Consider the following 288,358-nt stretch of genomic DNA (forward strand, 5'->3'; position numbering starts at 1 on the left):
ATGAGTGACCATAAATGGACTTTTCCTTTCAATCGATGGCCTTCGCTTCACGTTTCTCGAGGCAAAATTCAATTACAATCTGTTTTAATCGAAAATGCAAGAAAATTCAAGTTAAAATTAATAATGAGATTATAAAAGCATTTAAAGCGAGTAATAAGGCTTTCGAAGGCATGAGTGCCTATAAATGGACAGTTCTTCTCAATCGATGGCTTTCGCTTCACGTTTTCCTACGCAAACATTTAATTATAATCTGTTTCAACCAAAAATGCAAGAAAATTCAAGTTAAAATCAATAATGAGATTATAAAAGCATTTAAAGCGAGTAACAAGGCTTTCGAAGGCATGAGTGACTATAAATGGACGGTTCTTCTCAATCGATGGCTTTCGCTTCACGTTTTCCTATGCAAACATTTAATTATAATCTGTTTCAACCAAAAATGCAAGAAAATTCAAGTTAAAATCAATAATGAGATTATAAAAGCATTTAAAGCGAGTAATAAGGCTTTCGAAGGCATGAGTGACTATAAATGGACTTTTCTTACCAATCGATGGCTTTCGCTTCATGTTTTCTAAGGCAAACATTTAATTACAATCTATTTTAACCAAAAATGTAAGAAAATTCAACATAAAATCAATAATTAGATTATAAAACCATTTTAAACGGGTAATAAGGCTTTCGAAGGCATGAGCGACTATAAATGGACTTTTCTTCTCAATCGATGGCTTTCGCTTCATGTTTTCTAAGGCAAACATTTAATTGCAATCTATTTTAACCAAAAATGTAAGAAAATTAAACATAAAATCAATAATTAGATTATAAAACCATTTTAAACGGGTAATAAGGCTTTCGAAGGCATGAGTGACCATAAATGGACTTTTCTTCTCAATCGATGGCTTTCGCTTCACGTTTCTCGAGGCAAACATTCAATTATAAGCTGTTTTAACCAAAAATGCAAGAAAATTCAAGTTAAAATCAATAATGAGATTATAAAAGCATTTAAAGCGAGTAATAAGGCTTTCGAAGGCATGAGTGACTATAAATAGACTTTTCTTACCAATCGATGGCTTTCGCTTCATGTTTTCTAAGGCAAACATTTAATTACAATCTAATTTAACCAAAAATGTAAGAAAATTCAACATAAAATCAATAATTAGATTATAAAACCATTTTAAACGGGTAATAAGGCTTTCGAAGGCATGAGCGACTATAAATGGACTTTTCTTCTCAATCGATGGCTTTCGCTTCTCGTTTCCCGAGGCAAACATTCAATTATAATCTGTTTTAACCAAAAATGTAAGAAAATTCAACTTAAAATCAATAATGAGATTATAAAAGCGTTTAAAGCGAGTAATAAGGCTTTCGAAGGCATGAGTGACTATAAATGGACTTTTCTTACCAATCGATGGCTTTCGCTTTATGTTTTCTAAGGCAAACATTTAATTACAATATATTTTAACCAAAAATTTAAGAAAATTCAACATAAAATCAATAATTAGATTATAAAACCATTTTAAACGGGTAATAAGGCTTTCGAAGGCATGAGCGACTATAAATGGACTTTTCTTCTCAATCGATGGCTTTCGCTTCACGTTTCCCGAGGCAAACATTCAATTATAATCTGTTTTAACCAAAAATGTAAGAAAATTCAAGTTAAAATCAATAATGAGATTATAAAAGCATTTAAAGCGAGTAATAAGGCTTTCGAAGGCATGAGTGCCTATAAATGGACAGTTCTTCTCAATCGATGGCTTTCGCTTCACGTTTTCCTATGCAAACATTTAATTATAATCTGTTTCAACCAAAAATGCAAGAAAATTCAAGTTAAAATCAATATTGAGATTATAAAAGCATTTAAAGCGAGTAATAAGGATTTCGAAGCCATGAGTGACTATAAATGGACGGTTCTTCTCAATCGATGGCTTTCGCTTCACGTTTTCCTATGCAAACATTTAATTATAATCTGTTTCAACCAAAAATGCAAGAAAATTCAAGTTAAAATCAATAATGAGATTATAAAAGCATTTAAAGCGAGTAATAAGGCTTTCGAAGGCATGAGTGACTATAAATGGACTTTTCTTACCAATCGATGGCTTTCGCTTCATGTTTTCTAAGGCAAACATTTAATTACAATCTATTTTAACCAAAAATGTAAGAAAATTCAACATAAAATCAATAATTAGATTATAAAACCATTTTAAACGGGTAATAAGGCTTTCGAAGGCATGAGCGACTATAAATGGACTTTTCTTCTCAATCGATGGCTCTCGCTTCATGTTTTCTAAGGCAAACATTTAATTGCAATCTATTTTAACCAAAAATGTAAGAAAATTAAACATAAAATCAATAATTAGATTATAAAACCATTTTAAACGGGTAATAAGGCTTTCGAAGGCATGAGTGACCATAAATGGACTTTTCCTTTCAATCGATGGCTTTCGCTTCACGTTTCTCGAGGCAAACATTCAATTACAATCTGTTTTAACTGAAAATGCAAGAAAATTCAAGTTAAAATCAATAATGAGATTATAAAAGCATTTAAAGCGAGTAATAAGGCTTTCGAAGGCATGAGTGCCTATAAATGGACAGTTCTTCTCAATCGATGGCTTTCGCTTCACGTTTTCCTATGCAAACATTTAATTATAATCTGTTTCAACCAAAAATGCAAGAAAATTCAAGTTAAAATCAATATTGAGATTATAAAAGCATTTAAAGCGAGTAATAAGGATTTCGAAGCCATGAGTGACTATAAATGGACGGTTCTTCTCAATCGATGGCTTTCGCTTCACGTTTTCCTATGCAAACATTTAATTATAATCTGTTTCAACCAAAAATGCAAGAAAATTCAAGTTAAAATCAATAATGAGATTATAAAAGCATTTAAAGCGAGTAATAAGGCTTTCGAAGGCATGAGTGACTATAAATGGACTTTTCTTCGAAGTCGATGGCTTTCGCTTCATGTTTTCTAAGGCAAACATTTAATTACAATCTATTTTAACCAAAAATGTAAGAAAATTCAACATAAAATCAATAATTAGATTATAAAACCATTTTAAACGGGTAATAAGGCTTTCGAAGGCATGAGCGACTATAAATGGACTTTTCTTCTCAATCGATGGCTCTCGCTTCATGTTTTCTAAGGCAAACATTTAATTGCAATCTATTTTAACCAAAAATGTAAGAAAATTAAACATAAAATCAATAATTAGATTATAAAACCATTTTAAACGGGTAATAAGGCTTTCGAAGGCATGAGTGACCATAAATGGACTTTTCCTTTCAATCGATGGCTTTCGCTTCACGTTTCTCGAGGCAAACATTCAATTACAATCTGTTTTAACTGAAAATGCAAGAAAATTCAAGTTAAAATCAATAATGAGATTATAAAAGCATTTAAAGCGAGTAATAAGGCTTTCGAAGGCATGAGTGCCTATAAATGGACAGTTCTTCTCAATCGATGGCTTTCGCTTCACGTTTTCCTATGCAAACATTTAATTATAATCTGTTTCAACCAAAAATGCAAGAAAATTCAAGTTAAAATCAATATTGAGATTATAAAAGCATTTAAAGCGAGTAATAAGGATTTCGAAGCCATGAGTGACTATAAATGGACGGTTCTTCTCAATCGATGGCTTTCGCTTCACGTTTTCCTATGCAAACATTTAATTATAATCTGTTTCAACCAAAAATGCAAGAAAATTCAAGTTAAAATCAATAATGAGATTATAAAAGCATTTAAAGCGAGTAATAAGGCTTTCGAAGGCATGAGTGACTATAAATGGACTTTTCTTACCAATCGATGGCTTTCGCTTCATGTTTTCTAAGGCAAACATTTAATTACAATCTATTTTAACCAAAAATGTAAGAAAATTCAACATAAAATCAATAAGTAGATTATAAAACCATTTTAAACGGGTAATAAGGCTTTCGAAGGCATGAGCGACTATAAATGGACTTTTCTTCTCAATCGATGGCTCTCGCTTCATGTTTTCTAAGGCAAACATTTAATTGCAATCTATTTTAACCAAAAATGTAAGAAAATTAAACATAAAATCAATAATTAGATTATAAAACCATTTTAAACGGGTAATAAGGCTTTCGAAGGCATGAGTGACCAAAAATGGACTTTTCCTTTCAATCGATGGCTTTCGCTTCACGTTTCTCGAGGCAAACATTCAATTACAATCTGTTTTAACCGAAAATGCAAGAAAATTCAAGTTAAAATCAATAATGAGATTATAAAAGCATTTAAAGCGAGTAATAAGGCTTTCGAAGGCATGAGTGCCTATAAATGGACAGTTCTTCTCAATCGATGGCTTTCGCTTCACGTTTTCCTATGCAAACATTTAATTATAATCTGTTTCAACCAAAAATGCAAGAAAATTCAAGTTAAAATCAATAATGAGATTATAAAAGCATTTAAAGCGAGTAATAAGGCTTTCGAAGGCATGAGTGACTATAAATGGACAGTTCTTCTCAATCGATGGCTTTCGCTTCACGTTTTCCTATGCAAACATTTAATTATAATCTGTTTCAACCAAAAATGCAAGAAAATTCAAGTTAAAATCAATAATGAGATTATAAAAGCATTTAAAGCGAGTAATAAGGCTTTCGAAGGCATGAGTGACTATAAATGGACTTTTCTTACCAATCGATGGCTTTCGCTTCATGTTTTCTAAGGCAAACATTTAATTACAATCTATTTTAACCAAAAATGTAAGAAAATTCAACATAAAATCAATAATTAGATTATAAAACCATTTTAAACGGGTAATAAGGCTTTCGAAGGCATGAGCGACTATAAATGGACTTTTCTTCTCAATCGATGGCTTTCGCTTCATGTTTTCGAAGGCAAACATTTAATTGCAATCTATTTTAACCAAAAATGTAAGAAAATTAAACATAAAATCAATAATTAGATTATAAAACCATTTTAAACGGGTAATAAGGCTTTCGAAGGCATGAGTGACCATAAATGGACTTTTTTTCTCAATCGATGGCTTTCGCTTCACGTTTCTCGAGGCAAACATTCAATTATAAGCTGTTTTAACCAAAAATGCAAGAAAATTCAAGTTAAAATCAATAATGAGATTATAAAAGCATTTAAAGCGAGTAATAAGGCTTTCGAAGGCATGAGTGACTATAAATGGACTTTTCTTACCAATCGATGGCTTTCGCTTCATGTTTTCTAAGGCAAACATTTAATTACAATCTATTTTAACAAAAAATGTAAGAAAATTCAACATAAAATCAATAATTAGATTATAAAACCATTTTAAACGGGTAATAAGGCTTTCGAAGGCATGAGCGACTATAAATGGACTTTTCTTCTCAATCGATGGCTTTCGCTTCACGTTTCCCGAGGCAAACATTCAATTATAATCTGTTTTAACCAAAAATGTAAGAAAATTCAAGTTAAAATCAATAATGAGATTATAAAAGCATTTAAAGCGAGTAATAAGGCTTTCGAAGGCATGAGTGCCTATAAATGGACAGTTCTTCTCAATCGATGGCTTTCGCTTCACGTTTTCCTATGCAAACATTTAATTATAATCTGTTTCAACCAAAAATGCAAGAAAATTCAAGGTAAAATCAATATTGAGATTATAAAAGCATTTAAAGCGAGTAATAAGGATGTCGAAGCCATGAGTGACTATAAATGGACGGTTCTTCTCAATCGATGGCTTTCGCTTCACGTTTTCCTATGCAAACATTTAATTATAATCTGTTTCAACCAAAAATGCAAGAAAATTCAAGTTAAAATCAATAATGAGATTATAAAAGCATTTAAAGCGAGTAATAAGGCTTTCGAAGGCATGAGTGACTATAAATGGACTTTTCTTACCAATCGATGGCTTTCGCTTCATGTTTTCTAAGGCAAACATTTAATTACAATCTATTTTAACCAAAAATGTAAGAAAATTCAACATAAAATCAATAATTAGATTATAAAACCATTTTAAACGGGTAATAAGGCTTTCGAAGGCATGAGCGACTATAAATGGACTTTTCTTCTCAATCGATGGCTTTCGCTTCATGTTTTTTAAGGCAAACATTTAATTGCAATCTATTTTAACCAAAAATGTAAGAAAATTAAACATAAAATCAATAATTAGATTATAAAACCATTTTAAACGGGTAATAAGGCTTTCGAAGGCATGAGTGACCATAAATGGACTTTTCCTTTCAATCGATGGCTTTCGCCTCACGTTTCTCGAGGCAAACATTCAATTACAATCTGTTTTAACCGAAAATGCAAGAAAATTCAAGTTAAAATCAATAATGAGATTATAAAAGCATTTAAAGCGAGTAATAAGGCTTTCGAAGGCATGAGTGACTATAAATGGACTTTTCTTACCAATCGATGGCTTTCGCTTCATGTTTTCTAAGGCAAACATTTAATTACAATCTATTTTAACCAAAAATGTAAGAAAATTCAACATAAAATCAATAATTAGATTATAAAACCATTTTAAACGGGTAATAAGGCTTTCGAAGGCATGAGCGACTATAAATGGACTTTTCTTCTCAATCGATGGCTTTCGCTTCATGTTTTTTAAGGCAAACATTTAATTGCAATCTATTTTAACCAAAAATGTAAGAAAATTAAACATAAAATCAATAATTAGATTATAAAACCATTTTAAACGGGTAATAAGGCTTTCGAAGGCATGAGTGACCATAAATGGACTTTTCCTTTCAATCGATGGCTTTCGCTTCACGTTTCTCGAGGCAAACATTCAATTACAATCTGTTTTAACCGAAAATGCAAGAAAATTCAAGTTAAAATCAATAATGAGATTATAAAAGCATTTAAAGCGAGTAATAAGGCTTTCGAAGGCATGAGTGCCTATAAATGGACAGTTCTTCTCAATCGATGGCTTTCGCTTCACGTTTTCCTATGCAAACATTTAATTATAATCTGTTTCAACCAAAAATGCAAGAAAATTCAAGTTCAAATCAATAATGAGATTATAAAAGCATTTAAAGCGAGTAATAAGGCTTTCGAAGGCATGAGTGACTATAAATGGACAGTTCTTCTCAATCGATGGCTTTCGCTTCACGTTTTCCTATGCAAACATTTAATTATAATCTGTTTCAACCAAAAATGCAAGAAAATTCAAGTTAAAATCAATAATGAGATTATAAAAGCATTTAAAGCGAGTAATAAGGCTTTCGAAGGCATGAGTGACTATAAATGGACTTTTCTTACCAATCGATGGCTTTCGCTTCATGTTTTCTAAGGCAAACATTTAATTACAATCTATTTTAACCAAAAATGTAAGAAAATTCAACATAAAATCAATAATTAGATTATAAAACCATTTTAAACGGGTAATAAGGCTTTCGAAGGCATGAGCGACTATAAATGGACTTTTCTTCTCAATCGATGGCTTTCGCTTCATGTTTTCTAAGGCAAACATTTAATTGCAATCTATTTTAACCAAAAATGTAAGAAAATTAAACATAAAATCAATAATTATATTATAAAACCATTTTAAACGGGTAATAAGGCTTTCGAAGGCATGAGTGACCATAAATGGACTTTTCTTCTCAATCGATGGCTTTCGCTTCACGTTTCTCGAGGCAAACATTCAATTATAATCTGTTTTAACCAAAAATGCAAGAAAATTAAAGTTAAAATCAATAATGAGATTATAAAAGCATTTAAAGCGAGTAATAAGGCTTTCGAAGGCATGAGTGACTATAAATGGACTTTTCTTACCAATCGATGGCTTTCGCTTCATGTTTTCTAAGGCAAACATTTAATTACAATCTATTTTAACCAAAAATGTAAGAAAATTCAACATAAAATCAATAATTAGATTATAAAACCATTTTAAACGGGTAATAAGGCTTTCGAAGGCATGAGCGACTATAAATGGACTTTTCTTCTCAATCGATGGCTTTCGCTTCTCGTTTCCCGAGGCAAACATTCAATTATAATCTGTTTTAACCAAAAATGTAAGAAAATTCAACTTAAAATCAATAATGAGATTATAAAAGCGTTTAAAGCGAGTAATAAGGCTTTCGAAGGCATGAGTGACTATAAATGGACTTTTCTTACCAATCGATGGCTTTCGCTTCATGTTTTCTAAGGCAAACATTTAATTACAATCTATTTTAACCAAAAATTTAAGAAAATTCAATATCAAATCAATAATTAGATTATAAAACCATTTTAAACGGGTAATAAGGCTTTCGAAGGCATGAGCGACTATAGATGGACTTTTCTTCTCAATCGATGGTTTTCGCTTCACGTTTCCCGAGGCAAACATTCAATTATAATCTGTTTTAACCAAAAATGTAAGAAAATTCAAGTTAAAATCAATAATGAGATTATAAAAGCATTTAAAGCGAGTAATAAGGCTTTCGAAGGCATGAGTGCCTATAAATGGACAGTTCTTCTCAATCGATGGCTTTCGCTTCACGTTTTCCTATGCAAACATTTAATTATAATCTGTTTCAACCAAAAATGCAAGAAAATTCAAGTTAAAATCAATATTCAGATTATAAAAGCATTTAAAGCGAGTAATAATGCTTTCGAAGGCATGAGTGACTATAAATGGACAGTTCTTCTCAATCGATGGCTTTTGCTTCACGTTTTCCTATGCAAACATTTAATTATAATCTGTTTCAACCAAAAATGCAAGAAAATTCAAGTTAAAATCAATAATGAGATTATAAAAGCATTTAAAGCGAGTAATAAGGCTTTCGAAGGCATGAGTGACTATAAATGGACTTTTCTTACCAATCGATGGCTTTCGCTTCATGTTTTCTAAGGCAAACATTTAATTACAATCTATTTTAACCAAAAATGTAAGAAAATTCAACATAAAATCAATAATTAGATTATAAAACCATTTTAAACGGGTAATAAGGCTTTCGAAGGCATGAGCGACTATAAATGGACTTTTCTTCTCAATCGATGGCTTTCGCTTCATGTTTTTTAAGGCAAACATTTAATTGCAATCTATTTTAACCAAAAATGTAAGAAAATTAAACATAAAATCAATAATTAGATTATAAAACCATTTTAAACGGGTAATAAGGCTTTCGAAGGCATGAGTGACCATAAATGGACTTTTCTTTTCAATCGATGGCTTTCGCTTCACGTTTCTTGAGGCAAACATTCAATTATAATCTGTTTTAACCAAAAATGCAAGAAAATTCAAGTTAAAATCAATAATGAGATTATAAAAGCATTTAAAGCGAGTAATAAGGCTTTCGAAGGCATGAGTGCCTATAAATGGACAGTTCTTCTCAATCGATGGCTTTCGCTTCACGTTTTCCTATGCAAACATTTAATTATAATCTGTTTAAACCAAAAATGCAAGAAAATTCAAGTTAAAATCAATAATGAGATTATAAAAGCATTTAAAGCGAGTAATAAGGCTTTCGAAGGCATGAGTGACTATAAATGGACAGTTCTTCTCAATCGATGGCTTTCGCTTCACGTTTTCCTATGCAAACATTTAATTATAATCTGTTTTAACCAAAAATGCAAGAAAATTCAAGTTAAAATCAATAATGAGATTATAAAAGCATTTAAAGCGAGTATTAAGGCTTTCGAAGGCATGAGTGACTATAAATTGACTTTTCTTCCTAATCGATGGCTTTCACTCCACGTTTCCCTATGCAAACATTCAATTATAATCTGTTTCAACCAAAAATGAAAGAAAATCCAACTTAAAATCAATAATGAGATAATAAAATCGTTTAAAGCGAGTAATAAGGCTTTCGAAGGCATGAGTGACAATAAATGGACTTTTCTTACCAATCGATGGCTTTCGCTTCATGTTTTCTAAGGCAAACATTTAATTGCAATCTATTTTAACCAAAAATGTAAGAAAATTCAACATAAAATCAATAATTAGATTATAAAACCATTTTAAACGGGTAATAAGGCTTTCGAAGGCATGAGTGACCATAAATGGACTTTTCTTCTCAATCGATGGCTTTCGCTTCACGTTTCTCGAGGCACACATTCAATTATAATCTGTTTTAACCAAAAATGCAAGAAAATTCAAGTTAAAATCAATAATGGGATTATAAAAGCATTTAAAGCGAGTAATAAGGCTTTCGAAGGCATGAGTGACTATAAATGGACTTTTCTTACCAATCGATGGCTTTCGCTTCATGTTTTCTAAGGCAAACATTTAATTACAATCTATTTTAACCAAAAATGTAAGAAAATTCAACATAAAATCAATAATTAGATTATAAAACCATTTTAAACGGGTAATAAGGCTTTCGAACGCATGAGTGACCATAAATGGACTTTTCTTCTCAATCGATGGCTTTCGCTTCACGTTTCCCGAGGTAAACATTCAATTATAATCTGTTTTAACCAAAAATGTAAGAAAATTCAAGTTAAAATCAATAATGAGATTATAAAAGCATTTAAAGCGAGTAATAAGGCTTTCGAAGGCATGAGTGCCTATAAATGGACAGTTCTTCTCAATCGATGGCTTTCGCTTCACGTTTTCCTATGCAAACATTTAATTATAATCTGTTTCAACCAAAAATGCAAGAAAATTCAAGTTAAAATCAATAATGAGATTATAAAAGCATTTAAAGCAAGTAATAAGGCTTTCGAAGGCATGAGTGACTATAAATGGACAGTTCTTCTCAATCGATGGCTTTCGCTTCACGTTTTCCTATGCAAACATTTAATTATAATCTGTTTCAACCAAAAATGCAAGAAAATTCAAGTTAAAATCAATAATGAGATTATAAAAGCATTTAAAGCGAGTAATAAGGCTTTCGAAGGCATGAGTGACTATAAATGGACTTTTCTTACCAATCGATGGCTTTCGCTTCATGTTTTCTAAGGCAAACATTTAATTACAATCTATTTTAACCAAAAATGTAAGAAAATTCAACATAAAATCAATAATTAGATTATAAAACCATTTTAAACGGGTAATAAGGCTTTCGAAGGCATGAGCGACTATAAATGGACTTTTCTTCTCAATCGATGGCTTTCGCTTCATGTTTTCGAAGGCAAACATTTAATTGCAATCTATTTTAACCAAAAATGTAAGAAAATTAAACATAAAATCAATAATTAGATTATAAAACCATTTTAAACGGGTAATAAGGCTTTCGAAGGCATGAGTGACCATAAATGGACTTTTTTTCTCAATCGATGGCTTTCGCTTCACGTTTCTCGAGGCAAACATTCAATTATAAGCTGTTTTAACCAAAAATGCAAGAAAATTCAAGTTAAAATCAATAATGAGATTATAAAAGCATTTAAAGCGAGTAATAAGGCTTTCGAAGGCATGAGTGACTATAAATGGACTTTTCTTACCAATCGATGGCTTTCGCTTCATGTTTTCTAAGGCAAACATTTAATTACAATCTATTTTAACAAAAAATGTAAGAAAGTTCAACATAAAATCAATAATTAGATTATAAAACCATTTTAAACGGGTAATAAGGCTTTCGAAGGCATGAGCGACTATAAATGGACTTTTCTTCTCAATCGATGGCTTTCGCTTCACGTTTCCCGAGGCAAACATTCAATTATAATCTGTTTTAACCAAAAATGTAAGAAAATTCAAGTTAAAATCAATAATGAGATTATAAAAGCATTTAAAGCGAGTAATAAGGCTTTCGAAGGCATGAGTGCCTATAAATGGACAGTTCTTCTCAATCGATGGCTTTCGCTTCACGTTTTCCTATGCAAACATTTAATTATAATCTGTTTCAACCAAAAATGCAAGAAAATTCAAGTTAAAATCAATATTGAGATTATAAAAGCATTTAAAGCGAGTAATAAGGATGTCGAAGCCATGAGTGACTATAAATGGACGGTTCTTCTCAATCGATGGCTTTCGCTTCACGTTTTCCTATGGAAACATTTAATTATAATCTGTTTCAACCAAAAATGCAAGAAAATTCAAGTTAAAATCAATAATGAGATTATAAAAGCATTTAAAGCGAGTAATAAGGCTTTCGAAGGCATGAGTGACTATAAATGGACTTTTCTTACCAATCGATGGCTTTCGCTTCATGTTTTCTAAGGCAAACATTTAATTACAATCTATTTTAACCAAAAATGTTAGAAAATTCAACATAAAATCAATAATTAGATTATAAAACCATTTGAAACGGGTAATAAGGCTTTCGAAGGCATGAGCGACTATAAATGGACTTTTCTTCTCAATCGATGGCTTTCGCTTCATGTTTTCTAAGGCAAACATTTAATTGCAATCTATTTTAACCAAAAATGTAATAAAATTCAACATAAAATCAATAATGAGCTTATAAAAGCATTTAAAGCGAGTAATAAGGCTTTCGAAGGCATGAGTGACTATAAATGGACTTTTCTTCTCAATCGATGGCTTTCGCTTCACGTTTCCCTATGCAAACATTCAATTATAATCGATTTCAACCAAAAATATAAGAAAATTCAACTTAAAATCAATAATGAGATTATAAAAGCTTTTAAAGCAAGTAATAAGGCTTTCGAAGGCATGAGTGACTATAAATGGACTTTTCTTCTCAATCGATGGCTTTCGCTTCACGTTTCTCGAGGCAAACATTCAATTATAAGCTGTTTTAACCAAAAATGCAAGAAAATTCAAGTTAAAATCAATAATGAGATTATAAAAGCATTTAAAGCGAGTAATAAGGCTTTCGAAGGCATGAGTGACTATAAATGGACTTTTCTTACCAATCGATGGCTTTCGCTTCATGTTTTCTAAGGCAAACATTTAATTACAATCTATTTTAACAAAAAATGTAAGAAAATTCAACATAAAATCAATAATTAGATTATAAAACCATTTTAAACGGGTAATAAGGCTTTCGAAGGCATGAGCGACTATAAATGGACTTTTCTTCTCAATCGATGGCTTTCGCTTCACGTTTCCCGAGGCAAACATTCAATTATAATCTGTTTTAACCAAAAATGTAAGAAAATTCAAGTTAAAATCAATAATGAGATTATAAAAGCATTTAAAGCGAGTAATAAGGCTTTCGAAGGCATGAGTGCCTATAAATGGACAGTTCTTCTCAATCGATGGCTTTCGCTTCACGTTTTCCTATGCAAACATTTAATTATAATCTGTTTCAACCAAAAATGCAAGAAAATTCAAGTTAAAATCAATATTGAGATTATAAAAGCATTTAAAGCGAGTAATAAGGATGTCGAAGCCATGAGTGACTATAAATGGACGGTTCTTCTCAATCGATGGCTTTCGCTTCACGTTTTCCTATGCAAACATTTAATTATAATCTGTTTCAACCAAAAATGCAAGAAAATTCAAGTTAAAATCAATAATGAGATTATAAAAGCATTTAAAGCGAGTAATAAGGCTTTCGAAGGCATGAGTGACTATAAATGGACTTTTCTTACCAATCGATGGCTTTCGCTTCATGTTTTCTAAGGCAAACATTTAATTACAATCTATTTTAGCCAAAAATGTAAGAAAATTCAACATAAAATCAATAATTAGATTATAAAACCATTTTAAACGGGTAATAAGGCTTTCGAAGGCATGAGCGACTATAAATGGACTTTTCTTCTCAATCGATGGCTTTCGCTTCATGTTTTCTAAGGCAAACATTTAATTGCAATCTATTTTAACCAAAAATGTAAGAAAATTAAACATAAAATCAATAATTAGATTATAAAACCATTTTAAACGGGTAATAAGGCTTTCGAAGGCATGAGTGACCATAAATGGACTTTTCTTCTCAATCGATGGCTTTCGCTTCACGTTTCTCGAGGTAAACATTCAATTATAATCTGTTTTAACCAAAAATGCAAGAAAATTCAAGTTAAAATCAATAATGAGATTATAAAAGCATTTAAAGCGAGTAATAAGGCTTTCGAAGGCATGAGTGACTATAAATGGACTTTTCTTACCAATCGATGGCTTTCGCTTCATGTTTTCTAAGGCAAACATTTAATTACAATCTATTTTAACCAAAAATGTAATAAAATTCAACATAAAATCAATAATTAGATTATAAAACCATTTTAAACGGGTAATAAGGCTTTCGAAGGCATGAGCGACTATAAATGGACTTTTCTTCTCAATCGATGGCTTTCGCTTCACGTTTCCCAAGGCAAACATTCAATTACAATCTGTTTTAACCAAAAATATAAGAAAATTCAACTTAAAATCAATAATGAGCTTATAAAAGCATTTAAAGCGAGTAATAAGGCTTTCGAAGGCATGAGTGACTATAAATGGACTTTTCTTCTCAATCGATGGCTTTCGCTTCACGTTTCCCTATGCAAACATTCAATTATAATCGATTTCAACCAAAAATATAAGAAAATTCAACTTAAAATCAATAATGAGATTATAAAAGCTTTTAAAGCAAGTAATAAGGCTTTCGAAGGCATGAGTGACTATAAATGGACTTTTCTTCTCAATCGATGGCTTTCGCTTCACGTTTCTCGAGGCAAACATTCAATTATAATCTGTTTCAACCAAAAATGCAAGAAAATTCAAGTTAAAATCAATAATGAGATTATAAAAGCATTTAAAGCAAGTAATAAGGCTTTCGAAGGCATGAGTGACTATAAATGGACAGTTCTTCTCAATCGATGGCTTTCGCTTCACGTTTTCCTATGCAAACATTTAATTATAATCTGTTTCAACCAAAAATGCAAGAAAATTCAAGTTAAAATCAATAATGAGATTATAAAAGCATTTAAAGCGAGTAATAAGGCTTTCGAAGGCATGAGTGACTATAAATGGACTTTTCTTACCAATCGATGGCTTTCGCTTCATGTTTTCTAAGGCAAACATTTAATTACAATCTATTTTAACCAAAAATGTAAGAAAATTCAACATAAAATCAATAATTATATTATAAAACCATTTTAAACGGGTAATAAGGCTTTCGAAGGCATGAGCGACTATAAATGGACTTTTCTTCTCAATCGATGGCTTTCGCTTCATGTTTTCTAAGGCAAACATTTAATTGCAATCTATTTTAACCAAAAATGTAAGAAAATTAAACATAAAATCAATAATTAGATTATAAAACCATTTTAAACGGGTAATAAGGCTTTCGAAGGCATGAGTGACCATAAATGGACTTTTCTTCTCAATCGATGGCTTTCGCTTCACGTTTCTCGAGGCAAACATTCAATTATAATCTGTTTTAACCAAAAATGCAAGAAAATTCAAGTTAAAATCAATAATGAGATTATAAAAGCATTTAAAGCGAGTAATAAGGCTTTCGAAGGCATGAGTGACTATAAATGGACTTTTCTTACCAATCGATGGCTTTCGCTTCATGTTTTCTAAGGCAAACATTTAATTACAATCTATTTTAACCAAAAATGTAATAAAATTCAACATAAAATCAATAATTAGATTATAAAACCATTTGAAACGGGTAATAAGGCTTTCGAAGGCATGAGCGACTATAAATGGACTTTTCTTCTCAATCGATGGCTTTCGCTTCACGTTTCCCAAGGCAAACATTCAATTACAATCTGTTTTAACCAAAAATATAAGAAAATTCAACTTAAAATCAATAATGAGCTTATAAAAGCATTTAAAGCGAGTAATAAGGCTTTCGAAGGCATGAGTGACTATAAATGGACTTTTCTTCTCAATCGATGGCTTTCGCTTCACGTTTCCCTATGCAAACATTCAATTATAATCGATTTCAACCAAAAATATAAGAAAATTCAACTTAAAATAAATAATGAGATTATAAAAGCTTTTAAAGCAAGTAATAAGGCTTTCGAAGGCATGAGTGACTATAAATGGACTTTTCTTCTCAATCGATGGCTTTCGCTTCACGTTTCTCGAGGCAAACATTCAATTATAATCTGTTTCAACCAAAAATGCAAGAAAATTCAAGTTAAAATCAATAATGAGATTATAAAAGCATTTAAAGCAAGTAATAAGGCTTTCGAAGGCATGAGTGACTATAAATGGACAGTTCTTCTCAATCGATGGCTTTCGCTTCACGTTTTCCTATGCAAACATTTAATTATAATCTGTTTCAACCAAAAATGCAAGAAAATTCAAGTTAAAATCAATAATGAGATTATAAAAGCATTTAAAGCGAGTAATAAGGCTTTCGAAGGCATGAGTGACTATAAATGGACTTTTCTTACCAATCGATGGCTTTCGCTTCATGTTTTCTAAGGCAAACATTTAATTACAATCTATTTTAACCAAAAATGTAAGAAAATTCAACATAAAATCAATAATTAGATTATAAAACCATTTTAAACGGGTAATAAGGCTTTCGAAGGCATGAGCGACTATAAATGGACTTTTCTTCTCAATCGATGGCTTTCGCTTCATGTTTTTTAAGGCAAACATTTAATTGCAATCTATTTTAACCAAAAATGTAAGAAAATTAAACATAAAATCAATAATTAGATTATAAAACCATTTTAAACGGGTAATAAGGCTTTCGAAGGCATGAGTGACCATAAATGGACTTTTCTTCTCAATCGATGGCTTTCGCTTCACGTTTCTCGAGGCAAACATTCAATTACAATCTGTTTTAACCAAAAATGCAAGAAAATTCAAGTTAAAATCAATAATGAGATTATAAAAGCATTTAAAGCGAGTAATAAGGCTTTCGAAGGCATAAGTGCCTATAAATGGACAGTTCTTCTCAATCGATGGCTTTTGCTTCACGTTTTCCTATGCAAACATTTAATTATAATCTGTTTCAACCAAAAATGCAAGAAAATTCAAGTTAAAATCAATAATGAGATTATAAAAGCATTTAAAGCGAGTAATAAGGCTTTCGAAGGCATGAGTGACTATAAATGGACTTTTCTTACCAATCGATGGCTTTCGCTTCATGTTTTCTAAGGCAAACATTTAATTACAATCTATTTTAACCAAAAATGTAAGAAAATTCAACATAAAATCAATAATTAGATTATAAAACCATTTTAAACGGGTAATAAGGCTTTCGAAGGCATGAGCGACTATAAATGGACTTTTCTTCTCAATCGATGGCTTTCGCTTCATGTTTTCTAAGGCAAACATTTAATTGCAATCTATTTTAACCAAAAATGTAAGAAAATTAAACATAAAATCAATAATTAGATTATAAAACCATTTTAAACGGGTAATAAGGCTTTCGAAGGCATGAGTGACCATAAATGGACTTTTCTTCTCAATCGATGGCTTTCGCTTCACGTTTCTCGAGGCAAACATTCAATTATAATCTGTTTTAACCAAAAATGCAAGAAAATTCAAGTTAAAATCAATAATGAGATTATAAAAGCATTTAAAGCGAGTAATAAGGCTTTCGAAGGCATGAGTGACTATAAATGGACTTTTCTTACCAATCGATGGCTTTCGCTTCATGTTTTCTAAGGCAAACATTTAATTACAATCTATTTTAACCAAAAATGTAAGAAAATTCAACATAAAATCAATAATTAGATTATAAAACCATTTGAAACGGGTAATAAGGCTTTCGAAGGCATGAGCGACTATAAATGGACTTTTCTTCTCAATCGATGGCTTTCGCTTCATGTTTTCTAAGGCAAACATTTAATTGCAATCTATTTTAACCAAAAATGTAATAAAATTCAACATAAAATCAATAATGAGCTTATAAAAGCATTTAAAGCGAGTAATAAGGCTTTCGAAGGCATGAGTGACTATAAATGGACTTTTCTTCTCAATCGATGGCTTTCGCTTCACGTTTCCCTATGCAAACATTCAATTATAATCGATTTCAACCAAAAATATAAGAAAATTCAACTTAAAATCAATAATGAGATTATAAAAGCTTTTAAAGCAAGTAATAAGGCTTTCGAAGGCATGAGTGACTATAAATGGACTTTTCTTCTCAATCGATGGCTTTCGCTTCACGTTTCTCGAGGCAAACATTCAATTATAAGCTGTTTTAACCAAAAATGCAAGAAAATTCAAGTTAAAATCAATAATGAGATTATAAAAGCATTTAAAGCGAGTAATAAGGCTTTCGAAGGCATGAGTGACTATAAATGGACTTTTCTTACCAATCGATGGCTTTCGCTTCATGTTTTCTAAGGCAAACATTTAATTACAATCTATTTTAACAAAAAATGTAAGAAAATTCAACATAAAATCAATAATTAGATTATAAAACCATTTTAAACGGGTAATAAGGCTTTCGAAGGCATGAGCGACTATAAATGGACTTTTCTTCTCAATCGATGGCTTTCGCTTCACGTTTCCCGAGGCAAACATTCAATTATAATCTGTTTTAACCAAAAATGTAAGAAAATTCAAGTTAAAATCAATAATGAGATTATAAAAGCATTTAAAGCGAGTAATAAGGCTTTCGAAGGCATGAGTGCCTATAAATGGACAGTTCTTCTCAATCGATGGCTTTCGCTTCACGTTTTCCTATGCAAACATTTAATTATAATCTGTTTCAACCAAAAATGCAAGAAAATTCAAGTTAAAATCAATATTGAGATTATAAAAGCATTTAAAGCGAGTAATAAGGATGTCGAAGCCATGAGTGACTATAAATGGACGGTTCTTCTCAATCGATGGCTTTCGCTTCACGTTTTCCTATGCAAACATTTAATTATAATCTGTTTCAACCAAAAATGAAAGAAAATTCAAGTTAAAATCAATAATGAGATTATAAAAGCATTTAAAGCGAGTAATAAGGCTTTCGAAGGCATGAGTGACTATAAATGGACTTTTCTTACCAATCGATGGCTTTCGCTTCATGTTTTCTAAGGCAAACATTTAATTACAATCTATTTTAGCCAAAAATGTAAGAAAATTCAACATAAAATCAATAATTAGATTATAAAACCATTTTAAACGGGTAATAAGGCTTTCGAAGGCATGAGCGACTATAAATGGACTTTTCTTCTCAATCGATGGCTTTCGCTTCATGTTTTCTAAGGCAAACATTTAATTGCAATCTATTTTAACCAAAAATGTAAGAAAATTAAACATAAAATCAATAATTAGATTATAAAACCATTTTAAACGGGTAATAAGGCTTTCGAAGGCATGAGTGACCATAAATGGACTTTTCTTCTCAATCGATGGCTTTCGCTTCACGTTTCTCGAGGTAAACATTCAATTATAATCTGTTTTAACCAAAAATGCAAGAAAATTCAAGTTAAAATCAATAATGAGATTATAAAAGCATTTAAAGCGAGTAATAAGGCTTTCGAAGGCATGAGTGACTATAAATGGACTTTTCTTACCAATCGATGGCTTTCGCTTCATGTTTTCTAAGGCAAACATTTAATTACAATCTATTTTAACCAAAAATGTAATAAAATTCAACATAAAATCAATAATTAGATTATAAAACCATTTTAAACGGGTAATAAGGCTTTCGAAGGCATGAGCGACTATAAATGGACTTTTCTTCTCAATCGATGGCTTTCGCTTCACGTTTCCCAAGGCAAACATTCAATTACAATCTGTTTTAACCAAAAATATAAGAAAATTCAACTTAAAATCAATAATGAGCTTATAAAAGCATTTAAAGCGAGTAATAAGGCTTTCGAAGGCATGAGTGACTATAAATGGACTTTTCTTCTCAATCGATGGCTTTCGCTTCACGTTTCCCTATGCAAACATTCAATTATAATCGATTTCAACCAAAAATATAAGAAAATTCAACTTAAAATCAATAATGAGATTATAAAAGCTTTTAAAGCAAGTAATAAGGCTTTCGAAGGCATGAGTGACTATAAATGGACTTTTCTTCTCAATCGATGGCTTTCGCTTCACGTTTCTCGAGGCAAACATTCAATTATAATCTGTTTCAACCAAAAATGCAAGAAAATTCAAGTTAAAATCAATAATGAGATTATAAAAGCATTTAAAGCAAGTAATAAGGCTTTCGAAGGCATGAGTGACTATAAATGGACAGTTCTTCTCAATCGATGGCTTTCGCTTCACGTTTTCCTATGCAAACATTTAATTATAATCTGTTTCAACCAAAAATGCAAGAAAATTCAAGTTAAAATCAATAATGAGATTATAAAAGCATTTAAAGCGAGTAATAAGGCTTTCGAAGGCATGAGTGACTATAAATGGACTTTTCTTACCAATCGATGGCTTTCGCTTCATGTTTTCTAAGGCAAACATTTAATTACAATCTATTTTAACCAAAAATGTAAGAAAATTCAACATAAAATCAATAATTATATTATAAAACCATTTTAAACGGGTAATAAGGCTTTCGAAGGCATGAGCGACTATAAATGGACTTTTCTTCTCAATCGATGGCTTTCGCTTCATGTTTTCTAAGGCAAACATTTAATTGCAATCTATTTTAACCAAAAATGTAAGAAAATTAAACATAAAATCAATAATTAGATTATAAAACCATTTTAAACGGGTAATAAGGCTTTCGAAGGCATGAGTGACCATAAATGGACTTTTCTTCTCAATCGATGGCTTTCGCTTCACGTTTCTCGAGGCAAACATTCAATTATAATCTGTTTTAACCAAAAATGCAAGAAAATTCAAGTTAAAATCAATAATGAGATTATAAAAGCATTTAAAGCGAGTAATAAGGCTTTCGAAGGCATGAGTGACTATAAATGGACTTTTCTTACCAATCGATGGCTTTCGCTTCATGTTTTCTAAGGCAAACATTTAATTACAATCTATTTTAACCAAAAATGTAATAAAATTCAACATAAAATCAATAATTAGATTATAAAACCATTTTAAACGGGTAATAAGGCTTTCGAAGGCATGAGCGACTATAAATGGACTTTTCTTCTCAATCGATGGCTTTCGCTTCACGTTTCCCAAGGCAAACATTCAATTACAATCTGTTTTAACCAAAAATATAAGAAAATTCAACTTAAAATCAATAATGAGCTTATAAAAGCATTTAAAGCGAGTAATAAGGCTTTCGAAGGCATGAGTGACTATAAATGGACTTTTCTTCTCAATCGATGGCTTTCGCTTCACGTTTCCCTATGCAAACATTCAATTATAATCGATTTCAACCAAAAATATAAGAAAATTCAACTTAAAATAAATAATGAGATTATAAAAGCTTTTAAAGCAAGTAATAAGGCTTTCGAAGGCATGAGTGACTATAAATGGACTTTTCTTCTCAATCGATGGCTTTCGCTTCACGTTTCTCGAGGCAAACATTCAATTATAATCTGTTTCAACCAAAAATGCAAGAAAATTCAAGTTAAAATCAATAATGAGATTATAAAAGCATTTAAAGCAAGTAATAAGGCTTTCGAAGGCATGAGTGACTATAAATGGACAGTTCTTCTCAATCGATGGCTTTCGCTTCACGTTTTCCTATGCAAACATTTAATTATAATCTGTTTCAACCAAAAATGCAAGAAAATTCAAGTTAAAATCAATAATGAGATTATAAAAGCATTTAAAGCGAGTAATAAGGCTTTCGAAGGCATGAGTGACTATAAATGGACTTTTCTTACCAATCGATGGCTTTCGCTTCATGTTTTCTAAGGCAAACATTTAATTACAATCTATTTTAACCAAAAATGTAAGAAAATTCAACATAAAATCAATAATTAGATTATAAAACCATTTTAAACGGGTAATAAGGCTTTCGAAGGCATGAGCGACTATAAATGGACTTTTCTTCTCAATCGATGGCTTTCGCTTCATGTTTTTTAAGGCAAACATTTAATTGCAATCTATTTTAACCAAAAATGTAAGAAAATTAAACATAAAATCAATAATTAGATTATAAAACCATTTTAAACGGGTAATAAGGCTTTCGAAGGCATGAGTGACCATAAATGGACTTTTCTTCTCAATCGATGGCTTTCGCTTCACGTTTCTCGAGGCAAACATTCAATTACAATCTGTTTTAACCAAAAATGCAAGAAAATTCAAGTTAAAATCAATAATGAGATTATAAAAGCATTTAAAGCGAGTAATAAGGCTTTCGAAGGCATAAGTGCCTATAAATGGACAGTTCTTCTCAATCGATGGCTTTTGCTTCACGTTTTCCTATGCAAACATTTAATTATAATCTGTTTCAACCAAAAATGCAAGAAAATTCAAGTTAAAATCAATAATGAGATTATAAAAGCATTTAAAGCGAGTAATAAGGCTTTCGAAGGCATGAGTGACTATAAATGGACTTTTCTTACCAATCGATGGCTTTCGCTTCATGTTTTCTAAGGCAAACATTTAATTACAATCTATTTTAACCAAAAATGTAAGAAAATTCAACATAAAATCAATAATTAGATTATAAAACCATTTTAAACGGGTAATAAGGCTTTCGAAGGCATGAGCGACTATAAATGGACTTTTCTTCTCAATCGATGGCTTTCGCTTCATGTTTTCTAAGGCAAACATTTAATTGCAATCTATTTTAACCAAAAATGTAAGAAAATTAAACATAAAATCAATAATTAGATTATAAAACCATTTTAAACGGGTAATAAGGCTTTCGAAGGCATGAGTGACCATAAATGGACTTTTCTTCTCAATCGATGGCTTTCGCTTCACGTTTCTCGAGGCAAACATTCAATTATAATCTGTTTTAACCAAAAATGCAAGAAAATTCAAGTTAAAATCAATAATGAGATTATAAAAGCATTTAAAGCGAGTAATAAGGCTTTCGAAGGCATGAGTGACTATAAATGGACTTTTCTTACCAATCGATGGCTTTCGCTTCATGTTTTCTAAGGCAAACATTTAATTACAATCTATTTTAACCAAAAATGTAAGAAAATTCAACATAAAATCAATAATTAGATTATAAAACCATTTGAAACGGGTAATAAGGCTTTCGAAGGCATGAGCGACTATAAATGGACTTTTCTTCTCAATCGATGGCTTTCGCTTCATGTTTTCTAAGGCAAACATTTAATTGCAATCTATTTTAACCAAAAATGTAATAAAATTCAACATAAAATCAATAATGAGCTTATAAAAGCATTTAAAGCGAGTAATAAGGCTTTCGAAGGCATGAGTGACTATAAATGGACTTTTCTTCTCAATCGATGGCTTTCGCTTCACGTTTCCCTATGCAAACATTCAATTATAATCGATTTCAACCAAAAATATAAGAAAATTCAACTTAAAATCAATAATGAGATTATAAAAGCTTTTAAAGCAAGTAATAAGGCTTTCGAAGGCATGAGTGACTATAAATGGACTTTTCTTCTCAATCGATGGCTTTCGCTTCACGTTTCTCGAGGCAAACATTCAATTATAATCTGTTTCAACCAAAAATGCAAGAAAATTCAAGTTAAAATCAATAATGAGATTATAAAAGCATTTAAAGTGAGTAATAAGGCTTTCGAAGGCATGAGTGACTATAAATGGAATTTTCTTACCAATCGATGGCTTTCGCTTCATGTTTTCTAAGGCAAACATTTAATTACAATCTATTTTAACCAAAAATGTAAGAAAATTCAACATAAAATCAATAATTAGATTATAAAACCATTTGAAACGGGTAATAAGGCTTTCGAAGGCATGAGCGACTATAAATGGACTTTTCTTCTCAATCGATGGCTTTCGCTTCACGTTTCCCGAGGCAAACATTCAATTATAATCTGTTTTAACCAAAATGTAAGAAAATTCAACTTAAAATCAATAATGAGATTATAAAAGCATTTAAAGCGAGTAATAAGGCTTTCGAAGGCATGAGTGACCATAAATGGACTTTTCTTCCTAATCGATGGCTTTCGCTTCACGTTTCCCTATGCAAACATTCAATTATAATCTGTTTCAACCAAAAATGTAAGAAAATTCAACTTAAAATCAATAATGAGATTATAAAAGCGTTTAAAGCGAGTAATAAGGCTTTCGAAGGCATGAGTGACTATAAATGGACTTTTCTTACCAATCGATGGCTTTCGCTTCATGTTTTCTAAGGCAAACATTTAATTACAATCTATTTTAACCAAAAATTTAAGAAATTTCAATATCAAATCAATAATTAGATTATAAAACCATTTTAAACGGGTAATAAGGCTTTCGAAGGCATGAGCGACTATAAATGGACTTTTCTTACCAATCGATGGCTTTCGCTTCATGTTTTCTAAGGCAAACATTTAATTGAAATCTATTTTAACCGAAAATGTAAGAAAATTAAACATAAAATCAATAATTAGATTATAAAACCATTTTAAACGGGTAATAAGGCTTTCGAAGGCATGAACGACTATAAATGGACGTTTCTTCTTAATCGATGGCTTTCGCTTCACGTTTCCCAAAGGAAACATTCAATTATAATCTGTTTTAACCAAAAATATAAGAAAATTCAACTTAAAATCAATAATGAGCTTATAAAAGCATTTAAAGCGAGTAATAAGGCTTTCGAAGGCATGAGTGACTATAAATGGACTTTTCTTCTCAATCGATGGCTTTCGCTTCACGTTTCCCTATGCAAACATTCAATTATAATCTATTTCAACCAAAAATATAAGAAAATTCAACTTAAAATCAATAATGAGATTATAAAAGCGTTTAAAGCGAGTAATAAGGCTTTCGAAGGCATGAGTGACTATAAATGGACTTTTCTTACCAATCAATGGCTTTCGCTTCATGTTTTCTAAGGCAAACATTTAATTACAATCTATTTAACCAAAAATTTAAGAAAATTCAACATAAAATCAATAATAGATTATAAAACCATTTTAAACGGGTAATAAGGCTTTCGAAGGCATGAGCGACTATAAATGGACTTTTCTTCTCAATCGATGGCTTTCGCTTCACGTTTCCCGAGGCAAACATTCAATTATAATCTGTTTTAACCAAAAATGTAAGAAAATTCAACTTAAAATCAATAATGAGCTTATAAAAGCATTTAAAGCGAGTAATAAGGCTTTCGAAGGCATGAGTGACTATAAATGGACATTTCTTCTCAATAGATGGCTTTCGCTTCACGTTTCCCTATGCAAACATTCAATTATAATCTATTTCAACCAAAAATATAAGAAAATTCAACTTAAAATCAATAATGAGATTATAAAAGCGTTTAAAGCGAGTAATAAGACTTTCGAAGGCATGAGTGACTATAACGGACTTTTCTTACCAATCGATGGCTTTCGCTTCATGTTTTCTAAGGCAAACATTTAATTACAATCTATTTTAACCAAAAATGTAAGATAATTCAAAATAAAATCAATAATTAGATTATAAAACCATTTTAAACGGGTAAAAAGGCTTTCGAAGGCATGAGCGACTATAAATGGGCTTTTCTTCTCAATCGATGGCTTTCGCTTCACGTTTCCCGAGGCAAACATTCAATTATAATCTGTTTTAACCAAAAATGTAAGAAAATTCAACTTAAAATCAATAATGAGATTATAAAACCATTTTAAACGGGTAATAAGGCTTTCGAAGGCATGAGTGACTTTAAATGGACTTTTCTTCTCAATCGATGGCTTTCGCTTCACGTTTCCCGAGGCAAACATTAAATTATAATCTGTTTTAACCAAAAATGTAAGAAAATTCAACTTAAAATCAATAATGAGATTATAAAAGCATTTAAAACGAGTAATAAGGCTTTCGAAGGCATGAGTGACTATAAATGGACTTTTCTTATCGATCGATGGCTTTTGCTTCACGTTTTCCTATGCAAACATTTAATTATAATCTGTTTCAACCAAAAATGCAAGAAAATTCAAGTTAAAATCAATAATGAGATTATAAAAGCATTTAAAGCGAGTAATAAGGCTTTCGAACGCATGAGTGACCTAAATGGACTTTTCTTACCAATCGATGGCTTTCGCTTCATGTTTTCTAAGGCAAACATTTAATTACAATCCATTTTAACCAAAAATGTAAGAAAATTCAACATAAAATCAATAATTAGATTATAAAACCATTTTAAACGGGTAATAAGGCTTTCGAAGGCATGAGTGACCATAAATGGGCTTTTCTTCTCAACCGATGGCTTTTGCTTCACGTTTCTCGAGGCAAACATTCAATTATAATCTGTTTTAACCAAAAATGTAAGAAAATTCAAATTAAAATCAATAATGATATTATAAAAGCATTTAAAGCGAGTAATAAGGCTTTCGAAGGCATGAGTGACTATAAATGGACAGTTCTTCTCAATCGATGGCTTTCGATTCACGTTTTCCTATGCAAACATTTAATTATAATCTGTTTCAACCAAAAATGCAAGAAAATTCAAGTTAAAATCAATAATGAGATTATAAAAGCATTTAAAGCGAGTAATAAGGCTTTCGAAGGCATGAGTGACTATAAATGGACTTTTCTTACCAATCGATGGCTTTCGCTTCATGTTCTCTAAGGCAAACATTTAATTACAATCTATTTTAACCAAAAATGTAAGAAAATTCAACATAAAATCAATAATTAGATTATAAAACCATTTTAAACGGGTAATAAGCCTTTCGAAGGCATGAGCGACTATAAATGGACTTTTCTTCTCAATCGATGGCTTTCGCTTCACGTTTCCCGAGGCAAACATTCAATTATAAACTGTTTTAACCAAAAATGTAAGAAAATTCAACTTAAAATCAATAATGAGCTTATAAAAGCATTTAAAGCGAGTAATAAGGCTTTTAAAGGCATGAGTGACTATAAGTGGACTTTTTTTCTCAATCGATGGCTTTCGCTTCACGTTTCCCTATGCAAAAATTCAATTATAATCTATTTCAACCAAAAATATAAGAAAATTCCACTTAAAATCAATAATGAGATTATAAAAGCGTTTAAAGCGAGTAATAAGGCTTTCGAAGGCATGAGTGACTATAAATGGACTTTTCTTACCAATCGATGGCTTTCGCTTCATGTTTTCTAAGGCAAACATTTAATTACAATCTATTTTAACCAAAAATTTAAGAAAATTCAACATAAAATCAATAATTAGATTATAAAACCATTTTAAACGGGTAATAAGGCTTTCGAAGGCATGTGCGACTATAAATGGACTTTTCTTCTCAATCGATGGCTTTCGCTTCATGTTTCTCGAGGTAAACATTCAATTATAATCTGTTTTAACCAAAAATGTAAGAAAATTCAAGTTAAAATCAATAATGAGATTATAAAAGCATTTAAAGCGAGTAATAAGGCTTTCGAAGGCATGAGTGCCTATAAATGGACAGTTCTTCTCAATCGATGGCTTTCGCTTCACGTTTTCCTATGCAAACATTTAATTATAATCTGTTTCAACCAAAAATGCAAGAAAATTCAAGTTAAAATCAATAATGAGATTATAAAAGCATTTAAAGCGAGTAATAAGGCTTTCGAAGGCATGAGTGACTATAAATGGACAGTTCTTCTCAATCGATGGCTTTCGCTTCACGTTTTCCTATGCAAACATTTAATTATAATCTGTTTCAACCAAAAATGCAAGAAAATTCAAGTTAAAATCAATAATGAGATTATAAAAGCATTTAAAGCGAGTAATAAGGCTTTCGAAGGCATGAGTGACTATAAATGGACTTTTCTTACCAATCGATGGCTTTCGCTTCATGTTTTCTAAGGCAAACATTTAATTACAATCTATTTTAACCAAAAATTTAAGAAAATTCAACATAAAATCAATAATTAGATTATAAAACCATTTTAAACGGGTAATAAGGCTTTCGAAGGCATGTGCGACTATAAATGGACTTTTCTTCTCAATCGATGGCTTTCGCTTCACGTTTCTCGAGGTAAACATTCAATTATAATCTGTTTTAACCAAAAATGTAAGAAAATTCAAGTTAAAACCAATAATGAGATTATAAAAGCATTTAAAGCGAGTAATAAGGCTTTCGAAGGCATGAGTGCCTATAAATGGACAGTTCTTCTCAATCGATGGCTTTCGCTCCACGTTTTCCTATGCAAACATTTAATTATAATCTGTTTCAACCAAAAATGCAAGAAAATTCAAGTTAAAATCAATAATGAGATTATAAAAGCATTTAAAGCGAGTAATAAGGCTTTCGAAGGCATGAGTGACTATAAATGGACAGTTCTTCTCAATCGATGGCTTTCGCTTCACGTTTTCCTATGCAAACATTTAATTATAATCTGTTTCAACCAAAAATGCAAGAAAATTCAAGTTAAAATCAATAATGAGATTATAAAAGCATTTAAAGCGAGTAATAAGGCTTTCGAAGGCATGAGTGACTATAAATGGACAGTTCTTCTCAATCGATGGCTTTCGCTTCACGTTTTCCTATGCAAACATTTAATTATAATCTGTTTCAACCAAAAATGCAAGAAAATTCAAGTTAAAATCAATAATGAGATTATAAAAGCATTTAAAGCGAGTAATAAGGCTTTCGAAGGCATGAGTGACTATAAATGGACTTTTCTTACCAATCGATGGCTTTCGCTTCATGTTTTCTAAGGCAAACATTTAATTACAATCTATTTTAACCAAAAATGTAAGAAAATTCAACATAAAATCAATAATTAGATTATAAAACCATTTTAAACGGGTAATAAGGCTTTCGAAGGCATGAGCGACTATAAATGGACTTTTCTTCTCAATCGATGGCTTTCGCTTCATGTTTTCTAAGGCAAACATTTAATTGCAATCTATTTTAACCAAAAATGTAAGAAAATTAAACATAAAATCAATAATTAGATTATAAAACCATTTTAAACGGGTAATAAGGCTTTCGAAGGCATGAGTGACCATAAATGGACTTTTCTTTTCAATCGATGGCTTTCGCTTCACGTTTCTCAAGGCAAACATTCAATTACAATCTGTTTTAACCAAAAATGCAAGAAAATTCAAGTTAAAATCAATAATGAGATTATAAAAGCATTTAAAGCGAGTAATAAGGCTTTCGAAGGCATAAGTGCCTATAAATGGACAGTTCTTCTCAATCGATGGCTTTCGCTTCACGTTTTCCTATGCAAACATTTAATTATAATCTGTTTCAACCAAAAATGCAAGAAAATTCAAGTTAAAATCAATAATGAGATTATAAAAGCATTTAAAGCGAGTAATAAGGCTTTCGAAGGCATGAGTGACTATAAATGGACTTTTCTTACCAATCGATGGCTTTCGCTTCATGTTCTCTAAGGCAAACATTTAATTACAATCTATTTTAACCAAAAATGTAAGAAAATTCAACATAAAATCAATAATAAGATTATAAAACCATTTTAAACGGGTAATAAGCCTTTCGAAGGCATGAGCGACTATAAATGGACTTTTCTTCTCAATCGATGGCTTTCGCTTCACGTTTCCCAAGGCAAACATTCAATTATAATCTGTTTTAACCAAAAATGTAAGAAAATTCAACTTAAAATCAATAATGAGCTTATAAAAGCATTTAAAGCGAGTAATAAGGCTTTCAAAGGCATGAGTGACTATAAGTGGACTTTTCTTCTCAATCGATGGCTTTCGCTTCACGTTTCCTTATGCAAACATTCAATTATAATCTATTTCAACCAAAAATATAAGAAAATTCAACTTAAAATCAATAATGAGATTATAAAAGCGTTTAAAGCGAGTAATAAGGCTTTCGAAGGCATGAGTGACTATAAATGGACTTTTCTTACCAATCGATGGCTTTCGCTTCATGTTTTCTAAGGCAAACATTTAATTACAATCTATTTTAACCAAAAATTTAAGAAAATTCAACATAAAATCAATAATTAGATTATAAAACCATTTTAAACGGGTAATAAGGCTTTCGAAGGCATGAGCGACTATAAATGGACTTTTCTTCTCAATCGATGGCTTTCGCTTCACGTTTCCCGAGGTAAACATTCAATTATAATCTGTTTTAACCAAAAATGTAAGAAAATTCAAGTTAAAATCAATAATGAGATTATAAAAGCATTTAAAGCGAGTAATAAGGCTTTCGAAGGCATGAGTGCCTATAAATGGACAGTTCTTCTCAATCGATGGCTTTCGCTTCACGTTTTCCTATGCAAACATTTAATTATAATCTGTTTCAACCAAAACTGTAAGAAAATTCAACTTAAAATCAATAATGAGATTATAAAATCTTTTAAAGCGAGTAATAAGGCTTTCGAAGGCATGAGTGACAATAAATGGACTTTTCTTACCAATCGATGGCTTTCGCTTCATGTTTTCTAAGGCAAACATTTAATTGCAATCTATTTTAACCAAAAATGTAAGAAAATTAAACATAAAATCAATAATTAGATTATAAAACCATTTTAAACGGGTAATAAGGCTTTCGAAGGCATGAGCGACTATAAATAGACTTTTCTTCTCAATCGATGGCTTTCGCTTCACGTTTCCCAAGGCAAACATTCAATTATAATCTGTTTTAATCAAAAATATAAGAAAATTCAACTTAAAAGCAATAATGAGCTTATAAAAGCATTTAAAACGAGTAATAAGGCTTTCGAAGGCATGAGTGACTATAAATGGACCTTTCTTATCGATCGATGGATTTTGCTTCATGTTTCTCGAGGCAAACATTCAAATATAATCTGTTTTAACCAAAAATATAAGAAAATTCAACTTAAAATCAATAATGCGATTATAAAACCATTTTAAGCGACTAATAAGGCTTTCGAAGGTATGAGTGACTATAAATGTACTTTTCTTCCCAATCGATGGCTTTCGCTTCACGTTTCCCAAGGCAAACATTCAATTATAATCTGTTTTAACCAAAAATATAAGAAAATTCAACTTAAAATCAATAACGAGCTTATAAAAGCATTTAAAGCGAGTAATAAGGCTTTCGAAGGCATGAGTGACTATAAATGGACTTTTCTTCTCAATCGATGGCTTTCGCTTCACGTTTCCCTATGCAAACAATCAATTATAATCTATTTCAACCAAAAATATAAGAAAATTCAACTTAAAATCAATAATGAGATTATAAAAGCGTTTAAAGCGAGTAATAAGGCTTTCGAAGGCATGAGTGACTATAAATGGACTTTTCTTACCAATCGATGGCTTTCGCTTCATGTTTTCTAAGGCAAACATTTAATTACAATCTATTTTAACCAAAAATGTAAGAAAATTCAACATAAAATCAGTAATTAGATTATAAAACCATTTTAAATGGGTAATAAAACTTTCGAAGGAATGAGCGACTATAAATGGACTTTTCTTCTCAATCGATGGCTTTCGCTTCACGTTTCCCGAGGCAAACATTCAATTATAATCTGTTTTAACCAAAAATGTAAGAAAATTCAACTTAAAATCAATAATGAGCTTATAAAAGCATTTAAAGCGAGTAATAAGGTTTCGAAGGCATGAGTGACTATAAATGGACTTTTCTTCCCAATCGATGGCTTTCGCTTCACGTTTCCCTATGCAAACATTCAATTATAATCTGTTTTAACCAAAAATGTAAGAAAATTCAACTTAAAATCAATAACGAGCTTATAAAAGCATTTAAAGCGAGTAATAAGGCTTTCGAAGGCATGAGTGCCTATAAATGGACAGTTCTTCTCAATCGATGGCTTTCGCTCCACGTTTTCCTATGCAAACATTTAATTATAATCTGTTTCAACCAAAAATGCAAGAAAATTCAAGTTAAAATCAATAATGAGATTATAAAAGCATTTAAAGCGAGTAATAAGGCTTTCGAAGGCATGAGTGACTATAAATGGACAGTTCTTCTCAATCGATGGCTTTCGCTTCACGTTTTCCTATGCAAACATTTAATTATAATCTGTTTCAACCAAAAATGCAAGAAAATTCAAGTTAAAATCAATAATGAGATTATAAAAGCATTTAAAGCGAGTAATAAGGCTTTCGAAGGCATGAGTGACTATAAATGGACAGTTCTTCTCAATCGATGGCTTTCGCTTCACGTTTTCCTATGCAAACATTTAATTATAATCTGTTTCAACCAAAAATGCAAGAAAATTCAAGTTAAAATCAATAATGAGATTATAAAAGCATTTAAAGCGAGTAATAAGGCTTTCGAAGGCATGAGTGACTATAAATGGACTTTTCTTACCAATCGATGGCTTTCGCTTCATGTTTTCTAAGGCAAACATTTAATTACAATCTATTTTAACCAAAAATGTAAGAAAATTCAACATAAAATCAATAATTAGATTATAAAACCATTTTAAACGGGTAATAAGGCTTTCGAAGGCATGAGCGACTATAAATGGACTTTTCTTCTCAATCGATGGCTTTCGCTTCATGTTTTCTAAGGCAAACATTTAATTGCAATCTATTTTAACCAAAAATGTAAGAAAATTAAACATAAAATCAATAATTAGATTATAAAACCATTTTAAACGGGTAATAAGGCTTTCGAAGGCATGAGTGACCATAAATGGACTTTTCTTTTCAATCGATGGCTTTCGCTTCACGTTTCTCAAGGCAAACATTCAATTACAATCTGTTTTAACCAAAAATGCAAGAAAATTCAAGTTAAAATCAATAATGAGATTATAAAAGCATTTAAAGCGAGTAATAAGGCTTTCGAAGGCATAAGTGCCTATAAATGGACAGTTCTTCTCAATCGATGGCTTTCGCTTCACGTTTTCCTATGCAAACATTTAATTATAATCTGTTTCAACCAAAAATGCAAGAAAATTCAAGTTAAAATCAATAATGAGATTATAAAAGCATTTAAAGCGAGTAATAAGGCTTTCGAAGGCATGAGTGACTATAAATGGACTTTTCTTACCAATCGATGGCTTTCGCTTCATGTTCTCTAAGGCAAACATTTAATTACAATCTATTTTAACCAAAAATGTAAGAAAATTCAACATAAAATCAATAATAAGATTATAAAACCATTTTAAACGGGTAATAAGCCTTTCGAAGGCATGAGCGACTATAAATGGACTTTTCTTCTCAATCGATGGCTTTCGCTTCACGTTTCCCAAGGCAAACATTCAATTATAATCTGTTTTAACCAAAAATGTAAGAAAATTCAACTTAAAATCAATAATGAGCTTATAAAAGCATTTAAAGCGAGTAATAAGGCTTTCAAAGGCATGAGTGACTATAAGTGGACTTTTCTTCTCAATCGATGGCTTTCGCTTCACGTTTCCTTATGCAAACATTCAATTATAATCTATTTCAACCAAAAATATAAGAAAATTCAACTTAAAATCAATAATGAGATTATAAAAGCGTTTAAAGCGAGTAATAAGGCTTTCGAAGGCATGAGTGACTATAAATGGACTTTTCTTACCAATCGATGGCTTTCGCTTCATGTTTTCTAAGGCAAACATTTAATTACAATCTATTTTAACCAAAAATTTAAGAAAATTCAACATAAAATCAATAATTAGATTATAAAACCATTTTAAACGGGTAATAAGGCTTTCGAAGGCATGAGCGACTATAAATGGACTTTTCTTCTCAATCGATGGCTTTCGCTTCACGTTTCCCGAGGTAAACATTCAATTATAATCTGTTTTAACCAAAAATGTAAGAAAATTCAAGTTAAAATCAATAATGAGATTATAAAAGCATTTAAAGCGAGTAATAAGGCTTTCGAAGGCATGAGTGCCTATAAATGGACAGTTCTTCTCAATCGATGGCTTTCGCTTCACGTTTTCCTATGCAAACATTTAATTATAATCTGTTTCAACCAAAACTGTAAGAAAATTCAACTTAAAATCAATAATGAGATTATAAAATCTTTTAAAGCGAGTAATAAGGCTTTCGAAGGCATGAGTGACAATAAATGGACTTTTCTTACCAATCGATGGCTTTCGCTTCATGTTTTCTAAGGCAAACATTTAATTGCAATCTATTTTAACCAAAAATGTAAGAAAATTAAACATAAAATCAATAATTAGATTATAAAACCATTTTAAACGGGTAATAAGGCTTTCGAAGGCATGAGCGACTATAAATAGACTTTTCTTCTCAATCGATGGCTTTCGCTTCACGTTTCCCAAGGCAAACATTCAATTATAATCTGTTTTAATCAAAAATATAAGAAAATTCAACTTAAAAGCAATAATGAGCTTATAAAAGCATTTAAAACGAGTAATAAGGCTTTCGAAGGCATGAGTGACTATAAATGGACCTTTCTTATCGATCGATGGATTTTGCTTCATGTTTCTCGAGGCAAACATTCAAATATAATCTGTTTTAACCAAAAATATAAGAAAATTCAACTTAAAATCAATAATGCGATTATAAAACCATTTTAAGCGACTAATAAGGCTTTCGAAGGTATGAGTGACTATAAATGTACTTTTCTTCCCAATCGATGGCTTTCGCTTCACGTTTCCCAAGGCAAACATTCAATTATAATCTGTTTTAACCAAAAATATAAGAAAATTCAACTTAAAATCAATAACGAGCTTATAAAAGCATTTAAAGCGAGTAATAAGGCTTTCGAAGGCATGAGTGACTATAAATGGACTTTTCTTCTCAATCGATGGCTTTCGCTTCACGTTTCCCTATGCAAACAATCAATTATAATCTATTTCAACCAAAAATATAAGAAAATTCAACTTAAAATCAATAATGAGATTATAAAAGCGTTTAAAGCGAGTAATAAGGCTTTCGAAGGCATGAGTGACTATAAATGGACTTTTCTTACCAATCGATGGCTTTCGCTTCATGTTTTCTAAGGCAAACATTTAATTACAATCTATTTTAACCAAAAATGTAAGAAAATTCAACATAAAATCAGTAATTAGATTATAAAACCATTTTAAATGGGTAATAAAACTTTCGAAGGAATGAGCGACTATAAATGGACTTTTCTTCTCAATCGATGGCTTTCGCTTCACGTTTCCCGAGGCAAACATTCAATTATAATCTGTTTTAACCAAAAATGTAAGAAAATTCAACTTAAAATCAATAATGAGCTTATAAAAGCATTTAAAGCGAGTAATAAGGTTTCGAAGGCATGAGTGACTATAAATGGACTTTTCTTCCCAATCGATGGCTTTCGCTTCACGTTTCCCTATGCAAACATTCAATTATAATCTGTTTTAACCAAAAATGTAAGAAAATTCAACTTAAAATCAATAACGAGCTTATAAAAGCATTTAAAGCGAGTAATAAGGCTTTCGAAGGCATGAGTGCCTATAAATGGACAGTTCTTCTCAATCGATGGCTTTCGCTTCACGTTTTCCTATGCAAAAATTTAATTATAATCTGTTTCAACCAAAAATGCAAGAAAATTCAAGTTAAAATCAATAATGAGATTATAAAAGCATTTAAAGCGAGTAATAAGGCTTTCGAAGGCATTAGTGACTATAAATGGACAGTTCTTCTCAATCGATGGCTTTCGCTTCACGTTTTCCTATGCAAACATTTAATTATAATCTGTGTCAACCAAAAATGCAAGAAAATTCAAGTTAAAATCAATAATGAGATTATAAAAGCATTTAAAGCGAGTAATAAGGCTTTCGAAGGCATGAGTGACTATAAATGGACTTTTCTTACCAATCGATGGCTTTCGCTTCATGTTTTCTAAGGCAAACATTTAATTACAATCTATTTTAAGCAAAAATGTAAGAAAATTCAACATAAAATCAATAATTAGATTATAAAACCATTTTAAACGGGTAATAAGGCTTTCGAAGGCATGAGCGACTATAAATGGACTTTTCTTCTCAATCGATGGCTTTCGCTTCATGTTTTCTAAGGCAAACATTTAATTGTAATCTATTTTAACCAAAAATGTAAGAAAATTAAACATAAAATCAATAATTAGATTATAAAACCATTTTAAACGGGTAATAAGGCTTTCGAAGGCATGAGTGACCATAAATGGACTTTTCTTCTCAATCGATGGCTTTCGCTTCACGTTTCTCGAGGCAAACATTCAATTATAATCTGTTTTATCCAAAAATGCAAGAAAATTCAAGTTAAAATCAATAATGAGATTATAAAAGCATTTAAAGCGAGTAATAAGGCTTTCGAAGGCATGAGTGACTATAAATGGACTTTTCTTACCAATCGATGGCTTTCGCTTCATGTTTTCTAAGGCAAACATTTAATTACAATCTATTTTAACCAAAAATGTAAGAAAATTCAACATAAAATCAATAATTAGATTATAAAACCATTTTAAACGGGTAATAAGGCTTTCGAAGGCATGAGCGACTATAAATGGTCTTTTCTTCTCAATCGATGGCTTTCACTTCTCGTTTCCCGAGGTAAACATTCAATTATAATCTGTTTTAACCAAAAATGTAAGAAAATTCACCTTAAAATCAATAATGAGATTATAAAAGCATTTAAAGCGAGTAATAAGACTTTCAAAGGCATGAGTGACTATAAATGGACTTTTCTTCCTAATCGATGGCTTTCGCTTCACGTTTCCCTATGCAAACATTCAATTATAATCTGTTTCAACCAAAAATCTAAGAAAATTCAACTTAAAATCAATAATGAGATTATAAAATCGTTGAAAGCGAGTAATAAGGCTTTCGAAGGCATGAGTGACTATAAATGGACTTTTCTTACCAATCGATGGCTTTCGCTTCATGTTTTCTAAGGCAAACATTTAATTGCAATCTATTTTAACCAAAAATGTAAGAAAATTGAACATAAAATCAATAATTAGATTATAAAACCATTTTAAACGGGTAATAAGGCTTTCGAAGGCATGAGCGACTATAAATGGACGTTTCTTCTTAATCGATGGCTTTCGCTTCACGTTTCCCAAGGCAAACATTCAATTATAATCTGTTTTAACCAAAAATATAAGAAAATTCAACTTAAAATCAATAATGAGCTTATAAAAGCATTTAAAGCGAGTAATAAGGCTTTCGAAGGCATGAGTGACTATAAATGGACTTTTCTTCTCAATCGATGGCTTTCGCTTCACGTTTCCCTATGCAAACAGTCAATTATAATCTATTTCAACCAAAAATATAAGAAAATTCAACTTAAAATCAATAATGAGATTATAAAAGCGTTTAAAGCGAGTAATAAGGCTTTCGAAGGCATGAGTGACTATAAATGGACTTTTCTTACCAATCGATGGCTTTCGCTTCATGTTTTCTAAGGCAAACATTTAATTGCAATCTATTTTAACAAAAAATGTAAGAAAATTAAACATAAAATCAATAATTAGATTATAAAACCATTTTAAACGGGTAATAAGGCTTTCGAAGGCATGAGCGACTATAAATGGACGTTTCTTCTTAATCGATGGCTTTCGCTTCACGTTTCCCAAGGCAAACATTCAATTATAATCTGTTTTAACCAAAAATATAAGAAAATTCAACTTAAAATCAATAATGAGCTTATAAAAGCATTTAAAGCGAGTAATAAGGCTTTCGAAGGCATGAGTGACTATAAATGGACTTTTCTTCTCAATCGATGGCTTTCGCTTCACGTTTCCCTATGCAAACATTCAATTATAATCTATTTCAACCAAAAATATAAGAAAATTCAACTTAAAATCAATAATGAGATTATAAAAGCGTTTAAAGCGAGTAATAAGGCTTTCGAAGGCATGAGTGACTATAAATGGACTTTTCTTACCAATCGATGGCTTTCGCTTCATGTTTTCTAAGGCAAACATTTAATTACAATCTATTTAACCAAAAATTTAAGAAAATTCAACATAAAATCAATAATTAGATTATAAAACCATTTTAAACGAGTAATAAGGCTTTCGAAGGCATGAGCGACTATAAATGGACTTTTCTTCTCAATCGATGGCTTTCGCTTCACGTTTCCCGAGGCAAACATTCAATTATAATCTGTTTTAACCAAAAATGTAAGAAAATTCAACTTAAAATCAATAATGAGCTTATAAAAGCATTTAAAGCGAGTAATAAGGCTTTCGAAGGCATGGGTGACTATAAATGGACATTTCTTCTCAATCGATGGCTTTCGCTTCACGTTTCCCTATGCAAACATTCAATTATAATCTATTTCAACCAAAAATATAAGAAAATTCAACTTAAAATCAATAATGAGATTATAAAAGCGTTTAAAGCGAGTAATAAGACTTTCGAAGGCATGAGTGACTATAATGGACTTTTCTTACCAATCGATGGCTTTCGCTTCATGTTTTCTAAGGCAAACATTTAATTACAATCTATTTTAACCAAAAATGTAAGATAATTCAACATAAAATCAATAATTAGATTATAAAACCATTTTAAACGGGTAATAAGGCTTTCGAAGGCATGAGCGACTATAAATGGGCTTTTCTTCTCAATCGATGGCTTTCGCTTCACGTTTCCCGAGGCAAACATTCAATTATAATCTGTTTTAACCAAAAATGTAAGAAAATTCAACTTAAAATCAATAATGAGATTATAAAACCATTTTAAACGGGTAATAAGGCTTTCGAAGGCATGAGTGACTTTAAATGGACTTTTCTTCTCAATCGATGGCTTTCGCTTCACGTTTCCCGAGGCAAACATTAAATTATAATCTGTTTTAACCAAAAATGTAAGAAAATTCAACTTAAAATCAATAATGAGATTATAAAAGCATTTAAAACGAGTAATAAGGCTTTCGAAGGCATGGGTGACTATAAATGGACTTTTCTTATCGATCGATGGCTTTTGCTTCACGTTTTCCTATGCAAACATTTAATTATAATCTGTTTCAACCAAAAATGCAAGAAAATTCATGTTAAAATCAATAATGAGATTATAAAAGCATTTAAAGCGAGTAATAAGGCTTTCGAAGGCATGAGTGACCTAAATGGACTTTTCTTACCAATCGATGGCTTTCGCTTCATGTTTTCTAAGGCAAACATTTAATTACAATCCATTTTAACAAAAAATGTAAGAAAATTCAACATAAAATCAATAATTAGATTATAAAACCATTTTAAACGGGTAATAAGGCTTTCGAAGGCATGAGTGACCATAAATGGGCTTTTCTTCTCAACCGATGGCTTTCGCTTCACGTTTCTCGAGGCAAACATTCAATTATAATCTGTTTTAACCAAAAATGTAAGAAAATTCAACTTAAAATCAATAATGATATTATAAAAGCATTTAAAGCGAGTAATAAGGCTTTCGAAGGCATGAGTGACTATAAATGGACAGTTCTTCTCAATCGATGGCTTTCGCTTCACGTTTTCCTATGCAAACATTTAATTATAATCTGTTTCAACCAAAAATGCAAGAAAATTCAAGTTAAAATCAATAATGAGATTATAAAAGCATTTAAAGCGAGTAATAAGGCTTTCGAAGGTATGAGTGACTATAAATGGACTTTTCTTACCAATCGATGGCTGTCGCTTCATGTTCTCTAAGGCAAACATTTAATTACAATCTATTTTAACCAAAAATGTAAGAAAATTCAACATAAAATCAATAATTAGATTATAAAACCATTTTAAACGGGTAATAAGCCTTTCGAAGGCATGAGCGACTATAAATGGACTTTTCTTCTCAATCGATGGCTTTCGCTTCGCGTTTCCCGAGGCAAACATTTAATTATAATCTGTTTTAACCAAAAATGTAAGAAAATTCAACTTAAAATCAATAATGAGCTTATAAAAGCATTTAAAGCGAGTAATAAGGCTTTCAAAGGCATGAGTGACTATAAGTGGACTTTTCTTCTCAATCGATGGCTTTCACTTCACGTTTCCCTATGCAAACATTCAATTATAATCTATTTCAACCAAAAATATAAGAAAATTCAACTTAAAATCAATAATGAGATTATAAAAGCGTTTAAAGCGAGTAATAAGACTTTCGAAGGCATGAGTGACTATAATGGACTTTTCTTACCAATCGATGGCTTTCGCTTCATGTTTTCTAAGGCAAACATTTAATTACAATCTATTTTAACCAAAAATGTAAGATAATTCAACATAAAATCAATAATTAGATTATAAAACCATTTTAAACGGGTAATAAGCCTTTCGAAGGCATGAGCGACTATAAATGGACTTTACTTCTCAATCGATGGCTTTCGCTTCACGTTTCCCGAGGTAAACATTCAATTATAATCTGTTTTAACCAAAAATGTAAGAAAATTCAAGTTAAAATCAATAATGAGATTATAAAAGCATTTAAAGCGAGTAATAAGGCTTTCGAAGGCATGAGTTCCTATAAATGGACAGTTCTTCTCAATCGATGGCTTTCGCTTCACGTTTTCCTATGCAAACATTTAATTATAATCTGTTTCAACCAAAAATGCAAGAAAATTCAAGTTAAAATCAATAATGAGATTATAAAAGCATTTAAAGCAAGTAATAAGGCTTTCGAAGGCATGAGTGACTATAAATGGACAGTTCTTCTCAATCGATGGCTTTCGCTTCACGTTTTCCTATGCAAACATTTAATTATAATCTGTTTCAACCAAAAATGCAAGAAAATTCAAGTTAAAATCAATAATGAGATTATAAAAGCATTTAAAGCGAGTAATAAGGCTTTCGAAGGCATGAGTGACTATAAATGGACTTTTCTTACCAATCGATGGCTTTCGCTTCATGTTTTCTAAGGCAAACATTTAATTACAATCTATTTTAACCAAAAATGTAAGAAAATTCAACATAAAATCAATAATTAGATTATAAAACCATTTTAAACGGGTAATAAGGCTTTCGAAGGCATGAGCGACTATAAATGGACTTTTCTTCTCAATCGATGGCTTTCGCTTCATGTTTTCTAAGGCAAACATTTAATTGCAATCTATTTTAACCAAAAATGTAAGAAAATTAAACATAAAATTAATAATTAGATTATAAAACCATTTTAAACGGGTAATAAGGCTTTCGAAGGCATGAGTGACCATAAATGGACTTTTCTTTTCAATCGATGGCTTTCGCTTCACGTTTCTCGAGGCAAACATTCAATTATAATCTGTTTTAACCAAAAATGCAAGAAAATTCAAGTTAAAATCAATAATGAGATTATAAAAGCATTTAAAGCGAGTAATAAGGCTTTCGAAGGCATGAGTGACTATAAATGGACTTTTCTTCCCAATCGATGGCTTTCGCTTCACGTTTCCCTATGCAAACATTCAATTATAATCTGTTTTAAGCAAAAATGTAAGAAAATTCAACTTAAAATCAATAACAAGCTTATAAAAGCATTTAAAGCGAGTAATAAGGCTTTCGAAGGCATGAGTGACTATAAATGGACTTTTCTTCTCAATCGATGGCTTTCGCTTCACGTTTCCCTATGCAAACAATCAATTATAATCTATTTCAACCAAAAATATAAGAAAATTCAAGTTAAAATCAATAATGAGATTATAAAAGCGTTTAAAGCGAGTAATAAGGCTTTCGAAGGCATGAGTGACTATAAATGGACTTTTCTTACCAATCGATGGCTTTCGCTTCATGTTTTCTAAGGCAAACATTTAATTACAATCTATTTTAACCAAAAATGTAAGAAAATTCAACATAAAATCAATAATTAGATTATAAAACTATTTTAAACGGGTAATAAGGTTTTCGAAGGCATGAGTGACCATAAATGGACTTTTCTTCTCAACCGATGGCTTTCGCTTCACGTTTCTCGAGGTAAACATTCAATTATAAACTGTTTTAACCAAAAATGTAAGAAAATTCAAGTTAAAATCAATAATGATATTATAAAAGCATTTAAAGCGAGTAATAAGGCTTTCGAAGGCATGAGTGACTATAAATGGACTTTTCTTCCTAATCGATGGCTTTCGCTTCACGTTTCCCTATGCAAACATTCAATTATAATCTGTTTCAACCAAAACTGTAAGAAAATTCAACTTAAAATCAATAATGAGATTATAAAATCTTTTAAAGCGAGTAATAAGGCTTTCGAAGGCATGAGTGACAATAAATGGACTTTTCTTACCAATCGATGGCTTTCGCTTCATGTTTTCTAAGGCAAACATTTAATTGCAATCTATTTTAACCAAAAATGTAAGAAAATTAAACATAAAATCAATAATTAGATTATAAAACCATTTTAAACGGGTAATAAGGCTTTCGAAGGCATGAGCGACTATAAATGGACTTTTCTTCTCAATCGATGGCTTTCGCTTCACGTTTCCCAAGGCAAACATTCAATTATAATCTGTTTTAAACAAAAATATAAGAAAATTCAACTTAAAAGCAATAATGAGCTTATAAAAGCATTTAAAACGAGTAATAAGGCTTTTGAAGGCATGAGTGACTATAAATGGACCTTTCTTATCGATCGATGGATTTTGCTTCATGTTTCTCGAGGCAAACATTCAAATATAATCTGTTTTAACCAAAAATATAAGAAAATTCAACTTAAAATCAATAATGCGATTATAAAACCATTTTAAGCGAGTAATAAGGCTTTCGAAGGTATGAGTGACTATAAATGTACTTTTCTTCCCAATCGATGGCTTTCGCTTCACGTTTCCCAAGGCAAACATTCAATTATAATCTGTTTTAACCAAAAATATAAGAAAATTCAACTTAAAATCAATAACGAGCTTATAAAAGCATTTAAAGCGAGTAATAAGGCTTTCGAAGGCATGAGTGACTATAAATGGACTTTTCTTCTCAATCGATGGCTTTCGCTTCACGTTTCCCTATGCAAACAATCAATTATAATCTATTTCAACCAAAAATATAAGAAAATTCAACTTAAAATCAATAATGAGATTATAAAAGCGTTTAAAGCGAGTAATAAGGCTTTCGAAGGCATGAGTGACTATAAATGGACTTTTCTTATCAATCGATGGCTTTCGCTTCATGTTTTCTAAGGCAAACATTTAATTACAATCTATTTTAACCAAAAATGTAAGAAAATTCAACATAAAATCAATAATTAGATTATAAAACCATTTTAAATGGGTAATAAAACTTTCGAAGGAATGAGCGACTATAAATGGACTTTTCTTCTCAATCGATGGCTTTCGCTTCACGTTTCCCGAGGCAAACATTCAATTATAATCTGTTTTAACCAAAAATGTAAGAAAATTCAACTTAAAATCAATAATGAGCTTATAAAAGCATTTAAAGCGAGTAATAAGGTTTCGAAGGCATGAGTGACTATAAATGGACTTTTCTTCCCAATCAATGGCTTTCGCTTCACGTTTCCCTATGCAAACATTCAATTATAATCTGTTTTAACCAAAAATGTAAGAAAATTCAACTTAAAATCAATAACGAGCTTATAAAAGCATTTAAAGCGAGTAATAAGGCTTTCGAAGGCATGAGTGCCTATAAATGGACAGTTCTTCTCAATCGATGGCTTTCGCTTCACGTTTTCCTATGCAAAAATTTAATTATAATCTGTTTCAACCAAAAATGCAAGAAAATTCAAGTTAAAATCAATAATGAGATTATAAAAGCATTTAAAGCGAGTAATAAGGCTTTCGAAGGCATGAGTGACTATAAATGGACAGTTCTTCTCAATCGATGGCTTTCGCTTCACGTTTTCCTATGCAAACATTTAATTATAATCTGTGTCAACCAAAAATGCAAGAAAATTCAAGTTAAAATCAATAATGAGATTATAAAAGCATTTAAAGCGAGTAATAAGGCTTTCGAAGGCATGAGTGACTATAAATGGACAGTTCTTCTCAATCGATGGCTTTCGCTTCACGTTTTCCTATGCAAACATTTAATTATAATCTGTTTCAACCAAAAATGCAAGAAAATTCAAGTTAAAATCAATAATGAGATTATAAAAGCATTTAAAGCGAGTAATAAGGCTTTCGAAGGCATGAGTGACTATAAATGGACAGTTCTTCTCAATCGATGGCTTTCGCTTCACGTTTTCCTATGCAAACATTTAATTATAATCTGTTTCAACCAAAAATGCAAGAAAATTCAAGTTAAAATCAATAATGAGATTATAAAAGCATTTAAAGCGAGTAATAAGGCTTTCGAAGGCATGAGTGACTATAAATGGACTTTTCTTACCAATCGATGGCTTTCGCTTCATGTTTTCTAAGGCAAACATTTAATTACAATCTATTTTAGCCAAAAATGTAAGAAAATTCAACATAAAATCAATAATTAGATTATAAAACCATTTTAAACGGGTAATAAGGCTTTCGAAGGCATGAGCGACTATAAATGGACTTTTCTTCTCAATCGATGGCTTTCGCTTCATGTTTTCTAAGGCAAACATTTAATTGCAATCTATTTTAACCAAAAATGTAAGAAAATTAAACATAAAATCAATAATTAGATTATAAAACCATTTTAAACGGGTAATAAGGCTTTCGAAGGCATGAGTGACCATAAATGGACTTTTCTTTTCAATCGATGGCTTTCGCTTCACGTTTCTCAAGGCAAACATTCAATTACAATCTGTTTTAACCAAAAATGCAAGAAAATTCAAGTTAAAATCAATAATGAGATTATAAAAGCATTTAAAGCGAGTAATAAGGCTTTCGAAGGCATAAGTGCCTATAAATGGACAGTTCTTCTCAATCGATGGCTTTCACTTCACGTTTTCCTATGCAAACATTTAATTATAATCTGTTTCAACCAAAAATGCAAGAAAATTCAAGTTAAAATCAATAATGAGATTATAAAAGCATTTAAACGAGTAATAAGGCTTTCGAAGGCATGAGTGACTATAAATGGACTTTTCTTACCAATCGATGGCTTTCGCTTCATGTTCTCTAAGGCAAACATTTAATTACAATCTATTTTAACCAAAAATGTAAGAAAATTCAACTTAAAATCAATAATGAGCTTATAAAAGCATTTAAAGCGAGTAATAAGGCTTTCAAAGGCATGAGTGACTATAAGTGGACTTTTCTTCTCAATCGATGGCTTTCGCTTCACGTTTCCTTATGCAAACATTCAATTATAATCTATTTCAACCAAAAATATAAGAAAATTCAACTTAAAATCAATAATGAGATTATAAAAGCGTTTAAAGCGAGTAATAAGGCTTTCGAAGGCATGAGTGACTATAAATGGACTTTTCTTACCAATCGATGGCTTTCGCTTCATGTTTTCTAAAGCAAACATTTAATTACAATCTATTTTAACCAAAAATTTAAGAAAATTCAACATAAAATCAATAATTAGATTATAAAACCATTTTAAACGGGTAATAAGGCTTTCGAAGGCATGAGCGACTATAAATGGACTTTTCTTCTCAATCGATGGCTTTCGCTTCACGTTTCCCGAGGTAAACATTCAATTATAATCTGTTTTAACCAAAAATGTAAGAAAATTCAAGTTAAAATCAATAATGAGATTATAAAAGCATTTAAAGCGAGTAATAAGGCTTTCGAAGGCATGAGTGCCTATAAATGGACAGTTCTTCTCAATCGATGGCTTTCGCTTCACGTTTTCCTATGCAAACATTTAATTATAATCTGTTTCAACCAAAACTGTAAGAAAATTCAACTTAAAATCAATAATGAGATTATAAAATCTTTTAAAGCGAGTAATAAGGCTTTCGAAGGCATGAGTGACAATAAATGGACTTTTCTTACCAATCGATGGCTTTCGCTTCATGTTTTCTAAGGCAAACATTTAATTGCAATCTATTTTAACCAAAAATGTAAGAAAATTAAACATAAAATCAATAATTAGATTATAAAACCATTTTAAACGGGTAATAAGGCTTTCGAAGGCATGAGCGACTATAAATAGACTTTTCTTCTCAATCGATGGCTTTCGCTTCACGTTTCCCAAGGCAAACATTCAATTATAATCTGTTTTAAACAAAAATATAAGAAAATTCAACTTAAAAGCAATAATGAGCTTATAAAAGCATTTAAAACGAGTAATAAGGCTTTCGAAGGCATGAGTGACTATAAATGGACCTTTCTTATCGATCGATGGATTTTTCTTCATGTTTCTCGAGGCAAACATTCAAATATAATCTGTTTTAACCAAAAATATAAGAAAATTCAACTTAAAATCAATAATGCGATTATAAAACCATTTTAAGCGACTAATAAGGCTTTCGAAGGTATGAGTGACTATAAATGTACTTTTCTTCCCAATCGATGGCTTTCGCTTCACGTTTCCCAAGGCAAACATTCAATTATAATCTGTTTTAACCAAAAATATAAGAAAATTCAACTTAAAATCAATAACGAGCTTATAAAAGCATTTAAAGCGAGTAATAAGGCTTTCGAAGGCATGAGTGACTATAAATGGACTTTTCTTCTCAATCGATGGCTTTCGCTTCACGTTTCCCTATGCAAACAATCAATTATAATCTCTTTCAACCAAAAATATAAGAAAATTCAACTTAAAATCAATAATGAGATTATAAAAGCGTTTAAAGCGAGTAATAAGGCTTTCGAAGGCATGAGTGACTATAAATGGACAGTTCTTCTCAATCGATGGCTTTCGCTTCACGTTTCCCTATGCAAACAATCAATTATAATCTCTTTCAACCAAAAATATAAGAAAATTCAACTTAAAATCAATAATGAGATTATAAAAGCGTTTAAAGCGAGTAATAAGGCTTTCGAAGGCATGAGTGCCTATAAATGGACAGTTCTTCTCAATCGATGGCTTTCGCTTCACGTTTTCCTATGCAAACATTTAATTATAATCTGTTTCAACCAAAACTGTAAGAAAATTCAACTTAAAATCAATAATGAGATTATAAAATCTTTTAAAGCGAGTAATAAGGCTTTCGAAGGCATGAGTGACTATAAATGGACTTTTCTTACCAATCGATGGCTTTCGCTTCATGTTTTCTAAGGCAAACATTTAATTGCAATCTATTTTAACCAAAAATGTAAGAAAATTCAACATAAAATCAATAATTAGATTATAAAACCATTTTAAACGGGTAATAAGGCTTTCGAAGGCATGAGTGACCATAAATGGACTTTTCTTCTCAATCGATGGCTTTCGCTTCACGTTTCTCGAGGCACACATTCAATTATAATCTGTTTTAACCAAAAATGCAAGAAAATTCAAGTTAAAATCAATAATGGGATTATAAAAGCATTTAAAGCGAGTAATAAGGCTTTCGAAGGCATGAGTGACTATAAATGGACCTTTCTTATCGATCGATGGATTTTTCTTCATGTTTCTCGAGGCAAACATTCAAATATAATCTGTTTTAACCAAAAATATAAGAAAATTCAACTTAAAATCAATAATGCGATTATAAAACCATTTTAAGCGACTAATAAGGCTTTCGAAGGTATGAGTGACTATAAATGTACTTTTCTTCCCAATCGATGGCTTTCGCTTCACGTTTCCCAAGGCAAACATTCAATTATAATCTGTTTTAACCAAAAATATAAGAAAATTCAACTTAAAATCAATAACGAGCTTATAAAAGCATTTAAAGCGAGTAATAAGGCTTTCGAAGGCATGAGTGACTATAAATGGACTTTTCTTCTCAATCGATGGCTTTCGCTTCACGTTTCCCTATGCAAACAATCAATTATAATCTCTTTCAACCAAAAATATAAGAAAATTCAACTTAAAATCAATAATGAGATTATAAAAGCGTTTAAAGCGAGTAATAAGGCTTTCGAAGGCATGAGTGACTATAAATGGACTTTTCTTACCAATCGATGGCTTTCGCTTCATGTTTTCTAAGGCAAACATTTAATTACAATCTATTTTAACCAAAAATGTAAGAAAATTCAACATAAAATCAATAATTAGATTATAAAACCATTTTAAATGGGTAATAAAACTTTCGAAGGAATGAGCGACTATAAATGGACTTTTCTTCTCAATCGATGGCTTTCGCTTCACGTTTCCCGAGGCAAACATTCAATTATAATCTGTTTTAACCAAAAATGTAAGAAAATTCAACTTAAAATCAATAATGAGCTTATAAAAGCATTTAAAGCGAGTAATAAGGTTTCGAAGGCATGAGTGACTATAAATGGACTTTTCTTCCCAATCGATGGCTTTCGCTTCACGTTTCCCTATGCAAACATTCAATTATAATCTGTTTTAACCAAAAATGTAAGAAAATTCAACTTAAAATCAATAACGAGCTTATAAAAGCATTTAAAGCGAGTAATAAGGCTTTCGAAGGCATGAGTGCCTATAAATGGACAGTTCTTCTCAATCGATGGCTTTCGCTTCACGTTTTCCTATGCAAAAATTTAATTATAATCTGTTTCAACCAAAAATGCAAGAAAATTCAAGTTAAAATCAATAATGAGATTATAAAAGCATTTAAAGCGAGTAATAAGGCTTTCGAAGGCATGAGTGACTATAAATGGACAGTTCTTCTCAATCGATGGCTTTCGCTTCACGTTTTCCTATGCAAACATTTAATTATAATCTGTGTCAACCAAAAATGCAAGAAAATTCAAGTTAAAATCAATAATGAGATTATAAAAGCATTTAAAGCGAGTAATAAGGCTTTCGAAGGCATGAGTGACTATAAATGGACTTTTCTTACCAATCGATGGCTTTCGCTTCATGTTTTCTAAGGCAAACATTTAATTACAATCTATTTTAAGCAAAAATGTAAGAAAATTCAACATAAAATCAATAATTAGATTATAAAACCATTTTAAACGGGTAATAAGGCTTTCGAAGGCATGAGCGACTATAAATGGACTTTTCTTCTCAATCGATGGCTTTCGCTTCATGTTTTCTAAGGCAAACATTTAATTGTAATCTATTTTAACCAAAAATGTAAGAAAATTAAACATAAAATCAATAATTAGATTATAAAACCATTTTAAACGGGTAATAAGGCTTTCGAAGGCATGAGTGACCATAAATGGACTTTTCTTCTCAATCGATGGCTTTCGCTTCACGTTTCTCGAGGCAAACATTCAATTATAATCTGTTTTAACCAAAAATGCAAGAAAATTCAAGTTAAAATCAATAATGAGATTATAAAAGCATTTAAAGCGAGTAATAAGGCTTTCGAAGGCATGAGTGACTATAAATGGACTTTTCTTACCAATCGATGGCTTTCGCTTCATGTTTTCTAAGGCAAACATTTAATTACAATCTATTTTAACCAAAAGTGTAAGAAAATTCAACATAAAATCAATAATTAGATTATAAAACCATTTTAAACGGGTAATAAGGCTTTCGAAGGCATGAGCGACTATAAATGGACTTTTCTTCTCAATCGATGGCTTTCACTTCTCGTTTCCCGAGGCAAACATTCAATTATAATCTGTTTTAACCAAAAATGTAAGAAAATTCAACTTAAAATCAATAATCAGATTATAAAAGCATTTAAAGCGAGTAATAAGACTTTCAAAGGCATGAGTGACTATAAATGGACTTTTCTTCCTAATCGATGGCTTTCGCTTCACGTTTCCCTATGCAAACATTCAATTATAATCTGTTTCAACCAAAACTGTAAGAAAATTCAACTTAAAATCAATAATGAGATTATAAAATCTTTTAAAGCGAGTAATAAGGCTTTCGAAGGCATGAGTGACAATAAATGGACTTTTCTTACCAATCGATGGCTTTCGCTTCATGTTTTCTAAGGCAAACATTTAATTGCAATCTATTTTAACCAAAAATGTAAGAAAATTAAACATAAAATCAATAATTAGATTATAAAACCATTTTAAACGGGTAATAAGGCTTTCGAAGGCATGAGCGACTATAAATAGACTTTTCCTCTCAATCGATGGCTTTCGCTTCACGTTTCCCAAGGCAAACATTCAATTATAATCTGTTTTAAACAAAAATATAAGAAAATTCAACTTAAAAGGAATAATGAGCTTATAAAAGCATTTAAAACGAGTAATAAGGCTTTCGAAGGCATGAGTGACTATAAATGGACCTTTCTTATCGATCGATGGATTTTGCTTCATGTTTCTCGAGGCAAACATTCAAATATAATCTGTTTTAACCAAAAATATAAGAAAATTCAACTTAAAATCAATAATGCGATTATAAAACCATTTTAAGCGAGTAATAAGGCTTTCGAAGGTATGAGTGACTATAAATGTACTTTTCTTCCCAATCGATGGCTTTCGCTTCACGTTTCCCAAGGCAAACATTCAATTATAATCTGTTTTAACCAAAAATATAAGAAAATTCAACTTAAAATCAATAACGAGCTTATAAAAGCATTTAAAGCGAGTAATAAGGCTTTCGAAGGCATGAGTGACTATAAATGGACTTTTCTTCTCAATCGATGGCTTTCGCTTCACGTTTCCCTATGCAAACATTCAATTATAATCTGTTTCAACCAAAAATCTAAGAAAATTCAACTTAAAATCAATAATGAGATTATAAAATCGTTTAAAGCGAGTAATAAGGCTTTCGAAGGCATGAGTGACTATAAATGGACTTTTCTTACCAATCGATGGCTTTCGCTTCATGTTTTCTAAGGCAAACATTTAATTGCAATCTATTTTAACCAAAAATGTAAGAAAATTAAACATACAATCAATAATTAGATTATAAAACCATTTTAAACGGGTAATAAGCCTTTCGAAGGCATGAGCGACTATAAATGGACTTTTCTTCTCAATCGATGGCTTTCGCTTCACGTTTCCCAAGGCAAACATTCAATTATAATCTGTTTTAACCAAAAATATAAGAAAATTCAACTTAAAATCAGTAATGAGCTTATAAAAGCATTTAAAGCGACTAATAAGGCTTTCGAAGGCATGAGTGACTATAAATGGACTTTTCTTCTCAATCGATGGCTTTCGCTTCACGTTTCCCTATGCAAACAATCAATTATAATCTATTTCAACCAAAAATATAAGAAAATTCAACTTAAAATCAATAATGCGATTATAAAACCATTTTAAGCGAGTAATAAGGCTTTCGAAGGTATGAGTGACTATAAATGTACTTTTCTTCCCAATCGATGGCTTTCGCTTCACGTTTCCCAAGGCAAACATTCAATTATAATCTGTTTTAACCAAAAATATAAGAAAATTCAACTTAAAATCAATAACGAGCTTATAAAAGCATTTAAAGCGAGTAATAAGGCTTTCGAAGGCATGAGTGACTATAAATGGACTTTTCTTCTCAATCGATGGCTTTCGCTTCACGTTTCCCTATGCAAACATTCAATTATAATCTATTTCAACCAAAAATATAAGAAAATTCAACTTAAAATCAATAATGAGATTATAAAAGCGTTTAAAGCGAGCAATAAGGCTTTCGAAGGCATGAGTGACTATAAATGGACTTTTCTTACCAATCGATGGCTTTCGCTTCATGTTTTCTATGGCAAACATTTAATTACAATCTATTTTAACCAAAAATGTAAGAAAATTCAACATAAAATCAATAATTAGATTATAAAACCATTTTAAACGGGTAATAAGGCTTTCGAAGGCATGAGCGACTATAAATGGACTTTTCTTCTCAATCGATGGCTTTCGCTTCACGTTTCCCGAGGTAAACATTCAATTATAATCTGTTTTAACCAAAAATGTAAGAAAATTCAACTTAAAATCAATAATGAGCTTATAAAAGCATTTAAAGCGAGTAATAAGGCTTTCAAAGGCATGAGTGACTATAAGTGGACTTTTCTTCTCAATCGATGGCTTTCGCTTCACGTTTCCCTATGCAAACATTCAATTATAATCTATTTCAACCAAAAATATAAGAAAATTCAACTTAAAATCAATAATGAGATTATAAAAGCGTTTAAAGCGAGTAATAAGGCTTTCGAAGGCATGAGTGACTATAAATGGACTTTTCTTACCAATCGATGGCTTTCGCTTCATGTTTTCTAAGTCAAACGTTTAATTACAATCTATTTTAACCAAAAATTTAAGAAAATTCAACATAAAATCAATAATTAGATTATAAAACCATTTTAAACGGGTAATAAGGCTTTCGAAGGCATGAGTGACTATAAATGGACTTTTCTTCTCAATCGATGGCTTTCGCTTCACGTTTCCTGAGGTAAACATTCAATTATAATCTGTTTTAACCAAAAATGTAAGAAAATTCAAGTTAAAATCAATAATGAGATTATAAAAGCATTTAAAGCGAGTAATAAGGCTTTCAAAGGCATGAGTGCCTATAAATGGACAGTTCTTCTCAATCGATGGCTTTCGCTTCACGTTTTCCTATGCAAAAATTTAATTATACTCTGTTTCAACCAAAAATGCAAGAAAATTCAAGTTAAAATCAATAATGAGATTATAAAAGCATTTAAAGCGAGTAATAAGGCTTTCGAAGGCATGAGTGACTATAAATGGACAGTTCTTCTCAATCAATGGCTTTCGCTTCACGTTTTCCTATGCAAACATTTAATTATAATCTGTTTCAACCAAAAATGCAAGAAAATTCAAGTTAAAATCAATAATGAGATTATAAAAGCATTTAAAGCGAGTAATAAGGCTTTCGAAGGCATGAGTGACTATAAATGGACTTTTCTTACCAATCGATGGCTTTCGCTTCATGTTTTCTAAGGCAAACATTTAATTGCAATCTATTTTAACCAAAAATGTAAGAAAATTAAACATAAAATCAATAATTAGATTATAAAACCATTTTAAACGGGTAATAAGCCTTTCGAAGGCATGAGCGACTATAAATGGACTTTTCTTCTCAATCGATGGCTTTCGCTTCACGTTTCCCAAGGCAAACATTCAATTATAATCTGTTTTAACCAAAAATATAAGAAAATTCAACTTAAAATCAGTAATGAGCTTATAAAAGCATTTAAAGCGAGTAATAAGGCTTTCGAAGGCATGAGTGACTATAAATGGACTTTTCTTCTCAATCGATGGCTTTCGCTTCACGTTTCCCTATGCAAACAATCAATTATAATCTATTTCAACCAAAAATATAAGAAAATTCAACTTAAAATCAATAATGCGATTATAAAACCATTTTAAGCGAGTAATAAGGCTTTCGAAGGTATGAGTGACAATAAATGTACTTTTCTTCCCAATCGATGGCTTTCGCTTCACGTTTCCCAAGGCAAACATTCAATTATAATCTGTTTTAACCAAAAATGTAAGAAAATTCAACTTAAAATCAATAATGAGCTTATAAAAGCATTTAAAGCGAGTAATAAGGCTTTCGAAGGCATGAGTGACTATAAATGGACTTTTCTTCTCAATCGATGGCTTTCGCTTCACGTTTCCCTATGCAAACATTCAATTATAATCTGGTTCAACCAAAAATCTAAGAAAATTCAACTTAAAATCAATAATGAGATTATAAAATCGTTTAAAGCGAGTAATAAGGCTTTCGAAGGCATGAGTGACTATAAATGGACTTTTCTTACCAATCGATGGCTTTCGCTTCATGTTTTCTAAGGCAAACATTTAATTGCAATCTATTTTAACCAAAAATGTAAGAAAATTAAACATAAAATCAATAATCAGATTATAAAACCATTTTAAACGGGTAATAAGCCTTTCGAAGGCATGAGCGACTATAAATGGACTTTTCTTCTCAATCGATGGCTTTCGCTTCACGTTTCCCAAGGCAAACATTCAATTATAATCTGTTTTAACCAAAAACATAAGAAAATTGAACTTAAAATCAGTAATGAGCTTATAAAAGCATTTAAAGCGAGTAATAAGGCTTTCGAAGGCATGAGTGCCTATAAATGGACAGTTCTTCTCAATCGATGGCTTTCGCTTCACGTTTTCCTATGCAAACATTTAATTATAATCTGTTTCAACCAAAAATGCAAGAAAATTCAAGTTAAAATCAATAATGAGATTATAAAAGCATTTAAAGCGAGTAATAAGGCTTTCGAAGGCATGAGTGACTATAAATGGACAGTTCTTCTCAATCGATGGCTTTCGCTTCACGTTTTCCTATGCAAACATTTAATTATAATCTGTTTTAACCAAAAATGCAAGAAAATTCAAGTTAAAATCAATAATGAGATTATAAAAGCATTTAAAGCGAGTAATAAGGCTTTCGAAGGCATGAGTGACTATAAATGGACTTTTCTTACCAATCGATGGCTTTCGCTTCATGTTTTCTAAGGCAAACATTTAATTACAATCTATTTTAGCCAAAAATGTAAGAAAATTCAACATAAAATCAATAATTAGATTATAAAACCATTTTAAACGGGTAATAAGGCTTTCGAAGGCATGAGCGACTATAAATGGACTTTTCTTCTCAATCGATGGCTTTCGCTTCATGTTTTCTAAGGCAAACATTTAATTGCAATCTATTTTAACCAAAAATGTAAGAAAATTAAACATAAAATCAATAATTAGATTATAAAACCATTTTAAACGGGTAATAAGGCTTTCGAAGGCATGAGTGACCATAAATGGACTTTTCTTTTCAATCGATGGCTTTCGCTTCACGTTTCTCGAGGCAAACATTCAATTATAATCTGTTTTAACCAAAAATGCAAGAAAATTCAAGTTAAAATCAATAATGAGATTATAAAAGCATTTAAAGCGAGTAATAAGGCTTTCGAAGGCATGAGTGCCTATAAATGGACAGTTCTTCTCAATCGATGGCTTTCGCTTCACGTTTTCCTATGCAAACATTTAATTATAATCTGTTTCAACCAAAAATGCAAGAAAATTCAAGTTAAAATCAATAATGAGATTATAAAAGCATTTAAAGCGAGTAATAAGGCTTTCGAAGGCATGAGTGACTATAAATGGACAGTTCTTCTCAATTGATGGCTTTCGCTTCACGTTTTCCTATGCAAACATTTAATTATAATCTGTTTCAACCAAAAATGCAAGAAAATTCAAGTTAAAATCAATAATGAGATTATAAAAGCATTTAAACGAGTAATAAGGCTTTCGAAGGCATGAGTGACTATAAATGGACTTTTCTTACCAATCGATGGCTTTCGCTTCATGTTTTCTAAGGCAAACATTTAATTACAATCTATTTTAGCCAAAAATGTAAGAAAATTCAACATAAAATCAATAATTAGATTATAAAACCATTTTAAACGGGTAATAAGGCTTTCGAAGGCATGAGCGACTATAAATGGACTTTTCTTCTCAATCGATGGCTTTCGCTTCACGTTTCCCGAGGCAAACATTCAATTATAATCTGTTTTAACCAAAAATGTAAGAAAATTCAACTTAAAATCAATAATGAGCTTATAAAAGCATTTAAAGCGAGTAATAAGGCTTTCAAAGGCATGAGTGACTATAAGTGGACTTTTCTTCTCAATCGATGGCTTTCGCTTCACGTTTCCCTATGCAAACATTCAATTATAATCTATTTCAACCAAAAATATAAGAAAATTCAACTTAAAATCAATAATGAGATTATAAAAGCGTTTAAAGCGAGTAATAAGGCTTTCGAAGGCATGAGTGACTATAAATGGACTTTTCTTACCAATCGATGGCTTTCGCTTCATGTTTTCTAAGGCAAACATTTAATTACAATCTATTTTAACCAAAAATTTAAGAAAATTCAACATAAAATCAATAATTAGATTATAAAACCATTTTAAACGGGTAATAAGCCTTTCGAAGGCATGAGCGACTATAAATGGACTTTTCTTCTCAATCGATGGCTTTCGCTTCACGTTTCCCGAGGTAAACATTCAATTATAATCTGTTTTAACCAAAAATGTAAGAAAATTCAAGTTAAAATCAATAATGAGATTATAAAAGCATTTAAAGCGAGTAATAAGGCTTTCGAAGGCATGAGTGCCTATAAATGGACAGTTCTTCTCAATCGATGGCTTTCGCTTCACGTTTTCCTATGCAAACATTTAATTATAATCTGTTTCAACCAAAACTGTAAGAAAATTCAACTTAAAATCAATAATGAGATTATAAAATCTTTTAAAGGGAGTAATAAGGTTTTCGAAGGTATGAGTGACAATAAATGGACTTTTCTTACCAATCGATGACTTTCGCTTCATGTTTTCTAAGGCAAACATTTAATTGCAATCTATTTTAACCAAAAATGTAAGAAAATTAAACATAAAATCAATAATTAGATTATAAAACCATTTTAAACGGGTAATAAGCCTTTCGAAGGCATGAGCGACTATAAATGGACTGTTCTTCTCAATCGATGGCTTTCGCTTCACGTTTCCCAAGGCAAACATTCAATTATAATCTGTTTTAAACAAAAATATAAGAAAATTCAACTTAAAAGCAATAATGAGCTTATAAAAGCATTTAAAACGAGTAATAAGGCTTTCGAAGGCATGAGTGACTATAAATGGACCTTTCTTATCGATCGATGGATTTTGCTTCATGTTTCTCGAGGCAAACATTCAAATATAATCTGTTTTAACCAAAAATATAAGAAAATTCAACTTAAAATCAATAATGCGATTATAAAACCATTTTAAGCGAGTAATAAGGCTTTCGAAGGTATGAGTGACTATAAATGTACTTTTCTTCCCAATCGATGGCTTTCGCTTCACGTTTCCCAAGGCAAACATTCAATTATAATCTGTTTTAACCAAAAATATAAGAAAATTCAACTTAAAATCAATAACGAGCTTATAAAAGCATTTAAAGCGAGTAATAAGGCTTTCGAAGGCATGAGTGACTATAAATGGACTTTTCTTCTCAATCGATGGCTTTCGCTTCACGTTTCCCTATGCAACCATTCAATTATAATCTATTTCAACCAAAAATATAAGAAAATTCAACTTAAAATCAATAATGAGATTATAAAAGCGTTTAAAGCGAGTAATAAGGCTTTCGAAGGCATGAGTGACTATAAATGGACTTTTCTTACCAATCGATGGCTTTCGCTTCATGTTTTCTAAGGCAAACATTTAATTACAATCTATTTTAACCAAAAAAGTAAGAAAATTCAACATAAAATCAATAATTAGATTATAAAACCATTTTAAACGGGTAATAAGCCTTTCGAAGGCATGAGCGACTATAAATGGACTTTTCTTCTCAATCGATGGCTTTCGCTTCATGTTTTCTAAGGCAAACATTTAATTACAATCTATTTTAACCAAAAATGTAAGAAAATTCAACATAAAATCAATAATTAGATTATAAAACCATTTTAAACGGGTAATAAGGCTTTCGAAGGCATGAGCGACTATAAATGGACTTTTCTTCTCAATCGATGGCTTTCGCTTCACGTTTCCCGAGGCAAACATTCAATTATAATCTGTTTTAACCAAAAATGTAAGAAAATTCAACTTAAAATCAATAATGAGCTTATAAAAGCATTTAAAGCGAGTAATAAGGCTTTCAAAGGCATGAGTGACTATAAGTGGACTTTTCTTCTCAATCGATGGCTTTCGCTTCACGTTTCCCTATGCAAACATTCAATTATAATCTATTTCAACCAAAAATATAAGAAAATTCAACTTAAAATCAATAATGAGATTATAAAAGCGTTTAAAGCGAGTAATAAGGCTTTCGAAGGCATGAGTGACTATAAATGGACTTTTCTTACCAATCGATGGCTTTCGCTTCATGTTTTCTAAGGCAAACATTTAATTACAATCTATTTTAACCAAAAATTTAAGAAAATTCAACATAAAATCAATAATTAGATTATAAAACCATTTTAAACGGGTAATAAGGCTTTCGAAGGCATGAGCGACTATAAATGGACTTTTCTTCTCAATCGATGGCTTTCGCTTCACGTTTCCCGAGGTAAACATTCAATTATAATCTGTTTTAACCAAAAATGTAAGAAAATTCAAGTTAAAATCAATAATGAGATTATAAAAGCATTTAAAGCGAGTAATAAGGCTTTCGAAGGCATGAGTGCCTATAAATGGACAGTTCTTCTCAATCGATGGCTTTCGCTTCACGTTTTCCTATGCAAACATTTAATTATAATCTGTTTCAATCAAAAATGCTAGAAAATTCAAGTTAAAATCAATAATGAGATTATAAAAGCATTTAAAGCGAGTAATAAGGCTTTCGAAGGCATGAGTGACTATAAATGGACAGTTCTTCTCAATCGATGGCTTTCGCTTCACGTTTTCCTATGCAAACATTTAATTATAATCTGTTTCAACCAAAAATGAAAGAAAATTCAAGTTAAAATCAATAATGAGATTATAAAAGCATTTAAAGCGAGTAATAAGGCTTTCGAAGGCATGAGTGACTATAAATGGACTTTTCTTACCAATCGATGGCTTTCGCCTCATGTTTTCTAAGGCAAACATTTAATTACAATCTATTTTAGCCAAAAATGTAAGAAAATTCAACATAAAATCAATAATTAGATTATAAAACCATTTTAAACGGGTAATAAGGCTTTCGAAGGCATGAGCGACTATAAATGGACTTTTCTTCTCAATCGATGGCTTTCGCTTCATGTTTTCTAAGGCAAACATTTAATTGCAATCTATTTTAACCAAAAATGTAAGAAAATTAAACATAAAATCAATAATTAGATTATAAAACCATTTTAAACGGGTAATAAGGCTTTCGAAGGCATGAGTGACCATAAATGGACTTTTCTTTTCAATCGATGGCTTTCGCTTCACGTTTCTCGAGGCAAACATTCAATTATAATCTGTTTTAACCAAAAATGCAAGAAAATTCAAGTTAAAATCAATAATGAGATTATAAAAGCATTTAAAGCGAGTAATAAGGCTTTCGAAGGCATGAGTGCCTATAAATGGACAGTTCTTCTCAATCGATGGCTTTCGCTTCACGTTTTCCTATGCAAACATTTAATTATAATCTGTTTCAACCAAAAATGCAAGAAAATTCAAGTTAAAATCAATAATGAGATTATAAAAGCATTTAAAGCGAGTAATAAGGCTTTCGAAGGCATGAGTGACTATAAATGGACAGTTCTTCTCAATCGATGGCTTTCGCTTCACGTTTTCCTATGCAAACATTTAATTATAATCTGTTTCAACCAAAAATGCAAGAAAATTCAAGTTAAAATCAATAATGAGATTATAAAAGCATTTAAAGCGAGTAATAAGGCTTTCGAAGGCATGAGTGACTATAAATGGACTTTTCTTACCAATCGATGGCTTTCGCTTCATGTTTTCTAAGGCAAACATTTAATTACAATCTATTTTAACCAAAAATGTAAGAAAATTCAACATAAAATCAATAATTAGATTATAAAACCATTTTAAACGGGTAATAAGCCTTTCGACGGCATGAGCGACTATAAATGGACTTTTCTTCTCAATCGATGGCTTTCGCTTCACGTTTCCCGAGGCAAACATTCAATTATAATCTGTTTTAACCAAAAATGTAAGAAAATTCAACTTAAAATCAATAATGAGCTTATAAAAGCATTTAAAGCGAGTAATAAGGCTTTCAAAGGCATGAGTGACTATAAGTGGACTTTTCTTCTCAATCGATGGCTTTCGCTTCACGTTTCCCTATGCAAACATTCAATTATAATCTATTTCAACCAAAAATATAAGAAAATTCAACTTAAAATCAATAATGAGATTATAAAAGCGTTTAAAGCGAGTAATAAGGCTTTCGAAGGCATGAGTGACTATAAATGGACTTTTCTTACCAATCGATGGCTTTCGCTTCATGTTTTCTAAGGCAAACATTTAATTACAATCTATTTTAACCAAAAATGTAAGAAAATTCAACATAAAATCAATAATTAGATTATAAAACCATTTTAAACGGGTAATAAGGCTTTCGAAGGCATGAGCGACTATAAATGGACTTTTCTTCTCAATCGATGGCTTTCGCTTCACGTTTCCCGAGGTAAACATTCAATTATAATCTGTTTTAACCAAAAATGTAAGAAAATTCAAGTTAAAATCAATAATGAGATTATAAAAGCATTTAAAGCGAGTAATAAGGCTTTCGAAGGCATGAGTGCCTATAAATGGACAGTTCTTCTCAATCGATGGCTTTCGCTTCACGTTTTCCTATGCAAACATTTAATTATAATCTGTTTCAATCAAAAATGCTAGAAAATTCAAGTTAAAATCAATAATGAGATTATAAAAGCATTTAAAGCGAGTAATAAGGCTTTCGAAGGCATGAGTGACTATAAATGGACAGTTCTTCTCAATCGATGGCTTTCGCTTCACGTTTTCCTATGCAAACATTTAATTATAATCTGTTTCAACCAAAAATGAAAGAAAATTCAAGTTAAAATCAATAATGAGATTATAAAAGCATTTAAAGCGAGTAATAAGGCTTTCGAAGGCATGAGTGACTATAAATGGACTTTTCTTACCAATCGATGGCTTTCGCCTCATGTTTTCTAAGGCAAACATTTAATTACAATCTATTTTAGCCAAAAATGTAAGAAAATTCAACATAAAATCAATAATTAGATTATAAAACCATTTTAAACGGGTAATAAGGCTTTCGAAGGCATGAGCGACTATAAATGGACTTTTCTTCTCAATCGATGGCTTTCGCTTCATGTTTTCTAAGGCAAACATTTAATTGCAATCTATTTTAACCAAAAATGTAAGAAAATTAAACATAAAATCAATAATTAGATTATAAAACCATTTTAAACGGGTAATAAGGCTTTCGAAGGCATGAGTGACCATAAATGGACTTTTCTTTTCAATCGATGGCTTTCGCTTCACGTTTCTCGAGGCAAACATTCAATTATAATCTGTTTTAACCAAAAATGCAAGAAAATTCAAGTTAAAATCAATAATGAGATTATAAAAGCATTTAAAGCGAGTAATAAGGCTTTCGAAGGCATGAGTGCCTATAAATGGACAGTTCTTCTCAATCGATGGCTTTCGCTTCACGTTTTCCTATGCAAACATTTAATTATAATCTGTTTCAACCAAAAATGCAAGAAAATTCAAGTTAAAATCAATAATGAGATTATAAAAGCATTTAAAGCGAGTAATAAGGCTTTCGAAGGCATGAGTGACTATAAATGGACAGTTCTTCTCAATCGATGGCTTTCGCTTCACGTTTTCCTATGCAAACATTTAATTATAATCTGTTTCAACCAAAAATGCAAGAAAATTCAAGTTAAAATCAATAATGAGATTATAAAAGCATTTAAAGCGAGTAATAAGGCTTTCGAAGGCATGAGTGACTATAAATGGACTTTTCTTACCAATCGATGGCTTTCGCTTCATGTTTTCTAAGGCAAACATTTAATTACAATCTATTTTAACCAAAAATGTAAGAAAATTCAACATAAAATCAATAATTAGATTATAAAACCATTTTAAACGGGTAATAAGCCTTTCGACGGCATGAGCGACTATAAATGGACTTTTCTTCTCAATCGATGGCTTTCGCTTCACGTTTCCCGAGGCAAACATTCAATTATAATCTGTTTTAACCAAAAATGTAAGAAAATTCAACTTAAAATCAATAATGAGCTTATAAAAGCATTTAAAGCGAGTAATAAGGCTTTCAAAGGCATGAGTGACTATAAGTGGACTTTTCTTCTCAATCGATGGCTTTCGCTTCACGTTTCCCTATGCAAACATTCAATTATAATCTATTTCAACCAAAAATATAAGAAAATTCAACTTAAAATCAATAATGAGATTATAAAAGCGTTTAAAGCGAGTAATAAGGCTTTCGAAGGCATGAGTGACTATAAATGGACTTTTCTTACCAATCGATGGCTTTCGCTTCATGTTTTCTAAGGCAAACATTTAATTACAATCTATTTTAACCAAAAATGTAAGAAAATTCAACATAAAATCAATAATTAGATTATAAAACCATTTTAAACGGGTAATAAGGCTTTCGAAGGCATGAGCGACTATAAATGGACTTTTCTTCTCAATCGATGGCTTTCGCTTCACGTTTCCCGAGGTAAACATTCAATTATAATCTGTTTTAACCAAAAATGTAAGAAAATTCAAGTTAAAATCAATAATGAGATTATAAAAGCATTTAAAGCGAGTAATAAGGCTTTCGAAGGCATGAGTGCCTATAAATGGACAGTTCTTCTCAATCGATGGCTTTCGCTTCACGTTTTCCTATGCAAACATTTAATTATAATCTGTTTCAATCAAAAATGCTAGAAAATTCAAGTTAAAATCAATAATGAGATTATAAAAGCATTTAAAGCGAGTAATAAGGCTTTCGAAGGCATGAGTGACTATAAATGGACAGTTCTTCTCAATCGATGGCTTTCGCTTCACGTTTTCCTATGCAAACATTTAATTATAATCTGTTTCAACCAAAAATGAAAGAAAATTCAAGTTAAAATCAATAATGAGATTATAAAAGCATTTAAAGCGAGTAATAAGGCTTTCGAAGGCATGAGTGACTATAAATGGACTTTTCTTACCAATCGATGGCTTTCGCCTCATGTTTTCTAAGGCAAACATTTAATTACAATCTATTTTAGCCAAAAATGTAAGAAAATTCAACATAAAATCAATAATTAGATTATAAAACCATTTTAAACGGGTAATAAGGCTTTCGAAGGCATGAGCGACTATAAATGGACTTTTCTTCTCAATCGATGGCTTTCGCTTCATGTTTTCTAAGGCAAACATTTAATTGCAATCTATTTTAACCAAAAATGTAAGAAAATTAAACATAAAATCAATAATTAGATTATAAAACCATTTTAAACGGGTAATAAGGCTTTCGAAGGCATGAGTGACCATAAATGGACTTTTCTTTTCAATCGATGGCTTTCGCTTCACGTTTCTCGAGGCAAACATTCAATTATAATCTGTTTTAACCAAAAATGCAAGAAAATTCAAGTTAAAATCAATAATGAGATTATAAAAGCATTTAAAGCGAGTAATAAGGCTTTCGAAGGCATGAGTGCCTATAAATGGACAGTTCTTCTCAATCGATGGCTTTCGCTTCACGTTTTCCTATGCAAACATTTAATTATAATCTGTTTCAACCAAAAATGCAAGAAAATTCAAGTTAAAATCAATAATGAGATTATAAAAGCATTTAAAGCGAGTAATAAGGCTTTCGAAGGCATGAGTGACTATAAATGGACAGTTCTTCTCAATCGATGGCTTTCGCTTCACGTTTTCCTATGCAAACATTTAATTATAATCTGTTTCAACCAAAAATGCAAGAAAATTCAAGTTAAAATCAATAATGAGATTATAAAAGCATTTAAAGCGAGTAATAAGGCTTTCGAAGGCATGAGTGACTATAAATGGACTTTTCTTACCAATCGATGGCTTTCGCTTCATGTTTTCTAAGGCAAACATTTAATTACAATCTATTTTAACCAAAAATGTAAGAAAATTCAACATAAAATCAATAATTAGATTATAAAACCATTTTAAACGGGTAATAAGCCTTTCGACGGCATGAGCGACTATAAATGGACTTTTCTTCTCAATCGATGGCTTTCGCTTCACGTTTCCCGAGGCAAACATTCAATTATAATCTGTTTTAACCAAAAATGTAAGAAAATTCAACTTAAAATCAATAATGAGCTTATAAAAGCATTTAAAGCGAGTAATAAGGCTTTCAAAGGCATGAGTGACTATAAGTGGACTTTTCTTCTCAATCGATGGCTTTCGCTTCACGTTTCCCTATGCAAACATTCAATTATAATCTATTTCAACCAAAAATATAAGAAAATTCAACTTAAAATCAATAATGAGATTATAAAAGCGTTTAAAGCGAGTAATAAGGCTTTCGAAGGCATGAGTGACTATAAATGGACTTTTCTTACCAATCGATGGCTTTCGCTTCATGTTTTCTAAGGCAAACATTTAATTACAATCTATTTTAACCAAAAATGTAAGAAAATTCAACATAAAATCAATAATTAGATTATAAAACCATTTTAAACGGGTAATAAGGCTTTCGAAGGCATGAGCGACTATAAATGGACTTTTCTTCTCAATCGATGGCTTTCGCTTCACGTTTCCCGAGGTAAACATTCAATTATAATCTGTTTTAACCAAAAATGTAAGAAAATTCAAGTTAAAATCAATAATGAGATTATAAAAGCATTTAAAGCGAGTAATAAGGCTTTCGAAGGCATGAGTGCCTATAAATGGACATTTCTTCTCAATCGATGGCTTTCGCTTCACGTTTTCCTATGCAAACATTTAATTATAATCTGTTTCAATCAAAAATGCTAGAAAATTCAAGTTAAAATCAATAATGAGATTATAAAAGCATTTAAAGCGAGTAATAAGGCTTTCGAAGGCATGAGTGACTATAAATGGACAGTTCTTCTCAATCGATGGCTTTCGCTTCACGTTTTCCTATGCAAACATTTAATTATAATCTGTTTCAACCAAAAATGCAAGAAAATTCAAGTTAAAATCAATAATGAGATTATAAAAGCATTTAAAGCGAGTAATAAGGCTTACGAAGGCATGAGTGACTATAAATGGACTTTTCTTACCAATCGATGGCTTTCGCTTCATGTTTTCTAAGGCAAACATTTAATTACAATCTATTTTAGCCAAAAATGTAAGAAAATTCAACATAAAATCAATAATTAGATTATAAAACCATTTTAAACGGGTAATAAGGCTTTCGAAGGCATGAGCGACTATAAATGGACTTTTCTTCTCAATCGATGGCTTTCGCTTCATGTTTTCTAAGGCAAACATTTAATTGCAATCTATTTTAACCAAAAATGTAAGAAAATTAAACATAAAATCAATAATTAGATTATAAAACCATTTTAAACGGGTAATAAGGCTTTCGAAGGCATGAGTGACCATAAATGGACTTTTCTTTTCAATCGATGGCTTTCGCTTCACGTTTCTCGAGGCAAACATTCAATTATAATCTGTTTTAACCAAAAATGCAAGAAAATTCAAGTTAAAATCAATAATGAGATTATAAAAGCATTTAAAGCGAGTAATAAGGCTTTCGAAGGCATGAGTGCCTATAAATGGACAGTTCTTCTCAATCGATGGCTTTCGCTTCACGTTTTCCTATGCAAACATTTAATTATAATCTGTTTCAACCAAAAATGCAAGAAAATTCAAGTTAAAATCAATAATGAGATTATAAAAGCATTTAAAGCGAGTAATAAGGCTTTCGAAGGCATGAGTGACTATAAATGGACAGTTCTTCTCAATCGATGGCTTTCGCTTCACGTTTTCCTATGCAAACATTTAATTATAATCTGTTTCAACCAAAAATGCAAGAAAATTCAAGTTAAAATCAATAATGAGATTATAAAAGCATTTAAAGCGAGTAATAAGGCTTTCGAAGGCATGAGTGACTATAAATGGACTTTTCTTACCAATCGATGGCTTTCGCTTCATGTTTTCTAAGGCAAACATTTAATTACAATCTATTTTAACCAAAAATGTAAGAAAATTCAACATAAAATCAATAATTAGATTATAAAACCATTTTAAACGGGTAATAAGCCTTTCGACGGCATGAGCGACTATAAATGGACTTTTCTTCTCAATCGATGGCTTTCGCTTCACGTTTCCCGAGGCAAACATTCAATTATAATCTGTTTTAACCAAAAATGTAAGAAAATTCAACTTAAAATCAATAATGAGCTTATAAAAGCATTTAAAGCGAGTAATAAGGCTTTCAAAGGCATGAGTGACTATAAGTGGACTTTTCTTCTCAATCGATGGCTTTCGCTTCACGTTTCCCTATGCAAACATTCAATTATAATCTATTTCAACCAAAAATATAAGAAAATTCAACTTAAAATCAATAATGAGATTATAAAAGCGTTTAAAGCGAGTAATAAGGCTTTCGAAGGCATGAGTGACTATAAATGGACTTTTCTTACCAATCGATGGCTTTCGCTTCATGTTTTCTAAGGCAAACATTTAATTACAATCTATTTTAACCAAAAATGTAAGAAAATTCAACATAAAATCAATAATTAGATTATAAAACCATTTTAAACGGGTAATAAGGCTTTCGAAGGCATGAGCGACTATAAATGGACTTTTCTTCTCAATCGATGGCTTTCGCTTCACGTTTCCCGAGGTAAACATTCAATTATAATCTGTTTTAACCAAAAATGTAAGAAAATTCAAGTTAAAATCAATAATGAGATTATAAAAGCATTTAAAGCGAGTAATAAGGCTTTCGAAGGCATGAGTGCCTATAAATGGACAGTTCTTCTCAATCGATGGCTTTCGCTTCACGTTTTCCTATGCAAACATTTCATTATAATCTGTTTCAATCAAAAATGCAAGAAAATTCAAGTTAAAATCAATAATGAGATTATAAAAGCATTTAAAGCGAGTAATAAGGCTTTCGAAGGCATGAGTGACTATAAATGGACAGTTCTTCTCAATCGATGGCTTTCGCTTCACGTTTTCCTATGCAAACATTTAATTATAATCTGTTTCAACCAAAAATGCAAGAAAATTCAAGTTAAAATCAATAATGAGATTATAAAAGCATTTAAAGCGAGTAATAAGGCTTTCGAAGGCATGAGTGACTATAAATGGACTTTTCTTACCAATCGATGGCTTTCGCTTCATGTTTTCTAAGGCAAACATTTAATTACAATCTATTTTAGCCAAAAATGTAAGAAAATTCAACATAAAATCAATAATTAGATTATAAAACCATTTTAAACGGGTAATAAGGCTTTCGAAGGCATGAGCGACTATAAATGGACTTTTCTTCTCAATCGATGGCTTTCGCTTCATGTTTTCTAAGGGAAACATTTAATTGCAATCTATTTTAACCAAAAATGTAAGAAAATTAAACATAAAATCAATAATTAGATTATAAAACCATTTTAAACGGGTAATAAGGCTTTCGAAGGCATGAGTGACCATAAATGGACTTTTCTTTTCAATCGATGGCTTTCGCTTCACGTTTCTCGAGGCAAACATTCAATTATAATCTGTTTTAACCAAAAATGCAAGAAAATTCAAGTTAAAATCAATAATGAGATTATAAAAGCATTTAAAGCGAGTAATAAGGCTTTCGAAGGCATGAGTGCCTATAAATGGACAGTTCTTCTCAATCGATGGCTTTCGCTTCACGTTTTCCTATGCAAACATTTAATTATAATCTGTTTCAACCAAAAATGCAAGAAAATTCAAGTTAAAATCAATAATGAGATTATAAAAGCATTTAAAGCGAGTAATAAGGCTTTCGAAGGCATGAGTGACTATAAATGGACAGTTCTTCTCAATCGATGGCTTTCGCTTCACGTTTTCCTATGCAAACATTTAATTATAATCTGTTTCAACCAAAAATGCAAGAAAATTCAAGTTAAAATCAATAATGAGATTATAAAAGCATTTAAAGCGAGTAATAAGGCTTTCGAAGGCATGAGTGACTATAAATGGACTTTTCTTACCAATCGATGGCTTTCGCTTCATGTTTTCTAAGGCAAACATTTAATTGCAATCTATTTTAACCAAAAATGTAAGAAAATTCAACATAAAATCAATAATTAGATTATAAAACCATTTTAAACGGGTAATAAGCCTTTCGACGGCATGAGCGACTATAAATGGACTTTTCTTCTCAATCGATGGCTTTCGCTTCACGTTTCCCGAGGCAAACATTCAATTATAATCTGTTTTAACCAAAAATGTAAGAAAATTCAACTTAAAATCAATAATGAGCTTATAAAAGCATTTAAAGCGAGTAATAAGGCTTTCAAAGGCATGAGTGACTATAAGTGGACTTTTCTTCTCAATCGATGGCTTTCGCTTCACGTTTCCCTATGTAAACATTCAATTATAATCTATTTCAACCAAAAATATAAGAAAATTCAACTTAAAATCAATAATGAGATTATAAAAGCGTTTAAAGCGAGTAATAAGGCTTTCGAAGGCATGAGTGACTATAAATGGACTTTTCTTACCAATCGATGGCTTTCGCTTCATGTTTTCTAAGGCAAACATTTAATTACAATCTATTTTAACCAAAAATTTAAGAAAATTCAACATAAAATCAATAATTAGATTATAAAACCATTTTAAACGGGTAATAAGGCTTTCGAAGGCATGAGCGACTATAAATGGACTTTTCTTCTCAATCGATGGCTTTCGCTTCACGTTTCCCGAGGTAAACATTCAATTATAATCTGTTTTAACCAAAAATGTAAGAAAATTCAAGTTAAAATCAATAATGAGATTATAAAAGCATTTAAAGCGAGTAATAAGGCTTTCGAAGGCATGAGTGCCTATAAATGGACAGTTCTTCTCAATCGATGGCTTTCGCTTCACGTTTTCCTATGCAAACATTTAATTATAATCTGTTTCAACCAAAAATGCAAGAAAATTCAAGTTAAAATCAATAATGAGATTATAAAAGCATTTAAAGCGAGTAATAAGGCTTTCGAAGGCATGAGTGACTATAAATGGACAGTTCTTCTCAATCGATGGCTTTCGCTTCACGTGTTCCTATGCAAACATTTAATTATAATCTGTTTCAACCAAAAATGCAAGAAAATTCAAGTTAAAATCAATAATGAGATTATAAAAGCATTTAAAGCGAGTAATAAGGCTTTCGAAGGCATGAGTGACTATAAATGGACTTTTCTTACCAATCGATGGCTTTCGCTTCATGTTTTCTAAGGCAAACATTTAATTACAATCTATTTTAGCCAAAAATGTAAGAAAATTCAACATAAAATCAATAATTAGATTATAAAACCATTTTAAACGGGTAATAAGGCTTTCGAAGGCATGAGCGACTATAAATGGACTTTTCTTCTCAATCGATGGCTTTCGCTTCATGTTTTCTAAGGAAAACATTTAATTGCAATCTATTTTAACCAAAAATGTAAGAAAATTAAACATAAAATCAATAATTAGATTATAAAACCATTTTAAACGGGTAATAAGGCTTTCGAAGGCATGAGTGACCATAAATGGACTTTTCTTTTCAATCGATGGCTTTCGCTTCACGTTTCTCGAGGCAAACATTCAATTATAATCTGTTTTAACCAAAAATGCAAGAAAATTCAAGTTAAAATCAATAATGAGATTATAAAAGCATTTAAAGCGAGTAATAAGGCTTTCGAAGGCATGAGTGCCTATAAATGGACAGTTCTTCTCAATCGATGGCTTTCGCTTCACGTTTTCCTATGCAAACATTTAATTATAATCTGTTTCAATCAAAAATGCAAGAAAATTCAAGTTAAAATCAATAATGAGATTATAAAAGCATTTAAAGCGAGTAATAAGGCTTTCGAAGGCATGAGTGACTATAAATGGACAGTTCTTCTCAATCGATGGCTTTCGCTTCACGTTTTCCTATGCAAACATTTAATTATAATCTGTTTCAACCAAAAATGCAAGAAAATTCAAGTTAAAATCAATAATGAGATTATAAAAGCATTTAAAGCGAGTAATAAGGCTTTCGAAGGCATGAGTGACTATAAATGGACTTTTCTTACCAATCGATGGCTTTCGCTTCATGTTTTCTAAGGCAAACATTTAATTACAATCTATTTTAGCCAAAAATGTAAGAAAATTCAACATAAAATCAATAATTAGATTATAAAACCATTTTAAACGGGTAATAAGGCTTTCGAAGGCATGACCGACTATAAATGGACTTTTCTTCTCAATCGATGGCTTTCGCTTCATGTTTTCTAAGGCAAACATTTAATTGCAATCTATTTTAACCAAAAATGTAAGAAAATTAAACATAAAATCAATAATTAGATTATAAAACCATTTTAAACGGGTAATAAGGCTTTCGAAGGCATGAGTGACCATAAATGGACTTTTCTTTTCAATCGATGGCTTTCGCTTCACGTTTCTCGAGGCAAACATTCAATTATAATCTGTTTTAACCAAAAATGCAAGAAAATTCAAGTTAAAATCAATAATGAGATTATAAAAGCATTTAAAGCGAGTAATAAGGCTTTCGAAGGCATGAGTGCCTATAAATGGACAGTTCTTCTCAATCGATGGCTTTCGCTTCACGTTTTCCTATGCAAACATTTAATTATAATCTGTTTCAACCAAAAATGCAAGAAAATTCAAGTTAAAATCAATAATGAGATTATAAAAGCATTTAAAGCGAGTAATTAGGCTTTCGAAGGCATGAGTGACTATAAATGGACTTTTCTTACCAATCGATGGCTTTCGCTTCATGTTTTCTAAGGCAAACATTTAATTACAATCTATTTTAACCAAAAATGTAAGAAAATTCAACATAAAATCAATAATTAGATTATAAAACCATTTTAAACGGGTAATAAGGCTTTCGAAGGCATGAGCGACTATAAATGGACTTTTCTTCTCAATCGATGGCTTTCGCTTCACGTTTCCCGAGGTAAACATTCAATTATAATCTGTTTTAACCAAAAATGTAAGAAAATTCAACTTAAAATCAATAACGAGCTTATAAAAGCATTTAAAGCGAGTAATAAGGCTTTCGAAGGCATGAGTGACTATAAGTGGACTTTTCTTCTCAATCGATGGCTTTCGCTTCACGTTTCCCTATGCAAACATTCAATTATAATCTATTTCAACCAAAAATATAAGAAAATTCAACTTAAAATCAATAATGAGATTATAAAAGCGTTTAAAGCGAGTAATAAGGCTTTCGAAGGCATGAGTGACTATAAATGGACTTTTCTTACCAATCGATGGCTTTCGCTTCATGTTTTCTAAGGCAAACATTTAATTACAATCTATTTTAACCAAAAATTTAAGAAAACTCAACATAAAATCAATAATTAGATTATAAAACCATTTTAAACGGGTAATAAGGCTTTCGAAGGCATGAGCGACTATAAATGGACTTTTCTTCTCAATCGATGGCTTTCGCTTCACGTTTCCCGAGGTAAACATTCAATTCTAATCTGTTTTAACCAAAAATGTAAGAAAATTCAAGTTAAAATCAATAATGAGATTATAAAAGCATTTAAAGCGAGTAATAAGGCTTTCGAAGGCATGAGTGCCTATAAATGGACAGTTCTTCTCAATCGATGGCTTTCGCTTCACGTTTTCCTATGCAAACATTTAATTATAATCTGTTTCAACCAAAAATACAAGAAAATTCAAGTTAAAATCAATAATGAGATTATAAAAGCATTTAAAGCGAGTAATAAGGCTTTCGAAGGCATGAGTGACTATAAATGGACAGTTCTTCTCAATCGATGGCTATCGCTTCACGTTTTCCTATGCAAACATTTAATTATAATCTGTTTCAACCAAAAATGCAAGAAAATTCAAGTTAAAATCAATAATGAGATTATAAAAGCATTTAAAGCGAGTAATAAGGCTTTCGAAGGCATGAGTGACTATAAATGGACTTTTCTTACCAATCGATGGCTTTCGCTTCATGTTTTCTAAGGCAAACATTTAATTGCAATCTATTTTAACCAAAAATGTAAGAAAATTAAACATAAAATCAATAATTAGATTATAAAACCATTTTAAACGGGTAATAAGGCTTTCGAAGGCATGAGCGACTATAAATGGACTTTTCTTCTCAATCGATGGCTTTCGCTTCACGTTTCCCAAGGCAAACATTCAATTATAATCTGTTTTAACCAAAAATATAAGAAAATTCAACTTAAAATCAATAATGAGCTTATAAAAGCATTTAAAGCGAGTAATAAGGTTTTCGAAGGCATGAGTGACTATAAGTGGACTTTTCTTCTCAATCGATGACTTTCGCTTCACGTTTCCCTATGCAAACATTCAATTATAATCTATTTCAACCAAAAATATAAGAAAATTCAACTTAAAATCAATAATGAGATTATAAAAGCGTTTAAAGCGAGTAATAAGGCTTTCGAAGGCATGAGTGACTATAAATGGACTTTTCTTACCAATCGATGGCTTTCGCTTCATGTTTTCTAAGGCAAACATTTAATTGCAATCTATTTTAACCAAAAATGTAAGAAAATTAAACATAAAATCAATAATTAGATTACAAAACCATTTTAAACGGGTAATAAGGCTTTCGAAGGCATGAGCGACTATAAATGGACTTTTCTTCTCAATCGATGGCTTTCGCTTCACGTTTCCCAAGGCAAACATTCAATTATAATCTGTTTTAACCAAAAATGTAAGAAAATTCAACTTAAAATCAATAATGAGCTTATAAAAGCATTTAAAGCGAGTAATAAGGTTTCGAAGGCATGAGTGACTATAAATGGACTTTTCTTCCCAATCGATGGCTTTCGCTTCACGTTGCCCTATGCAAACATTCAATTATAATCTGTTTTAACCAAAAATGTAAGAAAATTCAACTTAAAATCAATAAGGAGCTTATAAAAGCATTTAAAGCGAGTAATAAGGCTTTCGAAGGCATGAGCGACTATAAATGGACTTTTCCTACCAATCGATGGCTTTCGCTTCAGGTTTTCTAAGGTAAACATTTAATTACATTCTATTTTAACCAAAAATGTAAGAAAATTCAACATAAAATCAATAATTAGATTATAAAACCATTTTAAACGGGTAATAAGGCTTTCGAAGGCATGAGTGACCATAAATGGATTTTTCTTCTCAATCGATGGCTTTCACTTCACGTTTCTCGAGGCAAACATTCAATTATAATCTGTTTTAACCAAAAATGTAAGAAAATTCAACTCAAAATCAATAATGAGATTATAAAACCATTTAAAGCGAGTAATAAGGCTTTCGAAGGCATGAGTGACTATAAATGGACTTTTCTTCCTAATCGATGGCTTTCGCTTCACGTTTCCCTATGCAAACATTCAATTATAATCTGTTTCGACCAAAAATCTAAGAAAATTAAACTTAAAATCAATAATGAGATTATAAAATCGTTTAAAGCGAGTAATAAGGCTTTCGAAGGCATGAGTGACTATAAATGGACTTTTCTTACCAATCGATGGCTTTCGCTTCATGTTTTCTAAGGCAAACATTTAATTACAATCTATTTTAACCAAAAATTTAAGAAAACTCAACATAAAATCAATAATTAGATTATAAAACCATTTTAAACGGGTAATAAGGCTTTCGAAGGCATGAGCGACTATAAATGGACTTTTCTTCTCAATCGATGGCTTTCGCTTCACGTTTCCCGAGGTAAACATTCAATTATAATCTGTTTTAACCAAAAATGTAAGAAAATTCAAGTTAAAATCAATAATGAGATTATAAAAGCATTTAAAGCGAGTAATAAGGCTTTCGAAGGCATGAGTGCCTATAAATGGACAGTTCTTCTCAATCGATGGCTTTCGCTTCACGTTTTCCTATGCAAACATTTAATTATAATCTGTTTCAACCAAAAATGCAAGAAAATTCAAGTTAAAATCAATAATGAGATTATAAAAGCATTTAAAGCGAGTAATAAGGCTTTCGAAGGCATGAGTGACTATAAATGGACAGTTCTTCTCAATCGATGGCTATCGCTTCACGTTTTCCTATGCAAACATTTAATTATAATCTGTTTCAACCAAAAATGCAAGAAAATTCAAGTTAAAATCAATAATGAGATTATAAAAGCATTTAAAGCTAGTAATAAGGCTTTCGAAGGCATGAGTGACTATAAATGGACTTTTCTTACCAATCGATGGCTTTCGCTTCATGTTTTCTAAGGCAAACATTTAATTGCAATCTATTTTAACCAAAAATGTAAGAAAATTAAACATAAAATCAATAATTAGATTATAAAACCATTTTAAACGGGTAATAAGGCTTTCGAAGGCATGAGCGACTATAAATGGACTTTTCTTCTCAATCGATGGCTTTCGCTTCACGTTTCCCAAGGCAAACATTCAATTATAATCTGTTTTAACCAAAAATATAAGAAAATTCAACTTAAAATCAATAATGAGCTTATAAAAGCATTTAAAGCGAGTAATAAGGTTTTCGAAGGCATGAGTGACTATAAATGGACTTTTCTTCCTAATCGATGGCTTTCGCTTCACGTTTCCCTATGCAAACATTCAATTATAATCTGTTTCAACTAAAAATCTAAGAAAATTCAACTTAAAATCAATAATGAGATTATAAAATCGTTTAAAGCGAGTAATAAGGCTTTCGAAGGCATGAGTGACTATAAATGGACTTTTCTTACCAATCGATGGCTTTCGCTTCATGTTTTCTAAGGCAAACATTTAATTGCAATCTATTTTAACCAAAAATGTAAGAAAATTAAACATAAAATCAATAATTAGATTACAAAACCATTTTAAACGGGTAATAAGGCTTTCGAAGGCATGAGCGACTATAAATGGACTTTTCTTCTCAATCGATGGCTTTCGCTTCACGTTTCCCAAGGCAAACATTGAATTATAATCTGTTTTAACCAAAAATGTAAGAAAATTCAACTTAAAATCAATAATGAGCTTATAAAAGCATTTAAAGCGAGTAATAAGGTTTCGAAGGCATGAGTGACTATAAATGGACTTTTCTTCCCAATCGATGGCTTTCGCTTCACGTTGCCCTATGCAAACATTCAATTATAATCTGTTTTAACCAAAAATGTAAGAAAATTCAACTTAAAATCAATAAGGAGCTTATAAAAGCATTTAAAGCGAGTAATAAGGCTTTCGAAGGCATGAGCGACTATAAATGGACTTTTCCTACCAATCGATGGCTTTCGCTTCAGGTTTTCTAAGGTAAACATTTAATTACATTCTATTTTAACCAAAAATGTAAGAAAATTCAACATAAAATCAATAATTAGATTATAAAACCATTTTAAACGGGTAATAAGGCTTTCGAAGGCATGAGTGACCATAAATGGATTTTTCTTCTCAATCGATGGCTTTCGCTTCACGTTTCTCGAGGCAAACATTCAATTATAATCTGTTTTAACCAAAAATGTAAGAAAATTCAACTCAAAATCAATAATGAGATTATAAAACCATTTAAAGCGAGTAATAAGGCTTTCGAAGGCATGAGTGACTATAAATGGACTTTTCTTCCTAATCGATGGCTTTCGCTTCACGTTTCCCTATGCAAACATTCAATTATAATCTGTTTCGACCAAAAATCTAAGAAAATTAAACTTAAAATCAATAATGAGATTATAAAATCGTTTAAAGCGAGTAATAAGGCTTTCGAAGGCATGAGTGACTATAAATGGACTTTTCTTACCAATCGATGGCTTTCGCTTCATGTTTTCTAAGGCAAACATTTAATTGCAATCTATTTTAACCAAAAATGTAAGAAAATTCAACATAAAATCAATAATTAGATTATAAAACCATTTTAAACGGGTAACAAGGCTTTCGAAGGCATGAGCGACTATAAATGGACTTTTCTTCTCAATCGATGGCTTTCGCTTCACGTTTCCCAAGGCAAACATTCAATTATAATCTGTTTTAACCAAAAATATAAGAAAATTCAACTTAAAATCAATAATGAGCTTATAAAAGCATTTAAAGCGAGTAATAAGGCTTTCGAAGGCATGAGTGACTATAAATGGACTTTTCTTCCTAATCGATGGCTTTCGCTTCACGTTTCCCTATGCAAACATTCAATTATAATCTGTTTCAACCAAAAATCTAAGAAAATTCAACTTAAAATCAATAATGAGATTATAAAATCGTTTAAAGCGAGTAATAAGGCTTTCGAAGGCATGAGTGACTATAAATGGACTTTTCTTACCAATCGATGGCTTTCGCTTCATGTTTTCTAAGGCAAACATTTAATTGCAATCTATTTTAACCAAAAATGTAAGAAAATTAAACATAAAATCAATAATTAGATTATAAAACCATTTTAAACGGGTAATAAGGCTTTCGAAGGCATGAGCGACTATAAATGTACTTTTCTTCTCAATCGATGGCTTTCGCTTCACGTTTCCCAAGGCAAACATTCAATTATAATCTGTTTTAACCAAAAATATAAGAAAATTAAACTTAAAATCAATAATGAGCTTATAAAAGCATTTAAAGCGAGTAATAAGGCTTTCGAAGGCATGAGTGACTATAAATGGACTTTTCTTCTCAATCGATGGCTTTCGCTTCACGTTTCCCTATGCAAACATTCAATTATAATCTATTTCAACAAAAAATATAAGAAAATTCAACTTAAAATCAATAATGAGATTATAAAAGCGTTTAAAGCGAGTAATAAGGCTTTCGAAGGCATGAGTGACTATAAATGGACTTTTCTTACCAATCGATGGCTTTCGCTTCATGTTTTCTAAGGCAAACATTTAATTACAATCTATTTTAACCAAAAATGTAAGAAAATTCAACATAAAATCAATAATTAGATTATAAAACCATTTTAAATGGGTAATAAAACTTTCGAAGGAATGAGCGACTATAAATGGATTTTTCTTCTCAATCGATTGCTTTCGCTTCACGTTTCCCGAGGCAAACAATCAATTATAATCTGTTTTAACCAAAAATGTAAGAAAATTCAACTTAAAATCAATAATGAGCTTATAAAAGCATTTAAAGCGAGTAATAAGGTTTCGAAGGCATGAGTGACTATAAATGGACTTTTCTTCCCAATCGATGGCTTTCGCTTCACGTTTCCCTATGCAAACATTCAATTATAATCTGTTTTAACCAAAAATGTAAGAAAATTCAACTTAAAATCAATAACGAGCTTATAAAAGCATTTAAAGCGAGTAATAAGGCTTTCGAAGGCATGAGTGACTATAAGTGGACTTTTCTTCTCAATCGATGGCTTTCGCTTCACGTTTCCCTATGCAAACATTCAATTATAATCTATTTCAACCAAAAATATAAGAAAATTCAACTTAAAATCAATAATGAGATTATAAAAGCGTTTAAAGCGAGTAATAAGGCTTTCGAAGGCATGAGTGACTATAAATGGACTTTTCTTACCAATCGATGGCTTTCGCTTCATGTTTTCTAAGGCAAACATTTAATTACAATCTATTTTAACCAAAAATTTAAGAAAACTCAACATAAAATCAATAATTAGATTATAAAACCATTTTAAACGGGTAATAAGGCTTTCGAAGGCATGAGCGACTATAAATGGACTTTTCTTCTCAATCGATGGCTTTCGCTTCACGTTTCCCGAGGTAAACATTCAATTATAATCTGTTTTAACCAAAAATGTAAGAAAATTCAAGTTAAAATCAATAATGAGATTATAAAAGCATTTAAAGCGAGTAATAAGGCTTTCGAAGGCATGAGTGCCTATAAATGGACAGTTCTTCTCAATCGATGGCTTTCGCTTCACGTTTTCCTATGCAAACATTTAATTATAATCTGTTTCAACCAAAAATGCAAGAAAATTCAAGTTAAAATCAATAATGAGATTATAAAAGCATTTAAAGCGAGTAATAAGGCTTTCGAAGGCATGAGTGACTATAAATGGACAGTTCTTCTCAATCGATGGCTATCGCTTCACGTTTTCCTATGCAAACATTTAATTATAATCTGTTTCAACCAAAAATGCAAGAAAATTCAAGTTAAAATCAATAATGAGATTATAAAAGCATTTAAAGCGAGTAATAAGGCTTTCGAAGGCATGAGTGACTATAAATGGACTTTTCTTACCAATCGATGGCTTTCGCTTCATGTTTTCTAAGGCAAACATTTAATTACAATCTATTTTAGCCAAAAATGTAAGAAAATTCAACTTAAAATCAATAATTAGATTATAAAACCATTTTAAACGGGTAATAAGGCTTTCGAAGGCATGAGCGACTATAAATGGACTTTTCTTCTCAATCGATGGCTTTCGCTTCATGTTTTCTAAGGCAAACATTTAATTGCAATCTATTTTAACCAAAAATGTAAAAAAATTAAACATAAAATCAATAATTAGATTATAAAACCATTTTAAACGGGTAATAAGGCTTTCGAAGGCATGAGTGACCATAAATGGACTTTTCTTTTCAATCGATGGCTTTCGCTTCACGTTTCTCGAGGCAAACATTCAATTATAATCTGTTTTAACCAAAAATGCAAGAAAATTCAAGTTAAAATCAATAATGAGATTATAAAAGCATTTAAAGCGAGTAATAAGGCTTTCGAAGGCATGAGTGCCTATAAATGGACAGTTCTTCTCAATCAATGGCTTTCGCTTCACGTTTTCCTATGCAAACATTTAATTATAATCTGTTTCAACCAAAAATGCAAGAAAATTCAAGTTAAAATCAATAATGAGATTATAAATGCATTTAAAGCGAGTAATAAGGCTTTCGAAGGCATGAGTGACTATAAATGGACAGTTCTTCTCAATCGATGGCTTTCGCTTCACATTTTCCTATGCAAACATTTAATTATAATCTGTTTCAACCAAAAATGCAAGAAAATTCAAGTTAAAATCAATAATGAGATTATAAAAGCATTTAAAGCGAGTAATAAGGCTTTCGAAGGCATGAGTGACTATAAATGGACTTTTCTTATCAATCGATGGCTTTCGCTTCATGTTTTCTAAGGCAAACATTTAATTACAATCTATTTTAACCAAAAATGTAAGAAAATTCAACATAAAATCAATAATTAGATTATAAAACCATTTTAAACGGGTAATAAGGCTTTCGAAGGCATGAGCGACTATAAATGGACTTTTCTTCTCAATCGATGGCTTTCGCTTCATGTTTTCTAAGGCAAACATTTAATTGCAATCTATTTTAACCAAAAATGTAAGAAAATTAAACATAAAATCAATAATTAGATTATAAAACCATTTTAAACGGGTAATAAGGCTTTCGAAGGCATGAGTGACCATAAATGGACTTTTCTTCTCAATCGATGACTTTCGCTTCACGTTTCTCGAGGCAAACATTCAATTATAATCTGTTTTAACCAAAAATGCAAGAAAATTCAAGTTAAAATCAATAATGAGATTATAAAAGCATTTAAAGCGAGTAATAAGGCTTTCGAAGGCATGAGTGACTATAAATGGACTTTTCTTACCAATCGATGGCTTTCGCTTCATGTTTTCTAAGGCAAACATTTAATTACAATCTATTTTAACCAAAAATGTAAGAAAACTCAACATAAAATCAATAATTAGATTATAAAACCATTTTAAACGGGTAATAAGGCTTTCGAAGGCATGAGCGACTATAAATGGACTTTTCTTCTCAAATCGATGGCTTTCGCTTCACGTTTCCCGAGGCAAACATTCAATTATAATCTGTTTTAACCAAAAATGTAAGAAAATTCAACTTAAAATCAATAATGAGATTAGAAAAGCATTTAAAGCGAGTAATAAGACTTTCAAAGGCATGAGTGACTATAAATGGACTTTTCTTCCTAATCGATGGCTTTCGCTTCACGTTTCCCTATGCAAACATTCAATTATAATCTGTTTCAACCAAAAATCTAAGAAAATTCAACTTAAAATCAATAATGAGATTATAAAATCGTTTAAAGCGAGTAATAAGGCTTTCGAAGGCATGAGTGACTATAAATGGACTTTTCTTACCAATCGATGGCTTTCGCTTCATGTTTTCTAAGGCAAACATTTAATTGCAATCTATTTTAACCAAAAATGTAAGAAAATTAAACATAAAATCAATAATTAGATTATAAAACCATTTTAAACGGGAAATAAGCCTTTCGAAGGCATGAGCGACTATAAATGGACTTTTCTTCTCAATCGATGGCTTTCGCTTCACGTTTCCCAAGCCAAACATTCAATTATAATCTGTTTTAACCAAAAATATAAGAAAATTCAACTTAAAATCAGTAATGAGCTTATAAAAGCATTTAAAGCGAGTAATAAGGCTTTCGAAGGCATGAGTGACTATAAATGGACTTTTCTTCTCAATCGATAGCTTTCGCTTCACGTTTCCCTATGCAAACATTCAATTATAATCTGTTTCAACAAAAAATCTAAGAAAATTCAACTTAAAATCAATAATGAGATTATAAAATCGTTTAAAGCGAGTAATAAGGCTTTCGAAGGCATGAGTGACTATAAATGGACTTTTCTTACCAATCGATGGCTTTCGCTTCATGTTTTCTAAGGCAAACATTTAATTGCAATCTATTTTAACCAAAAATGTAAGAAAATTAAACATAAAATCAATAATTAGATTACAAAACCATTTTAAACGGGTAATAAGGCTTTCGAAGGCATGAGCGACTATAAATGGACTTTTCTTCTCAATCGATGGCTTTCGCTTCACGTTTCCCAAGGCAAACATTGAATTATAATCTGTTTTAACCAAAAATGTAAGAAAATTCAACTTAAAATCAATAATGAGCTTATAAAAGCATTTAAAGCGAGTAATAAGGTTTCGAAGGCATGAGTGACTATAAATGGACTTTTCTTCCCAATCGATGGCTTTCGCTTCACGTTGCCCTATGCAAACATTCAATTATAATCTGTTTTAACCAAAAATGTAAGAAAATTCAACTTAAAATCAATAAGGAGCTTATAAAAGCATTTAAAGCGAGTAATAAGGCTTTCGAAGGCATGAGCGACTATAAATGGACTTTTCCTACCAATCGATGGCTTTCGCTTCAGGTTTTCTAAGGTAAACATTTAATTACATTCTATTTTAACCAAAAATGTAAGAAAATTCAACATAAAATCAATAATTAGATTATAAAACCATTTTAAACGGGTAATAAGGCTTTCGAAGGCATGAGTGACCATAAATGGATTTTTCTTCTCAATCGATGGCTTTCGCTTCACGTTTCTCGAGGCAAACATTCAATTATAATCTGTTTTAACCAAAAATGTAAGAAAATTCAACTCAAAATCAATAATGAGATTATAAAACCATTTAAAGCGAGTAATAAGGCTTTCGAAGGCATGAGTGACTATAAATGGACTTTTCTTCCTAATCGATGGCTTTCGCTTCACGTTTCCCTATGCAAACATTCAATTATAATCTGTTTCGACCAAAAATCTAAGAAAATTAAACTTAAAATCAATAATGAGATTATAAAATCGTTTAAAGCGAGTAATAAGGCTTTCGAAGGCATGAGTGACTATAAATGGACTTTTCTTACCAATCGATGGCTTTCGCTTCATGTTTTCTAAGGCAAACATTTAATTGCAATCTATTTTAACCAAAAATGTAAGAAAATTCAACATAAAATCAATAATTAGATTATAAAACCATTTTAAACGGGTAACAAGGCTTTCGAAGGCATGAGCGACTATAAATGGACTTTTCTTCTCAATCGATGGCTTTCGCTTCACGTTTCCCAAGGCAAACATTCAATTATAATCTGTTTTAACCAAAAATATAAGAAAATTCAACTTAAAATCAATAATGAGCTTATAAAAGCATTTAAAGCGAGTAATAAGGCTTTCGAAGGCATGAGTGACTATAAATGGACTTTTCTTCCTAATCGATGGCTTTCGCTTCACGTTTCCCTATGCAAACATTCAATTATAATCTGTTTCAACCAAAAATCTAAGAAAATTCAACTTAAAATCAATAATGAGATTATAAAATCGTTTAAAGCGAGTAATAAGGCTTTCGAAGGCATGAGTGACTATAAATGGACTTTTCTTACCAATCGATGGCTTTCGCTTCATGTTTTCTAAGGCAAACATTTAATTGCAATCTATTTTAACCAAAAATGTAAGAAAATTAAACATAAAATCAATAATTAGATTATAAAACCATTTTAAACGGGTAATAAGGCTTTCGAAGGCATGAGCGACTATAAATGTACTTTTCTTCTCAATCGATGGCTTTCGCTTCACGTTTCCCAAGGCAAACATTCAATTATAATCTGTTTTAACCAAAAATATAAGAAAATTAAACTTAAAATCAATAATGAGCTTATAAAAGCATTTAAAGCGAGTAATAAGGCTTTCGAAGGCATGAGTGACTATAAATGGACTTTTCTTCTCAATCGATGGCTTTCGCTTCACGTTTCCCTATGCAAACATTCAATTATAATCTATTTCAACAAAAAATATAAGAAAATTCAACTTAAAATCAATAATGAGATTATAAAAGCGTTTAAAGCGAGTAATAAGGCTTTCGAAGGCATGAGTGACTATAAATGGACTTTTCTTACCAATCGATGGCTTTCGCTTCATGTTTTCTAAGGCAAACATTTAATTACAATCTATTTTAACCAAAAATGTAAGAAAATTCAACATAAAATCAATAATTAGATTATAAAACCATTTTAAATGGGTAATAAAACTTTCGAAGGAATGAGCGACTATAAATGGATTTTTCTTCTCAATCGATTGCTTTCGCTTCACGTTTCCCGAGGCAAACAATCAATTATAATCTGTTTTAACCAAAAATGTAAGAAAATTCAACTTAAAATCAATAATGAGCTTATAAAAGCATTTAAAGCGAGTAATAAGGTTTCGAAGGCATGAGTGACTATAAATGGACTTTTCTTCCCAATCGATGGCTTTCGCTTCACGTTTCCCTATGCAAACATTCAATTATAATCTGTTTTAACCAAAAATGTAAGAAAATTCAACTTAAAATCAATAACGAGCTTATAAAAGCATTTAAAGCGAGTAATAAGGCTGTCGAAGGCATGAGTGACTATAAATGGACTTTTCTTCTCAATCGATGGCTTTCGCTTCACGTTTCCCTATGCAAACATTCAATTATAATCTATTTCAACCAAAAATATAAGAAAATTCAACTTAAAATCAATAATGAGATTATAAAAGCGTTTAAAGCGAGTAATAAGACTTTCGAAGGCATGAGTGACTATAAGTGGACTTTTCTTACCAATCGATGGCTTTCGCTTCATGTTTTCTAAGGCAAACATTTAATTACAATCTATTTTAACCAAAAATGTAAGAAAATTCAACATAAAATCAATAATTAGATTATAAAACCATTTTAAACGGGTAATAAGGCTTTCGAAGGCATGAGTGACCATAAGTGGACTTTTCTTCTCAATCGATGGCTTTCGCTTCACGATTCTCGAGGCAAACATTCAATTATAATCTGTTTTAACCAAAAATGTAAGAAAATTCAACTCAAAATCGATAATGAGATTATAAAAGCATTTAAAGCGAGTAATAAGGCTTTCGAAGGCATGAGTGACTATAAATGGACTTTTCTTCCTAATCGATGGCTTTCGCTTCACGTTTCCCTATGCAAACATTCAATTATAATCTGTTTCAACCAAAAATCTAAGAAAATTCAACTTAAAATCAATAATGAGATTATAAAATCGTTTAAAGCGAGTAATAAGGCTTTCGAAGGCATGAGTGACTATAAATGGACTTTTCTTACCAATCGATGGCTTTCGCTTCATGTTTTCTAAGGCAAACATTTAATTGCAATCTATTTTAACCAAAAATGTAAGAAAATTAAACATAAAATCAATAATTAGATTATAAAACCATTTTAAACGGGTAATAAGGCTTTCGAAGGCATGAGCGACTATAAATGGACTTTTCTTCTCAATCGATTGCTTTCGCTTCACGTTTCCCAAGGCAAACATTCAATTATAATCTGTTTTAACCAAAAATATAAGAAAATTCAACTTAAAATCAATAATGAGCTTATAAAAGCATTTAAAGCGAGTAATAAGGCTTTCGAAGGCATGAGTGACTATAAATGGACTTTTCTTCCTAATCGATGGCTTTCGCTTCACGTTTCCCTATGCAAACATTCAATTATAATCTGTTTCAACCAAAAATCTAAGAAAATTCAACTTAAAATCAATAATGAGATTATAAAATCGTTTAAAGCGAGTAATAAGGCTTTCGAAGGCATGAGTGACTATAAATGGACTTTTCTTACCAATCGATGGCTTTCGCTTCATGTTTTCTAAGGCAAACATTTAATTGCAATCTATTTTAACCAAAAATGTAAGAAAATTCAACATAAAATCAATAATTAGATTATAAAACCATTTTAAACGGGTAATAAGGCTTTCGAAGGCATGAGCGACTATAAATGGACTTTTCTTCTCAATCGATGGCTTTCGCTTCACGTTTCCCAAGGCAAACATTCAATTATAATCTGTTTTAACCAAAAATATAAGAAAATTCAACTTAAAATAAATAATGAGCTTATAAAAGCATTTAAAGCGAGTAATAAGGCTTTCGAAGGCATGAGTGACTATAAATGGACTTTTCTTCTCAATTGATGGCTTTCACTTCACGTTTCCCTATGCAAACATTCAATTATAATCTATTTCAACCAAAAATATAAGAAAATTCAACTTAAAATCAATAATGAGATTATAAAAGCGTTTAAAGCGAGTAATAAGGCTTTCGAAGGCATGAGTGACTATAAATGGACTTTTCTTACCAATCGATGGCTTTCGCTTCATGTTTTCTAAGGCAAACATTTAATTACAATCTATTTTAACCAAAAATGTAAGAAAATTCAACATAAAATCAATAATTAGATTATAAAACCATTTTAAATGGGTAATAAAACTTTCGAAGGAATGAGCGACTATAAATGGACTTTTCTTCTCAATCGATGGCTTTCGCTTCACGTTTCCCGAGGCAAACAATCAATTATAATCTGTTTTAACCAAAAATGTAAGAAAATTCAACTTAAAATCAATAATGAGCTTATAAAAACATTTAAAGCGAGTAATAAGGTTTCGAAGGCATGAGTGACTATAAATGGACTTTTATTCCCAATCGATTGCTTTCGCTTCACGTTTCCCTATGCAAACATTCAATTATAATCTGTTTTAACCAAAAATGTAAGAAAATTCAACTTAAAATCAATAACGAGCTTATAAAAGCATTTAAAGCGAGTAATAAGGCTTTCGAAGGCATGAGTGACTATAAATGGACTTTTCTTCTCAATCGATGGCTTTCGCTTCACCTTTCCCTATGCAAACATTCAATTATAATCTATTTCAACCAAAAATATAAGAAAATTCAACTTAAAATCAATAATGAGAATATAAAAGCGTTTAAAGCGAGTAATAAGGCTTTCGAAGGCATGAGTGACTATAAATGGAGTTTTCTTATCGATCGATGGCTTTTGCTTCATGTTTCTCGAGGCAAACATTCAAATATAATCTGTTTTAACCAAAAATATAAGAAAATTCAACTTAAAATTAATAATGCGATTATAAAACCATTTTAAGCGAGTAATAAGTCTTTCGAAGGCATGAGTGACCATAAATGGACTTTTCTTCTCAATCGATGGCTTTCGCTTCACGTTTCCCTATGCAAACAATCAATTATAATCTATTTCAACAAAAAATATAAGAAAATTCAACTTAAAATCAATAATGAGATTATAAAAGCGTTTAAAACGAGTAATAAGGCTTTCGAAGGCATGAGTGACTATAAATGGACTTTTCTTACCAATCGATGGCTTTCGCTTCATGTTTTCTAAGGCAAACATTTAATTACAATCTATTTTAACCAAAAATGTAAGAAAATTCAACATAAAATCAATAATTAGATTATAAAACCATTTTAAATGGGTAATAAAACTTTCGAAGGAATGAGCGACTATAAATGGACTTTTCTTCTCAATCGATTGCTTTCGCTTCACGTTTCCCGAGGTAAACAATCAATTATAATCTGTTTTAACCAAAAATGTAAGAAAATTCAACTTAAAATCAATAATGAGCTTATAAAAGCATTTAAAGCGAGTAATAAGGTTTCGAAGGCATGAGTGACTATAAATGGACTTTTCTTCCCAATCGATGGCTTTCGCTTCACGTTTCCCTATGCAAACATTCAATTATAATCTGTTTTAACCAAAAATGTAAGAAAATTCAACTTAAAATCAATAACGAGCTTATAAAAGCATTTAAAGCGAGTAATAAGGCTTTCGAAGGCATGAGTGACTATAAATGGACTTTTCTTCTCAATCGATGGCTTTCGCTTCACGTTTCCCTATGCAAACATTCAATTATAATCTATTTCAACCAAAAATATAAGAAAATTCAACTTAAAATCAATAATGAGATTATAAAAGCGTTTAAAGCGAGTAATAAGGCTTTCGAAGGCATGAGTGACTATAAATGGACTTTTCTTACCAATCGATGGCTTTCGCTTCATGTTTTCTAAGGCAAACATTTAATTACAATCTATTTTAACCAAAAATGTAAGAAAATTCAACATAAAATCAATAATTAGATTATAAAACCATTTTAAACGGGTAATAAGGCTTTCGAAGGCATGAGTGACCATAAGTGGACTTTTCTTCTCAATCGATGGCTTTCGCTTCACGATTCTCGAGGCAAACATTCAATTATAATCTGTTTTAACCAAAAATGTAAGAAAATTCAACTCAAAATCGATAATGAGATTATAAAAGCATTTAAAGCGAGTAATAAGGCTTTCGAAGGCATGAGTGACTATAAATGGACTTTTCTTCCTAATCGATGGCTTTCGCTTCACGTTTCCCTATGCAAACATTCAATTATAATCTGTTTCAACCAAAAATCTAAGAAAATTAAACTTAAAATCAATAATGAGATTATAAAATCGTTTAAAGCGAGTAATAAGGCTTTCGAAGGCATGAGTGACTATAAATGGACTTTTCTTACCAATCGATGGCTTTCGCTTCATGTTTTCTAAGGCAAACATTTAATTGCAATCTATTTTAACCAAAAATGTAAGAAAATTCAACATAAAATCAATAATTAGATTATAAAACCATTTTAAACGGGTAACAAGGCTTTCGAAGGCATGAGCGACTATAAATGGACTTTTCTTCTCAATCGATGGCTTTCGCTTCACGTTTCCCAAGGCAAACATTCAATTATAATCTGTTTTAACCAAAAATATAAGAAAATTCAACTTAAAATCAATAATGAGCTTATAAAAGCATTTAAAGCGAGTAATAAGGCTTTCGAAGGCATGAGTGACTATAAATGGACTTTTCTTCCTAATCGATGGCTTTCGCTTCACGTTTCCCTATGCAAACATTCAATTATAATCTGTTTCAACCAAAAATCTAAGAAAATTCAACTTAAAATCAATAATGAGATTATAAAATCGTTTAAAGCGAGTAATAAGGCTTTCGAAGGCATGAGTGACTATAAATGGACTTTTCTTACCAATCGATGGCTTTCGCTTCATGTTTTCTAAGGCAAACATTTAATTACAATCTATTTTAACCAAAAATGTAAGAAAATTAAACATAAAATCAATAATTAGATTATAAAACCATTTTAAACGGGTAATAAGGCTTTCGAAGGCATGAGCGACTATAAATGGACTTTTCTTCTCAATCGATGGCTTTCGCTTCACGTTTCCCAAGGCAAACATTCAATTATAATATGTTTTAACCAAAAATATAAGAAAATTCAACTTAAAATCAATAATGAGCTTATAAAAGCATTTAAAGCGAGTAATAAGGCTTTCGAAGGCATGAGTGACTATAAATGGACTTTTCTTCTCAATCGATGGCTTTCGCTTCACGTTTCCCTATGCAAACATTCAATTATAATCTGTTTCAACCAAAAATCTAAGAAAATTCAACTTAAAATCAATAATGAGATTATAAAATCGTTTAAAGCGAGTAATAAGGCTTTGGAAGGCATGAGTGACTATAAATGGACTTTTCTTCCTAATCGATGGCTTTCGCTTCACGTTTCCCTATGCAAACATTCAATTATAATCTGTTTCAACCAAAAATCTAAGAAAATTCAACTTAAAATCAATAATGAGATTATAAAATCGTTTAAAGCGAGTAATAAGGCTTTCGAAGGCATGAGTGACTATAAATGGACTTTTCTTACCAATCGATGGCTTTCGCTTCATGTTTTCTAAGGCAAACATTTAATTGCAATCTATTTTAACCAAAAATGTAAGAAAATTAAACATAAAATCAATAATTAGATTACAAAACCATTTTAAACGGGTAATAAGGCTTTCGAAGGCATGAGCGACTATAAATGGACTTTTCTTCTCAATCGATGGCTTTCGCTTCACGTTTCCCAAGGCAAACATTCAATTATAATCTGTTTTAACCAAAAATATAAGAAAATTAAACTTAAAATCAATAATGAGCTTATAAAAGCATTTAAAGCGAGTAATAAGGCTTTCGAAGGCATGAGTGACTATAAATGGACTTTTCTTCTCAATCGATAGCTTTCGCTTCACGTTTCCCTATGCAAACATTCAATTATAATCTATTTCAACCAAAAATATAAGAAAATTCAACTTAAAATCAATAATGAGATTATAAAAGCGTTTAAAGCGAGTAATAAGGCTTTCGAAGGCATGAGTGACTATAAATGGACTTTTCTTACCAATCGATGGCTTTCGCTTCATGTTTTCTAAGGCAAACATTTAATTCCAATCTATTTTAACCAAAAATGTAAGAAAATTCAACATAAAATCAATAATTAGATTATAAAACCATTTTAAATGGGTAATAAAACTTTCGAAGGAATGAGCGACTATAAATGGACTTTTCTTCTCAATCGATGGCTTTCGCTTCACATTTCCCTAGGCAAACATTCAATTATAATCTGTTTTAACCAAAAATGTAAGAAAATTCAACTTAAAATCAATAATGAGCTTATAAAAGCATTTAAAGCGAGTAATAAGGTTTCGAAGGCATGAGTGACTATAAATGGACTTTTCTTCCCAATCGATGGCTTTCGCTTCACGTTGCCCTATGCAAACATTCAATTATAATCTGTTTTAACCAAAAATGTAAGAAAATTCAACTTAAAATCAATAAGGAGCTTATAAAAGCATTTAAAGCGAGTAATAAGGCTTTCGAAGGCATGAGCGACTATAAATGGACTTTTCCTACCAATCGATGGCTTTCGCTTCAGGTTTTCTAAGGTAAACATTTAATTACATTCTATTTTAACCAAAAATGTAAGAAAATTCAACATAAAATCAATAATTAGATTATAAAACCATTTTAAACGGGTAATAAGGCTTTCGAAGGCATGAGTGACCATAAATGGATTTTTCTTCTCAATCGATGGCTTTCGCTTCACGTTTCTCGAGGCAAACATTCAATTATAATCTGTTTTAACCAAAAATGTAAGAAAATTCAACTCAAAATCAATAATGAGATTATAAAACCATTTAAAGCGAGTAATAAGGCTTTCGAAGGCATGAGTGACTATAAATGGACTTTTCTTCCTAATCGATGGCTTTCGCTTCACGTTTCCCTATGCAAACATTCAATTATAATCTGTTTCGACCAAAAATCTAAGAAAATTAAACTTAAAATCAATAATGAGATTATAAAATCGTTTAAAGCGAGTAATAAGGCTTTCGAAGGCATGAGTGACTATAAATGGACTTTTCTTACCAATCGATGGCTTTCGCTTCATGTTTTCTAAGGCAAACATTTAATTGCAATCTATTTTAACCAAAAATGTAAGAAAATTCAACATAAAATCAATAATTAGATTATAAAACCATTTTAAACGGGTAACAAGGCTTTCGAAGGCATGAGCGACTATAAATGGACTTTTCTTCTCAATCGATGGCTTTCGCTTCACGTTTCCCAAGGCAAACATTCAATTATAATCTGTTTTAACCAAAAATATAAGAAAATTCAACTTAAAATCAATAATGAGCTTATAAAAGCATTTAAAGCGAGTAATAAGGCTTTCGAAGGCATGAGTGACTATAAATGGACTTTTCTTCCTAATCGATGGCTTTCGCTTCACGTTTCCCTATGCAAACATTCAATTATAATCTGTTTCAACCAAAAATCTAAGAAAATTCAACTTAAAATCAATAATGAGATTATAAAATCGTTTAAAGCGAGTAATAAGGCTTTCGAAGGCATGAGTGACTATAAATGGACTTTTCTTACCAATCGATGGCTTTCGCTTCATGTTTTCTAAGGCAAACATTTAATTGCAATCTATTTTAACCAAAAATGTAAGAAAATTAAACATAAAATCAATAATTAGATTATAAAACCATTTTAAACGGGTAATAAGGCTTTCGAAGGCATGAGCGACTATAAATGTACTTTTCTTCTCAATCGATGGCTTTCGCTTCACGTTTCCCAAGGCAAACATTCAATTATAATCTGTTTTAACCAAAAATATAAGAAAATTAAACTTAAAATCAATAATGAGCTTATAAAAGCATTTAAAGCGAGTAATAAGGCTTTCGAAGGCATGAGTGACTATAAATGGACTTTTCTTCTCAATCGATGGCTTTCGCTTCACGTTTCCCTATGCAAACATTCAATTATAATCTATTTCAACAAAAAATATAAGAAAATTCAACTTAAAATCAATAATGAGATTATAAAAGCGTTTAAAGCGAGTAATAAGGCTTTCGAAGGCATGAGTGACTATAAATGGACTTTTCTTACCAATCGATGGCTTTCGCTTCATGTTTTCTAAGGCAAACATTTAATTACAATCTATTTTAACCAAAAATGTAAGAAAATTCAACATAAAATCAATAATTAGATTATAAAACCATTTTAAATGGGTAATAAAACTTTCGAAGGAATGAGCGACTATAAATGGATTTTTCTTCTCAATCGATTGCTTTCGCTTCACGTTTCCCGAGGCAAACAATCAATTATAATCTGTTTTAACCAAAAATGTAAGAAAATTCAACTTAAAATCAATAATGAGCTTATAAAAGCATTTAAAGCGAGTAATAAGGTTTCGAAGGCATGAGTGACTATAAATGGACTTTTCTTCCCAATCGATGGCTTTCGCTTCACGTTTCCCTATGCAAACATTCAATTATAATCTGTTTTAACCAAAAATGTAAGAAAATTCAACTTAAAATCAATAACGAGCTTATAAAAGCATTTAAAGCGAGTAATAAGGCTTTCGAAGGCATGAGTGACTATAAATGGACTTTTCTTCTCAATCGATGGCTTTCGCTTCACGTTTCCCTATGCAAACATTCAATTATAATCTATTTCAACCAAAAATATAAGAAAATTCAACTTAAAATCAATAATGAGATTATAAAAGCGTTTAAAGCGAGTAATAAGACTTTCGAAGGCATGAGTGACTATAAGTGGACTTTTCTTACCAATCGATGGCTTTCGCTTCATGTTTTCTAAGGCAAACATTTAATTACAATCTATTTTAACCAAAAATGTAAGAAAATTCAACATAAAATCAATAATTAGATTATAAAACCATTTTAAACGGGTAATAAGGCTTTCGAAGGCATGAGTGACCATAAGTGGACTTTTCTTCTCAATCGATGGCTTTCGCTTCACGATTCTCGAGGCAAACATTCAATTATAATCTGTTTTAACCAAAAATGTAAGAAAATTCAACTCAAAATCGATAATGAGATTATAAAAGCATTTAAAGCGAGTAATAAGGCTTTCGAAGGCATGAGTGACTATAAATGGACTTTTCTTCCTAATCGATGGCTTTCGCTTCACGTTTCCCTATGCAAACATTCAATTATAATCTGTTTCAACCAAAAATCTAAGAAAATTCAACTTAAAATCAATAATGAGATTATAAAATCGTTTAAAGCGAGTAATAAGGCTTTCGAAGGCATGAGTGACTATAAATGGACTTTTCTTACCAATCGATGGCTTTCGCTTCATGTTTTCTAAGGCAAACATTTAATTGCAATCTATTTTAACCAAAAATGTAAGAAAATTAAACATAAAATCAATAATTAGATTATAAAACCATTTTAAACGGGTAATAAGGCTTTCGAAGGCATGAGCGACTATAAATGGACTTTTCTTCTCAATCGATTGCTTTCGCTTCACGTTTCCCAAGGCAAACATTCAATTATAATCTGTTTTAACCAAAAATATAAGAAAATTCAACTTAAAATCAATAATGAGCTTATAAAAGCATTTAAAGCGAGTAATAAGGCTTTCGAAGGCATGAGTGACTATAAATGGACTTTTCTTCCTAATCGATGGCTTTCGCTTCACGTTTCCCTATGCAAACATTCAATTATAATCTGTTTCAACCAAAAATCTAAGAAAATTCAACTTAAAATCAATAATGAGATTATAAAATCGTTTAAAGCGAGTAATAAGGCTTTCGAAGGCATGAGTGACTATAAATGGACTTTTCTTACCAATCGATGGCTTTCGCTTCATGTTTTCTAAGGCAAACATTTAATTGCAATCTATTTTAACCAAAAATGTAAGAAAATTCAACATAAAATCAATAATTAGATTATAAAACCATTTTAAACGGGTAATAAGGCTTTCGAAGGCATGAGCGACTATAAATGGACTTTTCTTCTCAATCGATGGCTTTCGCTTCACGTTTCCCAAGGCAAACATTCAATTATAATCTGTTTTAACCAAAAATATAAGAAAATTCAACTTAAAATAAATAATGAGCTTATAAAAGCATTTAAAGCGAGTAATAAGGCTTTCGAAGGCATGAGTGACTATAAATGGACTTTTCTTCTCAATTGATGGCTTTCACTTCACGTTTCCCTATGCAAACATTCAATTATAATCTATTTCAACCAAAAATATAAGAAAATTCAACTTAAAATCAATAATGAGATTATAAAAGCGTTTAAAGCGAGTAATAAGGCTTTCGAAGGCATGAGTGACTATAAATGGACTTTTCTTACCAATCGATGGCTTTCGCTTCATGTTTTCTAAGGCAAACATTTAATTACAATCTATTTTAACCAAAAATGTAAGAAAATTCAACATAAAATCAATAATTAGATTATAAAACCATTTTAAATGGGTAATAAAACTTTCGAAGGAATGAGCGACTATAAATGGACTTTTCTTCTCAATCGATGGCTTTCGCTTCACGTTTCCCGAGGCAAACAATCAATTATAATCTGTTTTAACCAAAAATGTAAGAAAATTCAACTTAAAATCAATAATGAGCTTATAAAAACATTTAAAGCGAGTAATAAGGTTTCGAAGGCATGAGTGACTATAAATGGACTTTTATTCCCAATCGATTGCTTTCGCTTCACGTTTCCCTATGCAAACATTCAATTATAATCTGTTTTAACCAAAAATGTAAGAAAATTCAACTTAAAATCAATAACGAGCTTATAAAAGCATTTAAAGCGAGTAATAAGGCTTTCGAAGGCATGAGTGACTATAAATGGACTTTTCTTCTCAATCGATGGCTTTCGCTTCACCTTTCCCTATGCAAACATTCAATTATAATCTATTTCAACCAAAAATATAAGAAAATTCAACTTAAAATCAATAATGAGAATATAAAAGCGTTTAAAGCGAGTAATAAGGCTTTCGAAGGCATGAGTGACTATAAATGGAGTTTTCTTATCGATCGATGGCTTTTGCTTCATGTTTCTCGAGGCAAACATTCAAATATAATCTGTTTTAACCAAAAATATAAGAAAATTCAACTTAAAATTAATAATGCGATTATAAAACCATTTTAAGCGAGTAATAAGTCTTTCGAAGGCATGAGTGACCATAAATGGACTTTTCTTCTCAATCGATGGCTTTCGCTTCACGTTTCCCTATGCAAACAATCAATTATAATCTATTTCAACAAAAAATATAAGAAAATTCAACTTAAAATCAATAATGAGATTATAAAAGCGTTTAAAACGAGTAATAAGGCTTTCGAAGGCATGAGTGACTATAAATGGACTTTTCTTACCAATCGATGGCTTTCGCTTCATGTTTTCTAAGGCAAACATTTAATTACAATCTATTTTAACCAAAAATGTAAGAAAATTCAACATAAAATCAATAATTAGATTATAAAACCATTTTAAATGGGTAATAAAACTTTCGAAGGAATGAGCGACTATAAATGGACTTTTCTTCTCAATCGATTGCTTTCGCTTCACGTTTCCCGAGGTAAACAATCAATTATAATCTGTTTTAACCAAAAATGTAAGAAAATTCAACTTAAAATCAATAATGAGCTTATAAAAGCATTTAAAGCGAGTAATAAGGTTTCGAAGGCATGAGTGACTATAAATGGACTTTTCTTCCCAATCGATGGCTTTCGCTTCACGTTTCCCTATGCAAACATTCAATTATAATCTGTTTTAACCAAAAATGTAAGAAAATTCAACTTAAAATCAATAACGAGCTTATAAAAGCATTTAAAGCGAGTAATAAGGCTTTCGAAGGCATGAGTGACTATAAATGGACTTTTCTTCTCAATCGATGGCTTTCGCTTCACGTTTCCCTATGCAAACATTCAATTATAATCTATTTCAACCAAAAATATAAGAAAATTCAACTTAAAATCAATAATGAGATTATAAAAGCGTTTAAAGCGAGTAATAAGGCTTTCGAAGGCATGAGTGACTATAAATGGACTTTTCTTACCAATCGATGGCTTTCGCTTCATGTTTTCTAAGGCAAACATTTAATTACAATCTATTTTAACCAAAAATGTAAGAAAATTCAACATAAAATCAATAATTAGATTATAAAACCATTTTAAACGGGTAATAAGGCTTTCGAAGGCATGAGTGACCATAAGTGGACTTTTCTTCTCAATCGATGGCTTTCGCTTCACGATTCTCGAGGCAAACATTCAATTATAATCTGTTTTAACCAAAAATGTAAGAAAATTCAACTCAAAATCGATAATGAGATTATAAAAGCATTTAAAGCGAGTAATAAGGCTTTCGAAGGCATGAGTGACTATAAATGGACTTTTCTTCCTAATCGATGGCTTTCGCTTCACGTTTCCCTATGCAAACATTCAATTATAATCTGTTTCAACCAAAAATCTAAGAAAATTAAACTTAAAATCAATAATGAGATTATAAAATCGTTTAAAGCGAGTAATAAGGCTTTCGAAGGCATGAGTGACTATAAATGGACTTTTCTTACCAATCGATGGCTTTCGCTTCATGTTTTCTAAGGCAAACATTTAATTGCAATCTATTTTAACCAAAAATGTAAGAAAATTCAACATAAAATCAATAATTAGATTATAAAACCATTTTAAACGGGTAACAAGGCTTTCGAAGGCATGAGCGACTATAAATGGACTTTTCTTCTCAATCGATGGCTTTCGCTTCACGTTTCCCAAGGCAAACATTCAATTATAATCTGTTTTAACCAAAAATATAAGAAAATTCAACTTAAAATCAATAATGAGCTTATAAAAGCATTTAAAGCGAGTAATAAGGCTTTCGAAGGCATGAGTGACTATAAATGGACTTTTCTTCCTAATCGATGGCTTTCGCTTCACGTTTCCCTATGCAAACATTCAATTATAATCTGTTTCAACCAAAAATCTAAGAAAATTCAACTTAAAATCAATAATGAGATTATAAAATCGTTTAAAGCGAGTAATAAGGCTTTCGAAGGCATGAGTGACTATAAATGGACTTTTCTTACCAATCGATGGCTTTCGCTTCATGTTTTCTAAGGCAAACATTTAATTGCAATCTATTTTAACCAAAAATGTAAGAAAATTAAACATAAAATCAATAATTAGATTATAAAACCATTTTAAACGGGTAATAAGGCTTTCGAAGGCATGAGCGACTATAAATGGACTTTTCTTCTCAATCGATGGCTTTCGCTTCACGTTTCCCAAGGCAAACATTCAATTATAATATGTTTTAACCAAAAATATAAGAAAATTCAACTTAAAATCAATAATGAGCTTATAAAAGCATTTAAAGCGAGTAATAAGGCTTTCGAAGGCATGAGTGACTATAAATGGACTTTTCTTCTCAATCGATGGCTTTCGCTTCACGTTTCCCTATGCAAACATTCAATTATAATCTGTTTCAACCAAAAATCTAAGAAAATTCAACTTAAAATCAATAATGAGATTATAAAATCGTTTAAAGCGAGTAATAAGGCTTTGGAAGGCATGAGTGACTATAAATGGACTTTTCTTCCTAATCGATGGCTTTCGCTTCACGTTTCCCTATGCAAACATTCAATTATAATCTGTTTCAACCAAAAATCTAAGAAAATTCAACTTAAAATCAATAATGAGATTATAAAATCGTTTAAAGCGAGTAATAAGGCTTTCGAAGGCATGAGTGACTATAAATGGACTTTTCTTACCAATCGATGGCTTTCGCTTCATGTTTTCTAAGGCAAACATTTAATTGCAATCTATTTTAACCAAAAATGTAAGAAAATTAAACATAAAATCAATAATTAGATTACAAAACCATTTTAAACGGGTAATAAGGCTTTCGAAGGCATGAGCGACTATAAATGGACTTTTCTTCTCAATCGATGGCTTTCGCTTCACGTTTCCCAAGGCAAACATTCAATTATAATCTGTTTTAACCAAAAATATAAGAAAATTAAACTTAAAATCAATAATGAGCTTATAAAAGCATTTAAAGCGAGTAATAAGGCTTTCGAAGGCATGAGTGACTATAAATGGACTTTTCTTCTCAATCGATAGCTTTCGCTTCACGTTTCCCTATGCAAACATTCAATTATAATCTATTTCAACCAAAAATATAAGAAAATTCAACTTAAAATCAATAATGAGATTATAAAAGCGTTTAAAGCGAGTAATAAGGCTTTCGAAGGCATGAGTGACTATAAATGGACTTTTCTTACCAATCGATGGCTTTCGCTTCATGTTTTCTAAGGCAAACATTTAATTACAATCTATTTTAACCAAAAATGTAAGAAAATTCAACATAAAATCAATAATTAGATTATAAAACCATTTTAAATGGGTAATAAAACTTTCGAAGGAATGAGCGACTATAAATGGACTTTTCTTCTCAATCGATGGCTTTCGCTTCACATTTCCCTAGGCAAACATTCAATTATAATCTGTTTTAACCAAAAATGTAAGAAAATTCAACTTAAAATCAATAATGAGCTTATAAAAGCATTTAAAGCGAGTAATAAGGTTTCGAAGGCATGAGTGACTATAAATGGACTTTTCTTCCCAATCGATGGCTTTCGCTTCACGTTGCCCTATGCAAACATTCAATTATAATCTGTTTTAACCAAAAATGTAAGAAAATTCAACTTAAAATCAATAAGGAGCTTATAAAAGCATTTAAAGCGAGTAATAAGGCTTTCGAAGGCATGAGCGACTATAAATGGACTTTTCCTACCAATCGATGGCTTTCGCTTCAGGTTTTCTAAGGTAAACATTTAATTACATTCTATTTTAACCAAAAATGTAAGAAAATTCAACATAAAATCAATAATTAGATTATAAAACCATTTTAAACGGGTAATAAGGCTTTCGAAGGCATGAGTGACCATAAATGGATTTTTCTTCTCAATCGATGGCTTTCGCTTCACGTTTCTCGAGGCAAACATTCAATTATAATCTGTTTTAACCAAAAATGTAAGAAAATTCAACTCAAAATCAATAATGAGATTATAAAACCATTTAAAGCGAGTAATAAGGCTTTCGAAGGCATGAGTGACTATAAATGGACTTTTCTTCCTAATCGATGGCTTTCGCTTCACGTTTCCCTATGCAAACATTCAATTATAATCTGTTTCGACCAAAAATCTAAGAAAATTAAACTTAAAATCAATAATGAGATTATAAAATCGTTTAAAGCGAGTAATAAGGCTTTCGAAGGCATGAGTGACTATAAATGGACTTTTCTTACCAATCGATGGCTTTCGCTTCATGTTTTCTAAGGCAAACATTTAATTGCAATCTATTTTAACCAAAAATGTAAGAAAATTCAACATAAAATCAATAATTAGATTATAAAACCATTTTAAACGGGTAACAAGGCTTTCGAAGGCATGAGCGACTATAAATGGACTTTTCTTCTCAATCGATGGCTTTCGCTTCACGTTTCCCAAGGCAAACATTCAATTATAATCTGTTTTAACCAAAAATATAAGAAAATTCAACTTAAAATCAATAATGAGCTTATAAAAGCATTTAAAGCGAGTAATAAGGCTTTCGAAGGCATGAGTGACTATAAATGGACTTTTCTTCCTAATCGATGGCTTTCGCTTCACGTTTCCCTATGCAAACATTCAATTATAATCTGTTTCAACCAAAAATCTAAGAAAATTCAACTTAAAATCAATAATGAGATTATAAAATCGTTTAAAGCGAGTAATAAGGCTTTCGAAGGCATGAGTGACTATAAATGGACTTTTCTTACCAATCGATGGCTTTCGCTTCATGTTTTCTAAGGCAAACATTTAATTGCAATCTATTTTAACCAAAAATGTAAGAAAATTAAACATAAAATCAATAATTAGATTATAAAACCATTTTAAACGGGTAATAAGGCTTTCGAAGGCATGAGCGACTATAAATGTACTTTTCTTCTCAATCGATGGCTTTCGCTTCACGTTTCCCAAGGCAAACATTCAATTATAATCTGTTTTAACCAAAAATATAAGAAAATTAAACTTAAAATCAATAATGAGCTTATAAAAGCATTTAAAGCGAGTAATAAGGCTTTCGAAGGCATGAGTGACTATAAATGGACTTTTCTTCTCAATCGATGGCTTTCGCTTCACGTTTCCCTATGCAAACATTCAATTATAATCTATTTCAACAAAAAATATAAGAAAATTCAACTTAAAATCAATAATGAGATTATAAAAGCGTTTAAAGCGAGTAATAAGGCTTTCGAAGGCATGAGTGACTATAAATGGACTTTTCTTACCAATCGATGGCTTTCGCTTCATGTTTTCTAAGGCAAACATTTAATTACAATCTATTTTAACCAAAAATGTAAGAAAATTCAACATAAAATCAATAATTAGATTATAAAACCATTTTAAATGGGTAATAAAACTTTCGAAGGAATGAGCGACTATAAATGGATTTTTCTTCTCAATCGATTGCTTTCGCTTCACGTTTCCCGAGGCAAACAATCAATTATAATCTGTTTTAACCAAAAATGTAAGAAAATTCAACTTAAAATCAATAATGAGCTTATAAAAGCATTTAAAGCGAGTAATAAGGTTTCGAAGGCATGAGTGACTATAAATGGACTTTTCTTCCCAATCGATGGCTTTCGCTTCACGTTTCCCTATGCAAACATTCAATTATAATCTGTTTTAACCAAAAATGTAAGAAAATTCAACTTAAAATCAATAACGAGCTTATAAAAGCATTTAAAGCGAGTAATAAGGCTTTCGAAGGCATGAGTGACTATAAATGGACTTTTCTTCTCAATCGATGGCTTTCGCTTCACGTTTCCCTATGCAAACATTCAATTATAATCTATTTCAACCAAAAATATAAGAAAATTCAACTTAAAATCAATAATGAGATTATAAAAGCGTTTAAAGCGAGTAATAAGACTTTCGAAGGCATGAGTGACTATAAGTGGACTTTTCTTACCAATCGATGGCTTTCGCTTCATGTTTTCTAAGGCAAACATTTAATTACAATCTATTTTAACCAAAAATGTAAGAAAATTCAACATAAAATCAATAATTAGATTATAAAACCATTTTAAACGGGTAATAAGGCTTTCGAAGGCATGAGTGACCATAAGTGGACTTTTCTTCTCAATCGATGGCTTTCGCTTCACGATTCTCGAGGCAAACATTCAATTATAATCTGTTTTAACCAAAAATGTAAGAAAATTCAACTCAAAATCGATAATGAGATTATAAAAGCATTTAAAGCGAGTAATAAGGCTTTGGAAGGCATGAGTGACTATAAATGGACTTTTCTTCCTAATCGATGGCTTTCGCTTCACGTTTCCCTATGCAAACATTCAATTATAATCTGTTTCAACCAAAAATCTAAGAAAATTCAACTTAAAATCAATAATGAGATTATAAAATCGTTTAAAGCGAGTAATAAGGCTTTCGAAGGCATGAGTGACTATAAATGGACTTTTCTTACCAATCGATGGCTTTCGCTTCATGTTTCCCAAGGCAAACATTCAATTATAATCTGTTTTAACCAAAAATATAAGAAAATTCAACTTAAAATCAATAATGAGCTTATAAAAGCATTTAAAGCGAGTAATAAGGCTTTCGAAGGCATGAGTGACTATAAATGGACTTTTCTTCCTAATCGATGGCTTTCGCTTCACGTTTCCCTATGCAAACATTCAATTATAATCTGTTTCAACCAAAAATCTAAGAAAATTCAACTTAAAATCAATAATGAGATTATAAAATCGTTTAAAGCGAGTAATAAGGCTTTCGAAGGCATGAGTGACTATAAATGGACTTTTCTTTCCAATCGATGGCTTTCGCTTCATGTTTTCTAAGGCAAACATTTAATTGCAATCTATTTTAACCAAAAATGTAAGAAAATTCAACATAAAATCAATAATTAGATTATAAAACCATTTTAAACGGGTAATAAGGCTTTCGAAGGCATGAGCGACTATAAATGGACTTTTCTTCTCAATCGATGGCTTTCGCTTCACGTTTCCCAAGGCAAACATTCAATTATAATCTGTTTTAACCAAAAATATAAGAAAATTCAACTTAAAATCAATAATGAGCTTATAAAAGCATTTAAAGCGAGTAATAAGGCTTTCGAAGGCATGAGTGACTATAAATGGACTTTTCTTCTCAATTGATGGCTTTCACTTCACGTTTCCCTATGCAAACATTCAATTATAATCTATTTCAACCAAAAATATAAGAAAATTCAACTTAAAATCAATAATGAGATTATAAAAGCGTTTAAAGCGAGTAATAAGGCTTTCGAAGGCATGAGTGACTATAAATGGACTTTTCTTACCAATCGATGGCTTTCGCTTCATGTTTTCTAAGGCAAACATTTAATTACAATCTATTTTAACCAAAAATGTAAGAAAATTCAACATAAAATCAATAATTAGATTATAAAACCATTTTAAATGGGTAATAAAACTTTCGAAGGAATGAGCGACTATAAATGGACTTTTCTTCTCAATCGATGGCTTTCGCTTCACGTTTCCCGAGGCAAACAATCAATTATAATCTGTTTTAACCAAAAATGTAAGAAAATTCAACTTAAAATCAATAATGAGCTTATAAAAACATTTAAAGCGAGTAATAAGGTTTCGAAGGCATGAGTGACTATAAATGGACTTTTATTCCCAATCGATTGCTTTCGCTTCACGTTTCCCTATGCAAACATTCAATTATAATCTGTTTTAACCAAAAATGTAAGAAAATTCAACTTAAAATCAATAACGAGCTTATAAAAGCATTTAAAGCGAGTAATAAGGCTTTCGAAGGCATGAGTGACTATAAATGGACTTTTCTTCTCAATCGATGGCTTTCGCTTCACCTTTCCCTATGCAAACATTCAATTATAATCTATTTCAACCAAAAATATAAGAAAATTCAACTTAAAATCAATAATGAGAATATAAAAGCGTTTAAAGCGAGTAATAAGGCTTTCGAAGGCATGAGTGACTATAAATGGAGTTTTCTTATCGATCGATGGCTTTTGCTTCATGTTTCTCGAGGCAAACATTCAAATATAATCTGTTTTAACCAAAAATATAAGAAAATTCAACTTAAAATTAATAATGCGATTATAAAACCATTTTAAGCGAGTAATAAGTCTTTCGAAGGCATGAGTGACCATAAATGGACTTTTCTTCTCAATCGATGGCTTTCGCTTCACGTTTCCCTATGCAAACAATCAATTATAATCTATTTCAACAAAAAATATAAGAAAATTCAACTTAAAATCAATAATGAGATTATAAAAGCGTTTAAAACGAGTAATAAGGCTTTCGAAGGCATGAGTGACTATAAATGGACTTTTCTTACCAATCGATGGCTTTCGCTTCATGTTTTCTAAGGCAAACATTTAATTACAATCTATTTTAACCAAAAATGTAAGAAAATTCAACATAAAATCAATAATTAGATTATAAAACCATTTTAAATGGGTAATAAAACTTTCGAAGGAATGAGCGACTATAAATGGACTTTTCTTCTCAATCGATTGCTTTCGCTTCACGTTTCCCGAGGTAAACAATCAATTATAATCTGTTTTAACCAAAAATGTAAGAAAATTCAACTTAAAATCAATAATGAGCTTATAAAAGCATTTAAAGCGAGTAATAAGGTTTCGAAGGCATGAGTGACTATAAATGGACTTTTCTTCCCAATCGATGGCTTTCGCTTCACGTTTCCCTATGCAAACATTCAATTATAATCTGTTTTAACCAAAAATGTAAGAAAATTCAACTTAAAATCAATAACGAGCTTATAAAAGCATTTAAAGCGAGTAATAAGGCTTTCGAAGGCATGAGTGACTATAAATGGACTTTTCTTCTCAATCGATGGCTTTCGCTTCACGTTTCCCTATGCAAACATTCAATTATAATCTATTTCAACCAAAAATATAAGAAAATTCAACTTAAAATCAATAATGAGATTATAAAAGCGTTTAAAGCGAGTAATAAGGCTTTCGAAGGCATGAGTGACTATAAATGGACTTTTCTTACCAATCGATGGCTTTCGCTTCATGTTTTCTAAGGCAAACATTTAATTACAATCTATTTTAACCAAAAATGTAAGAAAATTCAACATAAAATCAATAATTAGATTATAAAACCATTTTAAACGGGTAATAAGGCTTTCGAAGGCATGAGTGACCATAAGTGGACTTTTCTTCTCAATCGATGGCTTTCGCTTCACGATTCTCGAGGCAAACATTCAATTATAATCTGTTTTAACCAAAAATGTAAGAAAATTCAACTCAAAATCGATAATGAGATTATAAAAGCATTTAAAGCGAGTAATAAGGCTTTCGAAGGCATGAGTGACTATAAATGGACTTTTCTTCCTAATCGATGGCTTTCGCTTCACGTTTCCCTATGCAAACATTCAATTATAATCTGTTTCAACCAAAAATCTAAGAAAATTAAACTTAAAATCAATAATGAGATTATAAAATCGTTTAAAGCGAGTAATAAGGCTTTCGAAGGCATGAGTGACTATAAATGGACTTTTCTTACCAATCGATGGCTTTCGCTTCATGTTTTCTAAGGCAAACATTTAATTGCAATCTATTTTAACCAAAAATGTAAGAAAATTCAACATAAAATCAATAATTAGATTATAAAACCATTTTAAACGGGTAACAAGGCTTTCGAAGGCATGAGCGACTATAAATGGACTTTTCTTCTCAATCGATGGCTTTCGCTTCACGTTTCCCAAGGCAAACATTCAATTATAATCTGTTTTAACCAAAAATATAAGAAAATTCAACTTAAAATCAATAATGAGCTTATAAAAGCATTTAAAGCGAGTAATAAGGCTTTCGAAGGCATGAGTGACTATAAATGGACTTTTCTTCCTAATCGATGGCTTTCGCTTCACGTTTCCCTATGCAAACATTCAATTATAATCTGTTTCAACCAAAAATCTAAGAAAATTCAACTTAAAATCAATAATGAGATTATAAAATCGTTTAAAGCGAGTAATAAGGCTTTCGAAGGCATGAGTGACTATAAATGGACTTTTCTTACCAATCGATGGCTTTCGCTTCATGTTTTCTAAGGCAAACATTTAATTGCAATCTATTTTAACCAAAAATGTAAGAAAATTAAACATAAAATCAATAATTAGATTATAAAACCATTTTAAACGGGTAATAAGGCTTTCGAAGGCATGAGCGACTATAAATGGACTTTTCTTCTCAATCGATGGCTTTCGCTTCACGTTTCCCAAGGCAAACATTCAATTATAATATGTTTTAACCAAAAATATAAGAAAATTCAACTTAAAATCAATAATGAGCTTATAAAAGCATTTAAAGCGAGTAATAAGGCTTTCGAAGGCATGAGTGACTATAAATGGACTTTTCTTCTCAATCGATGGCTTTCGCTTCACGTTTCCCTATGCAAACATTCAATTATAATCTGTTTCAACCAAAAATCTAAGAAAATTCAACTTAAAATCAATAATGAGATTATAAAATCGTTTAAAGCGAGTAATAAGGCTTTGGAAGGCATGAGTGACTATAAATGGACTTTTCTTCCTAATCGATGGCTTTCGCTTCACGTTTCCCTATGCAAACATTCAATTATAATCTGTTTCAACCAAAAATCTAAGAAAATTCAACTTAAAATCAATAATGAGATTATAAAATCGTTTAAAGCGAGTAATAAGGCTTTCGAAGGCATGAGTGACTATAAATGGACTTTTCTTACCAATCGATGGCTTTCGCTTCATGTTTTCTAAGGCAAACATTTAATTGCAATCTATTTTAACCAAAAATGTAAGAAAATTAAACATAAAATCAATAATTAGATTACAAAACCATTTTAAACGGGTAATAAGGCTTTCGAAGGCATGAGCGACTATAAATGGACTTTTCTTCTCAATCGATGGCTTTCGCTTCACGTTTCCCAAGGCAAACATTCAATTATAATCTGTTTTAACCAAAAATATAAGAAAATTCAACTTAAAATCAATAATGAGCTTATAAAAGCATTTAAAGCGAGTAATAAGGCTTTCGAAGGCATGAGTGACTATAAATGGACTTTTCTTCTCAATCGATGGCTTTCGCTTCACGTTTCCCTATGCAAACATTCAATTATAATCTATTTCAACAAAAAATATAAGAAAATTCAACTTAAAATCAATAATGAGATTATAAAAGCGTTTAAAGCGAGTAATAAGGCTTTCGAAGGCATGAGTGGCTATAAATGGACTTTTCTTACCAATCGATGGCTTTCGCTTCATGTTTTCTAAGGCAAACATTTAATTACAATCTATTTTAACCAAAAATGTAAGAAAATTCAACATAAAATCAATAATTAGATTATAAAACCATTTTAAATGGGTAATAAAACTTTCGAAGGAATGAGCGATTATAAATGGACTTTTCTTCTCAATCGATCGCTTTCGCTTCACGTTTCCCGAGGCAAACAATCAATTATAATCTGTTTTAACCAAAAATGTAAGAAAATTCAACTTAAAATCAATAATGAGCTTATAAAAGCATTTAAAGCGAGTAATAAGGTTTTGAAGGCATGAGTGACTATAAATGGACTTTTCTTCCCAATCGATGGCTTTCGCTTCACGTTTCCCTATGCAAACATTCAATTATAATCTGTTTTAACCAAAAATGTAAGAAAATTCAACTTAAAATCAATAACGAGCTTATAAAAGCATTTAAAGCGAGTAATAAGGCTTTCGAAGGCATGAGTGACTATAAATGGACTTTTCTTCTCAATCGATGGCTTTCGCTTCACGTTTCCCTATGCAAACATTCAATTATAATCTATTTCAACAAAAAATATAAGAAAATTCAACTTAAAATCAATAATGAGATTATAAAAGCGTTTAAAGCGAGTAATAAGGCTTTCGAAGGCATGAGTGACTATAAATGGACTTTTCTTACCAATCGATGGCTTTCGCTTCATGTTTTCTAAGGCAAACATTTAATTACAATCTATTTTAACCAAAAATGTAAGAAAATTCAACATAAAATCAATAATTAGATTATAAAACCATTTTAAACGGGTAATAAGGCTTTCGATGGCATGAGTGACCATAAGTGGACTTTTCTTCTCAATCGATGGCTTTCGCTTCACGATTCTCGAGGCAAACATTCAATTATAATCTGTTTTAACCAAAAATGTAAGAAAATTCAACTCAAAATCGATAATGAGATTATAAAAGCATTTAAAGCGAGTAATAAGGCTTTCGAAGGCATGAGTGACTATAAATGGACTTTTCTTCCTAATCGATGGCTTTCGCTTCACGTTTCCCTATGCAAACATTCAATTATAATCTGTTTCAACCAAAAATCTAAGAAAATTAAACTTAAAATCAATAATGAGATTATAAAATCGTTTAAAGCGAGTAATAAGGCTTTCGAAGGCATGAGTGACTATAAATGGACTTTTCTTACCAATCGATGGCTTTCGCTTCATGTTTTCTAAGGCAAACATTTAATTACAATCTATTTTAACCAAAAATGTAAGAAAATTCAACATAAAATCAATAATTAGATTATAAAACCATTTTAAACGGGTAATAAGGCTTTCGAAGGCATGAGCGACTATAAATGGACTTTTCTTCTCAATCGATGGCTTTCGCTTCACGTTTCCCAAGGCAAACATTCAATTATAATCTGTTTTAACCAAAAATATAAGAAAATTCAACTTAAAATCAATAATGAGCTTATAAAAGCATTTAAAGCGAGTAATAAGGTTTTCGAAGGCATGAGTGACTATAAATGGACTTTTCTTCCTAATCGATGGCTTTCGCTTCACGTTTCCCTATGCAAACATTCAATTATAATCTGTTTCAACTAAAAATCTAAGAAAATTCAACTTAAAATCAATAATGAGATTATAAAATCGTTTAAAGCGAGTAATAAGGCTTTCGAAGGCATGAGTGACTATAAATGGACTTTTCTTACCAATCGATGGCTTTCGCTTCATGTTTTCTAAGGCAAACATTTAATTGCAATCTATTTTAACCAAAAATGTAAGAAAATTAAACATAAAATCAATAATTAGATTACAAAACCATTTTAAACGGGTAATAAGGCTTTCGAAGGCATGAGCGACTATAAATGGACTTTTCTTCTCAATCGATGGCTTTCGCTTCACGTTTCCCAAGGCAAACATTCAATTATAATCTGTTTTAACCAAAAATATAAGAAAATTCAACTTAAAATCAATAATGAGCTTATAAAAGCATTTAAAGCGAGTAATAAGGCTTTCGAAGGCATGAGTGACTATAAATGGACTTTTCTTCTCAATCGATGGCTTTCGCTTCACGTTTCCCTATGCAAACATTCAATTATAATCTATTTCAACAAAAAATATAAGAAAATTCAACTTAAAATCAATAATGAGATTATAAAAGCGTTTAAAGCGAGTAATAAGGCTTTCGAAGGCATGAGTGACTATAAATGGACTTTTCTTACCAATCGATGGCTTTCGCTTCATGTTTTCTAAGGCAAACATTTAATTACAATCTATTTTAACCAAAAATGTAAGAAAATTCAACATAAAATCAATAATTAGATTATAAAACCATTTTAAATGGGTAATAAAACTTTCGAAGGAATGAGCGATTATAAATGGACTTTTCTTCTCAATCGATCGCTTTCGCTTCACGTTTCCCGAGGCAAACAATCAATTATAATCTGTTTTAACCAAAAATGTAAGAAAATTCAACTTAAAATCAATAATGAGCTTATAAAAGCATTTAAAGCGAGTAATAAGGTTTTGAAGGCATGAGTGACTATAAATGGACTTTTCTTCCCAATCGATGGCTTTCGCTTCACGTTTCCCTATGCAAACATTCAATTATAATCTGTTTTAACCAAAAATGTAAGAAAATTCAACTTAAAATCAATAACGAGCTTATAAAAGCATTTAAAGCGAGTAATAAGGCTTTCGAAGGCATGAGTGACTATAAATGGACTTTTCTTCTCAATCGATGGCTTTCGCTTCACGTTTCCCTATGCAAACATTCAATTATAATCTATTTCAACAAAAAATATAAGAAAATTCAACTTAAAATCAATAATGAGATTATAAAAGCGTTTAAAGCGAGTAATAAGGCTTTCGAAGGCATGAGTCACTATAAATGGACTTTTCTTACCAATCGATGGCTTTCGCTTCATGTTTTCTAAGGCAAACATTTAATTACAATCTATTTTAACCAAAAATGTAAGAAAATTCAACATAAAATCAATAATTAGATTATAAAACCATTTTAAACGGGTAATAAGGCTTTCGATGGCATGAGTGACCATAAGTGGACTTTTCTTCTCAATCGATGGCTTTCGCTTCACGATTCTCGAGGCAAACATTCAATTATAATCTGTTTTAACCAAAAATGTAAGAAAATTCAACTCAAAATCGATAATGAGATTATAAAAGCATTTAAAGCGAGTAATAAGGCTTTCGAAGGCATGAGTGACTATAAATGGACTTTTCTTCCTAATCGATGGCTTTCGCTTCACGTTTCCCTATGCAAACATTCAATTATAATCTGTTTCAACCAAAAATCTAAGAAAATTCAACTTAAAATCAATAATGAGATTATAAAATCGTTTAAAGCGAGTAATAAGGCTTTCGAAGGCATGAGTGACTATAAATGGACTTTTCTTACCAATCGATGGCTTTCGCTTCATGTTTTCTAAGGCAAACATTTAATTGCAATCTATTTTAACCAAAAATGTAAGAAAATTAAACATAAAATCAATAATTAGATTATAAAACCATTTTAAACGGGTAATAAGGCTTTCGAAGGCATGAGCGACTATAAATGGACTTTTCTTCTCAATCGATGGCTATCGCTTCACGTTTCCCAAGGCAAACATTCAATTATAATCTGTTTTAACCAAAAATATAAGAAAATTCAACTTAAAATCAATAATGAGCTTATAAAAGCATTTAAAGCGAGTAATAAGGCTTTCGAAGGCATGAGTGACTATAAATGGACTTTTCTTCCTAATCGATGGCTTTCGCTTCACGTTTCCCTATGCAAACATTCAATTATAATCTGTTTCAACCAAAAATCTAAGAAAATTCAACTTAAAATCAATAATGAGATTATAAAATCGTTTAAAGCGAGTAATAAGGCTTTCGAAGGCATGAGTGACTATAAATGGACTTTTCTTACCAATCGATGGCTTTCGCTTCATGTTTTCTAAGGCAAACATTTAATTGCAATCTATTTTAACCAAAAATGTAAGAAAATTAAACATAAAATCAATAATTAGATTATAAAACCATTTTAAACGGGTAATAAGGCTTTCGAAGGCATGAGCGACTATAAATGGACTTTTCTTCTCAATCGATGGCTTTCGCTTCATGTTTCCCAAGGCAAACATTCAATTATAATCTGTTTTAACCAAAAATATAAGAAAATTCAACTTAAAATCAATAATGAGCTTATAAAAGCATTTAAAGCGAGTAATAAGGTTTTCGAAGGCATGTGTGACTATAAATGGACTTTTCTTCCTAATCGATGGCTTTCGCTTCACGTTTCCCTATGCAAACATTCAATTATAATCTGTTTCAACTAAAAATCTAAGAAAATTCAACTTAAAATCAATAATGAGATTATAAAATCGTTTAAAGCGAGTAATAAGGCTTTCGAAGGCATGAGTGACTATAAATGGACTTTTCTTACCAATCGATGGCTTTCGCTTCATGTTTTCTAAGGCAAACATTTAATTGCAATCTATTTTAACCAAAAATGTAAGAAAATTAAACATAAAATCAATAATTAGATTACAAAACCATTTTAAACGGGTAATAAGGCTTTCGAAGGCATGAGCGACTATAAATGGACTTTTCTTCTCAATCGATGGCTTTCGCTTCATGTTTCCCAAGGCAAACATTCAATTATAATCTGTTTTAACCAAAAATATAAGAAAATTCAACTTAAAATCAATAATGAGCTTATAAAAGCATTTAAAGCGAGTAATAAGGCTTTCGAAGGCATGAGTGACTATAAATGGACTTTTCTTCTCAATCGATGGCTTTCGCTTCACGTTTCCCTATGCAAACATTCAATTATAATCTATTTCAACAAAAAATATAAGAAAATTCAACTTAAAATCAATAATGAGATTATAAAAGCGTTTAAAGCGAGTAATAAGGCTTTCGAAGGCATGAGTGGCTATAAATGGACTTTTCTTACCAATCGATGGCTTTCGCTTCATGTTTTCTAAGGCAAACATTTAATTACAATCTATTTTAACCAAAAATGTAAGAAAATTCAACATAAAATCAATAATTAGATTATAAAACCATTTTAAATGGGTAATAAAACTTTCGAAGGAATGAGCGATTATAAATGGACTTTTCTTCTCAATCGATCGCTTTCGCTTCACGTTTCCCGAGGCAAACAATCAATTATAATCTGTTTTAACCAAAAATGTAAGAAAATTCAACTTAAAATCAATAATGAGCTTATAAAAGCATTTAAAGCGAGTAATAAGGTTTTGAAGGCATGAGTGACTATAAATGGACTTTTCTTCCCAATCGATGGCTTTCGCTTCACGTTTCCCTATGCAAACATTCAATTATAATCTGTTTTAACCAAAAATGTAAGAAAATTCAACTTAAAATCAATAACGAGCTTATAAAAGCATTTAAAGCGAGTAATAAGGCTTTCGAAGGCATGAGTGACTATAAATGGACTTTTCTTCTCAATCGATGGCTTTCGCTTCACGTTTCCCTATGCAAACATTCAATTATAATCTATTTCAACCAAAAATATAAGAAAATTCAACTTAAAATCAATAATGAGATTATAAAAGCGTTTAAAGCGAGTAATAAGGCTTTCGAAGGCATGAGTGACTATAAATGGACTTTTCTTACCAATCGATGGCTTTCGCTTCATGTTTTCTAAGGCAAACATTTAATTACAATCTATTTTAACCAAAAATGTAAGAAAATTCAACATAAAATCAATAATTAGATTATAAAACCATTTTAAACGGGTAATAAGGCTTTCGATGGCATGAGTGACCATAAGTGGACTTTTCTTCTCAATCGATGGCTTTCGCTTCACGATTCTCGAGGCAAACATTCAATTATAATCTGTTTTAACCAAAAATGTAAGAAAATTCAACTCAAAATCGATAATGAGATTATAAAAGCATTTAAAGCGAGTAATAAGGCTTTCGAAGGCATGAGTGACTATAAATGGACTTTTCTTCCTAATCGATGGCTTTCGCTTCACGTTTCCCTATGCAAACATTCAATTATAATCTGTTTCAACCAAAAATCTAAGAAAATTCAACTTAAAATCAATAATGAGATTATAAAATCGTTTAAAGCGAGTAATAAGGCTTTCGAAGGCATGAGTGACTATAAATGGACTTTTCTTACCAATCGATGGCTTTCGCTTCATGTTTTCTAAGGCAAACATTTAATTGCAATCTATTTTAACCAAAAATGTAAGAAAATTAAACATAAAATCAATAATTAGATTATAAAACCATTTTAAACGGGTAATAAGGCTTTCGAAGGCATGAGCGACTATAAATGGACTTTTCTTCTCAATCGATGGCTATCGCTTCACGTTTCCCAAGGCAAACATTCAATTATAATCTGTTTTAACCAAAAATATAAGAAAATTCAACTTAAAATCAATAATGAGCTTATAAAAGCATTTAAAGCGAGTAATAAGGCTTTCGAAGGCATGAGTGACTATAAATGGACTTTTCTTCCTAATCGATGGCTTTCGCTTCACGTTTCCCTATGCAAACATTCAATTATAATCTGTTTCAACCAAAAATCTAAGAAAATTCAACTTAAAATCAATAATGAGATTATAAAATCGTTTAAAGCGAGTAATAAGGCTTTCGAAGGCATGAGTGACTATAAATGGACTTTTCTTACCAATCGATGGCTTTCGCTTCATGTTTTCTAAGGCAAACATTTAATTGCAATCTATTTTAACCAAAAATGTAAGAAAATTAAACATAAAATCAATAATTAGATTATAAAACCATTTTAAACGGGTAATAAGGCTTTCGAAGGCATGAGCGACTATAAATGGACTTTTCTTCTCAATCGATGGCTTTCGCTTCACGTTTCCCAAGGCAAACATTCAATTATAATCTGTTTTAACCAAAAATATAAGAAAATTCAACTTAAAATCAGTAATGAGCTTATAAAAGCATTTAAAGCGAGTAATAAGGCTTTCGAAGGCATGAGTGACTATAAATGGACTTTTCTTCTCAATTGATGGCTTTCGCTTCACGTTTCCCTATGCAAACATTCAATTATAATCTATTTCAACCAAAAATATAAGAAAATTCAACTTAAAATCAATAATGAGATTACAAAAGCGTTTAAAGCGAGTAATAAGGCTTTCGAAGGCATGAGTGACTATAAATGGACTTTTCTTACCAATCGATGGCTTTCGCTTCATGTTTTCTAAGGCAAACATTTAATTACAATCTATTTTAACCAAAAATGTAAGAAAATTCAACATAAAATCAATAATTAGATTATAAAACCATTTTAAATGGGTAATAAAACTTTCGAAGGAATGAGCGACTATAAATGGACTTTTCTTCTCAATCGATGGCTTTCGCTTCATGTTTCCCGAGGCAAACAATCAATTATAATCTGTTTTAACCAAAAATGTAAGAAAATTCAACTTAAAATCAATAATGAGCTTATAAAAACATTTAAAGCGAGTAATAAGGTTTCGAAGGCATGAGTGACTATAAATGGACTTTTATTCCCAATCGATTGCTTTCGCTTCACGTTTCCCTATGCAAACATTCAATTATAATCTGTTTTAACCAAAAATGTAAGAAAATTCAACTTAAAATCAATAACGAGCTTATAAAAGCATTTAAAGCGAGTAATAAGGCTTTCGAAGGCATGAGTGACTATAAATGGACTTTTCTTCTCAATCGATGGCTTTCGCTTCACGTTTCCCTATGCAAACATTCAATTATAATCTATTTCAACCAAAAATATAAGAAAATTCAACTTAAAATCAATAATGAGATTATAAAAGCGTTTAAAGCGAGTAATAAGGCTTTCGAAGGCATGAGTGACTATAAATGGACTTTTCTTACCAATCGATGGCTTTCGCTTCATGTTTTCTAAGGCAAACATTTAATTACAATCTATTTTAACCAAAAATGTAAGAAAATTCAACATAAAATCAATAATTAGATTATAAAACCATTTTAAATGGGTAATAAAACTTTCGAAGGAATGAGCGACTATAAATGGACTTTTCTTCTCAATCGATGGCTTTCGCTTCACGTTTCCCGAGGCAAACAATCAATTATAATCTGTTTTAACCAAAAATGTAAGAAAATTCAACTTAAAATCAATAATGAGCTTATAAAAACATTTAAAGCGAGTAATAAGGTTTCGAAGGCATGAGTGACTATAAATGGACTTTTATTCCCAATCGATTGCTTTCGCTTCACGTTTCCCTATGCAAACATTCAATTATAATCTGTTTTAACCAAAAATGTAAGAAAATTCAACTTAAAATCAATAATGAGATTATAAAAGCGTTTAAAGCGAGTAATAAGGCTTTCGAAGGCATGAGTGGCTATAAATGGACTTTTCTTACCAATCGATGGCTTTCGCTTCATGTTTTCTAAGGCAAACATTTAATTACAATCTATTTTAACCAAAAATGTAAGAAAATTCAACATAAAATCAATAATTAGATTATAAAACCATTTTAAATGGGTAATAAAACTTTCGAAGGAATGAGCGATTATAAATGGACTTTTCTTCTCAATCGATCGCTTTCGCTTCACGTTTCCCGAGGCAAACAATCAATTATAATCTGTTTTAACCAAAAATGTAAGAAAATTCAACTTAAAATCAATAATGAGCTTATAAAAGCATTTAAAGCGAGTAATAAGGTTTTGAAGGCATGAGTGACTATAAATGGACTTTTCTTCCCAATCGATGGCTTTCGCTTCACGTTTCCCTATGCAAACATTCAATTATAATCTGTTTTAACCAAAAATGTAAGAAAATTCAACTTAAAATCAATAACGAGCTTATAAAAGCATTTAAAGCGAGTAATAAGGCTTTCGAAGGCATGAGTGACTATAAATGGACTTTTCTTCTCAATCGATGGCTTTCGCTTCACGTTTCCCTATGCAAACATTCAATTATAATCTATTTCAACCAAAAATATAAGAAAATTCAACTTAAAATCAATAATGAGATTATAAAAGCGTTTAAAGCGAGTAATAAGGCTTTCGAAGGCATGAGTGACTATAAATGGACTTTTCTTACCAATCGATGGCTTTCGCTTCATGTTTTCTAAGGCAAACATTTAATTACAATCTATTTTAACCAAAAATGTAAGAAAATTCAACATAAAATCAATAATTAGATTATAAAACCATTTTAAACGGGTAATAAGGCTTTCGATGGCATGAGTGACCATAAGTGGACTTTTCTTCTCAATCGATGGCTTTCGCTTCACGATTCTCGAGGCAAACATTCAATTATAATCTGTTTTAACCAAAAATGTAAGAAAATTCAACTCAAAATCGATAATGAGATTATAAAAGCATTTAAAGCGAGTAATAAGGCTTTCGAAGGCATGAGTGACTATAAATGGACTTTTCTTCCTAATCGATGGCTTTCGCTTCACGTTTCCCTATGCAAACATTCAATTATAATCTGTTTCAACCAAAAATCTAAGAAAATTCAACTTAAAATCAATAATGAGATTATAAAATCGTTTAAAGCGAGTAATAAGGCTTTCGAAGGCATGAGTGACTATAAATGGACTTTTCTTACCAATCGATGGCTTTCGCTTCATGTTTTCTAAGGCAAACATTTAATTGCAATCTATTTTAACCAAAAATGTAAGAAAATTAAACATAAAATCAATAATTAGATTATAAAACCATTTTAAACGGGTAATAAGGCTTTCGAAGGCATGAGCGACTATAAATGGACTTTTCTTCTCAATCGATGGCTATCGCTTCACGTTTCCCAAGGCAAACATTCAATTATAATCTGTTTTAACCAAAAATATAAGAAAATTCAACTTAAAATCAATAATGAGCTTATAAAAGCATTTAAAGCGAGTAATAAGGCTTTCGAAGGCATGAGTGACTATAAATGGACTTTTCTTCCTAATCGATGGCTTTCGCTTCACGTTTCCCTATGCAAACATTCAATTATAATCTGTTTCAACCAAAAATCTAAGAAAATTCAACTTAAAATCAATAATGAGATTATAAAATCGTTTAAAGCGAGTAATAAGGCTTTCGAAGGCATGAGTGACTATAAATGGACTTTTCTTACCAATCGATGGCTTTCGCTTCATGTTTTCTAAGGCAAACATTTAATTGCAATCTATTTTAACCAAAAATGTAAGAAAATTAAACATAAAATCAATAATTAGATTATAAAACCATTTTAAACGGGTAATAAGGCTTTCGAAGGCATGAGCGACTATAAATGGACTTTTCTTCTCAATCGATGGCTATCGCTTCACGTTTCCCAAGGCAAACATTCAATTATAATCTGTTTTAACCAAAAATATAAGAAAATTCAACTTAAAATCAATAATGAGCTTATAAAAGCATTTAAAGCGAGTAATAAGGCTTTCGAAGGCATGAGTGACTATAAATGGACTTTTCTTCCTAATCGATGGCTTTCGCTTCACGTTTCCCTATGCAAACATTCAATTATAATCTGTTTCAACCAAAAATCTAAGAAAATTCAACTTAAAATCAATAATGAGATTATAAAATCGTTTAAAGCGAGTAATAAGGCTTTCGAAGGCATGAGTGACTATAAATGGACTTTTCTTACCAATCGATGGCTTTCGCTTCATGTTTTCTAAGGCAAACATTTAATTGCAATCTATTTTAACCAAAAATGTAAGAAAATTAAACATAAAATCAATAATTAGATTATAAAACCATTTTAAACGGGTAATAAGGCTTTCGAAGGCATGAGCGACTATAAATGGACTTTTCTTCTCAATCGATGGCTTTCGCTTCACGTTTCCCAAGGCAAACATTCAATTATAATCTGTTTTAACCAAAAATATAAGAAAATTCAACTTAAAATCAGTAATGAGCTTATAAAAGCATTTAAAGCGAGTAATAAGGCTTTCGAAGGCATGAGTGACTATAAATGGACTTTTCTTCTCAATTGATGGCTTTCGCTTCACGTTTCCCTATGCAAACATTCAATTATAATCTATTTCAACCAAAAATATAAGAAAATTCAACTTAAAATCAATAATGAGATTACAAAAGCGTTTAAAGCGAGTAATAAGGCTTTCGAAGGCATGAGTGACTATAAATGGACTTTTCTTACCAATCGATGGCTTTCGCTTCATGTTTTCTAAGGCAAACATTTAATTACAATCTATTTTAACCAAAAATGTAAGAAAATTCAACATAAAATCAATAATTAGATTATAAAACCATTTTAAATGGGTAATAAAACTTTCGAAGGAATGAGCGATTATAAATGGACTTTTCTTCTCAATCGATCGCTTTCGCTTCACGTTTCCCGAGGCAAACAATCAATTATAATCTGTTTTAACCAAAAATGTAAGAAAATTCAACTTAAAATCAATAATGAGCTTATAAAAGCATTTAAAGCGAGTAATAAGGTTTTGAAGGCATGAGTGACTATAAATGGACTTTTCTTCCCAATCGATGGCTTTCGCTTCACGTTTCCCTATGCAAACATTCAATTATAATCTGTTTTAACCAAAAATGTAAGAAAATTCAACTTAAAATCAATAACGAGCTTATAAAAGCATTTAAAGCGAGTAATAAGGCTTTCGAAGGCATGAGTGACTATAAATGGACTTTTCTTCTCAATCGATGGCTTTCGCTTCACGTTTCCCTATGCAAACATTCAATTATAATCTATTTCAACCAAAAATATAAGAAAATTCAACTTAAAATCAATAATGAGATTATAAAAGCGTTTAAAGCGAGTAATAAGGCTTTCGAAGGCATGAGTGACTATAAATGGACTTTTCTTACCAATCGATGGCTTTCGCTTCATGTTTTCTAAGGCAAACATTTAATTACAATCTATTTTAACCAAAAATGTAAGAAAATTCAACATAAAATCAATAATTAGATTATAAAACCATTTTAAACGGGTAATAAGGCTTTCGATGGCATGAGTGACCATAAGTGGACTTTTCTTCTCAATCGATGGCTTTCGCTTCACGATTCTCGAGGCAAACATTCAATTATAATCTGTTTTAACCAAAAATGTAAGAAAATTCAACTCAAAATCGATAATGAGATTATAAAAGCATTTAAAGCGAGTAATAAGGCTTTCGAAGGCATGAGTGACTATAAATGGACTTTTCTTCCTAATCGATGGCTTTCGCTTCACGTTTCCCTATGCAAACATTCAATTATAATCTGTTTCAACCAAAAATCTAAGAAAATTCAACTTAAAATCAATAATGAGATTATAAAATCGTTTAAAGCGAGTAATAAGGCTTTCGAAGGCATGAGTGACTATAAATGGACTTTTCTTACCAATCGATGGCTTTCGCTTCATGTTTTCTAAGGCAAACATTTAATTGCAATCTATTTTAACCAAAAATGTAAGAAAATTAAACATAAAATCAATAATTAGATTATAAAACCATTTTAAACGGGTAATAAGGCTTTCGAAGGCATGAGCGACTATAAATGGACTTTTCTTCTCAATCGATGGCTTTCGCTTCACGTTTCCCAAGGCAAACATTCAATTATAATCTGTTTTAACCAAAAATATAAGAAAATTCAACTTAAAATCAATAATGAGCTTATAAAAGCATTTAAAGCGAGTAATAAGGTTTTCGAAGGCATGAGTGACTATAAATGGACTTTTCTTCCTAATCGATGGCTTTCGCTTCACGTTTCCCTATGCAAACATTCAATTATAATCTGTTTCAACTAAAAATCTAAGAAAATTCAACTTAAAATCAATAATGAGATTATAAAATCGTTTAAAGCGAGTAATAAGGCTTTCGAAGGCATGAGTGACTATAAATGGACTTTTCTTACCAATCGATGGCTTTCGCTTCATGTTTTCTAAGGCAAACATTTAATTGCAATCTATTTTAACCAAAAATGTAAGAAAATTAAACATAAAATCAATAATTAGATTACAAAACCATTTTAAACGGGTAATAAGGCTTTCGAAGGCATGAGCGACTATAAATGGACTTTTCTTCTCAATCGATGGCTTTCGCTTCACGTTTCCCAAGGCAAACATTCAATTATAATCTGTTTTAACCAAAAATATAAGAAAATTAAACTTAAAATCAATAATGAGCTTATAAAAGCATTTAAAGCGAGTAATAAGGCTTTCGAAGGCATGAGTGACTATAAATGGACTTTTCTTCTCAATCGATGGCTTTCGCTTCACGTTTCCCTATGCAAACATTCAATTATAATCTATTTCAACAAAAAATATAAGAAAATTCAACTTAAAATCAATAATGAGATTATAAAAGCGTTTAAAGCGAGTAATAAGGCTTTCGAAGGCATGAGTGGCTATAAATGGACTTTTCTTACCAATCGATGGCTTTCGCTTCATGTTTTCTAAGGCAAACATTTAATTACAATCTATTTTAACCAAAAATGTAAGAAAATTCAACATAAAATCAATAATTAGATTATAAAACCATTTTAAATGGGTAATAAAACTTTCGAAGGAATGAGCGATTATAAATGGACTTTTCTTCTCAATCGATCGCTTTCGCTTCACGTTTCCCGAGGCAAACAATCAATTATAATCTGTTTTAACCAAAAATGTAAGAAAATTCAACTTAAAATCAATAATGAGCTTATAAAAGCATTTAAAGCGAGTAATAAGGTTTTGAAGGCATGAGTGACTATAAATGGACTTTTCTTCCCAATCGATGGCTTTCGCTTCACGTTTCCCTATGCAAACATTCAATTATAATCTGTTTTAACCAAAAATGTAAGAAAATTCAACTTAAAATCAATAACGAGCTTATAAAAGCATTTAAAGCGAGTAATAAGGCTTTCGAAGGCATGAGTGACTATAAATGGACTTTTCTTCCTAATCGATGGCTTTCGCTTCACGTTTCCCTATGCAAACATTCAATTATAATATGTTTCAACCAAAAATCTAAGAAAATTCAACTTAAAATCAATAATGAGATTATAAAATCGTTTAAAGCGAGTAATAAGGCTTTCGAAGGCATGAGTGACTATAAATGGACTTTTCTTACCAATCGATGGCTTTCGCTTCATGTTTTCTAAGGCAAACATTTAATTGCAATCTCTTTTAACCAAAAATGTAAGAAAATTAAACATAAAATCAATAATTAGATTATAAAACCATTTTAAACGGGTAATAAGGCTTTCGAAGGCATGAGCGACTATAAATGGACTTTTCTTCTCAATCGATGGCTTTCGCTTCACGTTTCCCAAGGCAAACATTCAATTATAATCTGTTTTAACCAAAAATATAAGAAAATTCAACTTAAAATCAATAATGAGCTTATAAAAGCATTTAAAGCGAGTAATAAGGTTTTCGAAGGCATGAGTGACTATAAATGGACTTTTCTTCCTAATCGATGGCTTTCGCTTCACGTTTCCCTATGCAAACATTCAATTATAATCTGTTTCAACTAAAAATCTAAGAAAATTCAACTTAAAATCAATAATGAGATTATAAAATCGTTTAAAGCGAGTAATAAGGCTTTCGAAGGCATGAGTGACTATAAATGGACTTTTCTTACCAATCGATGGCTTTCGCTTCATGTTTTCTAAGGCAAACATTTAATTGCAATCTATTTTAACCAAAAATGTAAGAAAATTAAACATAAAATCAATAATTAGATTACAAAACCATTTTAAACGGGTAATAAGGCTTTCGAAGGCATGAGCGACTATAAATGGACTTTTCTTCTCAATCGATGGCTTTCGCTTCACGTTTCCCAAGGCAAACATTCAATTATAATCTGTTTTAACCAAAAATATAAGAAAATTAAACTTAAAATCAATAATGAGCTTATAAAAGCATTTAAAGCGAGTAATAAGGCTTTCGAAGGCATGAGTGACTATAAATGGACTTTTCTTCTCAATCGATGGCTTTCGCTTCACGTTTCCCTATGCAAACATTCAATTATAATCTATTTCAACAAAAAATATAAGAAAATTCAACTTAAAATCAATAATGAGATTATAAAAGCGTTTAAAGCGAGTAATAAGGCTTTCGAAGGCATGAGTGGCTATAAATGGACTTTTCTTACCAATCGATGGCTTTCGCTTCATGTTTTCTAAGGCAAACATTTAATTACAATCTATTTTAACCAAAAATGTAAGAAAATTCAACATAAAATCAATAATTAGATTATAAAACCATTTTAAATGGGTAATAAAACTTTCGAAGGAATGAGCGATTATAAATGGACTTTTCTTCTCAATCGATGGCTTTCGCTTCACGTTTCCCGAGGCAAACAATCAATTATAATCTGTTTTAACCAAAAATGTAAGAAAATTCAACTTAAAATCAATAATGAGCTTATAAAAGCATTTAAAGCGAGTAATAAGGTTTTGAAGGCATGAGTGACTATAAATGGACTTTTCTTCCCAATCGATGGCTTTCGCTTCACGTTTCCCTATGCAAACATTCAATTATAATCTGTTTTAACCAAAAATGTAAGAAAATTCAACTTAAAATCAATAACGAGCTTATAAAAGCATTTAAAGCGAGTAATAAGGCTTTCGAAGGCATGAGTGACTATAAATGGACTTTTCTTCTCAATCGATGGCTTTCGCTTCACGTTTCCCTATGCAAACATTCAATTATAATCTATTTCAACCAAAAATATAAGAAAATTCAACTTAAAATCAATAATGAGATTATAAAAGCGTTTAAAGCGAGTAATAAGGCTTTCGAAGGCATGAGTGACTATAAATGGACTTTTCTTACCAATCGATGGCTTTCGCTTCATGTTTTCTAAGGCAAACATTTAATTACAATCTATTTTAACCAAAAATGTAAGAAAATTCAACATAAAATCAATAATTAGATTATAAAACCATTTTAAACGGGTAATAAGGCTTTCGAAGGCATGAGCGACTATAAATGGACTTTTCTTCTCAATCGATGGCTTTCGCTTCACGTTTCCCAAGGCAAACATTCAATTATAATCTGTTTTAACCAAAAATATAAGAAAATTCAACTTAAAATCAATAATGAGCTTATAAAAGCATTTAAAGCGAGTAATAAGGTTTTGAAGGCATGAGTGACTATAAATGGACTTTTCTTCCCAATCGATGGCTTTCGCTTCACGTTTCCCTATGCAAACATTCAATTATAATCTGTTTTAACCAAAAATGTAAGAAAATTCAACTTAAAATCAATAACGAGCTTATAAAAGCATTTAAAGCGAGTAATAAGGCTTTCGAAGGCATGAGTGACTATAAATGGACTTTTCTTCTCAATCGATGGCTTTCGCTTCACGTTTCCCTATGCAAACATTCAATTATAATCTATTTCAACCAAAAATATAAGAAAATTCAACTTAAAATCAATAATGAGATTATAAAAGCGTTTAAAGCGAGTAATAAGGCTTTCGAAGGCATGAGTGACTATAAATGGACTTTTCTTACCAATCGATGGCTTTCGCTTCATGTTTTCTAAGGCAAACATTTAATTACAATCTATTTTAACCAAAAATGTAAGAAAATTCAACATAAAATCAATAATTAGATTATAAAACCATTTTAAATGGGTAATAAAACTTTCGAAGGAATGAGCGATTATAAATGGACTTTTCTTCTCAATCGATCGCTTTCGCTTCACGTTTCCCGAGGCAAACAATCAATTATAATCTGTTTTAACCAAAAATGTAAGAAAATTCAACTTAAAATCAATAATGAGCTTATAAAAGCATTTAAAGCGAGTAATAAGGTTTTGAAGGCATGAGTGACTATAAATGGACTTTTCTTCCCAATCGATGGCTTTCGCTTCACGTTTCCCTATGCAAACATTCAATTATAATCTGTTTTAACCAAAAATGTAAGAAAATTCAACTTAAAATCAATAACGAGCTTATAAAAGCATTTAAAGCGAGTAATAAGGCTTTCGAAGGCATGAGTGACTATAAATGGACTTTTCTTCCTAATCGATGGCTTTCGCTTCACGTTTCCCTATGCAAACATTCAATTATAATATGTTTCAACCAAAAATCTAAGAAAATTCAACTTAAAATCAATAATGAGATTATAAAATCGTTTAAAGCGAGTAATAAGGCTTTCGAAGGCATGAGTGACTATAAATGGACTTTTCTTACCAATCGATGGCTTTCGCTTCATGTTTTCTAAGGCAAACATTTAATTGCAATCTCTTTTAACCAAAAATGTAAGAAAATTAAACATAAAATCAATAATTAGATTATAAAACCATTTTAAACGGGTAATAAGGCTTTCGAAGGCATGAGCGACTATAAATGGACTTTTCTTCTCAATCGATGGCTTTCGCTTCACGTTTCCCAAGGCAAACATTCAATTATAATCTGTTTTAACCAAAAATATAAGAAAATTCAACTTAAAATCAATAATGAGCTTATAAAAGCATTTAAAGCGAGTAATAAGGTTTTCGAAGGCATGAGTGACTATAAATGGACTTTTCTTCCTAATCGATGGCTTTCGCTTCACGTTTCCCTATGCAAACATTCAATTATAATCTGTTTCAACCAAAAATCTAAGAAAATTCAACTTAAAATCAATAATGAGATTATAAAATCGTTTAAAGCGAGTAATAAGGCTTTCGAAGGCATGAGTGACTATAAATGGACTTTTCTTACCAATCGATGGCTTTCGCTTCATGTTTTCTAAGGCAAACATTTAATTGCAATCTATTTTAACCAAAAATGTAAGAAAATTAAACATAAAATCAATAATTAGATTACAAAACCATTTTAAACGGGTAATAAGGCTTTCGAAGGCATGAGCGACTATAAATGGACTTTTTTTCTCAATCGATGGCTTTCGCTTCACGTTTCCCAAGGCAAACATTCAATTATAATCTGTTTTAACCAAAAATATAAGAAAATTCAACTTAAAATCAATAATGAGCTTATAAAAGCATTTAAAGCGAGTAATAAGGCTTTCGAAGGCATGAGTGACTATAAATGGACTTTTCTTCTCAATCGATGGCTTTCGCTTCACGTTTCCCTATGCAAACATTCAATTATAATCTATTTCAACAAAAAATATAAGAAAATTCAACTTAAAATCAATAATGAGATTATAAAAGCGTTTAAAGCGAGTAATAAGGCTTTCGAAGGCATGAGTGGCTATAAATGGACTTTTCTTACCAATCGATGGCTTTCGCTTCATGTTTTCTAAGGCAAACATTTAATTACAATCTATTTTAACCAAAAATGTAAGAAAATTCAACATAAAATCAATAATTAGATTATAAAACCATTTTAAATGGGTAATAAAACTTTCGAAGGAATGAGCGATTATAAATGGACTTTTCTTCTCAATCGATGGCTTTCGCTTCACGTTTCCCGAGGCAAACAATCAATTATAATCTGTTTTAACCAAAAATGTAAGAAAATTCAACTTAAAATCAATAATGAGCTTATAAAAGCATTTAAAGCGAGTAATAAGGTTTTGAAGGCATGAGTGACTATAAATGGACTTTTCTTCCCAATCGATGGCTTTCGCTTCACGTTTCCCTATGCAAACATTCAATTATAATCTGTTTTAACCAAAAATGTAAGAAAATTCAACTTAAAATCAATAACGAGCTTATAAAAGCATTTAAAGCGAGTAATAAGGCTTTCGAAGGCATGAGTGACTATAAATGGACTTTTCTTCTCAATCGATGGCTTTCGCTTCACGTTTCCCTATGCAAACATTCAATTATAATCTATTTCAACCAAAAATATAAGAAAATTCAACTTAAAATCAATAATGAGATTATAAAAGCGTTTAAAGCGAGTAATAAGGCTTTCGAAGGCATGAGTGACTATAAATGGACTTTTCTTACCAATCGATGGCTTTCGCTTCATGTTTTCTAAGGCAAACATTTAATTACAATCTATTTTAACCAAAAATGTAAGAAAATTCAACATAAAATCAATAATTAGATTATAAAACCATTTTAAACGGGTAATAAGGCTTTCGATGGCATGAGTGACCATAAGTGGACTTTTCTTCTCAATCGATGGCTTTCGCTTCACGATTCTCGAGGCAAACATTCAATTATAATCTGTTTTAACCAAAAATGTAAGAAAATTCAACTCAAAATCGATAATGAGATTATAAAAGCATTTAAAGCGAGTAATAAGGCTTTCGAAGGCATGAGTGACTATAAATGGACTTTTCTTCCTAATCGATGGCTTTCGCTTCACGTTTCCCTATGCAAACATTCAATTATAATCTGTTTCAACCAAAAATCTAAGAAAATTAAACTTAAAATCAATAATGAGATTATAAAATCGTTTAAAGCGAGTAATAAGGCTTTCGAAGGCATGAGTGACTATAAATGGACTTTTCTTACCAATCGATGGCTTTCGCTTCATGTTTTCTAAGGCAAACATTTAATTGCAATCTATTTTAACCAAAAATGTATGAAAATTAAACATAAAATCAATAATTAGATTATAAAACCATTTTAAACGGGTAATAAGGCTTTCGAAGGCATGAGCGACTATAAATGGACTTTTCTTCTCAATCGATGGCTATCGCTTCACGTTTCCCAAGGCAAACATTCAATTATAATCTGTTTTAACCAAAAATATAAGAAAATTCAACTTAAAATCAATAATGAGCTTATAAAAGCATTTAAAGCGAGTAATAAGGCTTTCGAAGGCATGAGTGACTATAAATGGACTTTTCTTCCTAATCGATGGCTTTCGCTTCACGTTTCCCTATGCAAACATTCAATTATAATCTGTTTCAACCAAAAATCTAAGAAAATTCAACTTAAAATCAATAATGAGATTATAAAATCGTTTAAAGCGACTAATAAGGCTTTCGAAGGCATGAGTGACTATAAATGGACTTTTCTTACCAATCGATGGCTTTCGCTTCATGTTTTCTAAGGCAAACATTTAATTGCAATCTATTTTAACCAAAAATGTAAGAAAATTAAACATAAAATCAATAATTAGATTATAAAACCATTTTAAACGGGTAATAAGGCTTTCGAAGGCATGAGCGACTATAAATGGACTTTTCTTCTCAATCGATGGCTTTCGCTTCACGTTTCCCAAGGCAAACATTCAATTATAATCTGTTTTAACCAAAAATATAAGAAAATTCAACTTAAAATCAGTAATGAGCTTATAAAAGCATTTAAAGCGAGTAATAAGGCTTTCGAAGGCATGAGTGACTATAAATGGACTTTTCTTCTCAATTGATGGCTTTCGCTTCACGTTTCCCTATGCAAACATTCAATTATAATCTATTTCAACCAAAAATATAAGAAAATTCAACTTAAAATCAATAATGAGATTACAAAAGCGTTTAAAGCGAGTAATAAGGCTTTCGAAGGCATGAGTGACTATAAATGGACTTTTCTTACCAATCGATGGCTTTCGCTTCATGTTTTCTAAGGCAAACATTTAATTACAATCTATTTTAACCAAAAATGTAAGAAAATTCAACATAAAATCAATAATTAGATTATAAAACCATTTTAAATGGGTAATAAAACTTTCGAAGGAATGAGCGACTATAAATGGACTTTTCTTCTCAATCGATGGCTTTCGCTTCATGTTTCCCGAGGCAAACAATCAATTATAATCTGTTTTAACCAAAAATGTAAGAAAATTCAACTTAAAATCAATAATGAGCTTATAAAAACATTTAAAGCGAGTAATAAGGTTTCGAAGGCATGAGTGACTATAAATGGACTTTTATTCCCAATCGATTGCTTTCGCTTCACGTTTCCCTATGCAAACATTCAATTATAATCTGTTTTAACCAAAAATGTAAGAAAATTCAACTTAAAATCAATAACGAGCTTATAAAAGCATTTAAAGCGAGTAATAAGGCTTTCGAAGGCATGAGTGACTATAAATGGACTTTTCTTCTCAATCGATGGCTTTCGCTTCACGTTTCCCTATGCAAACATTCAATTATAATCTATTTCAACCAAAAATATAAGAAAATTCAACTTAAAATCAATAATGAGATTATAAAAGCGTTTAAAGCGAGTAATAAGGCTTTCGAAGGCATGAGTGACTATAAATGGACTTTTCTTACCAATCGATGGCTTTCGCTTCATGTTTTCTAAGGCAAACATTTAATTACAATCTATTTTAACCAAAAATGTAAGAAAATTCAACATAAAATCAATAATTAGATTATAAAACCATTTTAAATGGGTAATAAAACTTTCGAAGGAATGAGCGACTATAAATGGACTTTTCTTCTCAATCGATGGCTTTCGCTTCACGTTTCCCGAGGCAAACAATCAATTATAATCTGTTTTAACCAAAAATGTAAGAAAATTCAACTTAAAATCAATAATGAGCTTATAAAAACATTTAAAGCGAGTAATAAGGTTTCGAAGGCATGAGTGACTATAAATGGACTTTTATTCCCAATCGATTGCTTTCGCTTCACGTTTCCCTATGCAAACATTCAATTATAATCTGTTTTAACCAAAAATGTAAGAAAATTCAACTTAAAATTTATAATGCGATTATAAAACCATTTTAAGCGAGTAATAAGTCTTTCGAAGGCATGAGTGACTATAAATGGACTTTTCTTCTCAATCGATGGCTTTCGCTTCACGTTTCCCTATGCAAACAATCAATTATAATCTATTTCAACAAAAAATATAAGAAAATTCAACTTAAAATCAATAATGAGATTATAAAAGCGTTTAAAGCGAGTAATAAGGCTTTCGAAGGCATGAGTGACTATAAATGGACTTTTCTTACCAATCGATGGCTTTCGCTTCATGTTTTCTAAGGCAAACATTTAATTACAATCTATTTTAACCAAAAATGTAAGAAAATTCAACATAAAATCAATAATTAGATTATAAAACCATTTTAAATGGGTAATAAAACTTTCGAAGGAATGAGCGACTATAAATGGACTTTTCTTCTCAATCGATTGCTTTCGCTTCACGTTTCCCGAGGTAAACAATCAATTATAATCTGTTTTAACCAAAAATGTAAGAAAATTCAACTTAAAATCAATAATGAGCTTATAAAAGCATTTAAAGCGAGTAATAAGGTTTCGAAGGCATGAGTGACTATAAATGGACTTTTCTTCCCAATCGATGGCTTTCGCTTCACGTTTCCCTATGCAAACATTCAATTATAATCTGTTTTAACCAAAAATGTAAGAAAATTCAACTTAAAATCAATAACGAGCTTATAAAAGCATTTAAAGCGAGTAATAAGGCTTTCGAAGGCATGAGTGACTATAAATGGACTTTTCTTCTCAATCGATGGCTTTCGCTTCACGTTTCCCTATGCAAACATTCAATTATAATCTATTTCAACCAAAAATATAAGAAAATTCAACTTAAAATCAATAATGAGATTATAAAAGCGTTTAAAGCGAGTAATAAGGCTTTCGAAGGCATGAGTGACTATAAATGGACTTTTCTTACCAATCGATGGCTTTCGCTTCATGTTTTCTAAGGCAAACATTTAATTACAATCTATTTTAACCAAAAATGTAAGAAAATTCAACATAAAATCAATAATTAGATTATAAAACCATTTTAAATGGGTAATAAAACTTTCGAAGGAATGAGCGACTATAAATGGACTTTTCTTCTCAATCGATGGCTTTCGCTTCACGTTTCCCGAGGCAAACAATCAATTATAATCTGTTTTAACCAAAAATGTAAGAAAATTCAACTTAAAATCAATAATGAGCTTATAAAAACATTTAAAGCGAGTAATAAGGTTTCGAAGGCATGAGTGACTATAAATGGACTTTTATTCCCAATCGATTGCTTTCGCTTCACGTTTCCCTATGCAAACATTCAATTATAATCTGTTTTAACCAAAAATGTAAGAAAATTCAACTTAAAATTTATAATGCGATTATAAAACCATTTTAAGCGAGTAATAAGTCTTTCGAAGGCATGAGTGACTATAAATGGACTTTTCTTCTCAATCGATGGCTTTCGCTTCACGTTTCCCTATGCAAACAATCAATTATAATCTATTTCAACAAAAAATATAAGAAAATTCAACTTAAAATCAATAATGAGATTATAAAAGCGTTTAAAACGAGTAATAAGGCTTTCGAAGGCATGAGTGACTATAAATGGACTTTTCTTACCAATCGATGGCTTTCGCTTCATGTTTTCTAAGGCAAACATTTAATTACAATCTATTTTAACCAAAAATGTAAGAAAATTCAACATAAAATCAATAATTAGATTATAAAACCATTTTAAATGGGTAATAAAACTTTCGAAGGAATGAGCGACTATAAATGGACTTTTCTTCTCAATCGATTGCTTTCGCTTCACGTTTCCCGAGGTAAACAATCAATTATAATCTGTTTTAACCAAAAATGTAAGAAAATTCAACTTAAAATCAATAATGAGCTTATAAAAGCATTTAAAGCGAGTAATAAGGTTTCGAAGGCATGAGTGACTATAAATGGACTTTTCTTCCCAATCGATGGCTTTCGCTTCACGTTTCCCTATGCAAACATTCAATTATAATCTGTTTTAACCAAAAATGTAAGAAAATTCAACTTAAAATCAATAACGAGCTTATAAAAGCATTTAAAGCGAGTAATAAGGCTTTCGAAGGCATGAGTGACTATAAATGGACTTTTCTTCTCAATCGATGGCTTTCGCTTCACGTTTCCCTATGCAAACATTCAATTATAATCTATTTCAACCAAAAATATAAGAAAATTCAACTTAAAATCAATAATGAGATTATAAAAGCGTTTAAAGCGAGTAATAAGGCTTTCGAAGGCATGAGTGACTATAAATGGACTTTTCTTACCAATCGATGGCTTTCGCTTCATGTTTTCTAAGGCAAACATTTAATTACAATCTATTTTAACCAAAAATGTAAGAAAATTCAACATAAAATCAATAATTAGATTATAAAACCATTTTAAACGGGTAATAAGGCTTTCGAAGGCATGAGTGACCATAAGTGGACTTTTCTTCTCAATCGATGGCTTTCGCTTCACGATTCTCGAGGCAAACATTCAATTATAATCTGTTTTAACCAAAAATGTAAGAAAATTCAACTCAAAATCGATAATGAGATTATAAAAGCATTTAAAGCGAGTAATAAGGCTTTCGAAGGCATGAGTGACTATAAATGGACTTTTCTTCCTAATCGATGGCTTTCGCTTCACGTTTCCCTATGCAAACATTCAATTATAATCTGTTTCAACCAAAAATCTAAGAAAATTAAACTTAAAATCAATAATGAGATTATAAAATCGTTTAAAGCGAGTAATAAGGCTTTCGAAGGCATGAGTGACTATAAATGGACTTTTCTTACCAATCGATGGCTTTCGCTTCATGTTTTCTAAGGCAAACATTTAATTGCAATCTATTTTAACCAAAAATGTAAGAAAATTCAACATAAAATCAATAATTAGATTATAAAACCATTTTAAACGGGTAACAAGGCTTTCGAAGGCATGAGCGACTATAAATGGACTTTTCTTCTCAATCGATGGCTTTCGCTTCACGTTTCCCAAGGCAAACATTCAATTATAATCTGTTTTAACCAAAAATATAAGAAAATTCAACTTAAAATCAATAATGAGCTTATAAAAGCATTTAAAGCGAGTAATAAGGCTTTCGAAGGCATGAGTGACTATAAATGGACTTTTCTTCCTAATCGATGGCTTTCGCTTCACGTTTCCCTATGCAAACATTCAATTATAATCTGTTTCAACCAAAAATCTAAGAAAATTCAACTTAAAATCAATAATGAGATTATAAAATCGTTTAAAGCGAGTAATAAGGCTTTCGAAGGCATGAGTGACTATAAATGGACTTTTCTTACCAATCGATGGCTTTCGCTTCATGTTTTCTAAGGCAAACATTTAATTGCAATCTATTTTAACCAAAAATGTAAGAAAATTAAACATAAAATCAATAATTAGATTACAAAACCATTTTAAACGGGTAATAAGGCTTTCGAAGGCATGAGCGACTATAAATGGACTTTTCTTCTCAATCGATGGCTTTCGCTTCACGTTTCCCAAGGCAAACATTCAATTATAATCTGTTTTAACCAAAAATATAAGAAAATTCAACTTAAAATCAATAATGAGCTTATAAAAGCATTTAAAGCGAGTAATAAGGCTTTCGAAGGCATGAGTGACTATAAATGGACTTTTCTTCTCAATCGATGGCTTTCGCTTCACGTTTCCCTATGCAAACATTCAATTATAATCTGTTTCAACCAAAAATCTAAGAAAATTCAACTTAAAATCAATAATGAGATTATAAAATCGTTTAAAGCGAGTAATAAGGCTTTCGAAGGCATGAGTGACTATAAATGGACTTTTCTTCCTAATCGATGGCTTTCGCTTCACGTTTCCCTATGCAAACATTCAATTATAATCTGTTTCAACCAAAAATCTAAGAAAATTCAACTTAAAATCAATAATGAGATTATAAAATCGTTTAAAGCGAGTAATAAGGCTTTCGAAGGCATGAGTGACTATAAATGGACTTTTCTTACCAATCGATGGCTTTCGCTTCATGTTTTCTAAGGCAAACATTTAATTGCAATCTATTTTAACCAAAAATGTAAGAAAATTAAACATAAAATCAATAATTAGATTACAAAACCATTTTAAACGGGTAATAAGGCTTTCGAAGGCATGAGCGACTATAAATGGACTTTTCTTCTCAATCGATGGCTTTCGCTTCACGTTTCCCAAGGCAAACATTCAATTATAATCTGTTTTAACCAAAAATATAAGAAAATTCAACTTAAAATCAATAATGAGCTTATAAAAGCATTTAAAGCGAGTAATAAGGCTTTCGAAGGCATGAGTGACTATAAATGGACTTTTCTTCTCAATCGATGGCTTTCGCTTCACGTTTCCCTATGCAAACATTCAATTATAATCTATTTCAACAAAAAATATAAGAAAATTCAACTTAAAATCAATAATGAGATTATAAAAGCGTTTAAAGCGAGTAATAAGGCTTTCGAAGGCATGAGTGGCTATAAATGGACTTTTCTTACCAATCGATGGCTTTCGCTTCATGTTTTCTAAGGCAAACATTTAATTACAATCTATTTTAACCAAAAATGTAAGAAAATTCAACATAAAATCAATAATTAGATTATAAAACCATTTTAAATGGGTAATAAAACTTTCGAAGGAATGAGCGATTATAAATGGACTTTTCTTCTCAATCGATCGCTTTCGCTTCACGTTTCCCGAGGCAAACAATCAATTATAATCTGTTTTAACCAAAAATGTAAGAAAATTCAACTTAAAATCAATAATGAGCTTATAAAAGCATTTAAAGCGAGTAATAAGGTTTCGAAGGCATGAGTGACTATAAATGGACTTTTCTTCCCAATCGATGGCTTTCGCTTCACGTTTCCCTATGCAAACATTCAATTATAATCTGTTTTAACCAAAAATGTAAGAAAATTCAACTTAAAATCAATAACGAGCTTATAAAAGCATTTAAAGCGAGTAATAAGGCTTTCGAAGGCATGAGTGACTATAAATGGACTTTTCTTCTCAATCGATGGCTTTCGCTTCACGTTTCCCTATGCAAACATTCAATTATAATCTATTTCAACCAAAAATATAAGAAAATTCAACTTAAAATCAATAATGAGATTATAAAAGCGTTTAAAGCGAGTAATAAGGCTTTCGAAGGCATGAGTGACTATAAATGGACTTTTCTTACTAATCGATGGCTTTCGCTTCATGTTTTCTAAGGCAAACATTTAATTACAATCTATTTTAACCAAAAATGTAAGAAAATTCAACATAAAATCAATAATTAGATTATAAAACCATTTTAAACGGGTAATAAGGCTTTCGATGGCATGAGTGACCATAAGTGGACTTTTCTTCTCAATCGATGGCTTTCGCTTCACGATTCTCGAGGCAAACATTCAATTATAATCTGTTTTAACCAAAAATGTAAGAAAATTCAACTCAAAATCGATAATGAGATTATAAAAGCATTTAAAGCGAGTAATAAGGCTTTCGAAGGCATGAGTGACTATAAATGGACTTTTCTTCCTAATCGATGGCTTTCGCTTCACGTTTCCCTATGCAAACATTCAATTATAATCTGTTTCAACCAAAAATCTAAGAAAATTAAACTTAAAATCAATAATGAGATTATAAAATCGTTTAAAGCGAGTAATAAGGCTTTCGAAGGCATGAGTGACTATAAATGGACTTTTCTTACCAATCGATGGCTTTCGCTTCATGTTTTCTAAGGCAAACATTTAATTGCAATCTATTTTAACCAAAAATGTAAGAAAATTAAACATAAAATCAATAATTAGATTATAAAACCATTTTAAACGGGTAATAAGGCTTTCGAAGGCATGAGCGACTATAAATGGACTTTTCTTCTCAATCGATGGCTTTCGCTTCACGTTTCCCAAGGCAAACATTCAATTATAATCTGTTTTAACCAAAAATATAAGAAAATTCAACTTAAAATCAATAATGAGCTTATAAAAGCATTTAAAGCGAGTAATAAGGCTTTCGAAGGCATGAGTGACTATAAATGGACTTTTCTTCCTAATCGATGGCTTTCGCTTCACGTTTCCCTATGCAAACATTCAATTATAATCTGTTTCAACCAAAAATCTAAGAAAATTCAACTTAAAATCAATAATGAGATTATAAAATCGTTTAAAGCGAGTAATAAGGCTTTCGAAGGCATGAGTGACTATAAATGGACTTTTCTTACCAATCGATGGCTTTCGCTTCATGTTTTCTAAGGCAAACATTTAATTGCAATCTATTTTAACCAAAAATGTAAGAAAATTAAACATAAAATCAATAATTAGATTATAAAACCATTTTAAACGGGTAATAAGGCTTTCGAAGGCATGAGCGACTATAAATGGACTTTTCTTCTCAATCGATGGCTTTCGCTTCACGTTTCCCAAGGCAAACATTCAATTATAATCTGTTTTAACCAAAAATATAAGAAAATTCAACTTAAAATCAGTAATGAGCTTATAAAAGCATTTAAAGCGAGTAATAAGGCTTTCGAAGGCATGAGTGACTATAAATGGACTTTTCTTCTCAATTGATGGCTTTCGCTTCACGTTTCCCTATGCAAACATTCAATTATAATCTATTTCAACCAAAAATATAAGAAAATTCAACTTAAAATCAATAATGAGATTACAAAAGCGTTTAAAGCGAGTAATAAGGCTTTCGAAGGCATGAGTGACTATAAATGGACTTTTCTTACCAATCGATGGCTTTCGCTTCATGTTTTCTAAGGCAAACATTTAATTACAATCTATTTTAACCAAAAATGTAAGAAAATTCAACATAAAATCAATAATTAGATTATAAAACCATTTTAAATGGGTAATAAAACTTTCGAAGGAATGAGCGACTATAAATGGACTTTTCTTCTCAATCGATGGCTTTCGCTTCATGTTTCCCGAGGCAAACAATCAATTATAATCTGTTTTAACCAAAAATGTAAGAAAATTCAACTTAAAATCAATAATGAGCTTATAAAAACATTTAAAGCGAGTAATAAGGTTTCGAAGGCATGAGTGACTATAAATGGACTTTTATTCCCAATCGATTGCTTTCGCTTCACGTTTCCCTATGCAAACATTCAATTATAATCTGTTTTAACCAAAAATGTAAGAAAATTCAACTTAAAATCAATAACGAGCTTATAAAAGCATTTAAAGCGAGTAATAAGGCTTTCGAAGGCATGAGTGACTATAAATGGACTTTTCTTCTCAATCGATGGCTTTCGCTTCACGTTTCCCTATGCAAACATTCAATTATAATCTATTTCAACCAAAAATATAAGAAAATTCAACTTAAAATCAATAATGAGATTATAAAAGCGTTTAAAGCGAGTAATAAGGCTTTCGAAGGCATGAGTGACTATAAATGGACTTTTCTTACCAATCGATGGCTTTCGCTTCATGTTTTCTAAGGCAAACATTTAATTACAATCTATTTTAACCAAAAATGTAAGAAAATTCAACATAAAATCAATAATTAGATTATAAAACCATTTTAAACGGGTAATAAGGCTTTCGATGGCATGAGTGACCATAAGTGGACTTTTCTTCTCAATCGATGGCTTTCGCTTCACGATTCTCGAGGCAAACATTCAATTATAATCTGTTTTAACCAAAAATGTAAGAAAATTCAACTCAAAATCGATAATGAGATTATAAAAGCATTTAAAGCGAGTAATAAGGCTTTCGAAGGCATGAGTGACTATAAATGGACTTTTCTTCCTAATCGATGGCTTTCGCTTCACGTTTCCCTATGCAAACATTCAATTATAATCTGTTTCAACCAAAAATCTAAGAAAATTAAACTTAAAATCAATAATGAGATTATAAAATCGTTTAAAGCGAGTAATAAGGCTTTCGAAGGCATGAGTGACTATAAATGGACTTTTCTTACCAATCGATGGCTTTCGCTTCATGTTTTCTAAGGCAAACATTTAATTGCAATCTATTTTAACCAAAAATGTAAGAAAATTAAACATAAAATCAATAATTAGATTATAAAACCATTTTAAACGGGTAATAAGGCTTTCGAAGGCATGAGCGACTATAAATGGACTTTTCTTCTCAATCGATGGCTTTCGCTTCACGTTTCCCAAGGCAAACATTCAATTATAATCTGTTTTAACCAAAAATATAAGAAAATTCAACTTAAAATCAATAATGAGCTTATAAAAGCATTTAAAGCGAGTAATAAGGCTTTCGAAGGCATGAGTGACTATAAATGGACTTTTCTTCCTAATCGATGGCTTTCGCTTCACGTTTCCCTATGCAAACATTCAATTATAATCTGTTTCAACCAAAAATCTAAGAAAATTCAACTTAAAATCAATAATGAGATTATAAAATCGTTTAAAGCGAGTAATAAGGCTTTCGAAGGCATGAGTGACTATAAATGGACTTTTCTTACCAATCGATGGCTTTCGCTTCATGTTTTCTAAGGCAAACATTTAATTGCAATCTATTTTAACCAAAAATGTAAGAAAATTAAACATAAAATCAATAATTAGATTATAAAACCATTTTAAACGGGTAATAAGGCTTTCGAAGGCATGAGCGACTATAAATGGACTTTTCTTCTCAATCGATGGCTTTCGCTTCACGTTTCCCAAGGCAAACATTCAATTATAATCTGTTTTAACCAAAAATATAAGAAAATTCAACTTAAAATCAGTAATGAGCTTATAAAAGCATTTAAAGCGAGTAATAAGGCTTTCGAAGGCATGAGTGACTATAAATGGACTTTTCTTCTCAATTGATGGCTTTCGCTTCACGTTTCCCTATGCAAACATTCAATTATAATCTATTTCAACCAAAAATATAAGAAAATTCAACTTAAAATCAATAATGAGATTACAAAAGCGTTTAAAGCGAGTAATAAGGCTTTCGAAGGCATGAGTGACTATAAATGGACTTTTCTTACCAATCGATGGCTTTCGCTTCATGTTTTCTAAGGCAAACATTTAATTACAATCTATTTTAACCAAAAATGTAAGAAAATTCAACATAAAATCAATAATTAGATTATAAAACCATTTTAAATGGGTAATAAAACTTTCGAAGGAATGAGCGACTATAAATGGACTTTTCTTCTCAATCGATGGCTTTCGCTTCATGTTTCCCGAGGCAAACAATCAATTATAATCTGTTTTAACCAAAAATGTAAGAAAATTCAACTTAAAATCAATAATGAGCTTATAAAAACATTTAAAGCGAGTAATAAGGTTTCGAAGGCATGAGTGACTATAAATGGACTTTTATTCCCAATCGATTGCTTTCGCTTCACGTTTCCCTATGCAAACATTCAATTATAATCTGTTTTAACCAAAAATGTAAGAAAATTCAACTTAAAATCAATAACGAGCTTATAAAAGCATTTAAAGCGAGTAATAAGGCTTTCGAAGGCATGAGTGACTATAAATGGACTTTTCTTCTCAATCGATGGCTTTCGCTTCACGTTTCCCTATGCAAACATTCAATTATAATCTATTTCAACCAAAAATATAAGAAAATTCAACTTAAAATCAATAATGAGATTATAAAAGCGTTTAAAGCGAGTAATAAGGCTTTCGAAGGCATGAGTGACTATAAATGGACTTTTCTTACCAATCGATGGCTTTCGCTTCATGTTTTCTAAGGCAAACATTTAATTACAATCTATTTTAACCAAAAATGTAAGAAAATTCAACATAAAATCAATAATTAGATTATAAAACCATTTTAAACGGGTAATAAGGCTTTCGATGGCATGAGTGACCATAAGTGGACTTTTCTTCTCAATCGATGGCTTTCGCTTCACGATTCTCGAGGCAAACATTCAATTATAATCTGTTTTAACCAAAAATGTAAGAAAATTCAACTCAAAATCGATAATGAGATTATAAAAGCATTTAAAGCGAGTAATAAGGCTTTCGAAGGCATGAGTGACTATAAATGGACTTTTCTTCCTAATCGATGGCTTTCGCTTCACGTTTCCCTATGCAAACATTCAATTATAATCTGTTTCAACCAAAAATCTAAGAAAATTAAACTTAAAATCAATAATGAGATTATAAAATCGTTTAAAGCGAGTAATAAGGCTTTCGAAGGCATGAGTGACTATAAATGGACTTTTCTTACCAATCGATGGCTTTCGCTTCATGTTTTCTAAGGCAAACATTTAATTGCAATCTATTTTAACCAAAAATGTAAGAAAATTAAACATAAAATCAATAATTAGATTATAAAACCATTTTAAACGGGTAATAAGGCTTTCGAAGGCATGAGCGACTATAAATGGACTTTTCTTCTCAATCGATTGCTTTCGCTTCACGTTTCCCGAGGTAAACAATCAATTATAATCTGTTTTAACCAAAAATGTAAGAAAATTCAACTTAAAATCAATAATGAGCTTATAAAAGCATTTAAAGCGAGTAATAAGGTTTCGAAGGCATGAGTGACTATAAATGGACTTTTCTTCCCAATCGATGGCTTTCGCTTCACGTTTCCCTATGCAAACATTCAATTATAATCTGTTTTAACCAAAAATGTAAGAAAATTCAACTTAAAATCAATAACGAGCTTATAAAAGCATTTAAAGCGAGTAATAAGGCTTTCGAAGGCATGAGTGACTATAAATGGACTTTTCTTCTCAATCGATGGCTTTCGCTTCACGTTTCCCTATGCAAACATTCAATTATAATCTATTTCAACCAAAAATATAAGAAAATTCAACTTAAAATCAATAATGAGATTATAAAAGCGTTTAAAGCGAGTAATAAGGCTTTCGAAGGCATGAGTGACTATAAATGGACTTTTCTTACCAATCGATGGCTTTCGCTTCATGTTTTCTAAGGCAAACATTTAATTACAATCTATTTTAACCAAAAATGTAAGAAAATTCAACATAAAATCAATAATTAGATCATAAAACCATTTTAAACGGGTAATAAGGCTTTCGAAGGCATGAGTGACCATAAGTGGACTTTTCTTCTCAATCGATGGCTTTCGCTTCACGATTCTCGAGGCAAACATTCAATTATAATCTGTTTTAACCAAAAATGTAAGAAAATTCAACTCAAAATCGATAATGAGATTATAAAAGCATTTAAAGCGAGTAATAAGGCTTTCGAAGGCATGAGTGACTATAAATGGACTTTTCTTCCTAATCGATGGCTTTCGCTTCACGTTTCCCTATGCAAACATTCAATTATAATCTGTTTCAACCAAAAATCTAAGAAAATTAAACTTAAAATCAATAATGAGATTATAAAATCGTTTAAAGCGAGTAATAAGGCTTTCGAAGGCATGAGTGACTATAAATGGACTTTTCTTACCAATCGATGGCTTTCGCTTCATGTTTTCTAAGGCAAACATTTAATTGCAATCTATTTTAACCAAAAATGTAAGAAAATTCAACATAAAATCAATAATTAGATTATAAAACCATTTTAAACGGGTAATAAGGCTTTCGAAGGCATGAGTGACCATAAGTGGACTTTTCTTCTCAATCGATGGCTTTCGCTTCACGATTCTCGAGGCAAACATTCAATTATAATCTGTTTTAACCAAAAATGTAAGAAAATTCAACTCAAAATCGATAATGAGATTATAAAAGCATTTAAAGCGAGTAATAAGGCTTTCGAAGGCATGAGTGACTATAAATGGACTTTTCTTCCTAATCGATGGCTTTCGCTTCACGTTTCCCTATGCAAACATTCAATTATAATCTGTTTCAACCAAAAATCTAAGAAAATTCAACTTAAAATCAATAATGAGATTATAAAATCGTTTAAAGCGAGTAATAAGGCTTTCGAAGGCATGAGTGACTATAAATGGACTTTTCTTACCAATCGATGGCTTTCGCTTCATGTTTTCTAAGGCAAACATTTAATTGCAATCTATTTTAACCAAAAATGTAAGAAAATTAAACATAAAATCAATAATTAGATTATAAAACCATTTTAAACGGGTAATAAGGCTTTCGAAGGCATGAGCGACTATAAATGGACTTTTCTTCTCAATCGATGGCTTTCGCTTCACGTTTCCCAAGGCAAACATTCAATTATAATCTGCTTTAACCAAAAATATAAGAAAATTCAACTTAAAATCAGTAATGAGCTTATAAAAGCATTTAAAGCGAGTAATAAGGCTTTCGAAGGCATGAGTGACTATAAATGGACTTTTCTTCTCAATTGATGGCTTTCGCTTCACGTTTCCCTATGCAAACATTCAATTATAATCTATTTCAACCAAAAATATAAGAAAATTCAACTTAAAATCAATAATGAGATTACAAAAGCGTTTAAAGCGAGTAATAAGGCTTTCGAAGGCATGAGTGACTATAAATGGACTTTTCTTACCAATCGATGGCTTTCGCTTCATGTTTTCTAAGGCAAACATTTAATTACAATCTATTTTAACCAAAAATGTAAGAAAATTCAACATAAAATCAATAATTAGATTGTAAAACCATTTTAAATGGGTAATAAAACTTTCGAAGGAATGAGCGACTATAAATGGACTTTTCTTCTCAATCGATTGCTTTCGCTTCACGTTTCCCGAGGTAAACAATCAATTATAATCTGTTTTAACCAAAAATGTAAGAAAATTCAACTTAAAATCAATAATGAGCTTATAAAAGCATTTAAAGCGAGTAATAAGGTTTCGAAGGCATGAGTGACTATAAATGGACTTTTCTTCCCAATCGATGGCTTTCGCTTCACGTTTCCCTATGCAAACATTCAATTATAATCTGTTTTAACCAAAAATGTAAGAAAATTCAACTTAAAATCAATAACGAGCTTATAAAAGCATTTAAAGCGAGTAATAAGGCTTTCGAAGGCATGAGTGACTATAAATGGACTTTTCTTCTCAATCGATGGCTTTCGCTTCACGTTTCCCTATGCAAACATTCAATTATAATCTATTTCAACCAAAAATATAAGAAAATTCAACTTAAAATCAATAATGAGATTATAAAAGCGTTTAAAGCGAGTAATAAGGCTTTCGAAGGCATGAGTGACTATAAATGGACTTTTCTTACCAATCGATGGCTTTCGCTTCATGTTTTCTAAGGCAAACATTTAATTACAATCTATTTTAACCAAAAATGTAAGAAAATTCAACATAAAATCAATAATTAGATCATAAAACCATTTTAAACGGGTAATAAGGCTTTCGAAGGCATGAGTGACCATAAGTGGACTTTTCTTCTCAATCGATGGCTTTCGCTTCACGATTCTCGAGGCAAACATTCAATTATAATCTGTTTTAACCAAAAATGTAAGAAAATTCAACTCAAAATCGATAATGAGATTATAAAAGCATTTAAAGCGAGTAATAAGGCTTTCGAAGGCATGAGTGACTATAAATGGACTTTTCTTCCTAATCGATGGCTTTCGCTTCACGTTTCCCTATGCAAACATTCAATTATAATCTGTTTCAACCAAAAATCTAAGAAAATTAAACTTAAAATCAATAATGAGATTATAAAATCGTTTAAAGCGAGTAATAAGGCTTTCGAAGGCATGAGTGACTATAAATGGACTTTTCTTACCAATCGATGGCTTTCGCTTCATGTTTTCTAAGGCAAACATTTAATTGCAATCTATTTTAACCAAAAATGTAAGAAAATTCAACATAAAATCAATAATTAGATTATAAAACCATTTTAAACGGGTAATAAGGCTTTCGAAGGCATGAGTGACCATAAGTGGACTTTTCTTCTCAATCGATGGCTTTCGCTTCACGATTCTCGAGGCAAACATTCAATTATAATCTGTTTTAACCAAAAATGTAAGAAAATTCAACTCAAAATCGATAATGAGATTATAAAAGCATTTAAAGCGAGTAATAAGGCTTTCGAAGGCATGAGTGACTATAAATGGACTTTTCTTCCTAATCGATGGCTTTCGCTTCACGTTTCCCTATGCAAACATTCAATTATAATCTGTTTCAACCAAAAATCTAAGAAAATTCAACTTAAAATCAATAATGAGATTATAAAATCGTTTAAAGCGAGTAATAAGGCTTTCGAAGGCATGAGTGACTATAAATGGACTTTTCTTACCAATCGATGGCTTTCGCTTCATGTTTTCTAAGGCAAACATTTAATTGCAATCTATTTTAACCAAAAATGTAAGAAAATTAAACATAAAATCAATAATTAGATTATAAAACCATTTTAAACGGGTAATAAGGCTTTCGAAGGCATGAGCGACTATAAATGGACTTTTCTTCTCAATCGATGGCTTTCGCTTCACGTTTCCCAAGGCAAACATTCAATTATAATCTGCTTTAACCAAAAATATAAGAAAATTCAACTTAAAATCAGTAATGAGCTTATAAAAGCATTTAAAGCGAGTAATAAGGCTTTCGAAGGCATGAGTGACTATAAATGGACTTTTCTTCTCAATTGATGGCTTTCGCTTCACGTTTCCCTATGCAAACATTCAATTATAATCTATTTCAACCAAAAATATAAGAAAATTCAACTTAAAATCAATAATGAGATTACAAAAGCGTTTAAAGCGAGTAATAAGGCTTTCGAAGGCATGAGTGACTATAAATGGACTTTTCTTACCAATCGATGGCTTTCGCTTCATGTTTTCTAAGGCAAACATTTAATTACAATCTATTTTAACCAAAAATGTAAGAAAATTCAACATAAAATCAATAATTAGATTATAAAACCATTTTAAATGGGTAATAAAACTTTCGAAGGAATGAGCGACTATAAATGGACTTTTCTTCTCAATCGATGGCTTTCGCTTCATGTTTCCCGAGGCAAACAATCAATTATAATCTGTTTTAACCAAAAATGTAAGAAAATTCAACTTAAAATCAATAATGAGCTTATAAAAACATTTAAAGCGAGTAATAAGGTTTCGAAGGCATGAGTGACTATAAATGGACTTTTATTCCCAATCGATTGCTTTCGCTTCACGTTTCCCTATGCAAACATTCAATTATAATCTGTTTTAACCAAAAATGTAAGAAAATTCAACTTAAAATCAATAACGAGCTTATAAAAGCATTTAAAGCGAGTAATAAGGCTTTCGAAGGCATGAGTGACTATAAATGGACTTTTCTTCTCAATCGATGGCTTTCGCTTCACGTTTCCCTATGCAAACATTCAATTATAATCTATTTCAACCAAAAATATAAGAAAATTCAACTTAAAATCAATAATGAGATTATAAAAGCGTTTAAAGCGAGTAATAAGGCTTTCGAAGGCATGAGTGACTATAAATGGACTTTTCTTACCAATCGATGGCTTTCGCTTCATGTTTTCTAAGGCAAACATTTAATTACAATCTATTTTAACCAAAAATGTAAGAAAATTCAACATAAAATCAATAATTAGATTATAAAACCATTTTAAACGGGTAATAAGGCTTTCGATGGCATGAGTGACCATAAGTGGACTTTTCTTCTCAATCGATGGCTTTCGCTTCACGATTCTCGAGGCAAACATTCAATTATAATCTGTTTTAACCAAAAATGTAAGAAAATTCAACTCAAAATCGATAATGAGATTATAAAAGCATTTAAAGCGAGTAATAAGGCTTTCGAAGGCATGAGTGACTATAAATGGACTTTTCTTCCTAATCGATGGCTTTCGCTTCACGTTTCCCTATGCAAACATTCAATTATAATCTGTTTCAACCAAAAATCTAAGAAAATTAAACTTAAAATCAATAATGAGATTATAAAATCGTTTAAAGCGAGTAATAAGGCTTTCGAAGGCATGAGTGACTATAAATGGACTTTTCTTACCAATCGATGGCTTTCGCTTCATGTTTTCTAAGGCAAACATTTAATTGCAATCTATTTTAACCAAAAATGTAAGAAAATTAAACATAAAATCAATAATTAGATTATAAAACCATTTTAAACGGGTAATAAGGCTTTCGAAGGCATGAGCGACTATAAATGGACTTTTCTTCTCAATCGATGGCTTTCGCTTCACGTTTCCCAAGGCAAACATTCAATTATAATCTGTTTTAACCAAAAATATAAGAAAATTCAACTTAAAATCAATAATGAGCTTATAAAAGCATTTAAAGCGAGTAATAAGGCTTTCGAAGGCATGAGTGACTATAAATGGACTTTTCTTCCTAATCGATGGCTTTCGCTTCACGTTTCCCTATGCAAACATTCAATTATAATCTGTTTCAACCAAAAATCTAAGAAAATTCAACTTAAAATCAATAATGAGATTATAAAATCGTTTAAAGCGAGTAATAAGGCTTTCGAAGGCATGAGTGACTATAAATGGACTTTTCTTACCAATCGATGGCTTTCGCTTCATGTTTTCTAAGGCAAACATTTAATTGCAATCTATTTTAACCAAAAATGTAAGAAAATTAAACATAAAATCAATAATTAGATTATAAAACCATTTTAAACGGGTAATAAGGCTTTCGAAGGCATGAGCGACTATAAATGGACTTTTCTTCTCAATCGATGGCTTTCGCTTCACGTTTCCCAAGGCAAACATTCAATTATAATCTGTTTTAACCAAAAATATAAGAAAATTCAACTTAAAATCAGTACTGAGCTTATAAAAGCATTTAAAGCGAGTAATAAGGCTTTCGAAGGCATGAGTGACTATAAATGGACTTTTCTTCTCAATTGATGGCTTTCGCTTCACGTTTCCCTATGCAAACATTCAATTATAATCTATTTCAACCAAAAATATAAGAAAATTCAACTTAAAATCAATAATGAGATTACAAAAGCGTTTAAAGCGAGTAATAAGGCTTTCGAAGGCATGAGTGACTATAAATGGACTTTTCTTACCAATCGATGGCTTTCGCTTCATGTTTTCTAAGGCAAACATTTAATTACAATCTATTTTAACCAAAAATGTAAGAAAATTCAACATAAAATCAATAATTAGATTATAAAACCATTTTAAATGGGTAATAAAACTTTCGAAGGAATGAGCGACTATAAATGGACTTTTCTTCTCAATCGATGGCTTTCGCTTCATGTTTCCCGAGGCAAACAATCAATTATAATCTGTTTTAACCAAAAATGTAAGAAAATTCAACTTAAAATCAATAATGAGCTTATAAAAACATTTAAAGCGAGTAATAAGGTTTCGAAGGCATGAGTGACTATAAATGGACTTTTATTCCCAATCGATTGCTTTCGCTTCACGTTTCCCTATGCAAACATTCAATTATAATCTGTTTTAACCAAAAATGTAAGAAAATTCAACTTAAAATCAATAACGAGCTTATAAAAGCATTTAAAGCGAGTAATAAGGCTTTCGAAGGCATGAGTGACTATAAATGGACTTTTCTTCTCAATCGATGGCTTTCGCTTCACGTTTCCCTATGCAAACATTCAATTATAATCTATTTCAACCAAAAATATAAGAAAATTCAACTTAAAATCAATAATGAGATTATAAAAGCGTTTAAAGCGAGTAATAAGGCTTTCGAAGGCATGAGTGACTATAAATGGACTTTTCTTACCAATCGATGGCTTTCGCTTCATGTTTTCTAAGGCAAACATTTAATTACAATCTATTTTAACAGAAAATGTAAGAAAATTCAACATAAAATCAATAATTAGATTATAAAACCATTTTAAATGGGTAATAAAACTTTCGAAGGAATGAGCGACTATAAATGGACTTTTCTTCTCAATCGATGGCTTTCGCTTCATGTTTCCCGAGGCAAACAATCAATTATAATCTGTTTTAACCAAAAATGTAAGAAAATTCAACTTAAAATCAATAATGAGCTTATAAAAACATTTAAAGCGAGTAATAAGGTTTCGAAGGCATGAGTGACTATAAATGGACTTTTATTCCCAATCGATTGCTTTCGCTTCACGTTTCCCTATGCAAACATTCAATTATAATCTGTTTTAACCAAAAATGTAAGAAAATTCAACTTAAAATTAATAATGCGATTATAAAACCATTTTAAGCGAGTAATAAGTCTTTCGAAGGCATGAGTGACTATAAATGGACTTTTCTTCTCAATCGATGGCTTTCGCTTCACGTTTCCCTATGCAAACAATCAATTATAATCTATTTCAACAAAAAATATAAGAAAATTCAACTTAAAATCAATAATGAGATTATAAAAGCGTTTAAAACGAGTAATAAGGCTTTCGAAGGCATGAGTGACTATAAATGGACTTTTCTTACCAATCGATGGCTTTCGCTTCATGTTTTCTAAGGCAAACATTTAATTACAATCTATTTTAACCAAAAATGTAAGAAAATTCAACATAAAATCAATAATTAGATTGTAAAACCATTTTAAATGGGTAATAAAACTTTCGAAGGAATGAGCGACTATAAATGGACTTTTCTTCTCAATCGATTGCTTTCGCTTCACGTTTCCCGAGGTAAACAATCAATTATAATCTGTTTTAACCAAAAATGTAAGAAAATTCAACTTAAAATCAATAATGAGCTTATAAAAGCATTTAAAGCGAGTAATAAGGTTTCGAAGGCATGAGTGACTATAAATGGACTTTTCTTCCCAATCGATGGCTTTCGCTTCACGTTTCCCTATGCAAACATTCAATTATAATCTGTTTTAACCAAAAATGTAAGAAAATTCAACTTAAAATCAATAACGAGCTTATAAAAGCATTTAAAGCGAGTAATAAGGCTTTCGAAGGCATGAGTGACTATAAATGGACTTTTCTTCTCAATCGATGGCTTTCGCTTCACGTTTCCCTATGCAAACATTCAATTATAATCTATTTCAACCAAAAATATAAGAAAATTCAACTTAAAATCAATAATGAGATTATAAAAGCGTTTAAAGCGAGTAATAAGGCTTTCGAAGGCATGAGTGACTATAAATGGACTTTTCTTACCAATCGATGGCTTTCGCTTCATGTTTTCTAAGGCAAACATTTAATTACAATCTATTTTAACCAAAAATGTAAGAAAATTCAACATAAAATCAATAATTAGATTATAAAACCATTTTAAACGGGTAATAAGGCTTTCGAAGGCATGAGTGACCATAAGTGGACTTTTCTTCTCAATCGATGGCTTTCGCTTCACGATTCTCGAGGCAAACATTCAATTATAATCTGTTTTAACCAAAAATGTAAGAAAATTCAACTCAAAATCGATAATGAGATTATAAAAGCATTTAAAGCGAGTAATAAGGCTTTCGAAGGCATGAGTGACTATAAATGGACTTTTCTTCCTAATCGATGGCTTTCGCTTCACGTTTCCCTATGCAAACATTCAATTATAATCTGTTTCAACCAAAAATCTAAGAAAATTAAACTTAAAATCAATAATGAGATTATAAAATCGTTTAAAGCGAGTAATAAGGCTTTCGAAGGCATGAGTGACTATAAATGGACTTTTCTTACCAATCGATGGCTTTCGCTTCATGTTTTCTAAGGCAAACATTTAATTGCAATCTATTTTAACCAAAAATGTAAGAAAATTCAACATAAAATCAATAATTAGATTATAAAACCATTTTAAACGGGTAACAAGGCTTTCGAAGGCATGAGCGACTATAAATGGACTTTTCTTCTCAATCGATGGCTTTCGCTTCACGTTTCCCAAGGCAAACATTCAATTATAATCTGTTTTAACCAAAAATGTAAGAAAATTCAACTTAAAATCAATAATGAGCTTATAAAAGCATTTAAAGCGAGTAATAAGGCTTTCGAAGGCATGAGTGACTATAAATGGACTTTTCTTCCTAATCGATGGCTTTCGCTTCACGTTTCCCTATGCAAACATTCAATTATAATCTGTTTCAACCAAAAATCTAAGAAAATTCAACTTAAAATCAATAATGAGATTATAAAATCGTTTAAAGCGAGTAATAAGGCTTTCGAAGGCATGAGTGACTATAAATGGACTTTTCTTACCAATCGATGGCTTTCGCTTCATGTTTTCTAAGGCAAACATTTAATTGCAATCTATTTTAACCAAAAATGTAAGAAAATTAAACATAAAATCAATAATTAGATTACAAAACCATTTTAAACGGGTAATAAGGCTTTCGAAGGCATGAGCGACTATAAATGGACTTTTCTTCTCAATCGATGGCTTTCGCTTCACGTTTCCCAAGGCAAACATTCAATTATAATCTGTTTTAACCAAAAATATAAGAAAATTCAACTTAAAATCAATAATGAGCTTATAAAAGCATTTAAAGCGAGTAATAAGGCTTTCGAAGGCATGAGTGACTATAAATGGACTTTTCTTCTCAATCGATGGCTTTCGCTTCACGTTTCCCTATGCAAACATTCAATTATAATCTGTTTCAACCAAAAATCTAAGAAAATTCAACTTAAAATCAATAATGAGATTATAAAATCGTTTAAAGCGAGTAATAAGGCTTTCGAAGGCATGAGTGACTATAAATGGACTTTTCTTCCTAATCGATGGCTTTCGCTTCACGTTTCCCTATGCAAACATTCAATTATAATCTGTTTCAACCAAAAATCTAAGAAAATTCAACTTAAAATCAATAATGAGATTATAAAATCGTTTAAAGCGAGTAATAAGGCTTTCGAAGGCATGAGTGACTATAAATGGACTTTTCTTACCAATCGATGGCTTTCGCTTCATGTTTTCTAAGGCAAACATTTAATTGCAATCTATTTTAACCAAAAATGTAAGAAAATTAAACATAAAATCAATAATTAGATTACAAAACCATTTTAAACGGGTAATAAGGCTTTCGAAGGCATGAGCGACTATAAATGGACTTTTCTTCTCAATCGATGGCTTTCGCTTCACGTTTCCCAAGGCAAACATTCAATTATAATCTGTTTTAACCAAAAATATAAGAAAATTCAACTTAAAATCAATAATGAGCTTATAAAAGCATTTAAAGCGAGTAATAAGGCTTTCGAAGGCATGAGTGACTATAAATGGACTTTTCTTCTCAATCGATGGCTTTCGCTTCACGTTTCCCTATGCAAACATTCAATTATAATCTATTTCAACAAAAAATATAAGAAAATTCAACTTAAAATCAATAATGAGATTATAAAAGCGTTTAAAGCGAGTAATAAGGCTTTCGAAGGCATGAGTGGCTATAAATGGACTTTTCTTACCAATCGATGGCTTTCGCTTCATGTTTTCTAAGGCAAACATTTAATTACAATCTATTTTAACCAAAAATGTAAGAAAATTCAACATAAAATCAATAATTAGATTATAAAACCATTTTAAATGGGTAATAAAACTTTCGAAGGAATGAGCGATTATAAATGGACTTTTCTTCTCAATCGATCGCTTTCGCTTCACGTTTCCCGAGGCAAACAATCAATTATAATCTGTTTTAACCAAAAATGTAAGAAAATTCAACTTAAAATCAATAATGAGCTTATAAAAGCATTTAAAGCGAGTAATAAGGTTTCGAAGGCATGAGTGACTATAAATGGACTTTTCTTCCCAATCGATGGCTTTCGCTTCACGTTTCCCTATGCAAACATTCAATTATAATCTGTTTTAACCAAAAATGTAAGAAAATTCAACTTAAAATCAATAACGAGCTTATAAAAGCATTTAAAGCGAGTAATAAGGCTTTCGAAGGCATGAGTGACTATAAATGGACTTTTCTTCTCAATCGATGGCTTTCGCTTCACGTTTCCCTATGCAAACATTCAATTATAATCTATTTCAACCAAAAATATAAGAAAATTCAACTTAAAATCAATAATGAGATTATAAAAGCGTTTAAAGCGAGTAATAAGGCTTTCGAAGGCATGAGTGACTATAAATAGACTTTTCTTACCAATCGATGGCTTTCGCTTCATGTTTTCTAAGGCAAACATTTAATTACAATCTATTTTAACCAAAAATGTAAGAAAATTCAACATAAAATCAATAATTAGATTATAAAACCATTTTAAACGGGTAATAAGGCTTTCGATGGCATGAGTGACCATAAGTGGACTTTTCTTCTCAATCGATGGCTTTCGCTTCACGATTCTCGAGGCAAACATTCAATTATAATCTGTTTTAACCAAAAATGTAAGAAAATTCAACTCAAAATCGATAATGAGATTATAAAAGCATTTAAAGCGAGTAATAAGGCTTTCGAAGGCATGAGTGACTATAAATGGACTTTTCTTCCTAATCGATGGCTTTCGCTTCACGTTTCCCTATGCAAACATTCAATTATAATCTGTTTCAACCAAAAATCTAAGAAAATTCAACTTAAAATCAATAATGAGATTATAAAATCGTTTAAAGCGAGTAATAAGGCTTTCGAAGGCATGAGTGACTATAAATGGACTTTTCTTACCAATCGATGGCTTTCGCTTCATGTTTTCTAAGGCAAACATTTAATTGCAATCTATTTTAACCAAAAATGTAAGAAAATTAAACATAAAATCAATAATTAGATTATAAAACCATTTTAAACGGGTAATAAGGCTTTCGAAGGCATGAGCGACTATAAATGGACTTTTCTTCTCAATCGATGGCTTTCGCTTCATGTTTCCCAAGGCAAACATTCAATTATAATCTGTTTTAACCAAAAATATAAGAAAATTCAACTTAAAATCAATAATGAGCTTATAAAAGCATTTAAAGCGAGTAATAAGGTTTTCGAAGGCATGAGTGACTATAAATGGACTTTTCTTCCTAATCGATGGCTTTCGCTTCACGTTTCCCTATGCAAACATTCAATTATAATCTGTTTCAACCAAAAATCTAAGAAAATTCAACTTAAAATCAATAATGAGATTATAAAATCGTTTAAAGCGAGTAATAAGGCTTTCGAAGGCATGAGTGACTATAAATGGACTTTTCTTACCAATCGATGGCTTTCGCTTCATGTTTTCTAAGGCAAACATTTAATTGCAATCTATTTTAACCAAAAATGTAAGAAAATTAAACATAAAATCAATAATTAGATTACAAAACCATTTTAAACGGGTAATAAGGCTTTCGAAGGCATGAGCGACTATAAATGGACTTTTCTTCTCAATCGATGGCTTTCGCTTCACGTTTCCCAAGGCAAACATTCAATTATAATCTGTTTTAACCAAAAATATAAGAAAATTCAACTTAAAATCAATAATGAGCTTATAAAAGCATTTAAAGCGAGTAATAAGGCTTTCGAAGGCATGAGTGACTATAAATGGACTTTTCTTCTCAATCGATGGCTTTCGCTTCACGTTTCCCTATGCAAACATTCAATTATAATCTATTTCAACAAAAAATATAAGAAAATTCAACTTAAAATCAATAATGAGATTATAAAAGCGTTTAAAGCGAGTAATAAGGCTTTCGAAGGCATGAGTGGCTATAAATGGACTTTTCTTACCAATCGATGGCTTTCGCTTCATGTTTTCTAAGGCAAACATTTAATTACAATCTATTTTAACCAAAAATGTAAGAAAATTCAACATAAAATCAATAATTAGATTATAAAACCATTTTAAATGGGTAATAAAACTTTCGAAGGAATGAGTGATTATAAATGGACTTTTCTTCTCAATCGATCGCTTTCGCTTCACGTTTCCCGAGGCAAACAATCAATTATAATCTGTTTTAACCAAAAATGTAAGAAAATTCAACTTAAAATCAATAATGAGCTTATAAAAGCATTTAAAGCGAGTAATAAGGTTTTGAAGGCATGAGTGACTATAAATGGACTTTTCTTCCCAATCGATGGCTTTCGCTTCACGTTTCCCTATGCAAACATTCAATTATAATCTGTTTTAACCAAAAATGTAAGAAAATTCAACTTAAAATCAATAACGAGCTTATAAAAGCATTTAAAGCGAGTAATAAGGCTTTCGAAGGCATGAGTGACTATAAATGGACTTTTCTTCTGAATCGATGGCTTTCGCTTCACGTTTCCCTATGCAAACATTCAATTATAATCTATTTCAACCAAAAATATAAGAAAATTCAACTTAAAATCAATAATGAGATTATAAAAGCGTTTAAAGCGAGTAATAAGGCTTTCGAAGGCATGAGTGACTATAAATGGACTTTTCTTACCAATCGATGGCTTTCGCTTCATGTTTTCTAAGGCAAACATTTAATTACAATCTATTTTAACCAAAAATGTAAGAAAATTCAACATAAAATCAATAATTAGATTATAAAACCATTTTAAACGGGTAATAAGGCTTTCGATGGCATGAGTGACCATAAGTGGACTTTTCTTCTCAATCGATGGCTTTCGCTTCACGATTCTCGAGGCAAACATTCAATTATAATCTGTTTTAACCAAAAATGTAAGAAAATTCAACTCAAAATCGATAATGAGATTATAAAAGCATTTAAAGCGAGTAATAAGGCTTTCGAAGGCATGAGTGACTATAAATGGACTTTTCTTCCTAATCGATGGCTTTCGCTTCACGTTTCCCTATGCAAACATTCAATTATAATCTGTTTCAACCAAAAATCTAAGAAAATTCAACTTAAAATCAATAATGAGATTATAAAATCGTTTAAAGCGAGTAATAAGGCTTTCGAAGGCATGAGTGACTATAAATGGACTTTTCTTACCAATCGATGGCTTTCGCTTCATGTTTTCTAAGGCAAACATTTAATTGCAATCTATTTTAACCAAAAATGTAAGAAAATTAAACATAAAATCTATAATTAGATTACAAAACCATTTTAAACGGGTAATAAGGCTTTCGAAGGCATGAGCGACTATAAATGGACTTTTCTTCTCAATCGATGGCTTTCGCTTCACGTTTCCCAAGGCAAACATTCAATTATAATCTGTTTTAACCAAAAATATAAGAAAATTCAACTTAAAATCAATAATGAGCTTATAAAAGCATTTAAAGCGAGTAATAAGGCTTTCGAAGGCATGAGTGACTATAAATGGACTTTTCTTCCTAATCGATGACTTTCGCTTCACGTTTCCCTATGCAAACATTAAATTATAATCTGTTTCAACCAAAAATCTAAGAAAATTCAACTTAAAATCAATAATGAGATTATAAAATCGTTTAAAGCGAGTAATAAGGCTTTCGAAGGCATGAGTGACTATAAATGGACTTTTCTTACCAATCGATGGCTTTCGCTTCATGTTTTCTAAGGCAAACATTTAATTGCAATCTATTTTAACCAAAAATGTAAGAAAATTAAACATAAAATCAATAATTAGATTATAAAACCATTTTAAACGGGTAATAAGGCTTTCGAAGGCATGAGCGACTATAAATGGACTTTTCTTCTCAATCGATGGCTTTCGCTTCACGTTTCCCAAGGCAAACATTCAATTATAATCTGTTTTAACCAAAAATATAAGAAAATTCAACTTAAAATCAATAATGAGCTTATAAAAGCATTTAAAGCGAGTAATAAGGCTTTCGAAGGCATGAGTGACTATAAATGGACTTTTCTTCCTAATCGATGGCTTTCGCTTCACGTTTCCCTATGCAAACATTCAATTATAATCTGTTTCAACCAAAAATCTAAGAAAATTCAACTTAAAATCAATAATGAGATTATAAAATCGTTTAAAGCGAGTAATAAGGCTTTCGAAGGCATGAGTGACTATAAATGGACTTTTCTTACCAATCGATGGCTTTCGCTTCATGTTTTCTAAGGCAAACATTTAATTGCAATCTATTTTAACCAAAAATGTAAGAAAATTAAACATAAAATCAATAATTAGATTATAAAACCATTTTAAACGGGTAATAAGGCTTTCGAAGGCATGAGCGACTATAAATGGACTTTTCTTCTCAATCGATGGCTTTCGCTTCACGTTTCCCAAGGCAAACATTCAATTATAATCTGTTTTAACCAAAAATATAAGAAAATTCAACTTAAAATCAGTAATGAGCTTATAAAAGCATTTAAAGCGAGTAATAAGGCTTTCGAAGGCATGAGTGACTATAAATGGACTTTTCTTCTCAATTGATGGCTTTCGCTTCACGTTTCCCTATGCAAACATTCAATTATAATCTATTTCAACCAAAAATATAAGAAAATTCAACTTAAAATCAATAATGAGATTATAAAAGCGTTTAAAGCGAGTAATAAGGCTTTCGAAGGCATGAGTGACTATAAATGGACTTTTCTTACCAATCGATGGCTTTCGCTTCATGTTTTCTAAGGCAAACATTTAATTACAATCTATTTTAACCAAAAATGTAAGAAAATTCAACATAAAATCAATAATTAGATTATAAAACCATTTTAAATGGGTAATAAAACTTTCGAAGGAATGAGCGACTATAAATGGACTTTTCTTCTCAATCGATGGCTTTCGCTTCATGTTTCCCGAGGCAAACAATCAATTATAATCTGTTTTAACCAAAAATGTAAGAAAATTCAACTTAAAATCAATAATGAGCTTATAAAAACATTTAAAGCGAGTAATAAGGTTTCGAAGGCATGAGTGACTATAAATGGACTTTTATTCCCAATCGATTGCTTTCGCTTCACGTTTCCCTATGCAAACATTCAATTATAATCTGTTTTAACCAAAAATGTAAGAAAATTCAACTTAAAATCAATAACGAGCTTATAAAAGCATTTAAAGCGAGTAATAAGGCTTTCGAAGGCATGAGTGACTATAAATGGACTTTTCTTCTCAATCGATGGCTTTCGCTTCACGTTTCCCTATGCAAACATTCAATTATAATCTATTTCAACCAAAAATATAAGAAAATTCAACTTAAAATCAATAATGAGAATATAAAAGCGTTTAAAGCGAGTAATAAGGCTTTCGAAGGCATGAGTGACTATAAATGGAGTTTTCTTACCAATCGATGGCTTTCGCTTCATGTTTTCTAAGGCAAACATTTAATTACAATCTATTTTAACCAAAAATGTAAGAAAATTCAACATAAAATCAATAATTAGATTATAAAACCATTTTAAATGGGTAATAAAACTTTCGAAGGAATGAGCGACTATAAATGGACTTTTCTTCTCAATCGATTGCTTTCGCTTCACGTTTCCCGAGGCAAACAATCAATTATAATCTGTTTTAACCAAAAATATAAGAAAATTCAACTTAAAATCAATAATGAGCTTATAAAAGCATTTAAAGCGAGTAATAAGGTTTCGAAGGCATGAGTGACTATAAATGGACTTTTCTTCCCAATCGATGGCTTTCGCTTCACGTTTCCCTATGCAAACATTCAATTATAATCTGTTTTAACCAAAAATGTAAGAAAATTCAACTTAAAATCAATAACGAGCTTATAAAAGCATTTAAAGCGAGTAATAAGGCTTTCGAAGGCATGAGTGACTATAAACGGACTTTTCTTCTCAATCGATGGCTTTCGCTTCACGTTTCCCTATGCAAACATTCAATTATAATCTATTTCAACCAAAAATATAAGAAAATTCAACTAAAAATCAATAATGAGATTATAAAAGCGTTTAAAGCGAGTAATAAGGCTTTCGAAGGCATGAGTGACTATAAATGGACTTTTCTTACCAATCGATGGCTTTCGCTTCATGTTTTCTAAGGCAAACATTTAATTACAATCTATTTTAACCAAAAATGTAAGAAAATTCAACATAAAATCAATAATTAGATTATAAAACCATTTTAAACGGGTAATAAGGCTTTCGAAGGCATGAGTGACCATAAGTGGACTTTTCTTCTCAATCAATGGCTTTCGCTTCACGATTCTCGAGGCAAAAATTCAATTATAATCTGTTTTAACCAAAAATGTAAGAAAATTCAACTTAAAATCAATAACGAGCTTATAAAAGCATTTAAAGCAAGTAATAAGGCTTTCGAAGGCATGAGTGACTATAAATGGACTTTTCTTCTCAATCGATGGCTTTCGCTTCACGTTTCCCTATGCAAACATTCAATTATAATCTATTTCAACCAAAAATATAAGAAAATTCAACTTAAAATCAATAATGAGATTATAAAAGCGTTTAAAGCGAGTAATAAGGCTTTCGAAGGCATGAGTGACTATAAATGGACTTTTCTTACCAATCGATGGCTTTCGCTTCATGTTTTCTAAGGCAAACATTTAATTACAATCTATTTTAACCAAAAATGTAAGAAAATTCAACATAAAATCAATAATTAGATTATAAAACCATTTTAAACGGGTAATAAGGCTTTCGATGGCATGAGTGATCATAAGTGGACTTTTCTTCTCAATCGATGGCTTTCGCTTCACGATTCTCGAGGCAAACATTCAATTATAATCTGTTTTAACCAAAAATGTAAGAAAATTCAACTCAAAATCGATAATGAGATTATAAAAGCATTTAAAGCGAGTAATAAGGCTTTCGAAGGCATGAGTGACTATAAATGGACTTTTCTTCCTAATCGATGGCTTTCGCTTCACGTTTCCCTATGCAAACATTCAATTATAATCTGTTTCAACCAAAAATCTAAGAAAATTCAACTTAAAATCAATAATGAGATTATAAAATCGTTTAAAGCGAGTAATAAGGCTTTCGAAGGCATGAGTGACTATAAATGGACTTTTCTTACCAATCGATGGCTTTCGCTTCATGTTTTCTAAGGCAAACATTTAATTGCAATCTATTTTAACCAAAAATGTAAGAAAATTAAACATAAAATCAATAATTAGATTATAAAACCATTTTAAACGGGTAATAAGGATTTCGAAGGCATGAGCGACTATAAATGGACTTTTCTTCTCAATCGATGGCTTTCGCTTCACGTTTCCCAAGGCAAACATTCAATTATAATCTGTTTTAACCAATAATATAAGAAAATTCAACTTAAAATCAATAATGAGCTTATAAAAGCATTTAAAGCGAGTAATAAGGCTTTCGAAGGCATGAGTGACTATAAATGGACTTTTCTTCCTAATCGATGGCTTTCGCTTCACGTTTCCCTATGCAAACATTCAATTATAATCTGTTTCAACCAAAAATCTAAGAAAATTCAACTTAAAATCAATAATGAGATTATAAAATCGTTTAAAGCGAGTAATAAGGCTTTCGAAGGCATGAGTGACTATAAATGGACTTTTCTTACCAATCGATGGCTTTCGCTTCATGTTTTCTAAGGCAAACATTTAATTGCAATCTATTTTAACCAAAAATTTAAGAAAATTAAACATAAAATCAATAATTAGATTATAAAACCATTTTAAACGGGTAATAAGGCTTTCGAAGGCATGAGCGACTATAAATGGACTTTTCTTCTCAATCGATGGCTTTCGCTTCACGTTTCCCAAGGCAAACATTCAATTATAATCTGTTTTAACCAAAAATATAAGAAAATTCAACTTAAAATCAGTAATGAGCTTATAAAAGCATTTAAAGCGAGTAATAACGCTTTCGAAGGCATGAGTGACTATAAATGGACTTTTCTTCTCAATTGATGGCTTTCGCTTCACGTTTCCCTATGCAAACATTCAATTATAATATATTTCAACCAAAAATATAAGAAAATTCAACTTAAAATCAATAATGAGATTATAAAAGCGTTTAAAGCGAGTAATAAGGCTTTCGAAGGCATGAGTGACTATAAATGGACTTTTCTTACCAATCGATGGCTTTCGCTTCATGTTTTCTAAGGCAAACATTTAATTGCAATCTATTTTAACCAAAAATGTAAGAAAATTCAACATAAAATCAATAATTAGATTATAAAACCATTTTAAACGGGTAATAAGGCTTTCGAAGGCATGAGCGACTATAAATGGACTTTTCTTCTCAATCGATGGCTTTCGCTTCACGTTTCCCGAGGCAAACAATCAATTATAATCTGTTTTAACCAAAAATGTAAGAAAATTCAACTTAAAATCAATAATGAGCTTATAAAAACATTTAAAGCGAGTAATAAGGTTTCGAAGGCATGAGTGACTATAAATGGACTTTTATTCCCAATCGATTGCTTTCGCTTCACGTTTCCCTATGCAAACATTTAATTATAATCTGTTTTAACCAAAAATGTAAGAAAATTCAACTTAAAATCAATAACGAGCTTATAAAAGCATTTAAAGCGAGTAATAAGGCTTTCGAAGGCATGAGTGACTATAAATGGACTTTTCTTCTCAATCGATGGCTTTCGCTTCACGTTTCCCTATGCAAACATTCAATTATAATCTATTTCAACCAAAAATATAAGAAAATTCAACTTAAAATCAATAATGAGAATATAAAAGCGTTTAAAGCGAGTAATAAGGCTTTCGAAGGCATGAGTGACTATAAATGGAGTTTTCTTACCAATCGATGGCTTTCGCTTCATGTTTTCTAAGGCAAACATTTAATTACAATCTATTTTAACCAAAAATGTAAGAAAATTCAACATAAAATCAATAATTAGATTACAAAACCATTTTAAACGGGTAATAAGGCTTTCGAAGGCATGAGCGACTATAAATGGACTTTTCTTCTCAATCGATGGCTTTCGCTTCACGTTTCCCTATGCAAACATTCAATTATAATCTATTTCAACCAAAAATATAAGAAAATTCAACTTAAAATCAATAATGAGATTATAAAAGCGTTTAAAGCGATTAATAAGGCTTTCGAAGGCATGAGTGACTATAAATGGACTTTTCTTACCAATCGATGGCTTTCGCTTCATGTTTTCTAAGGCAAACATTTAATTACAATCTATTTTAACCAAAAATGTAAGAAAATTCAACATAAAATCAATAATTAGATTATAAAACCATTTTAAACGGGTAATAAGGCTTTCGAAGGCATGAGTGACCATAAGTGGACTTTTCTTCTCAATCGATGGCTTTCGCTTCACGATTCTCGAGGGAAACATTCAATTATAATCTGTTTTAACCAAAAATGTAAGAAAATTCAACTCAAAATCGATAATGAGATTATAAAAGCATTTAAAGCGAGTAATAAGGCTTTCGAAGGCATGAGTGACTATAAATGGACTTTTCTTCCTAATCGATGGCTTTCGCTTCACGTTTCCCTATGCAAACATTCAATTATAATCTGTTTCAACCAAAAATCTAAGAAAATTCAACTTAAAATCAATAATGAGATTATAGAATCGTTTAAAGCGAGTAATAAGGCTTTCGAAGGCATGAGTGACTATAAATGGACTTTTCTTACCAATCGATGGCTTTCGCTTCATGTTTTCTAAGGCAAACATTTAATTGCAATCTATTTTAACCAAAAATGTAAGAAAATTAAACATAAAATCAATAATTAGATTACAAAACCATTTTAAACGGGTAATAAGGCTTTCGAAGGCATGAGCGACTATAAATGGACTTTTCTTCTCAATCGATGGCTTTCGCTTCACGTTTCCCAAGGCAAACATTCAATTATAATCTGTTTTAACCAAAAATATAAGAAAATTCAACTTAAAATCAATAATGAGCTTATAAAAGCATTTAAAGCGAGTAATAAGGCTTTCGAAGGCATGAGTGACTATAAATGGACTTTTCTTCCTAATCGATGACTTTCGCTTCACGTTTCCCTATGCAAACATTAAATTATAATCTGTTTCAACCAAAAATCTAAGAAAATTCAACTTAAAATCAATAATGAGATTATAAAATCGTTTAAAGCGAGTAATAAGGCTTTCGAAGGCATGAGTGACTATAAATGGACTTTTCTTACCAATCGATGGCTTTCGCTTCATGTTTTCTAAGGCAAACATTTAATTGCAATCTATTTTAACCAAAAATGTAAGAAAATTCAACATAAAATCAATAATTAGATTATAAAACCATTTTAAACGGGTAATAAGGCTTTCGAAGGCATGAGCGACTATAAATGGACTTTTCTTCTCAATCGATGGCTTTCGCTTCACGTTTCCCAAGGCAAACATTCAATTATAATCTGTTTTAACCAAAAATATAAGAAAATTCAACTTAAAATCAATAATGAGCTTATAAAAGCATTTAAAGCGAGTAATAAGGCTTTCGAAGGCATGAGTGACTATAAATGGACTTTTCTTCTCAATGGATGGCTTTCGCTTCACGTTTCCCTATGCAAACATTCAATTATAATCTATTTCAACCAAAAATATAAGAAAATTCAACTTAAAATCAATAATGAGATTATAAAAGCGTTTAAAGCGAGTAATAAGGCTTTCGAAGGCATGAGTGACTATAAATGGACTTTTCTTACCAATCGATGGCTTTCGTTTCATGTTTTCTAAGGCAAACATTTAATTACAATCTATTTTAACCAAAAATGTAAGAAAATTCAACATAAAATCAATAATTAGATTATAAAACCATTTTAAATGGGTAATAAAACTTTCGAAGGAATGAGCGACTATAAATGGACTTTTCTTCTCAATCGATGGCTTTCGCTTCACGTTTCCCGAGGCAAACAATCAATTATAATCTGTTTTAACCAAAAATGTAAGAAAATTCAACTTAAAATCAATAATGAGCTTATAAAAACATTTAAAGCGAGTAATAAGGTTTCGAAGGCATGAGTGACTATAAATGGACTTTTATTCCCAATCGATAGCTTTCGCTTCACGTTTCCCTATGCAAACATTCAATTATAATCTGTTTTAACAAAAAATGTAAGAAAATTCAACTTAAAATCAATAACGAGCTTATAAAAGCATTTAAAGCGAGTAATAAGGCTTTCGAAGGCATGAGTGACTATAAATGGACTTTTCTTCTCAATCGATGGCTTTCGCTTCACGTTTCCCTATGCAAACATTCAATTATAATCTATTTCAACCAAAAATATAAGAAAATTCAACTTAAAATCAATAATGAGAATATAAAAGCGTTTAAAGCGAGTAATAAGGCTTTCGAAGGCATGAGTGACTATAAATGGAGTTTTCTTACCAATCGATGGCTTTCGCTTCATGTTTTCTAAGGCAAACATTTAATTGCAATCTATTTTAACCAAAAATGTAAGAAAATTCAACATAAAATCAATAATTAGATTATAAAACCATTTTAAACGGGTAATAAGGCTTTCGAAGGCATGAGCGACTATAAATGGACTTTTCTTCTCAATCGATGGCTTTCGCTTCACGTTTCCCAAGGCAAACATTCAATTATAATCTGTTTTAACCAAAAATAAAAGAAAATTCAACTTAAAATCAATAATGAGCTTATAAAAGCATTTAAAGCGAGTAATAAGGCTTTCGAAGGCATGAGTGACTATAAATGGACTTTTCTTCTCAATTGATGGCTTTCGCTTCACGTTTCCCTATGCAAACATTCAATTATAATCTATTTCAACCAAAAATATAAGAAAATTCAACTTAAAATCAATAATGAGATTATAAAAGCGTTTAAAGCGAGTAATAAGGCTTTCGAAGGCATGAGTGACTATAAATGGACTTTTCTTACCAATCGATGGCTTTCGCTTCATGTTTTCTAAGGCAAACATTTAATTACAATCTATTTTAACCAAAAATGTAAGAAAATTCAACATAAAATCAATAATTAGATTATAAAACCATTTTAAATGGGTAATAAAACTTTCGAAGGAATGAGCGACTATAAATGGACTTTTCTTCTCAATCGATGGCTTTCGCTTCACGTTTCCCGAGGCAAACAATCAATTATAATCTGTTTTAACCAAAAATGTAAGAAAATTCAACTTAAAATCAATAATGAGCTTATAAAAACATTTAAAGCGAGTAATAAGGTTTCGAAGGCATGAGTGACTATAAATGGACTTTTATTCCCAATCGATTGCTTTCGCTTCACGTTTCCCTATGCAAACATTCAATTATAATCTGTTTTAACCAAAAATGTAAGAAAATTCAACTTAAAATCAATAACGAGCTTATAAAAGCATTTAAAGCGAGTAATAAGGCTTTCGAAGGCATGAGTGACTATAAATGGACTTTTCTTCTCAATCGATGGCTTTCGCTTCACGTTTCCCTATGCAAACATTCAATTATAATCTATTTCAACCAAAAATATAAGAAAATTCAACTTAAAATCAATAATGAGAATATAAAAGCGTTTAAAGCGAGTAATAAGGCTTTCGAAGGCATGAGTGACTATAAATGGAGTTTTCTTATCGATCGATGGCTTTTGCTTCATGTTTCTCGAGGCAAACATTCAAATATAATCTGTTTTAACCAAAAATATAAGAAAATTCAACTTAAAATCAATAATGCGATTATAAAACCATTTTAAGCGAGTAATAAGTCTTTCGAAGGCATGAGTGACTATAAATGGACTTTTCTTCTCAATCGATGGCTTTCGCTTCACGTTTCCCTATGCAAACAATCAATTATAATCTATTTCAACAAAAAATATAAGAAAATTCAACTTAAAATCAATAATGAGATTATAAAAGCGTTTAAAACGAGTAATAAGGCTTTCGAAGGCATGAGTGACTATAAATGGACTTTTCTTACCAATCGATGGCTTTCGCTTCATGTTTTCTAAGGCAAACATTTAATTACAATCTATTTTAACCAAAAATGTAAGAAAATTCAACATAAAATCAATAATTAGATTATAAAACCATTTTAAATGGGTAATAAAACTTTCGAAGGAATGAGCGACTATAAATGGACTTTTTTTCTCAATCGATTGCTTTCGCTTCACGTTTCCCGAGGTAAACAATCAATTATAATCTGTTTTAACCAAAAATGTAAGAAAATTCAACTTAAAATCAATAATGAGCTTATAAAAGCATTTAAAGCGAGTAATAAGGTTTCGAAGGCATGAGTGACTATAAATGGACTTTTCTTCCCAATCGATGGCTTTCGCTTCACGTTTCCCTATGCAAACATTCAATTATAATCTGTTTTAAACAAAAATGTAAGAAAATTCAACTTAAAATCAATAACGAGCTTATAAAAGCATTTAAAGCGAGTAATAAGGCTTTCGAAGGCATGAGTGACTATAAATGGACTTTTCTTCTCAATCGATGGCTTTCAGTTCACGTTTCCCTATGCAAACATTCAATTATAATCTATTTCAACCAAAAATATAAGAAAATTCAACTTAAAATCAATAATGAGATTATAAAAGCGTTTAAAGCGATTAATAAGGCTTTCGAAGGCATGAGTGACTATAAATGGACTTTTCTTACCAATCGATGGCTTTCGCTTCATGTTTTCTAAGGCAAACATTTAATTACAATCTATTTTAACCAAAAATGTAAGAAAATTCAACATAAAATCAATAATTAGATTATAAAACCATTTTAAACGGGTAATAAGGCTTTCGAAGGCATGAGTGACCATAAGTGGACTTTTCTTCTCAATCGATGGCTTTCGCTTCACGATTCTCGAGGGAAACATTCAATTATAATCTGTTTTAACCAAAAATGTAAGAAAATTCAACTCAAAATCGATAATGAGATTATAAAAGCATTTAAAGCGAGTAATAAGGCTTTCGAAGGCATGAGTGACTATAAATGGACTTTTCTTCCTAATCGATGGCTTTCGCTTCACGTTTCCCTATGCAAACATTCAATTATAATCTGTTTCAACCAAAAATCTAAGAAAATTCAACTTAAAATCAATAATGAGATTATAGAATCGTTTAAAGCGAGTAATAAGGCTTTCGAAGGCATGAGTGACTATAAATGGACTTTTCTTACCAATCGATGGCTTTCGCTTCATGTTTTCTAAGGCAAACATTTAATTGCAATCTATTTTAACCAAAAATGTAAGAAAATTAAACATAAAATCAATAATTAGATTACAAAACCATTTTAAACGGGTAATAAGGCTTTCGAAGGCATGAGCGACTATAAATGGACTTTTCTTCTCAATCGATGGCTTTCGCTTCACGTTTCCCAAGGCAAACATTCAATTATAATCTGTTTTAACCAAAAATATAAGAAAATTCAACTTAAAATCAATAATGAGCTTATAAAAGCATTTAAAGCGAGTAATAAGGCTTTCGAAGGCATGAGTGACTATAAATGGACTTTTCTTCCTAATCGATGACTTTCGCTTCACGTTTCCCTATGCAAACATTAAATTATAATCTGTTTCAACCAAAAATCTAAGAAAATTCAACTTAAAATCAATAATGAGATTATAAAATCGTTTAAAGCGAGTAATAAGGCTTTCGAAGGCATGAGTGACTATAAATGGACTTTTCTTACCAATCGATGGCTTTCGCTTCATGTTTTCTAAGGCAAACATTTAATTGCAATCTATTTTAACCAAAAATGTAAGAAAATTCAACATAAAATCAATAATTAGATTATAAAACCATTTTAAACGGGTAATAAGGCTTTCGAAGGCATGAGCGACTATAAATGGACTTTTCTTCTCAATCGATGGCTTTCGCTTCACGTTTCCCAAGGCAAACATTCAATTATAATCTGTTTTAACCAAAAATATAAGAAAATTCAACTTAAAATCAATAATGAGCTTATAAAAGCATTTAAAGCGAGTAATAAGGCTTTCGAAGGCATGAGTGACTATAAATGGACTTTTCTTCTCAATGGATGGCTTTCGCTTCACGTTTCCCTATGCAAACATTCAATTATAATCTGTTTCAACCAAAAATCTAAGAAAATTCAACTTAAAATCAATAACGAGCTTATAAAAGCATTTAAAGCGAGTAATAAGGCTTTCGAAGGCATGAGTGACTATAAATGGACTTTTCTTCTCAATCGATGTCTTTCGCTTCACGTTTCCCTATGCAAACATTCAATTATAATCTATTTCAACCAAAAATATAAGAAAATTCAACTTAAAATCAATAATGAGATTATAAAAGCGTTTAAAGCGATTAATAAGGCTTTCGAAGGCATGAGTGACTATAAATGGACTTTTCTTACCAATCGATGGCTTTCGCTTCATGTTTTCTAAGGCAAACATTTAATTACGATCTATTTTAACCAAAAATGTAAGAAAATTCAACATAAAATCAATAATTAGATTATAAAACCATTTTAAACGGGTAATAAGGCTTTCGAAGGCATGAGTGACCATAAGTGGACTTTTCTTCTCAATCGATGGCTTTCGCTTCACGATTCTCGAGGGAAACATTCAATTATAATCTGTTTTAACCAAAAATGTAAGAAAATTCAACTCAAAATCGATAATGAGATTATAAAAGCATTTAAAGCAAGTAATAAGGCTTTCGAAGGCATGAGTGACTATAAATGGACTTTTCTTCCTAATCGATGGCTTTCGCTTCACGTTTCCCTATGCAAACATTCAATTATAATCTGTTTCAACCAAAAATCTAAGAAAATTCAACTTAAAATCAATAATGAGATTATAGAATCGTTTAAAGCGAGTAATAAGGCTTTCGAAGGCATGAGTGACTATAAATGGACTTTTCTTACCAATCGATGGCTTTCGCTTCATGTTTTCTAAGGCAAACATTTAATTGCAATCTATTTTAACCAAAAATGTAAGAAAATTAAACATAAAATCAATAATTAGATTACAAAACCATTTTAAACGGGTAATAAGGCTTTCGAAGGCATGAGCGACTATAAATGGACTTTTCTTCTCAATCGATGGCTTTCGCTTCACGTTTCCCAAGGCAAACATTCAATTATAATCTGTTTTAACCAAAAATATAAGAAAATTCAACTTAAAATCAATAATGAGCTTATAAAAGCATTTAAAGCGAGTAATAAGGCTTTCGAAGGCATGAGTGACTATAAATGGACTTTTCTTCCTAATCGATGACTTTCGCTTCACGTTTCCCTATGCAAACATTAAATTATAATCTGTTTCAACCAAAAATCTAAGAAAATTCAACTTAAAATCAATAATGAGATTATAAAATCGTTTAAAGCGAGTAATAAGGCTTTCGAAGGCATGAGTGACTATAAATGGACTTTTCTTACCAATCGATGGCTTTCGCTTCATGTTTTCTAAGGCAAACATTTAATTGCAATCTATTTTAACCAAAAATGTAAGAAAATTCAACATAAAATCAATAATTAGATTATAAAACCATTTTAAACGGGTAATAAGGCTTTCGAAGGCATGAGCGACTATAAATGGACTTTTCTTCTCAATCGATGGCTTTCGCTTCACGTTTCCCAAGGCAAACATTCAATTATAATCTGTTTTAACCAAAAATATAAGAAAATTCAACTTAAAATCAATAATGAGCTTATAAAAGCATTTAAAGCGAGTAATAAGGCTTTCGAAGGCATGAGTGACTATAAATGGACTTTTCTTCTCAATGGATGGCTTTCGCTTCACGTTTCCCTATGCAAACATTCAATTATAATCTATTTCAACCAAAAATATAAGAAAATTCAACTTAAAATCAATAATGAGATTATAAAAGCGTTTAAAGCGAGTAATAAGGCTTTCGAAGGCATGAGTGACTATAAATGGACTTTTCTTACCAATCGATGGCTTTCGTTTCATGTTTTCTAAGGCAAACATTTAATTACAATCTATTTTAACCAAAAATGTAAGAAAATTCAACATAAAATCAATAATTAGATTATAAAACCATTTTAAATGGGTAATAAAACTTTCGAAGGAATGAGCGACTATAAATGGACTTTTCTTCTCAATCGATGGCTTTCGCTTCACGTTTCCCGAGGCAAACAATCAATTATAATCTGTTTTAACCAAAAATGTAAGAAAATTCAACTTAAAATCAATAATGAGCTTATAAAAACATTTAAAGCGAGTAATAAGGTTTCGAAGGCATGAGTGACTATAAATGGACTTTTATTCCCAATCGATAGCTTTCGCTTCACGTTTCCCTATGCAAACATTCAATTATAATCTGTTTTAACAAAAAATGTAAGAAAATTCAACTTAAAATCAATAACGAGCTTATAAAAGCATTTAAAGCGAGTAATAAGGCTTTCGAAGGCATGAGTGACTATAAATGGACTTTTCTTCTCAATCGATGGCTTTCGCTTCACGTTTCCCTATGCAAACATTCAATTATAATCTATTTCAACCAAAAATATAAGAAAATTCAACTTAAAATCAATAATGAGAATATAAAAGCGTTTAAAGCGAGTAATAAGGCTTTCGAAGGCATGAGTGACTATAAATGGAGTTTTCTTACCAATCGATGGCTTTCGCTTCATGTTTTCTAAGGCAAACATTTAATTGCAATCTATTTTAACCAAAAATGTAAGAAAATTCAACATAAAATCAATAATTAGATTATAAAACCATTTTAAACGGGTAATAAGGCTTTCGAAGGCATGAGCGACTATAAATGGACTTTTCTTCTCAATCGATGGCTTTCGCTTCACGTTTCCCAAGGCAAACATTCAATTATAATCTGTTTTAACCAAAAATAAAAGAAAATTCAACTTAAAATCAATAATGAGCTTATAAAAGCATTTAAAGCGAGTAATAAGGCTTTCGAAGGCATGAGTGACTATAAATGGACTTTTCTTCTCAATTGATGGCTTTCGCTTCACGTTTCCCTATGCAAACATTCAATTATAATCTATTTCAACCAAAAATATAAGAAAATTCAACTTAAAATCAATAATGAGATTATAAAAGCGTTTAAAGCGAGTAATAAGGCTTTCGAAGGCATGAGTGACTATAAATGGACTTTTCTTACCAATCGATGGCTTTCGCTTCATGTTTTCTAAGGCAAACATTTAATTACAATCTATTTTAACCAAAAATGTAAGAAAATTCAACATAAAATCAATAATTAGATTATAAAACCATTTTAAATGGGTAATAAAACTTTCGAAGGAATGAGCGACTATAAATGGACTTTTCTTCTCAATCGATGGCTTTCGCTTCACGTTTCCCGAGGCAAACAATCAATTATAATCTGTTTTAACCAAAAATGTAAGAAAATTCAACTTAAAATCAATAATGAGCTTATAAAAACATTTAAAGCGAGTAATAAGGTTTCGAAGGCATGAGTGACTATAAATGGACTTTTATTCCCAATCGATTGCTTTCGCTTCACGTTTCCCTATGCAAACATTCAATTATAATCTGTTTTAACCAAAAATGTAAGAAAATTCAACTTAAAATCAATAACGAGCTTATAAAAGCATTTAAAGCGAGTAATAAGGCTTTCGAAGGCATGAGTGACTATAAATGGACTTTTCTTCTCAATCGATGGCTTTCGCTTCACGTTTCCCTATGCAAACATTCAATTATAATCTATTTCAACCAAAAATATAAGAAAATTCAACTTAAAATCAATAATGAGAATATAAAAGCGTTTAAAGCGAGTAATAAGGCTTTCGAAGGCATGAGTGACTATAAATGGAGTTTTCTTATCGATCGATGGCTTTTGCTTCATGTTTCTCGAGGCAAACATTCAAATATAATCTGTTTTAACCAAAAATATAAGAAAATTCAACTTAAAATCAATAATGCGATTATAAAACCATTTTAAGCGAGTAATAAGTCTTTCGAAGGCATGAGTGACTATAAATGGACTTTTCTTCTCAATCGATGGCTTTCGCTTCACGTTTCCCTATGCAAACAATCAATTATAATCTATTTCAACAAAAAATATAAGAAAATTCAACTTAAAATCAATAATGAGATTATAAAAGCGTTTAAAACGAGTAATAAGGCTTTCGAAGGCATGAGTGACTATAAATGGACTTTTCTTACCAATCGATGGCTTTCGCTTCATGTTTTCTAAGGCAAACATTTAATTACAATCTATTTTAACCAAAAATGTAAGAAAATTCAACATAAAATCAATAATTAGATTATAAAACCATTTTAAATGGGTAATAAAACTTTCGAAGGAATGAGCGACTATAAATGGACTTTTTTTCTCAATCGATTGCTTTCGCTTCACGTTTCCCGAGGTAAACAATCAATTATAATCTGTTTTAACCAAAAATGTAAGAAAATTCAACTTAAAATCAATAATGAGCTTATAAAAGCATTTAAAGCGAGTAATAAGGTTTCGAAGGCATGAGTGACTATAAATGGACTTTTCTTCCCAATCGATGGCTTTCGCTTCACGTTTCCCTATGCAAACATTCAATTATAATCTGTTTTAAACAAAAATGTAAGAAAATTCAACTTAAAATCAATAACGAGCTTATAAAAGCATTTAAAGCGAGTAATAAGGCTTTCGAAGGCATGAGTGACTATAAATGGACTTTTCTTCTCAATCGATGGCTTTCAGTTCACGTTTCCCTATGCAAACATTCAATTATAATCTATTTCAACCAAAAATATAAGAAAATTCAACTTAAAATCAATAATGAGATTATAAAAGCGTTTAAAGCGATTAATAAGGCTTTCGAAGGCATGAGTGACTATAAATGGACTTTTCTTACCAATCGATGGCTTTCGCTTCATGTTTTCTAAGGCAAACATTTAATTACAATCTATTTTAACCAAAAATGTAAGAAAATTCAACATAAAATCAATAATTAGATTATAAAACCATTTTAAACGGGTAATAAGGCTTTCGAAGGCATGAGTGACCATAAGTGGACTTTTCTTCTCAATCGATGGCTTTCGCTTCACGATTCTCGAGGGAAACATTCAATTATAATCTGTTTTAACCAAAAATGTAAGAAAATTCAACTCAAAATCGATAATGAGATTATAAAAGCATTTAAAGCGAGTAATAAGGCTTTCGAAGGCATGAGTGACTATAAATGGACTTTTCTTCCTAATCGATGGCTTTCGCTTCACGTTTCCCTATGCAAACATTCAATTATAATCTGTTTCAACCAAAAATCTAAGAAAATTCAACTTAAAATCAATAATGAGATTATAGAATCGTTTAAAGCGAGTAATAAGGCTTTCGAAGGCATGAGTGACTATAAATGGACTTTTCTTACCAATCGATGGCTTTCGCTTCATGTTTTCTAAGGCAAACATTTAATTGCAATCTATTTTAACCAAAAATGTAAGAAAATTCAACATAAAATCAATAATTAGATTATAAAACCATTTTAAACGGGTAATAAGGCTTTCGAAGGCATGAGCGACTATAAATGGACTTTTCTTCTCAATCGATGGCTTTCGCTTCACGTTTCCCAAGGCAAACATTCAATTATAATCTGTTTTAACCAAAAATATAAGAAAATTCAACTTAAAATCAATAATGAGCTTATAAAAGCATTTAAAGCGAGTAATAAGGCTTTCGAAGGCATGAGTGACTATAAATGGACTTTTCTTCTCAATGGATGGCTTTCGCTTCACGTTTCCCTATGCAAACATTCAATTATAATCTATTTCAACCAAAAATATAAGAAAATTCAACTTAAAATCAATAATGAGATTATAAAAGCGTTTAAAGCGAGTAATAAGGCTTTCGAAGGCATGAGTGACTATAAATGGACTTTTCTTACCAATCGATGGCTTTCGTTTCATGTTTTCTAAGGCAAACATTTAATTACAATCTATTTTAACCAAAAATGTAAGAAAATTCAACATAAAATCAATAATTAGATTATAAAACCATTTTAAATGGGTAATAAAACTTTCGAAGGAATGAGCGACTATAAATGGACTTTTCTTCTCAATCGATGGCTTTCGCTTCACGTTTCCCGAGGCAAACAATCAATTATAATCTGTTTTAACCAAAAATGTAAGAAAATTCAACTTAAAATCAATAATGAGCTTATAAAAACATTTAAAGCGAGTAATAAGGTTTCGAAGGCATGAGTGACTATAAATGGACTTTTATTCCCAATCGATAGCTTTCGCTTCACGTTTCCCTATGCAAACATTCAATTATAATCTGTTTTAACAAAAAATGTAAGAAAATTCAACTTAAAATCAATAACGAGCTTATAAAAGCATTTAAAGCGAGTAATAAGGCTTTCGAAGGCATGAGTGACTATAAATGGACTTTTCTTCTCAATCGATGGCTTTCGCTTCACGTTTCCCTATGCAAACATTCAATTATAATCTATTTCAACCAAAAATATAAGAAAATTCAACTTAAAATCAATAATGAGAATATAAAAGCGTTTAAAGCGAGTAATAAGGCTTTCGAAGGCATGAGTGACTATAAATGGAGTTTTCTTACCAATCGATGGCTTTCGCTTCATGTTTTCTAAGGCAAACATTTAATTGCAATCTATTTTAACCAAAAATGTAAGAAAATTCAACATAAAATCAATAATTAGATTATAAAACCATTTTAAACGGGTAATAAGGCTTTCGAAGGCATGAGCGACTATAAATGGACTTTTCTTCTCAATCGATGGCTTTCGCTTCACGTTTCCCAAGGCAAACATTCAATTATAATCTGTTTTAACCAAAAATAAAAGAAAATTCAACTTAAAATCAATAATGAGCTTATAAAAGCATTTAAAGCGAGTAATAAGGCTTTCGAAGGCATGAGTGACTATAAATGGACTTTTCTTCTCAATTGATGGCTTTCGCTTCACGTTTCCCTATGCAAACATTCAATTATAATCTATTTCAACCAAAAATATAAGAAAATTCAACTTAAAATCAATAATGAGATTATAAAAGCGTTTAAAGCGAGTAATAAGGCTTTCGAAGGCATGAGTGACTATAAATGGACTTTTCTTACCAATCGATGGCTTTCGCTTCATGTTTTCTAAGGCAAACATTTAATTACAATCTATTTTAACCAAAAATGTAAGAAAATTCAACATAAAATCAATAATTAGATTATAAAACCATTTTAAATGGGTAATAAAACTTTCGAAGGAATGAGCGACTATAAATGGACTTTTCTTCTCAATCGATGGCTTTCGCTTCACGTTTCCCGAGGCAAACAATCAATTATAATCTGTTTTAACCAAAAATGTAAGAAAATTCAACTTAAAATCAATAATGAGCTTATAAAAACATTTAAAGCGAGTAATAAGGTTTCGAAGGCATGAGTGACTATAAATGGACTTTTATTCCCAATCGATTGCTTTCGCTTCACGTTTCCCTATGCAAACATTCAATTATAATCTGTTTTAACCAAAAATGTAAGAAAATTCAACTTAAAATCAATAACGAGCTTATAAAAGCATTTAAAGCGAGTAATAAGGCTTTCGAAGGCATGAGTGACTATAAATGGACTTTTCTTCTCAATCGATGGCTTTCGCTTCACGTTTCCCTATGCAAACATTCAATTATAATCTATTTCAACCAAAAATATAAGAAAATTCAACTTAAAATCAATAATGAGAATATAAAAGCGTTTAAAGCGAGTAATAAGGCTTTCGAAGGCATGAGTGACTATAAATGGAGTTTTCTTATCGATCGATGGCTTTTGCTTCATGTTTCTCGAGGCAAACATTCAAATATAATCTGTTTTAACCAAAAATATAAGAAAATTCAACTTAAAATCAATAATGCGATTATAAAACCATTTTAAGCGAGTAATAAGTCTTTCGAAGGCATGAGTGACTATAAATGGACTTTTCTTCTCAATCGATGGCTTTCGCTTCACGTTTCCCTATGCAAACAATCAATTATAATCTATTTCAACAAAAAATATAAGAAAATTCAACTTAAAATCAATAATGAGATTATAAAAGCGTTTAAAACGAGTAATAAGGCTTTCGAAGGCATGAGTGACTATAAATGGACTTTTCTTACCAATCGATGGCTTTCGCTTCATGTTTTCTAAGGCAAACATTTAATTACAATCTATTTTAACCAAAAATGTAAGAAAATTCAACATAAAATCAATAATTAGATTATAAAACCATTTTAAATGGGTAATAAAACTTTCGAAGGAATGAGCGACTATAAATGGACTTTTTTTCTCAATCGATTGCTTTCGCTTCACGTTTCCCGAGGTAAACAATCAATTATAATCTGTTTTAACCAAAAATGTAAGAAAATTCAACTTAAAATCAATAATGAGCTTATAAAAGCATTTAAAGCGAGTAATAAGGTTTCGAAGGCATGAGTGACTATAAATGGACTTTTCTTCCCAATCGATGGCTTTCGCTTCACGTTTCCCTATGCAAACATTCAATTATAATCTGTTTTAAACAAAAATGTAAGAAAATTCAACTTAAAATCAATAACGAGCTTATAAAAGCATTTAAAGCGAGTAATAAGGCTTTCGAAGGCATGAGTGACTATAAATGGACTTTTCTTCTCAATCGATGGCTTTCAGTTCACGTTTCCCTATGCAAACATTCAATTATAATCTATTTCAACCAAAAATATAAGAAAATTCAACTTAAAATCAATAATGAGATTATAAAAGCGTTTAAAGCGATTAATAAGGCTTTCGAAGGCATGAGTGACTATAAATGGACTTTTCTTACCAATCGATGGCTTTCGCTTCATGTTTTCTAAGGCAAACATTTAATTACAATCTATTTTAACCAAAAATGTAAGAAAATTCAACATAAAATCAATAATTAGATTATAAAACCATTTTAAACGGGTAATAAGGCTTTCGAAGGCATGAGTGACCATAAGTGGACTTTTCTTCTCAATCGATGGCTTTCGCTTCACGATTCTCGAGGGAAACATTCAATTATAATCTGTTTTAACCAAAAATGTAAGAAAATTCAACTCAAAATCGATAATGAGATTATAAAAGCATTTAAAGCGAGTAATAAGGCTTTCGAAGGCATGAGTGACTATAAATGGACTTTTCTTCCTAATCGATGGCTTTCGCTTCACGTTTCCCTATGCAAACATTCAATTATAATCTGTTTCAACCAAAAATCTAAGAAAATTCAACTTAAAATCAATAATGAGATTATAGAATCGTTTAAAGCGAGTAATAAGGCTTTCGAAGGCATGAGTGACTATAAATGGACTTTTCTTACCAATCGATGGCTTTCGCTTCATGTTTTCTAAGGCAAACATTTAATTGCAATCTATTTTAACCAAAAATGTAAGAAAATTAAACATAAAATCAATAATTAGATTACAAAACCATTTTAAACGGGTAATAAGGCTTTCGAAGGCATGAGCGACTATAAATGGACTTTTCTTCTCAATCGATGGCTTTCGCTTCACGTTTCCCAAGGCAAACATTCAATTATAATCTGTTTTAACCAAAAATATAAGAAAATTCAACTTAAAATCAATAATGAGCTTATAAAAGCATTTAAAGCGAGTAATAAGGCTTTCGAAGGCATGAGTGACTATAAATGGACTTTTCTTCCTAATCGATGACTTTCGCTTCACGTTTCCCTATGCAAACATTAAATTATAATCTGTTTCAACCAAAAATCTAAGAAAATTCAACTTAAAATCAATAATGAGATTATAAAATCGTTTAAAGCGAGTAATAAGGCTTTCGAAGGCATGAGTGACTATAAATGGACTTTTCTTACCAATCGATGGCTTTCGCTTCATGTTTTCTAAGGCAAACATTTAATTGCAATCTATTTTAACCAAAAATGTAAGAAAATTCAACATAAAATCAATAATTAGATTATAAAACCATTTTAAACGGGTAATAAGGCTTTCGAAGGCATGAGCGACTATAAATGGACTTTTCTTCTCAATCGATGGCTTTCGCTTCACGTTTCCCAAGGCAAACATTCAATTATAATCTGTTTTAACCAAAAATATAAGAAAATTCAACTTAAAATCAATAATGAGCTTATAAAAGCATTTAAAGCGAGTAATAAGGCTTTCGAAGGCATGAGTGACTATAAATGGACTTTTCTTCTCAATGGATGGCTTTCGCTTCACGTTTCCCTATGCAAACATTCAATTATAATCTATTTCAACCAAAAATATAAGAAAATTCAACTTAAAATCAATAATGAGATTATAAAAGCGTTTAAAGCGAGTAATAAGGCTTTCGAAGGCATGAGTGACTATAAATGGACTTTTCTTACCAATCGATGGCTTTCGTTTCATGTTTTCTAAGGCAAACATTTAATTACAATCTATTTTAACCAAAAATGTAAGAAAATTCAACATAAAATCAATAATTAGATTATAAAACCATTTTAAATGGGTAATAAAACTTTCGAAGGAATGAGCGACTATAAATGGACTTTTCTTCTCAATCGATGGCTTTCGCTTCACGTTTCCCGAGGCAAACAATCAATTATAATCTGTTTTAACCAAAAATGTAAGAAAATTCAACTTAAAATCAATAATGAGCTTATAAAAACATTTAAAGCGAGTAATAAGGTTTCGAAGGCATGAGTGACTATAAATGGACTTTTATTCCCAATCGATAGCTTTCGCTTCACGTTTCCCTATGCAAACATTCAATTATAATCTGTTTTAACCAAAAATGTAAGAAAATTCAACTTAAAATCAATAACGAGCTTATAAAAGCATTTAAAGCGAGTAATAAGGCTTTCGAAGGCAAGAGTGACTATAAATGGACTTTTCTTCTCAATCGATGGCTTTCGCTTCACGTTTCCCTATGCAAACATTCAATTATAATCTATTTCAACCAAAAATATAAGAAAATTCAACTTAAAATCAATAATGAGAATATAAAAGCGTTTAAAGCGAGTAATAAGGCTTTCGAAGGCATGAGTGACTATAAATGGAGTTTTCTTATCGATCGATGGCTTTTGCTTCATGTTTCTCGAGGCAAACATTCAAATATAATCTGTTTTAACCAAAAATATAAGAAAATTCAACTTAAAATCAATAATGCGATTATAAAACCATTTTAAGCGAGTAATAAGTCTTTCGAAGGCATGAGTGACTATAAATGGACTTTTCTTCTCAATCGATGGCTTTCGCTTCACGTTTCCCTATGCAAACAATCAATTATAATCTATTTCAACAAAAAATATAAGAAAATTCAACTTAAAATCAATAATGAGATTATAAAAGCGTTTAAAACGAGTAATAAGGCTTTCGACGGCATGAGTGACTATAAATGGACTTTTCTTACCAATCGATGGCTTTCGCTTCATGTTTTCTAAGGCAAACATTTAATTACAATCTATTTTAACCAAAAATGTAAGAAAATTCAACATAAAATCAATAATTAGATTATAAAACCATTTTAAATGGGTAATAAAACTTTCGAAGGAATGAGCGACTATAAATGGACTTTTCTTCTCAATCGATTGCTTTCGCTTCATGTTTCCCGAGGCAAACAATCAATTATAATCTGTTTTAACCAAAAATGTAAGAAAATTCAACTTAAAATCAATAATGAGCTTATAAAAGCATTTAAAGCGAGTAATAAGACTTTCAAAGGCATGAGTGACTATAAATGGACTTTTCTTCCTAATCGATGGCTTTCGCTTCACGTTTCCCTATGCAAACATTCAATTATAATCTGTTTCAACCAAAAATCTAAGAAAATTCAACTTAAAATCAATAACGAGCTTATAAAAGCATTTAAAGCGAGTAATAAGGCTTTCGAAGGCATGAGTGACTATAAATGGACTTTTCTTCTCAATCGATGGCTTTCGCTTCACGTTTCCCTATGCAAACAATCAATTATAATCTATTTCAACCAAAAATATAAGAAAATTCAACTTAAAATCAATAATGAGATTATAAAAGCGTTTAAAGCGAGTAATAAGGCTTTCGAAGGCATGAGTGACTATAAATGGACTTTTCTTACCAATCGATGGCTTTCGCTTCATGTTTTCTAAGGCAAACATTTAATTACAATCTATTTTAACCAAAAATGTAAGAAAATTCAACATAAAATCAATAATTAGATTATAAAACCATTTTAAACGGGTAATAAGGCTTTCGAAGGCATGAGTGACCATAAGTGGACTTTTCTTCTCAATCGATGGCTTTCGCTTCACGATTCTCGAGGCAAACATTCAATTATAATCTGTTTTAACCAAAAATGTAAGAAAATTCAACTCAAAATCGATAATGAGATTATAAAAGCATTTAAAGCGAGTAATAAGGCTTTCGAAGGCATGAGTGACTATAAATGGACTTTTCTTCCTAATCGATGGCTTTCGCTTCACGTTTCCCTATGCAAACATTCAATTATAATCTGTTTCAACCAAAAATCTAAGAAAATTCAACTTAAAATCAATAATGAGATTATAAAATCGTTTAAAGCGAGTAATAAGGCTTTCGAAGGCATGAGTGACTATAAATGGACTTTTCTTACCAATCGATGGCTTTCGCTTCATGTTTTCTAAGGCAAACATTTAATTGCAATCTATTTTAACCAAAAATTTAAGAAAATTAAACATAAAATCAATAATTAGATTATAAAACCATTTTAAACGGGTAATAAGGCTTTCGAAGGCATGAGCGACTATAAATGGACTTTTCTTCTCAATCGATGGCTTTCGCTTCACGTTTCCCAAGGCAAACATTCAATTATAATCTGTTTTAACCAAAAATATAAGAAAATTCAACTTAAAATCAATAATGAGCTTATAAAAGCATTTAAAGCGAGTAATAAGGCTTTCGAAGGCATGAGTGACTATAAATGGACTTTTCTTCCTAATCGATGGCTTTCGCTTCACGTTTCCCTATGCAAACATTCAATTATAATCTGTTTCAACCAAAAATCTAAGAAAATTCAACTTAAAATCAATAATGAGATTATAAAATCGTTTAAAGCGAGTAATAAGGCTTTCGAAGGCATGAGTGACTATAAATGGACTTTTCTTACCAATCGATGGCTTTCGCTTCATGTTTTCTAAGGCAAACATTTAATTGCAATCTATTTTAACCAAAAATGTAAGAAAATTCAACATAAAATCAATAATTAGATTATAAAACCATTTTAAACGGGTAATAAGGCTTTCGAAGGCATGAGCGACTATAAATGGACTTTTCTTCTCAATCGATGGCTTTCGCTTCACGTTTCCCAAGGCAAACATTCAATTATAATCTGTTTTAACCAAAAATATAAGAAAATTCAACTTAAAATCAATAATGAGCTTATAAAAGCATTTAAAGCGAGTAATAAGGCTTTCGAAGGCATGAGTGACTATAAATGGACTTTTCTTCTCAATTGATGGCTTTCGCTTCACGTTTCCCTATGCAAACATTCAATTATAATCTATTTCAACCAAAAATATAAGAAAATTCAACTTAAAATCAATAATGAGATTATAAAAGCGTTTAAAGCGAGTAATAAGGCTTTCGAAGGCATGAGTGACTATAAATGGACTTTTCTTCTCAATCGATGGCTTTCGCTTCACGTTTCCCTATGCAAACATTCAATTATAATCTGTTTCAACCAAAAATCTAAGAAAATTCAACTTAAAATCAATAACGAGCTTATAAAAGCATTTAAAGCGAGTAATAAGGCTTTCGAAGGCATGAGTGACTATAAATGGACTTTTCTTCTCAATCGATGGCTTTCGCTTCACGTTTCCCTATGCAAACAATCAATTATAATCTATTTCAACCAAAAATATAAGAAAATTCAACTTAAAATCAATAATGAGATTATAAAAGCGTTTAAAGCGAGTAATAAGGCTTTCGAAGGCATGAGTGACTATAAATGGACTTTTCTTACCAATCGATGGCTTTCGCTTCATGTTTTCTAAGGCAAACATTTAATTACAATCTATTTTAACCAAAAATGTAAGAAAATTCAACATAAAATCAATAATTAGATTATAAAACCATTTTAAACGGGTAATAAGGCTTTCGAAGGCATGAGTGACCATAAGTGGACTTTTCTTCTCAATCGATGGCTTTCGCTTCACGATTCTCGAGGCAAACATTCAATTATAATCTGTTTTAACCAAAAATGTAAGAAAATTCAACTCAAAATCGATAATGAGATTATAAAAGCATTTAAAGCGAGTAATAAGGCTTTCGAAGACATGAGTGACTATAAATGGACTTTTCTTCCTAATCGATGGCTTTCGCTTCACGTTTCCCTATGCAAACATTCAATTATAATCTGTTTCAACCAAAAATCTAAGAAAATTCAACTTAAAATCAATAATGAGATTATAAAATCGTTTAAAGCGAGTAATAAGGCTTTCGAAGGCATGAGTGACTATAAATGGACTTTTCTTACCAATCGATGGCTTTCGCTTCATGTTTTCTAAGGCAAACATTTAATTGCAATCTATTTTAACCAAAAATGTAAGAAAATTCAACATAAAATCAATAATTAGATTATAAAACCATTTTAAACGGGTAATAAGGCTTTCGAAGGCATGAGCGACTATAAATGGACTTTTCTTCTCAATCGATGGCTTTCGCTTCACGTTTCCCAAGGCAAACATTCAATTATAATCTGTTTTAACCAAAAATATAAGAAAATTCAACTTAAAATCAATAATGAGCTTATAAAAGCATTTAAAGCGAGTAATAAGGCTTTCGAAGGCATGAGTGACTATAAATGGACTTTTCTTCTCAATTGATGGCTTTCGCTTCACGTTTCCCTATGCAAACATTCAATTATAATCTATTTCAACCAAAAATATAAGAAAATTCAACTTAAAATCAATAATGAGATTATAAAAGCGTTTAAAGCGAGTAATAAGGCTTTCGAAGGCATGAGTGACTATAAATGGACTTTTCTTCTCAATCGATGGCTTTCGCTTCACGTTTCCCTATGCAAACATTCAATTATAATATGTTTCAACCAAAAATCTAAGAAAATTCAACTTAAAATCAATAACGAGCTTATAAAAGCATTTAAAGCGAGTAATAAGGCTTTCGAAGGCATGAGTGACTATAAATGGACTTTTCTTCTCAATCGATGGCTTTCGCTTCACGTTTCCCTATGCAAACAATCAATTATAATCTATTTCAACCAAAAATATAAGAAAATTCAACTTAAAATCAATAATGAGATTATAAAAGCGTTTAAAGCGAGTAATAAGGCTTTCGAAGGCATGAGTGACTATAAATGGACTTTTCTTACCAATCGATGGCTTTCGCTTCATGTTTTCTAAGGCAAACATTTAATTACAATCTATTTTAACCAAAAATGTAAGAAAATTCAACATAAAATCAATAATTAGATTATAAAACCATTTTAAACGGGTAATAAGGCTTTCGAAGGCATGAGTGACCATAAGTGGACTTTTCTTCTCAATCGATGGCTTTCGCTTCACGATTCTCGAGGCAAACATTCAATTATAATCTGTTTTAACCAAAAATGTAAGAAAATTCAACTCAAAATCGATAATGAGATTATAAAAGCATTTAAAGCGAGTAATAAGGCTTTCGAAGACATGAGTGACTATAAATGGACTTTTCTTCCTAATCGATGGCTTTCGCTTCACGTTTCCCTATGCAAACATTCAATTATAATCTGTTTCAACCAAAAATCTAAGAAAATTCAACTTAAAATCAATAATGAGATTATAAAATCGTTTAAAGCGAGTAATAAGGCTTTCGAAGGCATGAGTGACTATAAATGGACTTTTCTTACCAATCGATGGCTTTCGCTTCATGTTTTCTAAGGCAAACATTTAATTGCAATCTATTTTAACCAAAAATTTAAGAAAATTAAACATAAAATCAATAATTAGATTATAAAACCATTTTAAACGGGTAATAAGGCTTTCGAAGGCATGAGCGACTATAAATGGACTTTTCTTCTCAATCGATGGCTTTCGCTTCACGTTTCCCAAGGCAAACATTCAATTATAATCTGTTTTAACCAAAAATATAAGAAAATTCAACTTAAAATCAATAATGAGCTTATAAAAGCATTTAAAGCGAGTAATAAGGCTTTCGAAGGCATGAGTGACTATAAATGGACTTTTCTTCCTAATCGATGGCTTTCGCTTCACGTTTCCCTATGCAAACATTCAATTATAATCTGTTTCAACCAAAAATCTAAGAAAATTCAACTTAAAATCAATAATGAGATTATAAAATCGTTTAAAGCGAGTAATAAGGCTTTCGAAGGCATGAGTGACTATAAATGGACTTTTCTTACCAATCGATGGCTTTCGCTTCATGTTTTCTAAGGCAAACATTTAATTGCAATCTATTTTAACCAAAAATGTAAGAAAATTCAACATAAAATCAATAATTAGATTATAAAACCATTTTAAACGGGTAATAAGGCTTTCGAAGGCATGAGCGACTATAAATGGACTTTTCTTCTCAATCGATGGCTTTCGCTTCACGTTTCCCAAGGCAAACATTCAATTATAATCTGTTTTAACCAAAAATATAAGAAAATTCAACTTAAAATCAATAATGAGCTTATAAAAGCATTTAAAGCGAGTAATAAGGCTTTCGAAGGCATGAGTGACTATAAATGGACTTTTCTTCTCAATTGATGGCTTTCGCTTCACGTTTCCCTATGCAAACATTCAATTATAATCTATTTCAACCAAAAATATAAGAAAATTCAACTCAAAATCGATAATGAGATTATAAAAGCATTTAAAGCGAGTAATAAGGCTTTCGAAGGCATGAGTGACTATAAATGGACTTTTCTTCCTAATCGATGGCTTTCGCTTCACGTTTCCCTATGCAAACATTCAATTATAATCTGTTTCAACCAAAAATCTAAGAAAATTCAACTTAAAATCAATAATGAGATTATAAAATCGTTTAAAGCGAGTAATAAGGCTTTCGAAGGCATGAGTGACTATAAATGGACTTTTCTTACCAATCGATGGCTTTCGCTTCATGTTTTCTAAGGCAAACATTTAATTGCAATCTATTTTAACCAAAAATTTAAGAAAATTAAACATAAAATCAATAATTAGATTATAAAACCATTTTAAACGGGTAATAAGGCTTTCGAAGGCATGAGCGACTATAAATGGACTTTTCTTCTCAATCGATGGCTTTCGCTTCACGTTTCCCAAGGCAAACATTCAATTATAATCTGTTTTAACCAAAAATATAAGAAAATTCAACTTAAAATCAATAATGAGCTTATAAAAGCATTTAAAGCGAGTAATAAGGCTTTCGAAGGCATGAGTGACTATAAATGGACTTTTCTTCCTAATCGATGGCTTTCGCTTCACGTTTCCCTATGCAAACATTCAATTATAATCTGTTTCAACCAAAAATCTAAGAAAATTCAACTTAAAATCAATAATGAGATTATAAAATCGTTTAAAGCGAGTAATAAGGCTTTCGAAGGCATGAGTGACTATAAATGGACTTTTCTTACCAATCGATGGCTTTCGCTTCATGTTTTCTAAGGCAAACATTTAATTGCAATCTATTTTAACCAAAAATGTAAGAAAATTCAACATAAAATCAATAATTAGATTATAAAACCATTTTAAACGGGTAATAAGGCTTTCGAAGGCATGAGCGACTATAAATGGACTTTTCTTCTCAATCGATGGCTTTCGCTTCACGTTTCCCAAGGCAAACATTCAATTATAATCTGTTTTAACCAAAAATATAAGAAAATTCAACTTAAAATCAATAATGAGCTTATAAAAGCATTTAAAGCGAGTAATAAGGCTTTCGAAGGCATGAGTGACTATAAATGGACTTTTCTTCTCAATTGATGGCTTTCGCTTCACGTTTCCCTATGCAAACATTCAATTATAATCTATTTCAACCAAAAATATAAGAAAATTCAACTTAAAATCAATAATGAGATTATAAAAGCGTTTAAAGCGAGTAATAAGGCTTTCGAAGGCATGAGTGACTATAAATGGACTTTTCTTACCAATCGATGGCTTTCGCTTCATGTTTTCTAAGGCAAACATTTAATTACAATCTATTTTAACCAAAAATGTAAGAAAATTCAACATAAAATCAATAATTAGATTATAAAACCATTTTAAATGGGTAATAAAACTTTCGAAGGAATGAGCGACTATAAATGGACTTTTCTTCTCAATCGATGGCTTTCGCTTCACGTTTCCCGAGGCAAACAATCAATTATAATCTGTTTTAACCAAAAATGTAAGAAAATTCAACTTAAAATCAATAATGAGCTTATAAAAACATTTAAAGCGAGTAATAAGGTTTCGAAGGCATGAGTGACTATAAATGGACTTTTATATCCAATCGATTGCTTTCGCTTCACGTTTCCCTATGCAAACATTCAATTATAATCTGTTTTAACCAAAAATGTAAGAAAATTCAACTTAAAATCAATAACGAGCTTATAAAAGCATTTAAAGCGAGTAATAAGGCTTTCGAAGGCATGAGTGACTATAAATGGACTTTTCTTCTCAATCGATGGCTTTCGCTTCACGTTTCCCTATGCAAACATTCAATTATAATCTATTTCAACCAAAAATATAAGAAAATTCAACTTAAAATCAATAATGAGAATATAAAAGCGTTTAAAGCGAGTAATAAGGCTTTCGAAGGCATGAGTGACTATAAATGGAGTTTTCTTATCGATCGATGGCTTTTGCTTCATGTTTCTCGAGGCAAACATTCAAATATAATCTGTTTTAACCAAAAATATAAGAAAATTCAACTTAAAATCAATAATGCGATTATAAAACCATTTTAAGCGAGTAATAAGTCTTTCGAAGGCATGAGTGACTATAAATGGACTTTTCTTCTCAATCGATGGCTTTCGCTTCACGTTTCCCTATGCAAACAATCAATTATAATCTATTTCAACAAAAAATATAAGAAAATTCAACTTAAAATCAATAATGAGATTATAAAAGCGTTTAAAGCGAGTAATAAGGCTTTCGAAGGCATGAGTGACTATAAATGGACTTTTCTTACCAATCGATGGCTTTCGCTTCATGTTTTCTAAGGCAAACATTTAATTACAATCTATTTTAACCAAAAATGTAAGAAAATTCAACATAAAATCAATAATTAGATTATAAAACCATTTTAAACGGGTAATAAGGCTTTCGAAGGCATGAGCGATTATAAATGGACTTTTCTTCTCAATCGATGGCTTTCGCTTCACGTTTCTCGAGGCAAACATTCAATTATAATATGTTTTAACCAAATATGTAAGAAAATTCAACTTAAAATCAATAATGAGCTTATAAAAGCATTTAAAGCGAGTAATAAGGCTTTCGAAGGCATGAGTGACTATAAATGGACTTTTCTTCTCAATCGATGGCTTTCGCTTCACGTTTCCCTATGCAAACATTCAATTATAATCTATTTCAACCAAAAATATAAGAAAATTCAACTTAAAATCAATAATGAGATTATAAAAGCGTTTAAAGCGAGTAATAAGGCTTTCGAAGGCATGAGTGACTATAAATGGACTTTTCTTACCAATCGATGGCTTTCGCTTCATGTTTTCTAAGGCAAACATTTAATTACAATCTATTTTAACCAAAAATGTAAGAAAATTCAACATAAAATCAATAATTAGATTATAAAACCATTTTAAACGGGTAATAAGGCTTTCGAAGGCATGAGCGATTATAAATGGACTTTTCTTCTCAATCGATGGCTTTCGCTTCACGTTTCTCGAGGCAAACATTCAATTATAATATGTTTTAACCAAATATGTAAGAAAATTCAACTTAAAATCAATAATGAGCTTATAAAAGCATTTAAAGCGAGTAATAAGGCTTTCGAAGGCATGAGTGACTATAAATGGACTTTTCTTCTCAATCGATGGCTTTCGCTTCACGTTTCCCTATGCAAACATTCAATTATAATCTATTTCAACCAAAAATATAAGAAAATTCAACTTAAAATCAATAATGAGATTATAAAAGCGTTTAAAGCGAGTAATAAGGCTTTCGAAGGCATGAGTGACTATAAATGGACTTTTCTTACCAATCGATGGCTTTCGCTTCATGTTTTCTAAGGCAAACATTTAATTACAATCTATTTTAACCAAAAATGTAAGAAAATTCAACATAAAATCAATAATTAGATTATAAAACCATTTTAAACGGGTAATAAGGCTTTCGAAGGCATGAGCGATTATAAATGGACTTTTCTTCTCAATCGATGGCTTTCGCTTCACGTTTCTCGAGGCAAACATTCAATTATAATATGTTTTAACCAAATATGTAAGAAAATTCAACTTAAAATCAATAATGAGCTTATAAAAGCATTTAAAGCGAGTAATAAGGCTTTCGAAGGCATGAGTGACTATAAATGGACTTTTCTTCTCAATCGATGGCTTTCGCTTCACGTTTCCCTATGCAAACATTCAATTATAATCTATTTCAACCAAAAATATAAGAAAATTCAACTTAAAATCAATAATGAGATTATAAAAGCGTTTAAAGCGAGTAATAAGGCTTTCGAAGGCATGAGTGACTATAAATGGACTTTTCTTACCAATCGATGGCTTTCGCTTCATGTTTTCTAAGGCAAACATTTAATTACAATCTATTTTAACCAAAAATGTAAGAAAATTCAACATAAAATCAATAATTAGATTATAAAACCATTTTAAACGGGTAATAAGGCTTTCGAAGGCATGAGCGATTATAAATGGACTTTTCTTCTCAATCGATGGCTTTCGCTTCACGTTTCTCGAGGCAAACATTCAATTATAATATGTTTTAACCAAATATGTAAGAAAATTCAACTTAAAATCAATAATGAGCTTATAAAAGCATTTAAAGCGAGTAATAAGGCTTTCGAAGGCATGAGTGACTATAAATGGACTTTTCTTCTCAATCGATGGCTTTCGCTTCACGTTTCCCTATGCAAACATTCAATTATAATCTATTTCCACCAAAAATATAAGAAAATTCAACTTAAAATCAATAATGAGATTATAAAAGCGTTTAAAGCGAGTAATAAGGCTTTCGAAGGCATGAGTGACTATAAATGGACTTTTCTTACCAATCGATGGCTTTCGCTTCATGTTTTCTAAGGCAAACATTTAATTACAATCTATTTTAACCAAAAATGTAAGAAAATTCAACATAAAATCAATAATTAGATTATAAAACCATTTTAAACGGGTAATAAGGCTTTCGAAGGCATGAGCGATTATAAATGGACTTTTCTTCTCAATCGATGGCTTTCGCTTCACGTTTCTCGAGGCAAACATTCAATTATAATATGTTTTAACCAAATATGTAAGAAAATTCAACTTAAAATCAATAATGAGCTTATAAAAGCATTTAAAGCGAGTAATAAGGCTTTCGAAGGCATGAGTGACTATAAATGGACTTTTCTTCTCAATCGATGGCTTTCGCTTCACGTTTCCCTATGCAAACATTCAATTATAATCTATTTCAACCAAAAATATAAGAAAATTCAACTTAAAATCAATAATGAGATTATAAAAGCGTTTAAAGCGAGTAATAAGGCTTTCGAAGGCATGAGTGACTATAAATGGACTTTTCTTACCAATCGATGGCTTTCGCTTCATGTTTTCTAAGGCAAACATTTAATTACAATCTATTTTAACCAAAAATGTAAGAAAATTCAACATAAAATCAATAATTAGATTATAAAACCATTTTAAACGGGTAATAAGGCTTTCGAAGGCATGAGCGATTATAAATGGACTTTTCTTCTCAATCGATGGCTTTCGCTTCACGTTTCTCGAGGCAAACATTCAATTATAATATGTTTTAACCAAATATGTAAGAAAATTCAACTTAAAATCAATAATGAGCTTATAAAAGCATTTAAAGCGAGTAATAAGGCTTTCGAAGGCATGAGTGACTATAAATGGACTTTTCTTCTCAATCGATGGCTTTCGCTTCACGTTTCCCTATGCAAACATTCAATTATAATCTATTTCAACCAAAAATATAAGAAAATTCAACTTAAAATCAATAATGAGATTATAAAAGCGTTTAAAGCGAGTAATAAGGCTTTCGAAGGCATGAGTGACTATAAATGGACTTTTCTTACCAATCGATGGCTTTCGCTTCATGTTTTCTAAGGCAAACATTTAATTACAATCTATTTTAACCAAAAATGTAAGAAAATTCAACATAAAATCAATAATTAGATTATAAAACCATTTTAAATGGGTAATAAAACTTTCGAAGGAATGAGCGACTATAAATGGACTTTTCTTCTCAATCGATTGCTTTCGCTTCATGTTTCCCGAGGCAAACAATCAATTATAATCTGTTTTAACCAAAAATGTAAGAAAATTCAACTTAAAATCAATAATGAGCTTATAAAAGCATTTAAAGCGAGTAATAAGACTTTCAAAGGCATGAGTGACTATAAATGGACTTTTCTTCCTAATCGATGGCTTTCGCTTCACGTTTCCCTATGCAAACATTCAATTATAATCTGTTTCAACCAAAAATCTAAGAAAATTCAACTTAAAATCAATAACGAGCTTATAAAAGCATTTAAAGCGAGTAATAAGGCTTTCGAAGGCATGAGTGACTATAAATGGACTTTTCTTCTCAATCGATGGCTTTCGCTTCACGTTTCCCTATGCAAACATTCAATTATAATCTATTTCAACCAAAAATATAAGAAAATTCAACTTAAAATCAATAATGAGATTATAAAAGCGTTTAAAGCGAGTAATAAGGCTTTCGAAGGCATGAGTGACTATAAATGGACTTTTCTTACCAATCGATGGCTTTCGCTTCATGTTTTCTAAGGCAAACATTTAATTACAATCTATTTTAACCAAAAATGTAAGAAAATTCAACATAAAATCAATAATTAGATTATAAAACCATTTTAAACGGGTAATAAGGCTTTCGAAGGCATGAGCGATTATAAATGGACTTTTCTTCTCAATCGATGGCTTTCGCTTCACGTTTCTCGAGGCAAACATTCAATTATAATATGTTTTAACCAAATATGTAAGAAAATTCAACTTAAAATCAATAATGAGCTTATAAAAGCATTTAAAGCGAGTAATAAGGCTTTCGAAGGCATGAGTGACTATAAATGGACTTTTCTTCTCAATCGATGGCTTTCGCTTCACGTTTCCCTATGCAAACATTCAATTATAATCTATTTCAACCAAAAATATAAGAAAATTCAACTTAAAATCAATAATGAGATTATAAAAGCGTTTAAAGCGAGTAATAAGGCTTTCGAAGGCATGAGTGACTATAAATGGACTTTTCTTACCAATCGATGGCTTTCGCTTCATGTTTTCTAAGGCAAACATTTAATTCAATCTATTTTAACCAAAAATGTAAGAAAATTCAACATAAAATCAATAATTAGATTATAAAACCATTTTAAACGGGTAATAAGGCTTTCGAAGGCATGAGCGACTATAAATAGACTTTTCTTCTCAAATCGATGGCTTTCCTTTCACGTTTCCCGAGGCAAACATTCAATTATAATCTGTTTTAACCAAAAATGTAAGAAAATTCAACTTAAAATCAATAATGAGATTATAAAAGCATTTAAAACGAGTAATAAGGCTTTCGAAGGCATGAGTGACTATAACTGGACTTTTCTTATCGATCGATGGCTTTCGCTTCATGTTTCTCGAGGCAAACATTCAAATATAATCTGTTTTAACCAAAAATATAAGAAAATTCAACTTAAAATCAATAATGCGATTATAAAACCATTTTAAGCGAGTAATAAGGCTTTCGAAGGTATGAGTGACTATAAATGTACTTTTCTTCCCAATCGATGGCTTTCGCTTCACGTTTTCCCAGGCAAACATTCAAATATAATCTGTTTTAACCAAAAATGTAAGAAAATTCAACTTAAAATCAATAATGAGCTTATAAAAGCATTTAAAGCGAGTAATAAGGCTTTCGAAGGCATGAGTGACTATAAATGTACTTTTCTTCCCAATCGATGGCTTTCGCTTCACGTTTCCCCAGGCAAACATTCAATTATAATCTGTTTTAACCAAAAATGTAAGAAAATTCAACTTAAAATCAATAATGAGCTTATAAAAGCATTTAAAGCGAGTAATAAGGCTTTCGAAGGCATGAGTAACTATAAATGGACTTTTCTTCTCAATCGATGGCTTTCGCTTCACGTTTCCCAAGGCAAACATTCAATTATAATCTGTTTTAACCAAAAATGTAAGAAAATTCAACTTAAAATCAATAATGAGCTTATAAAAGCATTTAAAGCGAGTAATAAGGCTTTCGAAGGCATGAGTGACTATAAATGGACTTTTCTTCTCAATCGATGGCTTTCGCTTCACGTTTCCCTATGCAAACATTCAATTATAATCTATTTCAACCAAAAATATAAGAAAATTCAACTTAAAATCAATAATGAGATTATAAAAGCGTTTAGAGCGAGTAATAAGGCTTTCGAAGGCATGAGTGACTATAAATGTACTTTTCTTCCCAATCGATGGCTTTCGCTTCACGTTTCCCCAGGCAAACATTCAATTATAATCTGTTTTAACCAAAAATGTAAGAAAATTCAACATAAAATCAATAATTAGACTATAAAACCATTTTAAACGGGTAATAAGGCTTTCGAAGGCATGAGCGACTATAAATGGACTTTTCTTCTCAATCGATGGCTTTCGCTTCACGTTTCCCGAGGCAAACATTCAATTATAATCTGTTTTAACCAAAAATGTAAGAAAATTCAACTTAAAATCAATAATGAGATTATAAAAGCATTTAAAACGAGTAATAAGGCTTTCGAAGGCATGAGTGACTATAAATGGACTTTTCTTCTCAATCGATGGCTTTCGCTTCACGTTTCCCTATGCAAACATTCAATTATAATCTATTTCAACCAAAAATATAAGAAAATTCAACTTAAAATCAATAATGAGATTATAAAAGCGTTTAAAGCGAGTAATAAGGCTTTCGAAGGCATGAGTGACTATAAATGGACTTTTCTTACCAATCGATGGCTTTCGCTTCATGTTTTCTATGGCAAACATTTAATTACAATCTATTTTAACCAAAAATGTAAGAAAATTCAACATAAAATCAATAATTAGATTATAAAACCATTTTAAACGGGTAATAAGGCTTTCGAAGGCATGAGCGACTATAAATGGACTTTTCTTCTCAATCGATGGCTTTCGCTTCACGTTTCCCGAGGCAAACATTCAATTATAATCTGTTTTAACCAAAAATGTAAGAAAATTCAACTTAAAATCAATAATGAGATTATAAAAGCATTTAAAACGAGTAATAAGGCTTTCGAAGGCATGAGTGACTATAAATGGAGTTTTCTTATCGATCGATGGCTTTTGCTTCATGTTTCTCGAGGCAAACATTCAAATATAATCTGTTTTAACCAAAAATATAAGAAAATTCAACTTAAAATCAATAATGCGATTATAAAACCATTTTAAGCGAGTAATAAGGCTTTCGAAGGCATGAGCGACGATAAATGGACTTTTCTTCTCAATCGATGGCTTTCGCTTCACGTTTCCCTATGCAAACATTCAATTATAATCTATTTCAACCAAAAATATAAGAAAATTCAACTTAAAATCAATAATGAGATTATAAAAGCGTTTAAAGCGAGTAATAAGGCTTTCGAAGGCATGAGTGACTATAAATGGACTTTTCTTACCAATCGATGGCTTTCGCTTCATGTTTTCTAAGGCAAACATTTAATTACAATCTATTTTAACCAAAAATGTAAGAAAATTCAACATAAAATCAATAATTAGATTATAAAACCATTTTAAACGGGTAATAAGGCTTTCGAAGGCATGAGCGATTATAAATGGACTTTTCTTCTCAATCGATGGCTTTCGCTTCACGTTTCTCGAGGCAAACATTCAATTATAATATGTTTTAACCAAATATGTAAGAAAATTCAACTTAAAATCAATAATGAGCTTATAAAAGCATTTAAAGCGAGTAATAAGGCTTTCGAAGGCATGAGTGACTATAAATGGACTTTTCTTCTCAATCGATGGCTTTCGCTTCACGTTTCCCTATGCAAACATTCAATTATAATCTATTTCAACCAAAAATATAAGAAAATTCAACTTAAAATCAATAATGAGATTATAAAAGCGTTTAAAGCGAGTAATAAGGCTTTCGAAGGCATGAGTGACTATAAATGGACTTTTCTTACCAATCGATGGCTTTCGCTTCATGTTTTCTAAGGCAAACATTTAATTACAATCTATTTTAACCAAAAATGTAAGAAAATTCAACATAAAATCAATAATTAGATTATAAAACCATTTTAAACGGGTAATAAGGCTTTCGAAGGCATGAGCGATTATAAATGGACTTTTCTTCTCAATCGATGGCTTTCGCTTCACGTTTCTCGAGGCAAACATTCAATTATAATATGTTTTAACCAAATATGTAAGAAAATTCAACTTAAAATCAATAATGAGCTTATAAAAGCATTTAAAGCGAGTAATAAGGCTTTCGAAGGCATGAGTGACTATAAATGGACTTTTCTTCTCAATCGATGGCTTTCGCTTCACGTTTCCCTATGCAAACATTCAATTATAATCTATTTCAACCAAAAATATAAGAAAATTCAACTTAAAATCAATAATGAGATTATAAAAGCGTTTAAAGCGAGTAATAAGGCTTTCGAAGGCATGAGTGACTATAAATGGACTTTTCTTACCAATCGATGGCTTTCGCTTCATGTTTTCTAAGGCAAACATTTAATTCAATCTATTTTAACCAAAAATGTAAGAAAATTCAACATAAAATCAATAATTAGATTATAAAACCATTTTAAATGGGTAATAAAACTTTCGAAGGAATGAGCGACTATAAATGGACTTTTCTTCTCAATCGATTGCTTTCGCTTCATGTTTCCCGAGGCAAACAATCAATTATAATCTGTTTTAACCAAAAATGTAAGAAAATTCAACTTAAAATCAATAATGAGCTTATAAAAGCATTTAAAGCGAGTAATAAGACTTTCAAAGGCATGAGTGACTATAAATGGACTTTTCTTCCTAATCGATGGCTTTCGCTTCACGTTTCCCTATGCAAACATTCAATTATAATCTGTTTCAACCAAAAATCTAAGAAAATTCAACTTAAAATCAATAACGAGCTTATAAAAGCATTTAAAGCGAGTAATAAGGCTTTCGAAGGCATGAGTGACTATAAATGGACTTTTCTTCTCAATCGATGGCTTTCGCTTCACGTTTCCCTATGCAAACATTCAATTATAATCTATTTCAACCAAAAATATAAGAAAATTCAACTTAAAATCAATAATGAGATTATAAAAGCGTTTAAAGCGAGTAATAAGGCTTTCGAAGGCATGAGTGACTATAAATGGACTTTTCTTACCAATCGATGGCTTTCGCTTCATGTTTTCTAAGGCAAACATTTAATTACAATCTATTTTAACCAAAAATGTAAGAAAATTCAACATAAAATCAATAATTAGATTATAAAACCATTTTAAACGGGTAATAAGGCTTTCGAAGGCATGAGCGATTATAAATGGACTTTTCTTCTCAATCGATGGCTTTCGCTTCACGTTTCTCGAGGCAAACATTCAATTATAATATGTTTTAACCAAATATGTAAGAAAATTCAACTTAAAATCAATAATGAGCTTATAAAAGCATTTAAAGCGAGTAATAAGGCTTTCGAAGGCATGAGTGACTATAAATGGACTTTTCTTCTCAATCGATGGCTTTCGCTTCACGTTTCCCTATGCAAACATTCAATTATAATCTATTTCAACCAAAAATATAAGAAAATTCAACTTAAAATCAATAATGAGATTATAAAAGCGTTTAAAGCGAGTAATAAGGCTTTCGAAGGCATGAGTGACTATAAATGGACTTTTCTTACCAATCGATGGCTTTCGCTTCATGTTTTCTAAGGCAAACATTTAATTCAATCTATTTTAACCAAAAATGTAAGAAAATTCAACATAAAATCAATAATTAGATTATAAAACCATTTTAAACGGGTAATAAGGCTTTCGAAGGCATGAGCGACTATAAATAGACTTTTCTTCTCAAATCGATGGCTTTCCTTTCACGTTTCCCGAGGCAAACATTCAATTATAATCTGTTTTAACCAAAAATGTAAGAAAATTCAACTTAAAATCAATAATGAGATTATAAAAGCATTTAAAACGAGTAATAAGGCTTTCGAAGGCATGAGTGACTATAACTGGACTTTTCTTCCTAATCGATGGCTTTCGCTTCACGTTTCCCTATGCAAACATTCAATTATAATCTGTTTCAACCAAAAATCTAAGAAAATTCAACTTAAAATCAATAACAAGCTTATAAAAGCATTTAAAGCGAGTAATAAGGCTTTCGAAGGCATGAGTGACTATAAATGGACTTTTCTTCTCAATCGATGGCTTTCGCTTCACGTTTCCCTATGCAAACATTCAATTATAATCTATTTCAACCAAAAATATAAGAAAATTCAACTTAAAATCAATAATGAGATTATAAAAGCGTTTAAAGCGAGTAATAAGGCTTTCGAAGGCATGAGTGACTATAAATGGACTTTTCTTACCAATCGATGGCTTTCGCTTCATGTTTTCTAAGGCAAACATTTAATTACAATCTATTTTAACCAAAAATGTAAGAAAATTCAACATAAAATCAATAATTAGATTATAAAACCATTTTAAACGGGTAATAAGGCTTTCGAAGGCATGAGCGATTATAAATGGACTTTTCTTCTCAATCGATGGCTTTCGCTTCACGTTTCTCGAGGCAAACATTCAATTATAATATGTTTTAACCAAATATGTAAGAAAATTCAACTTAAAATCAATAATGAGCTTATAAAAGCATTTAAAGCGAGTAATAAGGCTTTCGAAGGCATGAGTGACTATAAATGGACTTTTCTTCTCAATCGATGGCTTTCGCTTCACGTTTCCCTATGCAAACATTCAATTATAATCTATTTCAACCAAAAATATAAGAAAATTCAACTTAAAATCAATAATGAGATTATAAAAGCGTTTAAAGCGAGTAATAAGGCTTTCGAAGGCATGAGTGACTATAAATGGACTTTTCTTACCAATCGATGGCTTTCGCTTCATGTTTTCTAAGGCAAACATTTAATTCAATCTATTTTAACCAAAAATGTAAGAAAATTCAACATAAAATCAATAATTAGATTATAAAACCATTTTAAACGGGTAATAAGGCTTTCGAAGGCATGAGCGACTATAAATAGACTTTTCTTCTCAAATCGATGGCTTTCCTTTCACGTTTCCCGAGGCAAACATTCAATTATAATCTGTTTTAACCAAAAATGTAAGAAAATTCAACTTAAAATCAATAATGAGATTATAAAAGCATTTAAAACGAGTAATAAGGCTTTCGAAGGCATGAGTGACTATAACTGGACTTTTCTTATCGATCGATGGCTTTCGCTTCATGTTTCTCGAGGCAAACATTCAAATATAATCTGTTTTAACCAAAAATATAAGAAAATTCAACTTAAAATCAATAATGCGATTATAAAACCATTTTAAGCGAGTAATAAGGCTTTCGAAGGTATGAGTGACTATAAATGTACTTTTCTTCCCAATCGATGGCTTTCGCTTCACGTTTTCCCAGGCAAACATTCAAATATAATCTGTTTTAACCAAAAATGTAAGAAAATTCAACTTAAAATCAATAATGAGCTTATAAAAGCATTTAAAGCGAGTAATAAGGCTTTCGAAGGCATGAGTGACTATAAATGTACTTTTCTTCCCAATCGATGGCTTTCGCTTCACGTTTCCCCAGGCAAACATTCAATTATAATCTGTTTTAACCAAAAATGTAAGAAAATTCAACTTAAAATCAATAATGAGCTTATAAAAGCATTTAAAGCGAGTAATAAGGCTTTCGAAGGCATGAGTAACTATAAATGGACTTTTCTTCTCAATCGATGGCTTTCGCTTCACGTTTCCCAAGGCAAACATTCAATTATAATCTGTTTTAACCAAAAATGTAAGAAAATTCAACTTAAAATCAATAATGAGCTTATAAAAGCATTTAAAGCGAGTAATAAGGCTTTCGAAGGCATGAGTGACTATAAATGGACTTTTCTTCTCAATCGATGGCTTTCGCTTCACGTTTCCCTATGCAAACATTCAATTATAATCTATTTCAACCAAAAATATAAGAAAATTCAACTTAAAATCAATAATGAGATTATAAAAGCGTTTAGAGCGAGTAATAAGGCTTTCGAAGGCATGAGTGACTATAAATGTACTTTTCTTCCCAATCGATGGCTTTCGCTTCACGTTTCCCCAGGCAAACATTCAATTATAATCTGTTTTAACCAAAAATGTAAGAAAATTCAACATAAAATCAATAATTAGACTATAAAACCATTTTAAAGGGGTAATAAGGCTTTCGAAGGCATGAGCGACTATAAATGGACTTTTCTTCTCAATCGATGGCTTTCGCTTCACGTTTCCCGAGGCAAACATTCAATTATAATCTGTTTTAACCAAAAATGTAAGAAAATTCAACTTAAAATCAATAATGAGATTATAAAAGCATTTAAAACGAGTAATAAGGCTTTCGAAGGCATGAGTGACTATAAATGGACTTTTCTTCTCAATCGATGGCTTTCGCTTCACGTTTCCCTATGCAAACATTCAATTATAATCTATTTCAACCAAAAATATAAGAAAATTCAACTTAAAATCAATAATGAGATTATAAAAGCGTTTAAAGCGAGTAATAAGGCTTTCGAAGGCATGAGTGACTATAAATGGACTTTTCTTACCAATCGATGGCTTTCGCTTCATGTTTTCTAAGGCAAACATTTAATTCAATCTATTTTAACCAAAAATGTAAGAAAATTCAACATAAAATCAATAATTAGATTATAAAACCATTTTAAACGGGTAATAAGGCTTTCGAAGGCATGAGCGACTATAAATGGACTTTTCTTCTCAAATCGATGGCTTTCGCTTCACGTTTCCCGAGGCAAACATTCAATTATAATCTGTTTTAACCAAAAATGTAAGAAAATTCAACTTAAAATCAATAATGAGATTATAAAAGCATTTAAAACGAGTAATAAGGCTTTCGAAGGCATGAGTGACTATAACTGGACTTTTCTTATCGATCGATGGCTTTTGCTTCATGTTTCTCGAGGCAAACATTCAAATATAATCTGTTTTAACCAAAAATATAAGAAAATTCAACTTAAAATCAATAATGCGATTATAAAACCATTTTAAGCGAGTAATAAGGCTTTCGAAGGTATGAGTGACTATAAATGTACTTTTCTTCCCAATCAATGGCTTTCGCTTCACGTTTCCCCAGGCAAACATTCAAATATAATCTGTTTTAACCAAAAATGTAAGAAAATTCAACTTAAAATCAATAATGAGCTTATAAAAGCATTTAAAGCGAGTAATAAGGCTTTCGAAGGCATGAGTGACTATAAATGGACTTTTCTTCTCAATCGATGGCTTTCGCTTCACGTTTCCCTATGCAAACATTCAATTATAATCTATTTCAACCAAAAATATAAGAAAATTCAACTTAAAATCAATAATGAGATTATAAAAGCGTTTAAAGCGAGTAATAAGGCTTTCGAAGGCATGAGTGACTATAAATGGACTTTTCTTACCAATCGATGGCTTTCGCTTCATGTTTTCTATGGCAAACATTTAATTACAATCTATTTTAACCAAAAATGTAAGAAAATTCAACATAAAATCAATAATTAGATTATAAAACCATTTTAAACGGGTAATAAGGCTTTCGAAGGCATGAGCGACTATAAATGGACTTTTCTTCTCAATCGATGGCTTTCGCTTCACGTTTCCCGAGGCAAACATTCAATTATAATCTGTTTTAACCAAAAATGTAAGAAAATTCAACTTAAAATCAATAATGAGATTATAAAAGCATTTAAAACGAGTAATAAGGCTTTCGAAGGCATGAGTGACTATAAATGGACTTTTCTTCTCAATCGATGGCTTTCGCTTCACGTTTCCCTATGCAAACATTCAATTATAATCTATTTCAACCAAAAATATAAGAAAATTCAACTTAAAATCAATAATGAGATTATAAAAGCGTTTAAAGCGAGTAATAAGGCTTTCGAAGGCATGAGCGACTATAAATGGACTTTTCTTCTCAATCGATGGCTTTCGCTTCACGTTTCCCGAGGCAAACATTCAATTATAATCTGTTTTAACCGAAAATGTAAGAAAATTCAACTTAAAATCAATAATGAGATTATAAAAGCATTTAAAACGAGTAATAAGGCTTTCGAAGGCATGAGTGACTATAAATGGAGTTTTCTTATCGATCGATGGCTTTTGCTTCATGTTTCTCGAGGCAAACATTCAAATATAATCTGTTTTAACCAAAAATATAAGAAAATTCAACTTAAAATCAATAATGCGATTATAAAACCATTTTAAGCGAGTAATAAGGCTTTCGAAGGCATGAGTGACTATAAATGGACTTTTCTTCTCAATCGATGGCTTTCGCTTCACGTTTCCCGTGGCAAACATTTTAATATAATCTGTTTTAACCAAAAATTTAAGAAAATTCAACTTAAAATCAATAATGAGATTATAAAAGCATTTAAAGCGAGTAATAAGGCTTTCGAAGGCATGAGTGACTATAAATGGAGTTTTCTTATCGATCGATGGCTTTTGCTTCATGTTTCTCGAGGCAAACATTCAAATATAATCTGTTTTAACCAAAAATATAAGAAAATTCAACTTAAAATCAATAATGCGATTATAAAACCATTTTAAGCGAGTAATAAGGCTTTCGAAGGCATGAGCGACTATAAATGAACTTTTCTTCTCAATCGATGGCTTTCGCTTCACGTTTCCCGTGGCAAACATTCAATTATAATCTATTTTAACCAAAAATGTTAGAAAATTCAACTTAAAATCAATAATGAGCTTATAAAAGCATTTAAAGCGAGTAATAAGGCTTTCGAAGGCATGAGTGACTATAAATGGACTTTTCTTCTCAATCGATGGCTTTCGCTTCACGTTTCCCTATGCAAACATTCAATTATAATCTATTTCAACCAAAAATATAAGAAAATTCAACTTAAAATCAATAATGAGATTATAAAAGCGTTTAAAGCGAGTAATAAGGCTTTCGAAGGCATGAGTGACTATAAATGGACTTTTCTTACCAATCGATGGCTTTCGCTTCATGTTTTCTATGGCAAACATTTAATTACAATCTATTTTAACCAAAAATGTAAGAAAATTCAACATAAAATCAATAATTAGATTATAAAACCATTTTAAACGGGTAATAAGGCTTTCGAAGGCATGAGCGACTATAAATGGACTTTTCTTCTCAATCGATGGCTTTCGCTTCACCTTTCCCGAGGCAAACATTCAATTATAATCTGTTTTAACCAAAAATGTAAGAAAATTCAACTTAAAATCAATAATGAGATTATAAAAGCATTTAAAACGAGTAATAAGGCTTTCGAAGGCATGAGTGACTATAAATGGAGTTTTCTTATCGATCGATGGCTTTTGCTTCATGTTTCTCGAGGCAAACATTCAAATATAATCTGTTTTAACCAAAAATATAAGAAAATTCAACTTAAAATCAATAATGCGATTATAAAACCATTTTAAGCGAGTAATAAGGCTTTCGAAGGCATGAGTGACTATAAATGGACTTTTCTTACCAATCGATGGCTTTCGCTTCATGTTTTCTAAGGCAAACATTTAATTCAATCTATTTTAACCAAAAATGTAAGAAAATTCAACATAAAATCAATAATTAGATTATAAAACCATTTTAAACGGGTAATAAGGCTTTCGAAGGCATGAGCGACTATAAATAGACTTTTCTTCTCAAATCGATGGCTTTCCTTTCACGTTTCCCGAGGCAAACATTCAATTATAATCTGTTTTAACCAAAAATGTAAGAAAATTCAACTTAAAATCAATAATGAGATTATAAAAGCATTTAAAACGAGTAATAAGGCTTTCGAAGGCATGAGTGACTATAACTGGACTTTTCTTATCGATCGATGGCTTTCGCTTCATGTTTCTCGAGGCAAACATTCAAATATAATCTGTTTTAACCAAAAATATAAGAAAATTCAACTTAAAATCAATAATGCGATTATAAAACCATTTTAAGCGAGTAATAAGGCTTTCGAAGGTATGAGTGACTATAAATGTACTTTTCTTCCCAATCGATGGCTTTCGCTTCACGTTTCCCCAGGCAAACATTCAAATATAATCTGTTTTAACCAAAAATGTAAGAAAATTCAACTTAAAATCAATAATGAGCTTATAAAAGCATTTAAAGCGAGTAATAAGGCTTTCGAAGGCATGAGTGACTATAAATGTACTTTTCTTCCCAATCGATGGCTTTCGCTTCACGTTTCCCCAGGCAAACATTCAATTATAATCTGTTTTAACCAAAAATGTAAGAAAATTCAACTTAAAATCAATAATGAGCTTATAAAAGCATTTAAAGCGAGTAATAAGGCTTTCGAAGGCATGAGTAACTATAAATGGACTTTTCTTCTCAATCGATGGCTTTCGCTTCACGTTTCCCAAGGCAAACATTCAATTATAATCTGTTTTAACCAAAAATGTAAGAAAATTCAACTTAAAATCAATAATGAGCTTATAAAAGCATTTAAAGCGAGTAATAAGGCTTTCGAAGGCATGAGTGACTATAAATGGACTTTTCTTCTCAATCGATGGCTTTCGCTTCACGTTTCCCTATGCAAACATTCAATTATAATCTATTTCAACCAAAAATATAAGAAAATTCAACTTAAAATCAATAATGAGATTATAAAAGCGTTTAAAGCGAGTAATAAGGCTTTCGAAGGCATGAGTGACTATAAATGTACTTTTCTTCCCAATCGATGGCTTTCGCTTCACGTTTCCCCAGGCAAACATTCAATTATAATCTGTTTTAACCAAAAATGTAAGAAAATTCAACATAAAATCAATAATTAGACTATAAAACCATTTTAAACGGGTAATAAGGCTTTCGAAGGCATGAGCGACTATAAATGGACTTTTCTTCTCAATCGATGGCTTTCGCTTCACGTTTCCCGAGGCAAACATTCAATTATAATATGTTTTAACCAAAAATGTAAGAAAATTCAACTTAAAATCAATAATGAGATTATAAAAGCATTTAAAACGAGTAATAAGGCTTTCGAAGGCATGAGTGACTATAAATGGACTTTTCTTCTCAATCGATGGCTTTCGCTTCACGTTTCCCTATGCAAACATTCAATTATAATCTATTTCAACCAAAAATATAAGAAAATTCAACTTAAAATCAATAATGAGATTATAAAAGCGTTTAAAGCGAGTAATAAGGCTTTCGAAGGCATGAGTGACTATAAATGGACTTTTCTTACCAATCGATGGCTTTCGCTTCATGTTTTCTATGGAAAACATTTAATTACAATCTATTTTAACCAAAAATATAAGAAAATTCAACATAAAATCAATAATTAGATTATAAAACCATTTTAAACGGGTAATAAGGCTTTCGAAGGCATGAGCGACTATAAATGGACTTTTCTTCTCAATCGATGGCTTTCGCTTCACGTTTCCCGAGGCAAACATTCAATTATAATCTGTTTTAACCAAAAATGTAAGAAAATTCAACTTAAAATCAATAATGAGATTATAAAAGCATTTAAAACGAGTAATAAGGCTTTCGAAGGCATGAGTGACTATAAATGGAGTTTTCTTATCGATCGATGGCTTTTGCTTCATGTTTCTCGAGGCAAACATTCAAATATAATCTGTTTTAACCAAAAATATAAGAAAATTCAACTTAAAATCAATAATGCGATTATAAAACCATTTTAAGCGAGTAATAAGGCTTTCGAAGGCATGAGTGACTATAAATGGACTTTTCTTCTCAATCGATGGCTTTCGCTTCACGTTTCCTGTGGCAAACATTTTAATATAATCTGTTTTAACCAAAAATTTAAGAAAATTCAACTTAAAATCAATAATGAGATTATAAAAGCATTTAAAGCGAGTAATAAGGCTTTCGAAGGCATGAGTGACTATAAATGGACTTTTCTTATCGATCGATGGCTTTTGCTTCATGTTTCTCGAGGCAAACATTCAAATATAATCTGTTTTAACCAAAAATATAAGAAAATTCAACTTAAAATCAATAATGCGATTATAAAACCATTTTAAGCGAGTAATAAGGCTTTCGAAGGCATGAGCGACTATAAATGAACTTTTCTTCTCAATCGATGGCTTTCGCTTCACGTTTCCCGTGGCAAACATTCAATTATAATCTATTTTAACCAAAAATGTTAGAAAATTCAACTTAAAATCAATAATGAGCTTATAAAAGCATTTAAAGCGAGTAATAAGGCTTTCGAAGGCATGAGTGACTATAAATGGACTTTTCTTCTCAATCGATGGCTTTCGCTTCACGTTTCCCTATGCAAACATTCAATTATAATCTATTTCAACCAAAAATATAAGAAAATTCAACTTAAAATCAATAATGAGAATGTAAAAGCGTTTAAAGCGAGTAATAAGGCTTTCGAAGGCATGAGTGACTATAAATGGAGTTTTCTTATCGATCGATGGCTTTTGCTTCATGTTTCTCGAGGCAAACATTCAAATATAATCTATTTTAACCAAAAATATAAGAAAATTCAACTTAAAATCAATAATACGATTATAAAACCATTTTAAGCGAGTAATAAGGCTTTCGAAGGCATGAGTGACTATAACTGGACTTTTCTTATCGATCGATGGCTTTTGCTTCATGTTTCTCGAGGCAAACATTCAAATATAATCTGTTTTAACCAAAAATATAAGAAAATTCAACTTAAAATCAATAATGCGATTATAAAACCATTTTAAGCGAGTAATAAGGCTTTCGAAGGTATGAGTGACTATAAATGTACTTTTCTTCCCAATCGATGGCTTTCGCTTCACGTTTCCCCAGGCAAACATTCAAATATAATCTGTTTTAACCAAAAATGTAAGAAAATTCAACTTAAAATCAATAATGAGCTTATAAAAGCATTTAAAGCGAGTAATAAGGCTTTCGAAGGCATGAGTGACTATAAATGGACTTTTCTTCTCAATCGATGGCTTTCGCTTCACGTTTCCCTATGCAAACATTCAATTATAATCTATTTCAACCAAAAATATAAGAAAATTCAACTTAAAATCAATAATGAGATTATAAAAGCGTTTAAAGTGAGTAATAAGGCTTTCGAAGGCATGAGTGACTATAAATGGACTTTTCTTACCAATCGATGGCTTTCGCTTCATGTTTTCTAAGGCAAACATTTAATTCAATCTATTTTAACCAAAAATGTAAGAAAATTCAACATAAAATCAATAATTAGATTATAAAACCATTTTAAACGGGTAATAAGGCTTTCGAAGGCATGAGCGACTATAAATGGACTTTTCTTCTCAAATCGATGGCTTTCGCTTCACGTTTCCCGAGGCAAACATTCAATTATAATCTGTTTTAACCAAAAATGTAAGAAAATTCAACTTAAAATCAATAATGAGATTATAAAAGCATTTAAAACGAGTAATAAGGCTTTCGAAGGCATGAGTGACTATAACTGGACTTTTCTTATCGATCGATGGCTTTTGCTTCATGTTTCTCGAGGCAAACATTCAAATATAATCTGTTTTAACCAAAAATATAAGAAAATTCAACTTAAAATCAATAATGCGATTATAAAACCATTTTAAGCGAGTAATAAGGCTTTCGAAGGTATGAGTGACTGTAAATGTACTTTTCTTCCCAATCGATGGCTTTCGCTTTACGTTTCCCCAGGCAAACATTCAAATATAATCTGTTTTAACCAAAAATGTAAGAAAATTCAACTTAATATCAATAATGAGATTATAAAAGCATTTAAAACGAGTAATAAGGCTTTCGAAGGCATGAGTGACTATAAATGGACTTTTCTTCTCAATCGATGGCTTTCGCTTCACGTTTCCCTATGCAAACATTCAATTATAATCTATTTCGACCAAAAATATAAGAAAATTCAACTTAAAATCAATAATGAGATTATAAAAGCGTTTAAAGTGAGTAATAAGGCTTTCGAAGGCATGAGTGACTATAAATGGACTTTTCTTACCAATCGATGGCTTTCGCTTCATGTTTTCTAAGGCAAACATTTAATTCAATCTATTTTAACCAAAAATGTAAGAAAATTCAATATAAAATCAATAATTAGATTATAAAACCATTTTAAACGGGTAATAAGGCTTTCGAAGGCATGAGCGACTATAAATGGACTTTTCTTCTCAAATCGATGGCTTTCGCTTCACGTTTCCCGAGGTAAACATTCAATTATAATCTGTTTTAACCAAAAATGTAAGAAAATTCAACTTAAAATCAATAATGAGATTATAAAAGCATTTAAAACGAGTAATAAGGCTTTCGAAGGCATGAGTGACTATAACTGGACTTTTCTTATCGATCGATGGCTTTTGCTTCATGTTTCTCGAGGCAAACATTCAAATATAATCTGTTTTAACCAAAAATATAAGAAAATTCAAATTAAAATCAATAATGCGATTATAAAACCATTTTAAGCGAGTAATAAGGCTTTCGAAGGTATGAGTGACTATAAATGTACTTTTCTTCCCAATCGATGGCTTTCGCTTCACGTTTCCCCAGGCAAACATTCAAATATAATCTGTTTTAACCAAAAATGTAAGAAAATTCAACTTAAAATCAATAATGAGCTTATAAAAGCATTTAAAGCGAGTAATAAGGCTTTCGAAGGCATGAGTGACTATAAATGGACTTTTCTTCTCAATCGATGGCTTTCGCTTCATGTTTTCTATGGCAAACATTTAATTACAATCTATTTTAACCAAAAATGTAAGAAAATTCAACATAAAATCAATAATTAGATTATAAAACCATTTTAAACGGGTAATAAGGCTTTCGAAGGCATGAGCGACTATAAATGGACTTTTCTTCTCAATCGATGGCTTTCGCTTCACGTTTCCCGAGGCAAACATTCAATTATAATCTGTTTTAACCAAAAATGTAAGAAAATTCAACTTAAAATCAATAATGAGATTATAAAAGCATTTAAAACGAGTAATAAGGCTTTCGAAGGCATGAGTGACTATAAATGGAGTTTTCTTATCGATCGATGGCTTTTGCTTCATGTTTCTCGAGGCAAACATTCAAATATAATCTGTTTTAACCAAAAATATAAGAAAATTCAACTTAAAATCAATAATGCGATTATAAAACCATTTTAAGCGAGTAATAAGGCTTTCGAAGGTATGAGTGACTATAAATGTACTTTTCTTCCCAATCGATGGCTTTCGCTTCACGTTTCCCCAGGCAAACATTCAAATATAATCTGTTTTAACCAAAAATGTAAGAAAATTCAACTTAAAATCAATAATGAGCTTATAAAAGCATTTAAAGCGAGTAATAAGGCTTTCGAAGGCATGAGTGACTATAAATGGACTTTTCTTCTCAATCGATGGCTTTCGCTTCACGTTTCCCTATGCAAACATTCAATTATAATCTATTTCAACCAAAAATATAAGAAAATTCAACTTAAAATCAATAATGAGATTATAAAAGCGTTTAAAGTGAGTAATAAGGCTTTCGAAGGCATGAGTGACTATAAATGGACTTTTCTTACCAATCGATGGCTTTCGCTTCATGTTTTCTAAGGCAAACATTTAATTCAATCTATTTTAACCAAAAATGTAAGAAAATTCAACATAAAATCAATAATTAGATTATAAAACCATTTTAAACGGGTAATAAGGCTTTCGAAGGCATGAGCGACTATAAATGGACTTTTCTTCTCAAATCGATGGCTTTCGCTTCACGTTTCCCGAGGCAAACATTCAATTATAATCTGTTTTAACCAAAAATGTAAGAAAATTCAACTTAAAATCAATAATGAGATTATAAAAGCATTTAAAACGAGTAATAAGGCTTTCGAAGGCATGAGTGACTATAACTGGACTTTTCTTATCGATCGATGGCTTTTGCTTCATGTTTCTCGAGGCAAACATTCAAATATAATCTGTTTTAACCAAAAATATAAGAAAATTCAACTTAAAATCAATAATGCGATTATAAAACCATTTTAAGCGAGTAATAAGGCTTTCGAAGGTATGAGTGACTGTAAATGTACTTTTCTTCCCAATCGATGGCTTTCGCTTTACGTTTCCCCAGGCAAACATTCAAATATAATCTGTTTTAACCAAAAATGTAAGAAAATTCAACTTAATATCAATAATGAGATTATAAAAGCATTTAAAACGAGTAATAAGGCTTTCGAAGGCATGAGTGACTATAAATGGACTTTTCTTCTCAATCGATGGCTTTCGCTTCACGTTTCCCTATGCAAACATTCAATTATAATCTATTTCGACCAAAAATATAAGAAAATTCAACTTAAAATCAATAATGAGATTATAAAAGCGTTTAAAGTGAGTAATAAGGCTTTCGAAGGCATGAGTGACTATAAATGGACTTTTCTTACCAATCGATGGCTTTCGCTTCATGTTTTCTAAGGCAAACATTTAATTCAATCTATTTTAACCAAAAATGTAAGAAAATTCAATATAAAATCAATAATTAGATTATAAAACCATTTTAAACGGGTAATAAGGCTTTCGAAGGCATGAGCGACTATAAATGGACTTTTCTTCTCAAATCGATGGCTTTCGCTTCACGTTTCCCGAGGTAAACATTCAATTATAATCTGTTTTAACCAAAAATGTAAGAAAATTCAACTTAAAATCAATAATGAGATTATAAAAGCATTTAAAACGAGTAATAAGGCTTTCGAAGGCATGAGTGACTATAACTGGACTTTTCTTATCGATCGATGGCTTTTGCTTCATGTTTCTCGAGGCAAACATTCAAATATAATCTGTTTTAACCAAAAATATAAGAAAATTCAAATTAAAATCAATAATGCGATTATAAAACCATTTTAAGCGAGTAATAAGGCTTTCGAAGGTATGAGTGACTATAAATGTACTTTTCTTCCCAATCGATGGCTTTCGCTTCACGTTTCCCCAGGCAAACATTCAAATATAATCTGTTTTAACCAAAAATGTAAGAAAATTCAACTTAAAATCAATAATGAGCTTATAAAAGCATTTAAAGCGAGTAATAAGGCTTTCGAAGGCATGAGTGACTATAAATGGACTTTTCTTCTCAATCGATGGCTTTCGCTTCATGTTTTCTATGGCAAACATTTAATTACAATCTATTTTAACCAAAAATGTAAGAAAATTCAACATAAAATCAATAATTAGATTATAAAACCATTTTAAACGGGTAATAAGGCTTTCGAAGGCATGAGCGACTATAAATGGACTTTTCTTCTCAATCGATGGCTTTCGCTTCACGTTTCCCGAGGCAAACATTCAATTATAATCTGTTTTAACCAAAAATGTAAGAAAATTCAACTTAAAATCAATAATGAGATTATAAAAGCATTTAAAACGAGTAATAAGGCTTTCGAAGGCATGAGTGACTATAAATGGAGTTTTCTTATCGATCGATAGCTTTTGCTTCATGTTTCTCGAGGCAAACATTCAAATATAATCTGTTTTAACCAAAAATATAAGAAAACTCAACTTAAAATCAATAATGCGATTATAAAACCATTTTAAGCGAGTAATAAGGCTTTCGAAGGCATGAGTGACTATAAATGGACTTTTCTTACCAATCGATGGCTTTCGCTTCATGTTTTCTATGGCAAACATTTAATTACAATCTATTTTAACCAAAAATGTAAGAAAATTCAACATAAAATCAATAATTAGATTATAAAACCATTTTAAACGGGTAATAAGGCTTTCGAAGGCATGAGCGACTATAAATGGACTTTTCTTCTCAATCGATGGCTTTCGCTTCACGTTTCCCGAGGCAAACATTCAATTATAATCTGTTTTAACCAAAAATGTAAGAAAATTCAACTTAAAATCAATAATGAGATTATAAAAGCATTTACAACGAGTAATAAGGCTTTCGAAGGCATGAGTGACTATAAATGGACTTTTCTTCTCAATCGATGGCTTTCGCTTCACGTTTCCCTATGCAAACATTCAATTATAATCTATTTCAACCAAAAATATAAGAAAATTCAACTTAAAATCAATAATGAGATTATAAAAGCGTTTAAAGCGAGTAATAAGGCTTTCGAAGGCATGAGTGACTATAAATGGACTTTTCTTACCAATCGATGGCTTTCGCTTCATGTTTTCTATGGCAAACATTTAATTACAATCTATTTTAACCAAAAATGTAAGAAAATTCAACATAAAATCAATAATTAGATTATAAAACCATTTTAAACGGGTAATAAGGCTTTCGAAGGCATGAGCGACTATAAATGGACTTTTCTTCTCAATCGATGGCTTTCGCTTCACGTTTCCCGAGGCAAACATTCAATTATAATCTGTTTTAACCAAAAATGTAAGAAAATTCAACTTAAAATCAATAATGAGATTATAAAAGCATTTAAAACGAGTAATAAGGCTTTCGAAGGCATGAGTGACTATAAATGGACTTTTCTTCTCAATCGATGGCTTTCGCTTCACATTTCCCTATGCAAACATTCAATTATAATCTATTTCAACCAAAAATATAAGAGAATTCAACTTAAAATCAATAATGAGATTATAAAAGCGTTTAAAGCGAGTAATAAGGCTTTCGAAGGCATGAGTGACTATAAATGGACTTTTCTTACCAATCGATGGCTTTCGCTTCATGTTTTCTATGGCAAACATTTAATTACAATCTATTTTAACCAAAAATGTAAGAAAATTCAACATAAAATCAATAATTAGATTATAAAACCATTTTAAACGGGTAATAAGGCTTTCGAAGGCATGAGCGACTATAAATGGACTTTTCTTCTCAATCGATGGCTTTCGCTTCACGTTTCCCGAGGCAAACATTCAATTATAATCTGTTTTAACCAAAAATGTAAGAAAATTCAACTTAAAATCAATAATGAGATTATAAAAGCATTTAAAACGAGTAATAAGGCTTTCGAAGGCATGAGTGACTATAAATGGACTTTTCTTCTCAATCGATGGCTTTCGCTTCACATTTCCCTATGCAAACATTCAATTATAATCTATTTCAACCAAAAATATAAGAGAATTCAACTTAAAATCAATAATCAGATTATAAAAGCGTTTAAAGCGAGTAATAAGGCTTTCGAAGGCATGAGTGACTATAAATGGACTTTTCTTACCAATCGATGGCTTTCGCTTCATGTTTTCTATGGCAAACATTTAATTACAATCTATTTTAACCAAAAATGTAAGAAAATTCAACATAAAATCAATAATTAGATTATAAAACCATTTTAAACGGGTAATAAGGCTTTCGAAGGCATGAGCGACTATAAATGGACTTTTCTTCTCAATCGATGGCTTTTGCTTCACGTTTCCCAAGGCAAACATTCAATTATAATCTGTTTTAACCAAAAATGTAAGAAAATTCAACTTAAAATCAATAATGAGCTTATAAAAGCATTTAAAGCGAGTAATAAGGCTTTCGAAGGCATGAGTGACTATAAATGGACTTTTCTTCTCAATCGATGGCTTTCGCTTCACGTTTCCCTATGCAAACATTCAATTATAATCTATTTCAACCAAAAATATAAGAAAATTCAACTTAAAATCAATAATGAGATTATAAAAGCGTTTAAAGCGAGTAATAAGGCTTTCGAAGGCATGAGTGACTATAAATGGACTTTTCTTACCAATCGATGGCTTTCGCTTCATGTTTTCTATGGCAAACATTTAATTACAATCTATTTTAACCAAAAATGTAAGAAAATTCAACATAAAATCAATAATTAGATTATAAAACCATTTTAAACGGGTAATAAGGCTTTCGAAGGCATGAGCGACTATAAATGGACTTTTCTTCTCAATCGATGGCTTTCGCTTCACGTTTCCCGAGGCAAACATTCAATTATAATCTGTTTTAACCAAAAATGTAAGAAAATTCAACTTAAAATCAATAATGAGATTATAAAAGCATTTAAAACGAGTAATAAGGCTTTCGAAGGCATGAGTGACTATAAATGGACTTTTCTTCTCAATTGATGGCTTTCGCTTCACGTTTCCCTATGCAAACATTCAATTATAATCTATTTCAACCAAAAATATAAGAAAATTCAACTTAAAATCAATAATGAGATTATAAAAGCGTTTAAAGCGAGTAATAAGGCTTTCGAAGGCATGAGTGACTATAAATGGACTTTTCTTACCAATCGATGGCTTTCGCTTCATGTTTTCTATGGCAAACATTTAATTACAATCTATTTTAACCAAAAATGTAAGAAAATTCAACATAAAATCAATAATTAGATTATAAAACCATTTTAAACGGGTAATAAGGCTTTCGAAGGCATGAGCGACTATAAATGGACTTTTCTTCTCAATCGATGGCTTTTGCTTCACGTTTCCCAAGGCAAACATTCAATTATAATCTGTTTTAACCAAAAATGTAAGAAAATTCAACTTAAAATCAATAATGAGCTTATAAAAGCATTTAAAGCGAGTAATAAGGCTTTCGAAGGCATGAGTGACTATAAATGGACTTTTCTTACCAATCGATGGCTTTCGCTTCATGTTTTCTATGGCAAACATTTAATTACAATCTATTTTAACCAAAAATGTAAGAAAATTCAACATAAAATCAATAATTAGATTATAAAACCATTTTAAACGGGTAATAAGGCTTTCGAAGGCATGAGCGACTATAAATGGACTTTTCTTCTCAATCGATGGCTTTTGCTTCACGTTTCCCAAGGCAAACATTCAATTATAATCTGTTTTAACCAAAAATGTAAGAAAATTCAACTTAAAATCAATAATGAGCTTATAAAAGCATTTAAAGCGAGTAATAAGGCTTTCGAAGGCATGAGTGACTATAAATGGACTTTTCTTCTCAATCGATGGCTTTCGCTTCACGTTTCCCTATGCAAACATTCAATTATAATCTATTTCAACCAAAAATATAAGAAAATTCAACTTAAAATCAATAATGAGATTATAAAAGCGTTTAAAGCGAGTAATAAGGCTTTCGAAGGCATGAGTGACTATAAATGGACTTTTCTTACCAATCGATGGCTTTCGCTTCATGTTTTCTATGGCAAACATTTAATTACAATCTATTTTAACCAAAAATGTAAGAAAATTCAACATAAAATCAATAATTAGATTATAAAACCATTTTAAACGGGTAATAAGACTTTCGAAGGCATGAGCGACTATAAATGGACTTTTCTTCTCAATCGATGGCTTTCGCTTCACGTTTCCCGAGGCAAACATTCAATTATAATCTGTTTTAACCAAAAATGGAAGAAAATTCAACTTAAAATCAATAATGAGATTATAAAAGCATTTAAAACGAGTAATAAGGCTTTCGAAGGCATGAGTGACTATAAATGGACTTTTCTTCTCAATCGATGGCTTTCGCTTCACGTTTCCCTATGCAAACATTCAATTATAATCTATTTCAACCAAAAATATAAGAAAATTCAACTTAAAATCAATAATGAGATTATAAAAGCGTTTAAAGCGAGTAATAAGGCTTTCGAAGGCATGAGTGACTATAAATGGACTTTTCTTACCAATCGATGGCTTTCGCTTCATGTTTTCTATGGCAAACATTTAATTACAATCTATTTTAACCAAAAATGTAAGAAAATTCAACATAAAATCAATAATTAGATTATAAAACCATTTTAAACGGGTAATAAGGCTTTCGAAGGCATGAGCGACTATAAATGGACTTTTCTTCTCAATCGATGGCTTTTGCTTCACGTTTCCCAAGGCAAACATTCAATTATAATCTGTTTTAACCAAAAATGTAAGAAAATTCAACTTAAAATCAATAATGAGCTTATAAAAGCATTTAAAGCGAGTAATAAGGCTTTCGAAGGCATGAGTGACTATAAATGGACTTTTCTTACCAATCGATGGCTTTCGCTTCATGTTTTCTATGGCAAACATTTAATTACAATCTATTTTAACCAAAAATGTAAGAAAATTCAACATAAAATCAATAATTAGATTATAAAACCATTTTAAACGGGTAATAAGGCTTTCGAAGGCATGAGCGACTATAAATGGACTTTTCTTCCCAATCGATGGCTTTCGCTTCACGTTTCCCGAGGCAAACATTCAATTATAATCTGTTTTAACCAAAAATGTAAGAAAATTCAACTTAAAATCAATAATGAGATTATAAAAGCATTTAAAACGAGTAATAAGGCTTTCGAAGGCATGAGTGACTATAAATGGACTTTTCTTCTCAATCGATGGCTTTCGCTTCACATTTCCCTATGCAAACATTCAATTATAATCTATTTCAACCAAAAATATAAGAAAATTCAACTTAAAATCAATAATGAGATTATAAAAGCGTTTAAAGCGAGTAATAAGGCTTTCGAAGGCATGAGTGACTATAAATGGACTTTTCTTACCAATCGATGGCTTTCGCTTCATGTTTTCTATGGCAAACATTTAATTACAATCTATTTTAACCAAAAATGTAAGAAAATTCAACATAAAATCAATAATTAGATTATAAAACCATTTTAAACGGGTAATAAGGCTTTCGAAGGCATGAGCGACTATAAATGGACTTTTCTTCTCAATCGATGGCTTTTGCTTCACGTTTCCCAAGGCAAACATTCAATTATAATCTGTTTTAACCAAAAATGTAAGAAAATTCAACTTAAAATCAATAATGAGCTTATAAAAGCATTTAAAGCGAGTAATAAGGCTTTCGAAGGCATGAGTGACTATAAATGGACTTTTCTTCTCAATCGATGGCTTTCGCTTCACGTTTCCCTATGCAAACATTCAATTATAATCTATTTCAACCAAAAATATAAGAAAATTCAACTTAAAATCAATAATGAGATTATAAAAGCGTTTAAAGCGAGTAATAAGGCTTTCGAAGGCATGAGTGACTATAAATGGACTTTTCTTACCAATCGATGGCTTTCGCTTCATGTTTTCTATGGCAAACATTTAATTACAATCTATTTTAACCAAAAATGTAAGAAAATTCAACATAAAATCAATAATTAGATTATAAAACCATTTTAAACGGGTAATAAGGCTTTCGAAGGCATGAGCGACTATAAATGGACTTTTCTTCTCAATCGATGGCTTTCGCTTCACGTTTCCCGAGGCAAACATTCAATTATAATCTGTTTTAACCAAAAATGTAAGAAAATTCAACTTAAAATCAATAATGAGATTATAAAAGCATTTAAAACGAGTAATAAGGCTTTCGAAGGCATGAGTGACTATAAATGGACTTTTCTTCTCAATCGATGGCTTTCGCTTCACGTTTCCCTATGCAAACATTCAATTATAATCTATTTCAACCAAAAATATAAGAAAATTCAACTTAAAATCAATAATGAGATTATAAAAGCGTTTAAAGCGAGTAATAAGGCTTTCGAAGGCATGAGTGACTATAAATGGACTTTTCTTACCAATCGATGGCTTTCGCTTCATGTTTTCTATGGCAAACATTTAATTACAATCTATTTTAACCAAAAATGTAAGAAAATTCAACATAAAATCAATAATTAGATTATAAAACCATTTTAAACGGGTAATAAGGCTTTCGAAGGCATGAGCGACTATAAATGGACTTTTCTTCTCAATCGATGGCTTTTGCTTCACGTTTCCCATGGCAAACATTCAATTATAATCTGTTTTAACCAAAAATGTAAGAAAATTCAGCTTAAAATCAATAATGAGCTTATAAAAGCATTTAAAGCGAGTAATAAGGCTTTCGAAGGCATGAGTGACTATAAATGGACTTTTCTTACCAATCGATGGCTTTCGCTTCATGTTTTCTATGGCAAACATTTAATTACAATCTATTTTAACCAAAAATGTAAGAAAATTCAACATAAAATCAATAATTAGATTATAAAACCATTTTAAACGGGTAATAAGGCTTTCGAAGGCATGAGCGACTATAAATGGACTTTTCTTCCCAATCGATGGCTTTCGCTTCACGTTTCCCGAGGCAAACATTCAATTATAATCTGTTTTAACCAAAAATGTAAGAAAATTCAACTTAAAATCAATAATGAGATTATAAAAGCATTTAAAACGAGTAATAAGGCTTTCGAAGGCATGAGTGACTATAAATGGACTTTTCTTCTCAATCGATGGCTTTCGCTTCACATTTCCCTATGCAAACATTCAATTATAATCTATTTCAACCAAAAATATAAGAAAATTCAACTTAAAATCAATAATGAGATTATAAAAGCGTTTAAAGCGAGTAATAAGGCTTTCGAAGGCATGAGTGACTATAAATGGACTTTTCTTACCAATCGATGGCTTTCGCTTCATGTTTTCTATGGCAAACATTTAATTACAATCTATTTTAACCAAAAATGTAAGAAAATTCAACATAAAATCAATAATTAGATTATAAAACCATTTTAAACGGGTAATAAGGCTTTCGAAGGCATGAGCGACTATAAATGGACTTTTCTTCTCAATCGATGGCTTTTGCTTCACGTTTCCCAAGGCAAACATTCAATTATAATCTGTTTTAACCAAAAATGTAAGAAAATTCAACTTAAAATCAATAATGAGCTTATAAAAGCATTTAAAGCGAGTAATAAGGCTTTCGAAGGCATGAGTGACTATAAATGGACTTTTCTTCTCAATCGATGGCTTTCGCTTCACGTTTCCCTATGCAAACATTCAATTATAATCTATTTCAACCAAAAATATAAGAAAATTCAACTTAAAATCAATAATGAGATTATAAAAGCGTTTAAAGCGAGTAATAAGGCTTTCGAAGGCATGAGTGACTATAAATGGACTTTTCTTACCAATCGATGGCTTTCGCTTCATGTTTTCTATGGCAAACATTTAATTACAATCTATTTTAACCAAAAATGTAAGAAAATTCAACATAAAATCAATAATTAGATTATAAAACCATTTTAAACGGGTAATAAGGCTTTCGAAGGCATGAGCGACTATAAATGGACTTTTCTTCTCAATCGATGGCTTTCGCTTCACGTTTCCCGAGGCAAACATTCAATTATAATCTGTTTTAACCAAAAATGTAAGAAAATTCAACTTAAAATCAATAATGAGATTATAAAAGCATTTAAAACGAGTAATAAGGCTTTCGAAGGCATGAGTGACTATAAATGGACTTTTCTTCTCAATCGATGGCTTTCGCTTCACGTTTCCCTATGCAAACATTCAATTATAATCTATTTCAACCAAAAATATAAGAAAATTCAACTTAAAATCAATAATGAGATTATAAAAGCGTTTAAAGCGAGTAATAAGGCTTTCGAAGGCATGAGTGACTATAAATGGACTTTTCTTACCAATCGATGGCTTTCGCTTCATGTTTTCTATGGCAAACATTTAATTACAATCTATTTTAACCAAAAATGTAAGAAAATTCAACATAAAATCAATAATTAGATTATAAAACCATTTTAAACGGGTAATAAGGCTTTCGAAGGCATGAGCGACTATAAATGGACTTTTCTTCCCAATCGATGGCTTTCGCTTCACGTTTCCCGAGGCAAACATTCAATTATAATCTGTTTTAACCAAAAATGTAAGAAAATTCAACTTAAAATCAATAATGAGATTATAAAAGCATTTAAAACGAGTAATAAGGCTTTCGAAGGCATGAGTGACTATAAATGGAGTTTTCTTATCGATCGATGGCTTTTGCTTCATGTTTCTCGAGGCAAACATTCAAATATAATCTGTTTTAACCAAAAATATAAGAAAATTCAACTTAAAATCAATAATGCGATTATAAAACCATTTTAAGCGAGTAATAAGGCTTTCGAAGGCATGAGTGACTATAAATGGACTTTTCTTCTCAATCGATGGCTTTCGCTTCACGTTTCCCGTGGCAAACATTTTAATATAATCTGTTTTAACCAAAAATTTAAGAAAATTCAACTTAAAATCAATAATGAGATTATAAAAGCATTTAAAGCGAGTAATAAGGCTTTCGAAGGCATGAGTGACTATAAATGGACTTTTGTTATCGATCGATGGCTTTTGCTTCATGTTTCTCGAGGCAAACATTCAAATATAATCTGTTTTAACCAAAAATATAAGAAAATTCAACTTAAAATCAATAATGCGATTATAAAACCATTTTAAGCGAGTAATAAGGCTTTCGAAGGCATGAGCGACTATAAATGAACTTTTCTTCTCAATCGATGGCTTTCGCTTCACGTTTCCCGTGGCAAACATTCAATTATAATATATTTTAACCAAAAATGTTAGAAAATTCAACTTAAAATCAATAATGAGCTTATAAAAGCATTTAAAGCGAGTAATAAGGCTTTCGAAGGCATGAGTGACTATAAATGGACTTTTCTTCTGAATCGATGGCTTTCGCTTCACGTTTCCCTATGCAAACATTCAATTATAATCTATTTCAACCAAAAATATAAGAAAATTCAACTTAAAATCAATAATGAGAATATAAAAGCGTTTAAAGCGAGTAATAAGGCTTTCGAAGGCATGAGTGACTATAAATGGAGTTTTCTTATCGATCGATGGCTTTTGCTTCATGTTTCTCGAGGCAAACATTCAAATATAATCTATTTTAACCAAAAATATAAGAAAATTCAACTTAAAATCAATAATGAGATTATAAAACCATTTTAAGCGAGTAATAAGGCTTTCGAAGGCATGAGTGACTATAAATGGAGTTTTCTTAACGATCGATGGCTTTTGCTTCATGTTTCTCGAGGCAAACATTCAAATATAATCTGTTTTAACCAAAAATATAAGAAAATTCAACTTAAAATCAATAATGCGATTATAAAACCATTTTAAGCGAGTAATAAGGCTTTCGAAGGTATGAGTGACTATAAATGTACTTTTCTTCCCAATCGATGGCTTTCGCTTCACGTTTCCCCAGGCAAACATTCAAATATAATCTGTTTTAACCAAAAATGTAAGAAAATTCAACTTAAAATCAATAATGAGCTTATAAAAGCATTTAAAGCGAGTAATAAGGCTTTCGAAGGCATAAGTGACTATAAATGGACTTTTCTTCTCAATCGATGGCTTTCGCTTCACGTTTCCCTATGCAAACATTCAATTATAATCTATTTCAACCAAAAATATAAGAAAATTCAACTTAAAATCAATAATGAGATTATAAAAGCGTTTAAAGTGAGTAATAAGGCTTTCGAAGGCATGAGTGACTATAAATGGACTTTTCTTACCAATCGATGGCTTTCGCTTCATGTTTTCTAAGGCAAACATATAATTCAATCTGTTTTAACCAAAAATGTAAGAAAATTCAACATAAAATCAATAATTAGATTATAAAACCATTTTAAACGGGTAATAAGGCTTTCGAAGGCATGAGCGACTATAAATGGACTTTTCTTCTCAAATCGATGGCTTTCGCTTCACGTTTCCCGAGGCAAACATTCAATTATAATCTGTTTTAACCAAAAATGTAAGAAAATTCAACTTAAAATCAATAATGAGATTATAAAAGCATTTAAAACGAGTAATAAGGCTTTCGAAGGCATGAGTGACTATAACTGGACTTTTCTTATCGATCAATGGCTTTTGCTTCATGTTTCTCGAGGCAAACATTCAAATATAATCTGTTTTAACCAAAAATATAAGAAAATTCAACTTAAAATCAATAATGCGATTATAAAACCATTTTAAGCGAGTAATAAGGCTTTCGAAGGGATGAGTGACTGTAAATGTACTTTTCTTCCCAATCGATGGCTTTCGCTTCACGTTTCCCCAGGCAAACATTCAAATATAATCTGTTTTAACCAAAAATGTAAGAAAATTCAACTTAAAATCAATAATGAGCTTATAAAAGCATTTAAAGCGAGTAATAAGGCTTTCGAAGGCATGAGTGACTATAAATGGACTTTTCTTCTCAATCGATGGCTTTCGCTTCACGTTTCCCTATGCAAACAATCAATTATAATCTATTTCAACAAAAAATATAAGAAAATTCAACTTAAAATCAATAATGAGATTATAAAAGCGTTTAAAGCGAGTAATAAGGCTTTCGAAGGCATGAGTGACTATAAATGGACTTTTCTTACCAATCGATGGCTTTCGCTTCATGTTTTCTAAGGCAAACATTTAATTACAATCTATTTTAACCAAAAATGTAAGAAAATTCAACATAAAATCAATAATTAGATTATAAAACCATTTTAAACGGGTAATAAGGCTTTCGAAGGCATGAGCGATTATAAATGGACATTTCTTCTCAATCGATGGCTTTCGCTTCACGTTTCTCGAGGCAAACATTCAATTATAATATGTTTTAACCAAATATGTAAGAAAATTCAACTTAAAATCAATAATGAGCTTATAAAAGCATTTAAAGCGAGTAATAAGGCTTTCGAAGGCATGAGTGACTATAAATGGACTTTTCTTCTCAATCGATGGCTTTCGCTTCACGTTTCCCTATGCAAACATTCAATTATAATCTATTTCAACCAAAAATATAAGAAAATTCAACTTAAAATCAATAATGAGATTATAAAAGCGTTTAAAGCGAGTAATAAGGCTTTCGAAGGCATGAGTGACTATAAATGGACTTTTCTTACCAATCGATGGCTTTCGCTTCATGTTTTCTAAGGCAAACATTTAATTACAATCTATTTTAACCAAAAATGTAAGAAAATTCAACATAAAATCAATAATTAGATTATAAAACCATTTTAAACGGGTAATAAGGCTTTCGAAGGCATGAGCGATTATAAATGGACTTTTCTTCTCAATCGATGGCTTTCGCTTCACGTTTCTCGAGGCAAACATTCAATTATAATATGTTTTAACCAAATATGTAAGAAAATTCAACTTAAAATCAATAATGAGCTTATAAAAGCATTTAAAGCGAGTAATAAGGCTTTCGAAGGCATGAGTGACTATAAATGGACTTTTCTTCTCAATCGATGGCTTTCGCTTCACGTTTCCCTATGCAAACATTCAATTATAATCTATTTCAACCAAAAATATAAGAAAATTCAACTTAAAATCAATAATGAGATTATAAAAGCGTTTAAAGTGAGTAATAAGGCTTTCGAAGGCATGAGTGACTATAAATGGACTTTTCTTACCAATCGATGGCTTTCGCTTCATGTTTTCTAAGGCAAACATTTAATTCAATCTATTTTAACCAAAAATGTAATAAAATTCAACATAAAATCAATAATTAGATTATAAAACCATTTTAAACGGGTAATAAGGCTTTCGAAGGCATGAGCGACTATAAATAGACTTTTCTTCTCAAATCGATGGCTTTCCCTTCACGTTTCCCGAGCCAAACATTCAATTATAATCTGTTTTAACCAAAAATGTAAGAAAATTCAACTTAAAATCAATAATGAGATTATAAAAGCATTTAAAACGAGTAATAAGGCTTTCGAAGGCATGAGTGACTATAACTGGACTTTTCTTATCGATCGATGGCTTTTGCTTCATGTTTCTCGAGGCAAACATTCAAATATAATCTGTTTTAACCAAAAATATAAGAAAATTCAACTTAAAATCAATAATGCGATTATAAAACCATTTTAAGCGAGTAATAAGGCTTTCGAAGGTATGAGTGACTATAAATGTACTTTTCTTCCCAATCGATGGCTTTCGCTTCACGTTTCCCCAGGCAAACATTCAAATATAATCTGTTTTAACCAAAAATGTAAGAAAATTCAACTTAAAATCAATAATGAGCTTATAAAAGCATTTAAAGCGAGTAATAAGGCTTTCGAAGGCATGAGTGACTATAAATGTACTTTACTTCCCAATCGATGGCTTTCGCTTCACGTTTCCCCAGGCAAACATTCAATTATAATCTGTTTTAACCAAAAATGTAAGAAAATTCAACTTAAAATCAATAATGAGCTTATAAAAGCATTTAAAGCGAGTAATAAGGCTTTCGAAGGCATGAGTAACTATAAATGGACTTTTCTTCTCAATCGATGGCTTTTGCTTCACGTTTCCCAAGGCAAACATTCAATTATAATCTGTTTTAACCAAAAATGTAAGAAAATTCAACTTAAAATCAATAATGAGCTTATAAAAGCATTTAAAGCGAGTAATAAGGCTTTCGAAGGCATGAGTGACTATAAATGGACTTTTCTTCTCAATCGATGGCTTTCGCTTCACGTTTCCCTATGCAAACATTCAATTATAATCTATTTCAACCAAAAATATAAGAAAATTCAACTTAAAATCAATAATGAGATTATAAAAGCGTTTAAAGCGAGTAATAAGGCTTTCGAAGGCATGAGTGACTATAAATGGACTTTTCTTACCAATCGATGGCTTTCGCTTCATGTTTTCTATGGCAAACATTTAATTACAATCTATTTTAACCAAAAATGTAAGAAAATTCAACATAAAATCAATAATTAGATTATAAAACCATTTTAAACGGGTAATAAGGCTTTCGAAGGCATGAGCGACTATAAATGGACTTTTCTTCTCAATCGATGGCTTTCGCTTCACGTTTCCCGAGGCAAACATTCAATTATAATCTGTTTTAACCAAAAATGTAAGAAAATTCAACTTAAAATCAATAATGAGATTATAAAAGCATTTAAAACGAGTAATAAGGCTTTCGAAGGCATGAGTGACTATAAATGGACTTTTCTTCTCAATCGATGGCTTTCGCTTCACGTTTCCCTATGCAAACATTCAATTATAATCTATTTCAACCAAAAATATAAGAAAATTCAACTTAAAATCAATAATGAGATTATAAAAGCGTTTAAAGCGAGTAATAAGGCTTTCGAAGGCATGAGTGACTATAAATGGACTTTTCTTACCAATCGATGGCTTTCGCTTCATGTTTTCTATGGCAAACATTTAATTACAATCTATTTTAACCAAAAATGTAAGAAAATTCAACATAAAATCAATAATTAGATTATAAAACCATTTTAAACGGGTAATAAGGCTTTCGAAGGCATGAGCGACTATAAATGGACTTTTCTTCCCAATCGATGGCTTTCGCTTCACGTTTCCCGAGGCAAACATTCAATTATAATCTGTTTTAACCAAAAATGTAAGAAAATTCAACTTAAAATCAATAATGAGATTATAAAAGCATTTAAAACGAGTAATAAGGCTTTCGAAGGCATGAGTGACTATAAATGGAGTTTTCTTATCGATCGATGGCTTTTGCTTCATGTTTCTCGAGGCAAACATTCAAATATAATCTGTTTTAACCAAAAATATAAGAAAATTCAACTTAAAATCAATAATGCGATTATAAAACCATTTTAAGCGAGTAATAAGGCTTTCGAAGGCATGAGTGACTATAAATGGACTTTTCTTCTCAATCGATGGCTTTCGCTTCACGTTTCCCGTGGCAAACATTTTAATATAATCTTTTTTAACCAAAAATTTAAGAAAATTCAACTTAAAATCAATAATGAGATTATAAAAGCATTTAAAGCGAGTAATAAGGCTTTCGAAGGCATGAGTGACTATAAATGGACTTTTCTTATCGATCGATGGCTTTTGCTTCATGTTTCTCGAGGCAAACATTCAAATATAATCTGTTTTAACCAAAAATATAAGAAAATTCAACTTAAAATCAATAATGCGATTATAAAACCATTTTAAGCGAGTAATAAGGCTTTCGAAGGCATGAGCGACTATAAATGGACTTTTCTTCTCAATCGATGGCTTTCGCTTCACGTTTCCCGTGGCAAACATTCAATTATAATCTATTTTAACCAAAAATGTAAGAAAATTCAACTTAAAATCAATAATGAGCTTATAAAAGCATTTAAAGCGAGTAATAAGGCTTTCGAAGGCATGAGTGACTATAAATGGACTTTTCTTCTCAATCGATGGCTTTCGTTTCACGTTTCCCTATGCAAACATTCAATTATAATCTATTTCAACCAAAAATATAAGAAAATTCAACTTAAAATCAATAATGAGAATATAAAAGCGTTTAAAGCGAGTAATAAGGCTTTCGAAGGCATGAGTGACTATAAATGGAGTTTTCTTATCGATCGATGGCTTTTGCTTCATGTTTCTCGAGGCAAACATTCAAATATAATCTATTTTAACCAAAAATATAAGAAAATTCAACTTAAAATCAATAATGCGATTATAAAACCATTTTAAGCGAGTAATAGGGCTTTCGAAGGCATGAGTGACTATAAATGGAGTTTTCTTATCGATCGATGGCTTTTGCTTCATGTTTCTCGAGGCAAACATTCAAATATAATCTGTTTTAACCAAAAATATAAGAAAATTCAACTTAAAATCAATAATGCGATTATAAAACCATTTTAAGCGAGTAATAAGGCTTTCGAAGGTATGAGTGACTATAAATGTACTTTTCTTCCCACTCGATCGCTTTCGCTTCACGTTTCCCCAGGCAAACATTCAAATATAATCTATTTTAACCAAAAATATAAGAAAATTCAACTTAAAATCAATAATGCGATTATAAAACCATTTTAAGCGAGTAATAAGGCTTTCGAAGGTGTGAGTGACTATAAATGTACTTTTCTTCCCAATCGATGGCTTTCGCTTCACGTTTCCCCAGGCAAACATTCAAATATAATCTGTTTTAACCAAAAATGTAAGAAAATTCAACTTAAAATCAATAATGAGCTTATAAAAGCATTTAAAGCGAGTAATAAGGCTTTCGAAGGCATGAGTGACTATAAATGTACTTTTCTTCTCAATCGATGGCTTTCGCTTCACGTTTCCCCAGGCAAACATTCAATTATAATCTGTTTTAACCAAAAATATAAGAAAATTCAACTTAAAATAAATAATGAGCTTATAAAAGCATTTAAAGCGAGTAATAAGGCTTTCGAAGGCATGAGTAACTATAAATGGACTTTTCTTCTCAATCGATGGCTTTCGCTTCATGTTTTCTAAGGCAAACATTTAATTCAATCTATTTTAACCAAAAATGTAAGAAAATTCAACATAAAATCAATAATTAGATTATAAAACCATTTTAAACGGGTAATAAGGCTTTCGAAGGCATGAGCGACTATAAATGGACTTTTCTTCTCAATCGATGGCTTTCGCTTCACGTTTCCCGAGGCAAACATTCAATTATAATCTGTTTTAACCAAAAATGTAAGAAAATTCAACTTAAAATCAATAATGAGATTATAAAAGCATTTAAAACGAGTAATAAGGCTTTCGAAGGCATGAGTGACTATAAATGGACTTTTCTTCTCAATCGATGGCTTTCGCTTCACGTTTCCCTATGCAAACATTCAATTATAATCTATTTCAACCAAAAATATAAGAAAATTCAACTTAAAATCAATAATGAGATTATAAAAGCGATTAAAGCGAGTAATAAGGCTTTCGAAGGCATGAGTGACTATAAATGGACTTTTCTTACCAATCGATGGCTTTCGCTTCATGTTTTCTATGGCAAACATTTAATTACAATCTATTTTAACCAAAAATGTAAGAAAATTCAACATAAAATCAATAATTAGATTATAAAACCATTTTAAACGGGTAATAAGGCTTTCGAAGGCATGAGCGACTATAAATGGACTTTTCTTCCCAATCGATGGCTTTCGCTTCACGTTTCCCGAGGCAAAAATTCAATTATAATCTGTTTTAACCAAAAATGTAAGAAAATTCAACTTAAAATCAATAATGAGATTATAAAAGCATTTAAAACGAGTAATAAGGCTTTCGAAGGCATGAGTGACTATAAATGGACTTTTCTTATCGATCGATGGCTTTTGCTTCATGTTTCTCGAGGCAAACATTCAAATATAATCTGTTTTAACCAAAAATATAAGAAAATTCAACTTAAAATCAATAATGCGATTATAAAACCATTTTAAGCGAGTAATAAGGCTTTCGAAGGCATGAGTGACTATAAATGGACTTTTCTTCTCAATCGATGGCTTTCGCTTCACGTTTCCCGTGGCAAACATTTTAATATAATCTTTTTTAACCAAAAATTTAAGAAAATTCAACTTAAAATCAATAATGAGATTATAAAAGCATTTAAAGCGAGTAATAAGGCTTTCGAAGGCATGAGTGACTATAAATGGACTTTTCTTATCGATCGTTGGCTTTTGCTTCATGTTTCTCGAGGCAAACATTCAAATATAATCTGTTTTAACCAAAAATATAAGAAAATTCAACTTAAAATCAATAATGCGATTATAAAACCATTTTAAGCGAGTAATAAGGCTTTCGAAGGCATGAGCGACTATAAATGGACTTTTCTTCTCAATCGATGGCTTTCGCTTCACGTTTCCCATGGCAAACATTCAATTATAATCTATTTTAACCAAAAATGTAAGAAAATTCAACTTAAAATCAATAATGAGCTTATAAAAGCATTTAAAGCGAGTAATAAGGCTTTCGAAGGCATGAGTGACTATAAATGGACTTTTCTTCTCAATCGATGGCTTTCGCTTCACGTTTCCCTATGCAAACATTCAATTATAATCTATTTCAACCAAAAATATAAGAAAATTCAACTTAAAATCAATAATGAGAATATAAAAGCGTTTAAAGCGAGTAATAAGGCTTTCGAAGGCATGAGTGACTATAAATGGAGTTTTCTTATCGATCGATCGCTTTTGCTTCATGTTTCTCGAGGCAAACATTCAAATATAATCTATTTTAACCAAAAATATAAGAAAATTCAACTTAAAATCAATAATGCGATTATAAAACCATTTTAAGCGAGTAATAAGGCTTTCGAAGGTATGAGTGACTATAAATGTACTTTTCTTCCCAATCGATGGCTTTCGCTTCACGTTTCCCCAGGCAAACATTCAAATATAATCTGTTTTAACCAAAAATGTAAGAAAATTCAACTTAAAATCAATAATGAGCTTATAAAAGCATTTAAAGCGAGTAATAAGGCTTTCGAAGGCATGAGTGACTATAAATGGACTTTTCTTCTCAATCGATGGCTTTCGCTTCACGTTTCCCTATGCAAACATTCAATTATAATCTATTTCAACCAAAAATATAAGAAAATTCAACTTAAAATCAATAATGAGATTATAAAAGCGTTTAAAGTGAGTAATAAGGCTTTCGAAGGCATGAGTGACTATAAATGGACTTTTCTTACCAATCGATGGCTTTCGCTTCATGTTTTCTAAGGCAAACATTTAATTCAATCTTTTTTAACCAAAAATGTAAGAAAATTCAACATAAAATCAATAATTAGATTATAAAACCATTTTAAACGGGTAATAAGGCTTTCGAAGGCATGAGCGACTATAAATGGACTTTTCTTCTCAAATCGATGGCTTTCGCTTCACGTTTCCCGAGGCAAACATTCAATTATAATCTGTTTTAATCAAAAATGTAAGAAAATTCAACTTAAAATCAATAATGAGATTATAAAAGCATTTAAAACGAGTAATAAGGCTTTCGAAGGCATGAGTGACTATAACTAGACTTTTCTTATCGATCGATGGCTTTTGCTTCATGTTTCTCGAGGCAAACGTTCAAATATAATCTGTTTTAACCAAAAATATAAGAAAATTCAACTTAAAATCAATAATGCGATTATAAAACCATTTTAAGCGAGTAATAAGGCTTTCGAAGGTATGAGTGACTATAAATGTACTTTTCTTCCCAATCGATGGCTTTCGCTTCACGTTTCCCCAGGCAAACATTCAAATATAATCTGTTTTAACCAAAAATGTAAGAAAATTCAACTTAAAATCAATAATGAGCTTATAAAAGCATTTAAAGCGAGTAATAAGGCTTTCGAAGGCATGAGTGACTATAAATGTACTTGTCTTCTCAATCGATGGCTTTCGCTTCACGTTTCCCCAGGCAAACATTCAATTATAATCTGTTTTAACCAAAAATGTAAGAAAATTCAACTTAAAATAAATAATGAGCTTATAAAAGCATTTAAAGCGAGTAATAAGGCTTTCGAAGGCATGAGTAACTATAAATGGACTTTTCTTCTCAATCGATGGCTTTCGCTTCACGTTTCCCAAGGCAAACATTCAATTATAATCTGTTTTAACCAAAAATATAAGAAAATTCAACTTAAAATCAATAATGAGCTTATAAAAGCATTTAAAGCGAGTAATAAGGCTTTCGAAGGCATGAGTGACTATAAATGGACTTTTCTTCTCAATCGATGGCTTTCGCTTCACGTTTCCCTATGCAAACATTCAATTATAATCTATTTCAACCAAAAATATAAGAAAATTCAACTTAAAATCAATAATGAGATTATAAAAGCGTTTAAAGCGAGTAATAAGGCTTTCGAAGGCATGAGTGACTATAAATGGACTTTTCTTACCAATCGATGGCTTTCGCTTCATGTTTTCTATGGCAAACATTTAATTACAATCTATTTTAACCAAAAATGTAATAAAATTCAACATAAAATCAATAATTAGATTATAAAACCATTTTAAACGGGTAATAAGGCTTTCGAAGGCATGAGCGACTATAAATGGACTTTTCTTCTCAATCGATGGCTTTCGCTTCACGTTTCCCGAGGCAAACATTCAATTATAATCTGTTTTAACCAAAAATGTAAGAAAATTCAACTTAAAATCAATAATGAGATTATAAAAGCATTTAAAACGAGTAATAAGGCTTTCGAAGGCATGAGTGACTATAAATGGACTTTTCTTCTCAATCGATGGCTTTCGCTTCACGTTTCCCTATGCAAACATTCAATTATAATCTATTTCAACCAAAAATATAAGAAAATTCAACTTAAAATCAATAATGAGATTATAAAAGCGTTTAAAGCGAGTAATAAGGCTTTCGAAGGCATGAGTGACTATAAATGGACTTTTCTTACCAATCGATGGCTTTCGCTTCATGTTTTCTATGGCAAACATTTAATTACAATCTATTTTAACCAAAAATGTAAGAAAATTCAACATAAAATCAATAATTAGATTATAAAACCATTTTAAACGTGTAATAACGCTTTCGAAGGCATGAGCGACTATAAATGGACTTTTCTTCTCAATCGATGGCTTTTGCTTCACGTTTCCCGAGGCAAACATTCAATTATAATCTGTTTTAACCAAAAATGTAAGAAAATTCAACTTAAAATCAATAATGAGATTATAAAAGCATTTAAAACGAGTAATAAGGCTTTCGAAGGCATGAGTGACTATAAATGGACTTTTCTTATCGATCGATGGCTTTTGCTTCATGTTTCTCGAGGCAAACATTCAAATATAATCTGTTTTAACCAAAAATATAAGAAAATTCAACTTAAAATCAATAATGCGATTATAAAACCATTTTAAGCGAGTAATAAGGCTTTCGAAGGCATGAGCGACTATAAATAGACTTTTCTTCTCAATCGATGGCTTTCGCTTCACGTTTCCCGTGGCAAACATTCAATTATAATCTATTTTAACCAAAAATGTAAGAAAATTCAACTTAAAATCAATAATGAGCTTATAAAAGCATTTAAAGCGAGTAATAAGGCTTTCGAAGGCATGAGTGACTATAAATGGACTTTTCTTCTCAATCGATGGCTTTCGCTTCACGTTTCCCTATGCAAACATTCAATTATAATCTATTTCAACCAAAAATATAAGAAAATTCAACTTAAAATCAATAATGAGAATATAAAAGCGTTTAAAGCGAGTAATAAGGCTTTCGAAGGCATGAGTGACTATAAATGGAGTTTTCTTATCGATCGATGGCTTTTGCTTCATGTTTCTCAAGGCAAACATTCAAATATAATCTGTTTTAACCAAAAATATAAGAAAATTCAACTTAAAATCAATAATGCGATTATAAAACCATTTTAAGCGAGTAATAGGGCTTTCGAAGGCATGAGTGACTATAAATGGAGTTTTCTTATCGATCGATGGCTTTTGCTTCATGTTTCTCGAGGCAAACATTCAAATATAATCTGTTTTAACCAAAAATATAAGAAAATTCAACTTAAAATCAATAATGCGATTATAAAACCATTTTAAGCGAGTAATAAGGCTTTCGAAGGTATGAGTGACTATAAATGTACTTTTCTTCCCACTCGATGGCTTTCGCTTCACGTTTCCCCAGGCAAACATTCAAATATAATCTGTTTTAACCAAAAATGTAAGAAAATTCAACTTAAAATCAATAATGAGCTTATAAAAGCATTTAAAGCGAGTAATAAGGCTTTCGAAGGCATGAGTGACTATAAATGTACTTTTCTTCCCAATCGATGGCTTTCGCTTCACGTTTCCCCAGGCAAACATTCAATTATAATCTGTTTTAACCAAAAATGTAAGAAAATTCAACTTAAAATCAATAATGAGCTTATAAAAGCATTTAAAGCGAGTAATAAGGCTTTCGAAGGCATGAGTAACTATAAATGGACTTTTCTTCTCAATCGATGGCTTTCGCTTCACGTTTCCCAAGGCAAACATTCAATTATAATCTGTTTTAACTAAAAATGTAAGAAAATTCAACTTAAAATCAATAATGAGCTTATAAAAGCATTTAAAGCGAGTAATAAGGCTTTCGAAGGCGTGAGTGACTATAAATGGACTTTTCTTCTCAATCGATGGCTTTCGCTTCACGTTTCCCTATGCAAACATTCAATTATAATCTATTTCAACCAAAAATATAAGAAAATTCAACTTGAAATCAATAATGAGATTATAAAAGCGTTTAAAGCGAGTAATAAGGCTTTCGAAGGCATGAGTGACTATAAATGGACTTTTCTTACCAATCGATGGCTTTCGCTTCATGTTTTCTATGGCAAACATTTAATTACAATCTATTTTAACCAAAAATGTAAGAAAATTCAACATAAAATCAATAATTAGATTATAAAACCATTTTAAACGGGTAATAAGGCTTTCGAAGGCATGAGCGACTATAAATGGACTTTTCTTCTCAATCGATGGCTTTCGCTTCACGTTTCCCAAGGCAAACATTCAATTATAATCTGTTTTAACCAAAAATGTAAGAAAATTCAACTTAAAATCAATAATGAGATTATAAAAGCATTTAAAACGAGTAATAAGGCTTTCGAAGGCATGAGTGACTATAACTGGACTTTTCTTATCGATCGATGGCTTTTGCTTCATATTTCTCGAGGCAAACATTCAAATATAATCTGTTTTAACCAAAAATATAAGAAAATTCAACTTAAAATCAATAATGCGATTATAAAACCATTTTCAGCGAGTAATAAGGCTTTCGAAGGTGTGACTGACTGTAAATGTACTTTTCTTCCCAATCGATGGCTTTCGCTTCACGTTTCCCCAGGCAAACATTCAAATATAATCTGTTTTAACCAAAAATGTAAGAAAATTCAACTTAAAATCAATAATGAGCTTATAAAAGCATTTAAAGCGAGTAATAAGGCTTTCGAAGGCATGAGTGACTATAAATGGACTTTTCTTCTCAATCGATGGCTTTCGCTTCACGTTTCCCTATGCAAACAATCAATTATAATCTATTTCAACAAAAAATATAAGAAAATTCAACTTAAATTCAATAATGAGATTATAAAAGCGTTTAAAGCGAGTAATAAGGCTTTCGAAGGCATGAGTGACTATAAATGGACTTTTCTTACCAATCGATGGCTTTCGCTTCATGTTTTCTAAGGCAAACATTTAATTACAATCTATTTTAACGAAAAATGTAAGACAATTCAACATAAAATCAATAATTAGATTATAAAACCATTTTAAACGGGTAATAAGGCTTTCGAAGGCATGAGCGATTATAAATGGACTTTTCTTCTCAATCGATGGCTTTCGCTTCACGTTTCTCGAGGCAAACATTCAATTATAATATGTTTTAACCAAATATGTAAGAAAATTCAACTTAAAATCAATAATGAGCTTATAAAAGCATTTAAAGCGAGTAATAAGGCTTTCGAAGGCATGAGTGACTATAAATGGACTTTTCTTCTCAATCGATGGCTTTCGCTTCACGTTTCCCTATGCAAACATTGAATTATAATCTATTTCAACCAAAAATATAAGAAAATTCAACTTAAAATCAATAATGAGATTATAAAAGCGTTTAAAGTGAGTAATAAGGCTTTCGAAGGCATGAGTGACTATAAATGGACTTTTCTTACCAATCGATGGCTTTCGCTTCATGTTTTCTAAGGCAAACATTTAATTCAATCTATTTTAACCAAAAATGTAAGAAAATTCAACATAAAATCAATAATTAGATTATAAAACCATTTTAAACGGGTAATAAGGCTTTCGAAGGCATGAGCGACTATAAATAGACTTTTCTTCTCAAATCGATGGTTTTCCCTTCACGTTTCCCGAGGCAAACATTCAATTATAATCTGTTTTAACCAAAAATGTAAGAAAATTCAACTTAAAATCAATAATGAGATTATAAAAGCATTTAAAACGAGTAATAAGGCTTTCGAAGGCATGAGTGACTATAACTGGACTTTTCTTATCGATCGATGGCTTTTGCTTCATGTTTCTCGAGGCAAACATTCAAATATAATCTGTTTTAACCAAAAATATAAGAAAATTCAACTTAAAATCAATAATGCGATTATAAAACCATTTTAAGCGAGCAATAAGGCTTTCGAAGGTATGAGTGACTATAAATGTACTTTTCTTCCCAATCGATGGCTTTCGCTTCACGTTTCCCCAGGCAAACATTCAAATATAATCTGTTTTAACCAAAAATGTAAGAAAATTCAACTTAAAATCAATAATGAGCTTATAAAAGCATTTAAAGCGAGTAATAAGGCTTTCGAAGGTATGAGTGACTATAAATGTACTTTTCTTCCCAATCGATGGCTTTCGCTTCACGTTTCCCCAGGCAAACATTCAATTATAATCTGTTTTAACCAAAAATGTAAGAAAATTCAACTTAAAATCAATAATGAGCTTATAAAAGCATTTAAAGCGAGTAATAAGGCTTTCGAAGGCATGAGTAACTATAAATGGACTTTTCTTCTCAATCGATGGCTTTCGCTTCACGTTTCCCAAGGCAAACATTCAATTATAATCTGTTTTAACCAAAAATGTAAGAAAATTCAACTTAAAATCAATAATGAGCTTATAAAAGCATTTAAAGCGAGTAATAAGGCTTTCGAAGGCATGAGTGACTATAAATGGACTTTTCTTCTCAATCGATGGCTTTCGCTTCACGTTTCCCTATGCAAACATTCAATTATAATCTATTTCAACCAAAAATATAAGAAAATTCAACTTAAAATCAATAATGAGATTATAAAAGCGTTTAAAGCGAGTAATAAGGCTTTCGAAGGCATGAGTGACTATAAATGGACTTTTCTTACCAATCGATGGCTTTCGCTTCATGTTTTCTATGGCAAACATTTAATTACAATCTATTTTAACCAAAAATGTAAGAAAATTCAACATAAAATCAATAATTAGATTATAAAACCATTTTAAACGGGTAATAAGGCTTTCGAAGGCATGAGCGACTATAAATGGACTTTTCTTCTCAATCGATGGCTTTCGCTTCACGTTTCCCGAGGCAAACATTCAATTATAATCTGTTTTAACCAAAAATGTAAGAAAATTCAACTTAAAATCAATAATGAGATTATAAAAGCATTTAAAACGAGTAATAAGGCTTTCGAAGGCATGAGTGACTATAAATGGACTTTTCTTCTCAATCGATAGCTTTCGCTTCACGTTTCCCTATGCAAACATTCAATTATAATCTATTTCAACCAAAAATATAAGAAAATTCAACTTAAAATCAATAATGAGATTATAAAAGCGTTTAAAGCGAGTAATAAGGCTTTCGAAGGCATGAGTGACTATAAATGGACTTTTCTTACCAATCGATGGCTTTCGCTTCATGTTTTCTATGGCAAACATTTAATTACAATCTATTTTAACCAAAAATGTAAGAAAATTCAACATAAAATCAATAATTAGATTATAAAACCATTTTAAACGGGTAATAAGGCTTTCGAAGGCATGAGCGACTATAAATGGACTTTTCTTCCAAATCGATGGCTTTCGCTTCACGTTTCCCGAGGCAAACATTCAATTATAATCTGTTTTAACCAAAAATGTAAGAAAATTCAACTTAAAATCAATAATGAGATTATAAAAGCATTTAAAACGAGTAATAAGGCTTTCGAAGGCATGAGTGACTATAAATGGACTTTTCTTATCGATCGATGGCTTTTGCTTCATGTTTCTCGAGGCAACCATTCAAATACAATCTGTTTTAACCAAAAATATAAGAAAATTCAACTTAAAATCAATAATGCGATTATAAAACCATTTTAAGCGAGTAATAAGGCTTTCGAAGGCATGAGCGACTATAAATGGACTTTTCTTCTCAATCGATGGCTTTCGCTTCACGTTTCCCGTGGCAAACATTCAATTATAATCTATTTTAACCAAAAATGTAAGAAAATTCAACTTAAAATCAATAATGAGCTTATAAAAGCATTTAAAGCGAGTAATAAGGCTTTCGAAGGCATGAGTGACTATAAATGGACTTTTCTTCTCAATCGATGGCTTTCGCTTCACGTTTCCCTATGCAAACATTCAATTATAATCTATTTCAACCAAAAATATAAGAAAATTCAACTTAAAATCAATAATGAGAATATAAAAGCGTTTAAAGCGAGTAATAAGGCTTTCGAAGGCATGAGTGACTATAAATGGAGTTTTCTTATCGATCGATGGCTTTTGCTTCATGTTTCTCGAGGCAAACATTCAAATATAATCTATTTTAACCAAAAATATAAGAAAATTCAACTTAAAATCAATAATGCGATTATAAAACCATTTTAAGCGAGTAATAAGGCTTTCGAAGGCATGAGTGACTATAAATGGAGTTTTCTTATCGATCGATGGCTTTTGCTTCATGTTTCTCGAGGCAAACATTCAAATATAATCTGTTTTAGCCAAAAATATAAGAAAATTCAACTTAAAATCAATAATGCGATTATAAAACCATTTTAAGCGAGTAATAAGGCTTTCGAAGGTATGAGTGACTATAAATGTACTTTTCTTCCCAATCGATGGCTTTCGCTTCACGTTTCCCCAGGCAAACATTCAAATATAATCTGTTTTAACCAAAAATGTAAGAAAATTCAACTTAAAATCAATAATGAGCTTATAAAAGCATTTAAAGCGAGTAATAAGGCTTTCGAAGGCATGAGTGACTATAAATGGACTTTTCTTCTCAATCGATGGCTTTCGCTTCACATTTCCCTATGCAAACATTCAATTATAATCTATTTCAACCAAAAATATAAGAAAATTCAACTTAAAATCAATAATGAGATTATAAAAGCGTTTAAAGTGAGTAATAAGGCTTTCGAAGGCATGAGTGACTATAAATGGACTTTTCTTACCAATCGATGGCTTTCGCTTCATGTTTTCTAAGGCAAACATTTAATTCAATCTATTTTAACCAAAAATGTAAGAAAATTCAACATAAAATCAATAATTAGATTATAAAACCATTTTAAACGGGTAATAAGGCTTTCGAAGGCATGAGCGACTATAAATGGACTTTTCTTCTCAAATCGATGGCTTTCGCTTCACGTTTCCCGAGGCAAACATTCAATTATAATCTGTTTTAACAAAAAATGTAAGAAAATTCAACTTAAAATCAATAATGAGATTATAAAAGCATTTAAAACGAGTAATAAGGCTTTCGAAGGCATGAGTGACTATAACTGGACTTTTCTTATCGATCGATGGCTTTTGCTTCATGTTTCTCGAGGCAAACATTCAAATATAATCTGTTTTAACCAAAAATATAAGAAAATTCAACTTAAAATCAATAATGCGATTATAAAACCATTTTAAGCGAGTAATAAGGCTTTCGAAGGTATGAGTGACTATAAATGTACTTTTCTTCCCAATCGATGGCTTTCGCTTCACGTTTCCCCAGGCAAACATTCAAATATAATCTGTTTTAACCAAAAATGTAAGAAAATTCAACTTAAAATCAATAATGAGCTTATAAAAGCATTTAAAGCGAGTAATAAGGCTTTCGAAGGCATGAGTGACTATAAATGTACTTTTCTTCCCAATCGATGGCTTTCGCTTCACGTTTCCCCAGGCAAACATTCAATTATAATCTGTTTTAACCAAAAATATAAGAAAATTCAACTTAAAATAAATAATGAGCTTATAAAAGCATTTAAAGCGAGTAATAAGGCTTTCGAAGGCATGAGTAACTATAAATGGACTTTTCTTCTCAATCGATGGCTTTCGCTTCACGTTTCCCAAGGCAAACATTCAATTATAATCTGTTTTAACCAAAAATGTAAGAAAATTCAACTTAAAATCAATAATGAGCTTATAAAAGCATCTAAAGCGAGTAATAAGGCTTTCGAAGGCATGAGTGACTATAAATGGACTTTTCTTCTCAATCGATGGCTTTCGCTTCACGTTTCCCTATGCAAACATTCAATTATAATCTATTTCAACCAAAAATATAAGAAAATTCAACTTAAAATCAATAATGAGATTATAAAAGCGTTTAAAGCGAGTAATAAGGCTTTCGAAGGCATGAGTGACTATAAATGGACTTTTCTTACCAATCGATGGCTTTCGCTTCATGTTTTCTATGGCAAACATTTAATTACAATCTATTTTAACCAAAAATGTAATAAAATTCAACATAAAATCAATAATTAGATTATAAAACCATTTTAAACGGGTAATAAGGCTTTCGAAGGCATGAGCGACTATAAATGGACTTTTCTTCTCAATCGATGGCTTTCGCTTCACGTTTCCCGAGGCAAACATTCAATTATAATCTGTTTTAACAAAAAATGTAAGAAAATTCAACTTAAAATCAATAATGAGATTATAAAAGCATTTAAAACGAGTAATAAGGCTTTCGAAGGCATGAGTGACTATAAATGGACTTTTCTTCTCAATCGATGGCTTTCGCTTCACGTTTCCCTATGCAAACATTCAATTATAATCTATTTCAACCAAAAATATAAGAAAATTCAACTTAAAATCAATAATGAGATTATAAAAGCGTTTAAAGCGAGTAATAAGGCTTTCGAAGGCATGAGTGACTATAAATGGAGTTTTCTTATCGATCGATGGCTTTTGCTTCATGTTTCTCGAGGCAAACATTCAAATATAATCTGTTTTAACCAAAAATATAAGAAAATTCAACTTAAAATCAATAATGCGATTATAAAACCATTTTAAGCGAGTAATAAGGCTTTCGAAGGCATGAGCGACTATAAATGGACTTTTCTTCTCAATCGATGGCTTTCGCTTCACGTTTCCCGTGGCAAACATTCAATTATAATCTATTTTAACCAAAAATGTAAGAAAATTCAACTTAAAATCAATAATGAGCTTATAAAAGCATTTAAAGCGAGTAATAAGGCTTTCGAAGGCATGAGTGACTATAAATGGACTTTTCTTCTCAATCGATGGCTTTCGCTTCAGGTTTCCCTATGCAAACATTCAATTATAATCTATTTCAACCAAAAATATAAGAAAATTCAACTTAAAATCAATAATGAGAATATAAAAGCGTTTAAAGCGAGTAATAAGGCTTTCGAAGGCATGAGTGACTATAAATGGAGTTTTCTTATCGATCGATGGCTTTTGCTTCATGTTTCTCGAGGCAAACATTCAAATATAATCTATTTTAACCAAAAATATAAGAAAATTCAACTTAAAATCAATAATGCGATTATAAAACCATTTTAAGCGAGTAATAAGGCTTTCGTAGGCATGAGTGACTATAAATGGAGTTTTCTTATCGATCGATGGCTTTTGCTTCACGTTTCCCGTGGCAAACATTCAATTATAATCTATTTTAACCAAAAATGTAAGAAAATTCAACTTAAAATCAATAATGAGCTTATAAAAGCATTTAAAGCGAGTAATAAGGCTTTCGAAGGCATGAGTGACTATAAATGGACTTTTCTTCTCAATCGATGGCTTTCGCTTCACGTTTCCCTATGCAAACATTGAATTATAATCTATTTCAACCAAAAATATAAGAAAATTCAACTTAAAATCAATAATGAGATTATAAAAGCGTTTAAAGTGAGTAATAAGGCTTTCGAAGGCATGAGTGACTATAAATGGACTTTTCTTACCAATCGATGGCTTTCGCTTCATGTTTTCTAAGGCAAACATTTAATTCAATCTATTTTAACCAAAAATGTAAGAAAATTCAACATAAAATCAATAATTAGATTATAAAACCATTTTAAACGGGTAATAAGGCTTTCGAAGGCATGAGCGACTATAAATAGACTTTTCTTCTCAAATCGATGGTTTTCCCTTCACGTTTCCCGAGGCAAACATTCAATTATAATCTGTTTTAACCAAAAATGTAAGAAAATTCAACTTAAAATCAATAATGAGATTATAAAAGCATTTAAAACGAGTAATAAGGCTTTCGAAGGCATGAGTGACTATAACTGGACTTTTCTTATCGATCGATGGCTTTTGCTTCATGTTTCTCGAGGCAAACATTCAAATATAATCTGTTTTAACCAAAAATATAAGAAAATTCAACTTAAAATCAATAATGCGATTATAAAACCATTTTAAGCGAGCAATAAGGCTTTCGAAGGTATGAGTGACTATAAATGTACTTTTCTTCCCAATCGATGGCTTTCGCTTCACGTTTCCCCAGGCAAACATTCAAATATAATCTGTTTTAACCAAAAATGTAAGAAAATTCAACTTAAAATCAATAATGAGCTTATAAAAGCATTTAAAGCGAGTAATAAGGCTTTCGAAGGTATGAGTGACTATAAATGTACTTTTCTTCCCAATCGATGGCTTTCGCTTCACGTTTCCCCAGGCAAACATTCAATTATAATCTGTTTTAACCAAAAATGTAAGAAAATTCAACTTAAAATCAATAATGAGCTTATAAAAGCATTTAAAGCGAGTAATAAGGCTTTCGAAGGCATGAGTAACTATAAATGGACTTTTCTTCTCAATCGATGGCTTTCGCTTCACGTTTCCCAAGGCAAACATTCAATTATAATCTGTTTTAACCAAAAATGTAAGAAAATTCAACTTAAAATCAATAATGAGCTTATAAAAGCATTTAAAGCGAGTAATAAGGCTTTCGAAGGCATGAGTGACTATAAATGGACTTTTCTTCTCAATCGATGGCTTTCGCTTCACGTTTCCCTATGCAAACATTCAATTATAATCTATTTCAACCAAAAATATAAGAAAATTCAACTTAAAATCAATAATGAGATTATAAAAGCGTTTAAAGCGAGTAATAAGGCTTTCGAAGGCATGAGTGACTATAAATGGACTTTTCTTACCAATCGATGGCTTTCGCTTCATGTTTTCTATGGCAAACATTTAATTACAATCTATTTTAACCAAAAATGTAAGAAAATTCAACATAAAATCAATAATTAGATTATAAAACCATTTTAAACGGGTAATAAGGCTTTCGAAGGCATGAGCGACTATAAATGGACTTTTCTTCTCAATCGATGGCTTTCGCTTCACGTTTCCCGAGGCAAACATTCAATTATAATCTGTTTTAACCAAAAATGTAAGAAAATTCAACTTAAAATCAATAATGAGATTATAAAAGCATTTAAAACGAGTAATAAGGCTTTCGAAGGCATGAGTGACTATAAATGGACTTTTCTTCTCAATCGATAGCTTTCGCTTCACGTTTCCCTATGCAAACATTCAATTATAATCTATTTCAACCAAAAATATAAGAAAATTCAACTTAAAATCAATAATGAGATTATAAAAGCGTTTAAAGCGAGTAATAAGGCTTTCGAAGGCATGAGTGACTATAAATGGACTTTTCTTACCAATCGATGGCTTTCGCTTCATGTTTTCTATGGCAAACATTTAATTACAATCTATTTTAACCAAAAATGTAAGAAAATTCAACATAAAATCAATAATTAGATTATAAAACCATTTTAAACGGGTAATAAGGCTTTCGAAGGCATGAGCGACTATAAATGGACTTTTCTTCCAAATCGATGGCTTTCGCTTCACGTTTCCCGAGGCAAACATTCAATTATAATCTGTTTTAACCAAAAATGTAAGAAAATTCAACTTAAAATCAATAATGAGATTATAAAAGCATTTAAAACGAGTAATAAGGCTTTCGAAGGCATGAGTGACTATAAATGGACTTTTCTTATCGATCGATGGCTTTTGCTTCATGTTTCTCGAGGCAACCATTCAAATACAATCTGTTTTAACCAAAAATATAAGAAAATTCAACTTAAAATCAATAATGCGATTATAAAACCATTTTAAGCGAGTAATAAGGCTTTCGAAGGCATGAGCGACTATAAATGGACTTTTCTTCTCAATCGATGGCTTTCGCTTCACGTTTCCCGTGGCAAACATTCAATTATAATCTATTTTAACCAAAAATGTAAAAAAATTCAACTTAAAATCAATAATGAGCTTATAAAAGCATTTAAAGCGAGTAATAAGGCTTTCGAAGGCATGAGTGACTATAAATGGACTTTTCTTCTCAATCGATGGCTTTCGCTTCACGTTTCCCTATGCAAACATTCAATTATAATCTATTTCAACCAAAAATATAAGAAAATTCAACTTAAAATCAATAATGAGAATATAAAAGCGTTTAAAGCGAGTAATAAGGCTTTCGAAGGCATGAGTGACTATAAATGGAGTTTTCTTATCGATCGATGGCTTTTGCTTCATGTTTCTCGAGGCAAACATTCAAATATAATCTATTTTAACCAAAAATATAAGAAAATTCAACTTAAAATCAATAATGCGATTATAAAACCATTTTAAGCGAGTAATAAGGCTTTCGAAGGCATGAGTGACTATAAATGGAGTTTTCTTATCGATCGATGGCTTTTGCTTCATGTTTCTCGAGGCAAACATTCAAATATAATCTGTTTTAGCCAAAAATATAAGAAAATTCAACTTAAAATCAATAATGCGATTATAAAACCATTTTAAGCGAGTAATAAGGCTTTCGAAGGTATGAGTGACTATAAATGTACTTTTCTTCCCAATCGATGGCTTTCGCTTCACGTTTCCCCAGGCAAACATTCAAATATAATCTGTTTTAACCAAAAATGTAAGAAAATTCAACTTAAAATCAATAATGAGCTTATAAAAGCATTTAAAGCGAGTAATAAGGCTTTCGAAGGCATGAGTGACTATAAATGGACTTTTCTTCTCAATCGATGGCTTTCGCTTCACATTTCCCTATGCAAACATTCAATTATAATCTATTTCAACCAAAAATATAAGAAAATTCAACTTAAAATCAATAATGAGATTATAAAAGCGTTTAAAGTGAGTAATAAGGCTTTCGAAGGCATGAGTGACTATAAATGGACTTTTCTTACCAATCGATGGCTTTCGCTTCATGTTTTCTAAGGCAAACATTTAATTCAATCTATTTTAACCAAAAATGTAAGAAAATTCAACATAAAATCAATAATTAGATTATAAAACCATTTTAAACGGGTAATAAGGCTTTCGAAGGCATGAGCGACTATAAATGGACTTTTCTTCTCAAATCGATGGCTTTCGCTTCACGTTTCCCGAGGCAAACATTCAATTATAATCTGTTTTAACAAAAAATGTAAGAAAATTCAACTTAAAATCAATAATGAGATTATAAAAGCATTTAAAACGAGTAATAAGGCTTTCGAAGGCATGAGTGACTATAACTGGACTTTTCTTATCGATCGATGGCTTTTGCTTCATGTTTCTCGAGGCAAACATTCAAATATAATCTGTTTTAACCAAAAATATAAGAAAATTCAACTTAAAATCAATAATGCGATTATAAAACCATTTTAAGCGAGTAATAAGGCTTTCGAAGGTATGAGTGACTATAAATGTACTTTTCTTCCCAATCGATGGCTTTCGCTTCACGTTTCCCCAGGCAAACATTCAAATATAATCTGTTTTAACCAAAAATGTAAGAAAATTCAACTTAAAATCAATAATGAGCTTATAAAAGCATTTAAAGCGAGTAATAAGGCTTTCGAAGGCATGAGTGACTATAAATGTACTTTTCTTCCCAATCGATGGCTTTCGCTTCACGTTTCCCCAGGCAAACATTCAATTATAATCTGTTTTAACCAAAAATATAAGAAAATTCAACTTAAAATAAATAATGAGCTTATAAAAGCATTTAAAGCGAGTAATAAGGCTTTCGAAGGCATGAGTAACTATAAATGGACTTTTCTTCTCAATCGATGGCTTTCGCTTCACGTTTCCCAAGGCAAACATTCAATTATAATCTGTTTTAACCAAAAATGTAAGAAAATTCAACTTAAAATCAATAATGAGCTTATAAAAGCATCTAAAGCGAGTAATAAGGCTTTCGAAGGCATGAGTGACTATAAATGGACTTTTCTTCTCAATCGATGGCTTTCGCTTCACGTTTCCCTATGCAAACATTCAATTATAATCTATTTCAACCAAAAATATAAGAAAATTCAACTTAAAATCAATAATGAGATTATAAAAGCGTTTAAAGCGAGTAATAAGGCTTTCGAAGGCATGAGTGACTATAAATGGACTTTTCTTACCAATCGATGGCTTTCGCTTCATGTTTTCTATGGCAAACATTTAATTACAATCTATTTTAACCAAAAATGTAATAAAATTCAACATAAAATCAATAATTAGATTATAAAACCATTTTAAACGGGTAATAAGGCTTTCGAAGGCATGAGCGACTATAAATGGACTTTTCTTCTCAATCGATGGCTTTCGCTTCACGTTTCCCGAGGCAAACATTCAATTATAATCTGTTTTAACAAAAAATGTAAGAAAATTCAACTTAAAATCAATAATGAGATTATAAAAGCATTTAAAACGAGTAATAAGGCTTTCGAAGGCATGAGTGACTATAAATGGACTTTTCTTCTCAATCGATGGCTTTCGCTTCACGTTTCCCTATGCAAACATTCAATTATAATCTATTTCAACCAAAAATATAAGAAAATTCAACTTAAAATCAATAATGAGATTATAAAAGCGTTTAAAGCGAGTAATAAGGCTTTCGAAGGCATGAGTGACTATAAATGGAGTTTTCTTATCGATCGATGGCTTTTGCTTCATGTTTCTCGAGGCAAACATTCAAATATAATCTGTTTTAACCAAAAATATAAGAAAATTCAACTTAAAATCAATAATGCGATTATAAAACCATTTTAAGCGAGTAATAAGGCTTTCGAAGGCATGAGCGACTATAAATGGACTTTTCTTCTCAATCGATGGCTTTCGCTTCACGTTTCCCCAGGCAAACATTCAAATATAATCTGTTTTAACAAAAAATGTAAGAAAATTCAACTTAAAATCAATAATGAGCTTATAAAAGCATTTAAAGCGAGTAATAAGGCTTTCGAAGGCATGAGTGAATATAAATGGACTTTTCTTCTCAATCGATGGCTTTCGCTTCACGTTTCCCAAGGCAAACATTCAATTATAATCTGTTTTAACAAAAAATGTAAGAAAATTCAACTTAAAATCAATAATGAGATTATAAAAGCATTTAAAACGAGTAATAAGGCTTTCGAAGGCATGAGTGACTATAAATGGACTTTTCTTCTCAATCGATGGCTTTCGCTTCACGTTTCCCTATGCAAACATTCAATTATAATCTATTTCAACCAAAAATATAAGAAAATTCAACTTAAAATCAATAATGAGATTATAAAAGCGTTTAAAGCGAGTAATAAGGCTTTCGAAGGCATGAGTGACTATAAATGGAGTTTTCTTATCGATCGATGGCTTTTGCTTCATGTTTCTCGAGGCAAACATTCAAATATAATCTGTTTTAACCAAAAATATAAGAAAATTCAACTTAAAATCAATAATGCGATTATAAAACCATTTTAAGCGAGTAATAAGGCTTTCGAAGGCATGAGCGACTATAAATGGACTTTTCTTCTCAATCGATGGCTTTCGCTTCACGTTTCCCGTGGCAAACATTCAATTATAATCTCTTTTAACCAAAAATGTAAGAAAATTCAACTTAAAATCAATAATGAGATTATAAAAGCATTTAAAACGAGTAATAAGGCTTTCGAAGGCATGAGTGACTATAAATGGACTTTTCTTATCGATCGATGGCTTTTGCTTCATGTTTCTCGAGGCAACCATTCAAATACAATCTGTTTTAACCAAAAATATAAGAAAATTCAACTTAAAATCAATAATGCGATTATAAAACCATTTTAAGCGAGTAATAAGGCTTTCGAAGGCATGAGCGACTATAAATGGACTTTTCTTCTCAATCGATGGCTTTCGCTTCACGTTTCCCGTGGCAAACATTCAATTATAATCTATTTTAACCAAAAATGTAAAAAAATTCAACTTAAAATCAATAATGAGCTTATAAAAGCATTTAAAGCGAGTAATAAGGCTTTCGAAGGCATGAGTGACTATAAATGGACTTTTCTTCTCAATCGATGGCTTTCGCTTCACGTTTCCCTATGCAAACATTCAATTATAATCTATTTCAACCAAAAATATAAGAAAATTCAACTTAAAATCAATAATGAGAATATAAAAGCGTTTAAAGCGAGTAATAAGGCTTTCGAAGGCATGAGTGACTATAAATGGAGTTTTCTTATCGATCGATGGCTTTTGCTTCATGTTTCTCGAGGCAAACATTCAAATATAATCTATTTTAACCAAAAATATAAGAAAATTCAACTTAAAATCAATAATGCGATTATAAAACCATTTTAAGCGAGTAATAAGGCTTTCGAAGGCATGAGTGACTATAAATGGAGTTTTCTTATCGATCGATGGCTTTTGCTTCATGTTTCTCGAGGCAAACATTCAAATATAATCTGTTTTAGCCAAAAATATAAGAAAATTCAACTTAAAATCAATAATGCGATTATAAAACCATTTTAAGCGAGTAATAAGGCTTTCGAAGGTATGAGTGACTATAAATGTACTTTTCTTCCCAATCGATGGCTTTCGCTTCACGTTTCCCCAGGCAAACATTCAAATATAATCTGTTTTAACCAAAAATGTAAGAAAATTCAACTTAAAATCAATAATGAGCTTATAAAAGCATTTAAAGCGAGTAATAAGGCTTTCGAAGGCATGAGTGACTATAAATGGACTTTTCTTCTCAATCGATGGCTTTCGCTTCACATTTCCCTATGCAAACATTCAATTATAATCTATTTCAACCAAAAATATAAGAAAATTCAACTTAAAATCAATAATGAGATTATAAAAGCGTTTAAAGTGAGTAATAAGGCTTTCGAAGGCATGAGTGACTATAAATGGACTTTTCTTACCAATCGATGGCTTTCGCTTCATGTTTTCTAAGGCAAACATTTAATTCAATCTATTTTAACCAAAAATGTAAGAAAATTCAACATAAAATCAATAATTAGATTATAAAACCATTTTAAACGGGTAATAAGGCTTTCGAAGGCATGAGCGACTATAAATGGACTTTTCTTCTCAAATCGATGGCTTTCGCTTCACGTTTCCCGAGGCAAACATTCAATTATAATCTGTTTTAACAAAAAATGTAAGAAAATTCAACTTAAAATCAATAATGAGATTATAAAAGCATTTAAAACGAGTAATAAGGCTTTCGAAGGCATGAGTGACTATAACTGGACTTTTCTTATCGATCGATGGCTTTTGCTTCATGTTTCTCGAGGCAAACATTCAAATATAATCTGTTTTAACCAAAAATATAAGAAAATTCAACTTAAAATCAATAATGCGATTATAAAACCATTTTAAGCGAGTAATAAGGCTTTCGAAGGTATGAGTGACTATAAATGTACTTTTCTTCCCAATCGATGGCTTTCGCTTCACGTTTCCCCAGGCAAACATTCAAATATAATCTGTTTTAACCAAAAATGTAAGAAAATTCAACTTAAAATCAATAATGAGCTTATAAAAGCATTTAAAGCGAGTAATAAGGCTTTCGAAGGCATGAGTGACTATAAATGTACTTTTCTTCCCAATCGATGGCTTTCGCTTCACGTTTCCCCAGGCAAACATTCAATTATAATCTGTTTTAACCAAAAATATAAGAAAATTCAACTTAAAATAAATAATGAGCTTATAAAAGCATTTAAAGCGAGTAATAAGGCTTTCGAAGGCATGAGTAACTATAAATGGACTTTTCTTCTCAATCGATGGCTTTCGCTTCACGTTTCCCAAGGCAAACATTCAATTATAATCTGTTTTAACCAAAAATGTAAGAAAATTCAACTTAAAATCAATAATGAGCTTATAAAAGCATCTAAAGCGAGTAATAAGGCTTTCGAAGGCATGAGTGACTATAAATGGACTTTTCTTCTCAATCGATGGCTTTCGCTTCACGTTTCCCTATGCAAACATTCAATTATAATCTATTTCAACCAAAAATATAAGAAAATTCAACTTAAAATCAATAATGAGATTATAAAAGCGTTTAAAGCGAGTAATAAGGCTTTCGAAGGCATGAGTGACTATAAATGGACTTTTCTTACCAATCGATGGCTTTCGCTTCATGTTTTCTATGGCAAACATTTAATTACAATCTATTTTAACCAAAAATGTAATAAAATTCAACATAAAATCAATAATTAGATTATAAAACCATTTTAAACGGGTAATAAGGCTTTCGAAGGCATGAGCGACTATAAATGGACTTTTCTTCTCAATCGATGGCTTTCGCTTCACGTTTCCCGAGGCAAACATTCAATTATAATCTGTTTTAACAAAAAATGTAAGAAAATTCAACTTAAAATCAATAATGAGATTATAAAAGCATTTAAAACGAGTAATAAGGCTTTCGAAGGCATGAGTGACTATAAATGGACTTTTCTTCTCAATCGATGGCTTTCGCTTCACGTTTCCCTATGCAAACATTCAATTATAATCTATTTCAACCAAAAATATAAGAAAATTCAACTTAAAATCAATAATGAGATTATAAAAGCGTTTAAAGCGAGTAATAAGGCTTTCGAAGGCATGAGTGACTATAAATGGAGTTTTCTTATCGATCGATGGCTTTTGCTTCATGTTTCTCGAGGCAAACATTCAAATATAATCTGTTTTAACCAAAAATATAAGAAAATTCAACTTAAAATCAATAATGCGATTATAAAACCATTTTAAGCGAGTAATAAGGCTTTCGAAGGCATGAGCGACTATAAATGGACTTTTCTTCTCAATCGATGGCTTTCGCTTCACGTTTCCCCAGGCAAACATTCAAATATAATCTGTTTTAACAAAAAATGTAAGAAAATTCAACTTAAAATCAATAATGAGCTTATAAAAGCATTTAAAGCGAGTAATAAGGCTTTCGAAGGCATGAGTGAATATAAATGGACTTTTCTTCTCAATCGATGGCTTTCGCTTCACGTTTCCCAAGGCAAACATTCAATTATAATCTGTTTTAACAAAAAATGTAAGAAAATTCAACTTAAAATCAATAATGAGATTATAAAAGCATTTAAAACGAGTAATAAGGCTTTCGAAGGCATGAGTGACTATAAATGGACTTTTCTTCTCAATCGATGGCTTTCGCTTCACGTTTCCCTATGCAAACATTCAATTATAATCTATTTCAACCAAAAATATAAGAAAATTCAACTTAAAATCAATAATGAGATTATAAAAGCGTTTAAAGCGAGTAATAAGGCTTTCGAAGGCATGAGTGACTATAAATGGAGTTTTCTTATCGATCGATGGCTTTTGCTTCATGTTTCTCGAGGCAAACATTCAAATATAATCTGTTTTAACCAAAAATATAAGAAAATTCAACTTAAAATCAATAATGCGATTATAAAACCATTTTAAGCGAGTAATAAGGCTTTCGAAGGCATGAGCGACTATAAATGGACTTTTCTTCTCAATCGATGGCTTTCGCTTCACGTTTCCCGTGGCAAACATTCAATTATAATCTCTTTTAACCAAAAATGTAAGAAAATTCAACTTAAAATCAATAATGAGCTTATAAAAGCATTTAAAGCGAGTAATAAGGCTTTCGAAGGCATGAGTGACTATAAATGGACTTTTCTTCTCAATCGATGGCTTTCGCTTCAGGTTTCCCTATGCAAACATTCAATTATAATCTATTTCAACCAAAAATATAAGAAAATTCAACTTAAAATCAATAATGAGAATATAAAAGCGTTTAAAGCGAGTAATAAGGCTTTCGAAGGCATGAGTGACTATAAATGGAGTTTTCTTATCGATCGATGGCTTTTGCTTCATGTTTCTCGAGGCAAACATTCAAATATAATCTATTTTAACCAAAAATATAAGAAAATTCAACTTAAAATCAATAATGCGATTATAAAACCATTTTAAGCGAGTAATAAGGCTTTCGTAGGCATGAGTGACTATAAATGGAGTTTTCTTATCGATCGATGGCTTTTGCTTCATGTTTCTCGAGGCAAACATTCAAATATAATCTGTTTTAGCCAAAAATATAAGAAAATTCAACTTAAAATCAATAATGCGATTATAAAACCATTTTAAGCGAGTAATAAGGCTTTCGAAGGTATGAGTGACTATAAATGTACTTTTCTTCCCAATCGATGGCTTTCGCTTCACGTTTCCCCAGGAAAACATTCAAATATAATCTGTTTTAACCAAAAATGTAAGAAAATTCAACTTAAAATCAATAATGAGCTTATAAAAGCATTTAAAGCGAGTAATAAGGCTTTCGAAGGCATGAGTGACTATAAATGTACTTTTCTTCCCAATCGATGGCTTTCGCTTCACGTTTCCCCAGGCAAACATTCAATTATAATCTGTTTTAACCAAAAATATAAGAAAATTCAACTTAAAATAAATAATGAGCTTATAAAAGCATTTAAAGCGAGTAATAAGGCTTTCGAAGGCATGAGTGACTATAACTGGACTTTTCTTATCGATCGATGGCTTTTGCTTCATGTTTCTCGAGGCAAACATTCAAATATAATCTGTTTTAACCAAAAATATAAGAAAATTCAACTTAAAATCAATAATGCGATTATAAAACCATTTTAAGCGAGTAATAAGGCTTTCGAAGGTATGAGTGACTATAAATGTACTTTTCTTCCCAATCGATGGCTTTCGCTTCACGTTTCCCCAGGCAAACATTCAAATATAATCTGTTTTAACCAAAAATGTAAGAAAATTCAACTTAAAATCAATAATGAGCTTATAAAAGCATTTAAAGCGAGTAATAAGGCTTTCGAAGGCATGAGTGACTATAAATGGACTTTTCTTCTCAATCGATGGCTTTCGCTTCACGTTTCCCTATGCAAACATTCAATTATAATCTATTTCAACCAAAAATATAAGAAAATTCAACTTAAAATCAATAATGAGATTATAAAAGCGTTTAAAGTGAGTAATAAGGCTTTCGAAGGCATGAGTGACTATAAATGGACTTTTCTTACCAATCGATGGCTTTCGCTTCATGTTTTCTAAGGCAAACATTTAATTCAATCTATTTTAACCAAAAATGTAAGAAAATTCAACATAAAATCAATAATTAGATTATAAAACCATTTTAAACGGGTAATAAGGCTTTCGAAGGCATGAGCGACTATAAATGGACTTTTCTTCTCAAATCGATGGCTTTCGCTTCACGTTTCCCGAGGCAACCATTCAATTATAATCTGTTTTAACAAAAAATGTAAGAAAATTCAACTTAAAATCAATAATGAGATTATAAAAGCATTTAAAACGAGTAATAAGGCTTTCGAAGGCATGAGTGACTATAACTGGACTTTTCTTATCGATCGATGGCTTTTGCTTCATGTTTCTCGAGGCAAACATTCAAATATAATCTGTTTTAACCAAAAATATAAGAAAATTCAACTTAAAATCAATAATGCGATTATAAAACCATTTTAAGCGAGTAATAAGGCTTTCGAAGGTATGAGTGACTATAAATGTACTTTTCTTCCCAATCGATGGCTTTCGCTTCACGTTTCCCCAGGCAAACATTCAAATATAATCTGTTTTAACCAAAAATGTAAGAAAATTCAACTTAAAATCAATAATGAGATTATAAAAGCATTTAAAGCGAGTAATAAGGCTTTCGAAGGCATGAGTGACTATAAATGTACTTTTCTTCCCAATCGATGGCTTTCGCTTCACGTTTCCCCAGGCAAACATTCAATTATAATCTGTTTTAACCAAAAATATAAGAAAATTCAACTTAAAATAAATAATGAGCTTATAAAAGCATTTAAAGCGAGTAATAAGGCTTTCGAAGGCATGAGTAACTATAAATGGACTTTTCTTCTCAATCGATGGCTTTCGCTTCACGTTTCCCTATGCAAACATTCAATTATAATCTATTTCAACCAAAAATATAAGAAAATTCAACTTAAAATCAATAATGAGATTATAAAAGCGTTTAAAGCGAGTAATAAGGCTTTCGAAGGCATGAGTGACTATAAATGGACTTTTCTTACCAATCGATGGCTTTCGCTTCATGTTTTCTATGGCAAACATTTAATTACAATCTATTTTAACCAAAAATGTAATAAAATTCAACATAAAATCAATAATTAGATTATAAAACCATTTTAAACGGGTAATAAGGCTTTCGAAGGCATGAGCGACTATAAATGGACTTTTCTTCTCAGTCGATGGCTTTCGCTTCACGTTTCCCGAGGCAAACATTCAATTATAATCTGTTTTAACAAAAAATGTAAGAAAATTCAACTTAAAATCAATAATGAGATTATAAAAGCATTTAAAACGAGTAATAAGGCTTTCGAAGGCATGAGTGACTATAAATGGACTTTTCTTCTCAATCGATGGCTTTCGCTTCACGTTTCCCTATGCAAACATTCAATTATAATCTATTTCAACCAAAAATATAAGAAAATTCAACTTAAAATCAATAATGAGATTATAAAAGCGTTTAAAGCGAGTAATAAGGCTTTCGAAGGCATGAGTGACTATAAATGGACTTTTCTTACCAATTGATGGCTTTCGCTTCATGTTTTCTATGGCAAACATTTAATTACAATCTATTTTAACCAAAAATGTAAGAAAATTCAACATAAAATCAATAATTAGATTATAAAACCATTTTAAACGTGTAATAACGCTTTCGAAGGCATGAGCGACTATAAATGGACTTTTCTTCTCAATCGATGGCTTTTGCTTCACGTTTCCCGAGGCAAACATTCAATTATAATCTGTTTTAACAAAAAATGTAAGAAAATTCAACTTAAAATCAATAATGAGATTATAAAAGCATTTAAAACGAGTAATAAGGCTTTCGAAGGCATGAGTGACTATAAATGGACTTTTCTTATCGATCGATGGCTTTTGCTTCATGTTTCTCGAGGCAAACATTCAAATATAATCTGTTTTAACCAAAAATATAAGAAAATTCAACTTAAAATCAATAATGCGATTATAAAACCATTTTAAGCGAGTAATAAGGCTTTCGAAGGCATGAGCGACTATAAATAGACTTTTCTTCTCAATCGATGGCTTTCGCTTCACGTTTCCCGTGGCAAACATTCAATTATAATCTATTTTAACCAAAAATGTAAGAAAATTCAACTTAAAATCAATAATGAGCTTATAAAAGCATTTAAAGCGAGTAATAAGGCTTTCGAAGGCATGAGTGACTATAAATGGACTTTTCTTCTCAATCGATGGCTTTCGCTTCACGTTTCCCTATGCAAACATTCAATTATAATCTATTTCAACCAAAAATATAAGAAAATTCAACTTAAAATCAATAATGAGAATATAAAAGCGTTTAAAGCGAGTAATAAGGCTTTCGAAGGCATGAGTGACTATAAATGGAGTTTTCTTATCGATCGATGGCTTTCGCTTCATGTTTCTCGAGGCAAACATTCAAATATAATCTGTTTTAACCAAAAATATAAGAAAATTCAACTTAAAATCAATAATGCGATTATAAAACCATTTTAAGCGAGTAATAAGGCTTTCGAAGGCATGAGTGACTATAAATGGAGTTTTCTTATGGATCGATGGCTTTTGCTTCATGTTTCTCGAGGCAAACATTCAAATATAATCTGTTTTAACCAAAAATATAAGAAAATTCAACTTAAAATCAATAATGAGATTATAAAACCATTTTAAGCGAGTAATAAGGCTTTCGAAGGTATGAGTGACTATAAATGTACTTTTCTTCCCAATCGATGGCTTTCGCTTCACGTTTCCCCAGGCAAACATTCAAATATAATCTGTTTTAACCAAAAATGTAAGAAAATTCAACTTAAAATCAATAATGAGCTTCTAAAAGCATTTAAAGCGAGTAATAAGGCTTTCGAAGGCATGAGTGACTATAAATGTACTTTTCTTCCCAATCGATGGCTTTCGCTTCACGTTTCCCCAGGCAAACATTCAATTATAATCTGTTTTAACCAAAAATATAAGAAAATTCAACTTAAAATAAATAATGAGCTTATAAAAGCATTTAAAGCGAGTAATAAGGCTTTCGAAGGCATGAGTAACTATAAATGGACTTTTCTTCTCAATCGATGGCTTTCGCTTCACGTTTCCCAAGGCAAACATTCAATTATAATCTGTTTTAACCAAAAATGTAAGAAAATTCAACTTAAAATCAATAATGAGCTTATAAAAGCATTTAAAGCGAGTAATAAGGCTTTCGAAGGCATGAGTGACTATAAATGGACTTTTCTTCTCAATCGATGGCTTTCGCTTCACGTTTCCCTATGCAAACATTCAATTATAATCTATTTCAACCAAAAATATAAGAAAATTCAACTTAAAATCAATAATGAGATTATAAAAGCGTTTAAAGCGAGTAATAAGGCTTTCGAAGGCATGAGTGACTATAAATGGACTTTTCTTACCAATCGATGGCTTTCGCTTCATGTTTTCTATGGCAAACATTTAATTACAATCTATTTTAACCAAAAATGTAATAAAATTCAACATAAAATCAATAATTAGATTATAAAACCATTTTAAACGGGTAATAAGGCTTTCGAAGGCATGAGCGACTATAAATGGACTTTTCTTCTCAATCGATGGCTTTCGCTTCACGTTTCCCGAGGCAAACATTCAATTATAATCTGTTTTAACAAAAAATGTAAGAAAATTCAACTTAAAATCAATAATGAGATTATAAAAGCATTTAAAACGAGTAATAAGGCTTTCGAAGGCATGAGTGACTATAAATGGACTTTTCTTCTCAATCGATGGCTTTCGCTTCACGTTTCCCTATGCAAACATTCAATTATAATCTATTTCAACCAAAAATATAAGAAAATTCAACTTAAAATCAATAATGAGATTATAAAAGCGTTTAAAGCGAGTAATAAGGCTTTCGAAGGCATGAGTGACTATAAATGGACTTTTCTTACCAATTGATGGCTTTCGCTTCATGTTTTCTATGGCAAACATTTAATTACAATCTATTTTAACCAAAAATGTAAGAAAATTCAACATAAAATCAATAATTAGATTATAAAACCATTTTAAACGTGTAATAACGCTTTCGAAGGCATGAGCGACTATAAATGGACTTTTCTTCTCAATCGATGGCTTTTGCTTCACGTTTCCCGAGGCAAACATTCAATTATAATCTGTTTTAACAAAAAATGTAAGAAAATTCAACTTAAAATCAATAATGAGATTATAAAAGCATTTAAAACGAGTAATAAGGCTTTCGAAGGCATGAGTGACTATAAATGGACTTTTCTTATCGATCGATGGCTTTTGCTTCATGTTTCTCGAGGCAAACATTCAAATATAATCTGTTTTAACCAAAAATATAAGAAAATTCAACTTAAAATCAATAATGCGATTATAAAACCATTTTAAGCGAGTAATAAGGCTTTCGAAGGCATGAGCGACTATAAATAGACTTTTCTTCTCAATCGATGGCTTTCGCTTCACGTTTCCCGTGGCAAACATTCAATTATAATCTATTTTAACCAAAAATGTAAGAAAATTCAACTTAAAATCAATAATGAGCTTATAAAAGCATTTAAAGCGAGTAATAAGGCTTTCGAAGGCATGAGTGACTATAAATGGACTTTTCTTCTCAATCGATGGCTTTCGCTTCACGTTTCCCTATGCAAACATTCAATTATAATCTATTTCAACCAAAAATATAAGAAAATTCAACTTAAAATCAATAATGAGAATATAAAAGCGTTTAAAGCGAGTAATAAGGCTTTCGAAGGCATGAGTGACTATAAATGGAGTTTTCTTATCGATCGATGGCTTTCGCTTCATGTTTCTCGAGGCAAACATTCAAATATAATCTGTTTTAACCAAAAATATAAGAAAATTCAACTTAAAATCAATAATGCGATTATAAAACCATTTTAAGCGAGTAATAAGGCTTTCGAAGGCATGAGTGACTATAAATGGAGTTTTCTTATCGATCGATGGCTTTTGCTTCATGTTTCTCGAGGCAAACATTCAAATATAATCTGTTTTAACCAAAAATATAAGAAAATTCAACTTAAAATCAATAATGAGATTATAAAACCATTTTAAGCGAGTAATAAGGCTTTCGAAGGTATGAGTGACTATAAATGTACTTTTCTTCCCAATCGATGGCTTTCGCTTCACGTTTCCCCAGGCAAACATTCAAATATAATCTGTTTTAACCAAAAATGTAAGAAAATTCAACTTAAAATCAATAATGAGCTTATAAAAGCATTTAAAGCGAGTAATAAGGCTTTCGAAGGCATGAGTGACTATAAATGTACTTTTCTTCCCAATCGATGGCTTTCGCTTCACGTTTCCCCAGGCAAACATTCAATTATAATCTGTTTTAACCAAAAATGTAAGAAAATTCAACTTAAAATCAATAATGAGCTTATAAAAGCATTTAAAGCGAGTAATAAGGCTTTCGAAGGCATGAGTAACTATAAATGGACTTTTCTTCTCAATCGATGGCTTTCGCTTCACGTTTCCCAAGGCAAACATTCAATTATAATCTATTTTAACCAAAAATGTAAGAAAATTCAACTTAAAATCAATAATGAGCTTATAAAAGCATTTAAAGCGAGTAATAAGGCTTTCGAAGGCATGAGTGACTATAAATGGACTTTTCTTCTCAATCGATGGCTTTCGCTTCACGTTTCCCTATGCAAACATTCAATTATAATCTATTTCAACCAAAAATATAAGAAAATTCAACTTAAAATCAATAATGAGATTATAAAAGCGTTTAAAGCGAGTAATAAGGCTTTCGAAGGCATGAGTGACTATAAATGGACTTTTCTTACCAATCGATGGCTTTCGCTTCATGTTTTCTATGGCAAACATTTAATTACAATCTATTTTAACCAAAAATGTAAGAAAATTCAACATAAAATCAATAATTAGATTATAAAACCATTTTAAACGGGTAATAAGGCTTTCGAAGGCATGAGCGACTATAAATGGACTTTTCTTCTCAATCGATGGCTTTCGCTTCACGTTTCCCGAGGCAAACATTCAATTATAATCTGTTTTAACCAAAAATGTAAGAAAATTCAACTTAAAATCAATAATGAGATTATAAAAGCATTTAAAACGAGTAATAAGGCTTTCGAAGGCATGAGTGACTATAAATGGACTTTTCTTATCGATCGATGGCTTTTGCTTCATGTTTCTCGAGGCAAACATTCAAATATAATCTGTTTTAACCAAAAATATAAGAAAATTCAACTTAAAATCAATAATGCGATTATAAAACCATTTTAAGCGAGTAATAAGGCTTTCGAAGGCATGAGTGACTATAAATGGACTTTTCTTCTCAATCGATGGCTTTCGCTTCACGTTTCCCGTGGCAAACATTTTAATATAATCTGTTTTAACCAAAAATTTAAGAAAATTCAACTTAAAATCAATAATGAGATTATAAAAGCATTTAAAGCGAGTAATAAGGCTTTCGAAGGCATGAGTGACTATAAATGGAGTTTTCTTATCGATCGATGGCTTTTGCTTCATGTTTCTCGAGGCAAACATTCAAATATAATCTGTTTTAACCAAAAATATAAGAAAATTCAACTTAAAATCAATAATGCGATTATAAAACCATTTTAAGCGAGTAATAAGGCTTTCGAAGGCATGAGCGACTATAAATGGACTTTTCTTCTCAATCGATGGCTTTCGCTTCACGTTTCCCGTGGCAAACATTCAATTATAATCTATTTTAACCAAAAATGTAAGAAAATTCAACTTAAAATCAATAATGAGCTTATAAAAGCATTTAAAGCGAGTAATAAGGCTTTCGAAGGCATGAGTGACTATAAATGGACTTTTCTTCTCAATCGATGGCTTTCGCTTCACGTTTCCCTATGCAAACATTCAATTATAATCTATTTCAACCAAAAATATAAGAAAATTCAACTTAAAATCAATAATGAGAATATAAAAGTGTTTAAAGCGAGTAATAAGGCTTTCGAAGGCATGAGTGACTATAAATGGAGTTTTCTTATCGATCGATGGCTTTTGCTTCATGTTTCTTGAGGCAAACATTCAAATATAATCTGTTTTAACCAAAAATATAAGAAAATTCAACTTAAAATCAATAATGCGATTATAAAACCATTTTAAGCGAGTAATAAGGCTTTCGAAGGTATGAGTGACTATAAATGTACTTTTCTTCCCAATCGATGGCTTTCGCTTCACGTTTCCCGAGACAAACATTCAAATATAATCTGTTTCAACAAAAAATGTAAGAAAATTCAACTTAAAATCAACAATGAGATTATAAAAGCATTTAAAGCGAGTAATAAGGCTTTCGAAGGCATGAGTGACTATAAATGAACTTTTCTTCTCAATCGATGGCTTTCGCTTCACGTTTCCCTATGCAAACATTCAATTATAATATGTTTCAACCAAAAATGTAAGAAAATTCAACTTAAAATCAATAATGAGATTATAAAATCGTTTAAAGCGAGTAATAAGGCTTTCGAAGGCATGAGTGACTATAAATGGACTTTTCTTACCAATCGATGGATTTCGCTTCATGTTTTCTAGGGCAAACATTTAATTACAATCTAATTGAACCAAAAATGTAAGAAAATTCAACATAAAATCAATAATTAGATTATAAAACCATTTTAAACGGGTAATAAGGCTTTCGAAGGCATGAGCGACTATAAATGGTCTTTTCTTCTCAATCGATGGCTTTCGCTTCACGTTTCCCCAGGAAAACATTCAATTATAATCTGTTTTAACCAAAAATGTAAGAAAATTCAACTTAAAATCAATAATGAGCTTATAAAAGCGTTTAAAGCGAGTAATAAGGCTTTCGAAGGCATGAGTGACTATAAATGGAGTTTTCTTATCGATCGATGGCTTTTGCTTCATGTTTCTCGAGGCAAACATTCAAATATAATCTGTTTGAACCAAAAATATAAGAAAATTCAACTTAAAATCAATAATGCGATTATAAAACCATTTTAAGCGAGTAATAAGGCTTTCGAAGGTATGAGTGACTATAAATGTACTTTTCTTCCCAATCGATGGCTTTCGCTTCACGTTTCCCGAGACAAACATTCAAATATAATCTGTTTCAACAAAAAATGTAAGAAAATTCAACTTAAAATCAATAATGAGATTATAAAAGCATTTAAAACGAGTAATAAGGCTTTCGAAGGCATGAGTGACTATAAATGGACTTTTCTTCTCAATCGATGGCTTTCGCTTCACGTTTCCCTATGCAAACATTCAATTATAATCTATTTCAACCAAAAATATAAGAAAATTCAACTTAAAATCAATAATGAGATTATAAAAGCGTTTAAAGCGAGTAATAAGGCTTTCGAAGGCATGAGTGACTATAAATGGACTTTTCTTACCAATTGATGGCTTTCGCTTCATGTTTTCTATGGCAAACATTTAATTACAATCTATTTTAACCAAAAATGTAAGAAAATTCAACATAAAATCAATAATTAGATTATAAAACCATTTTAAACGTGTAATAACGCTTTCGAAGGCATGAGCGACTATAAATGGACTTTTCTTCTCAATCGATGGCTTTTGCTTCACGTTTCCCGAGGCAAACATTCAATTATAATCTGTTTTAACAAAAAATGTAAGAAAATTCAACTTAAAATCAATAATGAGATTATAAAAGCATTTAAAACGAGTAATAAGGCTTTCGAAGGCATGAGTGACTATAAATGGACTTTTCTTATCGATCGATGGCTTTTGCTTCATGTTTCTCGAGGCAAACATTCAAATATAATCTGTTTTAACCAAAAATATAAGAAAATTCAACTTAAAATCAATAATGCGATTATAAAACCATTTTAAGCGAGTAATAAGGCTTTCGAAGGCATGAGCGACTATAAATAGACTTTTCTTCTCAATCGATGGCTTTCGCTTCACGTTTCCCGTGGCAAACATTCAATTATAATCTATTTTAACCAAAAATGTAAGAAAATTCAACTTAAAATCAATAATGAGCTTATAAAAGCATTTAAAGCGAGTAATAAGGCTTTCGAAGGCATGAGTGACTATAAATGGACTTTTCTTCTCAATCGATGGCTTTCGCTTCACGTTTCCCTATGCAAACATTCAATTATAATCTATTTCAACCAAAAATATAAGAAAATTCAACTTAAAATCAATAATGAGAATATAAAAGCGTTTAAAGCGAGTAATAAGGCTTTCGAAGGCATGAGTGACTATAAATGGAGTTTTCTTATCGATCGATGGCTTTCGCTTCATGTTTCTCGAGGCAAACATTCAAATATAATCTGTTTTAACCAAAAATATAAGAAAATTCAACTTAAAATCAATAATGCGATTATAAAACCATTTTAAGCGAGTAATAAGGCTTTCGAAGGCATGAGTGACTATAAATGGAGTTTTCTTATCGATCGATGGCTTTTGCTTCATGTTTCTCGAGGCAAACATTCAAATATAATCTGTTTTAACCAAAAATATAAGAAAATTCAACTTAAAATCAATAATGAGATTATAAAACCATTTTAAGCGAGTAATAAGGCTTTCGAAGGTATGAGTGACTATAAATGTACTTTTCTTCCCAATCGATGGCTTTCGCTTCACGTTTCCCCAGGCAAACATTCAAATATAATCTGTTTTAACCAAAAATGTAAGAAAATTCAACTTAAAATCAATAATGAGCTTATAAAAGCATTTAAAGCGAGTAATAAGGCTTTCGAAGGCATGAGTGACTATAAATGTACTTTTCTTCCCAATCGATGGCTTTCGCTTCACGTTTCCCCAGGCAAACATTCAATTATAATCTGTTTTAACCAAAAATGTAAGAAAATTCAACTTAAAATCAATAATGAGCTTATAAAAGCATTTAAAGCGAGTAATAAGGCTTTCGAAGGCATGAGTAACTATAAATGGACTTTTCTTCTCAATCGATGGCTTTCGCTTCACGTTTCCCAAGGCAAACATTCAATTATAATCTATTTTAACCAAAAATGTAAGAAAATTCAACTTAAAATCAATAATGAGCTTATAAAAGCATTTAAAGCGAGTAATAAGGCTTTCGAAGGCATGAGTGACTATAAATGGACTTTTCTTCTCAATCGATGGCTTTCGCTTCACGTTTCCCTATGCAAACATTCAATTATAATCTATTTCAACCAAAAATATAAGAAAATTCAACTTAAAATCAATAATGAGATTATAAAAGCGTTTAAAGCGAGTAATAAGGCTTTCGAAGGCATGAGTGACTATAAATGGACTTTTCTTACCAATCGATGGCTTTCGCTTCATGTTTTCTATGGCAAACATTTAATTACAATCTATTTTAACCAAAAATGTAAGAAAATTCAACATAAAATCAATAATTAGATTATAAAACCATTTTAAACGGGTAATAAGGCTTTCGAAGGCATGAGCGACTATAAATGGACTTTTCTTCTCAATCGATGGCTTTCGCTTCACGTTTCCCGAGGCAAACATTCAATTATAATCTGTTTTAACCAAAAATGTAAGAAAATTCAACTTAAAATCAATAATGAGATTATAAAAGCATTTAAAACGAGTAATAAGGCTTTCGAAGGCATGAGTGACTATAAATGGACTTTTCTTATCGATCGATGGCTTTTGCTTCATGTTTCTCGAGGCAAACATTCAAATATAATCTGTTTTAACCAAAAATATAAGAAAATTCAACTTAAAATCAATAATGCGATTATAAAACCATTTTAAGCGAGTAATAAGGCTTTCGAAGGCATGAGTGACTATAAATGGACTTTTCTTCTCAATCGATGGCTTTCGCTTCACGTTTCCCGTGGCAAACATTTTAATATAATCTGTTTTAACCAAAAATTTAAGAAAATTCAACTTAAAATCAATAATGAGATTATAAAAGCATTTAAAGCGAGTAATAAGGCTTTCGAAGGCATGAGTGACTATAAATGGAGTTTTCTTATCGATCGATGGCTTTTGCTTCATGTTTCTCGAGGCAAACATTCAAATATAATCTGTTTTAACCAAAAATATAAGAAAATTCAACTTAAAATCAATAATGCGATTATAAAACCATTTTAAGCGAGTAATAAGGCTTTCGAAGGCATGAGCGACTATAAATGGACTTTTCTTCTCAATCGATGGCTTTCGCTTCACGTTTCCCGTGGCAAACATTCAATTATAATCTATTTTAACCAAAAATGTAAGAAAATTCAACTTAAAATCAATAATGAGCTTATAAAAGCATTTAAAGCGAGTAATAAGGCTTTCGAAGGCATGAGTGACTATAAATGGACTTTTCTTCTCAATCGATGGCTTTCGCTTCACGTTTCCCTATGCAAACATTCAATTATAATCTATTTCAACCAAAAATATAAGAAAATTCAACTTAAAATCAATAATGAGAATATAAAAGTGTTTAAAGCGAGTAATAAGGCTTTCGAAGGCATGAGTGACTATAAATGGAGTTTTCTTATCGATCGATGGCTTTTGCTTCATGTTTCTTGAGGCAAACATTCAAATATAATCTGTTTTAACCAAAAATATAAGAAAATTCAACTTAAAATCAATAATGCGATTATAAAACCATTTTAAGCGAGTAATAAGGCTTTCGAAGGTATGAGTGACTATAAATGTACTTTTCTTCCCAATCGATGGCTTTCGCTTCACGTTTCCCGAGACAAACATTCAAATATAATCTGTTTCAACAAAAAATGTAAGAAAATTCAACTTAAAATCAACAATGAGATTATAAAAGCATTTAAAGCGAGTAATAAGGCTTTCGAAGGCATGAGTGACTATAAATGAACTTTTCTTCTCAATCGATGGCTTTCGCTTCACGTTTCCCTATGCAAACATTCAATTATAATATGTTTCAACCAAAAATGTAAGAAAATTCAACTTAAAATCAATAATGAGATTATAAAATCGTTTAAAGCGAGTAATAAGGCTTTCGAAGGCATGAGTGACTATAAATGGACTTTTCTTACCAATCGATGGATTTCGCTTCATGTTTTCTAGGGCAAACATTTAATTACAATCTAATTGAACCAAAAATGTAAGAAAATTCAACATAAAATCAATAATTAGATTATAAAACCATTTTAAACGGGTAATAAGGCTTTCGAAGGCATGAGCGACTATAAATGGTCTTTTCTTCTCAATCGATGGCTTTCGCTTCACGTTTCCCCAGGAAAACATTCAATTATAATCTGTTTTAACCAAAAATGTAAGAAAATTCAACTTAAAATCAATAATGAGCTTATAAAAGCGTTTAAAGCGAGTAATAAGGCTTTCGAAGGCATGAGTGACTATAAATGGAGTTTTCTTATCGATCGATGGCTTTTGCTTCATGTTTCTCGAGGCAAACATTCAAATATAATCTGTTTGAACCAAAAATATAAGAAAATTCAACTTAAAATCAATAATGCGATTATAAAACCATTTTAAGCGAGTAATAAGGCTTTCGAAGGTATGAGTGACTATAAATGTACTTTTCTTCCCAATCGATGGCTTTCGCTTCACGTTTCCCGAGACAAACATTCAAATATAATCTGTTTCAACAAAAAATGTAAGAAAATTCAACTTAAAATCAACAATGAGATTATAAAATCATTTAAAGCGAGTAATAAGGCTTTCGAAGGCATGAGTGAATATAAATGGACTTTTCTTCTCAATCGATGGCTTTCGCTTCACGTTTCCCTATGCAAACATTCAATTATAATCTGTTTCAACCAAAAATGTAAGAAAATTCAACTTAAAATCAATAATGAGATTATAAAATCGTTTAAAGCGAGTAATAAGGCTTTCGAAGGCATGAGTGACTATAAATGGACTTTTCTTACCAATCGATGGCTTTCGCTTCATGTTTTCTAGGGCAAACATTTAATTACAATCTATTTTAACCAAAAATGAAAGAAAATTCAACATAAAATCAATAATTAGATTATAAAACCATTTTAAACGGGTAATAAGGCTTTCGAAGGCATGAGCGACTATAAATGGACTTTTCTTCTCAATCGATGGCTTTCGCTTCACGTTTCCCCAGGAAAACATTCAATTATAATCTGTTTTAACCAAAAATGTAAGAAAATTCAACTTAAAATCAATAATGAGCTTATAAAAGCATTTAAAGCGAGTAATAAGGCTTTCGAAGGCATGAGTGACTATAAATGGACTTTTCTTCTCAATCGATGGCTTTCGCTTCACGTTTCCCTATGCAAACATTCAATTATAATCTATTTCAACCAAAAATGTAAGAAAATTCAACTTAAAATCAATAATGAGAATATAAAAGCGTTTAAAGCGAGTAATAAGGCTTTCGAAGGCATGAGTGACTATAAATGGACTTTTCTTACCAATCGATGGCTCTCGCTTCATGTTTTCTAAGGCAAACATTTAATTACAATCTATTTCAACCAAAAATGTAAGAAAATTCAACATAAAATCAATAATGAGAATATAAAACCATTTTAAACAGGTAATAAGGCTTTCGAAGGCATGAGTGACTATAAATGGACTTTTCTTACCAATCGATGGCTTTCGCTTCATGTTTTCTAGGGCAAACATTTAATTACAATCTATTTTAACCAAAAATGTAAGAAAATTCAACATAAAATCAATAATTAGATTATAAAACCATTTTAAACGGGTAATAAGGCTTTCGAAGGCATGAGCGACTATAAATGGACTTTTCTTCTCAATCGATGGCTTTCGCTTCACGTTTCCCCAGGAAAACATTCAATTATAATCTGTTTTAACCAAAAATGTAAGAAAATTCAACTTAAAATCAATAATGAGCTTATAAAAGCATTTAAAGCGAGTAATAAGGCTTTCGAAGGCATGAGTGACTATAAATGGACTTTTCTTCTCAATCGATGGCTTTCGCTTCACGTTTCCCTATGCAAACATTCAATTATAATCTATTTCAACCAAAAATGTAAGAAAATTCAACTTAAAATCAATAATGAGAATATAAAAGCGTTTAAAGCGAGTAATAAGGCTTTCGAAGGCATGAGTGACTATAAATGGACTTTTCTTACCAATCGATGGCTTTCGCTTCATGTTTTCTAAGGCAAACATTTAATTACAATCTATTTCAACCAAAAATGTAAGAAAATTCAACATAAAATCAATAATGAGAATATAAAACCATTTTAAACGGGTAATAAGGCTTTCGAAGGCATGAGTGACTATAAATGGACTTTTCTTACCAATCGATGGCTTTCGCTTCATGTTTTCGAAGGCAAACATTTAATTACAATCTATTTTAACCAAAAATGTAAGAAAATTCAACATAAAATCAATAATGAGCTTATAAAAGCGTTTAAAGCGAGTAATAAGGCTTTCGAAGGCATGAGTGACTATAAATAAACTTTTCTTCTCAATCGATGGTTTCGCTTCACGTTTCCCAAGGCAAACATTAAATTATAATCTGTTTTAACCAAAAATGTAAAAAAATTCAACTTAAAATCAATAATGAGCTTATAAAAGCATTTAAAGCGAGTAATAAGGCTTTCGAAGGCATGAGTGACTATAAATGGACTTTTCTTCTCAATCGATGGCTTTCGCTTCACGTTTCCCTATGCAAACATTCAATTATAATCTATTTCAACCAAAAATGTAAGAAAATTCAACTTAAAATCAATAATGAGAATATAAAAGCGTTTAAAGCGAGTAATAAGGCTTTCGAAGGCATGAGTGACTATAAATGGACTTTTCTTACCAATCGATGGCTTTCGCTTCATGTTTTCTAAGGCAAACATTTAATCACAATCTATTTCAACCAAAAATGTAAGAAAATTCAACATAAAATCAATAATGAGAATATAAAACCATTTTAAACGGGTAATAAGGCTTTCGAAGGCATTAGTGACTATAAATGGACTTTTCTTACCAATCGATGGCTTTCGCTTCATGTTTTCGAAGGCAAACATTTCATTACAATCTATTTTAACCAAAAATGTAAGAAAATTCAACATAAAATCAATAATGAGCTTATAAAAGCGTTTAAAGCGAGTAATAAGGCTTTCGAAGGCATGAGTGACTATAAATAAACTTTTCTTCTCAATCGATGGTTTCGCTTCACGTTTCCCAAGGAAAACAATAAATTATAATCTGTTTTAACCAAAAATGTAAAAAAATTCAACTTAAAATCAATAATGAGCTTATAAAAGCATTTAAAGCGAGTAATAAGGCTTTCGAAGGCATGAGTGACTATAAATGGACTTTTCTTCTCAATCGATGGCTTTCGCTTCACGTTTCCCTATGCAAACATTCAATTATAATCTATTTCAACCACAAATGTAAGAAAATTCAACTTAAAATCAATAATGAGAATATAAAAGCGTTTAAAGCGAGTAATATGGCTTTCGAAGGTATGAGTGACTATAAATGGACTTTTGTTACCAATAGATGGCTTTCGCTTCATGTTTTCTAAGCCAAACCTTTAATTACAATCTATTTTAACCAAAAATGTAAGAAAATTCAACATAAAATCAATAATGAGATTATAAAACCATTTTAAACGGGTAATAAGGCTTTCGAAGGCATGAGCGACTATAAATGGACTTTTCTTCTCAATCGATGGCTTTCGCTTCATGTTTTCTAAGGCAAACATTTAATTACAATCTATTTTAACCAAAAATGTAAGAAAATTCAACATAAAATCAATAATGAGCTTATAAAAGCATTTAAAGCGAGTAATAAGGCTTTCGAAGGCATGAGTGACTATAAATGGACTTTTCTTCTCAATCGATGGTTTCGCTTCACGTTTCCCAAGGCAAACATTCAATTACAATCTGTTTTAACCAAAAATGTAAGCAAATTCAACCTAAAATCAATAATGAGCTTATAAAAGCATTTAAAGCTAGTAATAAGGCTTTCGAAGGCATGAGTGACTATAAATGGACTTTTCTTCTCAATCGATGGTTTTTGCTTCACGTTTCCCTATACAAACATTCAATTATAATCTATTTCAGCAAAAAATATAAGAAAATTCAACTTAAAATCAATAATGAGATTATAAAAGCGTTTAAAGCGAGTAATAAGGCTTTCGAACGCATGAGTGACTATAAATGGACTTTTCTTACCAATCGATGGCTTTCGCTTCATGTTTTCTAAGGCAAACATTTAATTACAATCTATTTTAACCAAAAATGTAAGAAAATTCAACATAAAATCAATAATTAGATTATAAAACCATTTTAAACAGGTAATAAGGCTTTCGAAGGCATGAGCGACTATAAATGGACTTTTCTTCTCTAATCGATGGCTTTCGCTTCACGTTTCCCGAGGCAAACATTCAATTATAATCTGTTTTAACCAAAAATATAAGAAAATTCAACTTAAAATCAATAATGAGATTATAAAAGCATTTAAAACGAGTAATAAGGCTTTCGAAGGCATGAGTGACTATAAATGGACTTCTCTTATCGATCGATGGCTTTTGCTTCATGTTTCTCGAGGCAAACATTGAAATATAATCTGTTTTAACCAAAAATATAAGAAAATTCAACTTAAAATCAATAATGCGATTATAAAACCATTTTAAGCGAGTAATAAGGCTTTCGAAGGTATGAGTGACTATAAATGTACTTTTCTTCCCAATCGATGGCTTTCGCTTCATGTTTCTCGAGGCAAACATTCAATTATAATCTGTTTTAATCAACAATGTAAGAAAATTCAACTTAAAATCAATAATGAGATTATAAAAGCATTTAAAGTGAGTAATAAGCCTTTCGAAGGCATGAGTGACTATAAATGGACTTTTCTTCTCAATCGATGGCTTTTGCTTCACGTTTCCCTATACAAAGATTCAATTATAATCTATTTCAGCAAAAAATATAAGAAAATTCAACTTAAAATCTACAATGAGATTATAAAAGCATTTAAAGCGAGTAATAAGGCTTTCGAAGGCATGAGTGACTATAAATGGACTTTTCTTCTCAATCGATGGCTTTCGCTTAACGTTTCCCTATGCAAACATTCAATTATAATCTGTTTCAACCAAAAATGTAAGAAAATTCAACTTAAAATCAATAATGAGATTATAAAAGCATTTAAAGCGAGTAATAAGGCTTTCGAAGGCATGAGTGACTATAAATGGACTTTTCTTCCTAATCGATGGCTTTCGCTTCACGTTTCCCTATGCAAACATTCAATTATAATCTGTTTCAACCAAAAATGCAAGAAAATTCAACTTAAAATCAATAACGAGCTTATAAAAGCATTTAAAGCGAGTAATAAGGCTTTCGAAGGCATGAGTGACTATAAATGGACTTTTCTTCTCAATCGATGGCTTTCGCTTCACGTTTCCCTATGCAAACATTCAATTATAATTTATTTCAACCAAAAATATAAGAAAATTCAACTTAAAATCAATAATGAGAATATAAAAGCGTTTAAAGCGAGTAATAAGGCTTTCGAAGGCATGAGTGACTATAAATGGAGTTTTCTTATCGATCGATGGCTTTTGCTTCATGTTTCTCGAGGCAAACATTCAAATATAATCTGTTTTAACCAAAAATATAAGAAAATTCAACTTAAAATCAATAATGCGATTATAAAACCATTTTAAGCGAGTAATAAGTCTTTCGAAGGCATGAGTGACTATAAATGGACTTTTCTTCTCAATCGATGGCTTTCGCTTCACGTTTCTCGAGGCAAACATTCAAATATAATCTGTTTCAACAAAAAATGTAAGAAAATTCAACTTAAAATCTACAATGAGATTATAAAAGCATTTAAAGCGAGTAATAAGGCTTTCGAAGGCATGAGTGACTATAAATGGACTTTTCTTCTCAATCGATGGCTTTCGCTTAACGTTTCCCTATGCAAACATTCAATTATAATCTGTTTCAACCAAAAATGTAAGAAAATTCAACTTAAAATCAATAATGAGATTATAAAAGCATTTAAAGCGAGTAATAAGGCTTTCGAAGGCATGAGTGACTATAAATGGACTTTTCTTCCTAATCGATGGCTTTCGCTTCACGTTTCCCTGTGCAAACATTCAATTATAATCTGTTTCAACCAAAAATGCAAGAAAATTCAACTTAAAATCAATAACGAGCTTATAAAAGCATTTAAAGCGAGTAATAAGGCTTTCGAAGGCATGAGTGACTATAAATGGACTTTTCTTCTCAATCGATGGCTTTCGCTTCACGTTTCCCTATGCAAACATTCAATTATAATCTATTTCAACCAAAAATGTAAGAAAATTCAACTTAAAATCAATAATGAGATTATAAAAGCATTTAAAGCGAGTAATAAGGCTTTCGAAGGCATGAGTGACTATAAATGGACTTTTCTTCCTAATCGATGGCTTTCGCTTCACGTTTCCCTATGCAAACATTCAATTATAATCTGTTTCAACCAAAAATGCAAGAAAATTCAACTTAAAATCAATAATGAGAATATAAAAGCGTTTAAAGCGAGTAATAAGGCTTTCGAAGGCATGAGTGACTATAAATGGAGTTTTCTTATCGATCGATGGCTTTTGCTTCATGTTTCTCGAGGCAAACATTCAAATATAATCTGTTTTAACCAAAAATATAAGAAACTTCAACTTAAAATCAATAATGAGATTATAAAACCATTTTAAATGGGTAATAAGGCTTTCGAAGGCATGAGCGACTATAAATGGACTTTTCTTCTCAATCGATGGCTTTCGCTTCATGTTTTCTAAGGCAAACATTTAATTACAATCTATTTTAACCAACAATGTAAGAAAATTCAACATAAAATCAATAATGAGCTTATAAAAGCATTTAAAGCGAGTAATAAGGCTTTCGAAGGCATGAGTGACTATAAATGGACTTTTCTTCTCAATCGATGGTTTCGCTTCACGTTTCCCAAGGCAAACATTCAATTACAATCTGTTTTAACCAAAAATGTAAGAAAATTCAACCTAAAATCAATAATGAGCTTATAAAAGCATTTAAAGCTAGTAATAAGGCTTTCGAAGGCATGAGTGACTATAAATGGACTTTTCTTCTCAATCGATGGTTTTTGCTTCACGTTTCCCTATACAAACATTCAATTATAATCTATTTCAGCAAAAAATGTAAGAAAATTCAACTTAAAATCAATAATGAGATTATAAAAGCGTTTAAAGCGAGTAATAAGGCTTTCGAACGCATGAGTGACTATAAATGGACTTTTCTTACCAATCGATGGCTTTCGCTTCATGTTTTCTAAGGCAAACATTTAATTACAATCTATTTTAACCAAAAATGTAAGAAAATTCAACATAAAATCAATAATTAGATTATAAAACCATTTTAAACAGGTAATAAGGCTTTCGAAGGCATGAGCGACTATAAATTGACTTTTCTTCTCTAATCGATGGCTTTCGCTTCACGTTTCCCGAGGCAAACATTCAATTATAATCTGTTTTAACCAAAAATATAAGAAAATTCAACTTAAAATCAATAATGAGATTATAAAAGCATTTAAAACGAGTAATAAGGCTTTCGAAGGTATGAGTGACTATAAATGGACTTCTCTTATCGATCGATGGCTTTTGCTTCATGTTTCTCGAGGCAAACATTGAAATATAATCTGTTTTAACCAAAAATATAAGAAAATTCAACTTAAAATCAATAATGCGATTATAAAACCATTTTAAGCGAGTAATAAGGCTTTCGAAGGTATGAGTGACTATAAATGTACTTTTCTTCCCAATCGATGGCTTTCGCTTCACGTTTCTCGAGGCAAACATTCAATTATAATCTGTTTTAATCAACAATGTAAGAAAATTCAACTTAAAATCAATAATGAGATTATAAAAGCATTTAAAGTGAGTAATAAGCCTTTCGAAGGCATGAGTGACTATAAATGGACTTTTCTTCTCAATCGATGGCTTTCGCTTCACGTTTCTCGAGGCAAACATTCAAATATAATCTGTTTCAACACAAAATGTAAGAAAATTCAACTTAAAATCTACAATGAGATTATAAAAGCATTTAAAGCGAGTAATAAGGCTTTCGAAGGCATGAGTGACTATAAATGGACTTTTCTTCTCAATCGATGGCTTTCGCTTAACGTTTCCCTATGCAAACATTCAATTATAATCTGTTTCAACCAAAAATGTAAGAAAATTCAACTTAAAATCAATAATGAGATTATAAAAGCATTTAAAGCGAGTAATAAGGCTTTCGAAGGCATGAGTGACTATAAATGGACTTTTCTTCCTAATCGATGGCTTTCGCTTCACGTTTCCCTATGCAAACATTCAATTATAATCTGTTTCAACCAAAAATGCAAGAAAATTCAACTTAAAATCAATAACGAGCTTATAAAAGCATTTAAAGTGAGTAATAAGGCTTTCGAAGGCATGAGTGACTATAAATGGACTTTTCTTCTCAATCGATGGCTTTCGCTTCACGTTTCCCTATGCAAATATTCAATTATAATCTATTTCAACCAAAAATATAAGAAAATTCAACTTAAAATCAATAATGAGAATATAAAAGCGTTTAAAGCGAGTAATAAGGCTTTCGAAGGCATGAGTGACTATAAATGGAGTTTTCTTATCGATCGATGGCTTTTGCTTCATGTTTCTCGAGGCAAACATTCAAATATAATCTGTTTTAACCAAAAATATAAGAAAATTCAACTTAAAATCAATAATGAGATTATAAAACCATTTTAAACGGGTAATAAGGCTTTCGAAGGCATGAGCGACTATAAATGGACTTTTCTTCTCAATCGATGGCTTTCGCTTCATGTTTTCTAAGGCAAACATTTAATTACAATCTATTTTAACCAACAATGTAAGAAAATTCAACATAAAATCAATAATGAGCTTATAAAAGCATTTAAAGCGAGTAATAAGGCTTTCGAAGGCATGAGTGACTATAAATGGACTTTTCTTCTCAATCGATGGCTTTCGCTTCACGTTTCCCTATGCAAACATTCAATTATAATCTATTTCAACCAAAAATGTAAGAAAATTCAACTTAAAATCAATAATGAGATTATAAAAGCATTTAAAGCGAGTAATAAGGCTTTCGAAGGCATGAGTGACTATAAATGGACTTTTCTTCCTAATCGATGGCTTTCGCTTCACGTTTCCCTATGCAAACATTCAATTATAATCTGTTTCAACCAAAAATGCAAGAAAATTCAACTTAAAATCAATAACGAGCTTATAAAAGCATTTAAAGCGAGTAATAAGGCTTTCGAAGGCATGAGTGACTATAAATGGACTTTTCTTCTCAATCGATGGCTTTCGCTTCACGTTTCCCTATGCAAACATTCAATTATAATCTATTTCAACCAAAAATATAAGAAAATTCAACTTAAAATCAATAATGAGAATATAAAAGCGTTTAAAGCGAGTAATAAGGCTTTCGAAGGCATGAGTGACTATAAATGGAGTTTTCTTATCGATCGATGGCTTTTGCTTCATGTTTCTCGAGGCAAACATTCAAATATAATCTGTTTTAACCAAAAATATAAGAAAATTCAACTTAAAATCAATAATGCGATTATAAAACCATTTTAAGCGAGTAATAAGTCTTTCGAAGGCATGAGTGACTATAAATGGACTTTTCTTCTCAATCGATGGCTTTCGCTTCACGTTTCCCTATGCAAACAATCAATTATAATCTATTTCAACAAAAAATATAAGAAAATTCAACTTAAAATCAATAATGAGATTATAAAAGCGTTTAAAGCGAGTAATAAGGCTTTCGAAGGCATGAGTGACTATAAATGGACTTTTCTTACCAATCGATGGCTTTCGCTTCATGTTTTCTAAGGCAAACATTTAATTACAATCTATTTTAACCAAAAATGTAAGAAAATTGAACATAAAATCAATAATGAGAATATAAAACCATTTTAAACGGGTAATAAGGCTTTCGAAGGCATGAGTGACTATAAATGGACTTTTCTTACCAATCGATGGCTTTCGCTTCATGTTTTCTAAGGCAAACATTTAATTACAATCTATTTTAACCAAAAATGTAAGAAAATTCAACATAAAATCAATAATGAGCTTATAAAAGCGTTTAAAGCGAGTAATAAGGCTTTCGAAGGCATGAGTGACTATAAATAAACTTTTCTTCTCAATCGATGGTTTCGCTTCATGTTTCCCAAGGCAAACATTCAATTATAATCTGTTTTAACCAAAAATGTAAGAAAATTCAACTTAAAATCAATAATGAGCTTATAAAAGCATTTAAAGCGAGTAATAAGGCTTTCGAAGGCATGAGTGACTATAAATGGACTTTTCTTCTCAATCGATGGCTTTCGCTTCACGTTTCCCTATGCAAACATTCAATTATAATCTATTTCAACCACAAATGTAAGAAAATTCAACTTAAAATCAATAATGAGAATATAAAAGCGTTTAAAGCGAGTAATATGGCTTTCGAAGGTATGAGTGACTATAAATGGACTTTTGTTACCAATAGATGGCTTTCGCTTCATGTTTTCTAAGGCAAACATTTAATTACAATCTATTTTAACCAAAAATGTAAGAAAATTCAACATAAAATCAATAATGAGATTATAAAACCATTTTAAACGGGTAATAAGGCTTTCGAAGGCATGAGCGACTATAAATGGACTTTTCTTCTCAATCGATGGCTTTCGCTTCATGTTTTCTAAGGCAAACATTTAATTACAATCTATTTTAACCAAAAATGTAAGAAAATTCAACATAAAATCAATAATGAGCTTATAAAAGCATTTAAAGCGAGTAATAAGGCTTTCGAAGGCATGAGTGACTATAAATGGACTTTTCTTACCAATCGATGGCTTTCGCTTCATGTTTTCTAAGGCAAACATTTAATTACAATCTATTTTAACCAAAAATATAAGAAAATTCAACATAAAATCAATAATTAGATTATAAAACCATTTTAAACAGGTAATAAGGCTTTCGAAGGCATGAGCAACTATAAATTGACTTTTCTTCTCTAATCGATGGCTTTCGCTTCACGTTTCCCGAGGCAAACATTCAATTATAATCTGTTTTAACCAAAAATATAAGAAAATTCAACTTAAAATCAATAATGAGATTATAAAAGCATTTAAAACGAGTAATAAGGCTTTCGAAGGCATGAGTGACTATAAATGGACTTCTCTTATCGATCGATGGCTTTTGCTTCATGTTTCTCGAGGCAAACATTGAAATATAATCTGTTTTAACCAAAAATATAAGAAAATTCAACTTAAAATCAATAATGCGATTATAAAACCATTTTAAGCGAGTAATAAGGCTTTCGAAGGTATGAGTGACTATAAATGTACTTTTCTTCCCAATCGATGGCTTTCGCTTCACGTTTCTCGAGGCAAACATTCAATTATAATCTGTTTTAATCAACAATGTAAGAAAATTCAACTTAAAATCAATAATGAGATTATAAAAGCATTTAAAGTGAGTAATAAGCCTTTCGAAGGCATGAGTGACTATAAATGGACTTTTCTTCTCAATCGATGGCTTTCGCTTCACGTTTCTCGAGGCAAACATTCAAATATAATCTGTTTCAACAAAAAATGTAAGAAAATTCAACTTAAAATCTACAATGAGATTATAAAAGCATTTAAAGCGAGTAATAAGGCTTTCGAAGGCATGAGTGACTATAAATGGACTTTTCTTCTCAATCGATGGCTTTCGCTTAACGTTTCCCTATGCAAACATTCAATTATAATCTGTTTCAACCAAAAATGTAAGAAAATTCAACTTAAAATCAATAATGAGATTATAAAAGCATTTAAAGCGAGTAATAAGGCTTTCGAAGGCATGAGTGACTATGAATGGACTTTTCTTCCTAATCGATGGCTTTCGCTTCACGTTTCCCTATGCAAACATTCAATTATAATCTGTTTCAACCAAAAATGTAAGAAAATTCAACTTAAAATCAATAATGAGATTATAAAATCATTTAAAGCGAGTAATAAGGCTTTCGAAGGCATGAGTGACTATAAATGGACTTTTCTTACCAATCGATGGCTTTCGCTTCATGTTTTCTAAGGAAAACATTTAATTGCAATCTATTTTAACCAAAAATGTAAGAAAATTCAACATAAAATCAATAATTAGATTATAAAACCATTTTAAATGGGTAATAAAACTTTCGAAGGAATGAGCGACTATAAATGGACTTTTCTTCTCAATCGATGGCTTTCGCTTCATGTTTCCCGAGGCAAACAATCAATTATAATCTGTTTTAACCAAAAATGTAAGAAAATTCAACTTAAAATCAATAATGAGCTTATAAAAGCATTTAAAGCGAGTAATAAGGTTTCGAAGGCATGAGTGACTATAAATGGACTTTTCTTCCCAATCGATTGCTTTCGCTTCACGTTTCCCTATGCAAACATTCAATTATAATCTGTTTTAACCAAAAATGTAAGAAAATTCAACTTAAAATCAATAACGAGCTTATAAAAGCATTTAAAGCGAGTAATAAGGCTTTCGAAGGCATGAGTGACTATAAATGGACTTTTCTTCTCAATCGATGGCTTTCGCTTCACGTTTCCCTATGCAAACATTCAATTATAATCTATTTCGACCAAAAATATAAGAAAATTCAACTTAAAATCAATAATGAGAATATAAAAGCGTTTAAAGCGAGTAATAAGGCTTTCGAAGGCATGAGTGACTATAAATGGAGTTTTCTTATCGATCGATGGCTTTTGCTTCATGTTTCTCGAGGCAAACATTCAAATATAATCTGTTTTAACCAAAAATATAAGAAAATTCAACTTAAAATCAATAATGCGATTATAAAACCATTTGAAGCGAGTAATAAGTCTTTCGAAGGCATGAGTGACTATAAATGGACTTTTCTTCTCAATCGATGGCTTTCGCTTCACGTTTCCCTATGCAAACAATCAATTATAATCTATTTCAACAAAAAATATAAGAAAATTCAACTTAAAATCAATAATGAGATTATAAAAGCGTTTAAAGCGAGTAATAAGGCTTTCGAAGGCATGAGTGACTGTAAATGGACTTTTCTTACCAATCGATGGCCTTTGCTTCATGTTTTCTAAGGCAAACATTTAATTACAATCTATTTTAACCAAAAATGTAAGAAAATTCAACATAAAATCAATAATTAGATTATAAAACCATTTTAAACGGGTAATAAGGCTTTCGAAGGCATGAGCGATTATAAATGGACTTTTCTTCTCAATCGATGGCTTTCGCTTCACGTTTCTCGAGGCAAACATTCAATTATAATCTGTTTTAACCAAAAATGTAAGAAAATTCAACTTAAAATCAATAATGAGCTTATAAAAGCATTTAAAGCGAGTAATAAGGCTTTCGAAGGCATGAGTGACTATAAATGGACTTTTCTTCTCAATCGATGGCTTTCGCTTCACGTTTCCCTATGCAAACATTCAATTATAATCTATTTCAACCAAAAATATAAGAAAATTCAACTTAAAATCAATAATTAGATTATCAAAGCGTTTAAAGCGAGTAATAAGGCTTTCGAAGGCATGAGTGACTATAAATGGACTTTTCTTACCAATCGATGGCTTTCGCTTCATGTTTTCTAAGGCAAACATTTAATTACAATCTATTTTAACCAAAAATGTAAGAAAATTCAACATAAAATCAATAATGCAAATATAAAACCATTTTAAACGGGTAATAAGGCTTTCGAAGGCATGAGTGACTATAAATGGACTTTTCTTACCAATCGATGGCTTTCGCTTCATGTTTTCTAAGGCAAACATTTAATTACAATCTATTTTAACCAAAAATGTAAGAAAATTCAACATAAAATCAATAATGAGCTTATAAAAGCGTTTAAAGCGAGTAATAAGGCTTTCGAAGGCATGAGTGACTATAAATAAACTTTTCTTCTCAATCGATGGTTTCGCTTCATGTTTCCCAAGGCAAACATTCAATTATAATCTGTTTTAACCAAAAATGTAAGAAAATTCAACTTAAAATCAATAATGAGCTTATAAAAGCATTTAAAGCGAGTAATAAGGCTTTCGAAGGCATGAGTGACTATAAATGGACTTTTCTTCTCAATCGATGGCTTTCGCTTCACGTTTCCCTATGCAAACATTCAATTATAATCTATTTCAACCACAAATGTAAGAAAATTCAACTTAAAATCAATAATGAGAATATAAAAGCGTTTAAAGCGAGTAATATGGCTTTCGAAGGTATGAGTGACTATAAATGGACTTTTGTTACCAATAGATGGCTTTCGCTTCATGTTTTCTAAGGCAAACATTTAATTACAATCTATTTTAACCAAAAATGTAAGAAAATTCAACATAAAATCAATAATGAGATTATAAAACCATTTTAAACGGGTAATAAGGCTTTCGAAGGCATGAGCGACTATAAATGGACTTTTCTTCTCAATCGATGGCTTTCGCTTCATGTTTTCTAAGGCAAACATTTAATTACAATCTATTTTAACCAAAAATGTAAGAAAATTCAACATAAAATCAATAATGAGCTTATAAAAGCATTTAAAGCGAGTAATAAGGCTTTCGAAGGCATGAGTGACTATAAATGGACTTTTCTTCTCAATCGATGGCTTTTGCTTCACGTTTCCCTATGCAAACATTCAATTATAATCTATTTCAGTAAAAAATGTAAGAAAATTCAACTTAAAATCAATAATGAGATTATAAAAGCGTTTAAAGCGAGTAATAAGGCTTTCGAACGCATGAGTGACTATAAATGGACTTTTCTTACCAATCGATGGCTTTCGCTTCATGTTTTCTAAGGCAAACATTTAATTACAATCTATTTTAACCAAAAATATAAGAAAATTCAACATAAAATCAATAATTAGATTATAAAACCATTTTAAACAGGTAATAAGGCTTTCGAAGGCATGAGCGACTATAAATGGACTTTTCTTCTCTAATCGATGGCTTTCACTTCACGTTTCCCGAGGCAAACATTCAATTATAATCTGTTTTAACCAAAAATGTAAGAAAATTCAACTTAAAATCAATAATGAGATTATAAAAGCATTTAAAACGAGTAATAAGGCTTTCGAAGGCATGAGTGACTATAAATGGACTTCTCTTATCGATCGATGGCTTTTGCTTCATGTTTCTCGAGGCAAACATTGAAATATAATCTGTTTTAACCAAAAATATAAGAAAATTCAACTTAAAATCAATAATGCGATTATAAAACCATTTTAAGCGAGTAATAAGGCTTTCGAAGGTATGAGTGACTATAAATGTACTTTTCTTCCCAATCGATGGCTTTCGCTTCACGTTTCTCGAGGCAAACATTCAATTATAATCTGTTTTAATCAACAATGTAAGAAAATTCAACTTAAAATCAATAATGAGATTATAAAAGCATTTAAAGTGAGTAATAAGCCTTTCGAAGGCATGAGTGACTATAAATGGACTTTTCTTCTCAATCGATGGCTTTCGCTTCACGTTTCTCGAGGCAAACATTCAAATATAATCTGTTTCAACAAAAAATGTAAGAAAATTCAACTTAAAATCTACAATGAGATTATAAAAGCATTTAAAGCGAGTAATAAGGCTTTCGAAGGCATGAGTGACTATAAATGGACTTTTCTTCTCAATCGATGGCTTTCGCTTAACGTTTCCCTATGCAAACATTCAATTATAATCTGTTTCAACCAAAAATGTAAGAAAATTCAACTTAAAATCAATAATGAGATTATAAAAGCATTTAAAGCGAGTAATAAGGCTTTCGAAGGCATGAGTGACTATGAATGGACTTTTCTTCCTAATCGATGGCTTTCGCTTCACGTTTCCCTATGCAAACATTCAATTATAATCTGTTTCAACCAAAAATGTAAGAAAATTCAACTTAAAATCAATAATGAGATTATAAAATCATTTAAAGCGAGTAATAAGGCTTTCGAAGGCATGAGTGACTATAAATGGACTTTTCTTACCAATCGATGGCTTTCGCTTCATGTTTTCTAAGGAAAACATTTAATTGCAATCTATTTTAACCAAAAATGTAAGAAAATTCAACATAAAATCAATAATTAGATTATAAAACCATTTTAAATGGGTAATAAAACTTTCGAAGGAATGAGCGACTATAAATGGACTTTTCTTCTCAATCGATGGCTTTCGCTTCATGTTTCCCGAGGCAAACAATCAATTATAATCTGTTTTAACCAAAAATGTAAGAAAATTCAACTTAAAATCAATAATGAGCTTATAAAAGCATTTAAAGCGAGTAATAAGGTTTCGAAGGCATGAGTGACTATAAATGGACTTTTCTTCCCAATCGATTGCTTTCGCTTCACGTTTCCCTATGCAAACATTCAATTATAATCCGTTTTAACCAAAAATATAAGAAAATTCAACTTAAAATCAATAACGAGCTTATAAAAGCATTTAAAGCGAGTAATAAGGCTTTCGAAGGCATGAGTGACTATAAATGGACTTTTCTTCTCAATCGATGGCTTTCGCTTCACGTTTCCCTATGCAAACATTCAATTATAATCTATTTCGACCAAAAATATAAGAAAATTCAACTTAAAATCAATAATGAGAATATAAAAGCGTTTAAAGCGAGTAATAAGGCTTTCGAAGGCATGAGTGACTATAAATGGAGTTTTCTTATCGATCGATGGCTTTTGCTTCATGTTTCTCGAGGCAAACATTCAAATATAATCTGTTTTAACCAAAAATATAAGAAAATTCAACTTAAAATCAATAATGCGATTATAAAACCATTTGAAGCGAGTAATAAGTCTTTCGAAGGCATGAGTGACTATAAATGGACTTTTCTTCTCAATCGATGGCTTTCGCTTCACGTTTCCCTATGCAAACAATCAATTATAATCTATTTCAACAAAAAATATAAGAAAATTCAACTTAAAATCAATAATGAGATTATAAAAGCGTTTAAAGCGAGTAATAAGGCTTTCGAAGGCATGAGTGACTATAAATGGACTTTTCTTACCAATCGATGGCCTTCGCTTCATGTTTTCTAAGGCAAACATTTAATTACAATCTATTTTAACCAAAAATGTAAGAAAATTCAACATAAAATCAATAATTAGATTATAAAACCATTTTAAACGGGTAATAAGGCTTTCGAAGGCATGAGCGATTATAAATGGACTTTTCTTCTCAATCGATGGCTTTCGCTTCACGTTTCTCGAGGCAAACATTCAATTATAATCTGTTTTAACCAAAAATGTAAGAAAATTCAACTTAAAATCAATAATGAGCTTATAAAAGCATTTAAAGCGAGTAATAAGGCTTTCGAAGGCATGAGTGACTATAAATGGACTTTTCTTCTCAATCGATGGCTTTCGCTTCACGTTTCCCTATGCAAATAATCAATTATAATCTATTTCAACAAAAAAATAAGAAAATTCAACTTAAAATCAATAATGAGATTATAAAAGCGTTTAAAGCGAGTAATAAGGCTTTCGAAGGCATGAGTGACTATAAATGGACTTTTCTTACCAATCGATGGCTTTCGCCTCATGTTTTCTAAGGCAAACATTTAATTACAATCTATTTTAACCAAAAATGTAAGAAAATTGAACATAAAATCAATAATGAGAATATAAAACCATTTTAAACGGGTAATAAGGCTTTCGAAGGCATGAGTGACTATAAATGGACTTTTCTTACCAATCGATGGCTTTCGCTTCATGTTTTCTAAGGCAAACATTTAATTACAATCTATTTTAACCAAAAATGTAAGAAAATTCAACATAAAATCAATAATGAGCTTATAAAAGCGTTTAAAGCGAGTAATAAGGCTTTCGAAGGCATGAGTGACTATAAATAAACTTTTCTTCTCAATCGATGGTTTCGCTTCATGTTTCCCAAGGCAAACATTCAATTATAATCTGTTTTAACCAAAAATGTAAGAAAATTCAACTTAAAATCAATAATGAGCTTATAAAAGCATTTAAAGCGAGTAATAAGGCTTTCGAAGGCATGAGTGACTATAAATGGACTTTTCTTCTCAATCGATGGCTTTCGCTTCACGTTTCCCTATGCAAACATTCAATTATAATCTATTTCAACCACAAATGTAAGAAAATTCAACTTAAAATCAATAATGAGAATATAAAAGCGTTTAAAGCGAGTAATATGGCTTTCGAAGGTATGAGTGACTATAAATGGACTTTTGTTACCAATAGATGGCTTTCGCTTCATGTTTTCTAAGGCAAACATTTAATTACAATCTATTTTAACCAAAAATGTAAGAAAATTCAACATAAAATCAATAATGAGATTATAAAACCATTTTAAACGGGTAATAAGGCTTTCGAAGGCATGAGCGACTATAAATGGACTTTTCTTCTCAATCGATGGCTTTCGCTTCATGTTTTCTAAGGCAAACATTTAATTACAATCTATTTTAACCAAAAATGTAAGAAAATTCAACATAAAATCAATAATGAGCTTATAAAAGCATTTAAAGCGAGTAATAAGGCTTTCGAAGGCATGAGTGACTATAAATGGACTTTTCTTCTCAATCGATGGCTTTTGCTTCACGTTTCCCTATGCAAACATTCAATTATAATCTATTTCAGTAAAAAATGTAAGAAAATTCAACTTAAAATCAATAATGAGATTATAAAAGCGTTTAAAGCGAGTAATAAGGCTTTCGAACGCATGAGTGACTATAAATGGACTTTTCTTACCAATCGATGGCTTTCGCTTCATGTTTTCTAAGGCAAACATTTAATTACAATCTATTTTAACCAAAAATATAAGAAAATTCAACATAAAATCAATAATTAGATTATAAAACCATTTTAAACAGGTAATAAGGCTTTCGAAGGCATGAGCGACTATAAATGGACTTTTCTTCTCTAATCGATGGCTTTCACTTCACGTTTCCCGAGGCAAACATTCAATTATAATCTGTTTTAACCAAAAATGTAAGAAAATTCAACTTAAAATCAATAATGAGATTATAAAAGCATTTAAAACGAGTAATAAGGCTTTCGAAGGCATGAGTGACTATAAATGGACTTCTCTTATCGATCGATGGCTTTTGCTTCATGTTTCTCGAGGCAAACATTGAAATATAATCTGTTTTAACCAAAAATATAAGAAAATTCAACTTAAAATCAATAATGCGATTATAAAACCATTTTAAGCGAGTAATAAGGCTTTCGAAGGTATGAGTGACTATAAATGTACTTTTCTTCCCAATCGATGGCTTTCGCTTCACGTTTCTCGAGGCAAACATTCAATTATAATCTGTTTTAATCAACAATGTAAGAAAATTCAACTTAAAATCAATAATGAGATTATAAAAGCATTTAAAGTGAGTAATAAGCCTTTCGAAGGCATGAGTGACTATAAATGGACTTTTCTTCTCAATCGATGGCTTTCGCTTCACGTTTCTCGAGGAAAACATTCAAATATAATCTGTTTCAACAAAAAATGTAAGAAAATTCAACTTAAAATCTACAATGAGATTATAAAAGCATTTAAAGCGAGTAATAAGGCTTTCGAAGGCATGAGTGACTATAAATGGACTTTTCTTCCTAATCGATGGCTTTCGCTTCACGTTTCCCTATGCAAACATTCAATTATAATCTGTTTCAACCAAAAATGTAAGAAAATTCAACTTAAAATCAATAATGAGATTATAAAATCGTTTAAAGCGAGTAATAAGGCTTTCGAAGGCATGAGTGACTATAAATGGACTTTTCTTACCAATCGATGGCTTTCGCTTCATGTTTTCTAAGGAAAACATTTAATTGCAATCTATTTTAACCAAAAATGTAAGAAAATTCAACATAAAATCAATAATTAGATTATAAAACCATTTTAAATGGGTAATAAAACTTTCGAAGGAATGAGCGACTATAAATGGACTTTTCTTCTCAATCGATGGCTTTCGCTTCACGTTTCCCGAGGCAAACAATCAATTATAATCTGTTTTAACCAAAAATGTAAGAAAATTCAACTTAAAATCAATAATGAGCTTATAAAAGCATTTAAAGCGAGTAATAAGGTTTCGAAGGCATGAGTGACTATAAATGGACTTTTCTTCCCAATCGATTGCTTTCGCTTCACGTTTCCCTATGCAAACATTCAATTATAATCTGTTTTAACCAAAAATGTAAGAAAATTCAACTTAAAATCAATAACGAGCTTATAAAAGCATTTAAAGCGAGTAATAAGGCTTTCGAAGGCATGAGTGACTATAAATGGACTTTTCTTCTCAATCGATGGCTTTCGCTTCACGTTTCCCTATGCAAACATTCAATTATAATCTATTTCGACCAAAAATATAAGAAAATTCAACTTAAAATCAATAATGAGAATATAAAAGCGTTTAAAGCGAGTAATAAGGCCTTCGAAGGCATGAGTGACTATAAATGGAGTTTTCTTATCGATCGATGGCTTTTGCTTCATGTTTCTCGAGGCAAACATTCAAATATAATCTGTTTTAACCAAAAATATAAGAAAATTCAACTTAAAATCAATAATGCGATTATAAAACCATTTTAAGCGAGTAATAAGTCTTTCGAAGGCATGAGTGACTATAAATGGACTTTTCTTCTCAATCGATGGCTTTCGCTTCACGTTTCCCTATGCAAACAATCAATTATAATCTATTTCAACAAAAAATATAAGAAAATTCAACTTAAAATCAATAATGAGATTATAAAAGCGTTTAAAGCGAGTAATAAGGCTTTCGAAGGCATGAGTGACTATAAATGGACTTTTCTTACCAATCGATGGCCTTCGCTTCATGTTTTCTAAGGCAAACATTTAATTACAATCTATTTTAACCAAAAATGTAAGAAAATTCAACATAAAATCAATAATTAGATTATAAAACCATTTTAAACGGGTAATAAGGCTTTCGAAGGCATGAGCGATTATAAATGGACTTTTGTTCTCAATCGACGGCTTTCGCTTCACGTTTCTCGAGGCAAACATTCAATTATAATCTGTTTTAACCAAAAATGTAAGAAAATTCAACTTAAAATCAATAATGAGCTTATAAAAGCATTTAAAGAGAGTAATAAGGCTTTCGAAGGCATGAGTGACTATAAATGGACTTTTCTTCTCAATCGATGGCTTTCGCTTCACGTTTCCCTATGCAAACATTCAATTATAATCTATTTCAACCAAAAATATAAGAAAATTCAACTTAAAATCAATAATGAGATTATAAAAGCGTTTAAAGCAAGTAATAAGGCTTTCGAAGGCATGAGTGACTATAAATGGACTTTTCTTACCAATCGATGGCTTTCGCTTCATGTTTTCTAAGGCAAACATTTAATTACAATCTATTTTAACCAAAAATGTAAGAAAATTCAACATAAAATCAATAATTAGATTATAAAACCATTTTAAACGGGTAATAAGGCTTTCGAAGGCATGAGCGACTATAAATGGACTTTTCTTCTCAAATCGATGGCTTTCGCTTCACGTTTCCCGAGGCAAACATTCAATTATAATCTGTTTTAATCAAAAATGTAAGAAAACTCAACTTAAAATCAATAATGAGATTATAAAAGCATTTAAAACGAGTAATAAGGCTTTCGAAGGCATGAGTGACTATAACTGGACTTTTCTTATCGATCGATGGCTTTTGCTTCATGTTTCTCGAGGCAAACATTCAAATATAATCTGTTTTAACCAAAAATATAAGAAAATTCAACTTAAAATCAATAATGCGATTATAAAACCATTTTAAGCGAGTAATAAGGCTTTCGAAGGTATGAGTGACTATAAATGTACTTTTCTTCCTAATCGATGGCTTTCGCTTCACGTTTCCCCAGGCAAACATTCAAATATAATCTGTTTTAACCAAAAATGTAAGAAAATTCAACTTAAAATCAATAATGAGCTTATAAAAGCATTTAAAGCGAGTAATAAGGCTTTCGAAGGCATGAGTGACTATAAATGTACTTTTCTTCCCAATCGATGGCTTTCGCTTCACGTTTCCCTAGGCAAACATTCAATTATAATCTGTTTTAACCAAAAATGTAAGAAAATTCAACTTAAAATCAATAATGAGCTTATAAAAGCATTTAAAGCGAGTAATAAGGCTTTCGAAGGCATCAGTAACTATAAATGGACTTTTCTTCTCAATCGATGGCTTTCGCTTCACGTTTCCCAAGGCAAACATTCAATTATAATCTGTTTTAACCAAAAATGTAAGAAAATTCAACTTAAAATCAATAATGAGATTATAAAAGCATTTAAAACGAGTAATAAGGCTTTCGAAGGCCTGAGTGACTATAAATAGACTTTTCTTATCGATCGATGGCTTTTGCTTCAAGTTTCTCGAGGCAAACATTCAAATATAATCTGTTTTAACCAAAAATATAAGAAAATTCAACTTAAAATCAATAATGCGATTATAAAACCATTTTAAGCGAGTAATAAGGCTTTCGAAGGCATGAGTGACTATAAATGGACTTTTCTTCTCAATCGATGGCTTTCGCTTCACGTTTCCCGTGGCAAACATTTTAATATAATCTGTTTTAACCAAAAATTTAAGAAAATTCAACTTAAAATCAATAATGAGATTATAAAAGCATTTAAAGCGAGTAATAAGGCTTTCGAAGGCATGAGTGACTATAAATGGACTTTTCTTATCGATCGATGGCTTTTGCTTCATGTTTCTCGAGGCAAACATTCAAATATAATCTGTTTTAATCAAAAATATAAGAAAATTAAATTTAAAATCAATAATGCGATTATAATAGCATTTAAAGCGAGTAATAAGGCTTTCGAAGGCATGAGCGACTATAAATGGACTTTTCTTCTCAATCGATGCCTTTCGCTTCACGTTTCCCGTGGCAAACATTCAATTATAATCTATTTTAACCAAAAATGTAAGAAAATTCAACTTAAAATCAATAATGAGCTTATAAAAGCATTTAAAGCGAGTAATAAGGCTTTCGAAGGCATGAGTGACTATAAATGGACTTTTCTTCTCAATCGATGGCTTTCGCTTCACGTTTCCCTATGCAAACATTCAATTATAATCTATTTCAACCAAAAATATAAGAAAATTCAACTTAAAATCAATAATGAGAATATAAAAGCGTTTAAAGCGAGTAATAAGGCTTTCGAAGGCATGAGTGACTATAAATGGAGTTTTCTTATCGATCGTCGGCTTTTGCTTCATGTTTCTCGAGGCAAACATTCAAATATAATCTGTTTTAACCAAAAATATAAGAAAATTCAACTTAAAATCAATAATGCGATTATAAAACCATTTTAAGCGAGTAATAAGGCTTTCGAAGGTATGAGTGACTATAAATGTACTTTTCTTCCCAATCGATGGCTTTCGCTTCACGTTTCCCGAGACAAACATTCAAATATAATCTGTTTCAACAAAAAATGTAAGAAAATTCAACTTAAAATCAACAATGAGGTTATAAAAGCATTTAAAGCGAGTAATAAGGCTTTCGAAGGCATGAGTGACTATAAATGGACTTTTCTTCTCAATCGATGGCTTTCGCTTCACGTTTCCCTATGCAAACATTCAATTATAATCTATTTCAACCAAAAATATAAGAAAATTCAACTTAAAATCAATAATGAGAATATAAAAGCGTTTAAAGCGAGTAATAAGGCTTTCGAAGGCATGAGTGACTATAAATGGAGTTTTCTTATCGATCGTCGGCTTTTGCTTCATGTTTCTCGAGGCAAACATTCAAATATAATCTGTTTTAACCAAAAATATAAGAAAATTCAACTTAAAATCAATAATGCGATTATAAAACCATTTTAAGCGAGTAATAAGGCTTTCGAAGGTATGAGTGACTATAAATGTACTTTTCTTCCCAATCGATGGCTTTCGCTTCACGTTTCCCGAGACAAACATTCAAATATAATCTGTTTCAACAAAAAATGTAAGAAAATTCAACTTAAAATCAACAATGAGATTATAAAAGCATTTAAAGCGAGTAATAAGGCTTTCGAAGGCATGAGTGACTATAAATGGACTTTTCTTCTCAATCGATGGCTTTCGCTTCATGTTTCCTTATGCAAACATTCAATTATAATCTGTTTCAACCAAAAATGTAAGAAAATTCAACTTAAAATCAATAATGAGATTATAAAATCGTTGAAAGCGAGTAATAAGGCTTTCGAAGGCATGAGTGACTATAAATGGACTTTTCTTACCAATCGATGGCTTTCGCTTCATGTTTTCTAGGGAAAACATTTAATTACAATCTATTTTAACCAAAAATGTAAGAAAATTCAACATAAAATCAATAATTAGATTATAAAACCATTTTAAACGGGTAATAAGGCTTTCGAAGGCATGAGCGACTATAAATGGACTTTTCTTCTCAATCGATGGCTTTCACTTCACGTTTCCCCAGGAAAATATTCAATTATAATCTGTTTTAACCAAAAATGTAAGAAAATTCAACTTAAAATCAATAATGAGCTTATAAAAGCGTTTAAAGCGAGTAATAAGGCTTTCGAAGGCATGAGTGACTATAAATGGAGTTTTCTTATCGATCGATGGCTTTTGCTTCATGTTTCTCGAGGCAAACATTCAAATATAATTTGTTTTAACCAAAAATATAAGAAAATTCAACTTAAAATCAATAATGCGATTATAAAACCATTTTAAGCGACTAATAAGGCTTTCGAAGGTATGAGTGACTATAAATGTACTTTTCTTCCCAATCGATGGCTTTCGCTTCACGTTTCCCGAGACAAACATTCAAATATAATCTGTTTCAACAAAAAATGTAAGAAAATTCAACTTAAAATCAACAATGAGATTATAAAAGCATTTAAAGCGAGTAATAAGGCTTTCGAAGGCATGAGTGACTATAAATGAACTTTTCTTCTCAATCGATGGCTTTCGCTTCACGTTTCCCTATGCAAACATTCAATTATAATCTGTTTCAACCAAAAATGTAAGAAAATTCAACTTAAAATCAATAATGAGATTATAAAATTGTTTAAAGCGAGTAATAAGGCTTTCGAAGGCATGAGTGACTATAAATGGACTTTTCTTACCAATCGATGGTTTTCGCTTCATGTTTTCTAGGGCAAACATTTAATTACAATCTATTTTAACCAAAAATGTAAGAAAATTCAACATAAAATCAATAATTAGATTATAAAACCATTTTAAACGGGTAATAAGGCTTTCGAAGGCATGAGCGACTATAAATGGACTTTTCTTCTCAATCGATGGCTTTCGCTTCACGTTTCCCCAGGAAAACATTCAATTATAATCTGTTTTAACCAAAAATGTAAGAAAATTCAACTTAAAATCAATAATGAGCTTTTAAAAGCATTTAAAGCGAGTAATAAGGCTTTCGAAGGCATGAGTGACTATAAATGGAGTTTTCTTATCGATCGTCGGCTTTTGCTTCATGTTTCTCGAGGCAAACATTCAAATATAATCTGTTTTAACCAAAAATATAAGAAAATTCAACTTAAAATCAATAATGCGATTATAAAACCATTTTAAGCGAGTAATAAGGCTTTCGAAGGTATGAGTGACTATAAATGTACTTTTCTTCCCAATCGATGGCTTTCGCTTCACGTTTCCCGAGACAAACATTCAAATATAATCTGTTTCAACAAAAAATGTAAGAAAATTCAACTTAAAATCAACAATGAGATTATAAAAGCATTTAAAGCGAGTAATAAGGCTTTCGAAGGCATGAGTGACTATAAATGGACTTTTCTTCTCAATCGATGGCTTTCGCTTCACGTTTCCCTATGCAAACATTCAATTATAATCTATTTCAACCAAAAATATAAGAAAATTCAACTTAAAATCAATAATGAGAATATAAAAGCGTTTAAAGCGAGTAATAAGGCTTTCGAAGGCATGAGTGACTATAAATGGAGTTTTCTTATCGATCGTCGGCTTTTGCTTCATGTTTCTCGAGGCAAACATTCAAATATAATCTGTTTTAACCAAAAATATAAGAAAATTCAACTTAAAATCAATAATGCGATTATAAAACCATTTTAAGCGAGTAATAAGGCTTTCGAAGGTATGAGTGACTATAAATGTACTTTTCTTCCCAATCGATGGCTTTCGCTTCACGTTTCCCGAGACAAACATTCAAATATAATCTGTTTCAACAAAAATAGTAAGAAAATTCAACTTAAAATCAACAATGAGATTATAAAAGCATTTAAAGCGAGTAATAAGGCTTTCGAAGGCATGAGTGATTATAAATGGAGTTTTCTTATCGATCGATGGCTTTTGCTTCATGTTTCTCGAGGCAAACATTCAAATATAATCTGTTTTAACCAAAAATATAAGAAAATTCAACTTAAAATCAATAATCCGATTATAAAACCATTTTAAGCGAGTAATAAGGCTTTCGAAGGTATGAGTGACTATAAATGTACTTTTCTTCCCAATCGATGGCTTTCGCTTCACGTTTCCCGAGACAAACATTCAAATATAATCTGTTTCAACAAAAAATGTAAGAAAATTCAACTTAAAATCAACAATGAGATTATAAAAGCATTTAAAGCGAGTAATAAGGCTTTCGAAGGCATGAGCGACTATAAATGGACTTTTCTTCTCAATCGATGGCTTTCGCTTCACGTTTCCCCAGGAAAACATTGAATTATAATCTGTTTTAACCAAAAATGTAAGAAAATTTAACTTAAAATCAACAATGAGATTATAAAAGCATTTAAAGCGAGTAATAAGGCTTTCGAAGGCATGAGTGACTATAAATGGACTTTTCTTCTCAATCGATGGCTTTCACTTCACGTTTCCCCAGGAAATCATTCAATTATAATCTGTTTTAACCAAAAATGTTAGAAAATTCAACTTAAAATCAATAATGAGCTTATAAAAGCATTTAAAGCGAGTAATAAGGCTTTCGAAGGCATGAGTGACTATAAATGGACTTTTCTTCTCAATCGATGGCTTTCGCTTCACGTTTCCCTATGCAAACATTCAATTATAATCTATTTCAACCAAAAATGTAAGAAAATTCAACTTAAAATCAATAATGAGAATATAAAAGCGTTTAAAGCGAGTAATAAGGCTTTCGAAGGCATGAGTGACTATAAATGGACTTTTCTTACCAATCGATGGCTTTTGCTTCATGTTTTCTAAGGCAAACATTTAATTACAATCTATTTCAACCAAAAATGTAAGAAAATTCAGCATAAAATCAATAATGAGAATATAAAACCATTTTAAACGGGTAATAAGGCTTTCGAAGGCATGAGTGACTATAAATGGACTTTTCTTACCAATCGATGGCTTTCGCTTCATGTTTTCTAAGGCAAACATTTAATTACAATCTATTTTAACCAAAAATGTAAGAAAATTCAACATAAAATCAATAATGAGCTTATAAAAGCGTTTAAAGCGAGTAATAAGGCTTTCGAAGGCATGAGTGACTATAAATAAACTTTTCTTCTCAATCGATGGTTTCGCTTCACATTTCCCAAGGCAAACATTAAATTATAATCTGTTTTAACCAAAAATGTAAGAAAATTCAACTTAAAATCAATAATGAGCTTATAAAAGCATTTAAAGCGAGTAATAAGGCTTTCGAAGACATGAGTGACTATAAATGGACTTTTCTTCTCAATCGATGGCTTTCGCTTCACGTTTCCCTATGCAAACATTCAATTATAATCTATTTCAACCACAAATGTAAGAAAATTCAACTTAAAATCAATAATGAGATTATAAAAGCGTTTAAAGCGAGTAATATGGCTTTCGAAGGTATGAGTGACTATAAATGGACTTTTGTTACCAATAGATGGCTTTCGCTTCATGTTTTCTAAGGCAAACATTTAATTACAATCTATTTTAACGAAAAATGTAAGAAAATTCAACATAAAATCAATAATGAGATTATAAAACCATTTTAAACGGGTAATAAGGCTTTCGAAGGCATGAGCGACTATAAATGGACTTTTCTTCTCAATCGATGGCTTTCGCTTCATGTTTTCTAAGGCAAACATTTAATTACAATCTATTTTAACCAAAAATGTAAGAAAATTCAACATAAAATCAATAATGAGCTGATAAAAGCATTTAAAGCGAGTAATAAGGCTTTCGAAGGCATGAGTGACTATAAATGGACTTTTCATCTCAATCGATGGTTTCGCTTCACGTTTCCCAAGGCAAACATTCAATTATAATCTGTTTTAACCAAAAATGTAAGAAAATTCAACCTAAAATCAATAATGAGCTTATAAAAGCATTTAAAGCTAGTAATAAGGCTTTCGAAGGCATGAGTGACTATAAATGGACTTTTCTTCTCAATCGATGGCTTTTGCTTCACGTTTCCCTATGCAAACATTCAATTATAATCTATTTCAGCAAAAAATGTAAGAAAATTCAACTTAAAATCAATAATGAGATTATGAAAGCGTTTAAAGCGAGTAATAAGGCTTTCGAACGCATGAGTGACTATAAATGGACTTTTCTTACCAATCGATGGCTTTCGCTTCATGTTTTCTAAGGCAAACATTTAATTACAATCTATTTTAACCAAAAATGTAAGAAAATTCAACATAAAATCAATAATTAGATTATAAAACCATTTTAAACGGGTAATAAGGCTTTCGAAGGCATGAGCGACTATAAATGGACTTTTCTTCTCAAAACGATGGCTTTCGCTTCACGTTTCCCGAGGCAAACATTCAATTATAATCTGTTTTAACTAAAAATGTAAGAAAATTCAACTTAAAATCAATAATGAGATTATAAAAGCATTTAAAACGAGTAATAAGGCTTTTGAAGGCATGAGTGACTATAACTGGACTTTTCTTATCGATCGATGGCTTTTACTTCATGTTTCTCGAGGCAAACATTCAAATATAAACTGTTTTAACCAAAAATATAAGAAAATTCAACTTAAAATCAATAATGCGATTATAAAACCATTTTAAGCGAGTAATAAGGCTTTCGAAGGGATGAGTGACTATAAATGTACTTTTCTTCCCAATCGATGGCTTTCGCTTCACGTTTCCCCAGGCAAACATTCAAATATAATCTGTTTTAACCAAAAATGTAAGAAAATTCAACTTAAAATCAATAATGAGCTTATAAAAGCATTTAAAGCGAGTAATAAGGCTTTCGAAGGCATGAGTGACTATAAATGTACTTTTCTTCCCAATCGATGGCTTTCACTTCATGTTTCCCCAGGCAAACATTCAATTATAATCTATTTTAACCAAAAATGTAAGAAAATTCAACTTAAAATCAATAATGAGCTTATAAAAGCATTTAAAGCGAGTAATAAGGCTTTCGAAGGCATGAGTAACTATAAATGGACTTTTCTTCTCAATCGATGGCTTTCGCTTCACGTTTCCCAAGGCAAACATTCAATTATAATCTGTTTTAACCAAAAATGTAAGAAAATTCAACTTAAAATCAATAAGGAGCTTATAAAAGCATTTAAAGCGAGTAATAAGGCTTTCGAAGGCATGAGTGACTATAAATGGACTTTTCTTCTCAATCGATGGCTTTCGCTTCACGTTTCCCTATGCAAACATTCAATTATAATCTATTTCAACCAAAAAAATAAGAAAATTCAACTTAAAATCAATAATGAGATTATAAAAGCGTTTAAAGCGAGTAATAAGGCTTTCGAAGGCATGAGTGACTATAAATGGACTTTTCTTACCAATCGGTGGCTTTCGCTTCATGTTTTCTATGGCAAACATTTAATTACAATCTATTTTAACCAAAAATGTAAGAAAATTCAACATAAAATCAATAATTAGATTATAAAACCATTTTAAACGGGTAATAAGGCTTTCGAAGGCATGAGCGACTATAAATGGACTTTTCTTCTCAAATCGATGGCTTTCGCTTCACGTTTCCCGAGGCAAACATTCAATTATAATCTGTTTTAACCAAAAATGTAAGAAAATTCAACTTAAAATCAATAATGAGATTATAAAAGCATTTAAAACGAGTAATAAGGCTTTCGAAGGCATGAGTGATTATAACTGGACTTTTCTTATCGATCGATGGCTTTTGCTTCATGTTTCTCGAGGCAAACATTCAAATATAATCTGTTTTAACCAAAAATATAAGAAAATTCAACTTAAAATCAATAATGCGATTATAAAACCATTTTAAGCGAGTAATAAGGCTTTCGAAGGTATGAGTGACTATAAATGTACTTTTCTTCCCAATCGATGGCTTTCGCTTCACGTTTCCCCAGGCAAACATTCAAATATAATCTGTTTTAACCAAAAATGTAAGAAAATTCAACTTAAAATCAATAATGAGATTATAAAAGCATTTAAAGCGAGTTATAAAGCTTTCGAAGGCATGAGTGACTATAAATGGACTTTTCTTCTCAATCGATGGCTTTCGCTTCACGTTTCCCTATGCAAACATTCAATTATAATCTATTTAAAAAGAAAATATAAGAAAATTCAACTTAAAATCAATAATGAGATTATAAAAGCGTTTAAAGTGAGTAATAAGGCTTTCGAAGGCATGAGTGACTATAAATGGACTTTTCTTACCAATCGATGGCTTTCGCTTCATGTTTTCTATGGCAAACATTTAATTACAATCTATTTTAGCCAAAAATGTAAGAAAATTCAACATAAAATCAATAATTAGATTATAAAACCATTTTAAACGGGTAATAAGGCTTTCGAAGGCATGAGCGACTATAAATGGACTTTTCTTCTCAAATCGATGGCTTTCGCTTCACGTTTCCCGAGGCAAACATTCAATTATAATCTGTTTTAACCAAAAATATAAGAAAATTCAACTTAAAATCAATAATGAGATTATAAAAGCATTTAAAACGAGTAATAAGGCTTTCGAAGGCATGAGTGACTATAACTGGACTTTTCTTATCGATCGATGGCTTTTGCTTCATGTTTCTCGAGGTAAACGTTCAAATATAATCTGTTTTAACCAAAAATATAAGAAAATTCAACTTAAAATCAATAATGCGATTATAAAACCATTTTAAGCGAGTAATAAGGCTTTCGAAGGTATGAGTGACTATAAATGGACTTTTCTTCTCAACCGATGGCTTTCGCTTCACGTTTCCCTATGCAAACATTCAATTATAATCTATTTCAACCAAAAATATAAGAAAATTCAACATAAAATCAATAATTAGATTATAAAACCATTTTAAATGGGTAATAAAACTTTCGAAGGAATGAGCGACTATAAATGGACTTTTCTTCTCAATCGATGGCTTTCGCTTCACGTTTCTCGAGGCAAACATTCAATTATAATCTGTTTTAACCAAAAATGTAAGAAAATTCAACTTAAAATCAATAATGAGCTTATAAAAGCATTTAAAGCGAGTAATAAGGTTTCGAAGGAATGAGTGACTATAAATGGACTTTTCTTCCCAATCGATGGCTTTCGCTTCACGTTTCCCTATGCAAACATTCAATTATAATCTGTTTTAACCAAAAATGTAAGAAAATTCAACTTAAAATCAATAACGAGCTTATAAAAGCATTTAAAGCGAGTAATAAGGCTTTCGAAGGCATGAGTGACTATAAATGGACTTTTCTTCTCAATCGATGGCTTTCGCTTCACGTTTCCCTATGCAAACATTCAATTATAATCTATTTCAACCAAAAATATAAGAAAATTCAACTTAAAATCAATAATGAGATTATAAAAGCGTTTAAAGCGAGTAATAAGGCTTTCGAAGGCATGAGTGACTATAAATGGACTTTTCTTACCAATCGATGGCTTTCGCTTCATGTTTTCTAAGGCAAACATTTAATTACAATCTATTTTAACCAAAAATGTAAGAAAATTCAACATAAAATCAATAATTAGATTATAAAACCATTTTAAACGGGTAATAAGGCTTTCGAATACATGAGCGACTATAAATGGACTTTTCCTACCAATCGATGACTTTCGCTTCAGGTTTTTTAAGGTAAACATTTAATTACAATCTATTTTAACCAAAACTGTAAGAAAATTCAACATAAAATCAATAATTAGATTATAAAACCATTTTAAACGGGTAATAAGGCTTTCGAAGGCATGAGTGACCATAAATGGACTTTTCTTCTCAATCGATGGCTTTCGCTTCACGTTTCTCGAGGCAAACATTCAATTATAATCTGTTTTAACCAAAAATGTAAGAAAATTCAACTCAAAATCGATAATGAGATTATAAAAGCATTTAAAGCGAGTAATAAGGTTTTCGAAGGCATGAGTGACTATAAATGGACTTTTCTTCCTAATCGATGGCTTTCGCTTCATGTTTCCCTATGCAAAACATTCAATTATAATCTGTTTCAACCAAAAATCTAAGAAAATTCAACTTAAAATCAAGAATGAGATTATAAAATCGTTTAAAGCGAGTAATAAGGCTTTCGAGGGCATGAGTGACTATAAATGGACTTTTCTTACCAATCGATGGCTTTCGCTTCATGTTTTCTTAGGCAAACATTTAATTGCAATCTATTTTAACCAAAAATGTAAGAAAATTAAACATAAAATCAATAATTAGATTATAAAACCATTTTAAACGGGTAATAAGGCTTTCGAAGGCATGAGCGACTATAAATGGACTTTTCTTCTCAATCGATGGCTTTCGCTTCACATTTCCCAAGGCAAACATTCAATTATAATCTGTTTTAACCAAAAATATAAGAAAATTCAACTTAAAATCAATAAAGAGCTTATAAAAGCATTTAAAGCGAGTAATAAGGCTTTCGAAGGCATGAGTGACTATAAATGGACTTTTCTTCCTAATCGATGGCTTTCGCTTCACGTTTCCCTATGCAAACATTCAATTATAATCTGTTTCAACCAAAAATCTAAGAAAATTCAACTTAAAATCAATAATGAGATTATAAAATCGTTTAAAGCGAGTAATAAGGCTTTCGAAGGCATGAGTGACTATAAATGGACTTTTCTTACCAATCGATGGCTTTCGCTTCATGTTTTCTAAGGCAAACATTTAATTGCAATCTATTTTAACCAAAAATGTAAGAAAATTCAACATAAAATCAATAATTAGATTATAAAACCATTTTAAACGGGTAATAAGGCTTTCGAAGGCATGAGCGACTATAAATGGACTTTTCTTCTCAATCGATGGCTTTCGCTTCACGTTTCCCAAGGCAAACATTCAATTATAATCTGTTTTAACCAAAAATATAAGAAAATTCAACTTAAAATCAATAATGAGCTTATAAAAGCATTTAAAGCGAGTAATAAGGCTTTCGAAGGCATGAGTGACTATAAATGGACTTTTCTTCTCAATCGATGGCTTTCGCTTCACGTTTCCTTATGCAAACATTCAATTATAATCTATTTCAACCAAAAATATAAGAAAATTCAACTTAAAATCAATAATGAGATTATAAAAGCGTTTAAAGCGAGTAATAAGGCTTTCGAAGGCATGAGTGACTATAAATGGACTTTTGTTACCAATCGATGGCTTTCGCTTCATGTTTTCTAAGGCAAACATTTAATTACAATCTATTTTAACCAAAAATGTAAGAAAATTCAACATAAAATCAATAATTAGATTATAAAACCATTTTAAATGGGTAATAAAACTTTCGAAGGAATGAGCGACTATAAATGGACTTTTCTTCTCAATCGATGGCTTTCGCTTCACGTTTCTCGCGGCAAACAATCAATTATAATCTGTTTTAACAGAAAATGTAAGAAAATTCAACTTAAAATCAATAATGAGC

Source organism: Theobroma cacao, chromosome 2 (assembly GCF_053813885.1).
Source record: "Theobroma cacao isolate CCN51 chromosome 2, ASM5381388v1, whole genome shotgun sequence".
Lineage (NCBI taxonomy): Eukaryota > Viridiplantae > Streptophyta > Magnoliopsida > Malvales > Malvaceae > Theobroma > Theobroma cacao.